General features: G+C 42.7%; 2 protein-coding genes and 1 long non-coding RNA gene across 5 annotated transcripts; all 3 read left to right on the top strand.

Annotated features, from left to right (window-relative positions):
• Positions 1-109664: 109664 nt before the first annotated feature.
• Positions 109665-135605, top strand: LOC146357558 (uncharacterized). 3 transcript variants are annotated; one of them, XR_014790343.1, is made up of 6 exons: positions 109672-109856; positions 109982-110012; positions 112233-112351; positions 121274-121316; positions 125746-125781; positions 134823-135509. It is a non-coding gene; the product is annotated as an uncharacterized LOC146357558 (long non-coding RNA). The 3 variants fall into 3 exon arrangements; XR_014790345.1 differs by lacking the exon at positions 125746-125781 and having other exon boundaries at positions 109665-109856; positions 134823-135605; XR_014790344.1 differs by lacking the exons at positions 112233-112351; positions 125746-125781; positions 134823-135509 and having other exon boundaries at positions 109665-109856; positions 121274-121353.
• Positions 135606-149669: 14064 nt separating this feature from the next.
• Positions 149670-238323, top strand: HSD17B12 (hydroxysteroid 17-beta dehydrogenase 12). Its single transcript, XM_084850964.1, has 11 exons — positions 149670-149894; positions 182720-182766; positions 186206-186281; positions 206301-206411; positions 209940-210004; positions 213894-213938; positions 218851-218885; positions 230310-230391; positions 233199-233264; positions 235889-236038; positions 236215-238323. Exons 1-11 carry the CDS (start codon positions 149723-149725, stop codon positions 236317-236319), a joined length of 954 nt encoding a protein of 317 aa, XP_084707090.1. The 5' UTR covers positions 149670-149722; the 3' UTR covers positions 236320-238323.
• A 3353-nt stretch (positions 238324-241676) lies between these two features.
• Positions 241677-281020, top strand: ALKBH3 (alkB homolog 3, alpha-ketoglutarate dependent dioxygenase). Its single transcript, XM_084850951.1, has 10 exons — positions 241677-241750; positions 244808-244944; positions 249709-249824; positions 250725-250759; positions 250971-251018; positions 253743-253846; positions 255567-255655; positions 262048-262257; positions 277418-277516; positions 278222-281020. Exons 2-10 carry the CDS (start codon positions 244866-244868, stop codon positions 278312-278314), a joined length of 873 nt encoding a protein of 290 aa, XP_084707077.1. The 5' UTR covers positions 241677-241750; positions 244808-244865; the 3' UTR covers positions 278315-281020.
• Positions 281021-288358: the final 7338 nt, after the last annotated feature.

Genomic DNA, 288358 nt, shown 5'->3' with positions numbered 1-288358 from the left:
TTTGGAATTAAGTTCTACTGATCTGAATGAGACGTACTCCCTAGTACATGGGAACAGGGCTGCCACCTTGGCTTAAGACAGAGAGGCAACATCAGTTTGATCATATCAGCCATGCAGAGTGTTTAGGATAGGAATAGAGTATACAATACAATGTAGTGAATTAATATATTTAGTATATCCTTCTGCCCAGATTAGGTGCATACAGTTTTAAACTCATAGTACACTGAAATTTTATAACAGAGAAAAGGCCTAAATCATAAGGATCATAGAAGTGACAATCCTAAATATGCTTACTCAGAAGTGCGACCTACTCTGGGTAAACATTCTAATGAACTTGCTGCATATCATTGTATATCATTTATTTTCTCTGTTTTTGCTCTGCTCCCCCCACAAACACCATCATTCCTCAAATGGCACAAGTGTGGCCTCCAAATAAAATGCTTTTTGCTTTGCTCTTTCAATCCATGCTTTGTCCACTTGTGTGTGTGTGTGTTTTCTCCTTTCAGTCACCACACACTTTTTATCAGACAAAACATCCATCAATTTATTTATTTATTTAGTGAAAACTCAGTTTTTTAACACTTTAAAAACTGCTGCAAGAAAGTGGTGGGGGGAGAGATGGCTTTCTGACTGCTAATCAGTGCTCTGAACACCAGCAGAGCAGGTTTGCCTTGAGTTTGATCCAGGTGGAGGAGAGATTGTACATCTGCCCAAACGTGTGGAGTGTGCTTCCACAGCAGATTCACTATTAAAATTATGTATATCTGTTTCTGCCCTAGTTATATCTGTCCCCCAACATTGTTATCGATGCCAGTGAACCCTTGGTATCCTAGTTTATCACTGTTTCCTCACCCATCCACACCCATCCCTTGTTTTGTTCTCATTTCATTCATCCAAGGATTTCCTATAGGTCAGTCTTAATTCACACTCTGTTAATGAGAGGAATTGCCTATTAATCACCTTAAAACAATCTTCATCAGGAGGCTCATTTTGCCATATCCCATTGTTGTGGCCTGTGGCTAACATAGAAATAAAATTGCATCAGTTGATTATGGACATTCATAAATTAACATTTATTCTTCTTAAAATTCTGGGAATTGGCTGGGAGGTCATTTTGTTGTTTTGTCATTTTCAGCACCTTTACATCCCTACTGAGCAGTTAACAACTCAACATGCTAACTTTTCTCCACCAGTTTTAGAAAAATCTAGTGAGTAAATCTTATGGCTATTAAACTACAAGTTTATGAGTTTTCCCCTCCCTTCTCTAATAAGAAAGCTAACTGGTGTGTGTGTGTGTGTGTGTGTGTGATTTGTAGCAGACTATACAAAAGTCTAGTAAATCCTGTGTTTCACAGTTCTCAAACTTTCACATAGTGACTATATCAACCAGAAGCAGTTGCTCTCTCCATATAGGTCACCATGTTTAGTTTAGCTGGGCAGTCTAGATTCTTTCCCTTTTCTCATAATGGAAGTGTACACTGAGTGGGGTAAAGAAGGAGCTCACATTCCTTCCGCCATCTAATACTGCCTCCGTAGGAAGGCCCAACTGCCACTTTACAAACCCTGCGTCTCTGTTTCCTAGCCAGCCAATTCCCATCATATGGAACGTCATGCTATTTCTGCTGACTCACTTGGGGAAGAGGGACGAGCAAAGCTTTTTGCAAAATAAGATGAAACAACAACAACAAAAATCATACTTAGCTATCACTAGTGGCACCTGATGGTTGCCAGCATTTAAACTGGGTCTTCTGTTTCTGCTCTTACTGTAAAGCATTATGCTTAAAATGCCACGTCTATACTAGGACCAGCATCACTGGTGTCACTGATTAGATTCAACTAATGGTAGCACGATATGATATTTTAACATACAGATTTACAGCAGGTAGCTCAATAACTGGGTACAGAGGATTGAAAAATGTACTGATCAGATCTTGGATGGGAGAATCCAAGTCTACACAACAATCTTAGGCTGGACTTTTACTTTCCTATTGATTCTCATTGGAGACTACAGCCCAGTCCTAGGAAGAAGCTGCATTCTCTGACCTAATACCTCCTGTGCAGATATAATTTGGAAATTACACAACACTCAGTTAGTGTGTGTGTACATACACATGCACATATACTTACATACATATAATATACAGAAGGTTGTTTTGATTAAATATTGATGCGGTTATTTCAGTAACTTGTTTAACTTTAAATTGTTAAATTTGGCTAATGTAAACAGGTCTGTAGCTTGTCTTCCTAATTCCTTTGAGTAAATAGTCACCACAAGAAATGGCAATTGTATATTTTAGGGTCAGTGTTCCCTGAACTCTTTTATGTGGAAGCTTTTAGGAATAGATTTTATTTCATAGTAGCAGTCATGAAGAAATGGATCCATTAGCATGGCACAACTTTGCCCTTTTCGTATGATTTTAGGATGGAACTAGGCTAGAATCATAATAATGCTTCAATATGGCTGCTAATGTGACATCGGTCACTTAATAAGACCAGGGTGTCAAATTACAGGGCCATGAGAAAAACTGTAAGGCCCATATGCACATCCCAGCACACAGTGATAATTATGTAATATCATTCAAAGCTATAGCATTACACACTGTTGCATATAGGCATCTATTTCCCAAACCTCTGACTAATTTACTTATACTTTATTTTTGGCTTAAACTTACATTCTAGCTTTCCCCTTCATGCTGAGCTCCTTAGCATTTCTGCAGTTTTGAAGAATTCCTTGTTTTCTTCATTATTTCTGTTTCACCTATCATGGAGAGAGAATCTTTCTCCCATGAAGAGGCACAATTGTTTTCTCCACAGAAGTCATTTTATGCTGCTGCTCCTTTTGTGTACTTGAGGCTGGCAGGGCGATGGATGTAGAAGGCCTTTCTCATGACATAGAAGGGAGAAGCTACTGCTGAGCATGTTCTGGTTTTGAGGTAGAAAAAATCACCGCAAGTTTCTTATTTGAGCAACCAGCACACAATTAACTTTTAACAAGAACAGGATTATGGTCAGAGGGAAAATTCACCCTTTTCTTTAGTATGTAAAAAACTGGGGGAAATGTTAAATCAGTTGTGTGGGGTGGGAGAAATGGCTTACTATTCATTGGAGCCTTCTTTTTTCTGGAATTTAAATAATTGATAAAACAGGAAATTAGGAAAACTCACCCCATGCATTTTTTAAATAATACAATATTACCATTAATGTCTGCACAACTGAATAATAAGAAAGGGGGGAATTTTCTTCAACAGAAATTAGTTGCATCTCTTGAAATATATCATTCTGCTCCTATTTCTCACAGAAAAATCCATCCTAATACGGTCAGTTCCAGCTAACCTACCCATAGGTGCAAAGTTAGTATTATTCCTTTGGGAAAGGCTGTTGCCCAATGGTAAGAGCACATGTTTTGCATGCTCCCCGGTTCAATCGCCGGCACCTCTCGGTAGAGTTTGGAAAGAGCCCTGTCTGAAACCCTGGAGAACGACTGCTAGTCAGCATAAACAATACTGCGCTAGATGGACCAATGTTCTGACTCGGTATAAGGCCATTTCCTTTTTTTACTAATAAACACTGTTTTTATCCCACACTTCTTCAAAGAGAGCTCAGGGCACCACACTTCTCACCCTGCCCATTTCATTTGCTGGCATTTCTGGTATGTTGGCCCTGCGCCTTTTGGCCCCACCCACCACTGGAATGCGGCCCCCTCAGAGCATCTCCGAAATTGAATTCGGTCCTTGGGCTAACACCCCTGCATGACACCATAAGACCATAGGAGGCTGCCTTATACTGAGTCAGACCATTGGACCATCTAGCCCAGTATTGTTGACACTGATTGGCAGCAGCTCTCCAGTGATTCAGGGCTCAGGCAGGAATTTTTCCTAGTCCTACCTGGAGATGCTGAGGACTGAACCAATGACCTTCTGCATGCAAAGCATGTGCTCCACCACTGAGCCATGGCCTTGGTACACAGGCTTGGGATCCTTATATGCAATAACTTTATATTTTAAATCATCCTCTTATTATGGGTGTTTATGATGGAAAAAAGAGACTATGCATTTGTTTATGATTTATAGCACTGAAAGCCATGCGACGAGAGCATAAAAGTTTGTTTTTATCCTGTAGAAATCAAATGTCCCTTTGAACAGTTATGTATATGAACTTTCAATATTACTGAGAAATCCTCATGAAGGTATTGTGTTTTCTGGAGCAGCAATGGAGACCTAGGAGTCCAATTAAGAAGCCAACTGGTTACTCTACCGTAATATCCAGCATGTAATGTCAGCATTGTTAATTTCAGAGAAATGTCTCAAGCATCCCAAAAAAGATGCAAATACCACCAAAAAGTCCAATTTTTGTCTGTGTTCTTTTAAAGGTATAAAGTCCTGGCTTCATTGACATGCTAAAAGTTTTATAAGCTGATGTCACTCACCCATATTGTTTTCTGACGGTATCTTTAAAGTGCTGTTAATAATATTATCTTCATTGCAGCATTGCTGCTGTTCCCCCCCCCACACACACACACACACACTTCATATAATTTATTGACATCATCCCAAACTATGCAATATTAAAGACAAATAAGTAAGTCCCTTGAACAAACTTGTGTTGGATTTACATACCATCCTACACTGTTGTCCCTTAAATGGGCTCATCATAGGTCTGGTACTTACATTAGACTAGCAAAATGCCTGTCATTGTGCTCGTTAGGGTGTATATGGAAGGAAGACCTGTACGCTGCAGGAAATCCTGTGGGTGCGGCATATCTCTTGTGGTCAGTGCACCAACAATGTAATCCTTGCAGCACCTTCAGTGAGGGTCAGGATGGTGGGTAGCTTTTGCCTGCAACAGAAAGGTGATCACAGTGTTTTACTGTTCCCCACTGAAATTACTGGCAGCCATTTCATTTATATGGGAGAAAGTAAAGTGTTGTGCTTGGGGACACTGTTGTAGTGGGGTAAACCTGCTCTTTGCCTTATACTGTGCCACATTGTAGGAGAAGATGAAGGCTTGCATAGGAACACAAAATGAATGGGGAAAGAATCATGCTTCCCTGCAAGGGCCGTTGGTTTGGCATTATAGCCAATAAGAATCAAGTTCCTAGCTGCAGAGCTTTGTCTAGTGTTTTCAGTAGAATGTGATGGAACTTTAGGAACTGGCTTTTAGATCGATCGATAGATAGATCTGACACATGGGACACTATCTGCCAGGAAGTTCTCCAGTGCACGCTCTATTGAAATGAACAGGACTCGTGCAAATGTTTTTGCATTGTTATCATTCATTTCAATGAGGCCTGTGCAGGAGAACATCCCTCTGGATTGTGCCCCATGTTACATGGTGAGAGGAGCTGCCATTTGGTTTGTCTTGCACCTTCGGCATCAAAAATGTGCTGAGTCAGCCCTGGGATTTATTATAGCGGGAGAAGGGGAGGACTTGCACAGGAAAAACAAATTGGAAAAAGAATCTTGCACTTGGAAAGGCCATTGTTTTTGGAAATTTAGTTGGAGAAAATAGGGATTAAATCAATATTTATTTATTTTTATTTAAAACATTTGTATCCCACCCTATATCATTACGATCTCAGGATACACAGGAGAGAGAAACTGCATGCATTTTGGCACAGATCTTTAAAATAATTAAACCATACTGACATCATCTGAGCATTCATGCACCAAACCATCTCACAGATTTATAGTCTGGTACAGCATTGCCCCAAGAAATGCAAATATATGGGGACCGTCCCCATAATTAAGTAACCTGAGAACTGGAGTAGTCTGCTTATTTTTCTTTTCATCCCCCATCCTGCTTTTCTTTCTTTCCCCCTGTTCCTTTCCCATCCATGACTCCAAACACATCTCACTGCTTGTTCTGTCTTCCCTGGAATGCTATCAAAAGAAAAGCTTGTTATTCACATCCTGCAGAACCCAAGTTCTCTGCCCTTGTTTCTGCCTATGAATACCACAAGCATTTGTGAGATGAAGGAGCAGAGGAGCTGGGGAGCAGGGTTCAGGCTCATGGGACTGGTGGATTTTGCCCAGCAACAACAAGAGAATGTCTCTGGTAGATGAGCTATCTTGTCCTAATTGAGTGCTGTTCACTAGAGAGTGGAACTTATGAAGTCAGAAGGACTCGTTGCCACAGGGGTTAGGGAACATCCCTGTTTTTCATTAGGATGGTTAATGTATTACTTTTCCAAATGTTGACCCAAGCAGAAGCAAGATACAAGGTTGGTAGGACACAGTATGGCAGTCATTATGGTCTATCTGCTGGTATGTACGGTCCTCCTGCATTTGACTGTTTCTCTGGTCAATTGAACTGGCAGACGTGTGTGTGATGAAGCTAAACTAGCTAGCTAGTTGCTGATAACACCTAAAATATTTAGCCTTTCACTCTCTCCCACTTCTTTTTTTTTCCATTGGTTTTGAACCACATAGGTATTAATGAATTATCCCAAATACTGCACAAAAATGTTATTAGGCTCCTTAGGTATTAGTGTCTCTATATAATATACACATACAATGGAAACCTCTGTGGTCCAAAAGGAAGAGCACTGAACTTGGCCTGGAAAATTAATATTCAAAACCAAGTGCATTTGGTAGATGACATTAGGCCAATCATGTCCTCTCTGTGTTTCTCGTCTGCAAACTTAGAATACTAAAGAGCTAACAGGGGTATTGGCAGGATGAGCATTGTAGGGAAGCAACTTGCACATTATTGACCCAATCTAGGATTTGCTGCAAGTGTAGGGAGGGACTCCAATTACATTTTTCAACATATGGAGCCACACACACACACACACACACACACTTCAATAAAAATTTCACAAACAAGGAATGGATGTGAAATTGCCCCACCCCACTGAAGCATTAGCAGAAGCTCTGGGTGCCCACATGAGGCTCTGGACCGGGGCAAATGACTGCACATTTAAGGCTGCAATCCTGAACCTACTTACCTGGGAGTAAACCCCACTGAACTCAGTGGGACTTATTTTTGAGTGGGCATGCATAGGATTGCACTGCAAATCTCATTAGAATCAATGGTGATTAGGCATATTGTCTTTGCCTGGATTGCTGCCTAAAATGGCTATAGACGTGATCAGTAAGACACACATAAATAAAGACATACACACACATCTATAATATAACGTACCGATACATTATTTGGAGACAAAGCTGTACAACTCCAAATGAAGTTGTGAATTTGTACCCATGGGGTATACTGGTTTAAATACAGCTTGATTATTACAAAACTATTCCCGAATCCCCTCATCTTTTCCTCTCCTTGCTAGCTTCAGGATTTAGATATGAAGGACTGAATGTCCTTGTAATTGTATGGACTGGATGGTTTTGACCTCAGAGAATTTGCCCAACGTATCCAAAATGTTTGCTACTAGGTATACTTTTTTGTTCTTATTTTCATTATCCTGAAAAAGAGAGACCGAGAGACACCTATATGTCCTATATAGATCAATAAATGCCTTTTGCGCTCTTTTTAAATACTAAAATTAAAACAATTTTCCATTATAAACAACTATTTGTCAGGTTATTGCCATTGAAAACTGGCAAAAATGTAAAAAAGTGAAAAGTAGCAAAAGTAACAACAAAAGGGGGGGGGAACCACAACAGTTTCAAATGACAAGCTAAAAGAAGAAAATAAAAAAGGAAACAATCCAAATATTGACAAATGCCCTGAGATTTACTTACCGTTGTGTAAAAGCTAATAATGGGTATGAATTATGTCATACTTTTAAATTACATTTCAAGTTAGAAACAAAAATGGATACAACTAATCCATTAAATTTCAGCTGTTCTCAATGAATATTAAAAAAGAACTATTTTTAAAAATAATATAACCCCCCTCTATATTAGCCCAGTTGCAACATGTCTATAATTCATAAATATATGTTATAATAATTTAATTTGGACAATAGTAAAGTACAGTTAATGGCTCACAGCTGTAAGTGATTAGATTTTGAAACATTCTAAAATAGGAGACCAAACTTGTTCAAGTTACTACAGGAACCTCAATGAAAGAAATGAGATCGCTGCAGAAGCATTTGTGTTACAAACAGGAGTTGACACATGACATCACTTTATAGCACAATTCCTTCCATGTTTACTCAGAAGTAAGACCCTTTGAGTTCATAGGCCTTACCCAAAGGCCTTACTCCCTGGTATGTGTGTATAGGATTGCAGCCTTAATCACAGGAATTTTAGACATATATCTTTCCTAATCCAGCAAAGGCTCCATGTATGAAAGTAGGTCCCTGCTTAAAGATTGCACTGATGTTTGGTAGCTGTTTGCCATACATGTAAACAGGTGTGTATACAGATGTGTTAAACAGACAAAGAAATAAAGCCAGCATCCAGGCCTACGCACACACAATAAGCTTTAATTGGATCCATGCACACATCTCCCTATAGGTGATTGCTCAGTTCTGACAATGACTATTGTGTGTTTGAGGAGTGGTGAAGAATTGATTCCAAACTACGCTCCTCTCCTACCATAGCCAATAGTGACAGACCTGAGTGCGCCAACCATAATCTGTTAGGCTTTGCTGAGCACAAGCATCTGTATGTTAGAGCCATGAGCCACAATCCGACAATGAGTTAAACACAGCAAGTTTGTGGACATGGTGTTTTTGCTGTATGTTTTTATGTATGTATCGTCATCATTCTGATATTGTGCCAAAATTAGGCCTAATTAAATTTATACCCATTTGTTATTTACGATTGTGTCCATCCTGCCAAGCACTGTGCAAAATAATAATATTAATTAAAAGTCAGGCCCAGGTCAGGATGGTTTGCAATGTAATAGAAACAAATAAAGAATGGACAAGGGAAGAAAGATGAAAATAAAATTCAGCAAATTCAGGTACTAATAGGCATATATGTGCAATCTTTACACATCATTAGCATGGTCATAAATAACTTAATTCTCCCCAACAGGTTAAAAATTCAGGGAGGAAAATTAAACTACCTGTAAATGATTGATTAGGTTCCCTGAACTGCACATCAAAATTGTGGTGATTTCCTAAATGGGCAGCTATTTTTTTTAACACATTATTTCATCAGAAGAAGCTAAACATATGTTTAGTAAGGCAGCTAACCAATTAAATATTTTCAGTTAATGAATCATCTGTTTTTAATCATTTAAAGAACTGGTTATTTGAAAACAAATTTGTGTATTACTAGCATCTCATAATAGGTGCATTTGTGGGATACTACAGTTTGGGAATAGTTTTTGTTAATATGAGAACTCACAATTTGATACAAAATGTGATAAAGAGACAAAGGGGGAAATATCTTTAATATTTTCTTTTTCTTCTGTGTGGGAAATTCCTTTTTTAATTTATATTTATTTATATAATGCCTATGCTGCTCCATCAATATAACATTCTCAGGGCAGCTAACCATAACACAGTACAGCCAAACTGGCTTTTAAAAGAATAAGTTCAAATTCCATCAGTATTTTCAAAGATACATATTTTTAATGGTATTGACTTAATTTGAGCTGTGTAGTGTCAGCGTCAATTGTCTGGGTTTTATTGCTGGAAGAAACACTGCAGTAGTATCCCTGTAAAAGGGAAAAAATATGCTAGTTTTGATTGAAAATTTGGAGGGAAATTGACTATTAAGTTTAATTTCCATCACAACTGGAGCAATGGAGATCAAGGTGCTGCATCTGAATGGCCTACCAAGCCTTTGCCATTCAACTTTAGCCCAACAGATTAATCAGAGAGCAAATCTTTATCTCAAGCTAGAGAGCAAATCTTTATCGCAAGCTACCATGTTAGTTCATTAATCTATGGTTAACACAGCAATGCTGTTCATGTTTAAGTCCCGCTCAGTTCAATGAGAGTTACTCCCAGGTAAATGTGCAAAGTATTGCAGCCTGAAATCATTTTTAAAATCATTTTATGGCTGCAATCCTATTTCCACTTTCCTGGGAGTAAGCCGGCCCCACTGAATTTAATGAAACTTTATTTTGAGTAGACAAGTATAGGATTGTGCTATAAGGCTAGCAGGTGTATATTTTAAGACTTGATGCAAAAACCACAAAGAGTATTATGGCACCTTAAAGGCTGACAAATTTATTACAGCATAAGCTTTCATGCAGATGAAGTAGGCTTTATTCCATGAAAGCCTACGCCATCCTAAATGTGTTAGTGTTTAAGTTGCCACAACACATGTAGTTTTTGCTGCAACTCAGACTAACATGGCTACCCCCTAGAAATTATTTTATGATTGTTTGCTTGCAGTAGAAACCACCATCTTTTCTGACCTAATCTAAAGGAAAATCCAGCATATTAGCAACATGGCAATAGCACATACAAATCAACAACCATATGGACATAATCACTTGCCCACACCATGATATCCAAAATCAAATCCATCACATCAGAGATGACCTAGCCATGTTTGTCCAGAATTATTAGCTCCCATTGGTTTCTATGTGAACTACATCCTAATAAGTCTCTTTAGGATTGTAGCTTGCGGCAGGGATCCAAAGAGCCATTTTAGGCATGCTCAGTAAAATTGTTTTTTACTCCCCTCCCACTTTGAAAAGTAGACCACCATACCATTTTGCGAATTGCTTTGGAAGGTCTCCTCTGTTGCAAAATTGGTTTGCCACGGAGGCCCAAAATGGCCTTAGGAATGTAGAATGGCTTGTAAGATGTCCAGGTGTCCCTTTTGACAGAGGAGTGTCCTCTGTTTGAAGGGCTTCGGGAGAATAAGCCTGTATTTGAAGGCATCCTCTCTTTGAAGGGCTGCCCTGTACAATTCCACTTTAACAAAAAAGAACCATAAGGACTGTTGCCCATCAGCTGTTCACACATGGACTGGCAGCACAGGCTGAACAGGCAGGCACACAGGTCACCTGGTCACCCTCTTCCCACACTACGGTGAGATGTACTGTATTTCATACGGATGCAATGAATATGAACTTGAGCACGCTCCGGGAGAGAGCGCAGGACAGGAAGGCCTGGCGTGCTATGGTCCATGGGGTCACGAAGAGTCGGACACGACTGAACAACAACAACAACTGTATTTCTATTTAAATTATAGTAATTCTTTCTAAATTTGCATCTGTACATACAATTCAGCATATGCAAATGTTATGCACATCACTGTCCTCTTTTTTGGCGATTCATAAGTGACCACCCTAGTTATGTGGTTCTCTGGATCTCAGCCTTTACCACCTTTCTTTTTCTTTTTACTCCTCAAATGCCAAGTGGCCTTTAATTATTTTCTATTTGTCTTATGCTATTATAAAATTCCAGAGATGGAGAAAGGCTTTTATTTAGTTTGTTATATAACCAATGCTATTCCCTAAGGCTTCCTCATTCTCACAGCAGCTTATCAAGCTATAAATACCAAACCAGCTTGGCTACTATATACCTAAGGGACTACCTCTTCACTGTATCCTATTGTAAATTCTAAGATCAGCTGAGAACATGTTTATTATGTACATCACTTCTCACAAGCAAAATTTAAGAAGCAAGTGTATATAGATGTACTGTTAGTTGTTGTTTCTCACGCTGTGAAATTCCCTCTCTCCTGAAGTTCTCAAGAGTGCGAGATCTTCCAGAGGCTATTTAAGAGGTCAGGCAAAAATTTAGTAGCTAGGGATAAGTTACATGTGTGTGTGTGTGTGTAATTTTACCTATCCCTAGCTACTGTATATATTATGGCAGTCCTCTAACTTTCAATATTAATAATCTTATAAAGATTATAACCTATCCTCAGCCCTTGTTGGAAGGGTAGCTGATGCCATCAAATAAATATTTCTACAGTGTAAAACAGAAAACAAATTTGAAAAACCCAGCAATTATTCTTTGGCTGAGCTGATATTGAGGCCCACCAAACCCCAAACACTGTATCCTTTGAATGATATCAGTTCTGTCTTTTTAAAAAATATCAGTGAAATTAAGGTTAATTATGTACATCAGTTATATATCTATCTACTGCTCTTTTCTGAAAATGAGGCTACAAGTTGTTGTTGTTGTTCTTGTTATTACTACTACTACTATCAATTAGTATTATGCCACTTTTGCTGGTGTTGTAGTGGAGTAGGGGCTCACAGGACTATAAAGTACCAGGATATTTTGATTAGGGACAATTACATCATCTGCAACCCGCTTCAGGCTTCCCAGTGCCCTCTCAGTTTAGCTGCAATCATTGCAGTAGCTGCTGTGGGGCGGTGCGGGTGGGTAGATAGACTTTCCCAGCAACAATATTCCTTTGTGACCTATCCCTGATGTAATGCAAAGTATTCTGGGGTGGCTTGGTCTTGACTGGGCAAATATGACTCAATAGTTTTACAAAAGACCTGCTCCAGGTAGAGATAAAAACTGCTACAACCAGTTTGTTGATGTGGATCAACACAGGTGCCTGTGTTTTTGGACTCTCTTTGGGGATGTGGCTATGTGGGCTGTCAAGATGAGCACCTGCACTTCAAAATTTACCACCGCACCACTGTATTTTTCCATAGTAAATAGTACTCAAAGTGGGTCACAATAACAGGAAAACACAAACATCAATATACAGCAAGAATATAAAAATGTGATATCCATTACCAAAGGAGAATAAGGGAGCAATCCTATGGCCACTAGACAGTGGCTAGACGGCCATAGGATATGCTGTTTTCTGGGAACCAACCTCGGGGCCTGCAGTCTGAGGTTGGTTCCCAGAAAACCGATCTCCCCACACATCCGTGCTGCCTCAGAGGCAGCGTGGAGAAGCCCTATCCTCCGCACTCGGAAGAGGAGTGCAGAGCAGCTGAAAAGGGGTGGGGTGGGGTGGGGGGTGTTCCAAGGCGGGGAGAGGAGATTTGCCTGTACGACACATCCTATGTGTCATATGTACAGCAGCCTCCTCTCCCACTCGCCCCCTCCCCACGGCTAGACAACCAAAAACGGCTGCCTAGCAGAAAAAGCAGGGCAGGAGAGGTGCAGAGGGAATGATCCCCCCCCCATGCTTCTCCTGCCTTGCTTTGGATAGGCAGTCACTTCCGAGTTCGGAGGTGGCCACCTATCTAGATAGGATTGTGCCCAAGGAACTCATCTGTTTCTACAATTGACCTAGAAGACTGTCAGGAGCGCCCTAGCAGCCTCTTTCAGTACACTCCAATAGCCAACTCAAGACACAGATGAAAGGATTCTTTTCAAGGCTTTAATCCTTTTACAACTTAATGACTCTTTCAGATGCTAATCACCAGCGACTAAGCAAGGAACAGCAGAGTGGCCTATGCTCCGAGTAGGCAGTTGATCCCCGATTGAAGGAGAGTCACTTGAAGACTCTGAACTTATGGGCTAGGGAGAGATCCTCCCTCTTTCCCTTGGGCCATGGGAGGCGGCCGTTGCTTGCACGCCAAACGGGTGCTACGCCTCCTTTCCGCACCCTCCATCGCTCATCGCTCCCTGCATCTGCGTCGAGCGTCCAGCAAGCCCCACTCCCGCACTTGCTCACTGCCAGGGTCACTATCTATCTCAGGAATGCCGGCAGGAGGAATCTCTGCCAGCTGCTGTGCCTGTGAGGGATGAGCTGGCTCCTCTCCCACGGATTGCTGATCCTCCTCAGAATCAGAACTGCTCTGGGGTTCTATCGGCTCAGTTTCCACCCTGACAAAGACTACCCCCCCAAGTGGCCGGCTACCTGTCCATGATGCATATCTGTGATTCCCACTCTCCCACATCCTGATAGCCACACCTGCAGCCCTGTTACAAAACAATAGTTTAAAACCTATCCTCAATATTCAGAGAAAACTGAATTGTCTGCCACTGCCATGAGGACTGGTCCAGTTTCCATTGCCTTGGTAGGCAAATTGGATTAGGAATGGAGCCTTAGATTCTGGAATTGGGTTTGTCTCTTCCTTTTTCCTTAATTTGGATTGCTGTTGGATACCCATCCAGGTAATTTCTATTTTTAAATATATTTTAATAATTAAAAAGGAGGTAACAGATAGGGTGGCCACTTATGAATTGCCAAAAAATAGGAAATGTACTACCAAATAGAAAAGAGAGCATACATTTGCATAAAAATTGCATATGCTAATATGTATGCACAGATGCACATTTAGAAATAGTTATTATAATTTAAATAAAAAATACAGTATATCTCACCATAGCGTTGAAGACTGGGACCAGGTGACCCGTGTGCCTGCCTGTTCAGTCTGCTGCCCAGGTGCTTACTAGTGACAGGCAATGATTCTTATGATTCTTTATCTTTAAACTGGAATTGGACAGGGCAGCTCTTCAAAGAAAGGACACCTTCAAATAGAGGACTGTCCTCTGTAAAGGAGGACACACAGCCACCCTGGAACACTGGATATAAAGAAAGAAACTAAGCTTGGGAGGCAGGGAGGGGAAATGGAATCTTAGAATAGTTTACCGCATTAATTGAAATGTAATAATCGCAAGGTATGTAGATAAAAAAATAAAAAAATACAGTAACAATATCAAAGTACCAAAAAGTACACTTAGGGTGCAATCCTATCGGGATAGGCAACCACCTCCAAACTCAGAGGCAACCGCCTATCCAATGCAGGACAGGAGCAGCGCCAAGGGGATCGTCCCCTCCACACTTCAGCCACCCTGCATTCGCGGCTAGACAGCTGATTTTGGCTGTCTAGCCACAGGAAGTCAAAGCAGGGGGGAGTGGATGCTGGACGACGCATAGGAAGCGTCGGATCAGCACTTCCACCCTCCCTGCCCCAGCATGCCCCCAGGAACGCCCTGTTTTTGCCGCTCCGTGCTCCTCTTCCAAGCGCAGAGCGCGGGGCTGTTTCGCGCTGCCAACAAGGCAGTGCAAGAGGTGGTGGAGCATGGGCTCTGAGGTCAGTTCCCAGGAATTGACCTATCCTATGTCCATCTAGCCACTGACTAGCGGCCATAGAATTGCACCCTTAATGTTGATTCCAAATTTTCCATTCTAGTAACTATAAAGGCCATCAATTTCCTTTCAAACGTATCAATCAGTAACTAATTTTTTCTGACCCTGATGCAGTTTATCAGTTTTACCATTCCTGCCATGTGCTATACATATACTTCCCATGATTAAATTGGTGGTATACCAGGTTTTCTCCCATTCATCTTGCATAAGCCAGGAGAGCCAATATTCGTTTATTTTATATTATTTTTTTATTTTTGTAAGGTGTCCAACATTTTGTTGGACCCATGGCAACCACAGACCCAGCCATTACTTTATCGATACTGAAGCACTTTTAACCAAGAAGTGTCCATTCCATCCTTGTAGATGTTGTTCAAACTATATGGGTTTAAATATCAGCTGTACAAGATTTCATAGTGATTTTCTTTTACACAGCAAGGTTCCACTAGGCCTTCTGACCAAATGCATGTCCACATCACCTCTAAAAGTTTTTGGTCTCCCTGCCCACCCCAGTTGTTTTTGAAACTATTATCTGATTCTGACTGCAACACAACAAACATTTGGGAATTTCTGGATAATGTTCCACTTTGAGTCTCACTAACATTACTGTATTTACAACAAAGTTACCCCAGAGAATATAGTCTGTAGGCACTGAATGCAGTTCTGCTGAGGAATCTAAGCTAGTCTACACCTAAATGCTGCCCGGTTTCCAACAGTCAATATGTTTCTGGTTCAACCTGTAAACTTGGCCTGTCAACTGAGGTGTCTAAAAGTCCCCTTTGCAATGGAAATTCTGCCAGGCCCCTCCTATAAGTCATGAGATTCTTCCAAGCTTTGTCCCCAGGCTTCAACTTGACCACATTGCTGGCCTGCCAGACTGCGGCGGGACAAACTTTATTGGTGTGTTTGTTTCTTTGATTTCTATGTAGGCATTTCACATGTTTTGTTTGGATTTTTAAAACAGTAGCTGGGAAGAGTGGGGGGATCAGGATCAGGACCACAACACACGAAGAGGCATTTTAAACATTTTTTCCCCACCAGCACATTGGTCCTGGTGAAAATCTCCCCCCATCCCTCGCAAGCTCTGGAAACTTCCATGTCAGCTTTCTTGCTGGGGTGAATAACAGCTAAACTGTTAATTCTCTGTGGGACCTCAGTGAGGGAGAAAGCATCTTAAAACCCTACTGCATGTGCCATGGTTGCCTATTCCTAATTCCCCCACCCTGCACAATTGTTGTTTTAAAAGTAAAAGTAAGACATATTGAATGTTTACATGCATTTAATGAATCATCTAGTTTGGTTCTTAGTCCTAGCTTTGCTGCTGATCTACTAAATTCCATCCTGACCATATTCTCTAGGTACCAGTTTGATGAGCCATATTCTCTGCCCTGGGGTCTACCTTGACTCTATCAGGTTATGCCCTTCCTCATTCCCTTCCCTTGATCTGCCTCCCTTCCTCAGTTCCACCCAACTAATCCTAGATGGGAGACTCCCATGCTGCTCCTCAAAGGAAGAAAGAGGTGTACATGTGATAAATTAATCAGTTATTCATTAAAACCCAAACCAAATGTGTGGTATGAAGTGGCAAAAGATTAAAAAGTACTGAAGAATTTTTAATAAAAGACAGATACAATATTGGTCATAATCTGAAGTCCTCTTCAGATGCTATATACTGTATGTGTAGAATGAACAGTGTTTGTGGAGGGTGGGCAGGGAGGTTGCATTGTGGTGGCAGGAGAATCTTCCCCACAACAATGCATCTTCATTAGAATGTCTGAACAGCCTGTACCGGCAGGGCTGTCTTCAAGCATTCTAATAAATACACACAGCTTGGGAACAGGCTCCAGGGATAGGCAACATGGTGCCCTCCAGATGTTTTGGACTACAACTCCCATAATCCCTGACATTTGGACATGCTGACTGAAGCTTATGAGGGTTGTTGTCCAAAACATCTAGAAGACACCAGTTTGCCTGCCTCTAGTCTACACCATGAAGTTACCCTATACATGCATGTATTCATTCCACATGCATATGGCATTGGAAAATGACTTGGAAGAAGTTGAAACCAGTGTCCCTAGCTACTCGACACTCCCTTCCCTTTTATCTTCCTTCCCTTATTAATTACCATACCTACTTGCTGTTATTTAACATGACAAATCTTTGTCCTCAAGCTCTTCCTGAGACCTACCATACTTCAGTCACATGGGTCTCCAACTTTTATTTTCAAAATGAAAGCATTACTCAATTACAATAATAGTATTTATCTACATATTCATTGTGTATCTGCATATTATTGTGCAGGATTTCAATGGGCGCTGTACACTGCAGATGGCACTAATTCTAGACAATCCATGTGCACATTCATGTATCTAAAGATTATGTTTCAAAGAATACATTATTTGCCTGATGTTACTCAGTCAACAGAAACTCATATTTTTTACTGAATATTTTAGATATATTACCTTATTGAGATATTATTTATTTTAATTGGTTATTTAATTGATAAATCAGTTAAAAGCAGGACAATTATTTGTAATAATCATTAACTGGCTGACACCCTTAACTTCTTTTGTTGCTTTGCTTTCATCACTAATGGTCAAACTAGAGTCTGGGCTGGGTGCTCTGTTTCTGCATTAAAAAGCATTTCCGAAGCTGAGACATTATGTTTCAGAACTCAGGAAAATTAATATGGCTGAGCTGTAATAATCCTTTGCAAACCAGGGTCTGACATGCATACCCTAACAGATGTGAGAGTATATCACTGTTCATATTGCATTCATTTTAACTTCACATGTTGTTCAGGAGCAATGGGCTTTATTCTGTTTTTCTTGAAACCATTAAGAAGGCTTCTATAGACCAGTATGGGAGCTGAATGGGTTGTACTGTGATCAGTCCTTGAGTGGAAACTAAACTATTTGATATCTAGTTACAAATAGTTATTTCCCTTACACACACACACTGTTTAATTGAAATATCAGAATTTTCTCTCCCCACCACTTCACTTCTTGTGCTTCCAGAGAACTGTGTTAGGATCTTTCTCTTCCCTTAAAAGGGCAAGGCCAGAATGCTATCAGTCTTGGGAAAAGGCATCCCTTTTCTTTTTCTTATGCATTTAGGTTCTCTCTACGGGTCGATCTACATTGCGCCCGCCCTCGCAATGAATTCGGTGTCCCATCAGGTTAAATGCTCTCGCATTAAAATGTGATTATTCACACTCACACATTTTCCCCGTTGCAGTGCTTCATCGAATGCGCGAGCTCGGTTCACACTCGAGCACTGTGCCGTTTTCGTGCTGTTTTCCTGCATGCGCTTGTCTGATCTCAGATGCTAAGCGGGGTCGGCCCCGGTCAGTAGTTGGATGGGCGACTGCCTGGGAATCAGGCTTCCTGCATTGAGCAGGGGGTTGTTCTATCCCTTCAAATGAGATTAAGTTTTACCCCCTCCTATCCCGCACTGTCAAGGGCTTCTTGGAGGCCTCTCTCAGTCTAATCCAGTAGCCACCAAGTCCAGACACAGACAAAGGGATTCTTTTCAAAGCTTTATTCTAGGCCAGTGAATTATAGGCCAGTGGCCAACATCCCCTTCCTGGGCAAGGTGCTTGAGCGGGTGGTTGTAGGACAGCTCCAGGCACTGTTGAATGAAACGGATTATCTAGATCCATTTCAATCGGGCTTCAGGCCTGGTTTTGGAACGGAAACTGCCTTGGTCGCCCTGTGGGATAACCTCTGCTGGAAAAGGGACAGGGGGAGTGCGACCCTGTTGATTCTCCTGGACCTCTCAGCGGCTTTCGATACCATCGACCATGGTATCCTTCTGGATAGGTTGTCTGGGTTAGGAGTTGGAGGCACTGCACTACAGTGGTTCCGCTCCTACTTGGATGGCTGATTCCAGAAGGTGGTGCTGGGGGATTATTGCTCTGTGTCATGGCAATTGTGCCATGGGGTTCCACAGGGCTCTATTTTATCCCCCATGCTGTTTAACATCTACATGAAACCGCTGGGGAAGGTTATCTGGAGGTGTGGGCTGAGGTGCCATCAATATGCAGATGACACCCAGCTCTACCTCTCTTTTTCATCAAAACCAGGTGAGGCAGTGGCTGTTCTGAATCAGTGCCTGGGAACGGTAATGGACTGGATGAGGGCCAATAAACTGAAACTCAATCCAGACAAGACGGAGGTACTGTTAGTGGGTGGTTCGTCTGCCCGGCTAGGTGATATTCAACCTGTTCTGGAGGGGGTTGCACTCCCCCTAAAGGATCAGGTTCGTAGTTTGGGGGTGCTCTTGGATCCAGAACTGTCACTTGAGGCACAGGTGAACTCAGTGGCATGGAGCACTTTTTATCAGCTTAGGCTGGTATACAAACTACGCCCTTATCTGGACAGAGATAGCCTTGCTACAGATATCCATGCTCTGATAACTTCTCGTCTGGATTACTGCAATGCGTTATATGTGGGGCTGCCTTTGAAAATGGTCCGGAAACTTCAGCTGGTCCAAAATAGGGCAGCAAGATTGTTAACAGGGACTGGCCTGCGAGCTCATATTACGCCAGTACTTTTCCAGCTGCACTGGCTGCCAGTCCATTTCCGGGCCCGATTCAAAGTGCTGGTGTTAACATTCAAAGCCCTTAACGGCTTGGGGCCAGGTTACCTGAAGGATCGCCTCCTCCCATATGTGCCTGCCCAGACCTTAAGATCATCATCAGCGGCCCTTCTCCGTGAGCCCCTGCCAAAGGAAGTGAGGCGGGTGGCTACTAGGAGGAGGGCTTTTTCTGCTGTGGCACCCCGGCTCTGGAATGAGCTCCCTAGTGAGGTTCGCCTGGCGCCTACATTGTATTCCTTTCGGCACCAGGTGAAGACCTTTTTATTTTCCCAGGCACTTTAGCTTTCTAAATTTTTATCTTTGCTGTTTTAAATCTGTATTTTAAACTCCTGCACTGCTGCTATATTTTATTGTGGTTGTATTATTATATTGTGGTTTTAATGTTCTATATATTTTAAATTGTTTTATTGTGTGTTTGGTTTTAATTTTTGTGAACTGCCCAGAGAGCTTTGGCTATTGGGCGGTATAGAAATGAAATAAATAAAATAAATAATAAAATAAAATAAATTATTCTTCTTTTACAACTTAACAACTCTACTGTTAGCAACTAGATATGAGCAGCAGAATACCTATGCCCTAAGTTGGAACAGTTTACAGTTCCTGTTTGAAGGAGAATCACTGGCAGACCCTGAACTTATGGGCTAGGGAGAGTCCCTCCCCTTTTCACTTGGATCCTCTGGGCGCAACCGTTGTTTGCGCACCAACCGGGCACTACGCCTCCTTTCCATGCCCTCCATTTGACACCGCTCACTGCGTCGGCATCGCGCGTCCAGCAAATCTGCTTCCCGCGCTTTCTCACTCCCGGGACTGCTATCTATGCTAGGAATGCTGGTGGGAGGAATCCCTGCCAGCTGTTGGCCCTGGGAAGGATAAGTGCGCTCCTCTCCCAGGAGCGGCTGCTCTTCCTCAGAATCAGAACTACTCTGGGATTCTATGGGCTTAGTGTCCACCCTACATCCACTCAGGATGTTTTTTTTAAAAATTAAGGCATTATCCTCGCAGAATCAGGGCTTCTCCGTGATGTTTTTTTTTTCTAATTCAGGAGAGAAATACAAACAGCGCCATATATGGACAGGCGGGGGAGGGGACTATGACCGGATACGGTAGAGAAGGCGGAAAATCAGAGCACATTAAGGGGAAATACCGGGATATTAGGGTATTGAAAGTGGGAGCACGGAAGTGGGAAATTCCGGTTTGAATTCGAGGTGGGTACTGCGTAGTGTGAAAGGTGGGTGGTGAAACCTCATTAGAAGCGAAAAAAGGCAGTAAGTGTAGATCCAGCCTACATCACCCTTCCTTCAAACATCTGGAAGACATCAGGTTGGAGAAGGGTTGTTGTTGTTCAGTCGTTCAGTCGTGTCCGACTCTTCATGACCCCATGGACCATAGCACGCCAGGCCTTCCTGTCCTGCGCTGTCTCCCGGAGCGTGCTCAAGTTCATATTTGGAGAAGGGTGCCCTACATTAATGAAAACAGCAACATCCAATCCATAAAAATACAAATAGCACCAACAACTATTCTTAGTCACGTTTAATTTCTATAGTAGTTATGGTTGGTATTGGCACAATTAAAAGTCTTCTGTTTGTGGAACAGTCTTTTATATGTTTGATCTCGCTGCTGGTTGGATTCAATAAATGTTTAGAGTTTTAATAGCAGATAATTATTATTGTTATTATTATTATTATTATTATTATTTGATTTTTTAAAATTTGTAGATCACTTTGTGATTTGGTATGAACAGTGATATATAAATTTAATAAATAAATAACTTGGTGAAGTGACCTTGTGCCAGTACTGCAGTGGCACTGCAAGAAAGCATTGTCCCGGGGTACCACCCTTTTTTTCAGACTATATGTGATGATTCCTTGGCTGTCTATGGACAGATCACTGGTTCTTTATACCCAAACAGTGCAATTCTATGCATGTTTACTTGGAAGTAAGTCCTACTGTGTTTAACGAGACCTACTGTCAATTCAAGGTGTGTAGGATTGCTGCATAAATGTCCATTGTTATGAACAATTAAGTGAATCCATAGACAAGGTATCCATGGTATAGGCACAAATCCTTTGTTGACTGTGCTGTTATTTATAATTTACATTTACTATTAAAATACATTGCCATTTTTAAATTTTAATTGCTAAAGAAGCAGAGCACGGATGGTGAAACACTTCTGCCCCCAGGGGCCGCATTTGCTCTCCAGAAGCATGTAACTCTCCAGAAGCATGTGACTAGGGGAAACACACAGGACACTTGTTCCTATGCACATATACTTGGAAGAAAGTCCCATTGATTTCAGTGGGACTTACTCTCTGGTAAGTGTGTATAGGATTGCAGCCTTAGGGTGTTTCATTCCCAGAATTGCAAGGATTAGTAATCAGCTCCCTACAAATGTTCAGTCTCAGCAAAATCTTTGACAATATATACTTATATCAATACAAGCTACATCTTAGGTTCATCTCTGTCTCTCTATCCTATCTTGATTTGAAATCTCAGAATACTTTTTTTTTAAGGTTAAAGCCATTGAAAAAAAAATGCTATGGACAATTAGAAATAAGTTTCAAATGATGGGGTGGTAGATTTAGGTTAAGCATAAAGAAGAATTTCATAACTATTCAGTGTCTTGCCATTGCACTATAAGTATACATCAGTTAATTTAATCCAACATGTACTTCACATGACCATTTTAATGTGCAACTATGGATATGAATAGTTATTTATTACATTTCTATCACACCCTTCCTCTGAGGAGCTTGAGGTGGTGCACACTGGTCTTTCCCCACCTCATGTTATCCTCACGAGTAACCTCTGAGGTCAAGAGAGATAGTTGATTGGTGCAAGGTTACCTTGTGAGTTTCATGACTGAGTGGAGCTTTGAGCTCAGGTTGTTCTTTAGGACATGCCCCAAAAGAGTAACACACAACACATCTTAGTTCAACCCATTTTAGACTATCTTTTAGCATGAAGTTTCATCATTAAAAATGTGGGTACAGTTTTGACTAGAATTTGCCAGTATTTTAAATTTGTCTGTTCAGTTCTGGTTCAGACACCAAGGGTGAAATCCTATCCATGTTTTCACAGAAAAAAAAGTCCTACAACTCCCAGCATTTCCCAGCCAGCATAGCTGGCTGGGGCAGTGCTTGAAGTTGTAGGAGTTTTTTTCTGTCTAAGTGTGCATAAGATTGCACCCTACCTTTTAAAAATGGTTTAATAACTGATTCAACCACTTTGGAGCAACTTGGTATCAGTTCAGACAGATTACCACAATAAACCCTTAGGCTTCCTGTGTAAACTGCTATAAAATGAATACAATGATCAATATTTAATTGGAGAAAAATCATCTTTAACATGCTATTTGTATGCACTACTACTACCACATCTTCCAGAATTGTCTATCATATTTGTCCATTAAAAAAGCAAAATAAGTTTTCATTTCCAAAATGCTCTTTCTGTACTGACATACGGAGCAGGAGCAGCAAATAATTTTTTTGCTAATTTATATCATTTAAGTATTGTTTTGTGTTTTCCAGTAAAAAGCTCTATATATTCTTAATCATTTGGAGGTAGAGGACTTGCTCCCAAATAAATGTGGATAGGATTGCAGCCTTAAATGATTAAGCCTTTCCTGCAATAGGAAAGGCTAAAGCATTTCACACTTTTAAGGTTAGAAATATATATAATTAATTGTGACATGAGATAGGTGAATATAGATGGATAGACAGACAGATTTTTTTGCCTCTAATACTAGAACTCAGAGTCACATAAGAAGGACATTGACATACTGGAGTGTGTTCAGAGAAGGTTGATCAGGATGGTGAGGGGTCTCAAAACCAAGTCCTAAGGAATGGTTGAAAAAGCTGGGTGTGTTTAGCCTGAACAAGAGAAGATGAAGGGGAGACATCACAGCTGTCTTCAGATATCTGAAGGGTTCTCTGGCAAAAGATGCAGCAAATGTGTTCCCTGTTGCTCCAGAGGGCAGGATTAGACCCGATGAATGGAAATTGCAAGGATATAGATTTCAGGTAAACATTAGAAAAAACATCCTAACAGTGAGAGCAATGGAAGAGTCTCCCTCAGGAAGTGGTGGGCTCTCCTTCACCAGAGGTATTTAAGCACAGGCTGAAAAGCCATCTGTCAGAGATGCTGTAGCTGTATTGTGCACTGCAGAGCCTGCATTGATTGGGGGTGGGGGTTGGATTAGATGACCTCCAAGATAATTTCCAACTTTAAAATGCTGTGATCCCCAAGCTGATTTGTGGGAGGTTTAAGGCAACCAAAATGAAGAACATCTCAGACAGTACATAATTGACTTTTAGAATTCTCTACTACAAAATGGAGTGACAGCTACTTGTTGAAATGGTTTTAAGTAAAAATTAGATAAATTCATGGAGAAAAGGCCTATTGATGGCTATTGAACATCCATGGACAGATGCAGCAGACCTCTGAGTAGCAGATGTCAGGAATAGAGATGGGTGGATCTGTCAAATCTATTTCTGAGAACTTCCTCCTTTTCCCACCTCCAAGTCCATTCCCTGCCATTCAGCATGGATTTTCTTTTTTACGGAAAAAAATCGATACATATTTTTGTGCACATTTTTTTTTCAAATGGACATGTGCCCATATTGATTGAAGTGTGTTTGTGTGCATTTTAGAAATGTGTATCATGGTTTTTGCGTATTTTTCAAATGTGCGCATGTGAACACTTTTTTTTCTTTGCTGGAACACATCGCAGCAAGCCTGGATCTGTATGGATTTCTAATTGCAAATTGTGTCCGTTTCCACATTTAGTTCCAGAAGGTGCAGATTGGGTAAATCCATAGGAAAAACTTGACGGAGCACATTTCTTACACATCTGTAGTCAGGATCAAGCAACAGGGCATGGCCTTATCTTTATCCATTGCTTCTGAGCTTTGTGCGGCATCTGGCTGGCCACAATTGGAAGCAGGAAGCTGGATTAGATGGACCTTGGTCTGATCCATCCAGCCAAGCAATTCATATGTTCTTATTTTTCCTCCTACTCTTATGAGCCTCATCAAAAGAATCCAAGTAGGGACAAATAATGTTAGCTGGCTGTGCTTTCACCAAGTGTCACTTGCTTCTTGGGATTCTTACAATCAAGGACAGTCTTAATGAGCTAGATCTTTCTTATTGAAGAATAAGGCATCCAACTTTTATCAGTTGGAACCAAATGTAGGAATTATAGCTCTTACATTGTGCTTAGAATTAACTTCTCCTTCAAAGTCCCTATCTATTTCAGTTGCCTCCTGGTAGGATCCATGTGGAGCTTGACTTTGCACAAAGGCCCCCAATACACTGGACCCCATGGCTATTAAGTATTTGTCAAACTTTGACATTTGTTTGACACTTGTCAGACAAAGATGCCTAAGACTAGAGCTCTGTGTATGCACCAGTATTGACACAGAGCTCCTGAATCCATGAGCTAGCCATTTCATTTCACTGAAGGAGAAGACCCACACTCACATATATGGACAGAAGAAGAAGCCTGTTGGATCCGACCAAAGGTCAATGTAGTCCAGGATCCTGTTTCCCAACCAAATGCCTCTGGGAAGCCTACAAGCAGAGCATGAGGGCAATAGTCCTCTCCCATTGTTTCTTCCCAACAATGCATTGCCCTTGCACCTGGAAGTTGCATATAGCCATCCTAAACAGTATTGACCGATAGATGCTACTGGATCTCCCTTTAAAGTCATCTAAGCTAATGGCCATCATCACATCTTGTAACAGTGAATTCCATATTCCACTGTACACTCAGTGTACAGGATTCATTCCTTTTGCCATTTCTGAACCTCCTCAATTTCACTGGATGATCCCAGTGCTACTATTATGAGAGGGAGAAAATCTTCAAGCTACCCACTTCCTTTACACCATGCATCATTTTATAAATTTCACTCATATCTCTCCCAAGTCAGCTTTTTTATATTTTAAAAAGCCCCAAATATATACATTTTTGTGTGCACATTTCCCTAATATATGCATTTTTTTACGTATTTTTTGACTGGAAAACTACATTGCAAAATTTGGGGGAGTGTGAATTTCAGTTGGTGTACTGGTTTGAAAATGCGAAATTATGGAACCAAACAAATCCCACCCACCCCCTTCCCATGACATGAAGCTCACTGTTTCCCTACTTCCTACAAGCTGCAGCCAGTGAACTGTAGTGGGGCTAGGGTAATACTGTACACAGTGGTGTCACATCACACTCTTTTTATTTTAGACTTTGTCAAGATGGTGAATAGAGGAGAGACAGATTAGCAGAAGTCATATATTGCCTGTAAGATTTAATTAGGCCCTAAGTCACAGAGGTAATAATTTGAAAGTAGCTGTGAGTTTGGGGGTTAAAAAAAAGGGGGTTTTGTGAAATTCAAATCCAGTTTTCAGCTTCAGTTTTAAAGTGTGGGTACATAGAAGACTAATAGAGTGAATTCATTTAGAGGTCCATGGTGTTAGGAGGAGGATATTTTGCAAATGAAAATACAAGAAATGGGATCGCTTGTATGATCTAACCTGTGCTGTTGCACAATAGTTCGATAGACTATAGTTTCCTGAGAGAAATTAACATGACTACTGTAACCCAAGAAATCATTAAAACAATCCCAAATGCTTCCCTTCCCTTCCCCAGAAACAGCAACCCAACTCATTTATGTTTGTGTGTGTGTTTGTGTGTGTAGCATCACTGACTGCAACAAAATCAAAATCAGTTTCATTGTAGGGACAATCTGCTTGAATAATAGAAAAAGAAAAATTAGTTGCAGTTTTCTTTCTTTTTCCCAACCAAAATTTTCCAGCAGGTTAAACTTCACGAAATGGGTCAGCAAACATTCCGCTTACTGAAGCAACCCCCTTAGCAAATATAAATACAAGTATGATTCTGACTATCATCCAGATCCACAGATTAAGGAAGGAGCACAACAGCACTTGTGGGTGTCTACCAGATAAATTATTGACAGCGACTGAACATGCTGCCTATAGGTGGGGTATCTGTGCCTTTGCAGCAATCTCTTGCGCAGATGGCAAGAACCTATCTAAACATCCTTCTGGGGTAACATGTCAGGGATAACATGAAAATAAAAACTATTTGCTTTGAAGTAAGTCTCATTTAAATGAATAGATATATTTCCAAGTATACGTATTTATGGTTAGGGTGACAGTGATACGTAATACTGAGTAACAGAAATTTCATCAAAGTCTTAGGTCATGCCATTGCTTTTTATCATCATGCTGGTCATTAAGGTTAGGGCAGGTAAATAAAACCCTTATGGATGCTATCTTAAGCACACTTTCTAGAGAGTAAGCCCCATTGGGCCTGGAGCAACTCCCATATAAGAGAAGGCTGCAAAAGTTGGGAGTGCTTTGCTTAGAAAAAATGGTGAGTGAAGGGAGACATGATAGAGATGTTTAAAATGTTGCATGGTGTGGAGAAAGTGGATAGGGATAATTTGCTACCACAAGATGCAGTGATGGCCACCAACTTGGATGGCTTTAAAGGAGGATTAGACAAATTCATGGAAAATAGGGCTATCAATCGATACTAATCGTCATGGCTATATATTACCTCCATTATCAGAGGCAGTATGCTGGGGAAAATGAGCAGAAGGGTGCTGTTGCACTCATGGCCACTGTGCAAACAGAATGCTGAACTAGATAGGCCTTTGGTCTGATCCAGCATGGCTCTTAGGTTTGTACTGCTAAATAACTATGTATAGGAGTGTGCTGCCACTCCCCCTTTTCATTTTTTTAACAGCAAAGCTTGTGTTCTTCTAATTTCATCATGAAGATATCTCACTAGTGACAATGAAAATTCCTTCCCTTCTATAAGTGACCAATTAGCTATTTATATTAGTTTTTGCTGCTCATTCATGGTCTTTTATTTGATCATTTGACATTAAGAATTTCCCTCCATAGTAGTATTTCTATTATTAATTAATTAATTAATTCTCCATCCGCCCTCCTCTACCTGTTTGTCTTAGCATAGCTGAAAACAGAAATAACAAAAACGTTGCTGTAAAAAAATCTCTTACCTCACACCCTTACGTTACTTAACGTTGTCACAAATGTTAAGAAAATTTTATTCAGCTTGACGAATCTCTGAAATGAGCTTGTCATGTCTGTAAGTGCACAACTGTGATTTGAGACTACAGGTACTTACAAGTAGTTTATGCAATGGAAGAGTGAGAGGAAACATTAGCAAAAACACATTGTGGGGCCTAATGTCAGACTAGGGAGAATGAGCAGGACTGCAGAGGTTTGTATTTGCTTTTAGATGTGTGGGAAGAATGAGCAAGTTTTACAGCTATATATGTCTTAAGAAATTGTCTGTTTCCTTTGCATTGACAATACACTTTTTTCTGATTGCTTTGTTTGGAATTTTGTTGTTATTCGTAAGGTAAAATCAGCTTCAAAATTGAGATGCTATTCTCTTATATTATGTAGATCTGGGCTACAACATCTCACTACCCATGGGCAACCTGTGGCCCTCAAGAGGAGTTTTGGCCTACAATTTCCATCATCCCACACAATTGGCTATGCTGGCTAGTGCTGATGGCACTTGTAGCCCAAAACTTCTGGAGGGCCACAAGTTACCCATTCCAGGTCTGCAGGGACAATATTAATATTAACATTCAGAATTAGTAGAAAAAACGAGCTGTGGAATGAAATTTTAATTGATAAAACAGAGCCCTAAATATCTGGATGCCTTGAGAAATACAAAATCGGGTGCTCCCAGGAGCTAACTACATATTACAGTCATCATTTGTAAACACATGATAGGAACACTACAAAGAGAAAACCACCATAGGGTGTGGATGGTTGTTATTTGGACCCCATTTAGTTGTCTGTTAGCAGGGAATTTTATGGCATGGCATAACATTCTAACATATGAACCACCCCCCGCATACAATCTGAAATGGAACAGTCCAGAAACAGTTTTACCTGCTCTCTGTTATATGTGAGAACTAGGCCAATATCACATATGCTTCAATGGTCCCTACTTGCCAGGCAGTCTCTATTTGTTATTACCCATCCCTGCAAATGACTTGCTGTCTTGTCCTTATTTTGTCCTTTGGGGGATTCCTTGCTAAAAAAAAAATGTTAGTGTGAATTGCTAGAGTTGTAATTCTTCTGGGTTTAGCTCAAGGTCTGTAGAATTTAAGTGTCTGACAGTGTGATCCTATTTGTTACTGCTGAGAAGTAAGTCACATTGAATTCAGTCAGTCTTTTCTCAGGTAAATGTGTATAGGATTAGAGCTTAAGTTGGTAATGGAGGCCCCTTGATCTCTGGTACATGTGCATGAACAATAAGACGTCATGCGGGGCACAGACAGTTGCTGAAATTCATTTAAGATAACATTCCCCAACCTGATGCCTTCCAGATGTTTTGGACTACAACTCCCACCCTCCCAAATGGCTATGCTAGCTGGGGACTATGGGATCTGTAGTCCAACACATCCAGAGGATAAAACGTCTACTGTACACGTAGACTTGGGGACGTCTACTGTACACTGATGATGATGTAGGCCGGCATCTGAGGCCCTTCTCCAAGTATCCCCACAAAAGGAGGGATGGTCAGTGGCTGTTTGTGAAAAGGCTTTTTCAGTAGTGTCCCCATCCTGGATGGTGGAATGCCTTCCTCAGAGGTCTGCCTTGTACCCATTTTAATGTCTTGGTCTTAGGGATGTCAGAGAATTCCGCCATGGATCTCGGTGAGGCCGAATGCCAGTGCATTCGGCCCCCTGAAATCCGTGGCGGAACGAAGCCCCCCCACCCCACAAAATGGGCCCAGAACGGAGCACCTACCTGCTGCCATCCGCGCTGACTTGCGAACGGTGGCCACGTCTGCGGCTGCCATTCTCTTCTTCCATATAGCCGTGATAGGCTACGTAAATACTTACGTAGCCTATCACGGCTAACGCAGGGACACCATTTGCATCCCTGCGGAAGCCGTGATAGGCTACGTAAATACTTATGTAGCCTATCATGGCTTAACTAAGGGAACGCAAATGGCGGCTACAGTGGCTACAGTACATTTGCATTCCCTTTTTTTCCGTAATAGCCTACGTAAATATTTACATAGGCTAAAACGGCCAAAAAAAGGGAACGCAAATGGCGGCTGCCGTAGCCGCCGCCATTTGCGTCCGCTGGTTTGTTTGTTTGTTTGTTTGTTTGCTGTGATAGGCTTAGGCTACATAAATATTTACGTAGCCTATCACGGCAAAATACAGGGACACAAATGGCGGCGACTATGGCAGCCGCCATTTGCGTCCCTGCAGGCTGCCCAGCGGCCGGATGTCCGGCTGTGTGTGGCCCCGGCTGGTGGTTCCGTGGAATCTCCGCAGAGCGGAGCCAGCCAGAGAGAATTTCGAGGGGAGGAATGGAGCGCCTCCCCCCCACCGCGAATGTCACCCTTCAAAAAGCTGAGTTTCGTACATCCCTACTTTGTCTCACCAAGCAATTCCATCCCCCCCGCCCAACTGCCCCCTGCCCCAGGCCTTGTAATGTATGTGGCAGTTTAGTACTGCTTTAGCTGTGTGGATTCTTACTGTTCTGCTTTCTGTTTTTAAATTTATCTAATGCTGCAAAGTTGTGTTCTTCTGCTCTGCTTTTAAAGTGTGTTTTGACCCTGTAGTTGTCTTTTATTTACTGCATTTTATTGTTTTTTTTAATTGCTTGTGTTTACTTTAAGTTGTTCTTTTTTTTATCTTGTAAACTGTCCAGACAACTCCTGTTATAGGGAGGCCTGCAAATTGTGTGTGTGTGTGTATGTGAGCGTGTGTAAGAACACATACCTTCTTGGGCTTTAAACAGCAATATGTAATGGTGTGTGGGAGGGGGGAAGGGGGAATGGTAGTGATAAAGTGGAATTAAAAGTAAATTGTAAAAGTAATTGCACTTTTCCTTTTACAAGTTGTAGAGTACATAATGCTGTCTGCAAATAAGGGCTGACTGAATACATTTTTCTCCCTGAGGTGAAGGACACGATGGCCCCCTCCCCCATTCAGTGTACAAAAAACCAACCTGACTGGCAGGGTGTTGCTAGATTCTTAAAAATCTGGGGCATAAGCTCATAACACAAATTTGCATGTACATCTGAGTTGAAGCGGGGCAGGGGGGTATATATATATATATGCCTGTGTGTGTATATAGATACATACATACATACAAACATACATACATACGAAGTGTGCACTGACCTACCTACCCCTTCAACTCTGACCTTGATTCACCAATATGGAAAACATGTCGCTTCTGCTTGGCCAATTTGGGGCTGATCTACATTGCGCCCGCCATCGCAATGAATTTGGTGTCCTGTCAGGTTAAACGTTCTCGCATTAAAACATGATTATTCACACTCACCCATTTTCCCCATTGCAGTGCTTCATCGAATGCGCGAGCTCGGTTCACACTTGAGCGTTGTGCTGTTTTCCTGCACGCGCTTGTCTGATCTCAGATGCTAAGCGGGGTCGGCCCCAGTCAGTAGTTGGATGGGCGACTGCCTGGGAATCAGGCTTCCTGCATTGAGCAGGGGGTTGTTCTATCCCTTCAAATGAGACTGTGTTTTACCCCCTCCTATCTCCCACTCAGGATGATTTTTTTAAAATTAAGGCGTTATCTTTGCAGAATCGGGGCTTCTCTGCGATGTTTTTTTTTTCCTAATGCAGGAGGGAAATACAAACACCACGGTATATGGACAGGTGGGGGAGGGGACTACAACCAGATACAGTAGTGAAGGCAGAAAATCAGAGCACATTAAGGGGAAATACTGGGATATTAGGGTATGAAAGCGGGAGCACGGAAGTGGGAAATTCCGGTTCCAATTCGAGGCGGGTACTGCGTAGTGTGAAAGGCGGGCAGTGAAACCTCATTGGAAGCGAAAAAAGGCGGTAAGTGTAAATCCAGCCTTGGAGTCAGTCTGCTTCAGCTCAGTACCAAACCCAAGTTAAGGTTCAGAAAACTGAGTCTTTATGCTTCCTGTTGACTACCATGGGAACTAAAGAAAAAACCCCACTGTAACTTTTTTCTCTTGGTCAGAACTGGATGATGGTTGCAGGCATAGTTGCCTGCCCCTTAGGAGGGGATTACACCTGCCCAATGTCAGAAAAATAGGTGCAGGGGGTTTTGTGCTATTTATATTTTGATTTTCTTTTAAAGGGAACTGCCAATATCTTTTTTATTCCTTGGAAGAATGGATGAAAATTTCAGGATTAGTTGCCCCATCATAGGAGATCATGTCTGCTAAATTCCAGAATGATAGCCCCAGAGGGGTTTGTGCAAGGGTAGCTTCAACATTTTTAGGGTCTCCAAAAGAGGACATACTTATCTCCCTATGTTCCTTGTGGACAATTGTTCTGAAACTTACAGACAGCCTAGAGGTGTCCCTAAGTAAGAAACCAGCAAAGTTTCAGAAGGGTAAGTGCAGCAGTTCATGTGGAAGGGGAGTTTTCCAGTTTGGGGGAGGAAAGGATTTGGTTTTGCTTCCCTTCACCACCACCCCATAGTTTTTGGATAAACTTTTATGAAAATGCACAGGTCATTAAAGATGTCCCCCAGACAAGGCACCTGGGCTGTGTTTCCACAAGCGATTTACTCCAACCTGGCTGTGCAATGAGGTCTCTGTGTTTCCATGACATCATGGCCATTCAGCACCAGCACCATATTTTAACGCAGAAAAAACGCTTCTTCTGAGACTGGTTATAGTCTGACTTTTCCATCTTACTTCATCTCCATTACTGACCTGTTTCCACAACCACACTGGGTTCGGTATCATAGTTCTGCCCATGGGGTGTGTAGCCCGGCCTTTGTGGGTGTGCCACTCTGACCTCAGTGACCCAACCCTTCCCCTCCCTGTTTTCTGGAAGTTTCATCACCACTTTGGAGCAGGATGCCGAGGGACCAACTTTTAAAACATCATTGAAAATAAGCACCAGAACACAGCCCATGACCTCAGTCAAGGGCTGTTTTCTCCCATTGTGCTGAATGAGGCTTGACCTCTCAATGACCACAAAAATAACAGAGAAGCCCCTCAGCTCTCCGAATTGAGAAGCCCAATACCATATCAAAGCCCAATTCCTTATATGCGATTAAGCACAATGTCGAGGCTCCAGTCCATTGCCTTAGGATGTAACTCCTTCACAGCTTCCATATAGAGATTCTGTGCATTAAAATGGGGGCTGGTTTCCGTCTCTTTCCCACAAGAAACCCATCAGAGTCTCCTCAGAAATAACTCCCATTGCAGTTGATGAGGCTTGCCTTTGAATGCCCACATCAGAACTTCCTCCTCAATTGAAATGGCACATGTTAAAACCCAATTCCTTAAGTGAGATTAAGTGACCAAATGGGATTACGAGGCTCCAATAAATTGCCTTAGGAAGAAAGTACTTCACAGCTTCCTTATAGATATCCTGCGGGTTACAATGGGGGCTGGTTTCTGTCTTTGTGTTTACTGCTGTCTTTCCCCCAATAAACCCTTCACTGTCTCATCAGAAGTAACTCCCATTGTGGTCAGTGAGGTCCTCTGGATTAAAATGGGGGCTGGTTTCCCTCTTTGTGTTCTCCCTCCCCCCTCCGCCGCCTTTCCCAGCACAAGCATATGTGTGTCTACTTGGAAGTAACTCCTATTGTGCTCAATGAGGCTTGTTCATGAAATGCAGGTGCATCTGGACTTTCAGGGGAAAGGAGAAAGAGGGGAGAGGGGGGACCCCTCTCTTCACAGCAAAGTTGATTCCTTTTTAAAAATCCAGCACTCCTCCATTAGCTTCTCCTTCCATTGTTGAATGGCCAAGGAAGCGGGAACTCTGATGAGGTAATCAGACCCAACCCAGACTCCACCCAACCATGAAGAAAATAATTCGATTAGAGCTCCGTGGAAACAGCACAGACCCTCCAGGCTACAGCAATGATAAGCTGGGTCTTTAAGAGCTGTGGAAACAGGAAAAGGAGAAGATGCAATTGGGGAAACATTGCAACAAAGTTGCAAACAAAGTGAAGCCGATAGCATGGAAACACACCCCTGCAAAGTTTCAGAAGGATGGGAACAGAGGCTACGGAATTATGATGCTTGACATCCAGTTTAACACTATCTCAGAGTTAAGTGTGCTGGCATTGGAAGAATGGCCATCTCATGGTCCCATCCTTGCCCTTCCCCAAAGCACAGCGATGGGGGACCATGGTAAAAATGTGTGCTAGGATTAGAAGATGGACCTGTAACTCATTGGACCACACTCACTCCTGCTGCAGCTCTTAGTGAAATTAAAGGAAAATATGTTATTCTGAGACATAAAGACTGCCCAATTCTGCTTGGGTTTCAGACTTGGTTCAAACTCAATGCACTTCCTTAATTATATGTGTACATATAATTATTGCATGCATTACATACAAATTTAGAATTACTAGAATTTATTTATATTTCATCAACATAAGCAGCAGGGAAATATGGGTGGGAGGGTGCTTTTGCATTCATGTCCTGCTTGTAGATTTCCCATGCGCAGCTGGTTGACCACGGTGTGAACAGAATACTGGACTAGATGGACCTTGCTCTAATCCAGCATGGCTCTTCTTAAGTTCTTAAATATAGAGTGCCTCTGAGCCTATGCAGAATGCTTTTCTTTCACCACTGAGCACTTACATTATCCACCTACCAATTCTGTTCCCCTCCATACAACAATCCCTCCTCATTCTACCATCCTCCAGCAACTCTTCATAAAAACAGGTGTCTTCATAAAAATAGATGCCTCCTCTACCTCCTCCTTGTTATGCACAAGCTTTCATTGTATCTTCCTCCCCACAACTTCATTTGTGCCAAGACTTCAGCCAAGGAGTCTGTTTTCAAAACTAGGACTAAATCATGGAGAAACTCTAAGCATGCACTAAATGCGTTTCCCTCACCACTGAAGCTAGAATACATGCAAAATGAAAAAAACACAAATGACAAAACATGCATAGGACTGGATTAAGGGTAGTCAATTCATTAGACTGGAATTGGGTGTGCAGTGTATTAAGGCGGTAGTACCATGCTCACAACTTGGGACTTATTTCTGAGTAAACATGCAGAACATCAGGCTGCAAACCTCCTTATGCACACTTTCCTGGGGGTAAGCCTCATTAAACATAATGGGGCTTTCTTCTAAGTAGGCATACATACATATATGAGTGAGCAGTATTTATCTCCCCTCCACTTCCACCACCCCCTCCTATTTTTATTAAAGCTTTCTGTTCAGAGGAACATGGGAAGCTGCCTTCTCCTGAGTCAGAATGTTGGTCCATCTAGCCCAGTATTGTTGACATTGACTGGCAGTATCTCTCCAGGGTTTCAGGCAGGATTCTTTCCTAGCCCGACCTGGAGATAACCGGGATTGAACCCTGGACCTTCTGCATGCCAAGCATGTGCTCTACCACTGAACTACAGCCCTTCCTATTGCTGGTTAATGACAACTGCCAAACAAATTAACCCCAGATTCATTCCTCTGAAACTATATGAACCCACTTTTCTTGAAGACTAGGAGGAGGAGGAGAAGAAAAACCAACCCTCATGTCTGTTTGTATAAAGTCAAATAGAGAACTTCTCTTGCCTACCAAAGAGAATTATCTTTGAGAATTCCCCAAGATATGCTCTGGCTGGAATAAGGAGGAGATAGAAAGAGGGCAAAGGAGAGGAAGAAAAGAAGAAGAATGGTTATTGGAATGGAGCTGGGAGAGAGAGAATTCCCCAAGCCAAGTTTCTCCTTTCAGAGAGGTAACACTTCAGAGGCATTAACTATATGAGGTGACGTGGCTGAGAGCTTTTTCTTGCTTTTTTAAAACTGTAAAACCTATTTAAAAGACCCAGCACTTCCTCGATTATGATGTCACATAGTCCTAACCCTCCTTTTGGAATAATCTTGAGGCCAGCAGCTATTTAGAAGAACTTAAAGTGAAGTGGGAGAAAGTCATTTGTGGAGGCTGATTGAATCTTTTGCTGGGCTGAAGCTATTAAATTTCTGCAGAAGCCCAAATATTCCAGTTTGGGGCAGTAAACTCATATGCTGTGTGAAATACCAGTATTTCACATGGAGCTCTTCCTGTCCTTCCCTCTCCCTCTTCAAAAAGTCATTACAAGCAAGCTCCCAGCAATGGGCATGTAAGAGCAGAAAAGTAGAGCGAGAGAGTAAAAACAATGAGTGGAAGGAAAGGTGGCAGTCTCCCCTCTAGTTTAAAAGGTTGGTGCATTCAGACTACATTCCCTATTGGTCTTCTAAGGGAGCGAGTCCTAAGGCCTCCTTAGTAACTGCAAGGCTACTGAGCTCAGAGGGAAGAAGCAGACTTATATTAAAGCAGATGATGGCAATTGGGGCTGCTCAGAAGATCCAGGGCATACTTCAGAAGATCCAGGTCCCATGCCCAGGTGGCCCCCAATAACACCCATGCTGACTTTCAGTTGAATCGTACTTCAACACAACGGGACCACATAGTCCGTTGCACCTGACGACAGCAGCCTAGGTTAGTGGGTGCAGGGCAGGATGCATAGTATACATTGCCTTGTCTTCCAAGACCTCACTGCCGCTCCCCAACATCTGCTGCCTGAGGCAGTTGCCTCACTCTGTCTAATGATAGGACCAACTCTGAGTCAAATCCATATTTTCCTTTTTCACTCTTTACTTTGTTACACGTTGTAAAGTGTTATGCTAATTATTCTCTAGTCATCCATCATGACTCAGTCCAACCCAGTGCGTGGCAGCAGACTTCATAGCCCTGCCTGTTGCCTTGCTGAACCATGGTATACAAGATACCATGGATAGGGATGTCAGAGAATTTCGCCACAAATCTCGGGGAGGCCGAATGCCAGCGCATTCGGCCCCCTGAAATCGGTGGTGAAACGGTCTGCCCCCCTGCCCCCCCCCCGGGACGGGACTTACCTTGGGCGAATCTCCCTGGTGGCGGTGGCTCCGGCGGCGGTTCGGCAGCAGCGGCTGCGGCGGCCGGTCTTCTGACCGGCTGCCGCTGCTGCCATTTCCAGTAAAAACAAACAAATAAACAAACAAATGTGATAGGCTACATAAAGATTTACATAGCCTATCATGGCTAGATTTTTAAAAAATACCGTGATAGGCTACATAAATGTTTACATAGCCTATCACGGCTGAGTAAAAAACCCCAAAAAACCCGCGCGTACGCAAATGGCAGCACCCATGGGCGCCACCATTTGCGTACGCGTGGTTTTGGTTTTGGTTTTTTTACTCAGCCGTGATAGGCTACATAAACATTTACGTAGCCTATCACGGCTGACTGCAGGGACACAAACGGCGGCGGCTACGGTCGCCGCCATTTGCAGACCCGGCCAGCCAGGATTCGCAGCGGGAGGGCCGGGCGCCTCTCCCCTAGCCAGAATTTTTTGGGGGGATGGAGCGCCTCCCCCCCACCGCAAATCAATTTCGTCATAAGGTAAGTGACTTTCGTACATCCCTAACTATGGAATGCATGATATCTGTGTATTCAAAAGGGAGTTTCAAGGGTTAAAGAAAATTGTGCACATTAGTGGTCCTTGCACTCTAGGTCCCAGTCAGAACTCTAAAATAGCTATCCAAGGTGCTGAACCCATTTGGGGGGTAGGGTTCAGCACTTTGGATACCTCCTTTAGAGTTCTGACTGAAATCCACAGCAGATTCACTGCCCCACTGAAATAGGACCCACCAGCCTCCACTGCAGGATACTTCTTTTCTTACTAGGGATGTACGAAAGTCACTTACCTTTTCGTGGATTTTGTCCATGGGGGGGGAGGCGTTCCGTCCCTCCCCCCGGAATCCTCGACACGGGGGAGGCAATCCGGTCCTCCCCCCGGAAGCCTTGACAGCCGGCTGTGCTCCGCAGCGGCTCCCAGGCTAGGGCCGTCCACAGCTGGATTTCTGGCCACGGAGGGCTCTGGGTAAAAAAAAAAAAATGCGTACGCAAATGGCGGCGGCTACGGCCGCCGCCATTTGCGTTCCTTATTTTTCGCCGTCTTAGTCTATGTAAATATTTATGTAGACTAAGACGAAGAAAAGAAAGGGGAACGCAAATAGCGTACTGGGCGCTATTTGCGTTCCGCTTTCTTGTCTTCATCTTAGCCTACGTAAATATTGACGTAGACTAAGATAGCGAAAAATAAGGAACGCAAATGGCAGCAGCTGTAGCCGCCGCCATTTGCGTACGCAGGGTTTTTTTTTTTACCCAGACGTGATAGGCTACGTAAGTCTTTATGTAGCCTATCACGTCTACGGGGGAGGGGGGAAAACACAGACTGCAAATGGCTGCAGCGGCAGCTGGTCGGAACACCAGCCGCCGCCACTGAAGCCGCCGCTGGAGCCGCCGCTGTCCGAAACATCCGCCCCAAGTAAGTCTCGTCCCGGGGGGTTCCGCGGGGGGCGGTGGGGTGGCAGGCCGTTACACAATGGATTTCGGGGGGCCGAATGCACTGGCATTCGGCCTCACCAAGAAACGTCGCGGAATTCTCTGACATCCCTATTTCTTACTAGTTATTTGTACTAGTTAGTGGGGAATAGTGACTGTCCATGGAGCAGTGGAGCTTGCTATCCAGTTATCCAGTTGGACCCATTTGACTGGCAATGAATCAACTTACTTACTTTGGTACTAGATCTAAACGTGTCATTGGTTCAAATTCTGATTGTAATGGGGTGAAGGTTTGAAAATATACAAATTACCTGTTTCTTTCTGCCTACCTACCTGTCTCCAGCAGTCTCCCCCACACACACATACACACCACCTGGTGCCCTCCAAATGTTTTGGACTACAACTCCTATTATCCCTGACCACTGCCTATTGCGGACAGGGAGCTGGGAATCCAAAACATTTGGACAGCACCAAGTTGGTGAAGGATGATATACACAATTACGCTCTAGCATGACTAAGGAACGGACCACAGGGCAGGGATCTGCAGTCTGGTGTAGGTTTGATTGTCACTGGCTGGAGTTTCTGTGGATGGGGGGCAGGTTCAGTTCTCACCCCAAGTTGTTCCTGAGTGTAACCCTTTTGTTTGTCTTATATGTGAATGGATGCTCTGGACTCATATTGAAGAAGATAAAATGCTCTACTATTTTTTACTCATGACTAGCAATGTATGGATTTTGTAAAACCCATTCCATTTGTTTTCGCAGATTGTCAGGTGCCTTTCATCCATCCTCCACTCATTGACAGATTCAGATTTTTTGCAATCTCGCAAATTTATGCAAATTCACATTTGCGGAAATGTGTGAATTCCCCCCTCCCCCATGTGTATTTCCCCTATGGTTTAGCCTATGGGGAAAATGCTCATTTTCAGCAGGTGTTTTCTTATTTCATGTATTTTTCTACAACTAAATTTGCATAAAATTCCAGAAAGTTAAAAAAAAAAAATGGTCTGCAAGTCTGTGGAATCCATGTGACTCGGGAAAAGCCAGTCTGTTGTAGAATCCATGTGTCAGATTCATAGAAATCTGAATTCATTTGATTCCATTGTGGATTTCTCCAACATCCCTACCCATGACCCTGTATCTCCATGGCAACCGCAGCTTTACTCCATTGTTGTGTTTTTGGACAGTAGGATTAGAAGAGTGAGAGAATCCATGTAACTAGCAAAAGACTGTAAGGTGACCTGGGGCCATCTACACGGCACCACTTCACTTAACCTCCACTCCGTGGTAACTGCACAGCATTGCAGCTGTGAATAGCTTCTGCTACGGTACACGCGCAATTTACTGCGGACTTCTCCAACACGAAAATCCACTGTGCCCTGAGAGCCCCTGACACATAGCTGTTGAAGTGAACTGCGGCAGTCGCACTGCTCTGATTTTTTGCCATTATATTTAAATGCGCAGCTGCACAGGCACATGAGGGTGGGATGCGACACATCGGTTTTTAGTGGCTGTTTTGCATTTTAGGGGTTCTTTTGTGTCCATTCCTCATTAGGTAAAATGTGGGTGGTCTGCTCCTTCATTACTATGCCAACTATTGGCAGTTCTTCAGCTCGAGACTCTTGCAATAATTCGCACATGCCAGGGTGTGTGCCCATGAGAGGTACATGCCTACCCATCCTTCTAAAGGGGTGGCTGGAGCGAAGTTGGTCCTGGACCTTCTGCTCCCCCAACACGCACACCCCTGGCCCTTGTCCACTGACTCCAAAGCAGCCATTGCGAAGATACAAAGCTGCAAAGGTGTGTGAAGGTGTGGTTGAAGAAATGAGCACGCTTCTACGTGCCTCTGTAACTGCACAGCTGCAAAGGAATGGGGAGGAGTGAAAGTGAAAGGGCATCACAGAGTGACACAAGCACTAGGCGCGCCTACCACACACCCACCACAAAATGCGAAGTTGGTTCAGGGAAGGGACATACAGCTCGCAACTGCAGGAAATCTGCATTGCAGCAAAATGCCTCTTTGGAAATCCACATTTTCTGGGTGAAAACCATGGTTTGGCTGCAAAGTGGCACCTACATTGTATGTCCCGAAGGACCTCAAATCGCAGCAGCCTTGGAGTAAATGGCTCATGTAGATGGGGCCCATGTGGTGCTATAGCTAGGGGTTGTCAAAACATTGATTGGACAGTTAGATGCCCTATGTGTTTTGAGTGCTCTTCTTCAGAGGCAGAATCCATCTGGAGAAAACTTCCATCCTAAAGTCTATATGGTCTTCCCCATTCTAGGCAAAAGAGTGCCTTCTAACATTGTGGCTTGATCCTAACGGACAAGGATCCCACAGAGGGAGGGAAGTAATATGTCTTTGAACTGGATCAATATACAAGACCTCCCTCCACACACACCTGTCATGACAATGAGGTGTGTATGTGTATGGCTGTCTGTCTGTCTATTGATATGCTAGTCCATCATAAAACAGTTGAGGGTACTGAACACAGGTGTGATGGATCTATCAAAATTGGAGGGATTAAATCTGAAAGGTTCCTGAGCACCCTCCAGGAGTTTCCAGCTGACATGGCTGGTGCTTCTGTCAATGAGCTAATTCATGTGTAGACAACACACAACCCATGGGCTGCATGTGGTCCTTAGAGGCTGTCTGGGCAACCCACCCCCCATTTCCCCCACACACGCATACGCCACCACTGTAACATAGGGTGCATGAGAGGAGTCATCCCCACACACACTGGCTTAGATGGAGTAATGTTGTTGGTTGGTTCACCTGTCCAAGGAGGTGATGTTCACTCTGTTCTGGATGGGGTTGCACACTCCTCCTAAAGACCCAGATTCATATCTGGGCGTACCCGTAGATCTAACTTTGTCACTAGAGGCTAAGGTAATGTCCATGGCACAGAGTTAGCTAAGGCTGTAGTGTCCCTCTTGAACAGGGATAGCTTGGCCATGGTGGTCTATGCTCAGGTAACCTCCAAGTTAAGCTACTGTAGCTTTCCCCAACCTGGTGCGCTCCAGATACAGCGGACTACGACTCCCAATATCACCCAGCCAGAATACATTATATATTGGGTTACCTTTGAAGACTGTTTAAAAACAACACCACAGAGTTAGTTCAAACTATGACTGCTTGGCTGCTAACTGGGACTGGGCAACGGCAACATATCTCACCACTGACTCCTGGTCTATTTCCAGGCACATTTCAAAGTGCTGGTGATGAGTACAATGATGCTGTTGTGGTAAGAGCTCCAGCCTTGACATTAGGTGGTCTGGCTAGTACCGACAGGCATACCACAGGGCGCATAATATATCTCAATATTCACAAAGTACACAGGACTACTTGACATATATTATTACACAGCACACACCTATTATAATGAAAGGCACTGTGACAGTCTAAATATAAGCATGTGTTTTGTATCAGGGAAGGAATTCCCCCCCCCCCAAAAAAAAAAAAATAGTGGGACTATTAAGCCTCATGAAATGGCATGTTCACACTGCTTGCTTTCTGCCCTATAATGAGGACTGTCCCTTGAATCCTATCAAACAGCAATGCAAACTGGTTGTTATGCAAACCTTTAAAAAAGAGCTCTTTTGACTAAGGTTGACCAGTTTACAAGCAGTACTTGTGCACAAGATAGTTTTTCTGATCATCAGGAAATATTTTCTATTGTCAGGTCAAATTCTGCTTCCGTTATAATGGATCAAGTTCATAAATACCTCTGTATCGCTCTTTCATTCTCCTTTCCTTAAAGTGTTGACAATGCTTGACAGATTATTAAGAAGAGAGTAGAAGGGGATAACAGAGAGGGTGAATCAGAAAATTTGACAAATGTCAGATCTCCAATAGGAGGCTCCAAAGACCTATCTACTTTCCCCAATGCCCTAACCAATTACTATTATTTCTGTAAGGATCATGAAGACAAACAAGTTAATAGCCCAATCCACAAATCAGATCACCCAGAATACTTGTTTTCATGCCTATTTACTTGCCTTAGAATGAACATGTTGGAATAAACCTAAAATGGCTTAAATCCAAGTATTCCACTTCAAATAGCATGTAAATCACAACTTCAGTTTTGTCACTGCTGTGTAACCAAGTAGATTTGCATTCCTGGAGCAATCCTATTGATACTCTTCTTGATTTCGTCATGTTACACTATTTATTTATTACATTTCTATACCACCCAATTGCCAAAGCTCTCTGGGCAATTCACAAAAATTAAAACCACAAGTACAGCATAAAAACAATCTAAATATAAAAGGCTTAAAACTACAGTATAAAAGTACAACCGGCATAAAATTCATTATTTATTTATTTAACATATTTCTTGGCCGCCTTTCAGGGCAGAAGCCTCCCAAGACAGCTTACAACAATAAAATACATAAAAACAGTTAAATTATCAATAGTGATAAAAACAGTAAAAACAACAATAAACTCCAACAATAAAACCAGCAACAATGTTAACAGCAGTAACAGCAAAAATAGCAGCAATGCCAAGATTTTAAAAAGTAAAACATTTAAAACAGCAGAGCTAAAAGACTAGAATGCTGAAATGCTAAAATTCCTGGGAAAATAAAAAGGTCTTCACCTGGCACTGGAAAGAGTACAACGTAAGTGCCAGATGAACCTTTCTAGGGAGCTTATTCCACAACCGGGGTGCCACAGCAGAAAAGGACCTCTTCCTGGTAACCACCTGCCTCACTTTTTTTGGCAGGGGCTCCTGGGGAAGGACCACTGAAGATGATCTTATGGTACATATGGGAGGAGACAATCCTTCAAGTAACCTGGCCCCAAGCCGTTTAGGGCTTTAAATGTTAATACTAGCACTTTGAATTGGGCCCGGACACAGATTGGCAGCTAGTGCAGCTGGAAGAGTATTGGCATAACGTAATCTCATTGGCTAGTCCCTGTTAACAATCTCGCTGCCCTGTTTTGGACCACCTATTCTATGACCTTGTCAGGGTGGAAACTGAGCCCATATTGCCACAGAGCAGTTCTGATTCTGAGGAGGAACAGCAATCCGTGGGAGAGGAGCTCGCTCATCTCTCACAAGCACAGCAGCTGGCAGAGATTCCTCCTGCCAGCATTCCTGGGAGAGATAGCGACCCTGGCAGTGAGAGAGTGCTGGAGGGGGGCTTGCTGGATGCTCGGCGCAGACGCAGGGAGCGATGACAGATGGAGGGCACCGAAAGGAGGCACTCTGCTCATTTGGCGCTAAAGCAACAGTCACATCCCGAGGACCCAAGGGAAAGAGGGAGGATCTCTCCATAGCCCATAAGTTCAGAGTCTTCCCACGGTTCTCCTTCAAACGGGGGCCAACTGCCTTACCTGGAGCTTAGGCTACTCTGCTATCTTTCCCCAGTGCTGTTCCTTCCTTAGTCCCTATTGATTAGTATCTGTAAGAGTCATTAAGTAATAAAAGAATAAAGCCTTGGAAAGAATCCTCGTCGTCTGTGTCCTGAGTTGGCTATTGGAGGAGACTGTAAGAGGCATCTAGGGCGCTCCTGACAGACCTGAAGTTTCTGGACAATTTTCAAAGGCAGCCCCACATATAACACATTGTAGTAATCTAGACAAGAGGCTATCAGAGCATGGATAACAGTAGCTAGGCTATCTCTGTCCCGATAAGGCCGTAGTTGGTATATCAGTCTAACCTGATAAAAGTGCTCTGTGCCACTGAGTCCACCTGTGCCTCAAGTGACAGTTCTGGATCCAGGAGCATCCTCAAACCACGAACCTGATCCTTTAGGGGAGGGCAACCCCCACCAGAATGAGTTGAATATCACCTAGCCAGGCAGACAAACCACCCACTAACAGTACCTCTGTCTTGTCTGGATTGAGTCTCTGTATATTGGCCCTTATACAGTCCATTGTTTTATTGTATCGCTGTGAGCCGCCTTGGGAGGGCTTCTGCCCTGAAAGGTGGCCAAAAAATTTTTAAAAGAAAAATTACTGTGCTCAAGCACTGATTGAGAATAGCCACTGCCTCACCTGGATTTGAAAAGAGAGGAAGAGCTGGGTGTCATCCACATATTGATGACACCTCAACCCACACCTCCAGATAACCTCCTCTAGTGGTTTCATGTAGATGTTGAACAGCATAGGGGATAGAATAGTCCTGTGGAATCCCGTAGCATAGTTGCCAAGGCACAGAGCACTAATACCCCAGCACCACCTTCTGAATCAGCCAACCAAGGCCATGTTTCCATGACAATGGAAGGAGAAGCGAATGGAGGAGTACTGGATTGTTTAAAAGGAATCAGCTTTGCTGCGCTTTGGTCCATGCAGGGCTTTGTGAGGAGGTTCTCCACACCAGTAAAAATCGCTTCACAGAACATACTTCCTGGTGGGGGTGGGGGTTCAAGTGAATGTCATCTGACTGGCACGGGCTGCTCAACCAATACGAGAGGCTTCCCGCCCTCCCCCACTTTCTCCTTTCCCCTGAAAGTCCACATGCACCTGCATTTCAGGAGAAGCCTCATTGAGCACAAAGGGAGTTACTTCTGAGTAGACACACATATGCTTGTGCTGGGAAAGAGGGGGAGGAGAACAGAGGGATAGAATCATAGAATCTTAGAATAGTAGGGTTGGAAGGGCCATCGAGTCCAACCCCCTGCTCAGTGCAGGAATCCAGATCAAAGCATCCCTGACAGATGGCTGTCCAGCTTCATCTTGAATGCCTCCAGTGTGGGAGAGCCCACCACCTCCTTAGGTAGCTGGTTCCATTGTCATATTGCTCTAACAGTCATTTTTCCTGATGTTCAGCCAGAATTTGGCTTCCTGTAACTTGAGCCCATTATTCCATGTCCTGCACTCTGGGATGATCGAGAAGAGATCCTGGCCTTCCTCTCTGTGACAACCTTTCAAGTACTTGAAGAGCGCTATCATATCTCCCCTCAGTCTTCTCTTCTCCAGGCTAAACATGCCCAGTTCTTTCAGTCTCTCCCCATAGGGTGTTGTTTTCAGTCCCCTGATCATCTTTGTTGCCCTCCTCTGAACCCTCTGCAGCTTGTCTGCATCCTTCTTAAAGTGTGGTGCCCAGAACTGAACACCGTACTCCAGATGAGGCCTAACCAGTGCTGAGTAGAGGGGAACTAGTACCTCCCGGGATTTGGAAGCTATACTTTTATTAATGTAGCCCAAAATAGCATTTGCCTTTTTTGCAGCCACATCTCATTGTTGGCTCATATTCAGCATGTGATCTACCACAGTTCCAAGATCCTTCTTCCTTGTAGTATTGTTGAGCCAAGTATTGCCCATCTTGTAACTGTGCATTTGGTTTCTTCTTCTTAGATGCAGAACTTGGCATTTATGCCTATTAAATTTCATTCTGTTGTTTTCTGGCCAGCACTCCAGCCTATCCAGATCACTTTGAATTCTGTTTCTGTCTTCCAGAGTATTAGCTATCCCACCCAATTTTGTGTCATCTGCAAATTTGATCAGCATTCCCTGCACTTCCTCATCCAAGTCATTAAGAAAAATGTTGAAGAGCACAGGGCACAGGACTGAGCCCTGCGGTACCCTGCTCGTAATCTATCCCCATTTGAGAAGATCCCATTGATAAGCTCTCTTTGAGTCCAATTCTATAGCCAACTGTGGATCCACCGGATCGTTGTTTCATCTAGCCCACTTTGAGCTAGTTTGCTCATCAGGATATCATGGGGCACTTTGTCGAAAGCTTTGCTGAAGTTGAGGTATATTATGTCCACAGCATTCCCATAGTCCACAAGGAAGGTTACCTGATCAAAAAATGAGATCAGATTTGTCTGGCAGGATTTGTTCTTGACAAAACCATGTTGGCTTCGAGTAATCACTGCATTGTTTTCAAGGTGGTTACAGATGGATTGCTTTATAATCTGCTCCAGAATTTTCCCAGGGATTGATGTCAGACTGACTGGTCTGTAGTTCCCAGATTCCTCTTTTTTGTCCTTTTTGAAGATAGGGACAACATTAGCCCTCCTCCAATCATCTGGCACTTCACCTGCCCTCCATGTTTTCTCAAATATAATAGACAGTGGTTCTGAGAGTTCTTCTGCCAGTTCCTTTATGACTCTAGGATGCAGTTCATCTGGCCCTGGAGATTTGAACTCATTCAAAGTAACTAAGTGTTCCTTGACCATATGCCTATTGATCTCAAGCTGCAATCCTGCCCCTCCAGCCTATACTTCACCTTTGCCAGGGGGCTCATAGATCCTCTTTCAGGAGAAAACTGAGCCAAAGTAGGAATTGACCACTTCTACCTTTTCTTTGTCATCTGTTATCATTTTGCCATCCTTATTTAATAGCTGAACCACCATTTCTTTCCTCTGTCTTTTACTATGCATGTATCTGAAGAAAGCCTTTTTGTTGCTTTTTGCATCCCTCGCTAACCTCACCTCATTCTCAGCTATAGCCCTCCTCACGCCATCCCTGCAATTCTGTGCTACCTGCCTGTACTCTTCCTTTGTAGCTTGGCCTTCCTTCCACTTCCTATATGTGTCCTCTTTTTGTTTTCAGGTCATCTCTAAGCTTTTTGTGAAGCCACATTGGCTTCTTCAGTTGTCTTCTGCCTTTTTTTCTTGTTTGAATTGTCTGTAATTATGCCATGAGAATTTCCTTTTTTAAAAACAGCCACCCATCTTGGACTCTTTTTCTCGTTAGAGTCACTTGCCATGGGAGCTTACTTATCATTGTTCTGAGTTTATTAAAATCGGCTTTCCTAAAATCCAGGGTATGCGTTTGGCTACACTCGGCTTTTGCTTCCTTTAGAACCAAGAACTCAAGTATAACATGGTCACTTTCCCCCAGAGTTCCTGTAACTGCCATGTTATCCACTATGTCATTTCTGTTGATTAGGATCAAGTCAAGGATAGACAATCCTCTAGTTCCTTCCTCCACTTTCTGTAGGAGGAAATTATCAGTAACACAAGTCAGGAATCCCTTGGAGGGGCCATTTTTGCAGAATTTGTCTCCCAACAAATATCGGGGAAATTGAAGTCCCCCATTACTACTACATCATGCTTCCTTGAAACATTGGCAATTTGCTTTTCAAAAGTTTCATCCTCGTCTTCTCCTTGACTGGGTGGCTGGTAGTAGACTCCGAACACCATGTTTCTTTTATTCTTTGCTCCATTTATTTTAACCCAGATGCTCTCGATGGGGCTACCAAGCTCATCCTCCTGTATTTCTGTGCAGAGATGTGTATTTTTCACATATAGTGCAACTCCACCTCCCTTTCTGTTGCTCCTGTTCTTTTTGAACTGTTATATCCTTCAGTTGCTGTGTTCCAGTCATGGGAGTCATCCCACCAAGTTTCAGTTACATCTATCAAGTCATAATTTCCCTTCTGGGTTAAGAGTTCGAATTTGTTCTGTTTGTTTCCCATACTCTGGGCTTTAGTGTATAGACATCCAAGACCATGTGCTTTATAGTCTGGCTTTCTTCCTACCAGCCCCCATTGAAACCTGATGCTGCCAGGATCTCTATAATGAAGAGTCGAAGTAGTTACTTCCTAAGGCAATAAACCAAACAATGGAGAATCAGAGCCTCGAAATTGCGCTTTACCGCACTTAAGGAATTGGGCTTTAAACTGTGCCATTTCAATTGAGGGGGAACTCTGTAAGTTCTGATGTGGGCATTCAGGGAAGAAGCCTCATTGACCACAATGGGAGTTACTTCTGAGTAGACACTAATTGGTTTGTGCAAGGGCGGGAAACACACAGGAAACACCCCTTGACCAGGGTCACAGTGAAAGGCACACCCCTGGGCAGGGCTAGCATACCCGAGGTAAATGTGGGGGGTGGAGCACACAGCAACTATACTGGGGAGAAGCCGATTTGAGGAAAAGAATCTGACTTTAAGCAGTCTCAGGAAATCCAATTTTTTCCTGATAAGCTCCAGAGTGGCTGCTGGATGGCCATGACATCATATATCCCTAACGACCTCCAAACACAGCCAGCTTGGAGTAAATCGCTCATGGAGACAACCCCCTGGTAGGAGAGGAACCACTGCAGTGCAGTACCTTCAACTCCAAGCCCAGACAACCTGTCCAGAAGGAAAGCACAGTTGATGATATCAAAAGCTGCCGAGAAGTCCAAGAGAATCAACAGGGTCTCACTCCGCTGTCCCTCTCCCAGCCCCTCTCCCAGCAAAGGTTATCCCACAGGGCGACCAAGGCAGTTTCCAAAACCAGGCCTGAAGCCCGATTGAAATGAAACTAGATAATCCATCTCATTCAAGAGTGCCTGGAGTTGTCCTGCAACCACCATTCAAGCACCTTGCCCAGGAAGAGGATGTTAGCCAGTTGCTTTTAGTTGTTAATATCCTCTGGGTCCAGGTTAGGCTTTTTCAGGAGTGGCCTAATTACTGCCTCTTTTAAAGAGGCTGGCACCACTCCCTCTGACCCTCTCTCAAAGAGGAATTTACAACCTCTTGGACCCAGCCAGACATCTCCTCCTTGTTTGATGTAATAAGCCATGAAGGGCAAGGGTCGAGCACACGGGTGGTTGACCGGACTTGGCGAAGCACCTTGCCCGCATCCTCAGGCCTCAATAACTGAAACTCATCCAATAAAACTGGACAAGATGGTGCTCCAAACGCCTCTTCTAATGGAACTGCATTAATCGTAGTGTCAAATTCATGACAAATCTGAGTGACTTCAAAGTGCCATGCAAACTCGTCACAGCATGTTCTACAGTTTCTTTCCCTGGTTTAGAGTGTAGCAGGCCACGAACCACTCAGAAAAGTTCTTCCGGACAACACGGAGAAGATGCAACAGTGGTGGAAAAGAAATCTCTCTTTGCCACCTTCACCGTCACTGAGTAGGCTCAATAATGAGCTCTAACCTGTGTTCAGTCAGACTCAGCATGTGTTTCCCTCTAGCCATCTCCTCTCTTGCTTCATTGCCCTCAGCTCCGCTGTATGCCAAGGAACTGGCCGGGCTCTCTCAGAGGGTACTTGGGTACCATCGTGTCAACCTCCTGAGACATCTCAGGGTTTGTAGGCCCCTTCCAACCCTACTATTCTGATTCTATGATCTCTGAATTCCACAGAGTGATTGGGCTTCAACAGGAGCACCAGCCATACCAGCAGGAAATTCCCCAGAGCCCTCTGGAATCCATTAGCCTCTGCGGGGTGGACCATTTTAATAGGTCCCCCACCCTTGCAGAGGGGAAAGGTTGCTGACAGTCTAAACTTCAATAGGAAGTGATCCAACCATGACAAGGAGATAGATGCTAATTCCCCCACTTTCAGATCACCATCCTCCTGCACAGTCAAGAAAACCAGATCAAGCATGTGTCCTTTTACGTGTGTTGGACTGAAGACATGTTGAGACAGCCCCATGATTGTCATGGTGGCCATGAACTTCTGAGCCACCCCAGATACAGTGGTCTCGGCATGGAAGTTGAGATCCCCCAGAACCATCATCCTGGGGGTCCTCAACACCAAGTCTGAGACTACTTCCGTCAGCTCAGGCAGGAAGTCTGATGGGTAGCAGGGTGAGTGGTACACCAGCAGAATTCCTAATCTGTCCTGGGTACCCAAGACAAGGTACAGACATTCAAGATCTGCACTTGAATGAACAGGAAGTCTAGAGAGGGAGATTGTATTCCTATAGACCACAGCACTCCCACCCCCCTCCACACTAGGGTGGGAGAAAGCAAAATACTGGTGAAGACTTTTTTAAAAAAAGGTCTAGATGATTTGTACAGCCTGATCCTTTGAGTAGCTGCGTAAGGAATCAGGACTACAGTGGAAAGGCACAGAGGCTGACTTCTGCTAAGAGCTAAGCCTGTATCCAGTCTTGGCACTTTTTCCATAGCACAAATTAGTGTCAGAAGAAGCAGAATTCAAAAACAGAACAAAAACTGGGAATGAAATGGCTGGAAGAGAGGGAAAGAGCTTGAAAAAGAAGAAGTCATTTTTGAAAGTGTAGAAACATCTCTTATAGCACAATGCTGTATACATATCTATGCAGGAGTGAGTCCTGAGGACTTTCTCCCAGCTTTGTGAATAAGGATTTTTTTCTCAAGTCAGGACTACACATTACACTTGATGTAGGGCAGTTCTTGAGTTACCCACTTACCTCTCTCTTGTAAGGTATGTACAAGCTTTGCTGTATCATGACAATGCCACATTGTATTTCCCAGCCCTCATTCCACAAAATTGGACATGATGGCATACTGACACAGAAACACGTGACTAATTGTTACAAAATGTTATGGGGAAAGATCTTGACACAGGGATGCCATTTTCTGTGGCAGCTCTATGTCAAGCGCAACACAGAGTCCTGCCCCCTGAAAGACTTTTATTCTGTGATGCAGCATTTGAGAATCTTGTTAATGTGGGGTAAAAAGAGGAGGGAGTAATTAAGGCTGCAATCCTAAGTATACTTACCTGGGAGTAAGTCCCACTGAACTCAGTGAGACTTATTACTGAGTAGACATGCACAGGATTGCTTTGTAAGTGTACAATGTAATCAATTTACATTGATGTAGTCAATAAAGTTACATCTGAATTACAAACACATGGGAAATGCATAAAAGAATCTAAGCATCAATTGTGGTAATAGCATTAAAGTTAGCTTACTTTTGATCTGAGGGGGGAAACTACTGCATGTGGGCATGAACAGTAGTCATTTCATAGAATCATAGAATAGTAGGGTTGGAAGGGGCCTACAAGGCCATCGAGTCCAACCCCCTGCTCAGTGCAGGAATCCAAGTCAGAGCATCCCTGACAAATGGCTGTCCAGCCTCATCTTGAAGACCTCCAGTGTGGGGGAGCCCACCACCTCCCCAGGTAATTGGTTCCATTGTCGTATTGCTCTTACAGTCAGGACATTTTTCCTGATGTTCAGCCGGAATCTGGCTTCCTGTAACTTGAGCCCATTATTCCGTGTCCTGCACTCTGGGATGATCGAGAAGAGATCCTGGCCTTCCTCTCTGTGACAACCTTTCAAGTACTTGAAGAGTGCTATCATATCTCCCCTCAGTCTTCTCTTCTCAAGGCGAAACATGCCCAGTTCTTTCAGTCTCTCTTCATAGGGCTTTGTTTCCAGTCCCCTGATCATCTTTGTTGCCTCCTCTGAACCCTCTCCAGTTTGTCCGCATCCTTCTTCAAGTGTGGTGCCCAGAACTGGACACAGTACTCCAGATGAGGCCTAACCAGTGCTGAGTAGAGGGGAACTAGTACTTCCCGGGATTTGGAAGCTATGCTTCTATTAATGCAGCCCAAAAGAGCATTTGCCTTTTTTGCAGCCACATGACATTGTTGGCTCATATTCAGCTTGTGATCGACAACAATTCCAAGATCCTTCTCGACTGTAGTGTGGTTGAGCCACGTATCCCCCGTCTTGTAACTGTGCATTTGGTTTCTTTTTCCTAGATGCAGAACTTGGCATTTATCCCTATGAAATGTCATTCTGTTGTTTTCTGCCCAGTGCGCCAGTCTATCAAGATCACTTTGAATTTTCTGTCTTCCAGAGTATTAACTATCCCGCCCAATTTTGTGTCATCTGCAAATTTGATCAGCATTCCTCGCACCTCCTCCTCCAAGTCATTAATAAAAATGTTGAAAAGCACTGGGCCCAGGACTGAGCCCTTTAGCCATGTATAATCTTTGTTACAAAGAAATTCTGAGATGGAATCCTTTTAAGAAAGGTTAATGAAAAATATTTGTGTGATTGTTCAGTATAACAATTTATTTTAGCCATTTAGAAAATGAACATGTAAATGTAGGAATCAGATATAAAATATCAAACCAGTTCAGTAATGTTGAGAATCTGGAACAGATCTTATTTCTAAAAGGATGAGATACTTAAGGGAGAGGGTACATATTGCCTACTATCTATAGACCCAGTTTTGATCAGTGCCTTAATGGGAATTTGCTCAGAAGCCCACAGAAGCCACTCTGAACTTTTGAAAAGAAGAGTGGAATAGAAGCATAACAAGCACCTGAACAAAGAAAGAGATAGGACAGTATGGTAGAAGCCTCTTGCACACTATTTCATAGAATCATAGAATCATAGGGTTGGAAGGGGCCTACAAGACCATCGAGTCCAATTCCCTGCTCAGTGCAGGAAGCCTGATTCTCAGGCGGTCTCCCATCCAAGTACTAACCAGGGTGACCCTGCTTAGCTTCTGAGATCAGACGAGATCAGATGCATCCAGCTCTCTGTGCACTTGTGAATGTTGCCAAGAGAGCTTCAGCTATTGGGCGGTATAGAAATATAATAAATAAATAATGATGAAAAAGAAAAAGCTGGTGAAGTATTTTAAAGTTGAATGTATGTTCTAGCTAATACAGGTTTTAAATTCACCTTAAAGTCCCAGGAAATTTGAAAAGCCTTTGTAGAGGGCAATCTGACCAGATGGACACAAAGGAGCCCTCCGTCAATCCGAAACCCTACTGTCAAAAGCCAGACAGCACAGGAGAAACAATGGAGGCATTTTAGCCTCCCATTCCTCCGTTTCGGCATTTGTAGCTAGATGGACCTTTGAGCCAATCTGGTTTGCTTACCTTCCCGGGGGCAGGGATGGGAACAGAGAGGCTTTTGGATCTAGTGGATCTATAGCAGCTTCTTCCCTCCTCGCCCCTCCCCCACCGGCATGCCCCCTTTGCTCCATCCCTGCCCTCTTCTGAGCTTGCAGCCTCGGGTGAGGGAGCTGCGGGAGAGCTTTCCATGGCAGCTGGAGGTGGTGGGCAGAAATCCAAGTGAGGGTTCCCCACCCCTGAGGTCACCGCCCTGTCTAAGGGCCATAGGGTTACTCTCTTAGCATTCCATCAACAACTTTACGCTTAATTTTAACAGTATAAACGTGCATTATCTTAATCTGGATGCTGATGAGTTGTCTAACAATACAAGCTGGTTTTCTTATCAGATCATGATCTGATAGGAAATAGCATATATTTGGCCATTTTTCTTCCCACAAATTGAAAATTATCTTCTTTTAGAATTTAATTTTTGAAGCCATGTTTTGCTGCCAACCTGGTGCATCCCTAATATTAGTTACTCTGGGAGAGCTATTTTATCACCAGGAGTTGAGTTTTAAGCAAATTCATGTAGGTTTCTTTTTGGTAAACCCCCAAAATTGCCTAAAGGATGTCGCACAGATCCAGGCAAATGCTTCCAGAAACCTTTATCAAGTTTCCTCCAAATAAGGACCACAGAAGATAGTCCTTGTTGAATCCGTGCTTATTTTTTTATAGTTGTTGAATCCGTGCTTATTTTTTATCACTTTCTCTCTTTTGTGATAGGAATGAATTGATATGTGAAATAATGTGTGTGGGGCAAATATTTAAACATATGCCCATGTAGAAATGCTACGTGTGCTAGAATACAGTAGTGGTTGAAATCATGAGCTATGAGCTAGAAGCCTTCATTGGATGATGTTAGGTAAGCTGATTTCTGCTTACTGAAATCGTCAGACATTCCAAGGCTGCTCATGATATTCTGGTAGTATCTGTTTATTTACAAATATATATATTCTGGAGGAACAAATAGGTACTAAGGCAATCCTAGTCCTCAAATACTCTCCCCAAAGCAGCAATGGTCATTTTGTGTAATGAATAAACATGTTTATGACACTACTATCTCTAGCCCTCATCTGCATTATGGGAATAATAATAGTAGCCTACCTTGCAGGGATGTTTTATGGGCTCATGAGTAAATGTATGAGAAGCCATTTAAGCACTTATGAACAGCACTGTATAAATACAAAGTATTTTAATTACTTGGTATTTAGGATTTAGACTGAAAGTGTATCTTAAGGAGCGCCTCCAGCAGCACCAGACAGGCCGCTTAACAAGATCAGCCTCAGATGGCCTTCTCTCTGTCCCATCAGCCAGGACAGCTAGACTGGTGGGGACGAGGGAGAGGGCCTTTTCTGTGGTGGCCCCTACTCTGTGGAACTCCCTCCCTAGGGAACTCCGCCATGCCCCCTCTTTAATGAGCTTCCATCGTGCATTAAAAATGTGGTTGTTCAGGCAGGCATTTGGGGTGGGTTAGGGTATTTTAGAAAATGTTTTTATTGTAGAATTTTATTGTTTTTAACTGTTTTATTGTATGCTGTACATTGCCCAGAGTGGCTGGGTGACCAGCCAGATAGGCGATTAATAAATTTAATAATAAATAAAAAATAAAAGTGGTAAATCTGCAGTACTGTGCACACTTACTTGAGAGTAGACACACTCTAAGAAACTAGATATACTATAAGAGACTCTATGTTTCTTATAGGACTGTACTGAATATTTGCAGACAATGAAAGGAATGGGCTTTCAAGAAGCCCAAAATGATCTCCGAACCCATTAAGGGTGCAATCCTATGACCTCTGTCATTGATGCTTGAAAGCTTCTGAACTCGGAGGCTTACAAGTATCCAAGGCACAGTGGGAGGTGTGTATTTTCACCTTCACTGTCCCTCCTGCTCTGCATTTTTGCTAGACGGGCTTTTTTGCCTGTCTAGCTGGGGCATCTCAGACAGGGAGGGAAGGAAGCTGGCGAGGCCTCAGGATAGTTTATATCCCAGCCTCTCCAGTCCCTTCCCCTCCCCATCCCCCAGAATGTGTCCTTTACCCCCTCTCTGAGGCTGAGTTCCCAACCTTGGAGAGGCAGCTGGCGCAGTTCTTTCTGCACCAGCTGGGAGGGGGAGGGGGGAAGAGCGGAGATTCCCAGATCCGAGGTCACAATGACCAGAATGTCTCCAGCCTTGGATCCTGGAATCCGAAGTATCCTACGGCCCCTCAAATGCAGTCTAGGGGCCACAGGATTGCTCCCTGACTATACCTTCTTTGCTACTATTTGTTCTTTCTCCTCAGTGCTTGATGCTTTGACACCATTCCCACTCCACTCCCTGTCTTCCTCATGCCCTGATTGACCCCAGGAAATCAGGGATCATGTAATGAATGCCTGAAACCAAGCTGGCCAAACTCTCAAATACATATACCGATTTCAGCAAGGCCGTTGACTGAAGTAAATTGCAGAAATGTGGATTAGAAGGTACAGTATCCAGCTAGTCTGGAAATCTGTGTCTCCCTAACACTATGAAGATGAAAGGATCAATGTAAGATGGCTGACAAGTAGCCAGGATCTCTCCTGGATCTACTGTTGTTGAACATTGTGGCTAGTCCTGTGTGAGAAGCTAGAATCAGGCTTAAGATCCCAACAACAGTGAGAGGGCACTATTGTGACAGCTTTAGGATCCTGAAGAGCAGTGGAAACTCACTGCTTCAGTAGTTCTTGCTCACCTCTCTCAGTTGCACTCTGCAGTACTAAAGAAGGATATTTTATACAATACTGGGGAGAGAACAGAAACCTGGGTAACCACACCAGGATGCTAGGTAACCACACCAAATTCTATCCTAGTAGCCGCTGGAACACAAACATGCAAATGGCTTTCCTAGTAGTAACAGAAGATGGTTTCCCTGGCAGGGTCTGGCAACTACATCTTTACAATTACACTTTTAAAACATTTATTTATGATTGCAACATTATACAATCTAACGGTCAAGTATTACATATATGGAAGGGAAGGGTAGTGGGAAACTATGTAGGTGATAGCAACGTTGAGACGAATATGTTATTATAGTATTTCAGCAATATGATCCATTTGCAAAATATGTATTATCTATTCTCAGATGCTGGCCCTTTTGTCCTTTTCTGCACTAGCTGCTGCAAAGTTCTATGCAATACCAGATATTGTTTTAAATTGTCATGGTGATACCCTTATTTAATAATTATTTTATTTTTATTTTATTATTTTCTCTGACATTTTTGTTTTACTGCTCGTTTGGTTCTTCTGACTTGGGTTTTTACTTTCTGTGTTTTATAGCTATAGCATTTCTAGTAACTCTGTTTGGAAATGTGATTTGTGATTTATTGTACTGTATATTTTTTAGTGTGTTTGAATTTTTGCAAAGGCCATCAGCAAGAAATGTCTGACAGACACCTGTATGTGTGTGTGCTTGTGTGTATACATACACACACACACAAGCACACACACGCATACACACACCCCTCTGCAAATACCATCCACTTGAAGAAGCATTAAGAGAAGGATTGTCTACAAGACAGAGTAATGACAGTATTGCTTTATTTGGCAATGGCTGCATTTATGCCCCATGTCAAGAAGGATACTATAAGGCAGGGGTTCCCAACAGAGCTTCTGAGGGTGCAGGTGGGCCTCAAAGCCTTTAATTGTGCCCTCATGGTGATTTCTATGTATACAAGGCATGTCTGCTAACTTCCCGGTTGCTCTCGATTTTTAAGTTTATGGACCTGGTTTCTCTATATTTTTAAGTCTATGGACTCATATTTGCAGCTTTGACATGTCCCCTTGTTTTCTGATTGGCCAGAATAATCGGTTACAAACCAGTGTCTTTACTCCCATTCTGTTCCCCTTGAATGCATACTGGAAGTACAAGGATGGGACCGAGTGGGCAAGGGTCTGAGAGGGGAGCACAGGTAAAGGGAGGGCATTTCCCGCCTGCTTGCTCACCCTCCTATCTGCATTTTGGGGGGTGAGGGAGATGGTGCTTGGTCTCCAATCCTTTATTTTTGTGTGTTTAGAGGTGCAGTGCTTGTCCTCTGTGCTCTTCTGTTTCTTTGTTGATGGTGGGTAAAGCAATGGAATTTCCAGCATGTTCACTCATCTGCCCGTGTTGCTTTATCTCCAGGCTTTTGTGCTTGGGGTGGTGGTGATGCGGGGGCATTTCCCATGGCTGCCTGCTTTCCTGAGCCCCGCGGTACCCCGCTCGTTACCTCTCCCCAGTTTGAGAAGATCCCATTGATAAGCACTCTTTGAGTCCGATTCTGTAGCCAACTGTGGATCCACCGGATCGTTGTTTCATCTAGCCCACTTTGAGCTAGTTTGCTCATCAGGATATCATGGGGCACTTTGTCGAAAGCTTTGCTGAAGTCAAGGTATATGATGTCTACAGCATTCCCACAGTCCACAAGGGAGGTTACTCGATCAAAAAATGAGATCAGATTCGTCTGGCAGGATTTGTTCTTGACAAATCCATGTTGGCTTTGAGTAATCACTGCATTGTTATGCCAGCCTCAAGGACTGGGGAGCAATGTGTGGGAATGCCATCTCCCAAGATTGATGGTTCCAGGAGGAGGCTGCCAAGAGCATAAACTGGCTGCAGTGGAGGTTGTCACAGAGAGGAAGGCCAGGATCTCTTCTCGATTATTCCAGAATGCCAGACATGGAATAATGGGCTGAAGTTACAGGATGCCAGATTCTGGCTAAACATCAGGAAAAACTTCCTGACTGTTAGAGCAAAATGACAATGGAACCAATGACCTAGGGAGGTAGTGGTCTCTCCCACACTAGAGACATTCCAGATGAAGCTGGACAGCCACTTGTCCGGGATGCTTTGACTTGGATTCCTGCATTGAGCAGGGGGTTGGACTCGATGGTCTTGTAGGCCCCTTCCAACTGTATTTTTCTATGATTCTATCATTTCTAGTTCAGAGCTGTTATGCCCCCGCTGGAGGAATCCTCTTCATAGGAGGACCTAGAGCTTTCAGAGGCAAACAGCATCGAGGAGCAGCACATGCCAGGAAACTGGGAGCCAAACCAGGAGGAGCCTGAGCCCTTGAGGAGATGGCCACGGGTCCATCCCTGCAAGAGGAAGGGAAGTCCACCTGTAAGACAGAGGCTGAGTGTCCACCTAGCCCGCAAGAGCAGCAGCATCTCAAAAGGCAGTGTAGCACAATCAAGGAGTGCCTGTTTGCAAAGGAAGGCTCGTTGTGACGCTCCTTGTGAGTATGGCCATCCTCACGAGGAGGGCTTCTTCCAGCTGAATCCTGCTTCAGCTGAATCCTGGGTGGTGGGCTCTGGGAGCTCAAATTTATAAGCCTTGGTTCTAGACAGGGAGGGCTGCTGGAACAACTGGAACAACACCTTTAGTTCAGCTCCCAGTACTTTGCAGCCTAGCTTTCCTGACCCTGCTTCTTCTTTCGACTGATCTCTCATGCTCCTGGACTCCTGATAAGACCCTATGCTATGGATTGTGCTTGATTTGAACTGCTTGCCTATGCTTGACTTTGGCTCAGACCCTGCTTTTGGACTGCCCTTCTTCTTGACTGGTAATACTATACTTCTGATCTTTGCCTGCCTCCTGACTTTGCTGAACAGATTTGCCCCATAGTTTGCCCTTGGGAGGGCAGAACTCCCTAGAACTCTGCTAGAGGGTTTTTTCCACCAGCAATGTACTCTGAACTGGCTGCATGTTAAGGTTGTTACAGGTACATGATGTCGTGGCCATTCAGCAGCCACCCGAAGTTTATTACGGAAAAACCGGATTTCCTGAGACTGCTTAAAGTCTGATTCTTTTCCTTAAGTCGGGTTCTCCTCGGTATAGTTGCTGTGTGCCCTAACCCCCACATTGACCTCGGGTATGCTAGCCCTGCCCAGGGGTGTGTCTTTCACCGTGACCCCGTCAAAGGGTGTTTCCTGTGTGTTTCCCGTCCCTGCACAAACCAATTAGTGTCTACTCAGAAGTAACCTTCTTTGTGCTGAATGAGGCTTGCCCTCTGAATGCCGACATCAGAACTTACAGAGATCCCCCTCAATTGACATGGCACAGTTTAAAGCCCAATTCCCGAAGTGCGGTAAAGCGCGATCTTGAACTCAGAGTCTCCTTTGTTTGGTTTATTGCCTTGGGAAGTAACTCCTTCCACCCTTCGTTATAGAGATCCTGCAGGTTAAAATGGGGGCTGGTTTCCCATCTTTGTGTTCTCATCCCCTCCTTTCCCAGCACAAGCATATGTGTATCTACTCAGAAGTAACTGCCATTGTGTTTAGTGAGTCTTGCTCCTGAAATGCAGGTACATCTGGACTTTCGGGGGAGAGGAGGGGAAGCCTCTTTTATTGGTTAAGCAGCCCCTGCCGGTCAGTTGACATTCACTCCAACCCCCACCAGGAAGTATGTTCTGTGAAGTGATTTTTACTGGTGCGGAGCACTCCCTCATGGAGCCCTGCATGGACCAAAGCGCAGCAAAGCTGATTCCTTTTAAACAATCCGGTACTCCCCCATTCGCTTCTCCTTCCATTGTCGTGAAAACATGGCCTAAATTGGGCAGAACTACGCTTAGAATCTTTGTCAGTGGAGCATCAAAAACACTTTCACCTTCTTTTTTTATTATACTAAATTAGGGTATGCTTCCTGATTTAGTATAATTTCTAAGGATTAGAAGGATTAGATTTGTACAACACCAGTTATATCAGTGATAGAAAGGAGGTGGGGGGGGGGGAGTTAAGCAAAATTTGAATCCAGTTCCCATTATATGTTTGAATCCTTTCCAGAGAAAGGGGGATGCAGTAAAAAGAGTTAATTTCTGCCCAGCTAGATCAGGGGTAGGCACTTGGGGAGGCCTGAGGACCAGTTTTGCCCCCTGGACCTCCTTCAGGCCATACCTTCCCCCTGTACCTGCTGAAAACAGGGAACATATATAAACAAATACAATAAATAAAACCAAAATGGCATCCATAGTTGCTACGGAGAACCAAAAGGGTCAAACTTTGTTTGTTTGTAAGCTAATTTTTACCCCTTTGGACTCTGTAGCAACTACGGATGCCATTTTGCCCCCCATCCCATTTCTAAAGTGTTTTTTATTGGGTCCCCCTGAATTTTGGGTGGTGGCAGGGGCTGTACTGGGGGATGCCCACCCCTGAGCTAGTTGAAGTCAGGAAGGGGCAGCTTTGTTTGGAATTAGATGAACTGAATTTATTGAATTATTGTTTTTGTCTTATTTGAATTTACTGATCTGTTTTGTAACGTATTGCTTCCCAACCCCACTCCCCTCCCCTTTAAATTTTGTATTTTTATTGTTTCCTTCTATAATTGTATTTTGATAAACTGTGCTTTGGACACAGTTTACTGTGAGAAAGCTGCCTGTAAATAAAACTAAACTTAAATGATAAAGTATTTGAACATGTCAGACCTATCTCAGTTCTCTTAATACACTACGCTCTTGCTTTGTTTTTTAAAAAAAGTTTGCAAGAGTAATGCTTTCAACTCTTTTTGTTGAAGATTGTATTAGTCCTTCTACTCTAGCTATATCTCTTTAGCAATGCCAAATAGATGTAAAATGTTTTGATACTATACCTGAGTTCAGGACCTTCTTCACCCACGAAGTGGCCACTGTGACTTATTTGCTAAACACTCCCATGCTTGTATCCACCTTGATTTCTGCAGCTCAAGTCTGTGGATGTGCCTGGAACACCATCTAGTCTGGTTTTATTGAATTATTTTCAGTTGTTGAGGCCTGAGGATGTGAACAAGATTTTTTTAATCAATTTTTTATTGTGAGTTTCAACAAATCAAAACAAACAAAAACATAACAAAACCAAAAAATTGAAAATATAACAACATACTCTAAAGTCCTCAATTTTAAATAATATAACATTCTAGGGAGAAAAAAAGGAAAACAGAATATGATAGATTACACATAAACATCAGTAAAACAGACCAGATATCCAAATATAACTCCATATGCAAATGACGCCTATATACCATGCTTTCAAATGTTGCTAGTGTTGTTAAGTCTTCAATCCATTGCATTATAGGCAGTGAGCTTTTATCCTTCCAGTATTGTAGTATCAGTCTTTTAGCAGCCAAGAGGGCGCGAAAAATCAATTTACGCTGACCGTGTGTTACGTTCCAAAAAGCAGGTCAATAGTTTAAGAGTTAGTTTGTTAAGAGTTTGTTAAGAGTTAAGAGTTTAAAATTTAGATTGGTAAATTTTAAAGAGCTTTCCAATACAAAGTTTATCCATATGATAACTTCCTCCCAAAAGGAGGCAACTATTGGGCATTTCCAAAACATATGAATAAAAGTAGCATTAACTGCATTGTACCTCCAACAATTAGCCGAGTTTGTCAAACCTTTGTTAAAGAGATGTTGTGGCATCCAATAAACCTGAAACAAACATTTTTGCTGAATAAGACATAACCAGAGGTCTATGGAGTTATCCGATATAGACGCCAAAACGGCAGTCCATTGATTAGGCAAAATAGGATATTCTAATTCCCTGTACCAATCCCGCTGTAGACCCCATGTATCATATTTATTCACTGATAATAATTATTTATAAACATAAATCATGGGTCGATATACCTGGTCAGCTTCAATAAGCGTTTCCAATAGCAAAGGAGACTCCAAGGCAGTAAAAGCAGCAGGACCAAATCTAAATACCAACAAATGTTTCAAACTGCAAATACTACCAATCAACTGTAGCTGGCAAATCAAATTTATCTCTCCAAGTTGAAAATGGCAAAAATTCATCATCAACACCCAATAACTGATCCAAGGTAAAGATCATTTTATCTGTCCAGGCCTGCCACAGAAATATTTTCTTTCCTGTTCTTAGATCTGGATTTCCCCATGAAGTCAATTTGGCATGGGAAAATAAGTCAAACTGTAATTGCTGTGACATTATACGCCACACATCTCTAACCACTCAGATTGTGGGAGGAGCGCTCTCCGTCTTAATGGGCCGGGAACCTAATGCAATTCATTTGGAGAGAGGTTCCACACAGGAAGATTCCAAAACTGACCAAGGTGGAAAATTAAATCTGAGTGGAAAAGACCAAAATTTAGTACAGGTCAGCAAATAAGCCCGATAATATATAGCAAGACCTGGAAAATTGAACCCACATTCTTTAACTGGAAGTTGTATCCTTTTCAAGATATTCTTAGTGGAAAAGAACCCCCAAAGAACTTACAAAATGAAGCATTAAGTTTTTGGAAATATAGGATGTGAACAAGATGTGTGGAGGAGAGCAGTCTACTACTTCTTTGCTCAGTGGTTGCTCCTCCTGGATCATAACATCTTGCAGGAGAGGGATGGCCAGGTGGGTCCAGGAAATTATTAATGCCTCCTTGAGAGGAGAGGGTCTAGCTGCCTTGAAGGAGTAAGTTGTGAGACTGCTTCCTGGACCTGGAAGCTTGTTCCAAGTATTGGTTGGTCACTATTCTCCCATTTTTAGCAAGGTGCAACTCCAGACATTCTTAGATGACACTGAGGATCTTGATTAATTTCAATCTGATTTCCATCCTGGTTATGCCATTGTAACTGCCTTTACATAGAAACCTGCCTGAGTACTGAGATCATCTTCAGAGGTCTTTCTTCAAGTGTTCCTTGAAGCAGAGCAAAGGGCATTTTCAGTGGTGGCACTGCTGCTTATAGAATTTTATTCCCAGAGAGACATGCCTGGCACTGTCTTTTATTTACCAGTACCTTTTAATTTTCTTTTAATCCCTCTTTTGCCATTTTAAATTTTGTATTTTTATTGTTTCCTTCCATAGTTGTAAGCCACCCTGAGAGTTCAAATTGAATGGAAGAGTGGGATATCAAATTTTATGATAAATGATAAAAATAAAATAAACATATTTTTCTTCCTGTTTTCCCAGAAGACTGTCTTGATGATATCCAAAGCATAGAACCTAGGGCATTTTCTGGTGTTGCATACAGCTATGCCAAAGTACTCATAAATAATGTGAATTCAAGATAAAATTGCCTTGGTACAGCAATCTGTTCTGGGGTGGTGGTGGTGATGGTGGTGGTGATGGTTAGAGCTCAGACGCTCCATTGAGAGGAATTATGAGGTGTATTGACCAGTTGTCCAAAGTAGTGACAATGTACCTTTAACGAACAAGTTCCTGTTTGGGGGGCCTGGAGAAAATGAGCTGTGCCTGTGCAGCTAGTAGAGAGCATTAGGCTGCTTTGTTGTTCTCCTTACTTTGGTCACCAAATAGAGTTAGCTGAGATCTTATGATGTCTTTGGTGGGAAGCCTATACTTAACAAATGGTTTATCCATTCATTTCCTTGAATGCCTCCCACAAGAACTAGGTGCACCTAGGAGCACATGGCCCTGAATGAATGTGGCATTGTTCATCTATGCAGGATGCCAGGATTCTTTTCAGGAGTCAGACGTGCAGGTGTTCCTTCAACAGTGAAGAAGCTAGTTTGTGCTTTACTGTGCAGGTAGCTATTGGGGTGGGTGGGTGTGTTTGATAAATACAGCAGACATATAGCTTGCATGGTGCGGCTAGAGAGAGTGAATTTCAACAGAAGTGCTGTGACATGGCATTCCCAGTGCAATACACTGGAATACACTATTAACTTAAAGGCTATTTTTAATCCATATTTGGGCTGCAATGCACACTTACCTATGCACACTTACGAGGAAGTGGGCCCCATTGAATTCATTGTAACACACTTTTGTGTAGATATTTATAAGATAGTGCTATATGTGGTGGGCAGGTTAGATTCAACTGATCTTTAATCTTTCCAAATGTTTGTAATTGTTGCTATTGCTTTATATGTTATAGCCTGCATTGTTGTTGGCAGTGCTGGGTACTTGTAGCGCAAAGTGAGGATAGCAGTGCTTAAGTGAATAAATAATCAACACTTTTGTGTGTGTGTATTTTAAGGATTTTTTTTTTCTAAGCAGTAAATCAAATCTTGTCATGGTTGACCAATGCTGGAACATTTAAAGTTGATGTTTATGGGGAAATGCTTTTGGTATCTTTAAACTTGTGAAAAGGAATACTGAGTATAGACGTAACAGTTAAATGTTCTCATTGCATCGAGTGTAGAAGATTTATATCCCTCCTTTCAATCGCATGGTCTTAATGGTGTTTTACAATAGTTTATAAAAGGGGAGGGGAACCTTTTCCAGCCTGATGGTTGCATTTCTCCATGGGTAACCTTCCAGGAAGGTGGTGGTGGTGGTACATGCCCTCTTGGACAGGGCCAAAGCTAAAGATGTGTGGGACCGAAAGCATACATGCCCCACTCACACACATCCTTCCAGCCACACAGAGTTTCTATTTCAATTCTGAAATTACATTTGTTACCTTTCTGAAAAATACACCATGGCCTACACTGAGTCTTTTCTAGCATCTGCTGGCCTTTTTTTCTTTTTCTTTTTTGTTGCTGTTTTGGTTTAATGTAACATCCAGCCTGAAGAAGAGTCCTACAAAGCTCGCTGACTATTTTGTGACTCTTTAGTTAGTGCTGACAAAGGTTAGTTCTTGAGAGAGCATGTCACAGAGGGGAACACACATCTCTCTGTCTCTCAAACTGGACGTCCTGGTTTAAGTGCAGAAAGACACACTTCCTGTTCTAAAGAAGGGCCTGGGCCAGCAACTAAATGTTCAGACTGTTGTTTGTTCTGCTCTAACATGTCTTCTGATTGACTTCAGGAAATCTCACAAGACCTGGACATGAGGTACACAGATACAAGGAAATGAGTTTCCATAAATATTTTAAGCGTAAGCAGCCTTCCCCAACCTGGTGCCCTCCAGATGGTTTGGACTTTTAATGTCCACTAGGGCTGGTGGGAGTTGAACTCCAAACCATCTAGAGGGCACCAGGTTGGGGGAGGCTGCTTAAGATATTTATGGAAACTTATTTCCTTGTATCATTTTTTCCCTCAGTATTGGGGTTGTAGTCTGGACTAGCACCCTGGAGCTGGCATGCCAAATCTCCCCTTCCATTGTTGTCAGGGGCAAGGTAATGGAAACACACAGATCCACTGGCTGAAAACCCCAGGAAATCTGCCCACACACACACCTTGTGCCCTGGCTGGTGTGAGCTGGCAGGGCTGCAGATGAAGTGATGGATCTACTGTTCTGCTCCTCCATGGCCCCCACTTAGGTTTGCTCTGCAAGCTCTTAATTGCCAGATGCTTGCTTGGTAGAGATAGGGCAACCCACTGAAAGATGGAAAGTATACAGGCAGTATTGTCCACACCAAATCTAATTGAACTGCTTATTTTTCTGGGCATGAATTTCTTCCATAACTGGAAGCAGAATTCTGTTAAGTTACTCCTTATTTGAAAGGGATACATGATATTTTGCAAAAGGCCCCATGAGTTCTCATGAAAGAATGCAGAGCTTTAAAACCAGGAAAAGCAAAGCACTGTAATTCTTAAAAGGCCAGGACCCCTTGCTCAGACAGTCCTGTGACAATGTCTCATCACTGTTAATGCTGAACAGAGACACTTGTGATGCAGATGAACATTCTGACCAACACAGGTTTTACAAACTGATTAAAACAAGAAGCATTTTAAGCCTCTTGTGTGAAAAATAACACCCTTGAAATGTGTCTGGGTTGGAGTCCTGACAGCCACGGAAGAGCAAACAGGAGTTTGCAATGCGATTTTGGAAAGCATGGGGCCAACTACTCCAGTGTGAAAAGGGCAAAGGCTCAAAGGGCCACAAGGCCAACCTATTAGCTCCCTATGTTGCTCAGCTGGGCCAGAAAAAAATAAACTGTCTACTTCATGCATGTGACATAGTGGGCAACAGCCCATGAAAGCTTATTTCATATTTTTCTGTTTATTTTTAAAATGTCACAGGACTGGGTTTGTGGGTAGGGGGGGTGGGGGCAGGCGTTGTTGTCATTGGTGCTGCTGCTTTAATTCAGACCACAAGATTATGAGGTTGTGGTTGAGTTGTGTATGATGCAGGTTCTTGTTACTACATTAGCATTATTACAGTGATTCCATTTGCATTGCATGCGTTTACTACAGATGCTTGTACTAGGCAAAAAGTGGATAACCATCTGCCAGAGATGGAGATGACTAAGACTACTGCTGTAGCATTCCACCTATTCTGCTAGACAACATATGCTCAGAATATCAGTGCAACAGATATAGGCTACCCTGTAAATAAATGTGTGTGTATGTTTCTAAGATTCTACGTGGCTCTGATGTTTTACTATAAAGTCTAGCTTGACCCTTAGTGAGAACATAGCCACATCGGCTCCTTTTACACTAAAGAAAAAACTCGCAGTCCTCCCGTTGTGGAGCCTTACAGCGTTTACAGCAGACTCCCAGAAGGCGGCCACATGATTGCTGAGAGGGGAAGTTTTGAATTTTCAAGGTTCCATAGAGATCAATGAAACTGCGCCATCTAGTGGCTGTTTTAATAGCGCAACAATCCGACTTAAATAGATAGTTCATCATTTCTGGATCTTTTTGAGATGGAATAACCAGGAAATACCTCTGGATGTGCCCTGGAGGTTGACAACATCATGAAAAGTACCCACAAACGTCCATGAGTGAGCAATCTCAATAGCAGGATAAAAGCTCCATGTGAAAAAACCCATAGAATCCTAGAAAAATACACACTTTTTTTCTTTTTTATTCAAAAGTAAGTGCAAATGACCTAATCCAGATTGGGACCTAGCATGGTGAGTAGAGGGCTTTAGTTCTTTTGCTGCCCCTGGAGTCCAAATTCAGATTGGGGCCCCTCGCACCTGCAATTTAAATTGCCAAAAAGCGATCCATTTGTTTTAGCAATGAAAATTGAAGGCAGCCCCAATCCAGATTGGGACCATAGGCAGGGGGCAAACAGTTAAAGCCCCCTGCTCCCCCTCATTAGGGTCCCATTCCAGATTGAGTGCCCTGCATTTATTTTTGAATACAAAAAAAGACAAAAAAGACATAGTTGCTAGCTACATCTTTAAGGAACATGTAATTTGATGCTAAGGATCATGAAATGTTGCAGTAAAGAATATACTTCAAGAAACCCAATCTTCAATTCCCATTTATTTAAAAAGTAAATGTTTCCAGCGACATGATTACTGATGAGGGGAAAACCCTCAAAACATGTAGCTGATTACAGTTAAAAATATCTTGGGCCTGAAAGATTTTGTCTGGTACTTTATCCATCAGTCAGGAGTTGGGACATCTTCACTTAGTGCAAGCTGAAGCCCTATTTCATAGCTTCATGACTGTCATTCCTTCACCTTCTGCGACTTTCATACCTTCGCCTTTGCCTTGGGATACAAGTATTCCTAGCCCAAGTTCCAGATTTTCACAATCAGACAAAACCAGTCAATTTATGAAGAGGACATTGATCATGATTCCATCCATGAATAAAACACACACAAAAAAACTTTATAACCACAGCTTAAAATCTAACATATTTTTGTTTTTTCTTTGGGTTTTTGTTTTTGTTTTGTTTTTTGATGTGATCATTCTCTACATGTTCTCCTGTGTCCTTCAACTGAAAAAAGATGGAAACCTATGCTGACAAGGAAAACCATATCTTATTCCCTTCTGGAAAGTGGAGGCTTATTCTAGGTATGTATGTTAATATGGTATGTATGCATGAGTTTTTACTTGTGTGTATTGTGATTTTTATTACTGTACACCTGCCCAGTTTCTTAAGGGCGCAATCCAGTGGGGATAGGCAGCTGCCTCCAAACTCGGAGGCAACTGCCTATCCAATGCAGGGCAGGAGAAGCATGGAGGGGATCGTCACCTCCACACTTCAGCCGCCCTGGATTTGCAGCTAGACAGCTGGTTTTGGCTGTCTAGCCACAGGCAGGCGGAGCAGGGGAAGCAGCTGCCGGACAATACATAGGATGTGTCATACAGGCATTTCCACCTTCCCCACCCAGGAATGCCCCCCCAGTTTTCACTGCTCCACTCTCCTCTTCCGAGCGCTAGGCTGTTCCGAGCTGCCTGCGAGGCAGTGCAGGAGGGTGGGAATGTCGGTTCCCAGAAACCAACGTATCCTATGGCCGTCTAGCTGCTGACTAGTGGCCATAGGATTGCTCCCTCCTAGAAATAAATAGCCTCACAATTTAATTCAGAAAATAAAATAGAGACATGGGGAAATGTGTGTTCAGTAACCCAAGCCTGTCAGTTCTGTGTGGATCTAACCTTGTGCCTTTGCCAGTGATTCCCAAACTGTGTTGTGTGAGACACTGAAGTGTGACTTTGAAAATAAGCCTACATGCCAGATTCATCCACCATCATTCTGTATGTCTGTCAGATATATGGGTAGTGACATCACCTTGAGGGAAGGAGTAAGGATAGCCTATGATTCCTTGATGTAGCTTGTACTACAGCAGACAGGCATTGGGGAATCCCAAAAGCATTAAAATTGCCCTGAAAGCACAGGGCCATCCCTGAGGCTTTAATGACAGGCAAAGTCACTGAGTTCAACAATGGAACTTAGAGGAGTGTTGGGTTCTCCCTTCCTGGAAGTCTTCAAGCAGAGGCTGGACTATGTCTGGATTTCCTGAATCAAGCAGGGGATTGGGCTAGGTGGCCTACGATGTCCCTTCCCACTGTATGATTCTATGAAAGCAGAGTGTGAGACACCAAGAGACAGTATCAACTGCGCCATTCCAAGGGGCTGATCAAGATATATCTTTTGAGTGTAATCATAAAGAGTAGTACCACTAGTTCTAATCCAGCAAACTGTACTTCAGGTATCAAAGCTTTGTGAAACACTGGTCTGTGTTACCCACACAAAAAGCAAAGGTTAATCCAGTGGAAGCTGGTGGCTCCAATTTCTGTGGGGCTGTATATCCATTTCAGGTTTCACTCGGAACCAGCCAGAACTCTAAGGGAGTTATCCAACATGCTGAACCCTATTCCCAAAATATTTTCAACACCTTGGATAGCTCCTTTAGAGTTCTGGCTGGTTCTAAGTGAAACCCGGAATGGATTCACAGTGCACCGAAATCAGAGCCACCAGCCTCCACAGTGTTGATCACAAGTAAAATTCTGAAATACATATTAGTGTAATACTTCTATTAGGCCAACCAAAAGATCACGAAAATGTGCAAGCTTTTTGGATCTCCAGATCGCTTCATCAGACAAGACATTACAAAAATGCAGGTTGAGGGTGGGGGTGGGGTAGGGAATGGGGGAGAAGTGAACCCCTGACCTGATGGTGGTGTCACAGTGTCTGCATGTTTAGAGTCCTATGTACAGGTGTGCATGTACTAGTATGCATATAAATGTTTAGATACATTGTGTGTAATAGGCATTATCAAAAGGCATTTGCCTAGAAATATATGTATTTTTAGTCTTATTTATTAGTTTGCTTACTGGATTTATATACCACCCTTCAATAAGTACTTGAGGCAGTTCACCTAGAAAATATACACATACACAAAAACCAAATAAAATCAATAAAAGAACAGAATAAAAACCAATAGCATAAAATTAAGATACTTTGTGCTCAGTGATATTTATTTCCTTATTCTGAGCTTTCATATCCTTAGCCTTCACAACAAACTTTCTGTTTGTGTGAGCTCATGTCTATAAGATGTGTCATGTGTATCTGTTTGTCCGATGTACATAATCGCGATTATGGATTTGTCAATCCTGCTAGATCACCATGCATTAGCAGTGGAGGCTGGTGGCTCCAATGTTGGGATGTGTGTGAATCCACTCCGGGTTTCAGTCAGAACCAGTCAGAACTCTAAAGGAGCTATCCAAGGTGCTTCTGTTCTGACTGAAACCCAGAGTGGATTCACTGCCCCCCTGACACTGGAGCCACCAGCCTCCACTGTGAATTACTGTTATGTTGAAGATGGTTTATTGGGAGTTGACCTGTAACATCTACATCAAAAACATCTGGGAATCAGGATGACATTGTTACCATTTTAGCATATAATTAACTGGATTGGTTTGCTAGTAAGGAAGCACTTAGATAAGTAATTGCCAGAAAGCAAGTTGACGTAAATGACAAAGCAGCTGAAATACAATAAACTGGTTTCAGGGCCTAACTACATGTGAGGCCTTGCAATATCATGCCCGTTTTTAAAAGAAATAGTAGTAAATATTGGGTGGGGGCTGTTTTAAGCAAGACTGCAGAGTGCAGGGAGGTAAGGTTTAACCCTTTAACTCATGCAATCCTGTCAAAAATTGCCCCCTCCATGGTGCAATTAGCAACAGGAAAAAAAAACCTCTCATTGGTGCCAAGGAGTGCTTTTCTGGCACTGACTGCAGCGTGGTAGGGGAAATTAACCCCCCCCCCCATGCCCTGTGGTCCTGATTCAAAAGGGACTCCTCGTGCTCACTGCTGAATTTTCAAAAAACCTCACGCAACACTGTTACATGCAGTTAAGCTCGCAGATATCCTCCAACAGGTTTGCACCTTGACCTGTAGTGTAGGTGCACCTGAGCCTGAGCTAGTACAGTGCAATTGTCTCCACTCTTAAGAGGGGAAAATGCTAAATTTTAGAGTATATTAACACGTAGAGGTAGAAATCCTTTGAGCTGAGGGCTGTTCACATATGCATGCAGTTTCTCTACGATGGGCTGGCGTTTTGTTTTTTCTTTGCGCAACCATTTTTACAATTGGAAAGAACACAGAATTGTGCACTTCCCAATTAAATTCTCAAATTAAAGTGAACGATCTAATAATGCATTTCTGGAGAAAACAAATCTACATCTTCAAATTCAAGCTGCTGATGCATCCATGGGGCCTGAGGCAGTAGGCTACAGAGGGCACAGCTGTCCAGTCAGCAAGTACGCAGCTGCATGGTGCCAGCTGAGCTGTCCCCGGCCACCACGCCCAAGAAAGATTTTGGGTCCCCTCCCCCTTGGTGGTGGCTGGTGCTACTCTCAATGGTACTGGACAACTACTACCTCAACTGCATGCCTCACACTGGACGCAATGACTACCCTAAAGGAAAAATCCACCTCTGGTTCATCAAACTGGCAATCCTACCCACAAAATGTGAGAATAATGTATTTTTGTCATGGGATAATCCCACTGCAGAAACATACATTTGGCTTCTATTCCAGCAGCAGCATAGTGTAGTATTAAGCTGTGTGAGCCAAAGCTGTGAGAAGTTTTATCTGTGGTAAACTGTAGCATAGACAAACCTTATGACTTCATTCCATTTTGTGTCTATGTGACTTTGTCCTTTTAAATCAGGGGTGCTGAACCTCTTTCAGCCCGAGGGCCAAATTCCATTTTGGGAAAGCTCTCAGGGGCCGCATTCCAGTGGTGGATGGGACTGAAGGCAAAAACGGCGGGGCCAAAAATACCAAAAATACCAGCATATTTTAGCTTTAAATTTTTACTGCTAGTAACTATGCCCTAGGAGAGGCATTTCAACCTTTTATAGTGGAGACGGGGGGGGGGGTGACTGATCAAAAGCCGGGAAAGCACCAATCGGTAGTTGGGGGAAAGGTGGCAGGGCCAGGGAAAGGGGGCGTGGCCATCTGGGGAAACCCAGGAGGGCCAGATTTGACCACTGGTCCTGAGGTTCTGCACCCCTGTTTTAAATGGTCAAGGCTCTGCCTGCCTGTACAGTACACTCTTTAGAGCGGCTCTCTGAACTGTTTTGAGGTCTGTGGGTGGATTCCAAGCCATTCTTGCCCCTCTCTCCACCTGCAATGACAGCTCCAGTCACCAGATGGTGGGAATGGTGAATTCATAGCTGGAATGCTGAAAGAAAACTCATCACCCTGGAGGGCAGGCTGCGCCCAGCTTGGCGTGTCACAGCTCGTGCAGGCTGCTTAAGGAGGTGGTGCAATGTAGATAGGAGTACATTTAATGTACTAAGCCACTAGGCAGAGAATCTCCACTTCAAACGTTGCTTCATCCACAAACTTTTAAGTGGCTTTAAGCAACCTAACCTTTCTCAGCTTCGTTTCCCCACAATATCGAGGTAATACTATCTTTAATTTTTTAAAAAAAATTATAACGAATCCAATACAAAAACAATCACATCTATTGTAGGGGAGAAAACATTGGCACCCTCTTCTGATTATGTCAGAAAGAACATTCTATCCCGGGGTAGGGAACCTCTTTCTGCATGAGGACCGAATTCTATTCTGGAGAAGCTCCACATTCCAGTGGTGGGTGGGACCAATGGGAAAAGGGGCGGGACCAACAGGAAAAGGGGGTGGTGCCAAAATGCCCCAAATGTCAGCATATTGTAGCTTGAGGCCGCAATCCCATGCATGTTTAGATAGAAAAAAATCCTAAAACTTCCAGCATGCCTCAGCCAGCATGGGAGTTGTAGGACTTTTTTCTATCTAAACATGTGTGGGATGGCACCCTAAAGCTCTTAACTGCCAGTAATAAGCCTTAGGAGAGGCATTCCAACCTTTTAAGATGGGGAGAAAAACTGCACAAGAGCTGAGAAATCACCAAATCTGTGGTCGGGGGAAAGGGGGTGAAGGCAGAGGGTGTTGCCATCTGGCAAATCCTTGAGGGCCAGATTGGGCCCCCAGGCCTGATGTTGTTATTTACACTTCTATACCACCCCATAGTTGAAGCTCTCCAGGCGGTTTACAGAAGTTACAGATGTTCCCTACCCCAGTTCTATCCAATTTTATATAACCACAATTATTATTCAAATATGGGATAAAACTACTATTCCATTTATCTTTAAATAGGGGCAGTACTATTGACATATCTTACAAGGTTGCAATAAGGATATATGAGACAATGTGAAGTGTTCAGAACATTTGCAAGTGCTACATGCATGCAAGCGTTTTTTAAAAAAAAATAGAAGTCATTTTACAACCACATGATGGGTGGATATTCAACAGATATTGAATCTAGTACTGAATCTCTTTCAAGTACTGCATCTGGAAAAAGGAGCATCTCTTGAATTTCTGTCTTTACCCAGCCAGAAAAAAAAGAAAACAGCAATCCTAGTCAGAGTGGCCCAACCCAAGTCAGTGCCGGTTCCAGCTTTTCAAGGGCCCTTGGACAAGACACACCCACTCACATTACTTAAAACTAAGCCACAATCAGCTTCATCTTGCAGCCAGTGATCACAGTTGTAATGCCACTTTTTTTTAAAAAAAAAAAACACTGGTCAGCAAGAAAGGTATTATTTTTTAAAAAAAATTGTGCTCAAGGGGCATTTCTACATGAGGCTTTTATCCTACACCTTTACTGGGGCTTCTGCTTCCAGATTCTTTGTGGAAAGATCTGTGCCTTTACACGTGCTTTTCCCGGGGATTTCTTTCTCTGCCTTTCTATATGTTTCATTATACAGCCACTAGATGGCACTGTGGTATAGCGGAATTGCATAATTATACTCTATAACTATAATGCCATTCAGAAAAATACTGCACTTTCCCCAATCTAAAAAACCTGCAGTAATGGTTGCAAAGCACAGGAGAGGCCCAAGAGGATGACAATGTTGTGTAAAAGACCTGCAAACTACTGTGAGTGAGCAATCACGAGCACACAATAGCCTCATGAAGAAAGGCTCTGTGTGGAGCCACCCTTAAAGACAGTTTGGAAGCTTCAATTGGCAGTGGTGCCACTTTAGACCCTGGACTTCATTATCGGGGGGGGGGGGGGGGCTTTAGATGGCCAGGTACATTCAGTTGTAAAGCATACAACTAATATTTCTTGTCCCTGTCCCCCAACCACCATTCCATGCTTTACAACTGCTTCTACATTCCTGATATGATAGAATAAAAATGGCATAAGTCTTTGCCAACCTTTTTTTTTTAAAGACTCTGCACATGTGCAGTTTTGTATTTTTAACTCACTTAAATCATAGCCCCATCATGACTACAAGTATAAAATGGAGCTTGCTTTTGATGCCCTCATCATCTGATGCTCTCTGGGTGCTCATTTGGGGGACCCTCCTGGGCTTCAGGGCCCCTGGACTTTGGTCCCAAGATCCAGCCCTACCTACACCACTGTCAACTGGTGTAGAGTACAGCAGCAAGGACACCTGTAGCAGCCATATTACACAAATTCTACAGCAGTAACACTGGCTGCCTTTTCACTGCTGGGCCCAATTTAAGGTGCTGGTACTGACCTCTAACACCCTAAATTGCTTGGGACCAGGCTATCTGAAGGACCACCTATAGCTATATATACCTGCCTGAGCTTTAAGATCAGTAGCCAAAATCTTACTCTTTTTGGTCCACCAGTGAAAGCACTTAGGTTAGTGAGCACCAGGGACAGGGTCTTCTCTGTGGTGGCCCCATGTAGCAGAATATGCTTTATAGCATGTAGAGTTGATAAGAATTTATTGTGTTTTGTAGATGTGGCTAGTTCTATGTGTGTGCTGTGAGATAACTATGAGTAATAGATTGTCATCTTGGAAATGAAGGAACGCTGCCACATGTGGGTGGATCAAGTAGAGAAAGCCGTAAGCTGCTTAGCTTACCAAGAAAGCCCTTATCTAGGTGTTGCTGGTGTCAATGGAAGACCTGGCTGCACTGAGAACAATGGGAATGCTGGTATGACCAGGTCTGAAACTAAGGGTGAGGTCATCGCCACCGTAGGGGTTATAATAGACCAGGGTTAGATTTGCTTAGCAGAGAGATCCTGGGAGAACAAGACACCTTCCATACATGCTTAGGTTGGCTTTACTCACCATGCCTTCGATTTAGGTAATTATGAAACTTTGATATTGACTGTTAGATTGAGAGGAACCTAGGTTTGCCATGTTAACAATGTGCTGGCTACTATTTTCATTATACTTTTAATTATCATAACTTGTGTGTATTTAGGGATGTTTGTAATCTGCTTCATTTTAGCTAAAGCTTGTTATTGTCTTAGACTGTTTGAGCAATAAATCTATATTCTTTAATACCAACGTTATGTTGTCTGGCTTGAGAGAAGTTTCAGGGACCACTACCCATACTTTAATTCTTGAAGCCCAAAGCACTCGGTAAAGAGTTGTAAATCTATCACCGAGTGGGGTCTTTAAAGCTGCTATATTCCCTCTTGATCTGGTGAGTCTCAGACACACCTGCTCAAGTTTGGGAAACAAGCTAGTGGGATGGAAGGAGAAGAAATTACTCATCTCACCTGTGTCTCTGAAATACCCTCCCCAGGGAAAATCATATGCACCTGCTCTCTCTGTAGACCTTTAGGAACACCCCAAATAATTTTTAATTTCTAATCTGCATTTGGGTGATTTTATGGTCCTTATATTTAAGAACTGTTTTATCTGTTGCAATTATTTTGATGTTGTTAATCCCCGCTGCTCCCCCCACTGCTATTTTAATTTTTGCAATTTTAATTTTTGTATAGTATTGATTAATTGTAACTTATCTTGGGAGAGTTTACACTATAAAAGAAAGTCTAGTAATCCACTTGATGATGATGATAATTTTGAATAATTCCTAATCTGATATTCAGTACCAACATTACAGAAAGGAGAACAATAAAATAAACACCTTTCCAATAGATGCGCCAGATAAACACACAATTGTTACACAGTTGTGCAGGCTCTAGCTATCCCCCCACCCACACCCCACACCCTGAGTTAGTGCTCCTGTTGCAGGAATATTGCATTTTTTTAGTTTTATGAGCATCTTGGGCACCTTTTCCATCACAGCTTGGCGATACCTAAAGTGATGGGTGGCATGCACGCTCCTCCTTGCTCACATCATTTTGTGGGCTTTTATTATTTAATTTGTCATTTTGGAAGGAGAAGGAGAAGGAGAAAGAATATTGTCCTTCTAGGCTGTGCATTCTTCCTTGCCAGAATAATCATGCAGAGGCTAGTAAGGAAGGAAGGAAGGAAAGTAAGTTGAGAGGCAGAAAGTCTACCACCCAACCCCTTGTTGGTTGCACGCTCCCACACTAGTAGAATGGACATCCATCCTCAATATTTAAAATTGTTGTAAGCAGAAGAGTGGTTATTATACCCCAGTAGCAACGCTATTCCACATGTAACGGGACATACACCCCAACCCCCACCATTACATTATGGTGAAATATATTGATTGCAACCAATGCAAGGATGGAGAGAGGTAAGGAAGAAAACCCAGTTGTTGTTTTTAATCATCTGAAAAGGTTCATAGCTGAAGAGAAGTGACAATTATTTTTAATACCAATTAAGATTTCAGCAGCAAAACTTCTAAAGCATCACTGCCACTCTGATAATGATCCAGTCCCATCTGAAGTCAATGGGAATTTATTTATAATAGTATTTTTAATACTAGTTTTTCACCCAGTATTGTATTTCTATATTTTGTTCACAGGTTAAGGCTGCAATCCTATGCATCTTGAGACAAAAAAAAGTCCTACAACTCTCAGCATTCCTCAGGTAGCATTCCCCAGCATGCTGGATGAGCCAGTGTGGTGTAGTGGCAAGAGTGTTGGACTAGGAGCTGGGAGATCCGGGTTCTAGTCCCCACTCGGCCATGGAAGCTCACTGGGTGACTTTGGGCCAGTCACACACTCTCAGCCCAACCCACCTCACAGGGTTGTTGTTGTGAGGATAAAATGGAGAGGAGGAGGATAATGTAAGCCGCCTTGGGTTCCTTGCAAGAGGAAAAAAGGCGGGGTATAAATGCAATAAATAAATAAATAAATAAATTTTGTAGGACTTTTTTCTGTCTCAACATGCATAGGACTGCACCCTAACTGTATTTGAAAATATTTCCCCACCACCACCACCACCACCACCACCATGAACGGCTTGTTTTAGATGATACATTTTGACTTGTTTAAGATGCCAAGGCTTGAGCAAGCCAGTGACTATTGGGTTTCGGACTGGACAAGGTAACTGATATACAAACCTCTGGGAAACTCTATGATTGTAAAGTTGGCTTCCTAGTTTTAGAGTTTTTTGTAATGAAACTCAAACAGTTCTGTTTCTCTCCCCAAACCTAAAGGACAGAAATTCAGCTGAATACTATAAGATGGGATTCTTGTCTATTGTCATATCTTTCAGTTTTCACTTGGTGCAAATTACCTGTTGTCCTGAAAAGCGTTACCAATCATTCAGATAATGATTTGCTCAGGGCTTCACCACACCAGGCTTTTTATCTCGCAACTTACTGGGGCTTCTGCTTTTGGATTCTTTGAAGGAATTAAATCAATTCTTTACACAGCCAATTTTTCTTTTACTGCATAATGCTACCTGCCATTTACACTGATGGGTGGAGCCTGGCAGGATGTTATCGGATGTCAGCAGCATTGTATGTCCCCTCTGGGGTATCCCCTCTAGGCATGAACTTTTCCATTTCAACTTCCTTGCCTCCCCTTTTCACTTCCGCTGCCTCTGATCCTACCTCGGCAACTTGCTATATACTGTATAATCCACAGTATGTTCGCAACTTCAAGTCTGCTCTCCCCACCCTCCACGTGCACAAGTCAGTATTGTCCTTGTAAAAGTAAGCAGTGACACTTTTCTCATTTTGCTATACACTGGGAGAGGGGACTGAGTGGAAAGGGGCTGCAACATCATGGGCATTCAGAGCAGCAGTGGTCCCTGCCATGCTGTACTTGTGAAACGCCGGCATGCTGCACTTCCAGAGTTCTCAGTGTTGTTCCCAGGAGTGGAATGGCAAAGGGGCTGGAGGTCAAGGGAGGTGTGGGAGGGTGACATTCCCACCGAATTGTCATCGCTAGGTGACATCAACACCACACTGCCCAACACCTGCCTACACAAAGTAGGTCATAGCGTGATGTCAGCAATACACAGGCAGATGATGGCAGGTCCATTACGCAGCTGCAAATAATACCACATTTTCCGCATACAGAAATATCACGGGGAAAATGGGGGAGGTGTGGGACAGCTGCTGCAGGATAACGACGCTGCATATTGCACACAGGAAATACCATGAATGAAGAACGACAGTCACACACACACAAAACCATGTGAAGGAGCCCTTATACTCCAGTTTTCCTTTGGAACGCTCAAAGAAGATTACTTGGGGCTCCCATGACTGACAGTCTGATATAGTAGTTAGAGTTTCAGACTAGGACTAAGTAGACCCTGATTAAAATCCCCACTTAGCCATGAAGTTAACTGGGTGACCCTTTAAACATTCTCTTCCCCTTCTCTCTCTGTTTCAATAGATAGATAGATGTTATTAATTTTCCAAATACAAAGACAAAAATACATTAAATTTAAATCTAGTTATTAACAGAGGGTAGTAGATTTAATGGTTTGTTTCCCTTTTACTCTAGAGACAAAAATAAAGGTTGAATCGATTGGCTGCTTGGGGGCTTTCTTTATGGTTCTTCATAATGACAAATTATATTTAGGGCTCAATCTTATGGCCACTAGACAGGGGCTAGATGGCCATAGGGTTGTTCAGTTTTCGGGAACTGACCTGTAACCTTTTTTTCCAAGGTTCTACAGATTGTTTCGGCACTAACCACAAAGATGATCTTCTTTCAATGAGCTTTAAAGTATGTTTCTTTTTCAACTTCCACTTTGATGTCATTTGCACTATGTAAAAATCAGTGGAACACAACTTTACTTTCAGGCAACATTACTGAGCATTTAGCACTTCAAATACTGTAAACACCATAAGCATTATATAAATAATAATAAAATAAGCTAGATACATTTTCCATACAATTTCCTTGTATGTTTCCTAGTACACTTTATTCTCTTTCACAGCTGAAATATACAAGGACATTGACAAGGCAAGGCTATATATTTTTGACAGCCATAAGTATGCACTTGCGCACTTATGCAAGATCGATAAAAAAAAAAAAATCACAATCACATCTGTGCAAATTCCTGGAGTTGAAAAATAATTTTAGAAAACAGGATTGGCGAATGAGTGACAGCCCCTCCAAAATGGCGTTTCAGCATTGTTCGAGGGACAGTCATAGGCAATGGAAGCTTGAGGTGGCACGGGCGGGTATGATTGGGAAGAGCAGCAGAGGCACTCTTGCTGAGTGGATCTGTACACAATCACTGTTATTCACAGTGGGTTGGCTCAGTAGGGTCAGATGACACGCCACCCCACCACGGGTAGAACAAAGCATGGGTTGTCAGGGTGGTTGTTGCCCCAAAATAAGCCACCCTGAAGGAAACAGTCTGGATTTGGATGACACAACAACCCATTGTGGCTTGTTACCCATGGTGGGCTGTTACCCATGTTACCCATGGTGGGCTGTTTTGTCATGTGAACCCAGTCAATGGGACCTCTTTTCAGACATGATGAAGTAAATATTTTACATAGTTCGGTATGAAACAGAATAGAGGCTACTTTGAGGCTTAAGCTGGCTGTAAAATGTAGAGATGTACGAAACACTTACCTGGTTTCGTCCAGGGACATTTGCAGTGGGGGGGAGGCGCTCTGTCCCTCCCCCTGAAATTCTCCCCAGCTGGCTCCACTCTGCGGTGACTCCGCGGAGCTGCCGGCCGGGGCCGCCTGCAGCCGGACATCCAGCCACTGGGCTGCTCAGGGACGCAAATGGCGGCCGCCAGAGCCACCGCCATTTGCGTCCCTGTCTTCTGCCGTGATAGGCTATGTAAATATTTACGTAGCCTATCACGGTGAAAGACAGGGGCGCAAATGGCATAGCAGCTGCCATTTGCGCCCCTGTCTTTTGCTGTGATAGGCTACGTAAATATTTACTTAGCTTATCATGGCAAAAAAAACAGGAACGCAAATGGCGGCGGCTATGGTGGCTGCTATTTGCGTTCCCTTTTTTGCCGTGATAGGCTACATAAATATTTACGTAGCCTATCACGGCCTCCGCAGGGACGCAAACGGCGTCCCTGCGTTAGCCGTGATAGGCTATGTAAGTATTTACGTAGCCTATCACAGCAGTAATGAAGAAGCAAATGGTGGCCGCATCTGCGGCCACCATTCACAAAGCAGCGCGAACGGCACCAGGTAAGTGCTCCATTTCGTGTGCCTTTTGCAGGGTGGTGGGGCGGGGGGCTTCATTCCACCACGGATTTTGGGTGGTAATTCACTGAGATCCATGTCGGAATTCTCCAACATCCCTATAAAATGTATCTTTACTGTATCACGGTAAGGTAAAACCTTCCTTTATGTCTGGACATCAATAGAGATAAGATTGGTCAGGCAGGCTTATGATTGGCCGGGGCAAGTAGCCCTGGTTACAGAGTTCGTTGAAAGGAGAGAAGGAACAGTGATGGCTTGGGGCGGGGGATTCTGTGGTAAAGCACGCAGCCTGTTCTTGTCACAGCAAAACTCAAGGCCCTGAAAAGAGTTCAAGGAGTGAGTGAGTGAACGAATGCCACCTAAGATTTCCAGGCAAGGTGCCACTGGAGAGTAATTTTCTGTGGCCACTACCACAGGGAAAGGCATAGGAGTGGTGTGAGACCAGGCTATAAGAGAGGAATCTTTCCTGAGTGGAGAAGGCCAGCAACAGGCCACAACCAGAAGTCCTGTGAGGCTGAGCCCCAGGAAGCAGAAGGAAGCTCTTCCAGAAGGGGCTTGGAATTTGGAGGAGGTACTCCGGAGAAGCATAACCTGATCCCTATTCCCCTTTCCCCACGTAAGAAAAAATGAAGCACATCTATCATTCTGCTTGATCCTAGAGCAAGAATTCTCAGATGTAGTCTGCATGCAAGAATTCTCACATGTGGCCCCCAGCTTTGTACACATATGCATGGATCCTCATCAGGGGCAGCAGCAGGGCCCCCAACATCATACCTGCACCAGGCCCCATAAACCCCCTGGGTAGCCCTGCAAAGCTGACCATGGGGACAGGGGCACCAAAGGCACTCCTCGCCCATGGTGCTATTTATCCTAGGGGCAGCCCTGGCTTTTCATGCAGAAGGTCCCCAATTCAATCCCTGACATCTCCAGGTAGGACTGGAAAAACTCCTGCCTGAAGCCTCGGAGAGCCATTACTGCTTGTCAGTGTTGACTGTACCAGGCTAAATGCACCAATGGTCTGGCTCATTATAAGGCAGCTTCCTATGTTCCCATGAGCTGCCATTGGCATAAACATAATTAAGGCCAGTCACCATCTCTCAGTCTAATCTACTTCACAGGCTTGTTGTGGGAACAAAATGTGGACAGGCAGAACCATGCACACCAGCTCCTTGGGGGGAAGGCAGGATATAAAAGACATGAATGAACAAACAAACAAACACTGTTTGCCCATCCAGATAGTGGCCAGGTCTGTACTGTGTGGCTTCCCCAATCCTGCAGTATTGGCTTCTTCCAGCCCATTCAGTAGATCATTACTGGCCTAGTATAAATTGTTTGGCTTTTCACATCTCAAAAATGACCACTCCGCTCATGGTGGAGGTACACCATTTTACTTATTTATTTGACCAAAACTATGGTTTATTTTATTAATTACATTCCTATACTGTCCAATAGCTGAAGCTCTCTGGGTGGCTCCCAAAGCAAAACATAAACTATAACGTTGAAAAATGTAATAAAACATACGCTAAAATCCTAAAATGTTTAAAACACAATAAAACCAAAGTAAAAGCTAGCAGCAGCGCAAAAATGTAAGAACCCACTTTCACTGTTTTTAAAACTAAAGGAGTGAAAACACTGGGAGAATAAAAGGTCTTCCTTAACCTGGTGCCAAAAAGATATCAATGTAGGTGCCAGACAAGCCTCTGTGAGGAGAGCATTCCACAACTAGGGTGGCACCACTGAAAAGGTCTTCTCCGTAGTAACCATCTGCCTCACCTCATTGGCATTTCACCCGGACAAGAGCCTCTGAAGTTGATCTTAGTGTCCAGGCTGGTATATATGAGAGGAGATGACCCTTCATGTAACCTGGCCCCAACTATGCTGCTTTCTAAGTGAGAAGTGATTTAGACATTACTTCATCCTGATCCAGGCTATGTGGAAAAGCTTTACTTGTGGCAAGACTACAAATAGGGTGAGTAATGTCTAGTGCAATATGCAGACACACTCCAAAACACTGTTGTTGCCAGACCTCCACATAAGATCCCATGAACTTTACTCAGACTTCATGTAAATGACTGTCAAGATGGTAGCCAGAATGCTTGTCAGATGCTACGAGAGCACATTATGAATGCTAGTTGTGATCCAATGGGCTGAGCAAGCAATCTATTCCTTGTGCAGAGGTATGCAGGGGAACATTAAGGAATGCTAAAGCTGTATCATCACTATGAAGATGAATAGAGAGTATCCCTAGGTTACTTATTTGTTTATTTACATATTTCCAAGTCTCTGTTTGGCCCCCAAGGCAACTTACAATTTAAAACTTTAAGACAATTTGGAAACTTGAAACATCTTACACAGCACAGTTAAGAACAGGGGGAATATAATCTTTAAAAACAGAGAGCAGAGCTAGTACATTTAAAATCACTTGAAAGCCACATGGAACAAAAGTGTTTTAACAGTCTGCCTAAAACTAAGCAAAAAAGGATTAGTCCAACCTCCTTAGGGAGGGAGATCCACAATCGGGGTGCCACCACAGACAAGGCCCTGTTCTGTGTTCCCCTCAACATAGCCTTTCTTGGTGATGGGATATAAAGAAGGGCCTCCAAAGCAGATCTTAAACTACAGGCAGGTTTATGTGGGTGGAGGCAGGCTCTCAGATATCCTGGCCCGAAAATGTTTAGGGCTTAAGGTTTGGGTGCTGCCTTTTGTTGTTGTTGTTCAGTAGGTTTTGTCTAATCTTATTATATCCATTTTGGAGATGGGTAACTGAAGCCTGCAGAACTGAATATATGGCTAAGCCTTAAATTGAGTCTTCTCAACTCTGTGGTCCTTCTGCCACTGTCTGGGTGATTATATTATTTCAGCACCTTGTTAAAATCACTGATACTAGCTGAAATGTTACATTTATAAATATATATGCCCTGTAAATACAGGCTTTAGGTGCTGTTGCAATGTAAATCTGTCATCAAGCAGGGGAAATAATGGCCAGAAGTGACCATGGAAGAATCCATGTTTACTTTAACTCTGTATGAAATTTTCCTATGAGGGCCAACAGAATGGGAATTTCACAGGGTTGAAACCACCTAGAACAGCCTCAACAAGAGCAACGCTCAGACTAGCGTTAGGCAAACAGTGGGTAGTATATGCATCTTCTGCAATAAATGTGAAGTCATGGCCTATATCATTTCACTTCCTATGTGCCAGTATGATTATCTATCTGCACATCCCACATTTAAATGAATTAAGACTGTGCAGCAGCAATTCTTGGTTGGCTGTAGCCTCAGTATTCATTTCTATCACAATTGCTGTGATCCTAGACATGCTTACTTCCAAGTAAGTGCCACTGAAATAAATGGGACTGAGTTCAAGTCAATGTTTTGGTTTGGGATGTAGAATGAGGTGACTTAGAATCATAGAATCATAGGGTTGGAAGGGGCCTACAAGACCACTTGAGTGCAACCCCCTGCTCACTGCAGGAAGCCTGATTCCCAGGTGGTCTCCCATCCAAGTACTAACCAGGGCTGACCCTGCTTAGTTTCTGAGATCAGATGAGATCAGGCACATCCAGCCCTTTGCTTACTGAGAAGCAAACACAATCTGCTAACACGAGCTTTACAACTCAATTGATCCCCAGAAATGTGGAATATTGACAGGTGAAACTCGGGGAGATCATGTAAGAAAGGACATTGTAAAATCAACTTTTATGAGCTTGACTGCAGCCTTACAAAATTATTGATTCTTTTAATCATATTGAGTCTAATCCTAAAGCAAGTAGTTGCCACTTATGGAGCAGCAGCAACCATTTTAAACTCTGTGTCCCATTTTTCAGATCCTATTCTTTATATATTGATTTTAGTATGATGAGTGCATCTGACAATGATAATGATGGCAGTAGTGTGTGGCATTCTCCAGACTACTTTGCAAGCAATAAATGACACATCCTCCTACCAGTGCTATGGTGGGGGCAGATAGCTATTGTATTTACAAGAACTAAAGAAGGGGCGCAGAACCTCAGGTTGTTGTTGTTGTTGTTCAGTCGTTCAGTCGTGTCCGACTCTTCGTGACCCCATGGACCATAGCACGCCAGGCCTTCCTGTCCTGCGCTCTCTCCTGGAGCGTGCTCAAGTTCATATTCATTGCATCCGTGATGCTGTCTAGCCATCTCATCCTCTGCCGTCCCCTTCTCCTTTTTGAACCTCAGGACCAGGGGCCAAATGCAGCCCTCCAAGATTCCCCAGATGGCCACACCCCCTTTCCCCCAACCACCGATTGCTTGGTGGCTTCCCAGGTTTTGTGCACTTTTTTCACCATCTTAAAAGGTTGAAATGCCTCTCCTAAGGTTGTTACTGGCAGTAGAACTTTAAACTAAAACATACTGGTATTGCCCCTTGCCCCTGATCTTGCCCCTGTTGGCTTCAGCCCCACCCACCACTGGAATGTGACCCCCAAGAGCTTCTCCAGAATGGAATGAGGCCCTCAAGCTGAAGGAGGTTCAGCACCCCTGAATGAAGGATGGACTGGGGGAAACACAAATATGAGCAAATAATTCAGCAGCATAGATACGAATGAAAATGATTAAGTGTTGATTAAAATATCTGATTAAGTGTTGGCTTAAGAATAGGGGGAGCTGGTTAAAATTCCGACAGAGGAATGAAGCTCGCCGGGTGACGTTGGCCATTTGGCATTATCTCTCAGCCTATTCTACCTTACAGGGTTGTTGTGAAGATAAGAGGGAAGGGAACTATTCTGTGCTGAACTCCTTGAAGGAGGGAAATCTGGAAATGAATTGGGGGGAAAAAAGGAAAATTTACCAGAAGAGCATTTTTAATTGAAATATACATTCTAGCAAATGTAGATTTTACATTCCTATGACATGCTACTGAAGCAATTAACACTTGAGATCTTGCACATGAAAATTCCTGCATTGAGCAGGGGGTTGGACTCGATGGCCTTGTAGGCCCCTTCCAACCCTACTGTTCTATGATTCTGTGAACACTGCCAACGAATAGCTGCCAACAAACCGATATTCTATAAATCATACTCCTTTGGTACCTTATGTAGAACCTAAGGATAAAGTAGCTTTAGGTAAATATCCATTCCTGAAAAAAGTTATCTTGTGATATACATTATCACAAGATCTGCTTTCGAACTGTGGTGCTGGAGAAGACTCTTACGAGTCCCCTGGACTGCAAGGAGGTCAAATCAGTCAATCCTAAAGGAAATCAACCCTGACTGCTCATTGGAAGGACAGATACTGAAACTGAAGCTCAAATATTTTGGCCACCTAATGCGAAGAGAAAACTCACTGGAAAAGACCCTGATGCTGGGAAAGACTGAAGGCAAAAGGAGAAGGGGACGGCAGGGGATGAGATGGTTAGATAGCATCACCGATGCAATGAATATGAACTTGAGCACTCTCCGGGAGAGAGCGGAGGACAGGAAGGCCTGGCGTGCTATGGTCCATGGGGTCAAGAAGAGTCGGACACGACTTAACGACTGAACAACAACCACAACAACATACATTATCCATCCTGAGAAATGGTAAAATTGCAAACTGCATAGCACACAATGGGATTACTTTTACAGAAAAGCATGCTGGATTTAAGGTCAACTCTTTTTCATTTTTGTTGTTGTTGTTCAGTCGTTCTGTCGTGTCCGACTCTTCGTGACCCCATGGACCATAGCACGCCAGGCCTTCCTGTCCTACGCTCTCTCCCAGAGCATGCTCAAGTTCATATTCATTGCATCCATGATGCTATCTAGCCATCTCATCCTCTGCCGTCCCCTTCTCCTTTTGCCTTCAGTCTTTCCCAGCATCAGGGTCTTTTCCAGGGAGTTTTCTCTTCGCATTACGTGGCCAAAATATTGGAGCTTCAGCTTCAGTATCTGTGCTTCCAATGAGCACTCAGGGTTGAGTTCCTTTAGGATGGACTGACTGGACCTCCTTGCAGTCCAGGGGACTCGTAAGAGTCTTCTCCAGTACCACAGTTCGAAAGCATCAATACTTCGGCGCTCAGCCTTCCTTATAGTCCAGCTCTCACAGCCATACATTACTACTGGGAAAACCATAGCTTTGATTAGACGGACCTTTGTCGGCAAGGTGATGTCTCTGCTTCTTACTATGCTGTCTAGGTTGGCCATAGCTTTCCTCCCAAGGAGCAAGCGTCTTTTAATTTCATGGCTACAGTCACCGTCTGCGGTGATCTTGGAGCCCAAGAAAGTAAAATCTGTCACTGCTTCCATTTCTTCCCCTTCTATATGCCAGCAAGTGATGGGGCCAGATGCCATGATCTTCGTTTTTTTAATGTTGAGTTTAAACCAGCTTTTGCACTCTCCTCTTTCACCCTCAACAAGAGGCTCTTGAGATCCTCTTCGCTTTCTGCCATTAGGGTGGTATCGTCTGCATATCGGAGGTTGTTGATAATTCTCCCAGCAATCTTAATTCCGACCTCTGATTCATCCAACCCGGCATTTCTCATGATGTACTCTGCATATAAGTTAAATAAGCAGGGTGACAATATGCAGCCTTGTCGTACTCCTTTCCCAATTTTGAACCAATCGGTTGTTCCATGTCTGGTTCTGACTGTTGCTTCTTGACCCTCGTACAGGTTTCTCAGGAGACAGGTAAGGTGGTCTGGTACTCCCATCACTTTGAGAATTTGCCACAGTTTGTTGTGATCCACACAATCAAAGGCTTTAGCGTAGTCAATGAAGCAGAAATACATATCAACAAAAGAAAGAGTCTTGTGATACTTTAAAGACTAACAAATGTATTACGGGACCAGCTTTCATGGACTTAGATGAATCAGATTCATGCTAGTTTTAACCAATAAAGCCTTACAAATTCAGGAGTGCCTCTCTAGATATGAATCTACCCAGTCACTACAATTAACATCTGAGGACCTCCTCTAAGTGCCTCCTCAGAGGGAGGGTCAGAGGATGGCAACAAGGGAGAGGGCCTTCTCTGTGTTAGCCCCCCAATTGTGGAATGCTCTCCCCATTGAGGTCTGTCTGGTGCCAACATTGCCAAGACTCTCCTCTATTCCCAGGCATTTCACAGCATATGATGGGGCTTTTAATGTCAGTTGTTTTACCAAGCCCTGGTATCTTATTGTAACGGGTTTTTTATCTGTTTGAAATTGTTTTTAAATTTTATATGTTAACATTTTTATGTTTTTATTGTGTTGTATTTTGGGGTTGTAATTTCTGTGAACCACCCAGGCAGCTTGGGCTATTGGGTGGTATAAAAAATGAAATGAAGTATTTTTAGTTGGGAAGTATGTATACAGGTGGGTGTAGAGAAGAAGGAGAATAATATAAACAATGAGGTCAAATGGCAATGACGCCACCACTGTTTACAATTTTGTTTTCTCCACACCCATGTGTAGATGTAGCTGCCATCTGACGACAGCACTACACGCATCTCATGAAATGGGCCCTTGTCCACAATAGCTTATGCAGCAATGTGTCTACTAGCTTTTAAGGTGCCGTGTAACCCTGTTGGTTTTGCTGCACAACAGACTAATGTAGCTGCCCCTCTGGAAGTTGTTTCTACACACACACACATTCTCCATTCTTAGTTTTCTGTCCCGGTTAATGTGTATGAATTACTTTGTTTGAGATTCTAGGGCAATTCAAGCTTACCGGGTAACACCCTTTTTTAAAACTCGTAATACGCTTTTAATCTCCAAAACTGGCCGAATGATCCATCAGTTGATAAAAATCCTTCGTCTGAGAAATGAAGGGATTGCCTTTTTGTTCTGCTGGTATATAGAACACAGATCCGGGTCCAGCGGTGACGTTGGGAGCTGCTTGCAGCCTTCTGCTACAGTGGGGTAGCAACAGCCATTGGCATTGCCTGCTCTGTCAGCAGTGGAAGAAAGACCTTACACCACATGGGAAGGCAGGATGAATAGAGCGTTTGTTTATTTATTTATTTACAGCATTTATATACCGCTCCACATCTAAACAGATTTCAGAGCAGTGAACAATAAAAGATAAAATAATTAAAAGATAACAGAATAAAACACCATATTAAAAGTTGCTATTTCTAAAAACAGGACATTGTGCACAAGAGGCTGAGGTCAAGCCCAGGGTCTGGAGGGCCATAAGGAAGGCCCCTAGCTTGTTGGGAGAACACCTGCTTTGCATGCAGAACATGCCAGGTTTGATCTCCGGCATCTCAAGCCACGGCTAGGAAATAATCCTGCCGGAAACCCTGGAGGAGCCACTGCCGGTCAGCGTCAACAATACTGGGCTACATGGACCCATGGTCTGACTCAGTATAAGGCAACTTCCTGTGTTGTTAACATATCATCTCAGCGGTAGAGCACAGGCTTTGCATGAAAAAGGTCCCAGGTTTAGTCTTGGCTTGGGCACCTCCAGATAGGACTGGAAGAGAGCCCTGTCCGAAAACCTGGAGAACTACTGTCAGACAAGATGCGCCAGTGGTCTGACCTGGCCTCTTTGCTTTCCTCCCACCCCATTTATGCTACCCCATTTCAATAGCCAGCACAATGCCTAAAGTGTTTAGATCAGGGGTGGGGAATGTGGGCTCCACCAGATGTTGGTGCACTGCAACTCCCATGAGCCATAAGCAGCATAGCCAATGGTGAAGGATTATGGGTGTTGTAGTCTGACAACATCTGGAGGGGCCCACATTCTCCATCTATGGCTTAGATAGTATCAGTTTGCCTCACTAGCTACTACTGATTCTCGGGTACGTTGAGCCCCACGAAGAGTTCTAGTTTTAAATCAACCGAGGCTCACAGTGCTCAGCACGACAAAGGCCACATCACTGACATGTCCTGATCGCAACTTGCTATGTTCTTAGCCAGATGCTACTGCTGCTGCAAATAATTTGAAACTGGAAGGGCAGTTAAGAATTCCTTTCCCCCTCTTAAGGCTAAACTGCTGAAAGTTGAAACCAGCTGTGCAGTCAAGACAAGTGGCACTGTTTCTTGTCCATCTTCCGGTCAAGCCACAGATTAGCACAGATAGAAACACCACCATCTGCACATGCACTCTGGGGATTAGATGCTCTGCATTAGTGCAGCAGATTTTTTAGAAGAACGTATTTGTTTATTTTTACTAACAATTATATACTGCCTTATTTGTTAAAAGGCCATCAACACAGTGCAGCAAAACTTAAAACAAAGAAAAAACAAGAACATTTAAAGCAGTGAAACATTCAAAGCCAAGAGAGTGGGGGCCAATTGTAGCTGTGGAGGGAGTTCATCCCATAGTTTGAGAGTGACACAATAAAAAGCCCTTTCACACGTGCCTGTCAAATGGACCTCTGCAGGCAATGGTGCCTCTCAAGAGGGCCTCTCCTGCAGATCTTAATAACTGAACAAGTTCATAATGAGAGAGGTAGTCCCTTAGATAGCCAGGTCCTAAGCCATTTAGGGCTTTCAAGACAGGTCCAATATGGTCCCGATACTGTGCACTGGTTTGCAGCCTAGCTGCCTCATTATGCACCAGCTCAAGCTCCCGAACACTCTTAGATCCTCTATGTCAGGGGTAGGCAACTTTTGGGGTCATGGGCACATTTAGCAATTTGAGAAATTGTCCTGGGCACAACCACAAAATGGCTGCCATGAGAGTGTGGCAACAAGCAGCCTGCCCAGAGGACAGAGTACAAGGCAGAGGTGGGGGGCCTGACCCCCAACACACTAATAGAGTCCAAATAGCTGCATGGTCATGCCTGAAGAAACATATAACCAGTCAATCTTTTTTAAAAACAACAACAACCCTGTTTAACCCTTCTCTGGCCAGTGAATCACTAAAGAGTTCAGTTGTTTTTATTGTTTAGCCATTGGCCAGTACCAAACTCAAAGGAAAAGGAATTACAGTCAAAAACTCTATAACCAAACAATAAAAAGACTATAACATTAATGTTATTTTGCTTAATAAAATCTATTCATGACCTGCCTAATGGTAATGCCATTAAATACGTGGCAGCTTTAAGAGTTTAACTAAAACTATTGGAACTATTCTGAGGTGGGGGTAAATGAATTATACATCTTATTCTTCAGCGTCTTCAGAAAAACAAGAGAGAAGGTTTTGCTGATCCTTTTTGTCTTCTCATATGGGCATATATTTTTATGCTAAGCCTTTAGCAGGAATTTAGCAGGAAATGTTTGGCAGTTGTTAGGCAAGGATTGCTTACAGTCTACAAGCAGCAAACAGGAGAATCAGTTTAGGTAAAATATACATCTGTCTGTCTTCTAACCTACTAGTAATTTTTCATATGACTAGATTAAATCATGTTAACTCTGAATTTAGGGTTGCAACATCATCCGGGAATTTGTAAATCTGGACTCATAATTTTCTATCCCTTTAGGCATCATTGGTCCCAATTCTGCATTTATGTGCTCTTAGCTACACAGAGTTCCCCTGCTTTCATTGTTAAATCAAAGGATTAAAAGGCTAATTTGCATGAAGCTCCAGTTGGATTGTATTTATAATATATAGGATTTTAATATTCTCCACACTGCATTAGATTTTAAATTTGGCAGGGAGGTATATTTTAATATTTATATATTTGTCCCTCTGAAGGCATGCTGCAGATATATCCTGTGTCATACTGCAAGAAGTGTTTGTAAGTGACTATTTGGGGCCCCAATCCTGCAATCTGAAGCTCCGTGAATGTCAGTGAAATCTCTGACACATGAGCATGGCTGAATTCCAGGTGCAAAGGATTACAAAGCTCAGCCTCAAAGAAGACTGGGTAGAATTAGCTAGATAAGTGTTCCTCCTACTGATACCTACCTATTAACACTCAAGTTTTCAAAGTGCTCAAAATGGAACCTTGAATCTGTATATATTCCCCCACCCCACCCCACCCCACCCCACCAGAAAGTACTGATCTTTAATATGTAGTTCCTGGTTTAGAAATTTCATGTAATAGTGTTCTAAATCTAAGTCACAATTTCTTGAAACTTGAATAATTAGCTGAATTTTTAAAAAATCATAAGGGGGAGGAGGCCAGCTACTATAGGGAAATGCATCAAATTCATCTTTTGGAAAGGGCACTAATAAATGGATTTGTAAACTGAAAATGATACTTTGCCAATCTCACCCTGAAAGCAGGCTTTCCCTTGTCCTTTTCCAGATGAGAGATAACCAGAACTAGACTGAAGATTAAGAGAAGGTAACTGGATATAGCCCTGCTGTTTTGACAATATGCAGAAAATGTTTATTTCAGGGACTTATAAAAGCAACAACTCTTCCCCTCACATGTATGAGTAACCTGTTACGTCTGTGGAAAAACTGACACAAGGAGTTGGTTTTTGTCCACCCTCATAGGAAAACTACTTTGGAAGTACTAGATGTATCAAAATATTAATGAAAAGTATGTACTTCTTCCTTTTGTTAAAAATGAGTGTTAGATTGAGGCAAGCATAAAATATGCAATAGGACTCTGCATTAGCCAAAATCATATTCTGCCCATATCTGCAGTGAAATTGTCCGATATATTGAAGAATGCCTAGTCATAAATAAAATGAGATATATCATGGTGGCCACAATCCAGCACACACGTGTGTGGGATTACATATACCTAGCTCTGTGTGGGATTGTAGCAAATGAACATAGAGGTGAAATGAATGGAAGGCAGTAAGAGACAGACACTGAGCACTAACTGGGGAGGGCTTAACTTTATTGGTGGCTTCTGAATGGCTGTGGTGGAGGCTCAGGAAGCACTGAGGAAACATGTTCTTGGCTTGCAGCGCCATGCATGTGAATGGGTTGATAACATCATTGGGTGTTGCTGGTCATTCACCTGTGGTGCACCTGCAAAATGCTCCCCAAGCTGTTCTCTGCCAAGTGATGGCTGCTAGTAAGGGCAAGTGTGGGCCCTTCCTATTTCATCTCTACTCAGCAGTGGTTCTTTACTGCCCTTAGTCTTATCTTATCAGTCTTTGAGATGTGAATGTAAGTGATCCAGGACACAATTCAGCTCCTCTTATACTCAGTGGTAGCTCTCCCATTGACTCCCAACTCTATGTAGAACCATAATGCTGAAATACCTGAATGTATGTTGTTTAGTCCTGTAGAAGTAAATGGACTATATTGTCCTAAATGCAATTATGTTGGCTTAAGGGAATTGTGGCTCTCACTATCAAAATGTATGTAGCTATCCTCTGTATTTCTGAATTCTAGCTTTTGAAAACAATGGATTGTATCCAGTTGAAGTTGATCACACTATAGTTCCATTGAAATCAATGGGACAAGTTTGCCATGACTAACTTAAGCCTGGATCCAACCCAGTGTCTCTGAATTTTCATTATTACAGAGAGAGAGAGAGAGAGATCTTCTGACACGGACAGCTACAAATGTTAATTTTTAAAAAGTTTTGGGGTGGTGTGTGTGTATGTGGGGGGGGGGGAAATAAAGCAGAAACAAACAGAGGTCAGGGGAGAAAATGTTCCCTGTGTTTTGAAAGTGCTAACTGAGTGGAGGGTCTCTACCAACAGGACAAACTCCGTGTATTTAAAATAAATTAAATGGGGAGTTAGAGCAAACCCCTCCTTATCCCTAAAGTGCCAGGGACTTGCATGCTATTTCAAATTGTCAGAAAATATCCTTGGCAGCAGGGAGCGCTACAGAGGCATGAACCCTCAAACCAGGAGGGACTGGTAATTTGAGAGGCTGAAGGCTCAAGAGGTTCCCCTTCAGCCTGGGGTCTAAAATGAGATTAGCCTCAGAGAACTCACAAGCTATAATTACATAGGGTTGTTTTTTTTTTTTAAGCGATGGGTTCCAAAACTTCCTTTCAGATATAAATAATGTTTCTCCTATTTCCCTACAAGAAGTTTAGGTGTAGACTACTAGGCATGAGATTTCATACAGATAAAATGATCAGCAGGAAATGGTAATTCGTAAGAGCAAAGTTTACAATGAGTTTAAAGAAAATATAAAGTGGAGGAAGACAAATGTAAATAGGTATGCTTTAAGCCTCATGCAGTAGATTTATATAATATGTAACAAGAGAAATGACATAATATGGTCTGGAAAACCTGCTTTGCATCAATATACAAAGTCTGTGAAGTTCATTTACTTAAATTATAAAAAGATTAGAGAATACAGCTATTACCATATAATCTTCCTTGAGAAATAAAATTCTACTCTATTTTTTTTAAGAATTATCATTTAAAGAATGTTGTGGGGAGGTGTTTTTTTAGTGTTTCCTCTAAAGTAATCCCATTGAATTAAATGGGTTCATTTTGTTACTGGAGTTTTAAGGACTACAGCAGAACCTTTTTTTTAATGGCACAATGAAGTCCCGAGACTTTTTGAGCACTCAGTGACTGTCCTTTTGCAAGCAAGTTACTTGCCATCTGACAAGACAGACTTTGTTTTTGATTGCATTGTGAAACTTTAATTGCTAGTATGAGCAAAGGTTATTTAAATATTTGGGGGGGTTATTTGTTTTTTTAAAAGAAACAAATACATTAAAGCTAATAAATGCAGTACATTCTGTCTATATAATCTGCTTACAGTACTTGAAAGAGACCCAACCTCAGAGTAGCTACCTGCAATTAATTTATGTCACAGTAATCATCCTAAAAATGCAAGGTTCCTTTATGTCATGTTTATTTTTTAAGACCAATATAGTTTAATTGCATTATTTGAAATGAACCACACCTAAGGCTATAATCCTATACACACTTTCTTTGGAGGAAGCCCCATTGAATAGAGTGGGATTTTCTTCGGAGTAAATGTGCATGGGAATATACTATCAAACACTGAAAAACAAATATCTCATTTGTACTGATTACATGATGACAGGATGCCTGTTGCTTTTAGTACATTAATGCTTCAATCCTATACCCACTTACCTGGGAGTAAGCCCCATTAAAGTAAATGGGACCTATGTAAGTTTAAGGCAATCCCTGTGCACACTTCACTGAGAGTAAAGCCTGTTGAACATAAAGGGACTTTTTCTTCTAGTAATTTCATATTTTTTTAATGTAGAAAGTTTTCTGGCAACAAGCAAGAGAAATGTATTTGCCTAGATTTGATAGAATTATAGTGTTTGAACTGAGGAGAAAGGGATTTTTGAAACTGTCTAAATTTTAGACTCTAAATAAAAAAAAATAGAAAACATGTTTGAAAATATATATTTTAACAGCTTCTTGATGGTTTCTGTTTTTAAATTTAAATGTGTCCAATAGATTCAATAATTTAAAAACATATTTCAGAAGTGGTTACTACAGAGCTTACAAGTTATACATTTTAAGTTAATATGTCTCTAATTAAATATATCTACAATATATTTCTCCAAAGGAGTAGGTACATAAGAAAATTACATCCCTCCCCAAATCAATGCAAATAATTTTTATAGCCATTTGCTCAATTTATGCCTTCACTGATAGTACTAGACTTGCATTTGAAAAAGGATGATTATATCCTGAAATAAAGAATGCTATGAAAATCTCAATTGTATAGCAATGTAAAATATATGAAGGTAAATGTTAAATCTTAAATTTCCTACAGTTTACTATCTAATAATTAAATAACATTAGCATGTTGAATTACATATTAAGGATTTTAAAGGGGAAAAGTCTTTGAACTTTTGTTATTATCCAATTTATAGCTTGAACCGGAGTATCCTGAGCTGTTAAATTTATTGGAAACTAACCTGCCCATTAACAGTTACCTTTTAAGGCTAGCATGAGAATCAGAATGGAAAATGTGAGTAATTATGTTTATTATTTAACTGCCAAAAATATATTTGATTTCTATATTGGGATCAATTAAACATATTTTCTGTAATCTCTTTTTCAAGTATTTCCAGGGGCCTTGAATCATTAAAAAAAATTGTAAACTGTTTTATGAAGCTGCTCACATCATTCTTTTAAAAATACATATATCAAGAAAATGTAATATCCCAAAACCATGATCCAGGGCACAAATAAGGCTTGCTTCTAAGGAAGGGTGCAATCCTATGCATGTTTAGACAAAAAAAAAAAAAGTCCTACAACTCCCAGAATTCACTGGGAAATGCTAGGAATTGTAGAACTTTTTTCTGTCTAAATGCATAGGCCTGTGCCCCAAATGTGCTTACAGTCATAAGATTCTACAGGTGTCTCTCATCTAATAAATATACAAAGCAAATGGAAACTTTTTCAAATTGGGTAATTTAAACCATAACTTTATTACTGTTGATTGATACAGAAATCTTGGCATATGGTATACAATATATTAAATTTAAGGAAAACCCCAACCACTACAACCAAGTATATTTAATCCCTTTCCTTATCTAGTTTCTGAAAACTATATCCTGTTTTTAAAGGTACATTTTTATCCAAGACCACCCCCCCCCCACTACCACCACCACACACACCCTGCCATGGATTAACTCAGAAGATGGAATTGTAAAAAAAAAATTTTTTTTTACATAAATTCAGTCTGTCTCATTAATAGTCTGTTACTATACATTAACTCAACCATAATTGTGATTAAATCCACATTAGAAACAAGATTTTCAGTTTAAGGAGCATTGCTGCTTATATAATGACATTCTAGTACTTTAAATTATCAAAAGCTGCCTTAGTGATCACTTAAGCTTACTTAAGCTAGAAACATTTGTAAATGTATCTAAAGAGTACTGTCTAAATATCTGGGCCTTACTCTTTTCCAGTTTAAAGAGAGCAGCTTGCAAGTTCTTTGTTATGGTACCATGCTATCATATTGCAGGGAAGTGAAGAGTAATACAATGCTCTGTGTGTTACTGTATCTAGGAAGAGCTGAAAGGTTTTTTGAATACAGAAAGTACAAAATGATCAAATGATTCATTAAAATTCACTCTGTATATAATACCTTTGCAAAATTTTCATGTTTAACAGCCTGATCTATATAAATAAACCCAGATAATTTCAGTGATCTCTGGTCCCACAAGAAATTATTATTCCATTAGCAGACCAAGATTGAAATGTTTAAGAGTGGGTTTTGAATTAACTAGGAATGATATACATAATGTAAACATATTGATAGGGTTGTACAATTGGTTCAGATTGTAAAGTGATGAGATCCCGATTATGTAAATGCTTTTTAAAAAAACGTTTCAAGAAAAAAATAGATTCAAGCAACTCCTGCTTCCTTACGTTTATGAACTTCTGTCACAGTCATGGGCCAGAGATCCAACCAATACTTTGTGTATGCCTAATGGGATTTATTAACTATTTTCTCCCCTCCCTCTTTGTACAACAGACTTCCATCCCACATAACAATTGGAAAATTCCCTCCATTTCAATAATCACTTTCCACGTGGTACAAGGGAGTTGTTCAAAAAGCATAACTCTAAAGCTTCCTTGGGTCCACAGAACTAGCTGCAGTTCTTCAGAACCTGACTATGGGGGTGAGGGCAAAGTGTAGTGCAGGGTTGGGGAATCTCTTTCAACCTGAGAGCTGAATTCAATTTTGGAGAAGCTCTCAGGGGCCATCTTCTAGTGGTGCACAGGACCAAAGGCAAAAGGGGCAGGCCAAAATACCAGCATATTTTAGTTTAAACTTCTTGTTGTCAGGGCCAAACTAAATGTGATTAGTGAGAGCTATGTGTGATTGGGTTGCTTGCCTCCATGTAAGCATATATGGCCCCAGTTCAGATTGGGACCATGGCAATTTTGGAGGGGAGAATTTAAGCTTTCACCCCTCCCATTTATATGCTGAAATCCCCCCCAGCCGTGAAGGGTTAAAAATGGGGAGTAAAGTCTCTGCTTTGAGTGATTTAAAGAACATCTAGTTCGGGTAGAGTCTACCATGCAGGAACTATTCTTACACGTGTCTTAAGCCATGTTCTTACATAACTTTTAATTTCAAATGACATTTGCACTGTGAAGTTCCTGATGGATTGTGCTCAGTTATTTTTCTTATGACTTCCATATAAGCTATATAGGGTGGTGCCTTATCATATTGTTCTGCAATCTTTTGATTAAGGGAAGCCTCAACTGTAAGAAGGCTATGCAGGAATGTCTTTAGACTACATCACTTAAAAAATATTATATGAAAATATTTAGTATGTACATATACATGAAAAAGTGAAATCCTAGTGCTGTGTGTGTGTGTGTGTGTGTGTGACAGAGAGAGAGAGAGAGAGAGAGAAGTTTTCTGAGATAAACCTGAAAAAGAGGGCATTATGAATAGTATTAAAATCCATTTCTTTAAGCCTGTCCTTCTAATTTACTCAATCCTCAAACTAGAGAAATATGTCCCATTATCTCTGAAATCAATAGGACTAACATCCCAATCATATATTTCAGATCATGGCGCCAGGAACCAACAAGGTGTAACCACTTCCATTTTAATATTAAGGGCCATGTAAGAACCATATCATCACTATGTCTGGCTCCTTAGAATATTTAGCAAGATGACTTTCAAATATTTTCATATCGTGTGGAGGGAGGGGGCCACATTGCTGTGTATTAGAGGCTGCAAAGCAATTTGTGTATTCAGTTTGCAGCTGGACAACATCGTTTTCATAAATGTGGTGGGCAAGTTCCATCTTATCAGTGAAGTCTTACAGTTGGCTGGGGATAGCTATATGCCCCAGTGTTGCTGTTCTCAAGTCATTATGTATACCAGTCTTCCCCAGTCTGGTGCCCTTACAATGTGTTAGACTGGTTGGGGATGATGGGAGTTGTATTCCAACCCAATTGGAGGGTACTTGGTTGGGGAAGGGCTGACCTATACCATTAAAATCCTGAAGTGATTTAGGATTTTAAAAAGGAAACAATGAGATTTACAAGGCACTAACAGGAGCCAGTGTGAGACTCCACTCCCACCCTCAAAGCACTTTAGCATAATAATTCCATGGGCTAAAGCAGATCTCAAGGACTTGAAATGCCTGAGCAGGAAAGGGTTTGCATGGAACTTCAGTTCCTGAGTGTACATGTGCACACACACACTGCCATTGTTTAAGGTTACTGGAGTCATTGGGACTAAGCTGCACTCTTTAAGAACACCGACAGAAATAAATTCTATCAAGATCAGTTTCATTAATTTCCTAGGGAACCATGTTTATGATAGTGGCATAAGATGGCAGAACTAGTCTGTGAATTGTATCTTAAAATCATAGCGCTGTAGCCCAGTTCATTGTTTTAGTGAACATAACATCCTTTTTTAGTTGTAAAGAGACCTCATTGTGGTGTTACAAGACGGGGTGTGAACTTCTCTCCACATTGTAGGTAACAGTGAAGCATTTAAGGGCTGTAAATGTGCTTTCCAATCTGTAACAAAACTGTTTATTAAAATGCTTGGCTTACGTTGAAATCCTGCAGACGCTTACCTGGGGGTAAGTTCTATGGAACTCAATGGGGCATACTTCTGAGTAGGATTGCACTCTAAGGCATTACTTATTGCTAAACATTATACTCAGGGAATTTGCCTAACCTGTTATTAAGAGGGAATATTTCATTTCCTTAACTAACTAGAAAATTGTGCTATACTATATTAATAAAGGAAGAGTCTGTTTCAGTTTATCACAGCATTAAGAAAGAGAAGTTTAGGTATGGTTAGTCTTTATTAGCTACCTTTTCATTAAAATGATAGACCTGAACAGAAACATTCTTATTTAGGGCGCAATCCTATCCAGATAGGCGTCTGCCTTGGAATTTGGAGGCAACTGCCTATCCAAAGCAGGGCAGGAGAAGCATGGAGGGGATCGTTCCCTCCGCACTTCTCCTGCCCTGCATTTTTGACTAGACAGCTGTCTAGCCATGGGAGGACGAACCAGGAAAGGAGGCTGCTGTATGACACATGGGATGTCATACAGCATGAGGTGTGTTATACAGGCATTTCCACCCTCCTCGCCGGAATGCCCCTTTTTGGCAGCTCTGTGTTCCTCTTGCGAGCGCAGAGCATGGGGCTTTTCCACGCTGCCTCCGAGGCAACGTGGAAGTGAGTGGAAATTGGTTCCCAAAAAACAACATATCCTATGACATCTAGCTGCTGTCTAGCGGCCATAGGATTGCTCCCTTAGTTAGTTATTTATATAGACATTTATATCCCACTCTTCTAGTGCTGCAGCACTCAAAACAATTTAAAACCACAATACATAAAACCCTACATTCAGAAAAAAGTACAATGAAAATACAGAGGTGTGTGACAGTTAATTAAAAAAACTGTTGCTTTTGTTATATTATACATTCAGTCTATGGGGCAACTCTAAATAGAACTCTCTTGTGATTCTATGCAATCAGGTTAATTTTTTTGACAACAGTTCTTTTAAACATTTTTTTAACTCTCAACTATCCTCTCCACCAATCCATTGTCATTGCATCTTCCACCCACTAAACCAGGGATGGGGAATATGTTGCCCTCTAGATGTTACTGGACTGGAACTCCCATCATCCCTCACCATTGGCTGTGCTTGCTAAGGCTGATGAGAGTTGCAGTCCACTAACACCTCTAGACCCACACATTCCCCACCCCTGCACTAAACCCTTAACCAAACTATCAGTAGACCCACATAACAGGAAAACGGAAAAGCAGGAGAGGAAGTGAACTACACAAATGAATATAAGAATTTAAGTATCAGGCAGGCTATCAAAATATGTTTCCCATGAACATTTTAATTGACCTCTTCAAAAATTGTGGGATAATCTTCTTGAATATATCAAGTTAATGTTTATAGGTTCAGGGGATAATACCCACATAAAGCTAGTTAGACAGGTGCCAGATGTACTTGATCTTCATGCCTGATGAAATCTATTACAGAACCTAAAAATCTGACAATGTAATTTGTAGTGAAATCTGTTTTAACCACCAGTTCTACAGGTCAGCAAAATGTCTTCTGCTTTAGCTTGGCACTTTACTGAACTTTATCATACTGAACTTTATCATAGAGACTAATTTGGAGCAGTCACTTAAAATGGAGACATTTCTACTGTAGGAGGCCCTGTATTTTATATTGTATGTGTTTATGTAATATTATTATTTAATTAATTTAAAGTATTTTTATTTTACTCCTCAGCTAAAATACCTTCTGGAGGAGCTTACATATAATCAGTAAAACAATGCAGTCCCTGCCCACAGGTTTACATTCTAAAAAGACATAAGGAAAAAGGAATGGGGACAGAAGGAGGAACAAAATTAAGTCTTTCAGCAAGGCTGATAGAATGGCTCTGCTTCTAACGCTCATCTTCATGTATGGCAAGGTTATGTCTGTCATTGTCCAAAAGAGTTAATGATCACCATCCAGAGAAAGTTGTATTCAAAAGAGTTACAGTGTCAGTTTGTTGCAATGAAACCAACAAAGTATCCCACAACACCTTGAAGTCCATCCAAACATTGATTATAGCATGAGGTTTCATAGGCAAGAGTGTAGTTCATGAGATGCCTACAAAAGCCACAATAAATTTGTAAGTATTTAAGCTGGCATAGGTATCTGTTATTTTTTGGAGGCCTGGTTAAAATGTGTTGACATACAGTACAATCCTAAGCCACTTTACTCAGAAGTACATCAAACAAAATTTAGGAACTTAGTCCCTAAAGATCTCAAAAAGCAGTATTTTTGTCTCAGAATCATCCCACAAGGTAGAATAGGCTAGTGTAGTGTCTTGCCTGAGGCAACCCAGTAAACTTTATAAACTGACCTGAGATTTGCTCTGGGGTTTCCGATTTCCAAGCCTGACACTGAAGCCACTAAACCACCCTGGCTCTCTCAAACAAGATATTTTTATTCAGACAGGTTTTTCATTGGCAGGGATAGGATACTATCTTTCTGGAATGTTTAGCACTGGATTTTTAGCTTCTTTCCTTTTTATTATTTGTGTTAAGTCATTGACTCTCCTTAATGTGGTTGTAATGTGAGTTATCATGAGCTCCTAAGGTATGGGAGGGTTTGAACCTGAAATAAGTAAAAATATTTCATTTACAGCTACTAATGTGTTTAACAACTGTGTACCAGAGAGAATGTCCATATTTTTTCAGGATTTTGTCCCATACTGCAGATCTCCCATTATTTTGCTACCGTTCTGTGTATTTATTTTTAGCTTCTGATGGGCAATCTAGCTTGTAGTCCTGATCCTTATACATTTTCTGGACTTGTCCTATAAGTGGAGACCATTCTTTTGCATTTTGCTTTGTGGTACAATACCAATATGCATGGGTTAGTTTAAGACAGTTTTAGCAGTTGCTGTGGTTGTGACGTTAGACAGACTAAAAATACTGTAAAATAAGATAAGAGGGATAAACTGTAAAAATGAAATAGCTGCACTTCTTTTTTGCCCCTGTTCTACATCTAAACACCCTTGTTGCATTCAAATCAGTGTTACTATCCTTGAGGGTTCTAGGAAAAGCTACCAGAGTTGCAACCCATATACCCAAGGATATATAGAATAGTCCCTGTACCTGACACTTAGCTTCTCCACACAGAGGCTTTTTATCCCACAATTTTACTGGGGCATCTGCTTCCGGATTCTTTACGGGATTAAGATCGGCCCTTTACATGCATTTCCCCCCCCCATTTCCCCTCCCTTTTATCTGCAAGTTCTATATGTTTCAATATACAGCCACTAGATGGTGCTGTTATAGTGCCACTTCTTCTTTACAGGGAGAAATTCAAGCCAATTCAAACCACTTCTTTTTATTAGGTCACTGTTTCCGTTTCAAATTAAGCCATGGAAATGGTTGGAAATTATGGGAGAGGTGCTGGAGGTTGATGACATCATGTAAAGAACCCACAAACTTCCATGAGTAACCAATCTCAATCACAGGATAAAAGCCCCATGTGGAGAAGCCCATAGATAGAGGAAGATGGAAATTCAGATAGGGATTGGGTGGTTGAGTAGATCACCTTCTGTTTGCAGTTCTCTTAAATGCTGTGAAAGGTAAAGATAACAATGAAATTCATATACTTGCACAGAAAGGAGCATGATACAGTTTTTCTCTAAAAACATGCAGATAGTACTTTATGGTAAGAGTAATTTAGTTCACTGGCTAATATCAACCTGTTCTGAACAAGTATAGGTTTGTGTTCGACATTACCTACCAGACTTACCTACTGCCTAAGTCTTTATGTGGGGCAGCAAACTCTGCATCTGTACAGATACAAATGGCACCGTTGTTGGGAACCATGCAGTTTCTTTTGGGGCAAGGTTGATTTATGTTCTAATGTATCCATCCCATACTTAGTTTATGGCTAAATACTATTATTTTAATCCAGGAAATTTCACTGAGCACTAATAGAGCAGTCCTAACCTTGCCCAATGGAGAGCTCTACTGTGGAGGCATCACTGTATCGAGAGTCTTGCCAGAACACAGGCAGTCAGGGCAGGAAACCAGGGGAGGACTGTTTTTCTTCTGGTGGATCTTGGTCCTCCCCCTCTCCCCCTGATTTCAATGAGAGGAAAAATGCCTATGACAGCCTGAGGCTGGTGCAGGGCGGGGACCCAATCTTGGGGCACAGAGAAGCTATGGATCCATAGGTGCCCCTCTTCCACCCCTGGAACACCCCGTTTGGGGCCTTCCACTGGCTACTTACTGCTGTCAGGAACACCATTGGAAGTAGCTTTATGCCTGTGGAGCTTTCCATGGTGTAACTACAGCCTTGAGGCAGATGCCACCCCACTCCCCAGCTCCTCTCTGCTGGCAGAGAGACCTCTGCAGCATCCTGTGTGGTATAGTGGTTAGAATGTTGGACTGGGACTGAGGAAATCTGTGCTCCATTCCACACTCATCCATGAAGCTCACTGGGTGCCTTTGGGACAGTTACTGACTCTCAGCCTAACCTACCTCACAGGGTTGTTTTGCGGATAAAATTTAGAAGAAGAGGAGCATGTAATCTGCCATGGGTTCCATGCAAGAGGGAAAAAGGCAGGAGATAAATGTAATAAGAAAAAGAAAGAAAGAAAGAAAGAAAGAAAGAAAGAAAGAAAGAAAGAAACATCCTAACCCTCCTCCAGCCAGCATATTTGAGCCTTAAGACAGCAGAGAGATTCTGATTTTTTTTTTCTAGTGACTTTTGTCCTATGGTGTCCACTATGGTCACTAGTGTGCCTGCAGGCACCTCTCTTGATGTGCACCAGGCTCCCTGCCTCTACTGATTTTTTTTTTTTAAGTATTGTTCTTTTTTTAACTGGAAGACTGGCATGTTGCAAAGTGAAGTGGGCCCCAGAGACATTCTCGGAAAATAAAAACCTTGGGTGGCTGCAGTCCAGAGTGCCCCACTGTGCAGAAAAAAAGAAAACAGTAAGCTGGGGGATGGGTGCAATGGTGTGTGTGTGTGTGTGTAAGAGAGAGAGAGAGAGAGAGCTTGTTTGTGGGTGGGTGTTTTGTGTGTGTGTGTGTTTCCCTGAACGCCTGCAGTTTGCTTTCTGTGAAATGTGTATTTTGTAGTACTTTGTGGGGACAAATATGTGATGTGGCATTTGGGGCTCAGACCCTAGCGCTGTCTTCTACTCAGTTTCTTGGCCAAGTTATTTGTCTCATCAGTTTGCCTTTGGTGAAATGGGTGTTTTGTGCCTGGCTACACTCCCCATGGCAGCCATTTTATAAGAGCACCCACAACACTTTCTCAAAATTCCAACTGTGCCCACCGACCCCAAAAGATTGGGGACACCTGCTTTAGTCAATAAACAATAACTCACAAATAAAATTCATAAGACAGAACTAGCAAAGATGGGACTGAACAACATCTGTAGTTCTGTGATTAGTTTTTAGATTTGTACAAATACAATTTTTAAAAATTTATGTATGTGCACGTGCGTGCATGTATATATATGTGTGTGTGTGTGTGTGTGTGTGTGTATAGATAGATAGATATATAACATTTCTATACCACCCAGTAGCCAAAGCTCTCTGGGCAGTTCACAACAATTAAAACCATAAAATACAGCATGGTAAAACAGTATAAAACCAAAATGAAAAATAAAAACCAAAATAAAACCTAGCTGCAGTGCAAAGATTTAAAATACAGTAACATGTTTTAAAACAACAGAAACGGAAAGAATAAAATGCCTGGAAAAATAAGGTCTTCACTTGGCATAAAAAAAGACCACAATGTAGGTGACAGGAGAGCCTCTCTGGGGAGCACATTCTGCAACTGAGGTGCCACAACAGAAAAGGCCCTCTCCTTAGTAGCTCCCCACCTCACTTCCTTTGGTGGGGGTTCCCAGAGAAGGGCCTCTGAAAATGATCTTAGATGATGATTAAGTCACTGAGGCTGCAATTGAAGCAGAAGACAGAGGGGGAGGGGGAAGATGTAGAGGGGCGTTATATCCATTTCTCCTTGTGCCATTTTTCCCACTGAAAATGGCACTCTCAAACTTCTTTTTGATATTGTGAGTTTGCCCTAGCCTAAAAACATGTGCTTTTAATTGCCATGCGTCTTAGCATGTCTAATATGCACGTAATTCACAGCAATGTTTTACACAGAGCATTCTGAGACCCAGAACCTTTGTGGCAAAGGAGAGATAAAAACAAAACAAGAGGAGGTGGGTTGAGGGAGGGAGGGAGAGAAAATGAGAGAGGATATAAAGGAAATATCAGTTCTCTCCCTGGTTTTTAATAACCAATGGTAGCGATTGTGGTTGGTCTTGTGTGAGAGAAGGTTTAAATAAACAGAGGGAGATTTGGCTCAACTTTAGGGTTATAAAAGATAGTATAATTTCCCCCCTCCTATTTTACACTGGCTCACTGAGACTGGAAAATTAGGTACGATTTTTAAAGAAGTTTACAGGAAAAAAAGGAAATTGGAATTATCAATTTTGGTACAAGTACAAAAAATACTTCATTACTGATCATGCTGTATTTAAAGCTAACGTGAAATTGTATATTCCATTTGTAGGTGATAAACATGACCTGTACTTTAAGTATATATGCAATAGCTTTTGAGTCACACATGTCATGACTATAATTTCATTTTCTTTAAGCTCACCCCTCTTGTCAAAATAATGTTTTTGATGCTGGCTATATATACACAAAGAGATATGGATTTAAAATAATTATTGGCTTTTAGAATTGTCCCTATAACAGGAGGAAACCCCAATCAATTAAAAGATCCTAGGGTTCGCCTGCCCCAATCTGGTTCCCTCCATATCTGTTGGACTGCAGCCCCCACAGTCCTCCCACTGGCTGGGGAGTCTGAGTCTTAGTCAAACACATCTGGAAGACTCTAGGTAGGGGAGGCTGCCCTAGGCTGCTAAGGAACAAAAGTGAAAGTGCCAGGAGCAAAAGTGAAACCAAGAGGGCTACTCTCACCCTTCTGGTTGACTTAAGATATGAAAATCAAAATACGTACCAGGTAATATTAAAAATTAAAGCAGATTTTCAAAATCCTATAAGTTTTTAGAAACCTAAAAAAATATTCTTAGTAGGCCCAAGTCAAGAGGTATCTTAATAATACTTTAAAATGTCAGGCTGCCTAAGCATCAAGTTATTGTAATCTCAAAAGGGCATTTCCAGATGTCATTCATAGTCTGCCTCCTCTTGGGAATGACTGTGCCCCCAAACCCCTGCTGTACACACCAGAACATAGGAAGAAATGTACTGTTAGAGCCCACATTTGTTTTGTGCCACATGGATTTTTATAAATCTACAGATCACTACTGTAGTTGTGTTGGTTCGTTGTTGCTTTTTACACCAAGGAGTACCTATTAAATAAATGGGAGGAAGGGGGGGATGGTCAATATTTTTTTCCTATCCAAACAAACAAAAAGAGATACTCTACGAAAACCGAGACTGCCACTCATTCAGTCCACTTGGTGTGTTTTCTTCATAGGATCAGGTAAAGATACAAAGTAATTGAATGCTGAAGTAGAATGAAGCCAGGAAACAGTTGGGTTTTGTTTTTTTTAAATGACTAATAACTAATCTAGAGTGTATGTGGCAAACGTAGGGAGAAGAAAGAGTTAGGAAATGTTTGTGAGTCAATATTATCTTATCTACAACTATTTTCTTCATTCCCATTAGCCATCACCTTTGAAATCAGGGAGGAGCATGTGCTCTGCAACCATGCAACACAGCTGAAGCTCTGTTGAAAGGCTAGATGTGAAATAACTTTTCCACCAACATTGTTAGAAGATTAAAATGTTTAAAAAAGAGATTTCAAATAACTGCTTTAGCTCTTGCATGTATAACCTAGGTTTGCCCTTTATAACAACAACAACAAAACCAGTCATTTCTTATAAAACAATAGCCTTTAAAGGGCCCTTCTGATTCCATAATATTCTAGATATTATGAATTCATTGCTTAAATAATGTGTGTGCTGGAGAGATTAGATGTAAAAAGAAAAAGCATGAAAATAGTGGATATGCCATGATTTTATTTGTAAAATACCTTGTAGTGAAAAGAGGGGTACAATTTTTTATAGCTTCCTGCAGGTACAAATTATGCATTGTATATAGCAGTATTAATGCAGCTTTATTGTGTAACACAGACAGTCTTATAAACCAAGGAAAAAATAAGAAGTGTAAAACTGTCCTGATAAAGAAATGATTGAAGATTTATAATAGGGAATGGAAGAGAGGCAGTCAGAAGTAGTTTCTTCCATTTTCCTCTTTCCTAAAAAGAAATCACTACTTCACACTTTTTCAACTTAAAAAAAAAACCCTTACTCTACACCTTTTATTCTCAAGATGCACTAGGATGATGAAGGATTTCTATTTTTTAAAAAGGAGGAAGGTGTAGTGTGTATAGTTTAAACAAAAAAAAAACTACACAGGTTGTAGTGAGGAAGAACATGGGCCTCATATTTTCAATGAATATTTATGGCCCTAATTATGGACTTGCACAGGTATGTTTATTTAAGATTGGCATCAAGCTTAACTTAATTTCTTTTTAAAAACATCTTACCTGTATTCTTCCTTATAGCCTTGTGGTGGTTTTTCAAAATTATTTTTTGGGTGTAGCATGCTTAGACTAGACCTTTGAAGCCCGAGAGTCCTGACTGTGTTTTAATCATTTTCATGATTGTATCCAATTGTCTAGTAAATTTATTTTTGTATCCCTTTAGTTTTATGGAGAATGTTGGAAGATCCTCATTTCAGGCACTGTGATGATGGACAAAAGATGCAAGCACCTTTTTCAGGTAAAGCACTGGATTATTACCTAAACGTTTTGAAGGGCTGACAAAATAACAATTGTAAGAGGCTTCCATAATATAGATATTTAGCATTTAAGATAATAAGCTATGTAAACCCTATGTAAACAAAAAGTACAGTACTTTTTGTGTAAAGTACTGTCAGAAAAAACTGAGTTAAAGGTGTTCCAACATCTATCAAATTATGAAAAGATGGTAAGATAGTTAAATAGCCATAGTTACATCTAGTGATCCCACCAAAATTATGGGAATAATGTAACATTACATAAAGACAGCTCTGCATTCTTATACTGCATGTATGTAACCAAATTCCAGGTAGAAAGTAGTTTTATGTTGGTTATGTAAGAGTTAAGTCTAAACAGTATTTCTTAACATGTAGAGATGTGTTAAACATCTTTAAAATAGTCTGTTTAAATAAGTAGCACTGTCCACCAGTTACATTTTCCACATAACTCCTATTGAAATGAATGAGAGGCGTACAAGGCCTCTTCTGCAATACACATTCATTTCTATGGGATATGTGCATGGAATGCTCCAGGTGGACTGAGCCCAAGATTAGGTTTCAAAAACAGGGTAGTTAAAAAATCAACAGTGACATAATAATGATTTGAACTTGCTGGGTTTGGTTGGAATGTTTTTCCTCAAAGGCCAAATTTGTCATTAAAGGAGATACACAACTTAAAAGCATAGAAATGGTTGACCGGAAGGGGGCGGGGTGTTTGGGATATAGTATTTTTGACCTATTTTGTACTTTAAGGATTATATTCTCTAGCACAAATTGTGGGATAAGACATATTAAAAGTATTGGACGTGCTGTCGTACTTCTATTTCTCATCTGATCTATATCAGCCATTTATTTCATTCTGGTTATTTAGAAATACAAAATATTAAATTCTGGTTACTAACATTTTATGGTCATGGCATTGTCTTAAGAAAAAAACAAAAGTTGAAACAGCTAGAAAACTACACCTCTCCATGGTGTTATGATATCTGTTAAAAGCAAAACCAAAGCATTCTAACCTTTGGTAAAATAATTATGTGCTGACTAAAAGCAGTACTTTTTTTCTTGCAGTTCCCTGTGACCAACCCCCCACCCCTAGAAAAAAATAATTAAGGTTTTAGGTATTTTTTTCTTTTACCTTTGTGAAGAGACAGAAAGACTACTGCTTGAAGCTAAATAAATAATACTGTTATGAAATGTTATGCTTGGATCCTGTTGAAATATTTGTACTTTTTTATTTCAGATTTTAACCTATCGCCAATAAAAATTATCAGTATTTTAAAGCACATGAGAAGGTGTTTTTCCCCATTGCTTTTGTTATATCTACCAGTCGATGACAGAAGTCCATCTTTGCTTATTTGCAGAACTTTTACAAATTGTATTGGTGTTCTGTATCTGGGTTAAGACCTACTTAAATTACTTAATTATTCTCAAATTCTTCATTGATTGGGAAAGAGATTATAATAAGACTAAAAATTAATTGAAATCCTCGTATCATGATTTTTTAAAATATGGCAGCTTTAAAAAAATTGGCACTCAGACAGTACAAAATACATAAGAAGCCAGAAGGCCATCGTTATATTAGGACAGGGAATACTAAACAATACTATACAACTGAGTAAGGGGTTTTATAGGTACTTATGGATTATAGGAGCAGGCCAGCCAGTTATGCTCCAGGTTTCTTTTCATGCCTTCCTTGTGCCGTGTGGTCCATTTTATGTCTTTAATCTTTAATTTTATTTACTAATAAAATTAGTAATTTTCAATAACTAATCAATAATTAGTTATTGAAAAAACAGCTCTGGCTGTTGAAGGATTTGGTTTTTCCATAGAAATGTAGGACAATGATGCAATGCTAGTTGTTGAATGGTTGTTTTTTTCTGTGGAAATCTTGGGGTGAAAAAACAACTAAAGTACCATACTGATAAATAAATTGTAGGTAACTGTGTGGGTATTATTCGGAATGACTTGGCTTCGTATTGGTTTTGGAGATGTACAATGTGTATCTGGAGAGCACTGTCACAGAGGGAGGTTTTTCCTGTTGTGTTTTTCAGAGTTAGGCATCAGTTTGAAAACTGCTTGAAGATTCAAAAGATTACATTGAAAATAAAAACTTTACGAAGGTGTGTGGGAGTTCATTGTAGGTCAGTTTCTTTTAAAGAAAAAGGCCCATTTTTCTTCCTGTCCGGTTTGTTTTTGTAGTTTAAAATAAATAATAAATTGGGGGCGGAGTGTGTGTGTTACAATTACATTTTGACAGTGAGTGACTGTGTTTATCTGTTTTTTAATTCTGTACCAAGAAATAGATTGTTTTGAGAAGTTTGAATTTCTTTTAGAGGATGTAGCACCAACCATATTTCTGTGTTTGTCAGGAAGTTACTTTATAGAATACCTAACCATGTAGCAATCAGTATGGCAGTACAAATTGGAATAATTAGATTGGCTTTTATTGAGCAATGATTTCTTGGCTATTTCAAATACATTAAATAAGACAGTAAGAACTATATATTTTTAAAAAATTAAATGCCCAGTTTAGATCTAGAAGGCTTACTGTAAGGGTTTATTTGATGAACGTTTTTTTCTCTCCTCTTCACATTAGATATTGTTTAATTTGGTTTAGATCTGTGGATTGTTTTTCAGGTTGCTGTGGTTTACAGATGCAGTCTGTTGGCTGTTCAAAGACTGGAGGAATTGAAAAGTAGTAGCATAGTATATTGATATTATGCTGAATGCACATCTTTATGTGTGTGTGTGTGTGTGAGAGAGAGAGAGAGAGAGATGGAGGGCAGAATAGTAGGGTTGGTTTTTCAAAAGCTGCTTTATTTGGGGTGGGGTGAGGAAATATATTCTGAATTCTTGAGAAGAGAGTTGGTATTTTAAGAACAATAGTGTTGATCAGATTTTTTAATTAAAAAATTAAAAAACTGAGGTAGGAGAATACCTCCTATCTTGGGTGTGAAAGAACAAAAATATAAAATGATGATGTACAAGAAATGTATCTCTAGAAATGTCCAAGAACACCAAAAACAGAAGACTTACAAATTGAGCATGTAATCCATAGTAAACATTTGATAACTGTAGTCGCAGATTTGTTGTTGTTTTGAAGTATTTTAAAAAAATATTCTTATGCTAAAATTGTCAGGGATTCCTTTTGAGGCTGTGTGTGTGTGATTCTCACAGACACACTCTCACTCTCTGAGAGTGCTTTTAACGTATTATCATGTGCTGCCTGTTCTGTGGGAACTGAGATGAGAGAGAAAAGTATATAAAATACATTGGAGTTTTGTGGCACAAACTTGCCTGTGGGTAACAAAGGGGTTAACAATGGACTTGAACATGTGCAGTATGGGAATTGTAGGCAGAAAGGATGCTGGGAGATGTCGTAAAACTCTCCTCAGCTGCTTCCTGTAATGGCCGATCTCAGGGACGTAACGGGGGATGTTTTTTTCCCTCTAGCAAAAACACGGATTTTACTGATCGACATTCCGCAGCCTGTACACCGGGAGAGCCGCCCAAAGTTATGCGTGTCTTGGGACAGGTTGCCATTGACTAAGTGGCAAAGAACATCTTCAGAAGGAGAAGATTGCTTTAGGTGCCTCGTGATCGTTGTCTCCCGTAGTGATGAAAATGTCGTGATTCTGGTTGTGCTGCTCGCTGGATGTCATGCTGCTGTTTCAGTTTTTGCTGACTCTCTTACTTTTTGTTTTTATCTTCCAGGAGGGGAAAAAATCTGCATCGCTATTAACAGGTGTGTGTGTGTGTGTGTGTGTGTATATATATATATATATATATAGTTATAGTTTGTTTAAAATACACAGGTTAGTTGATTCCTTTCTATATTCACTTGCTAGGATTTGGGCACACTAGCTCATCAGCTGGGGAAAATGATTAGCCTTGTGTTCTCTAATTTTTGCCAAAGCAGCTGCATGTTTGAAAATCACTTAGGGGCATTCCTATGTTCCAATAAATATTCAGATATTACATCTATGGGAGAAAGGAGCCTACCTGACGTAAGGGAATATGGTAAAACCTAGATCTAAAAGTCACCCTTTTAGAAGATGGTGAGACTTTGGTTGGAACAGGTGTTGCTAAAGAAGTAGGCAATATTGTGACTTGGAAAAATAATTATTCCATGAATACAGGTTAGTAGTGGCTATACTTGTTCTAATTAAAGGTGCAATCCTATGCACGTTTAGATAGGAAAAAAAGTCCTACAATTCCCAGCTTTCCTCTGTCAGCATGGCTGGCTGGGGAATGCTAGGAGTTGTAGGACTTTTTTCTGTCTAAACAAGCATAGGTTAGTACCCTAAGGCTGTTAAAAATTTAGAGTTGATTATAGGCAACCATATATTGCATTTTCCATATGAATTGCATAATAGAGCACTGAGCCTAAAGGGTTACATGTTGATTTTCATTTGGGATATGGTAAAACAGAAATTAAGTATAAATGGGCAATTTAGTTCCTCTTCCTGACCATTTCAGTTTGAGATCAGTAATGCCATAAGTGCATATACCACCCAACACCATTCCTGTACAATTCCCTTTCCTGCCCTTTGTTGCTCTTGCCTTATCTGTAATTTAGAACAGAACAACAGGCTTAATGAAAATTCAGAGTAATTGACCTAATGTTTGCAAACAATTTGTTATGAATAAAAAAAGCTTGACATCCAGATCTGAAACATATGAAGTAGGAATGAATATAATATTCCATTTTATTTTAGTTGAATTTGTTTCCGTGTGATGTGTTTTAAGATCAGGATCTAAAAAAGAATCTGTATCTGTATATCTGATGGTAGACCTAAAATAGGACGATTCAGCAGATTTATCGTCTGGTCTGCTATAGTTGTCATGGCGATTGAGTTCTATTGGAGAATAATAAGGCAATCCTGAAAGCTCTTTGATAGCTGATGCCACTTTCAAATGAGGGGGAATAAAGTTTTAGGACCTGAATCTGTTTGCTGAGTATTTTTTGGAGCATAATGTATGTTCAGGAGGGACCTGGCCAAGTTGTGAATGATAAATAACTGATGTTACTTTCTCAGCTTAAGGGAGCAATCCTATGGCCACTAGTCAGCAGCTAGACGGCCACAGGATAGGTCGGTTCCTGGGAACCAACCTCGGAGCCCACACTCTGAGGTCAGTTCCTTGAGAACCGACCTCCACCCCCTCCCGCGCTGCCTCGTAGGCAGTGTGGAATGGCCCCGCGCTCGGAAGAGGAGCATGGAGTGGCAAAAGTGGGGTGTTCCTGGGGACGTGTTGGGGCAGGGAAGTTGGAAATGCCGGTACAACACATCCTATGTGTCATCCAGCTACTGCTTCCCACGCTCCGAGGTCCCACGGCTAGACAGCCGGAATTGGCTGAAATCTAGCTGTAAATGCAGGTTGACTGAAGCACGGAGGGGACGATCCCCTCTGTGCTTCTCCTGCCCTGCATTGGATAGGCAGTCACCTCTGAGTTCGGAGATGGATGCCTATTCCGATAGGATGTGCCCTAAAAATGCTAGAAGAAAAAAATGGGTTGGATCCAGACAAACTTAGTCATGTTTAGTTGCACTGAACTCAGTGGGATAAGTTAAGCACAAATAACAACTCCATTTGATTTCAATTGGACTAAAGTGTGACTAACTTAGTCTGGATCCAACCCATAGTATCTTATGCCATTAAATATGAGTAGTCACCTAGGGAAATCTAAGGAAGTTGAAGAGGAGAATTGAGAATCATTTTGTCGCCTGTATTGTCATTCAGATCAGAAACTGATGTGGTTTTATTCTGAATACAAGCATCTATATGTTTGTCCATTAGTAATACTTATGAACCCAATAGCCAGCTGTTCAATTACAAGCTCTGATTTTGCAATCAAGACCGGAATAATAACAGAAGAAGAGAATGTAACATCAAAGGAAGAAATATTCAAATTCTTGGCAGGACAGTAAAAAGTTAATGGCTTGACTTCCATTTTCTGCCTTAGGTAATACTGTGTTTATATATATATTGGGTTGGATCCAAAGAACTATGGATGGAAGGAAAATATTTTCTAGTGGTGTTCTGCAAACACTTGTGTGAGAGGTTGAACAAGAGCTCACGCAGGTAGGTTCTATAACATTTTTTGTGCTCTGCTTGTGCAAGAGGTTATACAAGGTCCTGCACAAGAATATTTTGTATTTAGTTTCGTTTTTATTTAAGACACTTAGATGCCTCTTTTAAATTTGTAAGCAAAGCGTCCAAATTACCTAACAATAAATGCCAATAAAAACAAAATGTTAAAAACAAAAACAACTCAGATAACCACAGATTAGACAAATAACAGCAGCATCAGCAATAAAAGTAGAGAAAACCAGATAGCGCAATAATAAAACAATCTGTGCAAAAGTACTCAGATTTCAGACATGTTCACTAAAAGAGCTAAAAGGCTTGGGCAATAAAAATGAACTTAACCTGGTGCCTAAAGCTTAACAGAAATTGCACCAGGCAGACCTCTCTGGGGAGAGCATTCCATAAATGATGAGCCTCCACTGAAAAAGCCTGCTCCCCACTTGCCACCTGCTTCACCACTGATCACAGGAGTACTTTTGATAGAACTTAATGATGGGGTAGATTTATATAGTAGCAGGCAGTCCTTCAAATACCTGGGCCCCAAGCCATAAAAGCTTACACACGCAGCAGCATTTAACTGTGCCTGGAAACAAGTAGGAAACCAGACACTGTTGTTCCCCAGCAACTGGTATTCAAAGGCATGCTGAACCAGTTTACATTTCTGTGTAGTTGTCATGATTCCAGAGTCCAGCACTGATATGGACTCGGAGGCTGAAGAACCAGTGGAGCCAACAGAGGTGGCTCCAGGCCTGAGCCCCAGATGCCAGAGACCCCTGAACCTGAAATGCTGGAGACCCCTGAGCCTAGCTTGAGCATGGAACCAGCACACCCTTCTCCAAGAGCTCTGCATTCCATGGAGCCAATGTGCCAATGTTGGCAGCGCCCCTGGCATGAGCTCTTGGAGGAGCACTTAAAGCTTCCATTTTGTGAGAAGGGGTGAAGACTGGGAGGGAGCCTCTGGACTAAAGCATAAAAGGCTTCGGGCTTAGATCTTGCTGGAGCAAACTGCTCACTAGGAGCTGTCCTGGGCACTGCAACAGCTGGCCTGTCTTGCACTGAGCCCCATGACCTCACATTCAGACTGGAACACAACAGCATGTACAATGCATTGCAACGTCCAGGCTGTGTCCAGGACTGGCTCTAGCTGGCACACTAGCTTGAACTGGTCAAAGGCATTTGGAGCAAAGGCATTTCCTGCCATAGATTCCACCTGCGCATCTAAAGGAAGGGCCAGATCTAACAGCACCTCTGAACTGTGAGTTTGATCCCCATGGGAGAGTGCTGCCCAATCCATCAACAGCATATTTCTGTTCTGACAAACTACCAATAGTACCAGTTTCATTTGGATTGAGCTTCAGTTTATTGGCTCCCAGCCAGTCCATTATTGACCCCAAGCACCTGTTCGGAACATTTACCATCTCACCTTATTTCATGTAGATGTTAAATAGCATGGGGAGAAAATAGAACCCTGTGAGACCAGGCGTGTTGGACTACAACCCCTAGGATGCCCCAGCCAGGCTGGAGCATGCTGGGAGTTATAGCCCAACACACCTGCAGGGTACCAGGTTGAGGAAAGCTAGTATAGGGAAGAGGTTCCCCCAGCACCCCCTTGTGGAATTTATCTGTCAGATAGGAACAGAACCACTGAAACACGGCGCCCCTTATACCCATCTCAGAGAGACGCTCCAGAAGGGCTCCATGGTCAGTGGTATCCAAACTTGCTGAGAGACCCAGGAGAATTAGGAGACCTGTCTTTCTCCCAGTGTAGGTCATCTTAACAGAATGACTAAGGCAGTTTCAGTTCTAAATCCAGGAAATGTTGAAATGAATTCCACCATGAAATGGTAAAGATGCCTCCAATGCATGCAGAAGGGCACCTTTGGAGCCAACCAGGTATATATAGCTTTTGCAATGTATAGCTTCCATATATTTGTATGTATGGCCTGTGTTCTCTGTAATGGGCAAGTGCCACACACTATGACCTGGTTCACACCTAATGGCAAATCATGGGTTAATTAATCAGCTGGGTCGTAGGTTGTTCATGATGTTTACGGGCTAAACAAAAACGGCACCCCGATACACTCCAGACAGACTCCACAGGCAATAATATCCAAATAGGGCGATCGTAGGTTGTTATTAGAAAGCAGAAGCAACAAGCATGCAAGAAGCAGCACATTTGCTTGCTCCCACTAAATTTTGGCGATTCTTGGGTCAATTAACCCAAGATTGCTGTTACGTGCTAACAGGGTCACACTGTTCATTGGCCCTGAGTGAGCAAGCAGCAAAAGGATCAAGGCCCCTTCCATTTGTCTTGCCCTTTCCGTCTGCAAGGGTGGTGGTGGTGGCGATTCGACCCAGAGTATAGCCCTGTTCAAAAGAATTGCTCACGTGTTGAATTACATGTTCTGACAAACTACCAATAGTACCTGAGTGGGGCGGTGCCAACTAGCCCTGCCCTTGATATCATGCACACCAGCTTTTGCTTCCCTGTGATGTCTGCATATACGGTTTGAATATTTACACAGCTGTGGGGAGGAAGCCATTGAATGTACAGCTGTATGTGTGAAGGCATCCACACAATCTGAAACTCTGGTGGTGCAACATTCCATCATGTATATAAACATATGAGTGAACACAGCTGTACTTGTGAAGACTTCCTCCCTGCAGACACTTGCATTGTATGTGCTGATGTCAGAGAGCAAAGAAAGCCAACATGCACATTAGGGATCACACATTTATTCAATGTGCAGGCATTTTTTCTGAACAGGGCAGGCAAATGGGCAGTGATAACAACAGTGAGGAAGGGGGGGGCACTGAAGACACCTTGCCCAAGGACCCACCAAAACCTGGAGACTTCACTGATGAGTAGAGATGGAGTTCCCGGCAGCCCTGGGAATTATTCATGACTCTCTAATGAAGTCTATCTCACAGTTTGTATTAAGAAACACGGGTTTAGAGGAAGGCTGCTGCTGTGCCATATGCATGGGAAAGGCCCATGTATTTACTCCGGAAATAGACAACCTTTAAGGTTGCTGTACTTTTCTGTACGGTGATCCTTAAGTTTGTTTTGCCGCATAAACTGACTACGTTATGAGTTTATTTATTTATTTACAACATTTGTATACTGCTCCACATCTGAACAGATTTCAGAGTGGTGAACAGCAAGAGATAAAATGAACAAAAGATAAAAAGAATGAAAAATGACATTAAAATTATTCTTTAAAACAGAGTGCCAATAAAACCGAGACTAGTTACCAAGAAAGGTTTCCTGGAAAAGAGGAAGGCGCTGTTTTCAGGAGGCACTGAAGTGAAAGCAAGCCAGTGTTGGTGCCTGCCTGACCTCCAGAGGCAGAGAGTTCCATAGGAAGGGAGCCACCACACTGAAAGCTCTTCTCTGGTGGACTCCAGTCAGGCCATAGGTCCTTGTGGAACCACCTGGAGCATGCCCTCTGATGAGCTCAGTGATCAGACGGGTTGGAAAAAGAGAGGGTGCTCTCTCAGGTATCCTGGTCCCAGTTGTTTAGGGCTTTGTACACTAGTACCAAAACCTTAAACTTTGCCCGGTAGTGAATGGGCAGCCAGTGCAGTTCCCTCAGTAAAGGAGTTACATGCTGAAAGGGGGCAGCTCCTGGTAACAGCTGAGCTGCTGCGTTCTGCACTAACTCCAGCTTCCTGGAGCAGCCTTAGGGGCAGCCCCACATGAGTGCATTGCAGTAATCTAGTCTTGAGATTACTAGTGCCTGTATCACTGTGGCCAAGCTATCGGTTGAGCTCCACAATGAAGTTGGCACCATCTAGCAGCATGGACTTTACTGATCACATATGCATAGATAAAGCTGGAGAGTTAAATGCAAAATCTAAAAGACAGATGTAACGTTTAAATGTGAATTATCCATAACAACCTTAACATATTCCTTCTTTTCCTTTTAAATTAAACTGGCCATCTTTGCTTGACACAGTAACAGATGAAAGCCAGTACTTAAAAGTACGTGTGTGCATGCTTCAGTCTCAGTTCCACATATCCAGGTTTTCTCCTGCTTATTAACTAGAGCATTAGATGATGATTTCCTTTATCAATTTGTATGCTGACTTTTCTCCAAGGAGCTCAGGCAGTTGGCATAGACTTTTGTTGTTCAGTTGTTCAGTTGTGTCCGACTCTTCGTGACCCCATGGACCATAACACGTCAGGCCTTCCTGTCCTGCGCTCTCTCCTGGAGCGTGCTCAAGTCCATATTCATTGTATCAGTGATGCTATCTAGCCATCTCATCCTCTGCCATCCCTTTCTCCTTTTGTCTTCAGTCTTTCCCAGCATCAGGGTCTTTTCCAGAGAGTTTTCTCTTCGCATTAGGTGGCCAAAATATTGGAGCTTCAGCTTCAGTATCTGTCCTTCCAATGAGCACTCAGGGTTGATTTCCTTTAGGATGGCATAGACTAGCATCAGTATAAATTAGAAATCCAGAGACCTGATATTTCAACATAAATTTTGCTGGAGTGGATGTTGCTGCATACCATATCTCTCTTGCTATACTAAAAGTGATTTCATGATTGTACGTCTTGGTATGCTTAATTTCAGACAGCTCTGCTCCTTTCTACTATATGCTGTCATGCTTTCTGATAAAGGCCTGACATGATCTACCAAGATCGGGAGCAGAAGCCAAAATAATTGTGACAGAGAAACCAAGCAAAGATCACACATTACCTAGTTCATACTGCCCAATCTCATTATTAAACCAATATTTTAAGATCTAGTACTCAATTATATCAGAAAGGTCAAATAGCTTGATAATTTCTCATCAAGATTACACTGGATCAAGCTACCTTTTCTATCAAACGCAGAAAAATGGCATTGAATATCAAAAGGTTAATTGGTTATACTGAGATGGCCTACAACAAGTCTCAGAAAATGACCATTATTTTTTTAGATGCTAAAAAAGCATTTGACCACATAGAATGGAAACTTTTATACAGCGCACTTGATGAATTTAATCCAGGACATCAGTTTAAAACCTCAGCCTCTTTAACGTATCAGAATCTCATTGGAAGAATTTCTGTAAATGGTAATCAGATCCATTTCTGCCAAGGTGCCTGGCAGGGATGCCCTGTTTTATAGTTTGCACTTTTTTCTTGATTCTTTAGCTATGACCACTAGAGGAATAGCAGCTAAGAACCATTTGTTTTATTTAAAACACTGTGGCATAAATCCAACATCATGTGAACAGACTTCTTGTCATGCAACGGGACTTCCCTGTCCTAGCTCCATGCAGCTGATTTTTCTCCCACTTTGTTCCTCTGTTTGTGTGATTAGGTGAACAAACCATGCAGGGAGAGCTTGGTGTTATATCCAAATCTGGGATTATGGTGTGCTGCACCCAAACCAGTCAGGATTTGTAAGCCAACATAATACCCTAGTTTAAAGATGACTTACGATCCTTGCTTGTTTCGGTACAATAACCCATAATGCCAGGTTTGGACATCACACTAAGTTTTCCCTGCCTGGTTTACCCACTCATGCAAAGTGAGGGGCAAAGTGCAAGGGACTGACTCATATATATTGCAGTTTGGGAGCAATCCTATGGCCGCTAGACAGCCATAGGATATCATGTTATCTGGGAACTGACCTCCCCGCACTTCTGTGCTGTCTTGGAGGCAGCACAGAACAGCCCAGTCCTCCACACTCGCAAGAGGAGTGTGGAGTGTCCAGAAAGGGGCGTGGCTGGGGGCATTCCAGGGCGGGGAGGGCGTAGCTGCCTGTACAACACATCCTATGTGTCATACAGCAGCCTCCTTCCCCGCTCCATGCTCCCACAGCTAGACAGCTGGAATTGGCTGTCTAGCCAAAAAAGCGGGGCAGGAGAAGCGCAGAGGGAACAATCCCCTCCGTGCTTCTCCTGCCCTGCTTTGGATAGGTGGTCACCTCTGACTTCAGAGGCGGCCGCCTATCTCAATAGGATTGCACCCTTAATCACAGAATGCATGGTTTATTGTTATTTGCAAATGCACCCAATATACAATTCCGTGAAGGGGAGAAAGTTGATGCAATACTCACTTAGAAAGCAGTATGACAGCATGTACAAGAAAGGAATAGAGTTTGGTTAGCAGTTAGTATTACTGATAACTTCGGCTATTGGGCGGTATACAAATGAAATTAAATAAATAGCACCTTGAAAAAAAATTGCCATCTTCTATAAGATACAACTATTTTATGTGCGTTTTTAAAACCCTGGGCTCTATTTTAAGCTTTATTATCTTATATTCCACATCAGTTCCTTCCAGTTTGACAGCAACTCATTAATTACTCTCCTTTCCAACCACATGCACTGTGCCATTTAATTATGACAGGAAGAATAAAGCCAGTGAAGAATCACTACCCTAGCTAATACCAGAAGAAATTTGGTGGGGATTTCCTTTTGATGGACCATGAATGGGACCATGCAATGGGAATCCAACACTAAAAGGAGAAAGAAGATCATAGGAATAAGTTTCAGCAGGGAAGAGTGTTTCATTTAAACTACACTGAAAATATGGATAGGGCAAATCTGAATCAATATGTAGCATGTTGTCTCATTTTGGGATTCTAGCATGTTCCCAATCTCTAAATTCTGGCGTCTTAAAATAAAACTAGGCAGCTAAAAGGTTAGCAAATTTACTGAATGTTCGAAGCATTCAAATTACGATATCAAATAAGAATAAACTGTAAAATGATTGATTACAAAATAATGGTTACAAAGGGTGAAATCCGAGGGAATTTCCTCTCTCTTCCCCCCTGTTGCTTCCTGTGCCCCCCATCTACTCTAGAGGGTCCCCACAACCCGCCAGAGCAGAGCTTGAGGGCATGTGTGGGGGGGAATCACTCCGTTGCTGTTCCAGTGACGGAGGCTGTTTGGTTGGCAAGAATAGTTAATTAAACAACACCCGACTTAAAAAAACAATTGAGTATATAGCAAGAAGAATTCATAACTAGGACATTAACAACCAAAAAGTGACTACAAGGCTGTAGGCAAAAAATTGACTGGTTAGTTCAAATCAATGTGGCTTGGTTCACCAGTCTTTGACATATGTATGTAAACCACTTAGGGATTTTACTATATGAACTGATGTACAAGTATTACTAATAAAAAAAAAGTCATAAATTACATGAATGAGATGGACTCCCATCTTCACCTTGCATACTTTGATTCCCTCTCTTTCACAGTAAACAACAGTTTGCCTTTATATCCAGACTAGTTTGTCCTCCAAACCAGAATTGCAAACCACAGTTTGATCATGGTTTGCTGTTTGGAGGACAAGTGCAAACCATATCTTGCTGGTTAAAATGTAACAGCAAACTATAAGTTGACACATAAGTGGCTGCAGGAGGAGGCATGGCACAAGCCAAAGGATCACACACATAATGTCAAACCATGGTTACATCTGCACTGCACCTATTCGAAATTCAGCTCCACTACCTCTTGTTATTGTTGTTGCCTTATGGATTTCCACAACTGACAGAATATTCTCAAGATATAGCCTTGAGACCTAACAGTCCTATGCCTTTGCCCACCTGCCCATTAGTTCCTTTCTTCACAGTTTTTCTTATCTCTAGGCCCTTGTGTAGTTTCTCCTTAGCTCCTGCCTTTCTTCTGTCCCTCCTTTCTTATTCCTATGGCTTTATTGCCCATTATCACACAAGTTCCTGATTATCAAGCCATGCCTACTTTGTCCACTTCCTTTAGCACCATAGGCTTTTACAAACATTTAATCTGCATCCATTGAACATGCAGTGTGTGTGTGTGTGTGAGAGAGAGAGAGAGAGAGAGAGAGAGAAATCTCAGTGGCAGGCCGCACCCTAATCCTGCATACATTCAGAGGACCGCACAGACATGAGGCTGGATCTAGACTTGGTCATGTTTAAAGTAGACTAATTGAAATCAGGGGGACAAGTTTGTCATGACTAACTTAAATTAGTCTCAGTCCAACCTTGTATGTGCAGATGGGGTCTGCAGACAACAGGATTATATGGTTTCCTCGGTTTTGTCTCTCTGTCATTTTCCTCAAGCTCTTCCCCTCTAGCTATCTTTTCTTCAGGCTCCTGTTTCTTTATCCATTGCCTTTTCTTTCTTTAGGGCACAATCCTATCCAGATAGGTGGCCACCTCCTAACTCGAAGGCGACCGCCTATCCAAAGCAGGGCAGGAGAAGCACAGAGGGGATCATTCCCTCCACGCTTCTCCTGCCCTGCTTTTTCTGCTAGACAGCCAGTTGCGGGGAAGGAGGCTGCTGTATGACACATAGGTTGTGTCATACAGGCAGGTCCGTCCTCCCTGCCGTGGAACACCGCCAGCCACGCCCCTTTTCGGCCCCTCTGCGCTCCTCTTGCAAGTGCAGAGGATGGGGCTGTTTCGCGTTGCCTCCGAGGCAGTGCGGAAGTGGGGGGAGGTTGGTTCTCCAGGAACTGACCTTGGAGCACGGGCTAGGAGGTCGTTTCCTGAATAATGCGATACCCTATGGCCATCTCGCTGCTGTCTAGCAGCCATAGGATTGCTCCCTTGGCCACCTTTGCTCTGTGCGCTCTATCCCTTAGCTTCCCTACCTCCTGGTACCTCTTCCCAGACTATTGAAGTTAATAAATAACAGGTTAGATCCAGATGTTGCCTTTTGTCGATGAAAGGTCTCCTTCCATCCATGGAAAGGTTCTGATCTAGTGGAGGAATCCTGCTGGCAATACGGGGAAGGAGGTGATTTTTTTTTTTATCATGCCCTCCTCCCCCTGCAGCCCTGATGTTTCCTTAGGTTGAGGGACCCTCTGGAACAAGTGTGGGAGGTATTGCCAAAGTAGGGGGGAAATTGGCAAAAAAATAGCTTTTCCTTTCTTTTGCCTAAGTCTGTATTCTTCCTCTCTTCTCATTTTTAACTCTCTTGCTCCTTCCTTTTATACAGAACTTCCTCATAGTCAAGAACGGTAGACCTAAGGAAATGAAGTGTAAGTAACATTATTTTCTTAGTACACTACTTCCCTGCACTTGTAGAGTAGCACATATTTTGCCTCTTCAAAAATATTAAGAGTGCAACTCAGAAGTAAGTCCCATTGAGTTCAGTTTAATGCCCAGGGTATAGGATTTCAGACAAAGCCAGCAAAAACTAGCTAAGACGATAGATAATGGGATGCTATGTATTGGGCAAGCAGTAAGCAGTTAGGGAGGTCTGGCCTTCTGCCCAAGTCATACACTGTAATACTCCAAAGGACCCTTCTATTCTTTTATTGGTTTCTTTGTCCTTTTTGGGTGCACATATACCTAGAAGACTCATTGAACTCGATGGAACTTATTTTACTTAGCTTACTCCCAAGTAGACATGTGTGGGATCTCAGTCTGTATAAGCAGAGGTTTAACAGACATCTTAATGGATAGTATGCTATCATTTGAATTCTAAGGAAAGATAAAGTCAGGACTCTTCAGTATACATAGAAATAATCCTGGACATCAGTGTACACAGAAAAGTTTAAGATATGAAAATGTAATTGTGCTTAGTGTTGTTACTGTATCTTGTCTTTTCAATAAATGGTCAGTAATATATTTGCTTGAATCTATTTTTGTCAAACTCATGTAAGACTCCTCTCACTCTTGTTCAGTCTTCACTGCTCACTCTCTCAAACTCACATGAAAAACCTCAGCCTGCCTAAGTAGCCATAGCATAGAACAGCAGTTGGCAACTTCTGGCCCTCCAGATGTTTTTGTCCTGCTGTGGCTGGATCAGGCTTAGCATTAGAGCAAACTAAGGGTCAAGTCAGTAAATAAGCAAGAGGCAAGAGCACAGTCAAGAAGGAGAATTCCAAGAGAAGGGCCTGAGGCATGGCCAAGGTCAAAGCACAGCTAAACAGTCCAATACAAAGACAGTCCCAAGAGCAGAGTCAAGCAGGGATTGAAAGGTCAGCAGAACAGAGGATCAGTCAGGGATACAAGGCACTGGAGGTAATAGAATAATGTTGTTCCAGTAGTGACTAGACTGGAACTGAAGGTTTATGTAGCCTTAGCTCCCAGAGCCCCACCCAGGGCTCAGCTGCAGTTCATCACAAGCCCTCTAGCAAAAATTATACTCGTGAGGGCCTTGCTCATGAGGACTCCTTTACTCATGAGAGCTCCTTTGTAAATGAGCACTCCTCATAGGTATTTCTATGGCCTGCCTCTTGAGATGACAATGCTTTTGGGGGCTCAGCTTCTGCCTCAGAGGTGGAGTCCCTGCTTCTCATGGAGATAGACCTGCAGCCATCTCCCCCAAGGGCCCAAGCTCCACCTGGTCTTCTGACATGGGCTGTTCCTCATCCCTGGGAGTTCTGGCTTCTCCTCTGAGAAGGATTCCTCCATTGGGGGTATGACAGTTTTTGTCACCAGTTCCCATCACTGACTAGGTTGGCTAGGGCTGATGGGAGTTGGACAGCTGCAAGTTGCTCACCTCTCGTGTAGAAGCACATGTACAAGTAGCCATAGGAGAAGCACATGCACAGCTGGAGAGATTTTGAAACCTTTTCCTGTAGCCAGTCACCTGGCTGATTAAGCAAGCCACTTTTCTGTTTAAAACCAGCTTGTCTTTTCAGCTGGGTGATTGGCTGAATTAAAATCATTAAAAACAAAACAAAACACTTCTCTTTCTCCCCTGTGGGAAAGGAGGGCAGTGTCAGGGGTGTTTCTGAGCATAGGGAGTGGGATAGCAGTTCAGCTTCTGAAGGAGAACCACCAGACATGGGGGAGGTGTTTTCCCAGGCTAGTCCAGACATGACTGGGCTGGCTTCTCAAGTTACAAACGTCCAGCTGGCTGAGGATGAGAGTCCCTCTTCACACACCCCTGTGAGAGACAGCGAACAGAAGGAGGCAGGGGTTGGGGAGTCTGATCTAATAGATGCCAGACGCAGGCGCAGAGCAAAGAGAGAGAAGGCAGGGGTGGAACTTAGATGGTCTACCCGATTGGCCTTGTGTGAAAAGCTGCGCTCAGAGGCCTCATGAGAGAGAGGAGCCTCCCGCCCCTTAAGTTAGGCTAGTGAGACCACCTTCCTCTTCAAACGGCAGGCAACTCTCATAACTTCCTTTTGAATTCCTCTGAAGGCATTCCTTTGTCGACTGAGAGTCACTGAGAATTTGCATCTGTATGACCCTGTGAAGTGATGGATTAAAAGCTGTAGACTGAAGCCTCTCTCTGTGTTTTCGGTGTTGAAATAAAGTGGGGGCTAAAGGAATCCTGACAGAGACCTTCCTGGTGCTCAAATAAAACACACTTGATGTCTAAATGTAGGGTTGCTGTGGTCAGAAAATGTGGCTGCAGACATGTTTGACTGGCCTAGATCTTAATGAGTTGGGCTATGGTTCCTGAGAAGCTATAGTGTGGGAGCTAAGCAAATCAGATTCTAAGGCAGCTGGGAGAGAGACAAGAAGAGAAACAAGAAGGAGAGGGAGAGGAGGATTACAAGATTATGAAGGAGAAAGAGCTCACAGTGGATAGTCCTGGCAAAAAGTTACTGTGGCTAAAGGGGAAGGTATGTTGGGACAGCTAAACATGTACAAGCACACTCACACCAGTTTCTAGCGTCCTGTGTGCTACCTCTTACTTTTGCTTGTTTCCTCTTTGGAGGAACTCGTGATGGACCACCAGAATCACAAAGTCTTCAGATCACATTGTGTGGCAACTGGAATGGGCACAAAGCTTAAAGAGGAAACAAGGGAGATTATGGGAGGCTGGCTGAAATCCTTTCCAGTGGTTCACTAAAGTGGCTGCGCTTCTGACCACAAAGCCAGGTTAAAAGACAAATCTAATCTTTCTCAGTACTCATGCAAGCACATGGCAGAAAAGTGGGTAAAAGAGGTGGAGGGTACAATCTGTAGGGACTTCATAAGACAGGGCAGAATCTAAAGATACCATTCCAGGGGTGCGGAGGAGTTTCTACGGCTACTGGTCAGAGAGGAGCCTTGGGCAAGACTTCGAGGTGTTGAGTTACGGGGAAAGGGTTGATGAGGCTCTCTGGCAAGGTCCCAGATTCCGTGGGTTGGACCAGAGTTATTTCAGCAAGAGGCGAGAGGTCAAGCCAACGAGACCCATGGATGCCAGGAACTGTTAAGGACTGCCAGGAAGTGAAAGCACCTCTGCAGAAGCATCTTGAGAGGGTGTGGGAATAGACTTGGAGTCTGATGAGGAAGAAGGCAAAGCAGTGGTGGAGTTACCAAGGTTTCAGGAGATAGAGCAGAGACACAGTGGAAGAGGAATCTTCCGTCAGTTAATCAGTTGGTTCAAAGCCAAACAGAAATGTCTCTATCTGTGGGAATACAAGATCTTATGGGGAAGGAGGAGTTGGGAGTAAGAGACACCAGAATTAGACATCAGGTCAAGAGGGAGGAGCAAGTTTGAGAAGTAAGGTGTTCTACAAAGTTGGCCCATCAAAAGACGTCCCTAGGGAAGACCCTCCCTGTGGGCGGGACTAGAAAAGCCACTCAGGTTTTGTACTGCAGGCTCATGCCAGTTTTGTTGCAACTTTCATAGCAATAGTGCATCCATCAAAGGGATATTCAGGTAGTCTATCCAGTATTGTGCAAAGCTAATTAGAGATCTTAGCTCTAGGTTGCTGGAAGCTGAGAAAGTCTGTAACCTGAAATGCTGTTCATCTGGCTGATTCGCATAATTGCTATTTACTAAGAGATCAACTTCTGGTTTGGCACTCGACAGGAACCAGGGCAAACCATGAATGAGGACTTAAAAGTCAAGAGTTTTAAAAGTATTTTTAAACAAAGCCAACCAAAAGGGGACCAATACCCTGGCCATGATTAATATTAGCCATAACAGTTGGACTTCCCTGCCAAATCTAATCAAAATGGAGTCTTCCTAGACTGCTCCACCCAGGGTTTGAGATCTCTGCGGGTCATCATACTTCTCAGTAGTTATGCAACACATTGGGATTATGCAACTCTTTCCTGGAGTGAATTCTTCTGATTAATGTGCCCTAATCCCATTGTGAGGCAGTCAATTTTAGTGTAGCTAATTAGGTTATTTTGCTGAATCTTGTACTATGTGTGTGACCAGAAATTCCTGACCTATGAGGCAATCACTTGCTGGACCTCCTTGCCGATTCCAGCTAGAACTTGTCACCTCTCCATCCTTTTTTTTCCACATGGAACCAGACTGTGTTTCTTCGAGCAACATCACACAGTATCACAAATAATGTTGGGGAGAAGTGGCTCTCATAGTCTATGGGGTGGGGGGAGCACTGAATGTGGACAAAATTTTAACAAGTGATTGAAAGTGCTTTCCACTCAGAAATGATAGCTGATTAACATATCCAAAATCAAAGCACAGGAACACCCTCAAATTTGTATTTTACTTTCAAACACTTCTGTTACAATTTTGCCCACATCAAACTATATTTTTCCTAGACCATCAGACTCCTATACCTGACAGCCTGCCAACAGGTAAGGCTCCATTTTTATATACTTCATGTGCTCTGCTGTGGTGCAATTACGTTGCCTCTTAGTGTAGCTAAACTGGTATAAGGAGATCATTTATTCAACACCTGAAATCAGGATAAGCTTGCAACCTCATTAATTACCGCACTGGGAATGGCTTGTACAGACAGAGCTGATCTCTGAAGGGTAGGCTAAACCACCCAGCGTGGGTGTTCATGAATTCAACAAGCCCACAGCTTGTTTGGTAGCCTGCTACTTCTTCCTATTCCCAATGAAACCTATGGAACAGGAAGAGGACCGTAAATGTTATGGAATCTACAGACTACAGCCCTGTAGGATTGCTAGCCACAGACTTTGTAGTCACTGCCATTGAATTGAGTTAGACTGCAAACTGCTTGGAACAGAATTAGTGTCACTGTATCTGGATAAACCTCCATATAAACCGTATTAAACAATCTGAACTTTTAAACTAGTTTTGAGCTACAAATGTAAACTAGTTAAACTAGTTTTGAGCTACATATTGTAGAGTTGGAAAAGGTGCAGAAAAGAGCAACCGAAATTATCAAGGGACTGGAGCAACTCCCTTACAACATGTGGGACTATTTAGCTTAGAAAAAAGGTGACTATGGGGAGACATAATAGGGTGTACAAAATTATGGATGGTGTGGAGAAAGTGAATAGAGAGACATTTTCCTCCCTCATAATACTAGAACCCAGAGTCATCCCATGAAGCTGATTGGTGAGAGATTCAGGACAGATAAAAGGAAGGACTTCTTCACATAGTCAAACTATGGAATTTGCTACCACAAGATCTAGTGATGGCCTTTAAGAGGGGGTTAGACAAATACTTGTAGGAGAAGGCTATCGGGGGCAACTAGTCCTGAAATCCTGATGGCTATATATTACCTCCAGTATCGGAGGCAGTTGCTGGGGAATTCAAGTGGGAGGGTGCTATTGCACTCATGTCCTACTTGTGGGCCACCACAGGCAACTGGAACAGAATGCTGGACTAGATCGTCCCTTGATCAGACGCGACATGGTTGTTCTTATAGCAGTATTCAAACAAGCACAAACCACAAGCATAATGGTACTGGTAAATGGCTGCTCTTCTAAATAACAAAACCTGAGCTATTTAAATCCACAAATGCATACTGTGTTTTTACAGAAAATCAGAACTGTTTGTCAAAGTTGGTGGCAATAAGGAGCCCCCTCATACAGGACTGAACATGACATTGAGGTCTGGAAGTTTATACATCAGTTCTAAATAGGCTGTCATAGGAACAGCTCCTGCAATAATTGCAGCAACTGATTGCCTACTCACATGAGCACTGAGCCAGGCTACACATTTTACTCACCACGCGACAGCAGCCCAGCCCTGCTGGTTGAGATTTTGGAAGACTCCTGCACCTTCAGGCAGAGCAAATGGAGGGAAGCACAACTGCACACACACAGGGAAGGAACAACCACCAACTGCCTTTCTCCATCTGCTTATTGTTCCTGCTCTTCCCTCTCCTAACTCCTTGGGAGACCTAATTACTAATGAGAGAAGTAAACAGATAAACAATGGATGGAGAAAGATGTCCAGCATCTCCTCTGTGTTCGTGTGTACATGTGTGTGCATGTGTGCGCGCGTGCATGTGTGTGTGTGTGCGCGCAATATGCCTTCCAATTTTCTCTGTCTGTAGACAGGAAATTCTGAACAGTCAAAATTGCAATGCTCTCATGTAGCGAGTGTAATATGGAGCCTGGCTCACAAAGCAATCTCTTCACCCGCTTTCTCCTGCATTTTTTGCATCATGTTTCCTGCTCTCTGCCTTACTCCTCTTTTTACGCTATCCATCAAAGTTCTGCCTCTCCCATTTCTAGTGGAATGCACTGCAGGAGTGGAAAGACCATATATTTGGCACAACATGGTCTCAGATGTTACTGTGTAGGTCAACGTTGTAGTTAAGTGACTTCTACTATTTTTTGGATAATTTGTCCAACTCTGCACTCTGTTTACTACCAAGGATAAGGTGTGTCCTTGAATCCAGCTGCCTGAAAAAGGCGAGATACAGCATATGTTCTAACAGTTCTCCACAAACAACTGGGTTCACAGCCACAGAGTAAGGAATCATAAAGTAAAACCCCCCAAACTTCATATATGTTGTCTGTGTGTGTGTGCTGTTGGTTTATATGTTTTATGTAAATGGTTTTACACGTTGTATAATGTATTTTTAATGGTTTTTAATCCTTCTAAACTGCTGAGAGAGCTTCAACTATGGGGCAGTATAGAAATGTAATTAATAATAATAATATTATAATGCTGGGGCTGAGTTGTAAGCTACCATCTGCATCCACAGGTTACGGATAGTGGAATGACCATCAGATATGATGGTTAGCTGTGATATAAGCAGATATTTCTGATGAATAAGCAGTCGCAGACAATTCAATGGCAACAATAACAGGACGTAGTGGGTAGCCCTTGGGAAAGGCTACCTCAGGAAATGCTACAAGTCCAAAGATGTTGTTGCAATGTGGCAAGTTATGCCACCCCTAAATAAGCATACCCCTGACACAGAATAGCAGCTGGTGAGGTGAAGAAACGGTTTTGGGACGGCTCAGCTGAAGAAATCATGGGCATTAGTCAAGTAGTGGCTATAGTGGTCATGATACAGCGATGAGGAAGGCAGTGTTAACCACTTCATTAAATATTGCTAGTATAATCATTATGGCTAGAATGTGTAACAAAACGGTCCTCAGTCCGTGGCAGACCTTAAATAGTCAGAGGGTGCTACGAATCCCCAAGTATACACTCAAAATAGCTACATGGAATGTGCAAAGCACATTCCAGGCTGGAAAACTAGATAATGTTGTCGTCGAAATGCAAAGATTACATATAGACTTCTTAGGAGTCAGCGATGTTCAATGGCCAGGAAATGTAGAATGCCCCCTTTTGATAACGTATTAATTAATGTATTATGCAGAAGAAATGACAAGAATCATAGATATGGAGTAGCAGTAGTGGTACATGAAGAAATTAAAGGATCGATTTTGAATGTTGTGAGATACTCTGAGAGATTAATGATACAGCTGAAGTCCCAAGTCAGTAAAATGAATATAATTCAAATATGTGCCCCTACAGCAGATAAAAGTGATGATGAAATTGATGACTTTTATGATCAAATAAATGAGGTTCTTAAAATAACTAAGAAACATGACATCAATATAATTTTAGGAGATTTTAATGCAAAAGTAGCGGAAGGAAAAGTCGGTGAGTATGGTGGGGCATACGGACGCATTAGGTAACAGAAATGATAGAGAGGAAAAGCCGATAGAGCTTTGTCAAATGAAGAATCTGGTTATAACAAATACATGGTTTAAACTTCCAAAAAGAAGACTATATACATGGATATCACTTAGACATACATAAGAGAATATAATCAGAAATCAAATTGATTTTATCATCATTAATAAAAGATATAGAAATGCCATTAAGTTAGTAAAAACATATCCAGGCAGTGATGTAAAATCAGATCAAAAGCCATTTGTTGCAGTTTTTAATATAAGATTAAAGAAATTAAGAAAGAAAATAACCTAAATCAATATGCTTAGACTGAAACAAAAGAAGAGTTGAAGAGAAAAATAAAGGAGAATTTACAAAATAGTAACAGCAACAATGAAATCTACTTAAATGTCAATGAAAGGTGGAATGAAATAAAATAAGCTATATTGAAAGCAAGTAAGACCAATTTTAAAAAGAATAGATTTAAAGGAAAACAAAAATGGACGACCTCTGAGATCCTGGCTTTGATGGAAGAAAGTATAAAATATAAGGGACGTGATACGATGAAATATAATGACATACATAAAATAACAAAGTATAAGATCATAGAAGCAAAAGAGAAATTTATTGTAGACAGATGTAAAGAAACTGAAGGACTAGAAAGCAAGCATGACACATTTGGGTTACATAAAAAAGTGAAGGAAGTGACAGCTGTAGGGAAAAAGAAACTGTCTGGTTTACTAAAAAGTAAACACAGAACAATTATAGTATTATTATGACAAAATTATCACAAAAACTTAAGAGATGGGAAGAATACATTAAGGAATTATTTGATGATATGAGACCAGAGATGAACAAAGAGGGTGGAGTTAGACATGGACCTGATATTATGTGTGAGGACATAGAATATGCTATAAGGAATATAAAGAAAAAAACGGCTGTTGGCCCTGATGGGATACCAGTTGAACTACTCAAGTTAATTGAAGGGGATGAAATACAACTCTTGGTACATTCATATAATACTATCTATAAAACTGATGTCATACCAAGAGAATGGCTTAAATCAACATTCATAGTATTGCCCCAAAAGGACAATGCTAAAGAATGTTCCGAATACAGAACAATCAGCCTTATGTGCCATGGATTAAAAATATTTCTTAAAATTATTCACAATCAAATGTCTACAAAATTAGAATTGTATATAAGTGAAATGCAGTTTGGATTTAGAAGCAGGATGGGAACAAGAGAAGCATTATTTGGAGTTAACATCTTAATTCAAAGATGTCTTGATAGGGATAAAGACATATACATGGGATTTATTGATTATGAGAAGGCATTTGATAAAGTTCATCACAAGCGATTGATTGACATACTGAGAAATACCGATATTGATACTCAAGAGATTTGGATTATAGAAAATTTGTATTGGACTCAAACAGCCTCAGTTCATATAGATGGAGCGTTATCTGAAGAATTCAGATTCAAAGAAGAATAAGACAACGCTGTGTCCTATCACCTATGCTGTTCAATTTATATTCTGAAACTATATTTAATGAAGCACTTGCCGAACAAATGGCTGGCATAAACATCAACGGAAAAATAATTAACACAGTTCGATATGCTTATGACACCATAATAATGACAGATAATATATCCAACTTATAAAAAGTACTAGGTTGGATTAATACAGTAAGTAATGTGTATGGCTTCAAAATAAATATCAAGAAAACAAAATATATGATGATAAGCAAAAAAACTTTTACTGCATTTAATATTATGATAAATAATGTGCTAATTGAGCAAGTCACAAAATACAAATACCTAGGAACTTGGCTCAATGAAAGAAATGAACAAATAAAAGAGTGGAGATTGCAAAAACAGCGTTTGTTAAAATGAAACCATTGTTATGTAATTGGGACCTAAATCTTGCAGTAAGGATTCAGATGGTAAGATGCTACATGCTCAATATTATTCTACAGAATGGAGGTTTGGACACTTAAAAAGAACAATCTGAGGAAATTCAAAATGTGGATATACCAATGCATGCTGAAAACACCGTGGACTGATCGAGTAACACATGAGAATGTACTGTACAGAGTAAACAAACAGAATTGGTAAAGACCATCAAAAGAAGAAAGTTACAATATCTTGGTCATATTATCCGAGGTGAAAAATATGCCATACTCTAACTCATTATACAAGGTAAAAGGGAAGGAAAAAGATCAATAGGAAAAAGACAAACATCATAGTTAAAGAATCTTCTGACGGAATGGTTCAGCTGTACTTCTATACAACTGTTCAGAGCAGCAGCGTCAAAAGCAAAAATAGCTGTAATGATAACTAACCTCTGATAGGAGAGGGCACCTTAATAATAATAATAATTATTATTATTATTATTATTTTCCTTTGAAAGGAATCAGAAAGTATATATAGAGATTTTGTTGTTCAGTCGTTAAGTCGTGTCCGACTCTTCGTGACCCCATGGACCATAGCACACCAGGCCCTCCTGTCTTCCGCTCTTTCCCGGAGTGTGCTGAAGTTCATATTCATTGCATCGGTGATGCTATCTAGCCATCTCATCCTCTGCTGTCCCCTTCTCCTTTTGCCTTCAATCCTTCCCAGTATCAGGGTCTTTTCCAGGGAGTTTTCTCTTCGCATTAAGTGGCCAAAATATTGGAGCTTCAGCTTCAGTATCTGTCCTTCCAATGAGCAGTCAGGGTTGATTTCCTTTAGGATGGACTGATTTGACCTCCTTGCAGTCCAGGAGACTCGTAAGAGTCTTCTCCTGCACCACAGTTCGAAAGCATCAATTCTTTGGTGTTCAGCCTTCCTTATAGTCCAGCTCTCACAGCCATACGTTGCTACTGGGAAAACCATAGCTTTGATTATGTGGACCTTTGATTATGCGGACCTTGCGGCAAGGTGATGTCTCTGCTTCTTACTATACTGTCTAGGTTTGCCATAGCTTTCCTCCCAAGGAGCAAGCGTCTTTTAATTTCATGGCTACAGTCATCGTCTGCGGTGATCTTGGAGCCCAAGAAAGTAAAATCTGTCACTGCTTCCATTTCTTCCCCTTCTATATGCCAGGAAGTGATGGGGCCAGATGCCATGATCTTTGTTTTTTTAATGTTGAGTTTAAACCAGCTTTTGCACTCTCCACTTTCACCCTCAAAAAGAGGCTCTTTAGATCCTCTTCGCTTTCTGCCATTAGGGTGGTATCGTCTGCGTATTGGAGGTTGTTGATAATTCTTCCGGCAATCTTAATTCCGACCTGTGATTCATCCAACCTGGCGTTTCTCATGATGTACTCTGCATATAAGTTAAATAAGCAGGGTGACAATATGCAGCCTTGTCGTACTCCTTTCCCAATTTGGAACCAATCGGTTGTTCCATGTCTGGTTCTTACTGTTGCTTCTTGACCCTCGTACAAGTTTCTCAGGAGACAGGTAAGGTGGTCTGGTACTCCCATCTCTTTCAGAATTTGCCACAGTTTGTTGTGATCCACACAATCAAAGGCCTTCGCATAGTCAATGAAGCAGAAATAGACGTTTTTCTGGAATTCTCTTGCTTTCTCCATGATCCAGTGAATGTTGGCGATTTGATCTCTAGTTCCTCTGCCTCTTTGGAACCCAGCTTGTACTTCCGGTAGTTCTCGGTTCACATACTGCTGAAGCCTAGCTTGTAGGATTTTGAGCATAACCTTGCTGGCATGTGAAATGAGCGCAATTGTACGAAAGCTTGAACACTCTTTGGCGTTGCCCTTCTTTGGAATTGGAATGTAAACTGACCTTTTCCAGTCTTGTGGCCACTGTTGAGTGTTCCAAATTTGTTGGCATATTGAGTGCAGCACTTTAACAGCATGATCTTTTAGCATTTGAAATAGCTCAGCTGGAATACTGTCATCTCTGCTAGCTTTGTTGTTACTAATGCTTCCTAAGGCCCACTTGACTTTACTCTCAAGGATGTCCGGCTCAAGTTCAGTGACCGCACTCTCATGGCTATCAGGGACATTCAGATCTTTCCTGTATAGTTCTTCTGTGTATTCTTTCCACCTCCTCTTAATCTCATCTGCTTCTGTTAGGTCCCTGCCTTCTGTCCTTTATCATGCCCGTCTTTGCACAAAATGTTCCCTTGATATCTCCGATTTTCTTGAAAAGATCTCTAGTCTTTCCCATTCTGTTGTTTTCCTCGATTTATTTGCATTGTTCATTTAAGAAGGCCTTCTTGTCTCTCCTTGCTATTCTCTGGAACTCAGTTGGATATATCTTCCCCTTTCTCCCTTGCTTTTCGCTTCCCTTCTTTCCTCAGCTACTTGTAAAGCCTCATCAGACGGCCACTTTGCTTTCTTGCATTTCTTTTTTTTGGGATGGATTTAGGGATGGCAGAGAATTCCGCCATGGATCTCGGTGAGGCCGAATGCCAGTGCATTCGGCCCCCCAAACTCCGTGGCGGAATGGCCTGCCCCCCCGCCCGCCCCCCCCCGCGGATCCCCCCCAGGATGAAACTTACCTGGGGCGGATATTCCGGGCAGCGGCGGCCGGTCTTCCGAGCGGCTGCCGCCACCATTTCCAGTGTTAAAAAAAAAAAAGACGTGATAGGCTACGTAAAGATTTATGTAGCCTATCACGGCTGACTACAGGGACGCAAACGTCGGCGGCTACAGCCGCCGCCATTTGCGTCCCTGCTAGCCAGCGGCCGGATGTCTGGCTGCTGGCGGCTCCGCGGAATCCCCGCGGAGCAGAGCCGGCCGGCCAGGATCCCGAAGGGAGGGACGGAGCGCCCCCCCCCAGCGGAACCCGGTGGAGCCAGGTAAGGTTAATTTTGTACATCCCTAGATGGATTTAGTTGCTGCCTCCTGAACAATGTTACGGACCTCCATCCGTAGTTCCTCAGGCACTCTGTCTATCAGGTCTAATCCCTTAAATCTATTCCTCACCTCCACTGTATATTCATAAGGGATATGATTTAGGTCATCTTTGGATGGTTTAGTGGTTTTCCCTATGTTCTTCAATTTAAGCCAAAATTTTGCGATAAGAAGCTCATGATCTGAGCCACAGTCAGCTCCAAGTCTTGTTTTTACTGACTGTATAGAGCTTCTCCATCTTTGGCTGCAAAGTACATAATCAGTCTGATTTCGATATTGACCCATCTGGTGATGTCCATGTGTAGAGTCGCCTCTTGTGCTATTGGAAAAGAGTGTTTGCTATGATCAGTGTGTTCTCTTGGCAAAACTCTATTAGCCTTTATCCTGCTTCATTTCGTACACCAAGGCCATGCTTGCCTGTTATCCCGGGGATTTTTTGATTTCCTACTTTAGCATTCCAATCCCCTATGATGAAAAGGACATCTTTTTGGGGGGTTAGTTGTAGAAGGTGTTGTAGGTCTTCATAGAACCGATCAACCTCAGCATCTTTGGCCTCAGTGCTTCGGGCATAGACTGGAATTACTGTGGTGTTGAATGGTTTGCCTTGGATTCGTACTGAGATCATTCTGTCGTTTTTGAGATTGTACCCCACTACTGCTTTTCCCACCCTTTTATTGACTATGAGTGCTACTCCATTTCTTCTAAGGGATTCTTGCCCACAGTAGTAGATATAATGGTCACCTGAATTAAATTCGCCTATGCTTGTCCATTTTAGTTCGCTGATTCCCAAGATGTCGATGTTCAATCTTGCCATCTCATGCTTGACCACCTCCAGCTTACCTTGATTCATTGATCTTACATTCCAGGTTCCTAAACAATATTGTTCTTTACAGCATTGGATTTTCTTTTCACGAACAGACACATCCACAGCTGAGTGTCCTTTCGGCTTTGGCCCAGCCGCTTCACTCTTTCTGGCGCTACTTGGAAATACCCTGTGCTCTTCCCCAGTAGTATATTGGACACCTTCCGACCTGAGGGGCTCATCTTCTGGCGTCATATCTTTTAGCGTTGTGATACGTTCCATGGGATTTTCTTGGCAAGAATACTGGAGTGGGTTGCTAGCCATTTCCGTCTCCAGTGGAGCACATTTTGTCAGAACTCTTCACCATGACCTGTCCATTTTGGGTGGCCCTGCATGGCATAGTTTATGGCTTCACTGAGTTACGCAAGCCCCTTCGCCACCACAGGGCAGTGATCCATGAAGGGAGTGGACTATATCCATGATAGTATATAGATACTATAGAGTAAAATGAGGCCTGGAAGAAATCAAGTTTAGCTCCTTGAAATGGGGGCAATATCAAAGCCGCACTATTTTTGTATTTATAGTGGCAGTAAATTCATTCTTAATTCTTGGTGCATCCTATTTATTCAAGTTTTATGTATGCTTTTCTTTGCTAGACTGTACCTTTTTTATTAGCTCTAATATATATGTATATATTATGTTGACTGAATTGAATTCATATGTCTTGACATTTAATTATTTGCTGCTCATTGCTGTTTCTTAATGTTTGCTATGTATAATAAATAAAAATACATGTACAGCAGAGTCACATTTCTCATATTCATCCAGGTTCACTGCTTTGGTTTTTAGAGATCATTTGTATAAGTAACGAGGGGCTTTGAATAAATTGACAACATCTGAAGTGATTTCATCATTCAATTGCAGTGCTAAAGGCATTGGATGATCTCCTGGTGGGGCTAGAAAAGTATTTCATCAACCCATACACTACAGTACTGAAGAGACATTTCCTTTGAAATTCACCGCATGCTTTACACGATCACTTATAACCTGTCCTATGTGTTGCTTTTGCAGCTGCACCTTTATTTAAGACTGCCAAGTGAGAAATGGGAAAAGGAGGTGTTGAATCCAGTGATTTTCACAACACTTCAGAAACCTAGGCTAACCTAACTAGGAAATTATTTCTGAGATACCCTCCTGGGGATAGGAGGAGCTTTCTGTGTCTGGCACCTAAGGATATGAAAACAAAAACTAATTGGCCAAATATCAATGTCACACTCTGACATTCATTATCAGAGATATCAAAGTACATGAAATGAGAGCGAGGTATTTTGAATAGCATTCAGACCATGATAAATAATTGTTCCACTCTATTCTGCACTGGTCAAGCCAAATCTAGAGTACTGTGTACAGCCAAATCTAGAGTACTGTGGGCACCATATTTTAAGGAGGACGTTGACAAACAAGTGTGTCCAGAGGAGGACAACCAAGATGATGAGAACAAATTTCTGTGCCCCTGACAAGGAGTCAAATTTATTATGGCATAAGCTTTTGTGGACACTGCCCACTTGTCTGGAAACTACATCCCATGAGGTACATAGGAAACTGCCTCATACTGAAATCAGACCCTTGGTCCATCTAGCCTAGTATTGTTGACACTGACTAGCAGCAGCTCTCCAGGGTTTCAGGCAGGATTCTTTCCTAATCCTACCTGGAGAAACTGGGGATTGAACCTGGGACCTTGCACATGCAAAGCAAGTGCTTTACCACTGAGCAACAGCCCCCTCCCATCAAATGAAATAGCTGGGTATATTTTGCCTGAAGAAGAGAAGATTAAGAAAGACATGATAGCTAGCTTTAAATATCTGAAGGGTTCTCATTGAAAAGATGCAGCAACTTGTTTCCTATTGTTCCAGAGCTCAGGACTAGAATCAATGGGTACAAACTGCAGGAACACAGATTCTGGCTCAACAGGGAGAAAGTCCTAGTGGTACAAGCTGTTTGACAGTGGAACAGACTGCCTTGGGTGGTGGTGGACTCTCTACTGGAGGTATTTAAGCAAAGGATGAATGACCACCTGTCAGTCATGCTGTAATTGCATCTTTCATTGAGCAGGGGTTGGACTGGTTGACCTCCAAAGTAATTTATAACTCTAATTCTATTGGCATGATTCCTTTTTTTTTTTTAAAGAGTTCTCACACCCTTATTTATTAACAGAAACAGGAATGCAGATAGGAGACTTTAAAGGGGTGTAGATTAATCAGGAAGGCATCTGGATGAAACACAAGTACAGAAACCAGCAGTTAATTTGCAGAAAAGAAACTGCTCAGTAACTAGCCTTGCTTGAGGGTTTCTGTAGTGGGTTGAGAACTGGTGAGGAGTCAGATGTGAACTGACACAATGTCCTATATGCTGTAATGAATGCATAGAGACTTGTGTAACATAGATTTTAGCAAGCTTTAGCTAATTAAGGTAGGCCCCCTGTATAATGAGCAGTTTTTTTTAGTGGGCCTCTCACACAGGCTGGTAATTTACAGCTTCACCTTGAAGCTGTTTTGGTCAGCTGGATGATCTCATCCTGTGAGACCAGATAAGTTTTGCTTCCTGTGGGAAGGAAAGCCCCCCTTCTCCTGTCTTGGCAGAGGTAGCCTGTCAGCTCCTGAAGTTTAGGGAGAGACACTTCTAAAATCCAGCCTGCTGGCCTTGCTCTTTGGTCTCATTCCATGGGGGAAAATGTGCACAACCAGCCTGGAGAACTTTGGTCCTAGGAACGATGTCTTGTACGCTGTTGAAGGAGACCCAGCATACATTCAGCTGTGACGAAGATGCCAGCTTCATTGGCTGAAGAGATGTGTGAGCTGTCTTTGTCCTTTTATTCTGCATCCATTTTCTGTCAATAAACTGTCAGCCTTTTGCACGAATGGCTTTGTTTCATCTTGGTAATCTAAAAGAATCTATTTTGACTGGGATATGACAGAATCAGGACCCCAGATCAATACTCCAAAGTCTCCAAAGAAGTGGCTGAGAGTGGCAGATGATGTTTTCCCTGCCCCTGTGAACACCCCTGGGCTACATTAATGCAGAGGGGATCTAGGAAATTACAGGCCAGTTAGCTTAACATCTGTTCCAGGTAAATTGTTTGAAGCATTATTAAAGGTAAAATTAGTAGTTGCACAGAAGAACAAAGAATGCTGAAAAAGAATCAACGTCATTTTCACAAAGGTAAGGTAAGTCATGTCTCATGGACTTAAGATTTCTTTGCGAGTGTCAATAAACACGTGGACAAGGGTGATCCAGTAGACATTGTTTACTTGGTCTTCCAAATAGCTTTTGACAAAGTCCCTCACCAAAGACTCCTGAGCAAACTTAGCAGTCATGGAATAAGGAGAGATCCTCTTATGGATCAGTAACTGGTTAAGATCACAGTCCTATGAAAGGAATCTCCAATCTCAGAGGCTTCCATGTATCCAGTGCCCTGCTGGGCTGTTGCCAGCAGGGCAGAAGGAGTGATGAAGGCGATTTTCACCTCTCTGCCCGCCTTTTACCAAGTTTTCTTCTAGACAGGCCTCAGCCCATCTAGAGATGGTGCATCACTGGGGGCTGTGCTGGGGCTAGAGCAGCCATAGGATTTCTCATATCCCGGCCTCTCCTCTTCCCTCCCTGCCTATCAGAATGCCCCCTTTTCTCTCTTTCCAAGGCCACATTTGCAATCGTGGGAAGCCATCAGTATTGTTCTTTCCATGGCTGCTGCAAGAGGGGGGGGGGGAGATTTGTACTTAAGAGTTCCCCTTCCATAGTCATAGCAGTGTCTATGGCCCCAGGAGGCGGGCTGTGAAAAATCCTATGTTCCCCGAGACATTTGTATTGGCCTCAGGAGCGTAGCCAAGTCGTTTATAGTGTTAGAGGGGCCTAGAGATCCATAATGCTTGCTTAAGCTATTGTTGCAATTCCCTTGCTAGTAAGCCTCTGAGCATGTGAAGATGATTCAAAGGGCTGATAGCATGGCCTAGCACGTTCCATACTAATGAGTGAGAGTGTTATCAAGCACTCTGCCTGGGAAGTGACGTTTGTTTACAGGTGGCTGTGCTGAGAACCAAGTGCTGGGTGTGTGTGTCATGTTATGAATCCCTAGCTAGCCTGTCTAGTGATAGATCGCCCCAAGAGTTCCCCCCCAACACACAAGCCTCAGTTTCCTTAGTCCCTGTATAAGAAGTGTTTAAAAGTATAATTGTTGTTTCCTTGCTGTTAGCCATGCAGTTCAAAACTGACCTATAATTTTAAGTGTACTTTTGCAGAAGGGGAGGGGATCACAGTCAATTAGCTCTCCTTTTCTCCTTGCAAAAGACATGGTTTTGTTATTTTTAATGTGTTTAAAATAGCTTAGATTTAGATCTCTAAGCAGACTCATTGAAAGTTTAGAAGCACTGGCAATGTTTTTGCAAGCTCCCTAGTTTAGACAGTCACTTCCCCTCAGCAATCTCTGAGCAATTACACTGAGACAGTGTGAGGGGAGGGGACAAAACTTTAGAGTGAAGAAGTGTTATGAGAGCAAAAAATGTCAAGGCCCAATGCAGTGAGGCCTTGTAAGTTATAGCCAAGATTTAATTAGAAGTAGCCTAGAAGAGTTTAGGCCTATTCAGTTTTTAGAATGTCAGAGTCTGTGTGAGCTTATCACTGTCAGTGTTCTCAGAGCAGAGCCAGGGGGAGTCACATAGCTGGCCGCTGCTGGTCTAGTCTTGGCAGAGAGAGAGGCTAGAGGTGGTCTGTGAGAACCTGACAGAAGTGGAGTAAGATCTGTAGAAAGTTTGCCCAGGTTGAACAGTCATTGCTAGAGCGCTGAGCTGGCCCGCTCTGTTTAGACAGAAGCCTTGCTAAAAGGCTAAAGGACCTTGTCTGTCAAAAGATCTGGAAGAAGTGTACAGTCACACCTTCCCTTTTGAGCTGATGCAGAAGCAGAGAGCCTTTGCTAGAAACATCTTGTCTTTATTGCCCAAAGCCTCCTCTGTTTGGATCCATCATCATCTGGGCTTTTAAGAGGCACTCTGCACATGGACTGGAACTTTGGATTGCTTGCCATGAAAAGTACAGTGAGGCTTTTTCATAGACTTGAACTCTCGTGGCTGTGGATTATGTATCTGTTTGTAGTCAGCTCAGTGTACAGCAGGCCGAGTTTGATCTATGACTTTTGGACTTCCCTCTGCCAGAACTCATGCAGCGTGGAGTTGCCGATGCAAAAGCGGTGGCCTAGAACTCTTTGCATGTTTGAGCATGCCTTTCCCTTGATCTTGATGGGACCAGCCAGAGGAACAGTATGATTGCTGGATCTGCTCCATCATGCCTCACCATGCAAGAAATGTTTTCCAGTCATGGTGTTAAATTTCAATGAAAGTGTGTTGTGTGTATTTTATGATTTGTTAAATACTATGTAATATTTGCAAACATTTTTACTGTCAGTTGCAATTCCGAATGATACTGAGTGTGGTTCCCAATGGTTTTATGTTAGTGCCACCTGGGACAGAGCCTTCCGAGTTAACACGCAGAAGGCAAACAAATATGAAAAAAAGAGAAGGATTGAGACAGGGGCAAAGACAAGAAGAGAAAAAGCGTAAGTAGCAGACAAGGCAGAAGAAGAAAAAGAGGGGGTGCCAAACCATAAAGAGCACCCTGGCATTAACTGGGCCGCCCCTAATGGTAGTTATCTGTGGGAAAAAAGTGTAGCTGTGGTTGCGCCCAGGGTGAATTGGAAGCAGCTGATTATGCCTGGAGCTTATTGCCTGGGGGTGGAGTAGCCACAATAAGGTAAGACTTCTTTAAAATGAGACGATGTGACTAGAAGGCAAAAAAGAGCCTATCCCATATGTGCATCATTGGGACTGGTGTAAGAAAGAAAGGTTTAAGTAAGTGGGTTTCTGTTGAGGCAGAGAAGACAAGTGAAGAGTTAAGGATGGTGCATGGAGCAGAGTTTTATGTAGAAAGTTTTAAACATGATCTGCAAAACAGGCAGGTCAGAACGAAAGAGAGAGATTTCTCTTTCCAAACAGGGGGAAGTAGTAATAGCCTACCTTTGGGCTGTTACACACATGCAGAGTGTGATAAATCCCAGTGTAAGGGCTCCGTATGTGCAAAGTGACAAAATACAGCACCTAAGAGGGGAGTCCCTCTTTGACCCGATTTCAGACTGGATTCAAGGGATTGGAGTGGTGGTGGAAGTGAGTAGTTGCAATAATTCTGACTGTTATTGGCTGCTTTATAGCTTTGTGTGCTTGCTTATATGGCTATCGCATTTAAAGTATACATTGAAGTAGATGTCAACCCCCTGGTGATCAAACAGCAGGGCAAAGAAGATCCGGCCCTTTGGGCAAGACTGCTATCAGCCTTTGATCATCTGAGGGTGGAATGTATTGGCCCCAGGAGCGTAGCCAAGTCATTTATAGCGTTAGAGGGGCCTAGAGATCCATAATGCTTGCTTAAGTTCATAATTGTTGCAATTCCCTTGCTAGTAAGCCTCTGAGCATGTGAAGATGATTCAAAGGGCTGATAGCGTGGCCTAGCACATTCCCTACTAATGAGTGAGAGTATTATCAAGCACTCTGCTTGGGAAGCGAAGTTTGTTTACAGGTGGCTGTGCTGTGAACCAAGTGCTGTTAGTCTATGCTGGGAATGAACGCTAGGGGGCTTGCTGCTGTTGTGCTGCTGTATTGTATAAAACCCATTGTACCCAATGGCTCTGAGTTCAGAGAAGTTGTCTGATCCAACCATTGGGTATGCCTGTGTGCTGTAAGTTACCCAATAAAGTCTCCTTGTAAGTAAACCTATGGATCTGATGTATCACTATGTTGGCACTTCTAACCTAAGAGTTCAACGCCCATGGTGGCGCAACACAACACTCTCCCAGGGACCATAGGATTGCTCTCTAAAGAACAGAAAACAGAGAGTAGGAATAAATGGTAACTTCTCCCAATGGAGAGATGTAAAAAGTGGGGTCCCACAGAGATCTCTATTGGGACCAATGCTTTTCAACATGTTCATAACTGATCTGGAATTAGGAGTGACCAATGAAGTGGCCAAGTTTGCTGATGACACCAAATTAAAGTAGTTAAAACAAAAAAGGACTGCAGAGAGCTCCAAAAGAATATCTCCAAACTGGGAGAATGGGCATCAAAAAGGCAAGTGTGGTTCAATGTAAGCAAGTGTAAAGTGCTGCATGTTGCAGCAAAAAATCCCAACTTCACAGATGAGCTGATGGGATCTGAGCTAGCAGTAACTGACCTAGAAAGACCTTGGGGTTGTGGTGGATAGCTCAGTGAAAATGTCAACGCTGTGTATGGCCACTGTGAGAAAGGCAAATTCCATGTTTGGTATAATTAGGAAAGAAATCAAAAGTAAAACTGCGAAAATTCTCACCTTATACAAACTTATGGTGTGACCACACTTGAAATATTGTGTATAGTTCTGGTCATCACACCTAAAAAGAAAATTGTAGAGTTGGAAAAGGTGCAGACAAGAACAACTAAAATGATCAGGGAGCTGGAGTAGCTCCCCTGAGAAAGGTTACAACATTTGGGACTGTTTAGCTAGAAGGCAAGTAAGGGGAGACATGATAGAGGTGTACAAAATTATGCATGGTATGGAGAAAGTAGATGGAATCATGGAATAGTAGGGTTGGAAGGGGCCTACAAGGCCATCGAGTCCAACCCCCTGCTCAGTGCAGGAATCCAAGTCGGAGCATCCCTGACAGATGGCTGTCCAGCCTCGACTTGAATGCCTCCAGTGTGGGAGAGCCCACCACCTCCCTAGGTCATTGGTTCCATTGTCGTATTGCTGTAACAGCCAGGAAGTTTTTCCTGATGTTCAGCCAGTATTGCTTCCTGTAACTTGAGCCCATTATTCTGTGTCCTGCACTCTGGGATGATCGAGAAGAGGTCCTGGCCTTCCTCTCTGTGACAACCTTTCAAGTACTTGAAGAGTGCTATCATATCTCCTCTCAGTCTTCTCTTCTCAAGGCTAAACATGCCCAGTTCTTTCAGTCTCTCCTCATAGGGCTTTGTTTCCAGCCCCCTGATCATCTTTGTTGTCCTCCTCTGAGCCCTCTCCAGTTTGTCTGCATCCTTCTTAAAGTGTGGTGCCCAGAACTGGACACAGTACTCCAGATGAGGCCTAACCAGTGCTGAGTAGAGGGGAACTAGTACTTCCCGGGATTTGCAAGCTATGCTTCTATTAATGGAGCCCAAAATAGCATTTGCCTTTTTTGCAGCCACATCACATTGTTGGCTCATATTCAGCTTGTGATCGACAACAATTCCAATATCCTTCTCGCTTGTAGTGTTGTTGAGCCATGTATCCCCCATCTTGTAACTGTGCATTTGGTTTCTTTTTCCTAGGTGCAGAACTTGGCATTTATCCCTATTAAATGTCATTCTGTTGTTTTCTGCCCAGCGTTCCAGTCTATCCAGATCACTTTGAATTTTGTTTCTGTCTTCCAAAGTATTAGCTATCCCACCCAATTATGTCATCTGCAAATTTGATCAGCATTCTCTGCACCTCCTCCTCCAAGTCGTTAATAAAAATGTTGAAGAGCACTGGGCCCAGGACTGAGCCCTGCGCTACCCCACTTGTTACCTCTCCCCAGTTTGAGACGGTCCCATTGATATGCACTCTTTGAGTCTGATTCTGTAGCCAACTGTGGATCCACCGGATCGTTGTTTCATCTAGCCCACTTTGAGCTAGTTTGCTCATCAGGAGATCATGGGGCACTTTGTCGAAAGCTTTGCTGAAGTCGAGGTATATGATGTCTACAGCATTCCCACGGTCCACAAGGGAGGTTACTTGATCCAAAAATGAGATCAGATTCGTCTGGTAGGACTTGTTCTTGACAAATCCATGTTGGCTTCGAGTAATCACTGCATTGTTTTCAAGGTGCTTCCGAATGGATTGCTTTATCATCTCCAGAATTTTCCCAGGGATTGATGTCAGACTGACTGGTCTGTAGTTCCCAGGTTCCTCCTTTTACCTTTTTTGAAGATAGAGACAACATTAGCCCTCGTCCAGTCATCTGGCACTTCACCCGTGCTCCGTGATTTCTCCAAGAGAATAGACAGTGGTTCTGAGAGTTCTTCTGCCAGTTCCTTATTACTCTATGATGCAGTTCATCTGGCCCTGGAGATTTGAACTCATTCCAAGTAATTAGGTGTTCCTTGACCATATGTCTATTGATCTCAAGCTGCAATCCTGCCCCTTCAGCCTGTACCTCGCCTTTGCCAGGGGGGTCATAGACCCTCTTTTGGGAGAAGACTGGGCCAAAGTAGGAATTGAGCACCTCTGCCTTTTCTTTGTCATCTGTTATCGTTTTGCCATCTTTATTTAATAGCTGAACAACCATTTCTTTCCTCTGCCTTTTACTATGCACGTAGCTGAAGAAAGCCTTTTTGTTGTTTTAGCATCCCTCGCTAACCTCAGCTCATTCTCAGCTTTAGCCTTCCTGACATCATCCCTGCAATTCTGTGCTACCTGCCTGTGCTCTTCCTTTGTTACTTGGCCTTCTTTCCACTTCCCAGATGTGTCCTTTTTTGTTTTCAGGTCATCTCTAAGCTTTTTGTGAAGCCACATTGGCTTCTTCTGTTGTCTTCCACCTTTTCTTTTTGTTGGAATTGTTTGTAATTGTGCCTTGAGAATTTCCTTTTTTAAAAGCTCTGACCCATCTTGGATTCTTTTTCTCATTAGTGTCGCTTGCTATGGGACCTTACTGATCATTGTTCTGAGTTTATTAAAATCAGCTTTCCTAAAATCCAGGGTATGCGTTTAGCTACACTCGGCTTTTGCTTCCCTTAGAACCAAGAACTCAAGTACAACATGGTCACTTTCCCCCAGAGTTCCTGTAACTGCTACTTTATCCACGAAGTCATCTCTGTTGGTTAGGATCAAGTCAAGGATAGCCGATCCTCTAGTTCCTTCCTCTACTTTCTGTAGGAGGAAGTTATCCGCCACACAAGTCAGGAATTTCCTGGAGGGGCCATGTTTCGCAGAATTTGTCTCCCAACAAATATTGGGGAAATTGAAGACCCCCATTACTACTACATCATGCTTCCTTAAAACATGTCAGGAGCCCCCTAGCGGCCTCTTTCAGTAGACTCCAATAGCCAACTTAAGACATAGACGAAAAGATTCTTTTCAAGGCTTTAATCCTTTTACAACTTAATGACTCTTTCAGATGCTAATCACCAGTGACTAAGCAAGGAACAGCAGAGTAGCCTATGCTCCGAATAGGCAGTTGATCCCCGTTTGAAGGAGAGTCACTTGAAGACCCTGAACTTATGGGCTAGGGAGAGATCCTCTCTCTTTCCCTTGGGTCCACGGGAGGCGGCCGTTGCTTGCGTGCCAAACAGGCGCTTCGCCTCCTTTCCGCACCTTCCATCGCTCGTCGCTCCCTGCGTCTGCGTCGAGCGTCTAGCAAGCCCCCCTCCTGCACTTTCTCACTGCTAGGATCACTATCTCAGGAATGCCGGCAGGAGGAATCTCTGCTAGCTGCTGTGCCTGTGAGGGATGAGCTGGCTCCTCTCCCACGGATTGCTGATCCTCCTCAGAATCAGAACTGCTCTGGGGTTATATCGGCCCAGTTTCCACCCTGACAAAACATTGGCTATTTGCTTTTCAAAAGTTTCATCCTCGTCTTCTCCTTGGTTGGGTGGCCGGTAGTAGACTCCGACCACCAGGTTCCTTTTATTCTTTGCTCCATTTATTTTGATCCAGATGCTCTCAGTGGGGCTACCAAGCTCATCCTCCTGTATTTCTGTGCAGAGATAGGTATTTTTCACATACAGTGCAACCCCACCTCCCTTTCTGTTCCTCCTGTTCTTTTGGAACAAGTTATATCCTTCAATTGCTGTATTCCAGTCATGAGAGTCATCCCACCAAGTCTCAGTTATACCTATCAAGTCATAATTTCCCTCCTGTATTAAGAGTTGAAGTTCGTTCTGTTTGTTTCCCATACTCTGGGCATTAGTATATAGACATCGAAGACCATGTGCTTCATAGTCTGGCTTCCTTCCTACATGTGTCTGAAGACTATTATTGGGCGCTATTAGAGCTATTCTCTCCGTTGCAGTGCATGAGCCTATGTCCATTGTTACCCCCAACTTTACATCTCCCTTCCCCGTAGGATTCAGTTTAAAGCCCTCCTGATGAGAGACATTTTTCTCCCTCTCTCGTAATAATAGAACCTGGGGTCATCCCATGAAGCTGAGTGGTTTGAGATTCAGGACAGATAAAAGGAAGTACTTCTTCACACAGCACATAGTTCAACTATGGAATTCATTTCTGCAAGATGTAGTGATGGCTACCAGTTTGGATGGTTTTAAAAAGGAATTGGACAAAGTCATGGAGGATAAGGCTATCACTGGCTACTAGTCCTGGTGACCATATACTAGCTCCCGTGTCCGAAGCAGTATACTAACGTACACTAATTGTTTGAGGATATGGGTGGGACGGTGCTGTGGCACTCACGTCCTGCTTCTGGGTTTCAAATGGGCAGCTAGTTGGCCACTGTGTGAACAGAACGTTGGACTAGATGGACCTTGGTCTGAGTCCAGGACAGCTCTTATGTGATAATTCTGCTCTCTCAATCACTGCTACATTTTAGTATTATCCACAGAAATGGGCATTAGTAAGTAACAACAGTGTTGTAGCTTTAGTCACTGTGCCATGATTCCCATGGGAAGAAAAGAACTAGCGGTGTATAATTCAGTGACTTTTTCCCAGATCAAAAGGATACTTCGTAACCTCTTAATGTACATTTTACATGGCAATGCCCTTCCTTTCAACCCCTTACAGTGGATAAAGTGAATCTGCACCCATACAAGATGTATCAGAAGAAGATACAGTCAGGGCCAGAAATATTGGAACAAGGATAACTGTTTTGGCAGTTAGCCTCTGTACACCACCATTGAACTTGAAAGGAAACATACCCAGATGGGAGCGAAGTCAGGACTGTCAGCTGTAATTCAAGGGGCTTGACAAAAGTGGGGCACTAACCATTCAGGAAGGACAGCCAGTGGCACACACACATCCCATCATTGGTGGCTCATAGTAATGGAACAAACCAACATCATTTCAAACTTAAGGATCGCCTTTAATACCTGGATGAAAATCCTTTGCAGTCAATGACTGCCTGAAGTCTGGAACCCATGGACATGACCAAATGCTGAGTTTCCTCCCTCGAGATGTTTTGCCAGGCCTTCACTGCAGCTGCCTTCAGCTGCTGCTTGTTTGTGGGTCTTTCTGCCTTCAGTCTTGTCTTCAGTAAGTGAAAAGCATGCTCTATTGGGTGGAGATCAGGTGACTGACTTGGCCATTGAAGAACATCCTACCTCTTTGCCTTGAGGAACTCTTGGGTAGCTTTTGCTGTATGTTTTGGGTCATTATCCATCTGCAATATGAAGCGGCGTCCTATCCGTTTGGCAGCATTCAGCTGAACCTGAGCAGAAAGTATAGCCCTATACACTTCAGAATTCATCCTGCTGCTTTTATCAGCAGTCAGGTCATCAATAAACACCAGTGACCCGGTTCCATTGGCAGCCATACATGCCCATGCCATACCACTGCCTCCACCATGTTTGACAGATGATGTGGTATGCTTTGGATCATGAGCTGTTCCTTTCCTTCTCCATACTTTTCCCTTCTCATCATTCTGGTACAAGTTCATCTTGGTTTCATCAGTCCAAAGACACTGCAGTTTTTCTCAAGAAAGGGAAAATTTCTTTCTGTGAAAAGCCAAAAGGTGGTATGGAAACTCAGATCAACTGAACTTTGGGGCCATAAGGCTTCATAGGAAATATTCTACATCTTCAGATGCACAAAGAACAACAATACAATATGAATATGCACACGGGCTTTAGTACAATGAAGGATAAGGTAAAAAAGGTGAAAGATAAGGGTAACAGGAATGTCCAGCCCACACCTCCATCGTTAGACTGCTGAACATAAATAGAAAATATAACTATTCTAAGACTTTTGCTTAGTACTACAGTACTGTTAGTTCAGGTAAAAACAAACACACTACTCATTCAAACTCTGGGAAACACAGGGAGCTTAGCTTATGAATTTTCCTTTATACAATGTGTATATTTATTATATGTTACTACCTTTTTATCTCACCCTCACTCCAAGTTCAGAGCAGCATATATAGACCCTCCATTCCCATTTATTCTCACAGCATCCCTATGGGGAAGGTCAGGCTGAGAGACAGTGACTGATCCAAGGTTACCCAGTGAGTTTCATGGCTGAAAGAAGATTTGAACCCAGAGTGTAGTCCAGCATTCTAAGCACTATGTCGGCTAAACACTAAATTCATGTATCCAAGCTCCATAAAATTATTCATTCAACTTTTAAAGTAATGATTTTAAGCAAATAATGAACATGTTAATTTTATCCTACAGTTCTTAAGATTTTATCCCACAATTCCATAAAGAATCCATAAAGACAAAACACACACTTATGCAATTACTGAAGTAAGGTTCTAGAGTCAGTTTCTGGCACCTCCAGTTTTTAGACGGCAGAGAGATGTTAAAACACTGGGCTAGATGGATTAATTATGAGATTGTAAAAGTTGTGGGCTCCAATGGCATACACCATAGGAAAGCTCATTGGGTAAGTTTCATGGATGCAGTCAGTTTCAGCAGGTGACAACTTAGTTGCACATATTCGGTTTATACAGATTTAACAAGTTATCCCCTCCTACACACATCACACCCATGCACTATTGTTAGCACGATTCAGTTTTCCTAAGCAGTACATAAAGCCTGATAGCTAACAGCAGCACAAACATTTGGGGTGGACAACTTGTGGCCCTTCAAATGTTTTGGCTACAACTCCTGTTATCCCTCACCCTTGGCTATGGTGACTAGGGGTGATGGAAGTTGTAGGCGAAAACATCTGGAGGGCTACAAGTTGCCTCCCGCGAAAAGGGACTAGAATGAATGGGTTTCTCTTCTACCATTTCCTAAGCTTGGCACACACTTGTTATTTTGTGGTTTTAAGCTTTCATATTTTATATTGTTTTATGCCGTGCTTTGTGGTTTTAATTTTTGTGAACTGCCCAGAGAGCTTCGGCTATTCGTCAGTACACACACACACACACACACACCCCAAGCACACAGATCTCTAAACAGAAAGAATGCTGCGAGCATAATGTATAGTTATGCATCTTTCTGGAAGGCGGAAGAGAAGCAGCGTTTAGATATGGCCAGTCCACGCTTCTCTCTTGATCCAGGACAGACCTCGTCTCTGCTATCATTTCCTGCACATAAGGGCCAAAACAGACGCTACTTTAAAAGTGTGTCTAGCAACTGCATCTTCTTTACATCTTTACTGTAAAATAGGCGCAGGGGCCGATCCAGATCTTAAAAGCACCCCCCCCCCCGGCCCTGAACCTACTCTTGCGTTAAAACGAAGGCGCAGCAGCTAGGCACACATTTAGGGCGCAATCCTACGCATGTTCAGAGAGAAACAAGCCCTACAACTCCCAGCATTGTCCTACAACTCCATGGCGAGCTGTAGGCCTTGCTTTCTGTCTCGACGCGCACAGTCTTGTACTCTTGAAGCAACGTCTGTTTCGGCCCTTGGGCTCCACGCCCGAGCTGCCGAATTCTTCCACACCTTCAATTCCCCCGCTCAAAATGGCGCCGCTAGTCACAACGAGGCCTGTACATGAACGACGGAAGGTTTCAGCCAATAGGAGCCAGAGAGGCGGGCGCCACCAGCGGGGGCACCTGGGCAAGGCCGGTCTCATCTTTCAAGGAGAGAGGCAAACGGCTGATAACGCCTCTTTCTAGTATAGGGCTCCGCGAGCGCGAAGGCCCGGCGCTCCGAGAAGCATCCAATGGAGAGCGTGCGTCGGGTCGAGGTAGCCAATGGCCGCGTCGCAAAGGCGGGGCCGTCCTGTGGGGCCGGGCCGGCGGAAGCCGGGAGGGTTCAGTCTTGCCGTGGCCGTCACCCTCGTCGCTGTAGTCGCAGCGTTGGTAACGCCATGGAGGCCTCTGAATCATTTTTATCCGCGAACGCCGGCCTCCTCTATTGGGTCGGAGTGTTGAGCGTCGCTTACTTCGTTTACCTGATGCTTTTCTATATAGTACATGCCCTCCGCGTGTGGGTGCTGGGCAACCCGACGGCAGTGGGCCCGCACCTGGGCGCATGGGCAGGTGAGTCCGCGCCGCTGCGTACCTCCCCGGCTCTCGCCCGGTTTTTTCAGCTGGGCCTGTGGCCACAACCCCGCTCCCTTTACTCCTTGGAAGCCGCCCCGCAGCCCAGCCGGTGCCTTCTCTTTCTAGGCCTCTACCACAGCACTTGGCCGCCTTGATCTCTTCTCCCGTCATGCCCTCTTGTCAAACACACCCTCTGCTCTCTCCTGTTGTTCCAGCGCAGGGCTCGCTCTCCCTCCCTGTCCTCTCCAAGCCGGCGCCTCTCTCCATGTCCCCGGCGCTGCCTTGCGTGATTTCTCCGGTGGCGAGCTCAGTCCTCGCTGGCTCTTCTCCGTATTGGTGTTTGACGGGAGTCGAGAGCGGTACGCACTCAAGGTCACTTATTACGGATTAGTTACTCACTTCACTCACCACTGCCATTCTGTAGTCACACCTATAACAGGTTGCAAATAAGAGAAAGAGTAAACCTACGTTTTAATCCGTTAAAAACTCTCTTCCCGTGCGTGCTTGAACTGCATAATAGGATTCTTTATTCCTGCACATACTTTAGAAACTCGTCAATAGCTTCTTTATACTTGAAGTCAGGATTTTTAAAAAGTGGCTTTCCCACTCTTCTGATGTATATTGCTTGGTGTATTGTTTTTTTAAGTGTGGTTGGCTATTGACTGGACACATGCACTGAAAAAGGTGTAATCTTGTAGTGTATTGTGATTCCATTCCACCATAGTGTTGGAAGTTCAGAAGCAGGAACTGGTGGACATTCTGGATTGCCTATTCCAAGGAAAAAGGGATATACGCTTGTTTATCTGCCTTTATCCTCTTTTACAAGTGAGAGTAATTGTAGGTTTATAACCTATATTCGTGTTAGACATCCCTTAGTGATGGAAATGGAACTGCCTGGGCTGTTTTTTCTGTTAGCATCATCTTAGCCAGGCAATAGTAAACCAAGGTTAAAGCACATCTTATACAGCATCTCTGTACAATTAAAATATACTCAAAGTGACTTGCAAGTTTTGTTTAATGAAAAAGTAAACAATAAAAGAGCTTCAGAAATGGCAGTTTAAAACAGTATGGAATAAACAGGAAAGAAGAGCTGACTTTATAGCCATGGACTTTTATAATTGTAGATAGAATTGTTCATCAAATGAAATGCTCCTGTTTGCTGTAAAGTATCCTATTAAGAGCTAAGTAAAAATAAATCAGTTATATTTTTATTGCTCTGCAACTGATTTGTATGGGCTTCTGAAACTTGATCAGTGTTATTTATGTTAATATAATCAGTGGATTTAGTATTGTGGATTGTAATATTTCTGCAAGCTATCAATATATTAAAAGGAATGCCTGATAGGCTTCTGAATAACTTAGATTCTTTTCTTTAAGAGATTAAAATAAAAGTAAAATTGCTTTTATTTAGCCTTTTCCGTGGATGTAAAGCATATACTAGCTTATAGCTCTTGATTTATTCTAAACCCTTCACCAAATAGTACTAGTAAATTATCTGATTTCTGTGTAGCTCATTCTCTGGGACTAACAGCTAATTTTTATTCCCTGTGCTGGTTTTTATGGGGGGGAAGCAGATGCTTCTGCTGCAGTAGCTAAAATAGCATCCTGTGTGAGGTAAGCAGTTGTGGTTTGCTTAACTCTGCCACATTTGCTTTTAACAACTTCTCCATGTGCCCTTGATTTACCACCTTCTTAACATATTTTGCCCTTGCTATGTGGTTGCAGGGGTTCATTTAGGATGTATTTTTAGCCCCACTATATATTCCCTAATGCTTTGTGAGCCACTTCTGCATCATGGAGAGGCTTTACCATAGTGTTAGCACAGCAGTTCTGATGGCAGCTGCTGCTGTGTTGCAGAGGATTAGGGTGGCTTCCATTGCCAGATAGGGAACATGGTACTGACAGTTTCAATATCCAACTCCATGCTCTTGTACAATGATGCACAGAATTAGATGCAATGCAGTAATATCAAGTCAAACTTGTTTTGTTGCAGAGTATATCTTGCCTAATATCACTTCAGTTCTCGTAAACCACTCAGAGAGCTTTGCCTGTTGAGCAATATAAAAATGTAATAAATGAAATGAATGTTAATTTGTTCAGCCAAGCTTTGGAGTACTACTTACTCTTGGCATACCAAAACAGTACAACCTGATCTGTTTCTAGCAGTGGTCATTTAATGCTAATTAAACTAGATAATAGAAAAATAAGAAACATAGTTGAACTGGCTGAAAGAGACAGGATTGTGAGGTTCCACAAACCAGTCTTTTTCTCTCATTGTGAAACAAAACTGCAGAAGTTACTGCTTTTTGCAATTTCTAGAAATTATTTGTGTTTTGGGGAAAAGAAGGTTCCCATGCTTGAGCCATTCACAGTGTATAAATTATACTGTGGTAACTCACAATTGTGCATTGTAATCTAACTTACTTATACTCCTGCTTTTGAGCCTGCTTCTTCTTTGAAGTGATGTCTGATTTTAATAAGCATTTAAATAAAGTGAAAATGTCATAACCTAATGGCTAACTTACAAACTTGGTTAAGGGCGCAATCCTATGGCTCCTTGACAGAGGCTAGATGGCCATAGGATTGGTTGGTTTCTGGGAACCAACCTTGCAGCCCATGCTCCAAGGTCAGTTCCCTGAGAACTGCCTCCTCACCCCCTGTCCACCTCAGAAGTGGCACAGAACGTCCTTGGGCTCTGTGCTTGTAAAAGCAGCATAGAGCGGGGCAAAAGGGGGCGTTTCTGGGGCCGGGAGTGCATAAGTGCCAATACAACGCTTCCTGTGTATTGTCCGGCCTCTCCCACTCCGAGGTCCTGCGACTAGACAGCTGAAATTTGGCTGCCTAGCCATGAATGCAGGGTGGCTGGAGCCCAGAGGCGAAGATTCCTTCCATGCTTCGCCTGCCTTGCATTGGTTAGGTGGTCGCCTCTGAGTTTGGAGGTGGCTGCCTATCCTGATAGGATTGCTCCCTAACTTACAAACTTGCTCAGAAAGTTAGATATCAATTCCTGCAATGGTGAAATGTTACAGGATTATTACAGTTTTGCTGTGATGTTTGGAACGAAGTTTGAATCATGCCATTTCAGCTTCTCTACCTCTGCATTCCCCAACTACAGGAAAAGAAGATAACCTCTTCTGTTTCTGATGATGGATGGAGAAACAGAGAGGGAATGAGGGATGGGAAGAGGGAAGCTGATCAGTCACTAAAGGTTCTCATCAGGGTTATGCTTACACTGACAAATATACTAAAACAAAAAGCAACGAGTAACTATACTTAAAATTCTTCAGAGTCATCTTGTCCATATACTTGTCCCATTATCTGAGATAGGGCCATAATCCTATTTTTGTTTCTGATTATATTGTGGCGTACCTTAAACCAAATAGATAAGCTAAAGTTTCATTCCTTTAAGGCATGGCTTGCGATAGTCCTAGTCACTCTGCATTGAAATGCATGTAGTTGACAAACTAGCTATATATAACTCTACTAGTCTTCCAGAAAAGTACTTTTCAGCTTAACAGTGCTTAAGTAGTGGATATGGTCAACTGCTTGCTCATTTTTCGTAGGTGAACAACATTTCTGGGTAAGTAGTAGCAAGGTGGAGTTCAACTAAACATCATAGCTATATCAGCTAGTGATTTCTTAAAAATAAAAAACAAAATGCTGCATGATACATACTGACACTGTCACATAATACTTGGAGCGTGTATTGTCCGATATTGATAGAGAACTGGTTTGAGGTGAGTGGTCCTATTCTATCTCAGCTGGTTCTGGTTGGGTGCTAGGTTCAGTAGCAACCTCAGGTTAGAGGCCAGGGAGATGGGGTAGCTCTTCACCATGAACATGTGCCCTTGTGCAAATTCCCAGTGCAAACAATCATAGAATAGTAGGGTTGGAAGGGGCCTATAAGACCATTGAGGCCAACACCCTGCTCAGTGCAGGAATCTAAGTCAAAGCAGCTCAAACAGATGACTGTCCAGCCTCATCTTGAATGCCTCCAGTGTGGGAGAGCCCACCACCTCCCTAGGTAATTGGTTCCATTGTCGTATTGCTCTAACAGTCAGGAGGTTTTTCCTGATGTTCAGCCAGAATCTGGCTTCCTGTAACTTGAGCCCATTATTCCGTGTCCTGCACTCTGGGATGATGGAGAAGAGATGCTGGCCTTCCTCTCTGTGACGTCTTTTCAAGTACTTGAAGAGCGCTATCATATCTCCTCTCAGTCTTTTCTCAAGGCTAAACATGCCCAGTTCTTTCAGGGCATGTTTAGGGCTTTGTTTCCAGTCCCCTGATAATCTTTGTTGCCTTCCTGTGAACCCTCTCCAATTCTTCTGCATCTTTCTTCAAGTGTGGTGCCCAGAACTGGACACAGTACTCCAGATGAGGCCTACCCAGTGCTGGGTAGAGGGGAACTAGTACTTCCCGGGATTTGGAAGCTATGCTTCTATTAATGCAGCCCAAAAGAGCATTTGTCTTTTTTGCAGCCACATCACATTGTTGGCTCATATTCAGCTTGTGATCTGCAAGAATTCCAAGATCCTTCTTCCTTGTAGTACTGTTGAGCCAAGTATCCCCCATCTTGTGCATTTGGTTTCTTTTTCCTAGGTGCAAAACTATATGTCTGGCCTTAATTATGTGAGCTTTGTGTTTGGGAATTCTGTCCATGTGCTGCCTGGCAAACTCCCTGACTGGGTTGCCAGAGATGGTTTGTATACTGTGTTGTACTATACTGATTCTTTATTCCACACTGATCAAACATTATCTGGAGTACTGGGACCAGTTCTGAATGCAGCATTTAAAAAAGTTCATAGACAAGTTGGAATGGATTCCGAGGAGTGGTATGGGAAACAACTTCTATGAGTAAAGGGTATATTTAGTCTAGAGAAGAAAACAATTGAGTGGGAACATGCTAGTGCTCTTCATATACCCAAAACTCTGTCTCATAGCAAAGGCTTGTTCGTTGCTGCCCTAGAAGGCAGGACTAGATAACTGAGCTTAAGTTACAGAAGGGGTGCACTTTCATTGAACATTTAGAAGAAACTTCTTAATGGTAAGAGCAGTTCAATAATAGAACCAGTGATGATGGGGAGGGCTTTCCACTGTTGGAGGTCTTCAGGTAGAGGCAGAACAGCTATCTGTTGGGCATGTTCTCCCTTTGAATTTACCGCATTGAGCGGGGAATTGAACTAGGTCCTTCCAGTTTTGATTTTATTAAACTTCTGGGTGACTTCAACATTGATGCTGAGTTCATATTAGACATGACTTAGGACTTCATGGCTTCGCTGGCAGTCATGGGGGCTATTCCTGGTTGTATGGGCCCAATATGTTATTACTTGTTCATTTAACAAATGAACATACTGTGTAATGTGCCATGTACATTGATGTTATAGAAATAAAAATAAAGTAACTTATCCCTTGCTTTTCAAACAAGATTGTTGTTTTTCAAAACAGAAAACAATACTATTTGGGCATTGAAAACTTTTATTTAGTCAGGCAGTCTTGAGTTGATTTTCCTCTTACAGGTTTTTTTTTTGACAATTCTATTTCTGCTGTTTTTATTGTGTCTGTTTTTAAAAATAAGGTTACATCCAGAGATCCATGAACAAAGCTCAGCTAATGGAACACTGTCCAATGAAACAGGTGTGGTATTTTTTTCCTGCCTCCTTTGCAGCCCCTTGCACCCTCTGAAAATATATTCTATAGGGTAGGAGGCCTGTCCAGAACAGTGTGGGAAGTGCTTCAGGAAGAGTTGGCAAAAACATCCCCCCACCCCACCCACAAGTCTGCAGGAGCCTCTAGCTGTTCTGAAAGTGGAAGGAGCCTTTCCATTCACAGAACTCCTCGTATTCATGGAAGGGCTGTCCTAGATCCAACCTATATTGTTTTATCTTAAGATATTGTAAGCCAGTTTGTCTAGAAAGGCAAGATATACGTTTAAATAAATTAATACATTAAAAGCCTATCTAGAGGTAGCCAGCATAAGATCACATTAGTTATATATAAGGGAAATATCTTAAAAATGGCAGAATAACACTAAGAATTATTTTCATTTGTCACCTAAACAGAGATGTGTTTTATCCGGCTCTGCTTTCTGATAAGCATGTAGTTGCAGTAGCTAAGAGCCCTTTCTGTCTGCTCCATTTACTTCTTGGAGAGAGGAGATTTTGCTGCCCTGATCCATGCTTCCATAATTTCTAGGCATGACTTCTGTAATGAGTGCATCTCTGGACAGGCTATCTCTGTCTAGGAGGGGGATTGCAGCTGATACAGCAGCTGTAGCTGGTGGAAGGCACTAAAGAACTACAGAAGCCACTTAGACTTCAAAAGGTTGGGCCAGATCTAACAGCATCCCCAAAATGAGAACCCAACTCTTCATAAAGAGTGAAACTGTGAGGAGCAAAGGTTGAACACCATCTCCCAAGTCAGAGGAGTCACCTACCAACAGCATCTCCAGCTTGTCAAGATTGACCATTTTATTGGTGCTCTCCAATCCATTTTATTACCTCCGCATTCTCATCTGAATGAGATGAAAAAAGAAATACGGGTTGAGTGCCATCTGTATATTGATGATGCCTCAACACAAACCTCTGGGTAATCTTATCTAACATGCTAAGTAACAGAAGATGTTAGTTAATATGAAAGACAAAATAGAGGAGCAGAGCAGTAGTCTCCAGGCACCACCTTCTGGAAACAGCCATTGAAACAGAAATGGAACCACTGGAATTGGTGCTCCCAACCTATATCCCATACAGTATATCTGGAAGTCTATGGTACTGAAAGCCACAAATGTCCAGGAGAATTGGCAAGGTTGGATTTCCCTTGGCACAGGTCATCCATCAAGGTGATGAAAGTGTTGGGAGGCACTGTCCCACCAGACCCTCTTCATTGCTGGAGGTGGAGTTGGAAAAGGTATACAGAGAGCAATCAAAATGATCAAGAGACTGGAGCAATTCCACCCTGAGGAAAGGTTACAGTGTTTGGGGCTTTTTAGCTTAGGAAAAACGTGAGGGATGGGGGACATGATAGAAGTGTATAAATTATGTAAGTTGTAGAGAAAGTGGGTAAGGAGACACTTTTCTCCCTTTCTCTTAATACTAGAACCTGAGGCATCCAATTAATTTGAATGGTGTGAGATTCAGGACAGATAAAAGAAATTACTACTTCATACAGCACATAGTTAAACTTTGTAATTTGCTATCACAGGAGTAATGATGGCCATCAACCTAGACAGCTTTAAAGGGGGATTAGGTAAATTCATGGAGGATAACGCTATATATGGTCACTAGTTATAATGGCTGTATATTGCCTTCTGTATTAAGCAGTATGTCTGTCAATACCAGTTGCTGGGGAACACAGTGAGGAGAATGCTATTGCCCTCATGTCCTGCTTTCCATGGGTGTCTGGTTGACCATGTTGGAACAGAATGCTGGACTAGATAGGCCTTTGGTCTGGTCCAGCTTGGCTTAAGTTACTATGCTTAATGTATTATAGCCCAAGCAGTAACTTCACCCAAGCAAACTCCAGTGGCATAGTTTGCTGGTGCTCCAGTGGCATAGTTTGCTGGTGCTCCAGTGGCATAGTTTGCTGGTGCTCCAGTGGCATAGTTTGCTGGTGCTCCAGTGGCATAGTTTGCTGGTGCTCCAGTGGCATAGTTTGCTGGTGCTCCAGTGGCATAGTTTGCTGGTGCTCCAGTGGCATAGTTTGAGGCAAGTTGCAGACCCTCAGTTCAGGGATACAGCGGAGGGTTCCAGCCCACTCCCATCTGAAGACAGTTGGGATTACACGGGAGGCATTTGCTAACAATGCTGATTCAACTCAAAACTGTTACAGGTTTTATTTGATATCGTCAGTGGTAGAGTGAGTTCTCACATCATACAGATGTGAGGTTGCTGAGGTTTTTGGCCATGCGGGACCAGGCTTCAACATTTTGCCTGATTGTACTAAGTGATGTGTTGCTCTCAGGTCAGTGTGACTAGCTCAGCCTTTTTCTACCCTTGGAGTTGCAGAGGTGGGGTAGGATTGTCCATGGTGATCCCCACCCTAGTTGGGAGTGGGTTGTCTGCTGCATTACTGAGGCTGTTAGAATACCTCAGCCATGCAGGGCCAAAGCAGCAACACCCCCAACACCTTTTCCTGCTCTGGAGCAGGGGCGATGGATGCCTGGGGGAGGGAGGTTGCCTCCTTTTCCTTTGGTGGCCAGGCTAGCCAAATGTGGAGCCCTGTGTATGACCTTTGTGATGTTTTTGTTGCACTCCAACAGTAGGTGGGAGTGCAACAGGTGCAGCTTTCCCCATCAGTGAGGTGCTGAATACTGCTGTATTGCTGTTCGTTATGCATCAAGATTGCACAGGAACCATGGAAGAACAAAAGGATGGCAGCCTCAAATAGGAACCGCTGGATTCCTGTTGGTTACTTCTGGGGTCAGATTTTGTCTGGGTTGCCTGGTGGGTGGGAACAGCTTTTCATCTGTACCTGTTGGATTGCCTGGAAAGAGATAGGAGAGATAAAAGGGGTAATGGGCAGCACAGTTGTTGTGCTTATTGTTTATAAAGTGCCTCAAGTTTTCTAGGTGCTGTATAAAGAGTAAAAATGGTCCAGGGGATGGGGGTGAGTCAGAATGGCGCAATGTAGGTGCTCTGCCTTATTTTCCATTGATATTCCCCTATTAGCCGTGTTTGATGCTTTACCTGATGTTGGCAGGTAATATAGTCATTTGAGATGACAGTAATTTGAGATGACACTCAACATTCCATGTAGGGAGTTGCAGTGGGACTCTAGTGACTGATCTGCTCCATGTGCCCTGGCTCTGATCTTGCAGGGAAGAATGAGTCATGAGTGTCTGGCTGAGTGTCCAACGAGTGCAGCTATGCCTTATGTTCATCCACAAAAGGTGGCTATGGTCAACACTACTTCCACTGGCATTTGGTGGGACTTTACCTGCATCTGGGGGGTTTGTGGCCAACAAGTCTATGTTACTGCACAGTGCTTCATGTTCTCTGGGCTACAACCTGTGGAGTAATGTAGGATTATTAAGCCAATAGGGTTTCCCTGTATTGCAAGTATGTAATCTACACTTACTAGATATGAGGCTAGAGCAGTTTAGTTCTGTGTTGCACGCCTTGATGATATTGTGTATTCCCTAGCTAGGGCTTAGATACTGCTATTTGTGTGCTGCGATTGGCTGCCAAATTAGTTGGAATCCTATCATCTGTTACAGCTGTGGGAACAGAGGGGAGGAGACAGTAGTTCGGGGCTCAGCTGAAATAATGGTTTGTTTCATCTTGTGCCACTGCTTTTATGCAGGTTGGTTCTGTTCTCATTGGGAGTAGAACTTCCTTCCTTCCAGCTAAGCCTTGTGCCCCCCTTGCACAACCTAGATCCATCCATTCCCACCTATTGTGCCTATGTCATGGCCACATCAGCAAAACATTATGCTGGCATAACTGGTACGCTGCTGTCATAAATCCACTGAAGTGGCTTATCTTTAGCTTTGGCTGGCAAAAAGGACTTCTATAGCTGTCCTTTTTTCATCTATGGACATACCTTGAGGATAAAATTGCACTATGCATAGTTTTTCAAGAGCTGGGGAATTGCTGCTACTCTAGAATGCCTGAGACAAATAGGATGTTTAGGTTTATGTCATTTTCCACTTTAAGCTATTAATCCAGTACTATCAAATAATGTTTGCTATTTAAAAGGGGAATAATTACTGTTAGTCACTCAGTCTTCAGGGGACACAAATGTATTAAATACATTAATTAATGAATTTACCTGGCCTTTCTAAAGCAGGCTACAGGATTTCTTTAGTGGAGACTGCTCCATAATGGCTGTAGTTCAGACCTGCCTTCCCAAAACTGGTGCCCTCCAGATGTTTTGTACTACAACTCTAATTGGTCCCGGTCAGAATGGCCCATAGTCAGGGATGACGGGAGTTGTAGTCCAGAACATCTGGAAAGCACCAGGTTGGGGGAAGGCTAGTTTAGGCCATGTTTTGTCAAAGATCTGCCTAAGCAATGCAGCGTCGTTACTGCTTTAAGCAGCCCACTGCCCAAGAGTAGGCAGTTGGACCCCAAAAGGGGGTGCACATTGGCTATGTGGACACTAAAACTTGCATCTCTAAATTTGGGATGCAATGTGAGCTATCTTTGATAGCAGTGTAATGTTAAGACCTTCTTAACGTGTGGGCCAGAAACTTAGATTGTTAGGTTGCTTAAGTTGGTAAAAAAAAGTTTTTCACCAGAAGTATGTATTTGAAGCTTCAGGCATGCTATCCCATTCCCACCCTATAAGTTCATATTCATTGCTAAGGATGGCATGATTCAACTCCCAAATGCATGAATTTCCCAATGCATACCTGTTGTGTTGTTGGGTGTCTGCAAAAAGAACAGATCATAAAAATAGACATGACTTGGTCCATACGCAGAGTTGCGAGTTTGCTATCAAACAAGTGAGCACCAGGTTTGTAACAAATATGAACAATGTCTTTTCATCAGAGGGGGCAGACAATGACAACCCCAACTAAATAGGCTACTCGTCACCTGGAATGACTCTTCTGGATTGCACTTTGTGTATGCTGTGATGGCAGCAAATAAAGCTATTTGTACTGCCATCATTGTGGCTTTAGGTCAGATTGTCATCTTTGGCAATTAAAATAGCTTCCTGACCTTTGTGGATGCCATGAAGTATCGATCTGAACTTGTCTTGGTATGCATATTGAAAGTCTTCCTTATCCATCTCAAAGATCAACTCACATAGCTTATTTACTCCTCACAAATGATTTCTAAATACTATGTAATAAGACTTTTATAGAAAGATTAGAGATGTAACATTTCTGGAAATAATGCAGCCTTTTGGGGGTGGGGAGTGGGCGGGCTGCTTTTTAAATCTCTGTAAAATTCCCAGCATAGTTATTTCATCCATTCCCTATTATCTTTTATTTCATGTATCTTTTACTGACAGGCATTTAAGGATGCTCCAAGTCATGCTCAGCTTCCCAACATGTGAGTAGAGTCACCATATAATATGGAAGAGAATGTACATTCTTGAGAGTTTGGGTTTTGTTCTGTAGAATCCTGTGTTTCCAGGTTTGTTCTGGTTAGATGCTGTAGCATTCAGTGAATGTAGTTCTCATCTAAAATCCACATGTGAGAGAAACCCTGGGTTACCCCATTACTGCCACCAGATGTGACAGAACAGCATGTGGGTAACCCACCTATGTTTCTTTTTTTAATTAACTTTGAGGCTTGGGTCTGTAGAACTCACTGCCACTGTTTTTAATAACATTCTCAATTTCACTCCACTACTACAGAATGCTGCCTCAGTTATAAAACCTTTTAACTGCTGCCACAAGAACAAACCCTCTCTGCCTAAAAGAAACTAAGTTGCCTGGTTCCTATAGTGAAAGTATGAGACATCACCGCTAGAGACGACCTTCCAAAATGAACAAAAAATAAGATGTTCATTAATGGAAATTATTGTCAAAGTTTAATAAAATGCCATTCTTCAATAGGTTGCTTAAAGATTCTTAAATTAAATATGGTTGCTTACCATGCCTAATAGGTGAGAGAGTCTTTCCCAGCTAAATAAAATCTCAATAGCATTTCCTTCAGACCACGTTTCCCTAAACTCCACCCCACAAACAGGAACACGTTTAAAACTTTCTCTAACCATCCTTACAAACAGGAACAGATGCTGCTATACTCCTCCTCTGCCTCTAGTTGTTCCTGTTTCTTCTGAATCATCCTTTTAGGATGATGTTTCAGGGTCTACTTGCTGAGGTTCACTCTGGGCAGACATAAAATAGCAACCTAAAATGTATTATGTATAACTTGCTTTGTTCATAGACTTAGCATGCTTGGTATATTAAATTTAAAAGTATAGTTTATTCAGGCAATTACAAATTCATTGAGTTTACTTTTAAAAGTTTTTAATTTTAGTAATACTTCTATGAGCAAACCAAACTACATATAATATAATTTATGTTCCTAAGGGTGCCTAGACAGCCATAGGATTTTTCAGTTTCTGGGAACTGAGCTCAGAACCAGGGGTGCGAGCTCGGTTCCCAGAAACCTCACTCCCCTCCCCTGCCACTACAATCCCATAATCCCTGACCGTTGGCACTGCTGGCTGGAGCTTATAGGAGTTATAGTCAAAAACATCTGGAGGGCACCAGATTGCATACCCTGATGTGGAGTGTTCCTCTAGTTAGGGCTCCATCTGTTTTGGAGTTGGAAATGTTTACCTTTAAGAACATAAGAAGAGCCGTGCTGGATCAGACCAAGGGTCCATCTAGTCCAGCTTTCTGTTCACACAGTGGCCAACCAGCTGTTGACCAGGAACCCACAAGCAGGGCATGAGTGCAACAGCACCCTCCCAGCCATGTTCCCCAGCAACTGGTGTACATAGGTATAGTGCCTCTGATACTGGAGGTAGCATATAGCCATCAGGACTAGTAGCCAGGAATTTGTCCAACCCCCTTTTAAAGCCATTCAGATTGGTGGCCACCACTACATCCTGTGGTAGCGAATTCCATAGTTCTATGAGAACCTTTCAGTTGCAGGTTCTCATGAACATTATTGGCTTGGCCTTTAGGGTTTAATGAAATTAATGGGGGTAGCCTACCTTCTACCTGAAATCTGCATTGTGGGTGTCAGTCTCTAGGAGGCATGTGGAAGGTTTTTAAACCCTAGTTCCTGAGTGAAAAGTTCCTGATAGAGAAAAATTCTAGTTCTTTTATTTAGGGTCCTCTAATTATGGCTGCTGATTTTGCTCCAGAGCTTACTTTTCCATTTATCTTTTAAATCTTGTTCTTTCCTAACTCTTTTGGGGATTTAAGACTTGTGAGGTAAGGTGTGTCCCCCCGCCCCCCTGCCATGCTGCAGCCTGCCAGGGAAGAAGCATTTTGAACAAAGAAGCTCTGAGGAAGTGTCACTGTGAAGATCTCCACAGTGTCTGTTCCTAGTGTTGGCTGCCGTTATGACTTGCAGCAGCCCAATTGTACATGGCATTCCACCAAGTGACTGTTCAGGTAATCCTGGTTGATATTAAGAACTGGTTTTGATGCTGAATATCAATTCAAGTTTTGAAAATGTATAAAGAGAAGCACCAGCAATTGCCAAAGACTAGGATTTGTTAATAAGGGAATTGTGTAAACGTGCCTATTTTAGAGAGAGGACTAGGATGTACATTTTATAAATTGTAGCAAAAATCCAAAGAGCTTTGCAAACCATGTTGTACTTCGGTGTGATAGTTCTGTTACAAATCCATGTATCTTTCACCATTTTCTAGCAGTTGCACTATATGACTCCTTGAGGAAACATAACCGTAAGCAGTCTTGAGGCAATGACTTTTTTAAACTGTTGAGTAAATGTAAATCTCATGCATGTATGCCATAGTATTAATAGAGTTCATGTATAATTTAGGCTTAAATTGAAGAACGTAAGGAAAACCACTAAACCATTCAGGTATTTCCTAAATCATATCCCTTATGAATATACAGTGGAGGTGAGGAATAGATTTCAGGGATTAGACCTGATAGTCAGAGTGCCTGAGGAACTATGGACGGAGGTCCGTAACATTGTTCAGGAGGCAGCACCGAAATCCATCCCAAAGAAAAAGAAATGCAAGAAAGCCAAATGGCTGTCTGATGAGGCTTTACAAGTAGCTCACGAAAGAAGGGAAGCGAAAAGCAAGGGAGAAAGGGGAAGATATATCCAACTGAATGCAGAGTTCCAGAGAATAGCAAGGAGAGACAAGAAGGCCTTCTTAAATGAACAATGCAAAGAAATCAAGGAAAACAACAGAATGGGAAAGACTAGAGATCTCTTCAAGAAAATTGGAGATCTCAAGGGAACGTTTTGTGCAAAAACAGGCATGATAAAGGACAAAGAAGGCAGGGACCTAACAGAAGCAGATGAGATTAAGAAGAGGTGGCAAGAATACACAGAAGAACTATACAGGAAAGATCTTAATGTCCCTGATAGCCATGATAGTGCGGTCACTGAACTTGAGCCGGACATCCTCAAGAGTGAAGTCAAGTGGGCCTTAGGAAGCATGACTAACAACAAAGCTAGCGGAGATGACAGTATTCCAACTGAGCTATTTAAAATCCTAAAAGATGATGCTGTTAAAGTGCTGCACTCAATATGCCAACAAATTTGGAACACTCAACAGTGGCCACAAAAGGTCAGTTTACATTCCAATTCCAAAGAAGGGCAATGCCAAAGAGTGTTCAAATTACCGCACAATTGCGCTCATTTCACATGCCAGCAAGGTGATGCTCAAAATCCTACAAGCTAGGCTTCAGCAGTATGCGAACCGAGAACTACCAGAAGTACAAGCTGGGTTTCGAAGAGGCAGAGGAACTAGAGATCAAATCGCCAACATTCTCGGGATCATGGAGAAAGCAAGAGAATTCCAGAAAAACATCTATTTCTGCTTCATTGACTATGCTAAAGCCTTTGATTGTGTGGATCACAACAAACTGTGGCAAATTCTTAAAGTGATGGGAGTACCAGATCACCTTACCTGTCTCCTGAGAAACCTGCACGAGGGTCAAGAAGCAACAGTAAGAACCAGACATGGAACAACCGAGTGGTTCAAAATTGGGAAAGGAGTACGACAAGGCTGCATATTGTCACCCTGCTTATTTAACTTATATGCAGAGTACATCATGAGAACCGCTGGGTTGGATGAATCAGAGGTCGGAATTAAGATTGCCGGGAGAATTATCAACAACCTCCGATATGCAGACGATACCACCCTAATGGCAGAAAGCGAAGAGGATCTCAAGAGCCTCTTGTTGAGGGTGAAAGAGGAGAGTGCAAAAGCTGGTTTGAAACTCAACATTAAAAAAACTAAGATCATGGCATCTGGCCCCATCACTTCCTGGCATATAGAAGGGGAAGAAATGGAAGCAGTGACAGATTTTACTTTCTTGGGCTCCAAGATCACCACAGACGGTGACTGTAGCCATGAAATTAAAAGATGCTTGCTCCTTGGGAGGAAAGCTATGGCAAACCTAGACAGCATAGTAAGAAGCAGAGACATCACCTTGCCGACAAAGGTCCGTCTAATCAAAGCTATGGTTTTCCCAGTAGTAATGTATGGCTGTGAGAGCTGGACTATAAGGAAGGCTGAGTGCCGAAGAATTGATGCTTTTGAACTGTGGTGCTGGAGAAGAGTCTTACGAGTCCCCTGGACTGCAAGGAGGTCAAATCAGTCCATCCTAAAGGAACTCAACCCTGAGTGCTCATTGGAAGGACAGATACTGAAGCTGAAGCTGCAGTATTTTGGCCACCTAATGCGAAGAGAAAGCTCTCTGGAAAAGACCCTGATGCTGGGAAAGACTGAAGGCAAAAGGAGAAGGGAACAGCAGAGGATGAGATGGCTAGATAGCATCACCGATGCAATGAATATGAACTTGAGCACGCTCTGGGAGAGAGCGGAAGACAGGAAGGCCTGGCGTGCTATGGTCCATGGGGTCACGAAGAGTTGGACACGACTGAATGACTGAACAACAATAACAATAATTTAGGATGTGTAAATTAAGTAATGCACTCTTGCTTGTTAGCTAGCATGTCCTCTAAACCCCTTAGGCAATTTTTTTTAAAATAGGAAACATGAAGACTGACCAGTGTAATAAAGAAGCTGTTACATTGTCATGTCTGTTAGCAAAACATTTTAGTCTGAAATTGATAGTCCCTTTCAGACTATTTTAGCTGTGGAATGAATGAAGCTCTCAATGCATTGCTACATAGCATCCTCTGTTGGCTAACTTGTGAAATGGCTTCAAGATTTTTCTGTATAAAACTGTAGCATTTGTTTGAAACTACTGCATTCTCTGTGGTTATATAATTTCTATCAAGGAGTTCAACATAGCAATGAAAGCTGGTATGTGTATGATGTAGGAATTACTGTTGAACAATGCTGAAGCAGTATTGTGTTGTGATCTATGTTGCATCTTTTTGTTTTCACTAACTTTCCATTGAAATTAACCCCATGTGGTTCCCTGTCCTGGATTTTTCTTTTTTTTAATTTCAGAGATGCTCAGTCTTGGGGTAGATCTTCTTTTGAGAAGGAGGTAGCCACTCCATATATTGAAAATATAGCTGAGTGTATAGCTTTCTGTGTAGAATGTTGTGCACGCTTCAGTAGGGATGCCAGCAAAGTTCTCCTGAGCCAGGCTCATAAAAAAGAGGGAAGCTTTTAAAGCCCCTGAGCTCTCCCTAGATTCGGATTTTGATCTGAGCCGGAGGGAATTCATAGCTAGTCCTGCCCATCCCTGACTATTCCCAAAAGCCCCAGGCTGGCTGCCACTTGCAAAATACACTTTCCCCCATTCAATTCCCTGTCAGGAAGCACTGAACACTGTAGCAATGATTATTCCTTGCATGGAAGCCCCGTGTAAGCCACTCTTTTCTTTGAAGTCCTGAAGTATAAAATCACTTCTCCAGTTCATCCGCCAAAGACAAAACTGCTTTGTACATAGCAGTCCATGTTTGTACTTGTAGTCCTTTGGCCCTAATATCCTCTCTGACTTGAATTTGGGGAAGATGTAGGGATTGTCCCCAACAGTTGTAGCAAATTTGAGAAGGTACAGCACAATGACTGAGAGGATCCCTCTCCAGCTTAAGGATGGGGTGGGCTTTTGAGGCAGTTGGAGTGTGAAAACAAGCCTCAGCTTTTCTCTCCTCATTCTGGAGGGCAACCCTGGAGATAGTCATTTTGGTATCGGGCAGTGGAGATGTTCGGAGACCTTGGCATCAGCTGCCAAAAGGATCTCCCAATCAAGTTGCGCAGGGGGAGGTTGGGGCTAGCTAGCCATTTTGGCATTGGGCAGCAGAGTTGCAAGGTGCTACTCAGCTGATTGCTGCCAAAATGACAAACTCTCTGCATAGATGTATGCATTAGTGCTCCTGTATGTGGGGAAAGGGTTGCATAATTTTTCTGTTCAATCTTTTATATTTTACCTGTCTATTATATGCTTTGCTTCATGAAACAAGACTTCGGCAGTGTGAACTTTATATTAGAAAGGAAAGGAGCTATCTTTTGTTCAGATAGTTTCCCATCATTTCACACAGTATACAGTTCCTACATAGAAAGCTGTGTAGGTAATAAAATACAGTTTGGAAATGAATCTATGATGTTGCCTTATACAGAGTCAGACCATTGATCCATCGAGCCCAGTATTGTCTATTCTGAGTAGCAGCACCTCCCAAGTCTTTCCCAATATCTGCTAACTACTGAAAATACTGGGGAATGAACTGGTACCTTTTGTATGCCAAGTATGTGCTTTAGCACTGAACTGTGCCCCTTCCCCGTGCATGTAGATAGCTGTGTGCATGTAGATAGAAGGGGAACAAATGGAAGCAGTGACAGATTTTATTTTCTTGGGCTCCAAGATCACCGCAGACGGTGACTGTAGCCATGAAATTAAAAGACGCTTGCTCCTTGGGAGGAAAGCTATGACACACCTAGACAGCATAGTAAGAAGCAGAGACATCACCTTGCCAACAAAGGTCCGTATAATCAAAGCTATGGTCTTCCCAGTAGTAACATATGGCTGTGAGAGCTGGACTATAAGGAAGGCTGAGCGCTGAATTGATGCTTTTGAACTGTGGTGCTGGAGGAGACTTTTACGAGTCCCCTGGACTGCAAGGAGGTCAAATCAGTCCATCCTGAAGGAAATCAACCCTAGTGCTCATTGGAAGGACAGATACTGAAGCTGAAGCTCAAATATTTTGGCCACCTAATGCGAAGAGAAAACTCTCTGGAAAAGACCCTGATGCTGGGAAAGACTGAAGGCAAAAGGAGAAGGGGACAACAGAGGATGAGATGGCTAGATAGCATCACCGATGCAATGAATATGAACTTGAGCACACTCCGGGAGAGAGCGCAGGACAGAAAGGCCTGGCATGCTATGGTCCATGGGGTCACGAAGAGTCGGACACGACTTAACGACTGAACAACAACAACAACAACAACAAAATATACAGTGTGATGTTCCCCAAGAGCAATAATTGAGTGAAACACCCTAAGGGCATGTTTACAGTGCATTCAGACAGGTAAATATACTTCAGATGTTGCAGAAAGGATGCTGACACATGAATTCTCCTGCAAAGCAGCCTGAATTCATGGTGTTGGGACACAACATGGATTCTGGGACTTTGCTTAACTGATTTGTGAGGAAGTCACCTTTTTATTTATAACTGACATGTTCCATGTCTGGTAACCATGATTAAGTTTTTTCCCAGTGTGCTTGACTTTATCAATAAGGCAAGCACTGTGAATCTTTTATGAATTGAAAAGGCACCATTCATGTGCTTAGGCTGTGGCATGAATGTACTATGCTCTCAGTGAGCAGTGGGACTCAACTGCATGAATGGTGACTAAATGTGACTGAATCCCAAAGGGAAGAGCTGTCATGTGACCAGGACACTGTCTAATCCATGTGCTCTTATCTGTGGAGGGGAACTGAGGTTGCTGAACATGATGCCTATATAATATCTGCAGGCCCTTCTGCTTTGTTTTTTCAGGGAGAATAAGTTACATAAAGAAAACTAACAGAAATATTCAAAGAAGTTTGATAGTAGTTGCACTTCCCTTGCTATATTTTTGGAGCTTTTCTGCAGGGCAAACAGTTTTGCTATTGATGCACGGTATTGGACATAATTTTAAGAAATCTTTTTGGCATCCTTCCCGGCATTTCTAAACAAAATAAGTCAGATTGCAATTGCAGAGCTCTCTTCCAGGATGCCAAGAACCCATCAAATATTTCTCACAGGCCACAGTGGCTCACTTCAGATATAATGCCAAACTATGGTGAACAAGCCAGGAATAAGGCTTTGACTTGTGTGTTTTCCTCTTGTATTCCCCAAGCCCCTACTTTCCTGGTTGTCAGCAAATCTTGGTTTGCTATTACGTTGACACAGGCTTGCTGCAAGGAAAGGGATCATAGCATATTACAACTTCATCAGGCTAGGTGTTTCCTGTGTTAATTGTCATATTCATTGTTATGGGTTACATCCAGTGTTATGCTAGTGGCAAAATTACAACAGCTGGAGTTATTCTGCAAATGGTTACACAACCATTAGCAGAAAATAGCACAAGCAACACCTAGACGCAGTGCACATGATCAAGCAACCTGTGGTTTGTTAACCATGGTTTGTTTGAGTGCACAGGAGCGTTCATGAGGCCTCCTACCTACTTGCCTGCTTCCGCTTTCATTAACAACCCAGGAATGTTAACCCCTAAACAATCCTGAATGTCTGGCTTCAGACATCAGACTAACAACCTACATACAGGGCAATCATAGGTTGTTAACTGAAAGCTGAAGTGACAAACTTATGTGGAAACTGGATCATTATGTGTGAGCCCATAACTGTGGGAGGTTTCTTCAGGCTACAGAGGCAGTGGGCAAGAATAGTAAAAAAACAACACCCCAGTCATTCTACATGCCAGCGTCGCAAAGGCATTTGAGGTACAGGGAGGGAGTGGGCAAAGGAGGAGGCAAACCCTTGCCCCGCTTGGCTTATAAAGGCAACCGTATGGGGACTAGCTAAGTAGATATGGGTAGTGGTGAATGCCTCTATGGCAAAATGTGATTCCATCTTGCCTAAAAGAGGCAGTGATAAGACCTTTGTTAAAAACAAACAAATGAAACCTCCCTGAACCCCACTGTACTGGATAGCTTCTGGCTGGTCTCCAATATTCTATTCTTGGGTAATGTGCTGGAGCATGTGATGGCTTCTCAGCTCCAGGGATTTCTGGATTGGGCGTATTATCTAGATACATTTCAATCTGGCTTCAGGCCTGGCTATGAGACAAACTGCTTTGGTTGCCTTGGTGGACAATCTACCCTGGGAACTGGATGGGGGAGTGTGTCCTTTTTACTTCTTAACCTCTCTGCAGCTTTTGATACCATCAGCAATGGTATCTTTCTGGGGCGTCTGTCTGAGATGGGACTGTGAGCTACTATTATACAGTGGCTCTGGTTCTTCTTGGAGGGGCAATCTCAGAAGGTAGTGACATCATGGCTATTGGACTGTGGTGTTTTGTACATCTTATCCACCATGCTATTTAACATGTACATGAAACTGCTGGGAGAGATTGGAGTTCTGGGTTCGGTGATACCAGTATGTTGATGACACCCAACTCTTAGCTCTCTTTTCCATCTAAATCCAAGGAAACTATACTAGTTGTAAATCTGATATTGGTAATGGACTGGATGAAAGCAAACAAATTAAAGCTTAAACTTGGTCAGTTAAAAGGCAGATCAGGGAATAGTGATCCAACCTGCATTGGATGGAGTTACACTCCCCCTGAAGACTCAGGTTTACAGTTTGGGTGTACTTCTGAAGTCTGCCCTTAACCTCAATGCCCAGGTTTCTGTGGTGGCCAGGAGTGCATTTGCACAACTGAGGCTAGTGTGCCAACCACGCCTGTTCCTAGAGATGTCTGATCTGGTCATAGTCGCACATGCCTTAGTTACATCTCCTTTGGACTACTGTAATGTGCTCCATGGGGGCTGCCTTTGAAAACTGTTCAGAAACTTCAGCTGTTTCAGAATGCTGTTGCCAGACTGTTGACCAGGGCTAATTACAACACCTTCACTAGCTACCTATCTGCTTCCAGGCAGAATTTAAAGTGCTGGTTATGATCTATAAAACCCTATGTGCCTTGGAACCAGGTTACCTGAAAGACTGCCTTCTCCCATACAAGCCTTCTTAAGATTTTCGGGTAGGCCCTTTTGACACCGCTTCCTTCAGAGGCGCGTTTGGTGGTGACGCAAGAGAGGACCTTTTTAGATCAAGTATGAACACTTGATCCCTCAGTACTGCTTTTCTGTGCATCAGTGTATGCACATGTAGAAGTGGTTTCAGTAGTTGTACCAGAATTGTGAAATTCCTTTCCTCTGATACATTATTCTGCATCTTAAAGAATGAGATAATTTTGTCCTGAGATCCAGTTACTAAAAATTTAACAGAACGCTGTTTTTATTCCTGAAGCGTGGAGGGAAATTTTCCTTTGCAGTGAGTATTGGAAGTTTCTTATTGATGCTAGCTTCTTTCTTCTGCAAAACTTAAGCTAAACACACACCTAACATGCCACTAATCCTTGTATATTTGCCAGAAGAGGAATATACAAACCCAGATTTTTTCCTCCTTCACTGTGAAAGCATGGTGGCGGTGTACCAGCAAGGAATTGCATTGGTATTCTAGTAACGTAGCAAAACCAGACAGGTCTGCAGCACACTGGTCTATTTTTAGACTGTAGGTTGCCATTTTTATCCTGTGAAAATATTCATCGGTGTCTGGGTGACAGGCCATCAGTTTTTGTAAATGTGTCAGATCACATTTTTCCTTCTACCTCTCCTCTCTATTATGCCTTGCAATGTAGGGGGAAAGGGGTTACTTTGGATTTCAGTTCATGCATTAAACTCCTCAATTCACAGATCTTTAACGTCATGCACTTCATTCATCTTTTTCTATTCGTAGCTGCTTACGCATCTCTGCTTATTGTCTATTATGGCTAAACTGTTGTAGCACACAAACACTGAAGGTATGGAAGGGGTAAATTAATAGATTCAGATTCCCTGGCTATAATTCTCAATCAAGTTTCACTTCCCAGTCCCCACGTACATCAACCTGTCCACAAAGCACACTGAAGTTGAAAATGCATTATTACCTGTGGGTAAGGTGTTCTGTTTTCTCCTCAGACATACTTGTATGGAGAGATGCTCTTGAAAACCAATATGGGCTAGTGCAAGGGACTCTTATGTGGTGCCCACAGGCACCATGGCACCCACAAGCACCTCCAGTGGTGCCCGCACAGCTCTTCACTCCATATACCCTTCAAAAATAATATTTTTAAATTAAAAATTGAAAAATGTTAGGATACCAGGTTCTCATTCCTGTTCCTGAACCTGCTGCTGATCAGCTGTTCAGCAGGCAGGAAAAGAAAGCAAGGCAAAGGGGTAGAGGAGAGAGAAAGAGCAAGGCTAGAATCTAGGAGGGGAGAAACAGCATGGTAAAGAGAGTGGGAGGGGAGAGAAAGAGCAAGGCTAAGGGCTAGGAAGGGAGAGGAAGAAGAAGGCTAGGTACAGGGAAGGGAGAGAAATGAGGAAATAGGTTGCGGGAGAGAAATAGCGAGCCTAGAGCCTGGGAGGAGAGCGAGAGAGAGCAAAGGAGAAAGGTCTGTAAGGACGGAAGGAGACTGGGTGAGCCAGGAAGCAACTCTTTCCATTTCCCCCTCCTTCCCAGCCTCTAGCCTCACTATTTCTCTCTCCCCTCTCCCCCACCTCTTGATTAACCAGGCCCCCCATGGTAGCTATTATGTGACTAGCCGCATCCTCAATGGGAGCCATTTTGTGCTGGTCCCCACGCAGTTTCTAGTTCTCGAATGTGCCCATGGGTCCAAAAAGGTTAGGGGCACCTGGGCTAGTGGATTGTGTTGGATTGGTTATGATCCACCAGTAAAACCTAGTTCAAGTTTCTGCTTGGGAATAAAAGTTGAGTATCCTTGAGAGAATCACACCCTCTGCTTCTAACTTCCATAATAATAAAGACCTAACTCACAAGGTGGCTGTGTAGTTGAATGTACGTTTAGTATGCAGAAAGCTACAGGAGTGATTAATAATGATCCTCAGGCATTGGTTTGAGGAGATCTGCAACCGACAAAGGTGGAATAGTCAAGACATGTATCTTTCATTTTGTGATTTCTTTTCAGACTGATAAATAACATTGTGTCTGCCCTTTATTATATAATGTAGCATGAGGAACAATAGAACATTTATTTTTCTAAGACAGTGTATAAACCACGGAATATTGAAACGGACAGGTAGATTGAACCTATCTCTAACACTGTACATTAGACCAAAGGTGGGCTACTTCTGGGGGTTGGGGGTGTGCATTGCTCCTTACTGAGGACTGTACCCTGTCACTGCTGAATTTGCTGAGATAGTTGCAGAAATCATGTCATTTTAGCAGAAACTCAAGGCATGGGGAGCATCTCGTTCCCCTGCTAAGTTGGTGTGATTTTTGCTGCTGCCACAGCAGCAAATTCAGCAGCAGCAGTGGCAAGGGAACTTGGCGGGACCTGCAAAAAACAGCTGCAGGGGAGAGGTGTGGGGCACATGTTGCCCACCTTTGCATTAGATATTCTAGAAATGAACTTATTACTAGGAGATAAACCTAACTTGACTATAAACGTCATCATTGGGAGATGAGACAACTTCACCTTTTTAAAAGGCTTGTTACCTTTGCCCTTGTGAGTTTAATAAAGGCTGCTAGTGGTTAGTCTGCCACATTCTCAACCTACTCTTGTTAAAGTTCTCAGATAAGGAGTAAACTGTCTAGCCCATGATTTAGAGCATTCAGCAACTGCTGGCCTGGGGATCAAATTGGGTCCTTAAAGTATGCCATTTGAACTTCTGTTTACATCCAGGACCATTTGCCCTCTTGCTGCTTGAGGGACAGCAGGGCTGTAATTAAGACAGAAAGCACTCAAAGTTTGAATTAGGCCTGTGCACTGATTTGGAAGTCCAAAGCATGGTTGCCATTTCATGTACCATCTGCCATTTTGATGCACAGGCCTAAGCCTGTGGGCTCCCCCTGCTGGTGATGCTAGGAACTTGCTTACAGTGCCCCTGGTGGTCAAGGGAGACACTGCATGGGACTAAGCCAATTGCATGTCCTACATGGCCATAAATAACAACACAGCGCATTTTAATGGGTTTATTGAACTACACCTGTCATACTTTGAATACCCCACATCCACCCCGCCTCCTGAAACTAAGGGGAGTGGTTGATGGGGGGCTGGCTCTAGGGGAGAGTAGGGTAAGAGGATTGAGCCCAATACAATACTCCCTGTACTTCCTTTTGTCTCTCTAGAATCTCTCACCATTCAGCTTTATTGGATGAGCCTGAATTATAGTATTATGAGAGGGAGAAAAACGTCTCTATCCATTTTCTCCACACCATACATCATTTTATACATATCTATCATTTCCCCCTTACTCGTCTTTCTTCTAAGCTAAAAATCCCAAAACTTTTCCCCATAAGGGTAGCCCCTTGATCATTCTACAAGATTCTTTTTGAGGTGGATGACCAGAACTGACCACTGTATTAGTGTGATTGCACCATAGATTTGAATAAAGGCATTATGATATTTGCAGTTTTATTTTCAGTTCCTTTTCTACTGATGCCCCACATGGAATTTGCCTTTTTCACCACAACTGCACTCTGAGTTGATGTTTTCATCATGCCGTCCACCAGAAGCCCAAGATCCCTTTCCTGGCCATTCACTGGCAGCTCAGACCACCACATCAACATATATGTGAAGCTGGGATTTTTTTGGCTCCGATGTGCATCACTTTATGCTTGTTTACACTGAGCCCATTCCCCAGGAGAGATTCTTTTGGAGCTCTCTGCTATCATTTTTTTGTTTTAACCACTCTTATCAGCAAACTTGGCCATCTCACTGCTCACTCCTTTTTCCAGATCATTTATGAATAAGTTAAAAAGCACCAGTCCCAATACAGATCCGGGGAGGGGGCGCTGTTGATATCCCTCCATTGCAAGAATTGGCTATTCCTACCATGTGCTTCCTGTTCTTTAATTAGTTACCGATCCATAAGAGGACCTCTTCTCTTAACCCATGACTGCTAAGTTTACTCAGGAGTCTTTAGTGAGGGACTTCGTCAAAGTCCTTTTGCAAGTCCAAGTAAACAATGTTATTTACTATCAGAAAGGGGAGTCAGTGTCAACTGCCCTGGCTTATGCTGTTGCTAAACTCACAAGAGTGCTTAACTTTCTTGTCTGCTTAACTTAGTACCGTGATGATTCGTCACTGGGGCGGAGTTGCTTTGTCTGCTGGGACTGTCCCTCATACCTATAGAGCTGGCTCCCTCACAAGCCCGTCCCATTTTTTATAGCCCTGGCTACTGCTACTGCAGTTACTGCTGCAGCCAGTTAGGAAGACCTCATTTAAAAAATAAAGGTGTGTGTGGCTCAACTACGGGGCTGTACCAGACTCCAGTGAGATGAAATATAGGTCAGTTGAGCCCCTCCCCACCCTGGGAATGTAAATTATTGTTAGGGAAGTGGATGGACACTGGGTAGAGATTAGGGTCAGAATGTAGTTAGATTCCCTTAGTGAGTGCAAGGGCCTGACCTGCTGTATGCTTGGCTCAGTATGCACTTTTCTAGATGTATGCTTTGGTTTTTAAAACTGAACTAAAAGCTGAGCTCTTAAATTGGATTGAAGTCTGCATCTAAACCTGAGCTTGCTGAACTTCACTTAAAGACCTAGAACTGAACCTACACCGAGCTTGAACTGAAAGCTAAGCATACATTTTATTTATAAGCAGAATTTTCCACTGTGCTTAGTCTGCACTGTGGCCCTTCTTACCCCCTTTCCAAACTTGGGTTTAGTCTAGGTCTTACAGCCTCTCTGGTAAAGCACAACTAACACCAGTTTTTATTTTATTTATTTATTACATTTCTATACTGCCCATTAGCTGAAGTATGGGCCAGATCAAAACAACTGATGCATAAAAAACCTATCATATGCCTCCAAATGTCTGGGAGTAGAGGAAAATCTTGACCTGACACTGAAAAGATGACAATGTTGGTGCAAGATGGGCCACACTGGAGAGAGCGTTCCAAAGTTGGAGGGCTACCACTGAAAAGGCTCTTTCCTTTGTTGTTCTCCTCCGACCCTCCCTTGGAGGAGGCACTCTGAATAAGCCTTGGATGTTGATTGCAGTGTACAGGTATGATAAAAAGATAGTATTTACTTTCTCCTCGCATGGATGCTTAACTTACCTGTCTGCTTAAATTCTTATGACATTGATACAATGTCACTAGGGCTGACATGTTTTGTCAGCTGGGGCACCCCCTCATGCTTGTAAAGCTGGCTCCCTTACAAGCCTGTCCTACATTTATAGCCAGACAAACTTCTCGGAACTGGGGAGAGTGTTTCATAACTGGATCACCACTACCCAGAAGGCCCCCTCTCTGGTAGCTATCCAGCTCACCTCAAATGGGGAGTACCTGCAAGAGGTTTTCCACTGAAGATCTTAATGTGCAGGTAGGTACATAAGGTGACAGGTTTCACCTTCAGATAAAGTGTTCCTGAGCTGTAAAGGGCTCTAAAGGTCAAAACTAGTACGTCAAATGGACTGGGAGCCAGTGAAGTTAGCATGTGTCACTCTCAAGATAGATAGATAGATAGATAGATAGATAGATAGATAGATAGGTGTGTCCGTGACTGTGTGCGCGCACGCGTGAGTGAGTGTGTGTATGTGGGGGGGGGGAGGTTTGAAAAAACTGTTTGCTTTTTAATTTTTTCATTGGAACTAATCTACACAACTATTTAGTGATCCCTTTTTCCATTTTCATGACATTGTATCTCCAAATGAAATGCTTCATGGCTCAGACCTTATCTTCTGCCACGGGGCGGCGGGACTGTAGTTCTTTTAGTATTGGTTTCTTATTCTTCCCATGATGGTTAAATGGCCCACAGCACTCCATTCTATCCAATCTTACACATATTCTTTTGCTGATGATTAAAAAGCAGCTAGCTGACTTGGAAGCTGAATGTTTGTCCAGTGTTTGCTTGCTTAAGACAATAAGCTGGATCCAGCAAAGAAACAAAAGTGAGATAAGGACATTCATACAAGGTGCCTCCCATCCAATTCCTCCTCTGATTGAGCCCCTCCATGGCTCAGCCCTCACTGCTTTGGAGGTTTCCCAAACTCTCAAGGAACTTGTGGGGAAGACACAGGACACAGCAGTAGGGAGAAAAATCCCCTTGTGCAAGCATCGTAATACTATATGCTTATATTCATTCATATGGGTTCCTTGCAAGAGGAAAAAAGGCGGGATATAAATGCAACGAACAAATAAATATGAAATCCACTATGTCTTGGTACCTTTTCATGATTTGGGGTGGGTTCTGGTTGAGGGGGTAGTGCATGCAAAATCTTAAGGTGTACAGTAGCACTTTGAATGAAAAAAGAGGTTTAGAAGCTCACATTTGTCTCATTTTCTGCACCAGATTTTCAGCTCAGTAAATGTATTGTGTTGCTGCTGTTCTATTAACTTGCAGAGTCTGCATGCTTATCTTCTTTGTTCTTGTTAAAATATGAGCTGGCATGTGTTAGACTGCATTAGCGTTCACTCCTAGGGACTTCAGTGGCTTCTAAATTTGGCACTGCTAAGCTGGTGCTCTGTTTGCTTGAATCAATTGGGGCTGCTATTTTTAGAAACAAAGGGGAATTGAAATAGCAATTTTCTTTCCATGTAATAGATCCCAAGAGGAATACTGATGCAAGCTCTCTGTCATTGCATATACTCCCCCTCCCCAAAAGCACACAGACAAAAGGCAGCTGTCACAGTTTGCGGCAGTATTAATCTTTAATCAATCGAGTATTTTCTGTGTTCAGGTGTTCAGGGGGAAAAACAGGTCATGAGGAGAACCTGCCTGGAATAACTAAGCACTCGGGTGGGTAATGGCCGGGAAAAGACAGAGCAGCTAAAAATAGCATTTGCTTCAAGTGTTTCTCCAGTCTATTTTTGATGCTTGATTTTGATAAGGTTGATTGGGCTGTTACTAAAAATAAGTTTCTAGTAGGCTAAAAACACTCAGTAGAATGTTTTAACCAACACAAGCTAAAATACTTTTCTGAGCTGCAGATAATCTTAGAAGAAATTGTTGGTCAAATGCCAGTGTTTATATAATCTATTAAATGAGGCACTCCTTGATGTCAAGCAGGGCTACTCACTGTTCTTGCCAGTTTTTATTCTCTGAAGGGGCTAGAATGACTTCTGTTTAGCTTTCACAGTGTTGTGTAGTAGAAACTTTTTTTTTCACATCTTATGTTCATGTGTATCCAGTATTACCATTTTTGTTACATGCTTTGCATTGGAAGACTTGATTTGTTAGCTCCTACTGGAAGCTGCATTTAATGCACTTGTGGAATAACATAATACAGTATTACTTGCTGAAGAGAGAAATGCTGATTTCTCCCTTCCCAACATAAATGCTAGACTCCTTTGTGATTAGACTCTAAGTAAGGGGTTCCCAATGCGGCTGCCGTGGACACTTCCAATGGCATTCTGCTGGCACCCATTTTTTTTTTAAATATACATACTTGGATTTGTATGAATTCATGGATTTTAACATACATACATAGATTTGCATGTGTGAGTGTGGGATGTGAGTGTTTACCCTTCCAATGTTGTAATAGCAGTCTTTTAGCTGTCAAAGTAGTGCAGAGAATCCATTTACGCTGACCATTTGTTAATTTCCATGAAGCAGGTAAATAATTTAAAAGAGCATGCACATCAGTGAATATTAAAGACTGTTCCAGAACAAAATATTTATCTATTAATTTATTACATTTTTATACCACCCAATAGTTGAAGTTCTCTGGGTGGTTCACAAAACATTTCTATGTAATAAGCTCCCTGCAGAAAGAAGCAACTATCTGGACATTGCCAAAACGTGTTTAAAAGAAGCGTTAGCTGTATTGCACTGCCAGCAATTAGCTGAATTAGATAATCCCTTATTAAAGAGACATTGTGGTCTCCAATAAACACGAAGCAAGTGTTTGCTGAGTAAGTCACAGCCTTAAATCCATAGATGCAACAGGTAGATGCCAAAGCTGCGATCCACTGATTAGCCATTTTGTGGTGGTGTCCACAGCAGTATCTCCAATTCCCAAATGTGCCCACGGGTTCAAAAATGTTGAGGACTCTGCTGTCAGTGATTAGAATCCCCACTTCATCCATAAGCATGCAGGGTGTATGTGTGGGTGGGAAAGAAAATATGGTTCACCCTATTTCTGAACCCCACAGTATGGCTAGTATGTAGAGGGTAACTAATCAAGTACTGTTGGATATGTAACCCTAGACTAAGGATGAGATGGGGGTAATTCTAGAAGCTTAGTTCTTCGTGGTCTCTATGCATCACACATATGGGCTCTGCACCTGCGCGGAGCCTCGTTTTGGGAAACGTCTGTAGCTGAGGAGTTTTGGAGGGAACCCTCCCTCACCATCTCAGTGCATATGTCCCCAGTGGGTTCCTGTCTATTCCCTCAGTTCTCTTTCATCCACCATTGTGGTGACCTCATTTAGGAACTTCTGTGATCAGACTTGTTCTGATAGCATTCTTGTTGCAAAAGCTGAAGTTTTATTCTTCTCTGTTTCTTTTTCTGTATGGGTTTTGTGCCTGTGCAGAGCCTCCATTGGAACTTTCGAGAGCTCAGATGTTTAGGCAAGAAGCCTGCCCTATCCTCCCTCCTGTGCACACCTAGAGAGTGGTGTTCCCACCTTTCCCTTAAGTATCCACATCCACAGCAGCAGTATCGTTGAAAGCTTTCACTATTAAATCATCATTTGTAGATGGTTGTGCTGAGTGTTTGCTGCAGTCACATTTTTTCGTTTTTTCCTATTTTGTTTCCTTCCCTCTTTTAAATGTTTTTCCATTTCCTTTTGCTCAATATGATTTGCCACTCATGTGGCGTGTCTCAGCGGTCTGTGGCCCTGTTGGCCCCATTCCATAAATGTGCAAATTGTGGGAGCAGATTGCCTCCCACTAATGGCCACAATTTCGTTCTGATAGGTTTTGGCAAGGGTCATTTCATAGAATTGTGTGCTCATTGATAAACAGGTGAAGTGGAACCACTTTTCACCCCTTTGAGTGGTGCTTTGAGGGTGAGCCTCACCAGCAGCAGATTCAGTAAAGCAATCAGAGTCAGCTTCACTCCCGATTTGCTCAAAACTGTCACTTGAAATGGCCTCAGCCTCGGATTCAGAACCAACCAGACCATTGGTACTGGCAACACACACTCAAGTCTAAATAGTCAAGCACTTGATCCCCCACCAGTGCTGTGTCAGACTGTCTCCAAGAAGGACAAATCCAACTGCTCTTCAGCTGATGAGTCCAAGAAGAAAAAGGGGAAAAAATCTAAGCAGAGGGATGGGGATATGTACCAAAGTACATCCATACCATCTCCTGTTCCACAGGATGCCACAGCTATACTGGAATGAGAGCCATCACAACTTCCACCTCCATTACTTCTCTTCCTTTCCAATGGTGCAGAAGCCTCCAGATGAATCTCCCGTGGTCTCAGATAAGATCCTTATTATGGGTTCAATGTCAGAGAGAAAAATAAGGGACTCTTATCTGCCGCCATATCATCAAGAACTACCAAGCATTATTTTATGCTGAGAGCCATCCCTCATTATTGTTGTTCTCCAGACTCTAGGAGAGGCCAACCAGACATGTACTATTCAAAAGGATCTCACCAATTTTTACTCAGAAGAGGGTGGGGATTGTCCTGGCAATACTCTTGTTTGGTCTCTCATTCCTGGGACAGAGGATCACTGTAGAGGAGAGAGTCTCCACCAAGGCACTACAGGGAGTGACCCTGCTACTTTGAACTTTATCCCCCTCAGGCTTGACAAGATTTGTTGGTCTCCAGGAGATCTCAATCTGAGATGGGCAGAGGTCTCACCTTGTTACACCTTGCACACCTTGTTACAGCTACCGTGTCCCAGCCACTGGCGTCAAATCTGATCATGTCAGTATTGCAAGTGCTGATGATGCTAGCCACAACACTTCCAGTAATGCCTTTAGTGTCTGTTCAGCCCCCTCTGGTAGTGCCCACAACACCATTGGTTTTGGCTTCGTTGGAACCTCTACAGGTCCTCCCTCTGGCTATGGTTACACAGTTATCAGTGCCTCTTCCTCACACTATAATTACTCCAGTTTCCACACCTGACCTTCACATTGTGACTCTTCCCATTCCACTACAACCACCAACACAGTTAGAATCGGACCCAGATGACTGTCAATCAAATTTGTCTGGATCAGAGCCAGCCCAACCTTCAGCTTAGTTCCCAAGTCAGGGAGTAGGCAGCCATTTGCCACAATCCCCAACAGAACATAATTACACTGAACAGCTTTTTAGCATGGCTACATAATTAGGACTAGAGATTAAGTGAGTTGGTGCCCCAGTGGATGATCCTGTGATGGATTTCATCCAGTCTGATTCTACTGGACCTATTGTCTTACCGGTCCTTCCTTCTTTCTTCAGGGCAGGAAGAGCATCCTGGAAGAAGCCCCCCCCCCCAACATTTAAGAGGCTAGAAAATCTTTACCCTGTCCAACCTGATCATTGTACTTTTCTTTTTCAACACCCCATACCAACATCCATTATCATTGAGTTCGGTCATAACAAGGTGTCCTCAAAGCTTCACTCTGCTTCAATTGATCAAGAAGGTTGTAAGCTGGATGCTATGGACCACCAGAGTTATTCTGTGGCTGCATTAGCTTTTCGTATTGTGAATTATTAAGCCTACATGGCTCAGTACCAGTTTTTCCTTTGACAAAAAACTGCTTTTTAGAATACTTCCCAGAAGACAAAAAAGAGATTGCAGTGTTCTTAAAGATTAGTCTAGGGAAGCAGCAGGCGAATATTGCCAAACATATGGTGGATTGTGGAGCCAAGACCATGGCAGCAGAGATCACTTTATGTCGCCATACGTGGTTGCATTTCACTGGGTACACCAAAGAAGCTTGTTCATGTATCAAGGACCTACTGTTTGATGAGTTGAGTTTATTTAATTTGACAACAGATGATGTGCTAGACCACATCAATAAGATCAAAACCTCAGCAAAAAAGATGGGTGTTGATGCAATCCAGCAACCTTACTATCCATGTTCTAGGTCATGGAATAGGTCATAATGCCAGTGACAATCCCCATATTCTTTGGGTGATTGTCCCTTTCAAAAGATGGGCACCCAGCAGTCCAAACAGACCTTCCCTTTCACTCTGTATTATCAACATTCCACTCAATATTCTGCATCAGAAGCAAAGAGATGGACAGAAGCTGTGCCTCTGACCTGCCACTAACTGTGTTTACCTCTTCACCCTCCTTTGGCTTGTGTCTAAGCAGGTATTATGCTGCATGGCATTGTATTACTACTGATGAATGGGTGCTTGCTATTGTGCAGTATGGGTACATGATAGAATTTCTCTCGCTTCCTCCTCTGGGTTTTTCACGAGTTACGCCCTCTTCCCCACTCTGGGAAAGTTCATGAGGTATCACAAGACATTAGTACACTGATGCCTCCAGTTCTATGCGGGCCCATCAGCAAAATGAGACTCCATTTAGGTAACATACAATTTTCCATCTAGCTCTCCCACTGGATAGGGAAGCAGAACAGGGTGCACGTTCACAGACATGTAGGGTAGCGCCTCCCTGCATGAAGCAGTGCTTGATAGGTTACTTGTCCAAGACTTCCAGTGAGCTTCATGTTTGAGTGGTGGCATATAGATTAATCACTTGCATCCAGATATGTATTCACAGTAGTCTTGAATCCCAGTTCAAAGAGGGCAGGTGCTGTTTTTCAGATGAAGGGATGCTGAGCCAGTTTAATGCTTGAATTGGAGGAGAAAATTAGAGGGCACCCTTCCTTAAAACTGTGTTGTAAGGGGTATGGCTGTGTGTAATTTAGATCTAAAAGTGTGTGTCTCCTGTATCAGGTCACTTACTTTTAGTCATTGGAAAAACTTCTGAGATTATTTAAATAGCCCTTATTTATTAGATATGAATTATTCTAAGCTTATATCTACTAAATAAAAGTCAAGCATGCTAAATCAGATTACAGTGGATAGAAAATATGTTTTAAAAACTATTCCCCCCCCAAAAAAAATTGATAATCGCTTTTAGAAAGCCAAGGAAGACATATGATGGCATAAGCTTTTGAAACTTAAATACACACTAAAACTTCTTTTCCTCCCTCCCATTTTGTAGTTGTCACGGGAGCTACTGATGGAATTGGAAAGGCATATGCAGAAGAGGTAAGGCTTCAGCTTTTTCATATTTTCCCCCTCAACAAGTGTGCTTATGCATCCAACTATAGCTCTGGTCCGAGCAATAATTACTTCACTTTTGCAAACAATGACGTAGAGAGAAATTTGTTCATTCATGTGTAGCTTAATTTGAAATGCCACAATGTGCAATAAGGAGTCCACAAATCAATGCATTTGCATTCTTAACTAAGTTTAAGAAAATGGAAAATATGGGATTCAGTATACAAAAGATGGGTTGATGTGCTGGAAAAGGTAACTTATGAAAGCTGTGCTAAATCACATAGTTCAAAATGGTTGTATGTATTGGCCTTAATTTCTGTCACTGGGAATCTGTGTGTATTGTGTTGTTTTCCCTAGGTTGGTTGGTCTCTGTTGGCACTGGAGGTCATTGCCTTTCCTTACCATGGACAAAGCATCCATAATCTGGACAGTCTCTGTGTTAGCATTAAATATAATCAGATTTATTTTCAGCAAATTATACTGTAGAGCTGAAGTTGGCTTTTTAAAAATCCCTTCATATCTGTTAGTTGTGAGTCACCATGATACATTGTATGCGTGTATGTACTGATTCACACATATGTGTGTGCATTCACACATATGTGTGTGCATACACACACGCACAGTGAAAACTCACCATGCAAGCTACATCTACTGAAATTCTCTCATCTGCACAACTATGAAAGGTGCAGGGGCCCTGTCCTCTTTTGCATCTGACCACCCTAAGCTTGGACATTAGATTAGAAGCTTCCAATGTCTTCCATATTCTGACCATCAATTTGTCAGTACTCTGAATCCTTGTCTCCTGTTGCTTTGCAGACAGGTATCTGTTCCAAACAATAGTCGTCTAGAGAATATTACAATACATAATAAGACCATAATAAAATAGCATACAAAAGCTTAGAAGATGCTATTTTTTGAAGTATTAATAATTTTAAAAATATTTTCATACATTTTAAAATATAAGATATTTTCTAAATATTATTTAAACGCTTAAATACACTTTTATTTTACTCTATAATGTGGCAGAAGTTCTGAAAAGTTCTGGCTTAAAGGAACTTCAGTGTGCCATCAACACATTGTGCTGCCATTTGACACTTCAAGTGATTCGATTTAGCAGTACACTGGGCTGGTCAGGCCATAGTTAAAATTTGCCATTTGATAGCAGATTCTGCTGTTCTCCATTGAAGAGATGAATCCTTCCATATTTGCAAGACAGTAAAACTAGTAGAGAAATGCCAAATGGCCAGATAGTTTTATTTAAGTAAAAAGGAAAATCTTTGCCTCTTAAAACATATCAATGCTATGTCATCCTTGCCAATTTTGCTGTGTTCATTTGGGTGCCAGACATAGTGCTTACTTACACATGGTACTTTGGATTCGGTATTAAGATTTGGTAATCAAGGCCGGGAATATGTGCACGTCTGGATACCTACAACCTCAGTTTAGGATAGATGTCTTATTTACACATTCATGAGAGGCGCTGTTACTTCAGTGAGTTGGTGTCTTTGAAGAGACCTAGAAACAGCTGAATGTCCAGCTTAATTATGAGTTGGAGATCTTTCCTTGAACACGTAATATAGGTACAGTGGTGAGAAAAAGTTTGTGAACCCTAATGCTAATTATAGAAATTCCATAGTTTTACCTTCTGAATCAAACTCAGTCTTTTTCTAAATCTCCAGTAGGGTTTACATTAACCAATTCTGTGTCTTGTGAAATAAAATGATGTATAAATTAGGCAAACAATGAGTACTTAGGAGTCAGGGTATGTGCAAAAGTAAGTGAACCCCTGGTTGCAACAGCTCAAAGGGAATAATTATAGTCAGGTGTTAAAGTAATTAGGTAGATCTTACGAGGTGAGTTTGGGATCCCTATAAAAAGATCAGAAATGTTGTGAGTTTAGTCTTCACCATATGGTTGTGTGGAAACACATCATGCCACAATCAAAAGACATCTCTGAGGACCTCAGAAGAGCAGTTATTGCTGCTTATCAGTCTAGAAAGGGTTACAAAACCATTTCTAAGGATTTGGGGCTGCACCAATCCACTGTCAGGCAAGTAGTCTACAAATGAAGAAGGTTCAAGACCACAGTCACTCTACCCAGGAGCAGTCATCCTTCCAAAATCTCTCCAAGATCAAATGGGTGCATCATCCAGGAACTCAAAAATAACCCCAGAGTAACATCCAAGGATCTGCAGGCCACTCTCACCTTGGCTAATGTGAGTATCAATGATCAGAAAAAGACTGAACAAGAATGGTGTTCATGGGAGGATAGCCAGGAGAAAACCACTGCCCTCTAAAAAGAACATTGCTGCCTGTCTGAAGTTCACTGAAGATCATGTAGATGGTCCCCAAGACTTCTGGAACAATATTCTCTAGACAGACGAGTCAAGGTAAAACTTTTTGGCCTCAATGAGAAAAGTTATGTTTGGTGAAAAACAAACACTGAGTTCAAACAGAAGAACCTCATCCCAACCGTCAAGCATGGTGGGGGGAATTTGATGATTTGGGCTTGCTTTGCTGCCTCTGGATCTGGACGGCTTGTCATCATTGACACAACCATGAATTTTTCAGTGTATCGGAAGATTCTAGAGGAGAATGTCAGGACATCCGTCTGTGAGCTGAAGCTGAACGGAAAGTGGGTTGTGCAACAAGACAAAGATCCTAAACATACAAGCACATCTCAAAAAGAATGCCAGCAGAAGAAGAAATTCCATGTTTTAGAATGGTCCAGTCAAAGTCCAGACCTAAACCCCATCAAAATGTTGCGGCAGGACCTAAAGGGAGCTGTTCATACAATGAAGCTCTCAAATGTCACTGAGTTGAAGCAGTTCTGTAAGGAGGAATGGTCCAAAAGTCCTCAAAACCGATGTGAGAGACTGAACAACAGTTACAGGAAATGCTTACTGTAAGTCATTGCTGCTTAAGGGGGTGCCACCAGGTACTGAATCTAAAGGTTCACATACTTTTTCACACATGGATATTGAATGCTGAATCAGTTGCAGATAAATAAATGTTGAAAAAGCATCATGTTGGTATGTCATTTCTTTAATCAAATTAGCTGTTCTTTTTTTAGATTATGGGGCTAGATTAAGATCTAATAACATTTTAGGTTGGAAATATGTGACAATCTTAAGGTGTTCACAAACTTTTTCTCACCACTGTATATAATCTTGCTCATGGTTACTGCAAAGAACGCATGTCTTAGTCCTGTAGTTAAATCCATATTTGTAATTCATTTTATCTTATATGTGAATCCAGTTTGAGTCAGATATTAGGAACTGGATCCAAACTTTTCCTCCACCTGACACAGAGAGAAAACTTTGGGATCCAACTCAATTGGATTTTGTATAAATAGTGATGCTTATCTATAAAGTGCTGACACCCAGTTGTAACTGGCCCTCTTGGATTTTATCCCTTATATTCTCAGTTAGCAAGGCGTGGAATGAAGGTGGTTCTTATCAGCAGATCTCAGGAAAAACTGAATCAAGTTGCCAGTGAAATAAGTAAGTAGTAGCCTTTTTTTTCTTCCATAGTATATGGAGAACTAAAACAAAGTAGCTGAAGTTAACACCTTAAACATCAATCTAAACATTAATAGGTTCACTTTCATTTAGATAATAGTTCATAGTTCTTAAAAGTTCTTTATGGTGGTAATAAGCAACTCATAATCTCAAGTTGTACTAGTCTTAGTGCGCTTTGAAATATTAACAGTTTGTGGTATAGTTGGGGAAACAATGTACATCAACTATCTCACGTTGAGTTTCTCTTTATGAAAATACGAAATACCTTTTTCTTCCAAATACTGTAACAATAACAGTGAACACCATGTGATGAATATTTGCCTCAGAAGTCTTTGCACTGTTTTTGAAATACCTTGCAAGACTGCCTAACAAATATTCATCCTGACTAATATTTTGTTCTCTGCATCTCTCAGCGTGAAGCTGGAACTCTCATTAAAGAAGCATATAAAATATTAGATAGAATCTAATATTAAGACTGCATTATTTTGCTGGCATTCACTCTGTCATGCTGTAACTTTTCCCTGTATTTTTCTTCTGTCCTCTTTAACCTGTTAGTGTTAATGTGAGTGACAAGTCACAAACAAGATCGAACTTTTCCCACCTAAACTCAGGAAAAAATAATGCATGCTTCAGATAAGAAGTTTGAAGGAAGGATGGCTGGCTGTTAATATTTACTGCTTATGACATAAATGAGTGAGGATGACAGGAAATGTTTTAGGAAGTGAATAAAACTGAAAACAGTTCAAGGTTAAGCTAGTCCAAAGACAACAGAGGTTGAGGAAGAGAATGAAGTTGTAACTTAAAATCGAGTATCCTGTTTGGGAACGTAAAGGAAACCTTTTATGTAGCAGTGCTGAGAAGAAAATGAAAAAATATTTTACTCCCTAGTCTTACCATTATTTTGGTAAGAATAATAGTTAAAGAGTGCTGAGCTTAAGTACCTTTCTTTGTTAAGTATCCCACATAACCAGCTCCTCAGGAATCGTATAAATATTAGAAACAGAGCTGAGAGATTACAGGACGAGAACATCTGTCCTCATCTTCTCTACTCCTTTTGTGTCATCTCAAAACTGTCACATGTTAAGATGTTTTAACTTTTTTTAAGGAAGGAATGCTCCTGAAACAATCCTTAGAGATATTTGAAATGTGTTCTGCTTGATGTAACAACTACTTCATAGTTTTGTATATATTCTGTACTCTCATTCCATATCTTACCAAGTAAAGATTGTTTGAGATTGTTTGACGTTAAAGATGGAAAGACAAGCCTGATCCCAGAATCTTGTAAAATAATTTCTGTATGTCTGTATCAGGCTAGAACACACATATCCCAGATGATGCTGCTCTCGGGAAATTGAGCATGATCAGTTACTTGTTAGTCTGAGGTCAGCTACTTATAGAATTGAGAGAATCCCTAAGCAAGGACAGATTTGTCACAACCACTCTGGTGGCCTCTTGAATGCTGTTTAGTTACATTGCAACTAATGTAGGTGAAACTAATCTAGTTTCATAAATACATAAGAATGAGCAAGTTTAGAAAGGCTTTTTAAAAATAGGCTTTCAAAAAATGATGTAGGGTCATGAGCTTTGCCAGATTTGGCTGTTTCTCTCTGAGGTTCCCATTCAGGTAGTTTGCCTCAGGCCTCTCTTTTTTTAAAGTTGTAGTAAACATGTAAATATTTCAAAAGAATTGAGTTGAAAATACATGTACCCAAACAGTTAAATTTGACTGATGTTCAAGAATGAAGATGTCACTGTTTTGTGGCAATGACACAAGGAGGAAATATTTCTTCAGCTTAGTTTTTAAAAAGTTGGCTTAATTGGGATAATTAACTTCAGCTCAAAAAGCCATATTGAAACTTTATATATAAGGTTATATATACGCGCACACATGGGGGGCAGGAAGGTTGGGATCCAGAGTTGCTGTTCCATAAAAGGAAGGGTTCCTTTTGATCACAGAAGAGCCTTTGATCCAGCAATGGTTCCCTCTAACAAAAGGGGATGGACGTGATTTTTTTATGATTCCCCATTTGCCCTATTTAACTCCTACAATCTAGTTAAACATTAAGAATTAAATAGCCCATTGAACCTGGACCAGTTGTTCAAATTTCACATATGTTCATATGTGTAAATCATTTAATTCCCTGTCTATAAAGATACATGCCTTAGTTACATCCTGTTTGGATGACTGTAATGTGCTGAACCTGGGGCTACCTTTTAAAATGGTTGGGAAAGTTCAGCTGGGCCAGAATGCTTCAGCCAGAGTACTGATTGGGGCTGGGTATAGGGAGCATGTGACTCCTTTGTTAAACTAACTTCACTGGCTATCTGTCCATTTCCAGGCAGAATTCAAAGTGCTGGTTATGAGCCCTATGTGACTTGGAACCAGGCTATTTAAATGGCCGTATTCTCCCATATGAGCCTTCCCAGGTTGTAAGAACCTTGGTAGAGGCTCTTTTCTATGTACTGCCATTAACAGGGCCTTCTCATTGGCTGCTCCCTGACTCCAAGGGAGGCCAGGCTACCTCCATCTCTGTTGTCCTTCTGCTGGCAGGCAAAAGCAGGCTTTTGGCATTGGAGGGCGCAGTCCACGGGGATAGTCAGTCGCCTCCAAACTTGGAGGTGGCCAATGATCCGATGCAGGGCAGGTGAAGCATGGCGGTGATCCTGTCCTCTGCGCTCCGGCATTTGTGGCTAGATGACTGATTTCAGCTGTCTAGCTGGGGTATGTCAGAGCGGGGCAGGGAGGCCAAATGGTGCATAGGAAACATCATAATGGCGCTTCTGCAGTCTCCTCCCCGCCTCCAGGAACGCCCCTTTTTCACCCACTCCATGCTGCTGTTATGAGCGCGGAGCCAGGGACAAACCGTGCTGCCTACGAGGTGGTGGAGGAGGAGGAGGAGAGTCAGGTTCCCAGAAACCGAAAAATCTTATGGCCGTCTAGACGCTATCTAAAAGCCACAGGATTGCACCCTAAGCTGATTTGTTGCGGAAGGAAGCTTTAATTTGATGGGCACTACTATTTCTTTACCCCTTCATGGATCACTGCCTTGTTGTGGTGAAGGGGCTTGCGTAATTCAGTGAAGCCATAAGCTATGCTGTGCAGGGCCACCCAAGACCGACAGTTCATGGTGGAGAGTTCTGACAAAATGTGGCCCACTGGAGAAGGAAATGGCAACCCACTTCAGTATTCTTGCCAAGAAAACCCCATGGACCGTACCACAAGGCTAAACAATATGATGCCAGAAGATGAGCCCCTCAGGTCGGAAGGTGTCCAATATACTACTGGGGGAAAAGCAGAGGGTATTTCCAAGTAGCGCCAGAAAGAGTAAAGCAGCTGGGCCAAAGCTGAAAGGACACTCAGCTGTGGATGTGTCTGGTGGTGAAAAGAAAATCCGATGCTGTAAAGAACAATATTGTTTAGGAACCTGGAATGTCAGATCAGTGAATCAAAGTAAGCTGGAGGTGGTCAAACATGAGATGGCAAGATTGAACATCGACATCTTGGGAATCAGCGAACTAAAATGGACAAGCATGGGCGAATTTAATTCAGGTGACCATTATATCTACTACTGTGGGCAAGAATGCCTTAGAAGAAATGGAGTAGCACTCATAGTCAATAAAAGGGTGGGAAAAGCAGTACTGGGGTACAATCTCAAAAACGATCGAATGATCTCAGTACGAATCCAAGGCAAACCATTCAACATCACAGTAATTCAAGTCTATGCCCCAACCACTGAGGCCGAAGAAGCTGAGGTTGATCAGTTCTATGAAGACCTACAACATCTTCTAGAACTAACACCCAAAAAAGATGTCCTTTTCATCATAGGGGACTGGCATGCTAAAGTAGGAAGTCAAGAAATCACCGGGATAACAGGCAAGCATGGCCTTGGTGTACAAAATGAAGCAGGACAAAGGCTAATAGAGTTTTGTCAAGAGAACATGCTGATCATAGCAAATACTCTTTTCCAACAGCGCAAGAGGCGACTCTACACATGGACATCACCAGATGGTCAATATCGAAATCAGATTATGTCCTTTGGAGCCAAAGATGGAGAAGCTCTATACAGTCCGTAAAAACAAGACCTGGAGCTGACTGTGGCTCAGATCATGAGCTTCTTATCGCAAAATTTTGGCTTAAATTGAAGAACATAGGGAAAACCACTAAACCATTCAGGTATGACCTAAATCATATCCCTTATGAATATGCAGTGGAGGTGAGGAATAGATTTCAGGGATTAGACCTGATAGACAGAGTGCCTGAGGAACTATGGACGGAGGTCCGTAACATTGTTCAGGAGGCAGCAACGAAACCCATCCCAAAGAAAAAGAAATGCAAGAAAGCCAAGTGGCTGTCTGATGAGGCTTTACAAGTAGCTCACGAAAGAAGGGAAGCGAAAAGCAAGGGAGAAAGGGGAAGATATATCCAACTGAATGCAGAGTTCCAGAGAATAGCAAGGAGAGACAAGAAGGCCTTCTTAAATGAACAATGCAAAGAAATCGAGGAAAACAATAGAATGGGAAAGACTAGAGATCTTTTCAAGAAAATCGGAGATCTCAAGGGAACATTTTGTTCAAAGACGGGCATGATAAAGGACAAAGAAGGCAGGGACCTAACAGAAGCAGATGAGATTAAGAAGAGGTGGCAAGAATACACAGAAGAACTATACAGGAAAGATCTGAATGTCCCTGATTGCTATGATAGTGCGGTCACTGAACTTGAGCCGGACATCTTAGAGAGTGAAGTCAAGTGGGCCTTAGGAAGCATTACTAACAACAAAGCTAGCGGAGATGACAGTACTCCAGCTGAGCTATTTAAAATCCTAAAAGATGATGCTGTTAAAGTGCTGCACTCAATATGCCAACAAATTTGGAACACTCAACAGTGGCCACAAAAGGTCAGTTTACATTCCAATTCCAAAGAAGGGCAACGCCAAAGAGTGTTCAAACTACCGTACAATTGCGCTCATTTCGCATGCCAGCAAGGTGATGCTCAAAATCCTACAAGCTAGGCTTCCGCAGTATGTGAACCGAGAACTACCGGAAGTACAAGTTGGGTTCCGAAGAGGCAGAGGAACTAGAGATCAAATCGCCAACATTCTCGGGATCATGGAGAAAGCAAGAGAATTCCAGAAAAACGTCTATTTCTGCTTCATTGACTACGCTAAAGCCTTTGATTGTGTGGATCACAACAAACTGTGGCAAATTCTTAAAGAGATGGGAGTACCAGACCACCTTACCTGACTCCTGAGAAACCTGTACGAGGGTCAAGAAGCAACAGTAAGAACCGGACATGGAACAACCGATTGGTTCAAAATTGGGAAAGGAGTACGACAAGGCTGCATATTGTCGCCCTGCTTATTTAACTTATATGCAGAGTACATCATGAGAAACACTGGTTGGATGAATCCCAGGTCAGAATTAAGATTGCCGGAAGAATTATCAACAACCTCAGGTACGCAGACGATACCACCCTAATGGCAGAAAGTGAAGAGGATCTAAAGAGTCTCTTGTTGAGGGTGAAAGTGGAGAGTGCAAAAGCTGGTTTGAAACTCAACATTAAAAAAACGAAGATCATGGCATCTGGCCCCATCACTTCCTGCCATATAGAAGGGGAAGAAATGGAAGCAGTGACAGATTTTATTTTCTTGGGCTCCAAGATCACCACAGACGGTGACTGTAGCCACGAAATTAAAAGACGCTTGCTCCTTGGGAGGAAAGCTATGGCAAATCTAGACAGCATAGTAAGAAGCAGAGACATCACCTTGCTGACAAAGGTCTGCATAATCAAAGGTATGGTTTTCCCAGTAGTAACGTATGGCTGTGAGAGCTGGACTATAAGGAAGGCTGAGCGGCGAAGAATGGATGCTTTCGAACTGTGGTGCTGGAGAAGCCTCTTATGAGTGCCCTGGACTTCAAGGAGGTCAAATCAGTCCATCCTAAAGGAAATCAACCCTGAGTGCTCATTGGAAGGACAGATACTGAAGCTGAAGCTCAAATATTTTGGCCACCTAATGTGAAGAGAAAAGTCCCTGGAAAAGTCACTGATGCTGGGAAAGATTGAAGGCAAAAGGAGAAGGGGACGGCAGAGGATGAGATGACTAGATAGCATCACCAATGCAATGAATATGAATTTGAGATTTGACACTATGGGAGAGAGCGGAGGACAGGAAGGCCTGGTGTGCTATGGTCCATGGGTTCACGAAGAGTCGGACACGACTTAATGACTGAACAACAACTATTTCTTTGGGGTTTTCTTTGAATTTTAATGTTTCAGTTATAATAATTTTGTTGTTTGGGCTGTATTTTATTGTTAGCCACAGGAAAGGCAGGATATAAATTTAGTAACTGTAAAAGCACAGTAAAGATGTTACATAATCATTTGAAGTAGCTAAGACTGAGGGCAAGTTTCAGTTTCCCCTGGAAGATCGTTGGCAGGGTACTAGAGACAGAAATATTGTGGTAGAAAATACTAGCTAATTAATGACAGGTTAAGTTTATTTCCCAAAAATGTAATCAAGAACATATTTGAATCACTGTCAGGAAACACTTTTACTCTGCAGGACTAGTTGGCTAGCTTTAATAAAACAATAATTGTATGTAGAGGTTCAATAGCAGTCAAAAACAATAAAATATCAAAATCATGTGTACTGTTTTGTATACTACGTCATCCTTCACCATTGGCTATGCTGGCTAGGACTTATGGGAGCTGCAGTTGCCCAACATCTAGAAGGCCACACGTTTGCCACCCATTGCTTAAAGGTTAAAACCAGCACTTTGAATTGGGCTCAGAAACAATTGGTGCAGTATAAGTATCACATAATTTGACTGACCAGCCCCCACCAGTACTTGGGTGTCCATATTCTGCACTAGTTGAAGCTTCTGCACAACCTTTAAAGTCAGCCCCACATAGAGCACATTGCAGTATGGATAACTGAGTCAAGATCTGTTCAAGTTAGGGATGCAATTGGTAAACCAGCCAAAGCTGGTAAAAAACTCTTGCTAACCACTATCACCTAAACTTCCCCAATTAGCATGGAATGCAGGCAAACTCTTGAACTGCACACGTGGTCCTTTCCGAGCCCAATTCATAGTGCTGGTTTTGACCTTTAAAGCCTTAAATGGTTTGGGACCAAGTTACTTGAAGGAGCGCCTTCTCCCATATCAGCCTGCCCACACTTCAAGATCAGAAGGAGAGGCCCTTCTCATTTGCCCACCCATGAGAGCAGTCAGGTGGTTGATCACATGTGAGAGGGCCTTCTCTGCAGTGGCCCCACGCTTTTGGAACAAGTTGCCTTCGGAGGTCCTCCACATTCTGTCATTGCAGGCTTTTAGGAAGGCCTTGAAAACATATTTCTTTATCGTGGCCTTCTCTTGACTGCTGTTGTTGTTTTTATTGTTTTTAATATTTTAACTGTTTTTATGTATTTTATTGCTGTAAGCCACAGTGGGAGGGCTTCTGCCCTGAAAGGCAGCCAAGAATTGCTTTAAATAAATACATTTAGGGGGAAATGTAATCTCTATCCAGAATAGTTGCTTTTCTTACCCACAGTAATTCCATCCTAGCTGGATTAAGCTTCCACCTGTTCACCCTCGTACACCTCAAAACCACTTTCAGACAGTTCAAGGTTTCTACTGTCCCTGTAGAATGAGTGGATGAAAATGAGAGGGAGAGCTGTGTATAATCTGCATACTGATGACACTTCAGCCCAAGCCTCCAGATGACTTTGTTCCTGCAGTTTCATGTAAAAAGAATGAAAGCAGGATGGAACATTGTGACACACCATAGACTAATGGCCATAGGGTAGAACAGAAATCTTCCCAGCACCACCTTCTGAGACCACTCCTTCAGGAAGGATAAGAAGGCATCATGCCTCCGAAGCCCAACCGTGATAGGCAATCCAGAAGTTTACCATGGTTAATGGTATCAAAAGCCACTGAAAGGTACAGGAGAACCAATAGGGTTGCACTCCCCCCATCCATTCCCAGGCATAAACCATCCACCAGGGCAACCAAGCATGTTTCGGTCCCCAACTGAGGCCCGAAACCAGATTAAATCAGAATCATCCAGCAGTGCCTGGAGCAGAGAAGCCACCACATGTTCACACCTTGCCCAGAAATAGCAAATCATATACTGGGCAGTCGTTGTCTCAAACTGTTGGATCTAAATGTGTGATTTGTGAATTTTTTTAACTAAGACCTCAGCATTGCTTTCTTTAAAATTCCACTGAACACACAGTGGTCAGGGCAGTGCCAGTTGGTGCAGAGACAGCAGCTGCAATCCATCTCCCTCTTATGTGTTGTTGGAGTGTGTGGATAGAATATAGGAGGGCTACAGTTACAGTTCTGTGAAACAATGCATTTTTAGAAATTGAAAAACTTCCACAGAAAAATACAGCAGCGGAAAAATTCCCACTGATAATTCTCCAATTAAAAAACATTTTATTTCCATATTACTGCCAGTGACCAAGTTGTGCCTTCTGCGTTACTACTTTCTATGGCTGGGAACAGCATCTTCTGCCTACCCACAGCAAGCTACTGCCCTTACCTTGATATCTTTTGTCAAAATCCAGTTAGTTGGTAAAGGCCTTCTGGAACATCTATAGCCTTAGCTTTTCTGATTTGTCCATTACCACTCAGTGTTCCCTACTTCGTCCTTATTGCTCCATTATCAAGCCCTGTCTTTTCTGCTGCATCCTTGTCTGTAAATGCTCTGGGAAGACCTGACTCTGTATTTATATATTCATTAGAGAATGGAGAGCCAGTCTTGTTACTCCTAGTCAAAAGGTGAAAGGGGATAGTCACTTTAAACACATCATGAAAGCTTTCTTTGAAATGGGGTTTGGGGAAATTGTTTAAGACCAGCTATAAGCACAAATAGCTTTAAACTGGCCAACCTAAAAAGAAAACATCACTAAGCTGTACATTCTGGAATAGCCCCCCTAGAACAGGAGAACCCTATGGGCTACATAGAGAGACAGCTAAATAAATATGTTTTGTTCTTTCTAACGTAGAAACTTAGTTGTGGCCTATTTGTTCCAGGAAGATTTCTTGCCTCCATTCAGGTTTGAGGAATATTTATCTTCCTCTGCTGTGTCATATTTCCATGGTTTGAGGTGGCAGTTGAAGTAGAGATAAGCTTTGCTACGAGTCTAAAAGTTTACTGTGAGTGTAAAAAATCTTGAACTGGCTGAATAGATACATTTTTAATTTATGGCCTCATTCTGATGGATAGAGGAAGGCATTTTCTGTGTCATATTTTCTGTGTCAGAATCAAAGCAATACTTAGATTTTGCTTGCACAAGCTGTTGTTCAAGGTGTTGCACAGCTTGTTGCATCTTCATCAGACTAGGACCCAGCTCGTACATCACTGCCAATTCCTGGGTTGTTTAACCCAGGAATTGACGGGGGCGTGTGGGAGTGAGTGCACTCCCTCATACCTGCTTACCACTTTAACTTTCAGTTAACGCCCTGTCCCTGGATTATTTTGTGACATCTGAACCTGGAAACGCTGGGTTGTTTAGTGGTTAAACAACCTGGAGTTAACCCAACAACAAATCATGGGTTAACTCTGGGTTGGTTAACCCCTAAACCTCTCAGAGTTTCCAGGTTTGCACATCACGAAGTAATCCAGGAACAGGTCAAGTGAAAATGGGCAAGTGGGAAGGAGGCCATATGCTCACTCCTATGCACTCCATGGGTTGTTTGATCATGTGAACTGGGTCTAGGTGTGGCTTGTGCTAGTTGAGCTTGGTTTGTTAGTGGTTGATTGACTATGAGCAGAATAACACCAACCCTTGGTAACCTTCTGGATAGGTTGTCTGGGTTGGGAGTTGGAGGCACTGCACTACAGTGGTTCCACTCCTATTTGGTTGGCCAATTCCAGAAGGTGGTGCTGGAGGATTATTGCTCTGTGTCTTGGCAACTATGCCATGGGGTTCCACAGGGCTCTATTTTATCCCCTATGCTGTTCAACATCTACATGAAACCACTGGGGGAGGTTATCCAGAGGTGGTGGCTGAGGTGCCATCAATATGCAGATGACACGCAGCTCTGCCTCTCTTGTTCATCAAACCCCAGGTGAGGCAGTGACTGTTCTGAGTCAGTGCCTGGGCATGGTAATGGACTGGATGAGGGCCAATAAACTGAAACTCAATCCAGACAAGACGGAGGTACTGTTAGTGGGTGGTTCGTCTGCCCAGCTAGGTGATGTTCAACCTGTTCTGGAGGGGGTTGCACTCCCCCTAAAGGATCACATTCATAGTTTGGGGGTGCTTTTGGATCCAGAACTGTCACTTGAGGCACAGGTGAACTTGGTGGCATGGAGCACCTTATCACCTTCAGCTGCTACACCAACTACGTCCTTATCTGGACAGAGATAGCCTAGCTACAGTTATCCATGCTCTGATAACCTCTCGTCTGGATTACTGCAGTGTGTTATACATGGGGCTGCATTTGAAAACGGTCCAGAAACTTCAGCTAGTCCAAAATAGGGCAGCAAGATTGTTAACAGGGACTGGCCAATGAGATCACATTACGCCAGTACTTTGCCAGCTGCACTGGTTGCCAGTCCATTTCCAGGCCCAATTCAAAGTGCTGGTATTAACATTCAAAGCCCTAAACGGCTTGGGGCCGGGTTATCTGAAGGATCACCTCCTCCCATATGTGTTTGCCTGGACCCTAAGATCATCCTCAGGGGTCCTTCTCCGGGACCCTCCGCCAAAGGAAGTGAAGCAGGTAGCTACCAGGAACGGAACCTTTTCTGCTGTGGACCCCTGGCTGTGGAATGAGCTCGCTAGGGAGATTCGCCTGGCGCCTACATTGTTCTTCTTCCGGTGCCAGGTGAAAACCATTGTATTCTCCCAGTATTTTAGCATTTTAGCTTCCTAATCTTTTAGCTCTAGTATTGTAAATCTGTATTTTAAACCTCTGCATTGCTGCTAGGTTTTATTCTGGTTGTACTGCTGGTTTGTGGTTTTAAGCTATTGTGGTTTTAAGCTTTTATATTTTATATTGTTTTTATACTGTGCTCTGTAGTTTTAATTTTTGTGAACTGCCCAGAGAGCTTTGGCTATTGAATGGTATAGAAATTAAATAAATAAATAGTAATTTTTCCTCTAGCATAACATTGGATATAACCCAGAACTAACACAATTAGCACAAGTAACATCTAATTGATGAAGTTGTAATGAGTTGTGCAATTCCTTGTGCCACAATTTGTGGAATGGGCTGTGCAGTAGTTTGCACAAACAGAATCAAAGTACCAGATTTGACACTCAGAATGGATCAAAACCGGGTTTCTGCAAGTGATAGATCAAAATAGGGTTTCTGCAAGTGATGGAAGCGTCACACTAGCAGAATAACACAGTTGGATACAACCCATAAGTATGATTATAATCAAAGTTTTAACACATCTGTTTAATGAAGTATCACTTAAAACAGCTCACCATGTGTGCTAAAGGGCTTTAAAAAAAAACAAAAAACAACGTAACAGGCAGAGCAATCCTAACTGCCTCAGAAAGCCATCTAGGTCATGTTAGGATGCAGTAGAGGCACCTCTCTGCCTATGGAGATGAGCTCCATCAGTGGAGGCACCACATCTGCCACATTTTATATTTGCATAAAGCCTCATGGGCATAAATCTACTGGTTGTAGGCTCCAAAATGGGGTGGTCCATAGGCAGCTTTGGATCCACTCAGTTGGGCTGATTTCTTATTTAAATGTCCAAAACATCTGGCTGGCACCAGGTTGGGGAAGGCTGCAATGAGCACTTAGTGCCTGGCCAGCATGAGCTGGCCAGCTTTGGAAGCGGCCACCCAACAACAGTTAGGATTGGTCTCTTACTTCATACTGGTTTTATACTGTATAGGTATATTACCACAAGGCGTAATGATGGTTCCCAACTTGGATGGCTTTAAAAGGGGATTAGACAAATACATGGAGGATAAGGTTATCAGTGGCTGCTAGTCATGATGGCTATATGCTGCCTCCAGTATGCCTGTATTATGCTTGGGGAACATGAACTGGAGGGTGCTGTCGCACTCATGTCCTGTTTCTGGGCTTCCCATGGCCATCTGGTTGGCCACTGTGTACAGAATGGTAGGCTAGATAGGCCTTTGGTCTGATCCAGCACAATTGCTCTTATGTTCTTATTCCTTTTATGCTCCATTTTGACAGTCCTAGTAAGTGTTAGCAAATTGGTACATGTTTGTTACATACCTTCTTTTGACATTTTATTTTAAAAAGAACTTATCTAGCTACTAATTGGCATTTTCAACAACTGTTACTTCAGATAATGATTTTAAAATGCAACGTTCAAATCATCTTATGCATCTAGCTTCCAAATAGCAATCCACTAGACTGTATATATGGTGCAATCCGTGCAGGAACCTCTGGGCAGGTGTCTGCCTTTCAACAAGGCTAAAAATAGCATTCATTATCATAAGCATGAGGAACACACGCAGACATGAGCAGCATCACGACAACCTTGTGGGAGAACTTTGAAATGAGCACAGTATTTTTCCTCCCAGTGCCAAATAATTCAAACTGATGCAAGTTACTTTAATGAAATTATTTTTTTCACCTGTCAAAATCAAGTTACAATAATAATTTTCCATGTAGCTATTTTGCAATGGGTGGAAGGGAAGAGGATCCCTTTCTCTCCGTTTAGACAGAACGAAAGTAGTTTTGTTTTATCATCCCTGGCAGGATACAACATGATAGATAGATAGATAGATAGATCGATCGATCGATCTATTGATTTTTTTAAAGGCTGGTTGTCTATGAGTGTGTTCCCTTTCTATATCTGAAGTTACTAAATATATTCAGTGATATATTCTATATCACTTCTCTGGCAGAACATAACTCCATACTCTTTAGCTTGCCAGAGTGATTTGGGAGGGTGGAGAGATTCTCTTGCAGTTATAAATGCAATTAACAGTACTGCAATATCCAGAAAGATAAAATTTCAGGAGAATAGAATGTCAGATATCGTGAGAGAAATGCTTTCTATGGTCTGTATCAAAAATTCCTGGAACCCAGTTGTTTTATGAAACTAAAGGATCCAGTTGGCTTCTCTTTACATAAGAAACCTATGCCAGTGGAGGGAAATGCAAGACAAAAACACAAGGGCCCGAGAACATCTTCAAATATGATGCTACCCTGACAAACTGGAATCTTTGGATCCAAAGGTTGTGCATGGAAGAGACCAATTTTGTTAAGGGATAGATCTGTGATCTCCCTTTCTTAAGCGACAATATGTTTGTTATTCTTTAAGGTGCCACAAGACATTCAGTAAGTTTTTTGCTGCATGAGACTCAATTGAGTCAGTGTATTTCACATGCTGTGGAGTTGCAATGTTTACATTGGAGAATTTGGCTGGGATGCTATTTAATGTATGCTAGTTCTGGCTTTATGTAATTTTGTGTAACTCGGAGACTTCAAGCCAGAAACCAACAGAGTCAGGTTGGTAAAACGCGAATATGGGTCCCACACAGTATGTGGTGGAGGAGGAATGCTGTTATGTTACGACACTTAAGGAAATTGAGTATTTCAGGTACTTCTTTATTTTTCCAGTGTAGTATAAGGGAGCAATCCTATGTGGAGAGGTGACCACCTGTCCAATGCAGGATGGGAGGAGCACAGAGGGGATCATCTGCTCAGTGCTCCAGCTGCCCTGCATTCATGGCTAGACAGCTGATTTTGGCTGTCTAGCCACAGGACATTGGAGTGCAGGGTGAGGAGGCTGGACAATGCATAGGAAGCATCATACTGGCACTTATGCACACCCCTCCCCTGTCCTGGGAATGCCCCCTTTTGCCCCACTCTGCACTTCTCTTCCTAGCATGGAGCCCAGAGACGATCCATGCTGCCTATGAGGCGGCGGGGGAGGGGGCAGGGTGGCAGTTCTCTGGGAACCAACCAGTCCTGTCACCCTCTAGCCACTGACTAGTGGCCGTAGGATTGCACCCTAAAGTTATTACAGCCTGTTCAAGGAAGACTCTTCATAGAGTAGGATTAATTCAAGTTGATAAGCAAGTTCAGCTAAACTGTAATCTTAACAGAAGAGAATGGAACAGCTGAGGTACCATACACTGTCATGTTGCCTTTCCTTAGTGTTCTCTCCCCTATGAGAGTATGCTGCAGGCCACTGGTTTCCAGCAGCTCTACGGAAAGTAAGCACTCACGCAAATACTTGCCCCTTCTGTGTCTAAAGATGTAGAACTTCTAGAAATTTTGAAGCCATGGGGGAAATAACTGGTTTTCCTGGGTGGGGCTGTTCCCAGCAGAAAAACAGAACTTTGGGGGGAAATGGAATCATAGAATAGTAGGGTTGGAAGGGGCCTGTAAGACCGTCGAGTCCAACCCCCTGCTCAACGCAGAAAACTAAGTCAGTGCATCCCTGGCAGATGGCTGTCCAGCTTCATCTTGAATTCCTCCAGTGTGGGAGAGCCCACTACCTTCCTAGGGAATTGGTTCCGTTGTCGTATTGCTTTAACAAGAAGTTTTCCTGATGTTCAGCCAGAATCTGGCTTCTTGTAAATTGAGCCTATGATTCCGTGACCTGCACTCTGGGATGATCGAGAAGAGATCCTGGCCTTCCTCTCTGTGACAACCTTTCAAGTACTTGAAGAGCGCTATCATATCTCCCCTCAGTCTTCTCTTCTCAACGCTAAACATGCCCAGTTCTTTCAGTCTGTCTTCATAGGGCGTTGTTTTCAGTCCCCTGATCATCTTTGGAAAGACACGCAATAGTTACTTCAAGAACTTAAAATAGAGTATAACTTGGTTTGCTCATAAAATTATATTGATATTTAAAAGTAACGCAGTAAATTTGTAATTATTGTGTGAATAAACTATACTTTTACATTTAGAGTACCAAACATAATAATTTTATTAGCAAATCAAGTTATACATAATACATTTTGGATTCCTATTTTATGTCTGACCATAGGGAACTTCAGTAAGTAGTCCCTGAAACCTTTGGATCATCCGAGAAGCAGGAGGAGGAGGAAGAAGACTGGTATACAGCATTTGTTCATGTTTGTGAGGAATTGGTTGGGATGAAGCTTAGGGAAATATGGTCTGATATCAGGGGTCCATTTTTTCTGGCACACACTCTGGCATTCTGACATAGGACACCCAAATCAGTGAGATTATGTATTGTAGCCAATGTCAGCCTAAAATCTTAATGCTTATACTCTTCAGAAATCATCTCACTATAGCAGAAGCTATAGGCACATTGCTTAGTTCGAGAAAGACTTCAAGGTTAATAACTACAACCATTTCAGAGATCAACCCAACAATAGTTTCCCAAGTTGGGATCTCTGCGGTGCAGAATACAAAGCAAAGTCAAGGGTCCCGATAAATCCAGGCAAGATGATATTCCAGGCAATTTAAGATGTGGTTCAAGAGCAAGTTACAAAGTAGAATACACACAAACACAGGTAGAGATCAGTCCAACAATAGGGTCTATGTCAGAATATCCATAGGATGTTGTCAGGGCAGATCAAAGGTCCCAATATGTCCAACCTAGAGAGAGTGCAGGTACTGGACAGAAGAGATGATCCTTTTGGGGCCTCTTCTGTCCATGTTCTCAGGCAGACTAGGTCTAGGTTTCAAGATAGCAAGCAGGTAGAAGTCCTGGGCAGTAGAGGTATTGCTCCCTAGGGTCTGTACTACACTAGATCCCAGGCAGGATCCAGGCAGGCCAAAAACCCAGGTATCAGGATGATCCTAGGCCTTAAAGAAGGGTTGAGTCTAAAAAAGGAAGTGGTCCAGGAATTAGAGACATTGGTTCCGGAATTACATTCTATGACAGTTCCTTAATGATACAAAGTTAAAACAAACGGGTCCAGGTTTGATGGACAGTCCAGGTGAAGAGTGCTTCAAGCAGCTCAAATTGTGGTTTGTCCAAGCAGGAAGGATTTCAGGGAGTAAAGATGAGAATGTTCCCAGCAAAGGTCCTGGCACCTCAGCAATGGTTTAAGTGCAAGGGAAGGGCCATTACAGTTTTCGTTCTGATGATCTAACTGAGAGTGGACTCTAACCTGTAAATCAGCCATACATTAAATAAAGCATTTCTGTACTGCTTTCTATAGATGCTTTCGTTCCTAGGAAACACGTTTGAAAACCCCTCCTTCTGTAGCCCAGTCCCCTGCTCCCACCCCAAGCAGAGAGAGGCTATCAACTTCCTTAACTGTAGTCATGTCATTGAAGGTCGAAACTTGCTGCTGGTCAGGAGTGTTCAACTCCCCCAGCTTTCTCCCCTCTGAAGAAACTAGGCAGAACGATGCTCTCACCATTCTGATATTCCTCATCCTGCTCAGCCCCAAACCAACTGCCTCCTTCTTCCTGAAATCACATAGGAAACGAGGCTGAGCTAAACTCTCAAGCCTAGGGCTTTCTAGAATGGACTGGGTCCCCATCAACCCATTCCAAACCTGAATCAGAGTCTGGCTCTGATAGGCCCCACAGTGTAACTTGGCTCTGGATTTTTTTCCTTGCAGTACTCTTGTAATTTTCCTAACCAAGCCATCAATAAATCATGCATTAATTAATGGCAGAAATGGCTATGTACCACTTCATATTACTCGTTCATTTTTTCCCCTTCAAAATCTTGGATTACTTTTACTAGTAAAAGTGGCAAAGTCTTTTATAATAAATAAATGAAGCTTGGACGTAGTGTCCATTGATACATTTCTCTGCTAATACACTGACCGCAAGATTTCAAATGTGAATGTGTAGCGATAGAGCAGATGTAGCTAAAAATAGCAGGCCTCCACCTCCCTCCACAGAGATGTTGAACTTGATTTTCTTCTGACGTGAGCACAAGACCACTGCTGCAGTAGGGACTTAATGCTATTTACGTCGTTACTTTGCATAGCAGCATATCCCTGGGGATTTTTTAAACAATGCAGCTGTTTCTGAAAGATGAAGAAAATACTTGCATCTGCTATTAGAGATATTAGGGGGAGGGAGAAGTAACTGAATACAATTAGGTTCACAATTCTGCATGAATGGATAAGCAATATTTTGGGGAGGGGTGATAAGAGAAACTAGGAATATGTCTACTTTTGTGGATGGTATTTTCCTATGAACCAAATGCTCTTTTTATGAGTTATTGGAAGTATTTGTTAAATACAGTTGCTTTGAACAATATTTAGCGTGCAGAATTGTTGTATTCTCACTTTAAGGTACTGTTAGTTGTATTCAACAGTTGCTTGCACAGTTGATCTTTTCTCTCTTCCTAGCCCCCTGAAACACCTCTTGGGGGAATTGGGGACCACTCTTGAATAGTGTGAGCTGAATTTGGGAAGGCTGCAGTGAGAGAGGGGAAGATAAGGTAGGCAAGACTGTGAAGACTTTGAAGACAAGAACAAAGAGTTGGATGAGAGAATGGACAAGAAGACAGTATAGGGATTTATGGATGAGTGTTGTATGGTCTGTACAATGAGAAAGATGAGTCATTTGGGCAGCAGAGGTCTAGATAGAGGTGAGGGGACTGAAGTGATAGTGAAAGGCCAGAAAGGAAAAGCTTTCAGTAGTCAAATTGTGGGATGACTAGAGGATGAATCATTTGAGAATATGCTCTGGTACTCTGGCCCACAAAGGTTTGTCACAAGACAATATTTGTTAGCCTGTTGCAGCAATAAATAACTAAATTGTGTAGCTCTTGAAAGACTACCATACATACCCTTCTAGTATCAGAAGAAAAGGTTTTACTGAAGAGACAGAGGTAGGCCATGTTTTTGAAATGCCAATATAAGGGGAAGTGTGACCCAGATTGAGGATGGACAGAATATAGGAAACTAAAGGGGGAATCAGAAATAAAGCCAGTGGATGGTGATGCATTGTATGAAGAGTATACAATGAGAGGAAGGCTTAGAAGGAAAGATAATTTCAGTCTTGGATTACTGAGTTTGATGGTGTAGTAAGACATCCAATCAGAAGTCTTTCAGTCCATCTTCTGAAGATGCAGGAGGGGAAAAAATTAGAGCAGAATTGTGTTAACAGTATATTGGTGGTACTGAAAGCTATAGAATTTGATGAGGTCATTCAGTGTCTGTAGAAATAATACTAGCAGGAATGTAAGAATCATTCTCTTGAGGGGCAGGTGTGGAGAAGGAGAAGTCAAAGAATCCGCTTGGGTAGATAATCAATTAACGGTGACACAGGAAGGAGGAGAACCAAGTGAGCACAGCTTCCCCATAACCTAAAGCATGAAGGGAACCTTAGTTTTTAGTTGCTTCAATTTTGTTCTGTTTTTCAATGGATAGATGATTTAGTTGAGACATGGAGAATGGAGTTGAAATTACACATAACTTCTGTGTCTGTGGTCAAGTGTCTCCCACTCTTGTGTGAGCCACTCTTGGCCCACCTCAATCTGTGATCTGGGAAGAATTGCTTCTCACACATGGTGTCTGAAATATAAGCACTATAGGCTGTTTTCCAAGGCCTAAAGTTTCTCCATGATAGACGCTCAGGTGTGCCTAAGCCTGAAATTATATGGAGGACCTAACATGTGACCTACTGGGCTGGGTTGGATCCAATTCTAAACCATAGTTTAACGTTTCAAAAATAAGCCTAACTTCCCACCTCTAGCACAGCTGCAAGGAGGAGTTCAGAAGCTTTCGCTTCCATTTTTGATTAACCACAGCTTTCTGTGTCATCTGAACATGACATACTGTGGTTTATCTTAGCTACGGTTTATTTGAAACAAGCCAGCTTCAAACCATTTGTTTATGAAGTTGCCTTATTTTGGCAAAGTAGGGTTCAGATGACACAGCAGACTGTGGTTAGTCTAAAATAGGAGCAGAACATTCTGATCTCATATCTGTGTCAGAGGAAGCCCAGGGCTTGCTGTGGCTTCTTTTCATAATGCTAAACTGTGTTGCATCTGAATATGGCCACTGTGTTCTTGCCAAAAAATTATGCAATCACATCAGCATTTTGGGGGGCACAATTAGCAAAATTACTGCTAGAAGGTACACCTGTGTATGGCAGGGGTAGACAACATGGTGCCCTTCAGATGTTTTGGACTACAACTGCCATAATCCTTGACTATTGGCCATGCTGCCTGGGACTGATGGATGCTGAAGGCCAAATCATCTGGAGAATGATCAATAAGTCAATCAGAGTTTATTATACAGTCACAGACCCCTGGTGCTTGGGAATGTGCTGGATCTCTCCTTGCATTCTGCATTTAGTCAGAATGCATTCTACAAAGACTTTAGGAATGGTTAAGCTACGTTGCGCGCAGGAGCTTTGGACTCTGTGTGGCATATTCTTTGCTATCCCAGGGAAATAGATATAAATCACCAGGAGACAACTTTCAGTTGACAAAACAGCTGAATATTTTTGCTCCGAGGTTGCCACTGGACAGTGCTTTAGCGCTGTTAAAGGAGAAATAAAACTTGAAATGCATTCCTCCTTTGCAGCATACATATGTTAGAACTTATTTGGTCCAATTTGGCAGGTAGATCATTTAAAGCTAGCCTCAGTGACAAATGGCTAGGTAAGAAGAACTCAAATGCCCACTATGTGTTGATAATAACTGATGTGTTTGGCCTATCAGGTCCTTAACAGAAGAGGGTTTGTTTGTTTGTTTGTTTATATACAGCATTTATATACCGCTCCATATCTAGATTTCTAGATATGTGAACACACAAAAAAACAGTAAGAGCATAAAGTGATTAAAACACCACTTTAAAATTGCACTTGTTTAAAAACAAGTGATATGGAATTTTAAAGAAAATTCTGTCTTTGCTAATACTGTTCTGCTTAGTGTAGAGTAGGAATGTTAAAATTTTCAATCTAATTTTTAAATTAAAAAAGCACATGCACTAGAAGAACATAATCTGTTGTCTAATGAAAGTGAAGATTTGTCATGTTGGTAGGCTTCAATAACTTTCTGCTTTTACTATTGTAACTGAGTGTTCAGTATTAATGAGACAAAATAGTCCATGCTTACCTTTTATGTCTTTGTGTGTGCTTTTATTTTAGGGGAGAGGTTCAAGGTGGAAACAAAAACTATTACTGCTGACTTTGGAGACCGAGAAGCTATTTACCAAAACATAAAAGCAGTCCTGGAAGGCCTTGAGATTGGTATCCTAGGTTTGTATTTTACTCTGTTTCAGTTTATTTGCTGCTGTTTTCTAGAAAACTAGGCTCCAAAGGAGTACATAAAATGGCACATTTCAATAGCATCAGCTCCTGTTTGAACAATGTTTTAAACCTTGGGGCTTCACAAAAGCTGTTGTTCACAAGTGGAAAGATTTGCCCTCTTACTAAGAGTAGCTTATTTTATGAAAAAGGTCACTTCCTATCTTGTATCCTTCATGCTTTACATGTCTGTCTAGATATCTTTACAGTAGTTTTCTTGTATCTTCTAGCAGGTAGAAAGGCTAATCTATGCATCTGACCCTTTGGTCCTCTCCCAGTCATTTTTTCCTTCCATGATCAGATGTGACTAGTCTTGTCAAATGGATCAAATTCATTCTTTAGGATTGGAGAGCTTCTATTATATAAAAGCAATCTTTCTCTTGCCCTGTCCAGGCTGCTGCTTGTGTAGCACACTTTATTCTAAACCATATTGAGGAAATTCCTTCCAAAACATTTAAAACCAACCATCTGTTTTATCTCTGATCTGGCTAGAAATATTGACTACTGAGTATTAAGTATTTTGACATAGGTGCAGAACATGATCAAACATGAGTGATCCCAGACTCAGAAATTATTAATGTGTTCTGTTTGACTCTGCAACCACAGAAATAATATTACTGAGAGATAGCAAACTAGTCTAGATGGTTCACGATCTAGAAAGTAGACTATAATAATAACTTGGACTTGCTGAAGGAAACAGAAGTATCAGCATTGAACAGTCTACCCCCCTGCCCCTCCACCACAAGATCCCTGAAGAGAGGAGAGAGTCCCCTGCTTACATAAGCTGTACTCAATTTCCATATATTCAGTTGCTCTCTCTGTTTTCCTTACATTGGGCTGAGTTAAATGCTACATTAGTTATCTACATTGGTAAGACACTGGAGAGCTACTGTGGTGGAGTAACTAGATTGTTGGGCTTGAACTGGGGAGACTTGAATTCAAATGCCTGTTTAGTAACCCTGGGTGACCTAGGGCAGTCAGCTTATCTTGTAGTAAAGGTAAAATGGGATAACTCCATATAAGCTGCTCTGAGCTCCTTAGATGAAGGGCAGGATAGAAATGTAAGAGATAATAAGATGGTGACCAGGTACAGACAATTAAACAACCCACGGTTTCTTAAGCATGGGTTGTTTGCGAGTGATGCATGCTGGCTCCTGCCCACTTCCACTTTGCTAAACAACCCAGGAATGTCTGCTCCATTCCTGGGTTGTTTGCTGTGATGCCCAAACCCAGAACTCTGGGGGAGAAACTACCCAAAGTTTTAGCCCATGGTTTGTTGTTGGGTTAAAACGCTGGTTTGTTTCTCCTTCAGCAACCTTGAGTTCTGTGTTCAGATGTCATGGCAAACAACCCAGGCGCAGGGCAGCCGTTGCTGGGCTGTTTTGCAAAGCAGAAGCACGTGGTCAGGAACCAGTACGCTTGCTCCTGCACCCTCACAAACAACCCATGGTTACCACTGCAGTTATAAAATGAAGGTCCCTGCTTCAATCCCTGGCATCTCCAGGTATGGCTGAGAGAAACCCCCATCTGAAAGCCCAGAGAGCTGCTGCCAGTCAATGTAGAGAATACTGAGCTAGATAGAACAGTGGTCTAACTTGGTATAAGGCAGCTTCCTATCTTCTGAAAGATGTATTGCTTCCTAGAGGAAACATGATATTCATTAGTCTGTATTGAATTTGGATTTATTTAACACGACTTGTTCTCACTTGCTTAAATATATGTATGTATTTAAAAGGAAGGACAACTAGTGAAAAGAACCACACCACTTCAGCTATACATCACTTCTATTCTGCATGTAGATATAAAATGTTGATGCTGAATCCCAATAACAACATTGCAAAGAACAAAGACATTTGCTTGGGTGCTTCTCTTGCTTTATGCCTAATTCACAGGCTCAGGCTACACACAGTGTGAAAAGATTCAGTATGCCATGGACCACTACATGTTGACATTACACCTAGGTTTGTGTGGAGCACTTGAGTCCTGGTATGTTGCAGCCTCCATCTGCTAGGCAATCAAGTGGTGGGGGTTGGGGCGGGGTGCACTTTGGGCAGTGTAGGGGGCAGATGCACTGAATGAATACATGCAGTCTCCCCAAAGAAAGCTCTATTAAGGATGCTTCCTAAAAGGGAAAATCCCGAGTATGTTGAGTTGTGGGTTAATCTGATAATTTATCAAGTTGAAAGTACCAAAAAGTGTTGTTGCTATTTGCCCTTGGCAAGTTCTCAGACTATAGATGGGAAAGTAATCCTAACAATTAGAATTAATCTGTTTCTTGCCGTCACCCTATGCATTTTGCATGGTGTTGGGAGGATTTTCCTGAGGTATTGGAGGGTATAAATTTGAGGAAGTGGAAGATCTGATTATAAAACTTGGCTAGTGTATAATATTTCATTGAAAAATTAGGTTTGAACCTATGTTCAGTGAACGTTATGTTCTGCCAATTGATGGTGGGGGGCAATTTCACAGATTTGAAGAGTGTGAAAACAGCTTTGTGGAATGGTTAGATTTGACAAATCTGTATATAATGGGCCTCTGAATAGCACAGAAGCAAAATTTCAAAAGCAAGAAATTGTTAATGAAAACATAGAATGCTTAATGTAGTAAGATTGTCATTAATGAGATTTATCCTGCACTATTCTTGCACTCTGTCTTCATCCTACCCCCAGAGCTCTTCACACACTGCCTTCAAAGAACTGGTACACTGTATGTTGTTTTATGCTGCCATCTAATGTTCTGATGATTGGACTTGGGACAGCTGCAAGAATATTTTTATTTCCTCTTCATAGATACTTTCTTATTCTGCAGATTAATCTCTCTGCCATAAATACTCATTCTTCCACAAACATTACTAACAAACAGAATCACGATGCTATGCTGCAGCTCATGATCAACAATTTAGAATGTTAAGTGCTAATCGCTGTGTATACATGTGTAAAATGTAATGTGTGAACATTTTTCAATGATAGCTATTTACTGGGCTTATTATTAATTTGTAATAGCTTTTCATGTTCTATGTGTTTTAGCTATTTCATAATCAAACTATCCCTCAGTATCCTCAAAAGATGCTAGCTGGAGTGGAAAGTTCATATGTAATGGAGGTGGCTGCATCTGAAAAAAGGGGAAATGGGTTGGCATAGTGGTAGTTGGGTTTTACCCCTTTATTTCCTAGCAATTACCATGGAAATGAAACTCTGCAATCACATTAATGAAAATTACTTAAAACACACTTTGGATTTTGGTGAAAGTTTTGAAATGATACAGTGTCTTCTATCAAGCATCAACCAGAACCTGTGTGTTGATGGCTTGGTGATGTGAAATAAGAACCGAAAATTCAGTTTTGGAGTTTATAAGTAGACTGTAGTGCAAGTACAGATATCAACTGCATGCAGCTTATTTAATAGCTGAACATAGTGTCATAAAAATTAATTTCACTGTCATACCTTCAATGAACATATTAAAACAAAATGTTTGTTTCAGTAAACAACGTGGGTGTTTCATATTCTTATCCGGAATACTTCCTTGAGATCCCTGACCTAGATAAAGTAAGTATTGGCCTCTTACCCATCTTTTAAATGTTAAGTCATACTTGTAAAACGTTGAACACAGGATCTGATATGTTGCCATAACTGTGTTTAAAAGGTTTGGGTAGCAAAAGGAACAAAGTGGTTTCTAGATGGTCCCATAAGCAATATATCAATTGAATACTAAAAGTAAGGTCCACAATCACTGATCCTAATTCAAAGGATTCAAGTTGTGTTTATACTCCTATCTCACCTCCCAAACATTAATTCCATAGTTTTCAGTAGAATAACTCTTATGTTTCCATGCCTGTTTTTTATGGTAGTTAAGCAAGTGTCCTCTTAATTTTGTAGAAATCTTTATTTTGATACTATGTCACATAAGTGTTAAGGCTACTATGCTAGTATTTGAGAGGAAAAATTGGGAATTGCTCAATTTTTTCATTTCACTGCTGTTTCATGTTTAAATTACCCTGATTGCCTTAACTGCACTTACAGCTTGATCAAATACATCTGAGATTAATAACACACATAGTTGACCTATCCCATATAAAGCATACTAAAATGAGTTAATTAAAATGAGTAAAATTATGCTACAGCATGTTGTCAGGTTGAGATGTGTCCAAAAGGCACTTCGGGGGGGTTGCTGCTGCCCCCCCAGCTCCCACCAAACCCCCTGTCCCCACTCCAGCTGCGGTCCGGATCACAATCAGAGACCCTCGCCCCTTTTAATTATCTTCTTTTGCACAAAAACTGGGAAAAGTTTTTTGTATTTCCCAGCCCCATTTTATGTGTGCAGATGGCACTTTTCTTCCTTTCTTCTTACATTTTGGCTATTCGCAGTTGCGCATTTCCACAACTGCGAGTATCCAAAATATTGGAGCTTGCCTTAGCTGTTGCCTTGTATGTCAAACAAGGGAACACTCAAGGTAACACCCTGCCCTGAGGTGGCAGGACCCCATTTTCAGAGGAATGAGGATCTCCTTGTCTTTTTGCTCTTGTTCTCTTAGGTGTGCTGGAGTTTTGACAGCTGTCAGTGAGCTGTCAAACTCCAGCTCTCCTAGTGGAAGAGTGGTGGGGATGGGGAGTGGGGAAACAAGTGGATCTGGTTGGAAAAGACTCTCTTTTGTCATAGAGGGGGAGCATCCCCATTGGTGGGGACAAGCATTAAATCTGGGGCGGGGGGAGACTTGGCTATCTTGAGCACTTTTCCCACCTCTCAAAGTGCTGAAGATCACCCTGTTAGCCAAGGACCCCAAGGATTGAAAGTGCTACCCTGACCCCTGCGGATTCTCTCCTTCTAGTCCACCCCTCTCTGGGTCCTGAGTATCCCGTTTTCATATAAAAGTGGAAGCCACATTTCCCTACCCCAAAGGAGAAACAGTTGTCAAAATAGAAGCAGATCTTGGGAGAAAAATGGGGTTGGCACCTTGAGGAGCCTTAAAAACAAGTGCAGAGGACTTGGGCAAGTGGGGATTCCTAGCAGGGCACCTCCAAGGTTCAAGGCAATGCATTGAACCCTTGGGACAAACTTGCTAGGGGGGTAATCTACACCCCGATTCCCCACCTGTCAACTGTGCAAGGCTGTCAAAACTGCTGCGCTACCTTCTTGCCTTGGGTGTTCCCTTGTATGTTTGACATACAAATGAGCACCCAAGGCAAGCCCTGATATTTCTGGATACCTGCAGTCGTGGAAGTGTGCAGCTGCAAATAACCAAAATTTTAGAAAGAAAGGGGCCATTTGCACACACAAAACTGAGCTGGGAAAATGCGAAAAACCTCTCCCAGCCCCGTTTTTTGTGCAAAAAAGTATTTTTTTAAGGGGCTCTGACTGCAGTGGGGATCACAGTTGGAGCGGGGATGGGGGGCTTGGCGGGAGTTGGGAGGGTGGCAGCAGCAGCCCTTCCAAAGTGCTGTGGTAAGGGAAAGGGGCACTGGAAAAAAAGGGCTCCAATCGCAATTGTGATTGGAGTGAGGATAGGGGCTTGGCAGCATATAAAATGCATTCTGCCACCAAGTCCCCTGGGATGCCAGGCAGAGCCAGCTGGAGGATTGAGGGGGAACGCACTGTGGGTGGTGTGTCTGCCTGTCACCCATTGTGGGTTGGCATGTCATGCGAACAGACCCGTAGTCTCTTCCCCATCTAGATAGAATGTTGCCTCCTAAAGAACTGTACTTTGGGGGAGAGGAAGAGGAAATGGGTCACTTTGTTTTATAATGACAAATTCTAGTTTTATATTGCAATTGAAATTTCAGCTTGATATTGTCTATTTGGCTGCTCTAGAAGTATTGGGAAATCATAGTTGTTAGAACTTGTAGAGTTACTACTGATAGTAATTCTAAGTGGCTTTAAACCTGCATAGGTTAGGCACTTTCTCCCACTTTATTTGTCAAATAAAGAATGACAAACCTACATATGTCTACACTCTTAGGTAAGGGTATATAGACTAGCCTTCGTCGCTTTTGGTGGATGCTTCCTCAAACCCCTTCTGTACACTGTTCACTGTTCTGTTCACTGAAGTCTAGATATGAGTCGTCTCTGTTAATTCAAGGACCTGGTTATAGTTTGTTATTTATTTGTATATTAATATATCAGTATGCTATCTTTATATCCAAGATGTCCCTTCCCCAAAATCCAAATATTTAGTGTTAATTTACCTAATGATTTATTCCTAATATTTGTACATAATGTATTATCTGATGGGCTAAGTTTGACATAAATTATAAACATAGGAAACAAAGCCCTGTGAGGAGAGTGAAAGAACTGGGCATGTTTAGTCTTGAGAAGAGAAGACTGGGGCGGGGGGGGGGGGGAGATGATAGCCCTCTTCAAGTATTTGAAAGGTTGTCACAGAGAGGACAGCCAGGATCTCTTCTCGATCATCCCAGAGTGCAGGACATGGAATAATGGGCTCAAGTTACAGGAAGCCAGATTCTGGCTGAACATCAGGAAAAACCTCCTGACAGTTAGAGCAATATAACAATGGAACCAATGACCTAGGGAGGTAGTGGGCTCTCCCACACTGGAGGCATTCAAGATGAGGCTGGACAGCCATCTGTCAGGAATGCTTTGATTTGGATTCCTGCATTGAGCAGGGTGTTGGACTCGATGGTCTTATAGGCCCCTTCCAACTCTACTATTCTGTGACTCAAACACAACATTTGAGTGTGTTGAGAAAATAGTTCTTTAATTTCAGGGATATGTCTGTCTTACACATTCGTGAATTCAGAGGCAATACTGTTGCTGTTTCATTTAAAAAAGAAGCAGCTCAGCAACTTCTCACAGCATGGTTCTTTATGCAGAATTCTTTCTGCAGCAGTGGCTGACATTTTAGGACACCGACATTTTACTATAGCCCCATTTCTCTGCTGATGTGCATCTGTTCTGTACTGAAATACATTTAATAGTTTATGATAGCTTTTCCCAGCCTGGTGCCATCCAGATGTTTTGAATACAGCTCCCAGCATCCCTGACCATTGGCCATGCTGGCTGGAGCTGATGAGATTTGGACCAAAACATCTGGAGGCCATCAGGTTGGGGAAGGCTGGCTTTATGAAATAAATGAAATCTTTAATTTGTCCAATTTTCTACCTTGTTACATGGAAAAAAATATAAGTCAGAGCATGGATTATCAGAGATAAGGTACTTACTCTACATATCTGTTTTTCGCTTCCTCATTTGGGTCTTTTTTGTTAGACATTGAGTATAGAAATGTGTAGCTGATGTGATAGTTGGAGACTTTCCTTGTCTGAATTGTTGAATTTAAAAATGGCATGCACCAGCCACCTACTTCCATACCCAACTTAGGTTGGATATCTATATAAGCTAGTGATGTGTCTCAATTGCTACTTTTTTTATTTCAAGAGCTGATTGTATTGTGTTGTACTTCATAGATTTTGTTTTCTCTTACAGACAATTGACAACATGGTAAACATTAACATCGTGTCTGTGTGCAAGGTAAGTGCCACTTTGGGGAGAATTTTAGGGGATACAATAGCATGTGTCTTTTTGCCTATACAAAGTAATTGTCTTTAAAGATCTATCTACAATGTGGTCTCCTTAAAGCAGGCACAGTTTATACATGGCCACTTTATGAGTTGTACAGCTGCTTCCGTGTAGAGCTTCTGCATGAGTCCATTTTCTCTGGAAGCCTCTAGAATTTATTCTGCAGCTGCTGAATAGTGCAACTCTTTCCCAGAGAATGAAGGGTGAGCTGCTGTTGAACTTGTGTTATACCATCAACCTGCCTGGGCCTTTCCTGAAAAAAAGTGCCCAGTGATGGCTGGTGACAGTAGCACCAGCACTACTTTTTTTTGTTTGGAAAAGGAACAAGTAAGAAGCCTTCTAGGGACTGCAAGGATTGGATTTTATCCAATTTTTATTGAACTCTTGTATCTATCTCAGGCTCTCAGAATCCTGATATTTGCAGTATGTTTAATTTTGCCCCCTTTTCTTCATCCATTCTCGGAAAGGCTATTAATTAAATCTGAATTAATTCTGATAAGAGAACCTGTGTTATTGGCATAAAATCTGACACTGTTATCCGATAGTAAACAGCATTAAACATACTGCTGTTTACCAGTCTGGCAATTTTATCAACGTGGTCTGGCAATTTTATCAGATCTTTTTCCAGATTTCAGTTCTTCATGATTTTTGCACAATCCTACATATTGGTTCTGCACCCATACAGAACCTAATTTTAGAACTCTTTAGAACTAGGCTAGTGTTTTGGCAGGCAGCCCACCCTCAGTGCTCACTCTCAAGGGGGTGTGGCTTCCATCTTACCACTCAGTTCATTTTGACTGCAGCAACAGCATCGTTTAGGACTTTCTCCCACTTGTCCTGTTGGAGCTTAAGCTCATCCTGTGTGAAAATAATAATTTCCTACATATTTGTTCTTCTAATGATTTTTATTCATTCACTTCTTTCTGTTTCATTTTGTGTTTATTTTCTCTTGGTTATATACTTCCAGGGCATTTCTCCCTCCTTGCCTCAGGGCCTATGGCTCAGAAAGCAGTGCCATTTTGCAAGACTTGCAAGTAAACTACTTTCCTCTGATGTGTTTACTCTGCTTGGGAGAATAGCACATCATTGAATCATGCCATCACTGTCAGCCCTTTACAAAACAAGCATTTTCAGTTCTAACAGTAGTCTTTCTCTGGGCCTTCTACAATCTCAGAGCAATGCTGTTGATGTCCTCTGATATGGAGCAAATTTCTGATGTTACAATGGTGAGGCCAAAATAGTATGTAAACTACCTTTAACCTTAAACTACTGGATGCAGCGCTTAAAGTAACAGCCAGTATTCCTACCTACTTGTTTCCCTATACTCTCTAAGTAAGTAAGTAAGTGTAATTTATTTGCACGTAGAAATGATACTTAGTAGCATGGTTTTTGTCCCTATTATTAAATCTTAGGAAGTTCTAGAGTTTATTGAACTTACAGTGTGGCACAATGTGAATAATAGTCAAAAGCAGAGTAGATTTCAGCACCCTTGTGTAGCTACTGGGGCCCAATGTGATCACCTGCTCTGGCCCCCTTTTTCTGGCACTCTGATATGTTCCAGTCCACTTAGACCCACCATTTAAGTTTCCTGCAATTTCTGGAGTGACACTACATTGAGAGTGTTCCAGGGCATTTTAAGTAACTTTAATGGCTGCTCCAAGCTGCCCCTGTGCTCATTGGAACACTGCTGCTGTTGCTCACCAGCTGGCCAGGGCTCATAGGAGGGGACACACCAGAGGGACACTATGCTGAGGACTCCCTCATCTGGAGCATGACCTGGTCAAAAACTATTCTTCAGTTACCTTAAAAAGTGAATTTTTTATTCCAGTTTTGGAGTCTAATCCACGTTTTTATTGTAGAATTCTATTGTTTTAAACTGTTTTTATTGTATGTTTTACATCGCCCAGAGTGGCTGGGTGACCAGCCAGATGGGCGATTAATAAATTTAATAATAAATAAATAAATAAATAGATAGATATATAGTTCAGAAAATAGAATATAATTGCTTTAGAAATGTTCTTGGCACCCTTCTTTTCATATGGAGAATTAGGAAGGGAGCCCATTAGGGAGGACCCACCTTAGGGAGGAGGCCCATTAATTTACCACGTGACCATATTTTTCCAGTGTTGGTTCCTGTATATGATCAGTGGGACTGACTGTGCCCGGATCCACAAAGTTCCATGTTCACAGCTTAGATACAACATGTGGCCTTCCTCCAATTTTTCTGGTGGACACTGTATGTGAAGTAGTCGTGAGTCCTTGATTGCCCTCTCAGACAATCACTGCGATTACATGGTTCAGCCCATTATCACACAAAAATGCTTAGCTGAAAGGCTGTAAGTGGTGGCTAATAAAAGCAAGAAGTATTTTATTTGCCATATTTAGCTTGTTTTTACTCAGAGTCATTGTCTCCCCCCACCCCTTATGTTCTGTTTTTGTTCTGTTTTCCCCCCCAAAAAAATACTTAAAGCAAGACTGTACCAATTCTTCAGAATGGAACTTACAGCTTCTTAAAAAGTTGAATGTAGTAGTTATAAGCACTTCCAATATATCAGCTGCTGTACAAGCTTGTTCATTGTTGCAGCTTCTTTGTGACATATGTCATTTTAATTCATTTTTTACACATGAAGCTGTGTGTGACTTGTCAAAAGGCCATCCAGTTATTCCACAGTGGAGAACATGGGTATCCTGGGTCCCAGCTCTTGGGCCACCCTAATAACTTAACAATACTTGGTATGCAGAAGTGGTCACAAGAAGTGGCTGGCCTTACATACATAGATGGTCTCTAGTGAAATAAAGGTTAATAGATAGCCCTTTTAATAAAGCAAAACAGTTGACAAGAGCACCCTAAAATTGGCAAGAGAATTGTATATGTTAGGGTTATATTATGCAAAACAAGGGTGAGGAAACTTTTCCCCGTAGGACACCTCTTGGGAGTTGCATGCCAGCAGTGGGTGTGACCAGAGTCCAAAGTGGACGTAGCCACCCCGCTCTCTAACACACCATTCATACAGATACACAAACACCCCATCTTCTCTGTTTCACACATACATGCGTGTGCACACACGCACACACGTCTGCCCCTCCGAGCCCACCCTCAGCTTATTCATGCAGTTCATCTGAGGGGAGAAATTTCTCATATATATATGTATGTATATGTATATGTATATATACACACAGACACACACACACACACACACACACACCCTTCAGCTGATCTATGCAAATCAATTGAAGAGGGGGACATTTTCACCCCTATCATGATGTGCTGTAAAGGAAGGTTTAGAGATAAGAACTTTCCCCATCGTTCAATCAGCTGTTGACCAGACGTGAGAGCTTTTCCCTGCCTGTGGAGAGGGGGCAGGGCCTGGGAAAGAAGCTGGCCGGCCAGATGGGAAACCCTGCAGGTTGTATCTAGCCTATAAACCAGAGGTTCCCCAAGCCTAACATAGAATATGCACAAAATTGGAGCCCTGAGGGCAGCCCCTCATAGAGAACATTGCAGTAATCCAGTCTTGAGGTTACTAGTGCTTGTACCACTGTGGCCAAGCTATCCCTGTCCAAGCTATTCCTTTTCCCCAACCTGCCTGAATATTTCCATTACAACACCAGCGATTTTGTTTAGACTTGATGCAGTCCAGTTAATATATTATAGCCAACCCAGTTTACTTCATGTCAATAAAGTTTGCCCAGAGCTTATGCCCACTGAAATTGTTTGTCCCATTCTTACACTTTAGCAACTGTCAGTCAGCATTCTGTGTTTTGGGGGGTTTCCTCCCTTGGTTTTTTGTTTTTGTTTTTAAAGAAGACTTTATGTACTTGATTTCCCAGTGACATTTCTGATTTATCTCTAAACATCAGAAATAGAGGAAATGATGTAAAGAACTTAGTAATCTTTCACCAACAACTGATGCTGCAATTCTGTACCTATGTACCTGGTAGTAAGCTCCAGTGAACATGGTGGGACGTCTGAATAGACATGCATAGGCTAGCATGGTAAGCCTCTGAAAGGATGCTAATGATTCTTTTGACTATCATGTTTATGGCCCCAGTCTAACTCTTTTCTGTCCTCCACTTTGGCAAGGTGGGTCTGGCAGGGGAGAAGGCAGGAGTTCTTTCCTGGTTCAAGTTTTGGTCCAAGCTGAAGACGAATTTGGGTTTATTTAAAGCTTGTCTCTTGCTTGAGGCAGGCTTTTACAAGCCCCAAGATTTTTTATTTGAGTATCGTTCACAAGAACTTTGCCAATACCTCTACTTATGTGTGTGTTTAGGATGGCTAATCTGTTCAGAAGGATCAGAGCAGCTAACATAGAATTAATCCAACAGAGCATCTAGTCTAATCTTCTCCCTTAAAAACTCTATATCCTACACAATTTCAGATACTCCTCAGAAAGCTTTCACTGTCCTGCTACCATTCTTTGAACTTCACGCAATGGTGATGGTTAAACTAGAATTTTTGCACCTCTGCCAGGATTCAGAACATAATCCATGTCTTGAATTATTATTGGATTTCAGAACCAGGACTTGCAGGTATTTGACTGTAATTCCACGAAGATGACATTTCGAAGCCCTTGATAAACAGTGCTGTAGCAATGCAAAATGGGAAATAAGAGCACACATCAGTCTGTTCTCCAAGTGCAGATAAATTCATCTGATTCACTGCACATGCTTTGCAGAAGAACCAAGTTACACAGGCAGAATAAAAATATGCTTCCTCCACATAAATGAAGGCCTTCAATTCTCCTAGAGTATTTTGAGGTGAAGAGGGTCGGCTTCCTTATGAGGAGGCAGAGAGAGGCTTCCCTCAGTCTGGTGTCTGCATACTACTCAATCACTAGGTTTTTGTCTTATTTATTTTTTTCAGATGACACAATTGGTGCTGCCCAGCATGCTGGAAAGGTGAGTCACACAAACACTATCCAGACAGTCATCATTATTTATAGGGGAGAATCCTTTCTTTGAAAAATTCATTACTATGACTAGTCAGCCTGGCCTCCATGTTTTAGTGGCAATGTAATGCTGTGTGAGTCATGGTTTTGCATGAATCACCAGATGGTGGAAGCCTATCTCCACTTGATTCCCTTTTTTATTTTCTCTTTCCCCATTACTGTTGTGGTGATTTCTTTTAAAAATGGAATTAAAAAGCCCATCTGACTCATCAGTGCAAACTCAACAACCTGCTATTCTGTGGGGGTGGCTATGGTTGCTGGGATCTTCCTGGGAATAACCTTCTTAAAGCCATTTCTGAGAGTCACTGGAAGCAAAATGGGTGTAGAGAATAAGCTCTAGTTATATGGTAGGTGGAGGAAAGTGTGCGAACAAAGGTTGGAGGCTCTTTGGAATAACATGGAACTAATATATAGCAACCTTTCAATGCTAGCTGTTTATAATGCTAGTGCAGCTAAGCATGTACAGCTCCTATTGGGGTTTCCCATTTATTTGACTGCTACATGAGCTAGGTATTTCTTATGAAAATTTAAAACTACCACTTCCTTAGTTCCTTCCAGGTGGACAAAAAGAATGGATGCAAAAAAGACTCCCTGCCACCGATATCTTCCTGCTTCACTCTAGTATAATTGTCTTTGCAGCACAGTTCAACTTTAAAGTTGTCTTCCACTCCCTAAGGCACTCTTTCAGGGGCTGCTTCTACAGGGATTATTTCCCCCTTCGCTCACTGAGGTAATTAGCAAACAAGTCTTGCTGCAGGTGATCCATCATGTCACTTAGGCTCATCTGTTCAGGTCTTGGTGGCCCAATCTACAGAGCAAATCATTGCTGACTTATATTTCACAAACATCTGAGTATCGCTTGACTTCAACCATAACAGTGTTGTTGCAACAGTTTGTTATCCTTCCATGAGCTCTTACTTTTTTGTTTACCTCATGGCTGGGTTTTGTTTGGCACTTCTGAGTTTGTAGTGATTTCTTAGCATTCAATTAAACCCTGCCATACTACTTGTCTACTTCCTGAGCACAGCACGGTGGAAAATCCTCTGTTCACTTCCTGTGCATGAGAATGGCACATGATCCTCCTCAGGTGACAAGAATAATCAAGAATGTAGTTCAACACACTGTAGTCTGCACATGTGGGGTGTATCATGGCTATGGTTAGTAATGCTCTTCCTAGACCGAGCAAAATCCTCGTTGGAGCAGTTGGCTTTGCTCCTCTCCATTGAAAGAAAAACGGATAAGAAGTATTTGGTTTTCAAGAATATTTATTTTCCTAATCTTCCTGGTGTCCCAGTTGAACTTCAGGTGCTGATCTTGTTTCGTATATTGTGCTGGATTGATGAAAAGTTTGTCTGACTGGTCTTCCCATTTTTGAAATAAGAATTTCTCCTGCTTAACATGCAGTGTGCATGTGGTCATATATGCATACATAAATCTCACAACACCACTTGAAACAGTCTCTTCATTACCAATTTACTACTCTGCTTGCCCAATTCCTTTCTGCAGATAATATCACAAACAAGAGACCTGTAAATTGTTTCTTAAAAGAAGGAATGAGATTGCATCCTGTTGTGGGTTTGCATCAGTGGAAGGTGTGCACCCCCCCCATTACCACCTACTGCAGCCCTCCATGCCATATTCCATACTGCTGCTGGGGGGTGGGTGAGCAGGGGAGGTGGCTGCAGTGGGTAGAGGGAATCCATGAAAATAAAGTGCCCCAATTTTCCTCTAAAGGAAGCCACCATTGGATACAACCTTTTGCTTCTCTGAATTAATTTTTGGAGAGCATTCTCGCAATTCTTTCAGTTGCTGTAATCGTGTTTTGGACTGCCTGAATAACAAACGTGGTTAATCACATTATATTGTAAAAAAAACAAAAAAATTAAGTTGATGTGGCTTTTAAATCAACTTTGAATATATTTGCATATTACAACAACTTTGAGGATATTAAAAAAAATTGAAGTGAGAGTTTACTAAGCAGACTGCCCCTTCACTGTTTTTAAAGACCATGTTTCATGTTGTAATAATTTGGGAATCTTGGATATAGAACATTTCATAGTAGTACATTAACAACAAAAATGGCTTCATCAACCTACCACATTCATATCTCATCAGTATTGTGGAAGGTCTAAGGACAGGACCACACATTGCTGGAGATGCATGACTGTCACTGAAAATAGCAGCTCTGAGCCATCTTCTCCCTCACCAAGTAATATATGGTTAAAGAGAATACAATAGAATGTCACTGCAGTTTGCCTCTACCCCATGCTTTAGTTTACCTGGTTTGTTTGCTAAACATTGTAGAGGGTGGAGAGGAGGAGAAGACGCCGAACTGCTGGTTTGGGCAGTTACCTCCTGTAACATGTAGTTCCACCACAAATGACTTTGTGTGGGTTTGGATGACATGCCATGGCTCATCATAAGTTCTTTAACTCATGAGGAATTAACTCATGAGGAGCTGTGGCACCACAGGCGCCATGTTGCACATGCAACCCCCACTTTGGGGTTGTTGTGTTGTTCAAACCCAGTGAGTGTGGGTTATGCGAGGATTAAACAACCCTCACATAACCCTACAACAAACCATGGGTTATGGAAGGTTGTTTAAGCCTCGCATAACACACAGTCGCCAGGTTCGCATGACATGACAACCCCCGAGCGGGGGTTGCATATTCAAAATGGCAGCTGCACACAGCAGACTAATCTTGGGTTAAATAACCCACAATGGGCTGTCATGTCGTGTGAACAAGCTCACTGAGTTCCACAGAACCTGGTGTGCTTTAGTTGCCTTTGGTTCTTATTGCTAGAAAGAAAGCCCTTAGTGGTTTCACTCTGAAATGTGAATATAATCTGCTGGCTTTGAATGCAGGCAGGAAGGAAAAAAAGTATGTCTTCATTGTTAGCACAGTTGTATCTAAGGCTAGCATAGTACTGTGCCTTTAAATCTCCACCCCACTGCATAATCATGGTTCAACTTTATTTGAATACTGCTGTGCTGCATTTTCTGCCATTCATTGGTACTGAGAAGCTTACAAGCCAGAATAAAAATATACTATTTACAGTAAAACCATAACTTCAGTAAAACAGTAATAAAATAGCCAGCTAAAAAAATCCAGTTAAAAACAATGGAACAGTTTTAAAATGGAATAAGTCAGCCTGCAGGAAAAGTTTTCTGAAAAAAGCCAGGTTTTCATTTGGAAATGAAAAATCAGCAGTGAAGGCAGCAAGAGGCAATAATAAGAGGCAGGCAGCAGGAACAGCAAGAACTGGGATAGGACTTTTAAACTAGGGTAGGATTCCAGGCTCTCAGTTGCTGCCTGTGCTTTTTGCAGGAGCCAGTCCATTTAACATCTTGACTGGAAAAGTGAGGGCATTGTTACACTATGGTGAGATGTGGGAGAAGGCCTTCTTTGCTGTGGCACCCTGGTTGTGGAATGCCCTCCCCTTGGAGGCCCGATTGGCGCAGACATTGGTTTCATTTCGGCGCCAAGTAAAACATGGCTTTTTACCAAAGCCTTTGAGGGCTAAATGCATTCCCTAAAGCACCACACTGTTTCAACTGTTTTATTGTTTTAGATTTTAATTGGTATTAGCTTGTATAATGGTTTAATATGTTTTTAGGTGTTTAAATTATTTATTGTTTTATACTGTTAAAATTGATTTTATCTGTATGCCGCCTTGAGATCTTAATGATATAGGGCAGGATACAAATGTTTTAAATAAATAAGTAAGTAAATAGTTATTGGCACCATCTGGCTACTAGAATGGCAGCCTTGGGATTTGGGGGATGAGGGCGTAAAAAGAGACCTCTGGGGTGGCACCAAAGGGGCCAGCTTTGGGCTGGTGAGAAAGGGTGAGGGCACAGTTTGTTTTTGTCTGAAACTCTTGGAATAGCCATTGAGGTTTGTTTAATAGAGCCTTGAATGTATTGGAAGTTACACCCTATCTCCTACCTTTATTGTAGCTGTATCTTATTTTAAAGTTTCATCTCCTGGTTTTCAAGTTACCCAATAAATATGTGTTTGTAGATCCAGGTAAGCAAGGAGGGTAGTGTTGGAGCTGATAGTGCTGTCACTGGTAGAGTCCTGGGCAGGGTGAGGTGAGTGAAAGTGAGGTGAGCTGAGTGAAAGACTGTTTAGATATTTGCGTACAGCCTTACCTTCCTGTCCTTCCTCCAACCCTACTGTTCCTGATAGATCTGTAAGTAATCCATCAAGGATATAAGTGCTACTCCTGAATGCCAGGTCAGTGAATAGTAAAACAACCGCCATTCAGCATTTCCTCCTGTGATGATGTCAATCTGGACTGTGTTACAGACACCTAGATGGGAGAGAAAGGTGGGATTAGCCTTTTCCAGCTTTAACCACTGGGTTTACAGGTTCAGCATCAACTTTATGGACAGGGAGGGAATGTTGCCATGTTTCATCAAGATTCCATCTCACTGACCAGGTGCCCTGTCTTAACAGTCCACTAAACATCAGTGTTTGCATGTCGTATTGGGGTCTTGATACAGGACAGGAATTCTAGTAGTCCATCAGCCACCATGCTGCCTGGCAGTCTCCCTTCCTGAGCTGACAAATGTGGTGTGAAGACTTATAGTTCCGGAATACTTTACATCCATGCCACCTGGGACAAGGCCTCCTTGCTGGGAAAAACTCAAGACTTCATGGCCTCCAGGGCAACCATGGGACTGTCTCAAATTATATTTAGCCCAACACACTTAGCTGGGCATACACTAGATCTGCTGTTCTGTTCAGATCAGGATGATGTTGATCTGTGGGTGGGAGAACCTTCCCTCCATTGTCATGTACAGATCATTGCCTACTCAGGTTTGGGCTGTTGGTAATACCTGATACCCACTTCAGGGGTGGGAGACCCATTAGGTTGGTATGCCCCTGAAGGCTTATAGATTTGAATGGATTCCTGATAACTCTTAGGGTTATTCCTACCAACATGCCTGGCAGTTTCCTGGTTGATCTATGGAATAGGGAAATGACCTAGGAGATTTACACGATCACTCATAATGTCCTCTCACTGTTTATAGCTGGCCAGGGCAGGAAAGTGATAGTTCCATTTCAGGTAAATTGCTTGTATCCATTCTAACTTGGATTCCACTTAGGGTTCAGATTGTTGTCCCTGAGAATGTAGATAGGTTCCTTGGAGAAGTGAGACCAAACACAAATATTATTGACCCTTGCCTATCTTGGTTGCTTAATCTGGCAAAATCAGGCATAGAATAGTGGGCATACACTATTCTATGATTCTATGATTCTATGATTCTATGATCTCTAATTGGATCTCAAGTAAATGCCTCCCTTAGTGGCAATAGTTCCCACAGTTCTGAAGGTGTGGGGAGAACCTTATTAAATTAACTTACTTTATCCTGGCGACATTAATAACTCTTGCCCTGTGCCCAATCATTCATAGCTTAGTAAGTGTTTGAGTACATGATTGCATCTCAACTAAGGGGTTTTCTGAATGAAACTTATTATTTGGTCCATTTCAGTCTGCTTTTGAAACTGAAATTGCCCTCCTCACTCTGATGAATGACCTGCACTGTGAGATGGACAAGGGTGTGCTGCCCTGCTGATTCTCCTGGATCTTTCAGCAGGTTTGGATATCATGAACTATGGTATCCTTCTGGAAGGCCAGACCCAGAAGGTGGTGCTTGGAGACTTCTGTTGTACTCCATGGTCTTTGGCTTGTAGTGATTCCATCTTGTCTCCCATGTTTTTTAATATCTGCATGAAACCACTGGGTGAGAGTATCTGGAGGTTTGGACTGAAATATCATGACTATGTAGATGAAACGCAGTTCTACCTCTCATTCCTATAAATTGATAAACTGGTGCCTGGAGTAGCTTCAGGGATGGATGGGGGTTAACAAGATGAAACAGTCTAGGCAAGACAGGGGTACTATTAGTCAGGAATACTGGAGATCTAGATAAAGTGGTTCAACCTGTCCTGGGGAGCAGGTACATAAGGTTGAAGCTCTTAGACAGTACTCCTAGCAACCACTACCACCTCAGCACAAGCTTAGGTGGTAGTGGTTGCTTGGAACGCCTTCTAACAGTTTCACCTTATACACTGAGGCCTTACCTGGAGAAGGCAGAGTTGGCTTTAGTAATCCATGGTTCAGTTACTTCCAGAATGCGTTATTATAATTCACTGTATGTGGGACTACCTTTGAAGACAGTCCAGAAGCTTCAATTGGTCCAAAATGCGGCAGCTAGTCTTTTCTCTGGTGCTTGCAGATCAGACCATATAACTCCGGTCTTATGTCAACTCCTTTGAATTCCTATTTGCTTCTGGGTTCACTGGTTCTTTAAAGCTTTTAAAGATTTCTTTTTCAGCCCTAAATGCTTAGGACCAGAATATCTTAGGAACTGCTCTCATATAGGTCTGCCCCTGAATTGAGATCAGCATCAGAGGCCTTGCTCTTGGTGCCATCTCAGGACATTGAGCAAAGTGAGCACAAGAGACAGAATCTTCTCTATGGCAGTGTCGCATCTAGAATGTTGAAATTTGTCAGGAAATTTGTCTTTTACCTGAAATTGAAGATACTTCTATTTAGATAGACGTTTATTGTGTAATATCTAATTTTACTGTATAACATTATTTGCAGTTGCTGCCACTAGGTTTGAGTTTTGCTTTTTAAAGTGTCGGTCGTATTTTGTTGTATTTGCATTTTTATTGATTATATTATATGGTATTATGACTTATGTAGTACACCACTCTGGGAACTTTTAGTAGAAGAGCAAGAGATGATGACGACGACGACGGGTGGGAGACACTACAAGGATAGCCCATGCCCTAGCAGTTTACTCCTCTGCAAAGGAAGGGATGTGCAGTAGGACCTCCCCCTGCCCATAGATGTACAGTTAAACTTTGTAGAGGAATGTCTGATTTTTCATGTTAAATCTCTAGCTTATTTTGCCCAGCATAGCAAAGGCTAGGGTGTTGCTTCTAAGAACTTTCTGTAAGATCCTTAGGCACATCTCTTAACTTGAGTCATGCTGTCAGTTTTGTTGGCTACAATATACTGGTGGGAGCAGCACATGAGTTAAACATTGAACACCAGAATCCTGTCTCAGTGGATCTTCTACTCCACAATTCTGGAAGATGGATTCCACAGCCAGAAGGAGTCCATGTTCCTAAGTGTTCTATAATCTGCAATATGGGGGAAGGGAGTGAAGGAGAGCGACTGCGCAGGTTCGATTTTAGTGATGTGCATATAAGTGCTTAAGCAAACAGTCTACTCACATGAGCAGTATAACATGGGAGCAACCAACTTATGTAAGATAATATTCCCTTACCATGGACTAGAAAATGGCAAGTTATAGATTTTCTTGTTCAAAGAACTGCTCAAGTAAGTTTTTAAAAACATTGTTTACTTACGACTCGATTTTTAGCCTGCCTTTCAGGGCACACTCCTCCCAAGGCAGCTCACAGAATTAAAACAGCATAAAATAATTAAATACATAACAAGAAAACCCCCAATCTAAAAACAGCAGTAGGAGTTAAAACTAGGGATGTACGAAAATCACTGACCTTTCGTGGATTATGCTGATGGTGGGGGGGAGGCACTCCGTCTCTCTCCCCAGAATCCTGGGGGGGGGGGAGGCGCTCCGTTCCCCCCCCCCCCCGGAATCCTGGCCGGCCGGCTGTGCTCCGCAGCGATTCTGCGGAGCCGCCGGCTGGCTCCGCCAGCAGCCGGACATCCAGCCGCTGGCTAGCAGGGACGCAAATGGCGGCAGCCGTAGCCACCACCATTTGCGTCCCTGCATTCAGCCGTGATAGGCTACGTAAATGTTTATGTAGCCTATCATGGCTAACTTTAAAACAACAACAACAACAACGCACGTATGCAAATGGCGGCGGCCACAGCCGCCGCCATTTGCGTTCCTTATTTTGGCATGTTTTAGTCTACGTAAACATTTACATAGACTAAGACGGCGAAAATAAGGGGAACGCAAATAGTGTAGACTATTTGCGTACGCGCGTGTTTGTTTTTTTTTAAGTCAGCCGTGATAGGCTACGTAAACATTTACATAGCCTATCACGTTTTTGTTTTTTTTAAAACTGGAAATGGCGGCGGCGGCAGCCAGTCGGAAGACCGTCCGGAGCCGCCGCTGCCAGGAAGATCCGCCCAAGGTAAGTATCGTCCGGGGGGGGGGGGCAGGCTGTTCCGCCACCGATTTCAGGGGGCCGAATGCGCTGGCATTCGGCCTCCCCAAGATCTGTGGCAGAACTTTCTTACATCCCTAGTTAAAACCCTATCAAACCACACTTCAACAGAAAGCAGAATACATTTAAAGGCCACTCATGAGTACTGAGCACTTATGAACAGTATGTTGTGCGAGTGAAGGTTTGTTAGGAAAAACTGACACTCCCTAAGAAGCAAATACTATGCGGTGTTTCCCAGAGTTCTAGGGAATGAGTCAAACCTTTCTTCTGTGGTAGAGTTACCTACACTCTACATAAATTCATCGCTTCTGTGTATACTCTATCCATGACCATAGTGCACCATGTAGGTGGTAAGTTATCTGTGCGACTGTGTAACCTTTGGCGTGCTTTGAATTGGGCACCTCTGTTCTAGAGAAACATTAAAACTATTGGATACAAGTAACTCCATACAAGTTAATTGCATTACAGAGGCAGCTTGCTTTTTACCACTTTATACAGCTGGGGCAGACAAGGGTTGCCATAACAACAATGACAGAGCTAAATATAGCATGTTTTCTACTATTTTGCTTAAGGTAGAATGCTGATGAGGTATTAGGGTGTGCTTAGTTACTTTTTATGTATTCATGGTAGAGAAATCTGATTGATGAAACCTAGTGAAAGTATGATAGAATTATATATGGGGATATTCACTTACATAGTTCCATAAAGAGAGCATGCTGTTGGCTTGAATGTATCCATTATTACATGAAAAATGTTGTTCTGACTTGTGGCATTGAATTGGATCCTGCTAGTGCCCCACATTTATCATGAATTGCTGCTACAAGGAGAAAATTCTACAAAGACCTTGACTTCAGGGAAATGTTGTAGCAATTGTGCTTAAAAGAATAATCAACTGAAATGATGCACACAATTAATTGGGCAGCTGATTTTTAAATTAGCACTTATAAAAATGGTATGTGGGAAACGTTAACCTAGAAGAAGTATTCCCTCTTGTATGAAAGAGAAGGAAGCAGCAAGAAGATCACCCCTTTGCTGCTCTGGTTCCCTCATTGGCTGTGTGCCCACAAAGGCAGAGTCCAGTTGGTTCAGCTCACTTCTACTCCAGCTTAGCAAAGGAAAGCACTCTAATTTAAAACAGTGTACCATGGGCTACAGCTTCGGCCAGCACCAAATTAGGAACAAGAGAGAGTCTCTGTAATGCACTAAATTATAACAATTTATATAATTATAATCCAACACATTTTGATAAAAAAAAAATCAAGGACATTGGAAAAGAACTCTCTATTCTCTATGTACTCTGTTATAAAGTGATTCCTGGCTGTTGCTGGTTAGGGACCCACTGAGGGTGCCTTGCCCAAAGCCCCCCAAATCCTGAAGCTGTCACTATGTGGCCTACCACTCTGAAGAGTCTTTGACCTAGGAACACCTAATTATTTTGAATGAGTTCAAATCTCCAGGGCCAGATGAACTGCATCCTAGAGTAATAAAGGAACTGGCAGAAGAACTCTCAGAACCGCTGTCTGTTGTCTTTGAGAAATCATGGAGGACGGGGGAAGTGCCAGATGACTGGAGGAGGGCTAATGTTGTTCCTATCTTCAAAAAGGGCAAACAGAAGGAACCTGGGAACTACAGACCAGTCAGTCTGACATCAATCCCTGGGAAAATTCTGGAGCAGATGATAAAGCAATCCATCTGGAAGCACCTTGAAAACAATGCCGTGATTACTCGAAGCCAACATGGATTTGTCAAAAACAAGTCCTGCCAGACGAATCTGATCTCATTTTTGGATCAAGTAACCTCCCTTGTGGACCGTGGGAATGCTGTAGACATCATATACCTTGACTTCAGCAAAGCTTTCGACAAAGTGCCCCATGATATCCTGATGAGCAAACTAGCTCAAAATGGGCTAGATGAAACAACGATCCAGTGGATCCACAGTTGGCTACAGAGTCGGACTCAAAGAGTGCTTATCAAAGGGACCTTCTCAAACTGGGGAGAGGTAACGAGTGGGGTACCGCAGGGCTCAGTCCTGTGCCCAGTGCTCTTCAACATTTGTATTAATGACTTGGAGGAGGAGATGCAGGGAATGCTGATCAAATTTGCAGATGACACAAAATTGGGTGGGATAGCTAATACTTTGGAAGTCAGAGACAAAATTCAAAGTGATCTGGATAGACTGGAGCGCTGGGCAGAAAACAACAGAATGACATTTAATAGGGATAAATGCCAAGTTCTGCACCTAGGAAAAAGAAACCAAATGCACAGTTACAAGATGGGGGATACGTGGCTCAACAACACTACAAGCGAGAAGGATCTCGGAATTGTTGTCGATCACAAGCTGAATATGAGCCAACAAAGTGATGTGGCTGCAAAAAAGGCAAATGCTCTTTTGGGCTGCATTCATAGAAGCATAGCTTCCATATCCCGGGAAGTACTAGTTCCCCTCTACTCAGCACTGGTTAGGCCTCATCTGGAGTACTGTGTCCAGTTCTGGGCACCACACTTTCAGAAGGATGCAGACAAACTGGAGAGGGTTCAGAGGAGGCAACAAAGATGATCAGGGGACTGGAAACAAAGCCCTATGAAGAGAGACTGAAAGAACTGGGCATGTTTAGCCTGGAGAAGAGAAGAGAAGACTGAGGGGAGATATGATAGCTCTCTTCAAGTACTTGAAAGGTTGTCACAGAGAGGAAGGCCAGGATCTCTTCTTGATCATCCCAGAGTGCAGGACACGGAATAATGGGCTCAAGTTACAGGAAGCCACATTCCGGCTGAACATTGGAAAAACTTCCTGACTGTTAGAGCAATACGACAATGGAACCAATTACCTAGGGAGGTGGTGGGCTCTCCCATACTGGAGGCCTTCAAGACGAGGCTGGACAGCCATCTGTCAGGGATGCTCTGACTTGGATTCCTGCACTGAGCAGGGGGTTGGACTCGATGGGGTTAGGCCCTTTCTAACCCTACTATTCTATGACCTCTAGTGCTAGCTTTTGTGGAGGTGGAGGGTGACCGGGGGGGGGGGGGGGGCTGAAAGCCCCTGTGTGCATAGCCGTGAACAGTCTCTATGGAGGCTTTATTGCCTGTCTTGAGAATAGTTAGTATTTGTACATGAAACTTTGTGTTCTGTAATATGTTTAATTTCTGCTGTTTCTGATGGTTGTCTTGGTATATTATGTTTACCTTTTTAGGTCAAAGGGAGTTATAGTGAATGTTTCATCTTTTGCTGGACTTCATCCATCTCCATTTCTCGCTTTATATTCGGCAACCAAGGTACATATATCATGTGTTGGAATCTTGTATGCAAATCTAATCAAGAGATGGTGTGAGGTCATCTCTGGAAACCCTTTCCTGAAGCTAAGCTTAAAGGAGAGATCTCAGTTTTTGTAAATAATAAGTAAATGCTGTATATATGAAAAGAAATCATGGATTTCACATGGAGGATGAGCCATGGAGAACTATTTTATCCTATCATTTCTATTTCTGTTGTGCCTTATAGCTTTGTCTTTGACTACAAGAATTATTTGCCAATAAAGCAATGTTCTAGAAGTTAGTGTGCTATTTAAAAAGTACTCATTTGATAGTTTGCCTGTCTGCTTATAATGTGCAGGAGGCTACTCTTCCTGAAGATACAGTGTTTCCTTTTGGTAGACCTATAACAGGGCATATGCTAATTCATGAAGTTGTAGATGTATGCAGTGAACGGCCTTTTTCCTTACAAAGTAAATAAAGTAACAACCACTTGTCAAAATACAGTATTTGTTTTATATATATTTATTTGAAGCATTTTTACCCTACTCTTCAGGCAAAAAGGCTCTTAGAGCAGTTCATAAAAAACAAGACAGTCCCTGGCTCAGGCTTACAGTCTGGAAGACACAGCACACACAGAAAAGGGGGTGAGGACTAGTTCAAAATGAAGAGTTTTTGTTTCCATTTTAGATTAACCATAGTTTACTCTGTCATCCAAATCTGAACAAATTGTAGTCAATCTTAACTATGGTTAATTGAAACAATCGGGCTTCATACAGTGGTTTATGAAGTGGGCATGTTTCAGCTAATGATAGTTAAAAAAGTAAGCACAATTAGTCTTTGGACAGTTAAACTGTGGCTGATCTAAAACAGAAGCAGAAACTTCCTATCTTCTTGTGGCTGCACCAGAGGAAGAGAGGGAAGGCGAAGCAAGTAAGCCTCTGGCTCATTTTGGCAAAACTGTTTGTTTGTTTATTTATTTAATATTCTGCCTTTTTGCCAAAAAAAAATGGTGCTCAAGGTGGCCAGTAATAAAATCCAGATTAAAAACAAAATCTTACTTAAAACACAGCATAAAACAAGTAAATTAAAAACACAACAACAAAATAAGCATTACCAAACAAAAAAACCTTCAGCAACAGACCAGTTTATATGCCAGAGGCCAACTTGAATAAGAATGTATTTGCCTGCTGCTGGAAGGACAACAGAGATGGGGGACAACCTAGCCTCCCTTGGCAGGGAGTTCCTTAGCCTGGGAGAAGCCACTGAGAAGGACCTTTCTCTTAACCCCACCAAACGTGCCTCTCGTGGTGATATCAAGCGAAGGGCCTTCCCAGAAGAACTTAAAACCTGGGCATGCTTATATGGGAGAAGGTGGTCTTTCAGGTAATCGGGTTCCAAGCTGCATAGGGCTTTATAGGTCATAGCCAGCACTTTCAATTATGCCTGGAAACAGACTGGTAGGCCAGTGAAGTTGTTTTAACAAGGGAGTCATGCGCTCCCAGTAACTGGGCCTGGTCAACTGTCTGGCCACAGCATTCAGGACCCGCTGAAGTTTCCGAACAGTTTTCAAAGTCAATCCCATGTAGAGCATATTACACTAGTCCAAACAAGATGTAACACATTATTATAGGCTGGTTCACATGCAGTGACAACCAAGGATTTAACACCCTGGGTTGTCAAGAATGAGCCAGCGTACTAATCTCTGTGGCTCAACCACTCCCACTTGACTCCTTGTGCCAGTGGGAACAGCTTAACAACCCAGGGATGTAGCATCCGTGGATTGTTTAGTCACTCCCACTGGCGGAAGGTACCAAGCAGCAGCAGCATTTGAGCCATGGGGACTAGCACAGGGCTCATTCACAACATCCCAGGGTCTGAAAAAGCCAAGGTTTTTCACTGTGTGTGAATCAGGCCTATGGTTTAGCGTTACATGCAAACCAGGCCATAATCTTTAAAGCTGATATTCTCATGAAGTTGAATGTTATGCTTCTAAGGAATTGTGGCATGTATTCAGCCTTGAGTCATGATACTTAGGTATTTCTGCCCCTTCTGTTTAATGCAGATAATGAGAATTACTTGAAAACAAATTGGTGGTTATGAATGTGTTTAGCTGGTCAAGGTAAAATAATTTTAATGAACTTAGGGAGCAATCCTATGGCCACTAGACACTGTCTAGAGGGCTATAGGATATACTCATTTCCGGGAACTGACCTTGGAGCCCATAGTCCGAGGTCAGTTCCCGGAAATCTGACCTCCCCCGTCGTCTGCGCTGCCTGAGAGGGTTGCATGAGGAGTGCAGAGCAACTGAAAAGGGCAGGGCTGGGGGGCGTTCCAGAGCGGAGAGAGCAGAGCTGCACGTATGACACATCCAATGTGTCGTATGGCAGCTTCCTCTCCCAGTCGCCCCCCCCTGCTGCTAGACAGCCGAAAACGGCTGTCTAGTGAAAAATAAGGCAGGAGAGGCTCAGAGGCAACAATCCCCCCTGTGCCCCTCCTACCTTGCTTTGGATAGGCGGTCGCCTCCAAGTTCGGAGGCGGCTGCCTATCTAGTTAGGATTGCGCCCTTAATAAAGCATATAATCATGGAAACTCTGGAAGAAGGAAGGTGTCTAGACTAGCATCCTGATCAACCATGATATGGTGCCAATGTTCTTGTGTAGTTTTGTTTTTAGACACGCAGTTTCAGCTTGGGTTCTGCCCAAGCTATATTTGTAAGATAGGGGGTTTAGTCTTTTTCAGTGACTTAACATATATGAAAATTGTAATATGTTTATGTGTACCTACGCATAGTGTATTCATTATACACTATTCCTTTTGCGTACCTTTAGGCTTTTGTGAATTTCTTCTCTCAATGTATTGGTACGGAATACAAAAGCAAAGGTATTATTGTTCAGGTGAGTGGAATTGTTCCATTCCGTTGTCCCTATTTGTGTGATTAACATAAGGTGATGCTGACAAATAACTCCAAAATGTGGCAATGTCTGAGGCCTGGCCCTGCTGAATGAGGCTTAGTGAGCAGCCAGTAGAAGCAGAGCCTTCTCATTAACAATGTCAGCTTTCTAGAATGCCTTCCCTAAAGAAGTTTGTTCATTTATTAATTATACATTATATTTTTAATCCACCCAATAGTAAGCATTCTCTGGGCAGACTACAAACTTAAAATAATAAAATACAGTGTAAATATTTAAAAGATTAATACAAGCAGTCCGAAAAGAATAGCTTTTAGTTAAGATGGAACAGTTTCTTATTTACATGCTTTTACTGTAGGTGCTCTGTGACCAGTTTTTGTATACTATTGGTATTTTATTTTTATTTTATATGGGATGTTTTTATGTATGTGATTTTATTTATGATGTAAGCTGCTTTACATTTTATGTTTGTTAAGAAAAGTGGAGTAGAAAATAAAACCGGTTTCCTTTGTGGGAGGAGTACAGCGTTTTGTTATTTAAACTGTTAGTGCAGTTCATATGTTCTTTAATAAATATGTTCGGATATGACATTAGTGTAGAGGGCCACCTTTTATTATTTCTCTCCAAGACTCACAAGATACTCATACACAAACTGATCAGATGGCACTGTGCAGTTTAAATGCAAACATCACACACAACATAAAAGGCTGTAAATAAGGCCATGTTTACCCTACAGCAAACAAGTCATCACACAACAGAAAATAAGGGTCCCAAGTAGAAAGTGGTGCGCTCCTTGTCCTTGAATTAAATGACAGGACCTTAGAGTGGATGGTAAGATTCTGTCTTCAGCAAATGTTTTGTTCTATGGAGACTGAACCAAGACTAACATTTTGCCAGACCTAGGTGTGTGGTCATATACTACTTAAAGTAAGTAGATAACTTTACTTGCTTATTTTTAACCTTAACCATTTTTTAAAAAGTTAGACAAGTATTGCTATACAGCTACAGGTTCTTTCTTTACCTTGGGGTGTGTGTTGCAGTGTAAGTAACACCTAAGTAATATTCCTTGGGAAACTAATGAATGAAATGTTAAATATTTAATTGGGGAAAGGCAATATAGAAAGAGATTCTAGCACCAAATATGTATTTAAAGGAGTATATCAGAATTAGAAAGACTTAGACCTGTTTTGAGGCCAAAAGCTGTATAATGCTATGGCTGTACTACTTTTAGCTCACTTGTGGTATTCAATGGCTCATCCTTTGGTGCCACCCAGTGCTGTAGCTGAGCAATGCAACTTTGAGGCACAATCTGTATTCTCAGGTCATTTTAATCCTAGCTGAGTAAACCACAATGTGCATGCTGATTGGTGCCCATATCAAGTGCTTCATCTAACTCTATGCTTCTCATTGTAACTTGCTTCTCTGTGACATCTTGCACACTCAAACCACAGTCAAACTAAACCGTTGTATTAATCTGTTGTAGATTTTAAGTAAACCTTTAAGGCAGCAAGTTATAAGAGCAAAAAGCAGGGTATAAATCAAGGCTGCACAACCTTTTCAGCCCTAGTATCTGCTTGGGGGCCGAGGGCCACATATGTACACACACTGGTGGAGTGTGTAGTTTCTCTGCCGCCACTAGTGGTGTGGGGAACCCTTTTCTATTCCCAAGTAAGCAGGACTGAACCATTCAGCAGCATTGTCAAATAACATCCCAAGTACCAAGCCTCTGCATGTCTACTCAGAAGTAAGCATGAACAGCATGTCAAGAAGTAAGCAGGACAAGACTCAGAAATAAGCAGGACTTAATCATTCAGCAGCTTCCTCCCCATGTAACTTGCCTCCTCTCCCCCGTAGGGAAAACCACTTATCTTGAATCAGCTGTAGATTGTAGATAAGAACTTTTCCCTGCTGGAGAGAGGGAGTGGGATCTGGGGAAAAGGCTAGCAAGAGATCAGCTAGGCAGCAGGAAAAAGTGGGTGGAGTGCCGTTGCCATGGGCTATACTGGGAGCAGCCAAGGGCTGCATGCAGCCCATGGACTGTGGGTTGTGCGTCCATGGTATAAATCAACTAAATAAAATAAGCCCAAGTGCTGCAAAGGCCCATTCCATCCAATGAACAAGATCAGAATACCTCATGCATGACATCTATTTAAGTGCATATACTGGAAACCTATAATGACTGTAGATTTTAACTATCTAAATGATCATTTTTCAGGGGAAGCTATTTCACATCAGGCCTACCACAGATTTAAGAAACCAGTAGCAGAATCCAGACTATGTGGGCTGGGCTGAATAACGTTATCACCTTGTTTTAGATAGATAGATAGATAGATAGATAGATAGATAGATAGATAGATAGATAGATATCTGCTGTTTTTGAGCTACTGGAGAAAGGATGACACAGAAGCCAGGAGCCCAGTGGAAGAGAAGCCCCATCCCCCTTTAACTGTTATCACTCAGGTTTTTGGATTTTAAAAGTTATCTATCTATAGTGAAAGCTGTTTTTAGGTTTATCATTTAATATTTGGTATTTCCTTTGCTTCTTGAAATATTAGGTATACATGAAGCTAGCATATAAAAACAAGAAAAGTGTTCTCTCTTCTTTTCAGAGTGTTCTACCATATCTTGTGGTTACAAAATTGTCTAAGGTCCATAAATCAAGCACTTTTAGACCTACTCCTGAATGGTACGTAAAATATGCCCTCAACACGGTTGGCCTTGAGTCTCAAACTCCTGGATACCCAGCTCATGACTTTATGGTATGTATTATTCAAAGCTGATTGCTCTTACTATATCTGCTATCTGAGAAAAGACAATTGTGACTTTTTAGAACCTTGAAGATAGGTTATTGTAACTTTTTTTCACTTAATTAGCTCATTGACGTCTTTGTCTTCAGTACCTTGATAATGAGTCTCTTTCTCTCTTCATTTCTTAGACCTGGGCTAGCAAGTTTATGCCAAAGTGGTATAGCACAAAGGTCATGGTCAAAACAGCCTTAAAAGGAAGAGCTCGTCATGTGAAGAAGCTAAAGGAAAACTAATATCCTTGGCAGTTTTGTATCTACATTCAAGCACCAAATACTTTGTCATGTCTTAAATTATTTGAAATGGGAGTTTTGAGGGGACCAGTGTGAACCAAGAGAAAACTGAATGAGGGGCACAGGAAAAGCAATGAACTACTTGTAGATTTTGTCTGCTGTTCTGCACCATTGTTTTAGAAAGTGGTATGCTATGTTTGACTTGAACGCTAACTGGTAGCCCTACTTACTGGCTTTACTGAAATGCCCTTAGCTGCAGCAGGGTTTGGGAAATTATGTGTGTGAGAAATTTGATGGAAGTTGAAGTAAAACATGGTTGTCGTTTGCAACAGAATACAACCAGTGTTTGTGACAGACTAATCCATACAGTATCCACTTAACTGAAACCTATTGTGACTAATTTTTACATTGCAGGACACCACACACTAGATCTGGGCAAGTTTTTCTCCACTATCATACATTGGCCATAATATATTTGAATTATCAGCATACGTATCTGTCATATGATGGATATCTTCAGGCATCCAACTCCCATGTAGATCTCGTTTGGACCATTTGATGGAGTGGGGGAAAGGAGAGGAGGGAAGAGAGTAACTGAATGCAACATTATTGGTATTAAGTGAAGGCAAGGGAATGGTGAGTTTTTAAAGTATCACCTTGTGGTAAAACATGAGCTGTGGAAACATAATAGAATATTCTTTGTAGATGCAGCCACTGCCCCACAACTTCAGAGTACTCTTACGGAGGACTGTAAATGTGAAATGATTGCAGTCTCCTTTATGAAGCTTAAGTGAAAGGGCTTAATGTGATGGCTGCACAGATTTCATATGTTGACAATAGGTTACTACTTTTGTTTACTGATGAGGATATTCTTAGTAAACTGGTATTATGTGGGTGGCACAAACTGCAACAACAGACCCAAACATGTAACCTGTGGCTTAGAAATTGCCCTATAAAAAGACTGTGGCTTGGATTGAAAAATGTGTTCATGCAATTCTGCATGTGCAAGAGGGCTTTCCTACTTTTCCACCACCCAACTGCTCTTGAGAGTCAGGGAGCTTTTCAGCATGGTGTAGGGTGTGGCTCACATGGTTGCAACAGGAAGGAGAAGTAGTGGAAAGGAGGGTAGCATCTTGTACAAGTGCCCTCCTTTTGCACAAGAACACTTTTGGCTTCAAGCTCATGTTGAAATTTGAAATACATCGCTTGAAAATGCTGGTAGTAAAATTCTTTGTTGCATGTATATTTGGCGCTCAGTCTGAAAAGCTGCATCTTTGAGACCATATAAAAATTAAGGTTTAATCTTTAAATCCCAGTGTTTCCTCTGCTCAAGCATAACCAAATGTGGGTTTTCAACTGAAATAAAATGAAAATGCTATGACTTTAGATGCTTTCGTTCTTTGCTGAAAACAAATTTATCTCCAAAGGACATGATCAGTTGTAAATGAGCTCAGTGTTGAGAGCAAAGAATCTTAGATGTGTGTGATCAATAGAAGCTAGTGGTAGCTGAAGAACAGTAAATGGGGTGAGTGGGGAAAGCAGTAGTTGCCTCCCATCATTCCACTTCGTTTTGTGTCTTGATCAGTTGCCTTTGTCAGCGGTATATGTTCAGAACAATCACTCTTGAGTGTTAGTTTGAGCTCCTTTATTGATGCTAGAAACATTGTAATGTCAGCCCCTTATACCACTCTTGGAGGAATAATGTAAGGCTTTGATATGAAAGTAAATGTGTGTTAAACATTATTGTACATAGAAAATAAATGAAAACCGATGCAATGGTGCTGATCAGGAATGAAAAACAAGTTTTGTTACAGAATGTGCTTGCATTTTTAGTAGAGAGTTATTTGAAAGCAGGTGGATTTTAACTATATAAAGCTACTCTTATGACTATTTGGAACTGGGGGGAGGGTATTTGAAATTGCTGGCATGCCTATGTAACTGAGTGCTTTTCTAACCCATTCTGTAAAACTTTAAATTTAAAATAAAATTAGATTTTTCTGAATGTTTAGCTCTTGCTTCTTTATTTAGCTGTCCCATGAGGGTGAAAGTGGAGAGTGCAAAAGCTGGTTTGAAACTCAACATTAAAAAAACTAAGATCATGGCATCTGGCCCCATCACTTCCTGCCATATAGAAGGGGAAGAAATGGGAGCAGTGACAGATTTTACTTTCTTGGGCTCCAAGATCACCGCAGTGACTGTAGCCATGAAATTAAAAGACGCTTGCTCCTTGGGAGGAAAGCTATGGCAAACCTAGACAGCATAGTAAGCAGCAGAGACATCACCTTGCCGACAAAGGTCTGCATAATCAAAGCTATGGTTTTCCCAGGAGCAGTGTATGGCTGTGAGAGCTGGACTATAAGGAAGGCTGAACGTCGAAGAATTGATGCTTTCGAACTGTGGTGCTGGAGAAGACTCTGACAAGTCCCCTGGACTGCAAGGAGGTCAAATCAGTCCATCCTAAAGGACATCAACCCTGAGTGCTCATTGGAAGGACAGATACTGAAGCTGACGCTCAAATATTTTGGCCACCAAATGCGAAGAGAAAAGTCACTGGAAAAGACCCTGATGTTGGGAAAGATTGAAGGCAAAAGGAGAAGGGGACGGCAGAGGATGAGATGGCTAGATAGCATCACCGATGCAATGAATATGAACTTGAGCACACTCCGGGAGAGAGCGGAGGACAGGAAGGCCTGGCGTGTTATGGTCCATGGGGTCACGAAGAGTCGGACACAACTTAACGACTGAACAACCACAACAACAACAACGGCTGACCCATATGACAACACAGTGCAAAATACTTGCAGAGCTTGACTCCCTTTAAACATAAAACAAAACTTCAGTTAGTATGTTATTTAGCCGATCATGAGCTATTGCATAGAAATAAGTGGTTCTCATTATTTTTATTATTATATTTATATCCCACCTTCTTTCCTCTTCCAAAGAACCCAAGGTGTTTACATGGCCCTCCTCCTCCCTCTTTTATCCTCAAGGTAGGTTAGGCTGAGAGTTAGTGACTGGCCCAGAGTCACCAGTAGACTTCATGGCCAAGTGGGGACTACAACCTGGATCTCCTGAGTCCCAGTCCAACACTCTAACCACTACACCACACTGGCTCTCCAGTGCCAGTTACATCCAAGTGAAAAATTCCATGTCCAGTAAGTCGGAGAAACTGGTCACAATCCACATGAACAGCATAGGCTCTATCTGTAAAACTTGGATTATGATATAAACGCACTGCAGATTTCTAATGACTCGTGGTTTGGTGTGTGTTTTTCCTTCTTGTTTTTGAGATATCTACTTTTGGTGATTGTGGGAAAACATTTGAAAATGTGTACATGAAGTTTGTTAGCTGCTCCTGTCTCTGGGCCTAACAGCACATTGCACATAACTGTAACAAACTTCTGACAGCAGCAGTTTTTAAGGAAGATGTGAAGAGTTACAGGGTTATTGCCCCCCCTTCTCCTTCACGTCACCCTCTTCTGAAACTGCTTTTCCTCGGGGGGGGGGGGGACTGTCAGTGGTTTGTTACACTCATCTGCATGTGGTTTCTCTCATTGATATGTTTATTTCACTTGGAGTCCTTAGTTTTTCAACTCCAGCCCTTGGATCTTAATTTGGTCAGGAATTCAATCCTAAAACATGATGCTAGAGCTCAGCGTTGGCACCAGTGAAATAGTAAAAACAATTGGAACCTGCAACAAAATGTTGTAGCATATCACTGTCCCCTAACAGGAGTGCTCTTTTCAGAGCTTCAGCCAGCCTGAAACCAGGAGTCCTGTAGGCTTGTGTGTGTGGGAAAACGGGTGGTCAGCAGAAAAAGACAGGAACAGGTAACACACCCTGGTCAGAACTAGTACCTACCTGCCACCTTTTGCTGTCAGGGACAGTTCCTTCTGACCTCACTACTTGCAATTCTTTCTGCACAACCACATTACTGTATATAAACCTGAAACTCCTCATAATACTCCATGCATCTAATGAAGTGAGCTATAGCGCACAAAAGCATATGCCAAAATAAATTTGTTGGTCTTTAAGGCGCCACAATATGTAGATGATACCACTTTGATGGCTGAAAACAAGGAGCTGAGGAACCTCATGACGAAGGTGAAAGAAGAAAGTGCAAAAGCTGGGTTGCAGTGAAACCTCAAAAAACCAAGATTATGGCAACCAGCTTGATTGATAACTGGCAAACAGAGGGAGAAAACATGGAGGCAGTGACAGACTTTGTCTTTCTAGGCGCAAAGATTACTGCAGACTCTGACTGCAGCCAGGAAATCAGAAGACGTTTACTTCTTGGGAGGAGAGCAATGACAAATCTTGATAAAATAGTGAAGAGCAGAGACATCACACTGACAACAAAGGTCCGCATAGTTAAAGCAATTCCCCGTAGTAACCTATGGCTGCGAGAGCTGGACCATAAGGAAGGCGGAGCGAAGGAAGATAGATGCTTTTGAACTGTGGTGCTGGAGGAAAATTCTGAGAGTGCCTTGGACTGCAAGATCAAACCAGTCCATACTCCAGGAAATAAAGCCAGACTGCTCACTTGAGGGAAGGATATTAAAGGCAAAACTGAAGTACTTTGGCCACATAATGAGAAGACAGGACACCCTGGAGAAGATGCTGATGCTAGGGAAAGTGGAAGGCAAAAGGAAGAGGGGCCGACCAAGGGCAAGGTGGATGGATGATATTCTGAGGTGACGGACTCGGCCTTGGGGGCGCTGGGGGTGGTGACGGCCGACAGGAAGCTCTGGCGTGGGCTGGTCCATGAAGTCACGAAGAGTCAGGAGCGACTGAACGAATAAACAACACAAGACGCCACAAGACTCTTTGCTGTATTCTTTTTTTTAATGGAGTAAGCCCAACTGTAAGACTACCAGGGGCTACTAATCACGATGGTTATATATATGCCGCCTCCAGTTTCTTTCTTTTTCTTCCCTGGATCACAGGCGCCATGCCTCTGAGTATCAGCTGCTGGCAGCAACAGCGGGAACGTGCTGTCGCCCTCGTGTCCTGCTTGTGGGCTTCTCAAAGGCATTAGTCGGCCACTGCGGAAAACTGGGCCCGGGCCCAGATGGGCCGTCGGCCTGATCCATCACGACTCCTCCCGTGCGCAGCGAAATTTCCCAGAAGGCCGAGCCGCAGCCGGCTGAACTCCTCCTCCACTCGAAAGCCGCAGAGCGCCCTCACTTTCCACGCCCCAGCAAGCGAAGGAAGGGGCGGGAGAGCGGGCGTGGCGGCGAGCGGGATTGGCCGCGGCAGGTTGTCCAATGGATAGCTCGGCGGGAGGCGCCGCGTGGGCTCGCCTCTCCTTTCCGATTCGTGCGGCGGGGGAAGGGGCGTGTCGCTGAGCGCGCGCGCGCAGGTGAGCGGCGGGCGGCCTCACTCGGTGGCGGCGTCTGCCTGCGGTCCGGGACGTAGCTGTGTCTTGTGCCTGGTGAGCGTCTGGCTTGTCCGTCGGAGGTGGGGGTCGAAAGGGGGACGGGGAGAAATAGGAGGGAGCGGCGGGTTAAGGGGAGAAATACTAAGGGAGGGAGGAGAGCTTTGTGCGAGGCTGCGAGAGACGATGAGACGGCGGCGGTGCTGCCGGTGTCCTGTTACAGAGCCTGAGCCTTCCCCAACCCGGCGCCCTCCAGATGTGTTGGACTACAATTCCCAGCATCCCCAGCCAGCTCTGGGGATGGCTTGGGAGGGATGCTGGTAGTTGGGGGAGGCTGCCCCAAGCTCTTTGGGGTCTCCTTTTCGGAGGGTGATGTTTCACATCTACCTATACATTTCCCTGCTTAACAGGGACTCGCTTGGGGACGTTTAAGCTCAGAAAAAAAAGGCGAATAAGGGGAGACATGACAGAGGTATACGAAATCATGCATGGTGTGGAGAATGTGGATAGGGAGGCTTTTTTTCTCCTCTCATAATACTAGAACCCGGGGTCATCCCATGAAGTTGATTGGTGGGAGATTCAGGACAGATAAAAGGAAGGACTTCACATAGTCAGACTATAGAATTTGCTACCACAAGATGTAGTGATGGCCACCAATTTGGCTGTCTTTAAGAGGGGTTAGACAGATACTTGTAGGAGAAGGCTATTGGGGGCGACTAGTCCTGATGGCTATAAATTACCTCCAGTATCAGAGGCAGTATGCTCCTGTATGTCAGTTGCTGGGGAAGACGAAGAAGAGGCTGCTGTTGCACTCATATCCTGTTTGTGGGCTTCCCATTGGGACAGATGGTTTGCCGGCATGAACAGAATGATGGACTAGAAGAGGCCTTCGGTCTGATCTAGCTTGGCTCTTGTGTTCGTAACTTTTGGGGGAGTGTCTTCGGACATTTTTATTTTGTAGGGGTTGTGCGCATGTGTGTACAATGGGTAACCCATTTAAAAAACAACAGGGGAGTGCTTTTTAAACAATATTACTGACATATTTGGAAACCACACAGACACAGTTATCACGCTGGGCTAAGTTTTAAATTGGTGGGAACAGAATTAACCCTCAGTTCGACTGTACAAGGAACCAAGAGCTAGTGATAAAAGAGCTAGTGACCAGAGCCCTGCATGGGAATTCGTAGGACCAAAGTCTTGGTCTTCACCCCTTAACAACAGAATGAGACAGTAGCTAGCGCTGGAGCACAGCAACCACAGAATACTACAAAACTAGCCTAGGTCTTCTGTACGTCCCCTATGAGGAAAGATTATGACTGCGGGGAGGAGTTAGAAAAAATAGTGAGGGGGTGATAGAAGTTTGTAAAATAATGTATAGTATTAAGGAAGTGGATAGGGAGAAATTATTTCTCCTCTCCCATAATGACTCCCTAGGGTCATCCTATGAAGCTGAATGGTGGGAGAGCTAGGTAAAAGGGAGTACTTCTTCACACAGTGCATAGTTAAACTATGGAATTCATTACCACCAGCAGCTTGGTGGTCAGTGAGGTAGATCTTCTGGAAAAGTTTGAACTGGAAAAATTTTGAATGCAAATTAGGGTTATTTACATAGGAAAATATTCAGTTTGCATCGGAAAATGTTCCAGTGCCCTAGAGCAGGGGTGGGCAACTTGTGGCCCTCCAGAAGTTTTGGCCTACAACTCCCATCAGCCATCATCATTGGCTATGCTGGCCAGCGCTGATAGGAGCTGTAGGCCAAAACATCTGGAGGACAGCCAGTTGCCCACCCCTGCCCTAGAGCTATGCAATTTACTATGTTTATTTTACTTGTAATTAGTAAAAAAAGCTAAAAAAAAAAGTAGCCTATGTTATTTTTTTTGTCCTAATACATCACCTGAAATATTTGAGGGAAAAATTAAAGTACACATAATGTGATTTCAGTGTTATATTATGTAGTCATTTTTATTGGAATACTTGAAAAAATGTAAAGACAATAACATGTTGTTTACGTTTAAGGGGGGGGGAAACCCAAAGGTACTGAAGCCTGTTGACACTAATTAATTTTAGCAACACAAAGAAATGTGCATGATATGCTGACAACCACTCATCTGTTTCAACTCTCTTCCACTAAGGTTGTTGTGGCACCTTCAGTTTTGCTGTCACTATTTATTCTTTCCATTTCAGTCTGAGACATACATGTATTTCAGTGTCATAGATGTAGTCTCTCACATACTTGCTGAGGATAATCACCTGAAAAACATAAATTACAACTTTGAAACTGCCAAGCTTGCCTAATATTGTATTTGCAATTGGCATACATTCATTTTAACTCATGAACCCATGAACCAGATCATTCTCCATGGAAAAATTAAGCACTGGAAAAAATTTTCCCACCTACCAACTTGGATGGCTTTAAAGGGGGATTATTAGACTAATTCATGGCGGATAAGACTATCAATAGCTACTAGTCAAGATGGTTGTATATTATCTCCAGTATCAGAGACAATATACTTCTGAAAGCCAGTTGCTAGGGAACACAAGTGGGAGGATGTTATTGAGCTCATGTCCTGCTTGGGGGCTTCTCATGAGCATCTAGTTACCCACTGTGGGAACCAGTACTGGACTAGTTTGGCCTTTGGTCTGATCCAGCATGGCGTTTTCTTTGTCTTTTCCTGCATCCTATACCCACTTGCCTGGGAGTAAGCCCCATTAAATTAAATGGGATTTACTTCCAATTAGACCTGTATATGATTACATTCTTAGTCAGTGTAGTAGTATAAGTCATAATGCAAAATTATTGTTAAAGTATGGCATATGGTTGAGTGCAGAGACTGAAGTAGGTTGCCTGAGGCCAAACAGCAAGCTTGTGAATTATGATTTAACGGCACAATGCTATACGTGTCTGCTCAAAAGGATGTACCCCTGAGTTCAATGAGGCTTACTTCCAGGTAAGTGAGGATAGGGTTGCAGCCTGTGATAATATTTGAACGGAGGATTTGCAGGTTCTAGGCCATGCTCTTAACTGCTGTGTTACACCACCTCTGTAGAAGCTACAGGCATTTTAATGTGAATATCTAAGTTGCTTTATAGCCTTTTCCTTATATTTTGAAACAGGAAAGAAAGATAAATCCTTTTCAATTGGGGCTGGGATATACTGTGAAGAAGAAAAAGAATGGAAGATAAAAGACGAAGAGCTAGAGTACAGGGTGGCTGGGCTGGCCCACTTAATAACAGAGCAGCCTCTTCTGCAGGCAAGATCCTGTTTTTGTTTACGTTTTAACTTATATAAATGAACTAAATGGAAAAGGGTTGTGTTGAATTCTGGTTTTCTTTCACTGTTAAAAGCATGGATCTTCTTATTTGTTAAGCCACTTAACCTAAGGAGCAAGCCCTTATGGTCATAACATTGTAGACTCCTGTCAAAATTCATACTGTGTCATCTATCTTTGTATGAGGGAACATAACCCCATACCAAACAAGGGGAGATGAGCGGGTGGAGAGAGCTTTGTTGCTCTTCATACTCAAGTCCAACTAGTCTGTGTGCTTGCTTTGGGGACTTCCCTTCCTGCTTCTGACAGGACTGCGTTCCCCACTGACATCACCGGATGTAGTGGCATTTGGTGTGCTCAGTTTGTGGCCCAACGTGCGTAAAGCTTCCATTGTTTTTTGGCATAGGATGCGTTTACATCAGGGTGCACGACCTTTTCAGCCCCAAGGGATTCATGTGATACTAGATCAGGGGTTGGGGGCCACATGTGCATACTTACATGCCCTTCTTGGATCCCCAAGTTCTGAACAACTTTCGCCCAGTCTCGAATCTGCCATTTGGGGGCAAGGTGACTGAGCGGGTGGTGGCGATGTAGTTGAAGGCACACTTGGAAGAAGCTGATTATCTAGACCCATTTCAGTCGGGCTTCAGGCTTGGGCATGGGACAGAAACAGCCTTGGTCGTCTTGGTGAATGATATGAGGAGGGCTCTGGATAGGGGTGAATGCTCCTTCCTTCTTCTCCTCGACCTCTCAGCGGCTTTTGATACCGTTGACCACGGTATCATCCTGGACTGCCTGGAGGGGTTGGGCATTGGGGACACCGTATTGCGGTGGTTCCAGTCCTTCCTCTCCGGCAGGTACCAGAGGGCACTGGGAGAGGAGGTTTCGGACCCGTGGCCGCTTACTTGTGGGGTGCCACAGGGTTCCATCCTCTCCCCGATGCTATTTAACATCTATGTGAAGCCGCTGGGGGCTATCATCAGGAGGTTTGGGGTGCAGTGTCATCAATATGCGGATGACACGCAGCTCTACCTCTCATTCAAATCTTCACCAAGGTTGGCCGTAGAATCCCTGTCCAAATGTCTGGAGACGGTGAGTGGCTGGATGGGGAGGAATAAGCTGAAGCTGAACCCTGACAAGACCGAGGTACTTTTGGTGGGAGACAAGAGGAGGCTGGGGGATGTTGACCTGGTGTTGAATGGGGTACGGCTACCCTTGAAAGACCAGGTCCGCAGCCTGGGGGTCATTTTGGACTCCCAGCTGTCCATGGAGGCTCAGGTGTCAGCTGTGAGCTGGACAGCGCTGTACCAACTCCATGTGATATGGTGGCTGCGCCCCTTCCTTCCCGACCATCTGCTGCCATTGGTAGTACATGCCCTGGTCTCCTCTCATTTAGACTACTGTAATGCGCTCTGCGTGGGGTTACCCTTGAAGATGGTTCGGAAACTGCAGCTGGTACAGAACGCGGCGGCTTGCCTGATTAAAGGCAGTTGCCGGTGAGATCACATCACTCCAGTGCTGAAGGAGTTGCACTGGTTACCAGTTGTTTTCCGGGCCAAATTCAAGGTGTTGGTTTTGACCTTTAAAACCCTATATGGTTCTGGCCCAGCCTATCTTAAGGAGCGCCTCCAGCAACACCAGACAGGCCGCTTAACAAGATCAGCCTCAGATGGCTTTCCCTATGTCCCATCAGCCAGACTGGTGGGGGCAAGGGAGAGGGCCTTTTCTGTGGTGGCCCCCACTCTGTGGAACTCCCTCCCTAGGGAACTCTGCCATGTCCCCTTTTTAATGAGCTTCCACCATGCATTAAAAACGTGGTTGTTCAGGCAGGCATTTGGGGTGGGTTAGGGTATTTTAGAAAATGTTTTTATTGTAGAATTTTATTGTTTTAAACTCTTTTATTATATACTTGTACATCGCCCAGAGTGGCTGGGTGACCAGCCAGATGGGCGATTAATAAATTAAATAAATAAACCAACCAACCAACAAATGTGCATACATCCCAGTGATCCTGAAACTGCTAGCTCTTTCCTGGCTGCTAGCAACAGCAGGGAAAGAGTGATCTGTATGAGGATCTTTAGGGGAGGGAGTGGAGAATACAGGCAGTGTGGAAATGGGTGAGGGCAATTTGGCGGTGGTGGGGAGGTCAGGGCACCCTTGCGGGGCCACAGGTTACACTCCCCTGATTGTGCCCATACCTGGTGTCTTGCTCAATAGATGCCTGTCCAGTTTTTCCTGGAAAATTTTCCTGAAAGAAGATTCCACACCTTCCCTTGATAGTTTATTTTACGTTCTTCTAGTTAGGATATTTGGAATGGTCACTCTAGAAATGCTTGCTTGGCTTTCACAATCAGTGATGTGGGCTTCCCAGAAAATTTTGAATCAGAAACTTTTGGGGCTGCCCTGAACAAGATGGAGATCTGATTCAGCATTTTTAACTTTAATTTTGTTTGTTCAATGTATGTGATGTTACTTCTACATGTTCTGTAAATTCGTGGGTAAAAAAAATCAAATAGCTAAAAGTGGTTGAACTGAAATATTAGATATTGGGGGGTGGGATTCAGTAAAGGATAGTGACAGTGCAATTGTATGCGTGTTTACTCAGAAGTAAACCCCATTGAGTTCATTTACTCAAGTAAGTACGTATGAGATTGCAGTCTAAGTGATTAAATGAGTTTATTAGCCTTCATCTAGCCCATAACTGCATCCAGGCACTGGTTCAGAATGTACACAGCCTCTCCTGATTCAGATGTTACAGAGAAATAGAGCTGGGTGTCATCAGCGTACGGGTGATACCTTGCCCCAAGTCACCCGAGGATTCTCCTCGATCCATTTTTCTCATCAGAGGCCCAGGTGATCTCAGTAGCCCAGAGCATCCAGTACCAACTTCGGCTGGTGCGCCAAATATGCCTGTTCCTGGATAGAAATAGCCTAGCTGCTGTGATCCATGCACTGGTACCCTCATGATTAGACTACTGTAATGTAGTCTGTGTGCTCTTGTGCCTGATTCAGAATCTGCAACTAGTGCAGAATGCAGCAGCTAGGGTGCTCAGTAGAGCACCTAGGTACACGCATACTGCACCTGTGTTAAAAGAACTGCACTGGCTTTCTGTTAACTACTGAGCCATGTTCAAAGTTTTGTTGTAAGTTGACATGCAAAGCCCTAAACAACTTAAGACCAGGATAACTAGCTGACCACCTTCCCTTATATATATCCAATCAGCTCCTTGGATCTTCTGAGGAGGTCTTACTGGCCATTCTGTGAGCAATGGAATGTTGCCAGGTAATGGCACGAAAGCGGGCCTTCTCAGTATGTCACCCTTTCTTTGGGGCAGGAACACTCCTGTGTATGGTTCAAGAGGCAGAAACAGTGGCAAGTTTTAAATGTCTCTTCAGGCAGGCTTTCCCTGACCTGTAAAGGATTACGTTACTGCTAGGGATGGTGCAGGACTCCGAGAAGGGGGTGGAGTCCAATCGACTCCCTCCGCCCCCCCAGTCCAGCTTCCCGGACCCTGCTCACCGAGCTGTAGGGTGCTGAGGGATCCAGCCGCTGAGCGCCCTGGAGCTCTGCGAACGGCTGTGAGCGGCGCTCAGGACTTGTCCTGCCTCTGCCGGCTGTCGCCCAAGTGCTCTACAGTGCTTGGGGGCTGCGCCACACTGAGGACTCCGGCAGTCAAGCCCTTGTGTGCATAAAGCACAAGGACTTGACTACTGGAGTCCTTGGCGCAGAGAGGAGGGGCGGCTTTTCGAGCTCCCCTGCACCTCAGGCAGAGATGAGTCTGTCCATCCCTAGTTACTGCCCTGCTTTATTGTTGTTGTAAGATTTTTCATATTTTCTCTTGTTTTTTTTTATTCTGCTGTATTTTTAATGTGAACCACTTAGGGCTTTAATATATTAAGTGATATGAATGTCACTCAAACCATAGCTTTATTTGGAAACTGTTTTTATTGGAATACGTGTAAAGATATGACAACTCGATAGCATACACTTCTCTTACATTATTTAAATTAAGAAAAAAATTAACGTACTGGAAACAGTTATCATAATTCATTTTACCATGCCTGAAGAGCTGTGTGCATAAATGCATGTGTTTCCTAGCATAATAACCTGAAAAAAATGAATTACAAGCTTGATTTTAGATTTGACTAGTATTGTATCCATTCAAGTTGCCCAATTTAACTTGTATTGTGTTCTTTCATTATGTAACAAATTCATCTTATAGAATAATGTGTTGCTAAAAGCAGAAATTTTCCCACAAAAAGAATAATAGTGGAAAAATGTCCACCCGACATCACTGACCATAGCAAAAAGCTAATTTCTGGCATTTCTGTCTTACATTATATTTTTTTGTTATGGAAGGAAAGGACACTTCTTTAGGAGGGCAGGTCTTTGCAGATGGGTGCTGACAAAGGGAATGTCTGTAATGGAAATTGTTAACATTTACTTTCAAATACTCATTTTTTTGTTGTTGTTCATAGTTTCTCCCAAATGGAAGTTCTTTTGAGCTGACTAAGGGCCTCTGTTAGAGGACACTGGGCATTCTCACAAAACTATAGTCCCCAAAGTTCTTTGCGGAGAAACTATAATAGACAAAATGTTTACAAGAGTATGATGTGTGCGTGCGTGTGTGCTCTTAGGGCCAGAAATACCAACAGTGAATAACTCTGAAAATACCTTTTTCATGTCTTAATTTTCCCAAGCCTATAGTTAACTAGTTTAGCTGATCCTTTTCCTTTTTACCTTAGCTTCTGGGGTTTCCAGTGCCAGGAACCAAGCCTTTGCAAGCACTGCACAGCCCAGGGTGAGAAGAGAGGAGCAGCTTTCATCCAAAAGACAATTTGTTTTTAAAGCACCAGAAGAGGTAAACACTAAAGAGGCAGCCTCATTCTACTCCTATATGTACATCGCAAGGAAGTATAGCCTGCTGTTCAGCCCAAAGGCTCCCATAGTGGATTGCAAGCATATATTGATGCTTTCCTGCATACATCTTTAGGAAAACTCTCTCAGGTCAGATTCATTGCCAACACCATTTAGTCGTAAAAAGCAATACCTAGGTTATAGACATCATGCAATACAAGGAAATAGTTAATGCATTCTAAAACCAGCATTTCCAATCATTATAATGGCCGTTATTTAAATCTTTGACAATATTTTGCAGTTAAAAAATAAATGATCTTGCAGTTATGCATCTGTTAATTGCCATCAACCAATTTTCTGGTTGGTTGTGTGGTCAAAGCCAAACTCTGGCTAGTAGATGACCTAAATATTTTATTTAGACCATCTCTATCCTGCCCTTTACTTGAGCACACTCCGGGAGAGAGCGGAGGACAGGAAGGCCTGGCGTGCTATGGTCCATGGGGTCACGAAGAGTCAGACACGAGTGAACGACAACAAATCCTGCCCTCTAGAGTTCTCAGGGTGGGTTACATAAATAACAAAAAAGTTTAAAAAACACATTTTAAATATCATTAAAATACAATTAAAGCATCAGAGCAGTTGATGTTTTCTGTTCAGCAGAGAGAGAAACCGAAGCAGGATAACTAAAAAAATTGTTTTGCTTTTGCCTTTGTAGATAGAACAGTAGCGTAGGTAGGGGAAACGTTCCAACGCTCCCCCAGCCCACACGCCAATGCAGTACCTAGCTCTTAGGGTGACTCTGAAGTGGCCAAACTTAAATGCACTCAGAACTATTAACAGGGCATCTTTGGTTGAGATCCCTAAATGTGCCTGCTGTACAAAATTCTGTTTTCCCCCCATTTAGGTGGTACGCAAAGCCCCGGAGCCCAAAATAATAGAGTGAGTATGGCTTCACTATCTTCAGTGTACACCATCCCCTTTGTATTTTAACACTTAATCAGGCATAGTGGCTCTTGCTGCTTTTTATTCTCATATCCCTGCCGTTAAGTGCATTTGGTGAATTTTCCTTCCTTAATCCTAATAGGTATTTTGAATCTTGTATGTCTAGTCAACCATATCAAGACTTTTTTCCCCCCTTCCTCATCCACAGAAAACAAGGCATGTATGAAATCAGCACATTGCCATCAGGAGTATCTCGGTAAGCAAATAAAACACCCCTCTAACTCTTCTTGCAGAATAACACAGTATGATTCTGTTGTACTACCTGAACCAACTGGGATCTTGGGGGCTGCAGCAAGGGGTGGGTGGGGGTTCACTATAGTCTAAATTCAATGCCATGGACAGGGTTGACCATGAAGGGGTAAGCTCTTGCCGCCAAATGGAAGCAGAAACAGCTGGAAAGGTTCAGAACTGTTTGTGGCGCTGAGCTTCATGTGACTTATAGAATCATCCTTATCTTCGGTCCAAAGTAACGACAGGCAAATGCCAGTTCACGAGGTTGCCATTACCCATATTGGCATTCTTTGCTGACAAAGGTGCATTTTGACTATACTGCAGGGATGGGCAGAAGATGGATCTGAATCTATAAATAGATCTCTGGGTGATTTGCAGTAGATCGACAAGGATTTCTGTCTTCCAATTGTCTAAGAGTAGCAAGAACAAAATTCACCCCCGGCCTCATGCATGTAATTGTACTGCTGAAATGAAGAAAGCTTGGAGTAATCAGGAGTGGATTTTTTTGTGGAAGGACTGTGAGCTCTGCTCCATTCTGGCACTTAGAACAAATTCCTGCTCGACTTTATCATTAAAGAAATGTTGTAAATATTTTGTTGGGTCTGCCTTGCTGACTGTGAAGTGTTAAATGACAGGTTTGATAAATTTAATGTAATAAGCAATTTCACTGAATTGAATTCCTCACTATATCTCAAACATCTTTGCAATTAATATTAAATACTAATTTTTTAAAGTTATTGAACACACATCAGGAAAAGCTAAAATGTCTTCTAAATCAGTTCATGGAATTAGATGGGTTTCTAAAGCTGCCTACAGTAAAACTCCCTGCAGCTAGAAAAACTAACTGGACTCAAGCAGTTCTTAACAGCCATATAGCCAGCCATTTTTCAAAGCTTGTAATGAGGGAGATACTCACAGCTAGCCTAGGCTGCCAACTAGCTTGAGAGTAAATATATATATATATATATATATATATATATATATATATATATATATACACACGTAATGTGTTTCTCATGTCCTGCTTATTGAATCCAGTGGCTGGGATCCAGAAGTGCAGCACCAGAGAAAGACATTCCAGCAGTGGTGCTGTTCTGCAAAAGGTTGCAGGAGCACTGTTTGAAGACTTGGCGCAAAAGAAACCCAGGAAGCTGCCTTATACTAAGTCAGACCATCTCTCTGTCTAGCTCAGTATCATCAGGTTTGTGTGGCATCAGATCTCCAAGGCCTCGGATGGGAGTCTTTTTCCAGCCAACCTGGACATTGAACCCGGGACCTTATGCATGCAAAGCATGTTCTCTGCCACTGAGCTACAGTGCTAAGCATATGTCTTGGAAGTTGTGCAAGCCATTGCATAATGGCTTGCACTAACAGAAACACACTGCCGGATTTCAGTTCTCTCTTAGGAAAAGCTCTTCCAGTCACAGAAGAAGCCTTGTTCTCACAGAAGGGCAAATCTCATTGTCTTTTTGCCATGCTGTCAATATAATAGCCAGAGTAGTTTGTAGTGTTTTACTTCACCAATCACAAATGCGCTTGAGACAGTTTTGTACATCTGAAAGTCTTGCAGTGAAATCCTATGCATGTCTTCTCAAAGGTCCCATTGGGTTCAGTGGAACTTACTCCTAGGTAAATATGTATAGGATTGCAGCCTTACTTGGTGTATATTGAATGGAGCTCCAAATCTTCATTCAAGGAATGAATAACATTTGTGTCGAGTATATTGGTGGAGAGAGAGGATACAATTTGAGTCCAAACTCCATGTGACGTGGCAGATCTGTGTGTGTTCTCCTGACCATCTCTGTCTTTGGTTAAAAGGCACTTGGGGTGGGGTGGGTTTCAACTGGAGCCACAGCATTGCAGGAGGGGGACAGGTTAACTTCCCACACATGCATTTTTCCCCATGCAAATGTCCATCCCTGAAGTGGTTATTAGCTGAGGAGGGAACATACTTGTATTGCATGGTGTCTGTATGTTTTCCCTCCCTGTCTAATAGTAGAGGGGAGCAGAACTGGATCAAGGCTACAGTGCTGCAGCCGCAAACCAGATTCCCTCTTCTCTCCCCTTCCCATCACCATGCTGCTGCTTTTAGCCAAAGATATTGGGAAATCTGATCATGGATAGCTCTGACCTTAGAAAATCTTGCAGAGTGTTTTTCTATATTTCATAGGGTGATTGCTAGAAACTCTCAGTTGTGCATATCTTTAGATATGCAGTGAAGTTGCATTTTCTGTATCGAACATTGGAAGTACTTGTCTGCATTCTTAGAAGGGGAAGAGCATCTATAGCAAGCTTAACTGATCTGTCTGTGAAAGGCATCTGTAATAGCTTTTGGCAAGGAGATCACAAACTGAAGCCCATTTGTGCTTAACCTGAAATGCAGTCACATGGCCTTGTAATTAAGCCCATAAGTTACTAGTCTGCTGGGAACTGGCAGAGGAGGGAAGGAGAGCCTGGTCCCTCCTGCAGTAGCTCACTGCATTTCTATGCTGGGCACCGAGGAGGGGGCTTCTCTCCTTTGGCAATCCATTTTTTTCTGTGCTGGGTGTGAAGGAGAGACGAAGCGCTGGCATGCAATCACCTATGGGACCAGGCTAGTGTTTAAATACAAGGTTGCAGTTGTACATTAATGTGCTTAGAAAACGGATCTTGCAATACCCATGTGTAATCCAGTTTTCCCCTGTGCTAGGATTCATTTGATTCCTGCCTTCCTTGACTTAAAGGAGGCAGACTGGATGTTTGAACAGCTCCTCCAAGAGATACCATGGAGGCAGAGAGCACACATCAGACAGGGTAACTGTACAGTAATTCTCATTTAACTGCCCACTTGTACTACAGCCAGGCCCACCCTCCGCACCTTGTCTGGGCCCCCACTGCCATCTTCAGCTGCACCTCGCCCCACCACACACATATAGTACTGCAGCCACCCACCGCGCACACATATCCCTGGGCAGACTTCCTTGATGGTGGCAGTGGCAGAACTGTAATGAGCTGTGAGCCGAGCCACCGCTTGGCTCTGGCAGCTGCTGTATCTCCCATCGCACAAAATATAGCAAGGGCCAGGCACTGCCTATTACGGTACCACCAACGGCGAAGCCCAGCTGCCTGCTTGTGAGAGGGAGGAGAAGGCTGGCTTCCGCAGCAGCGCATCCTCCAGGGGGCTGAGGAGAGGCACTTGGAGCAGGACGGCCTGCAAGAACAGTCTGCCGGGGGGCCTCCAAAACATGAAGCGGGGCTGACTATGGGAAGTCCATTCCCTCTAGCCTTTCCTAATTCTCACTTGGGCATTCTGACAACACTTTCCTGCATACCTTTAAAGAGGTGAGAGGGGCCCTTCTTCCCACAGTCTCTCTGGAAATCCCAAGTCCCATCTGTCTGTCCGTTGCTGCAAGAGCACTGCCCTTACCTTCGGTAGTATCATAGTGCTGCCGATTTGTCGGGCAGGGTGGAAGTAGCAGGGTGTGCCTACCCCGGGCATTACTTCCCAGTCTTTGAAAGTTCAGCATGTTGCCAGGGCTGTTACTGGGGTTGCTTAAAGCTAAACTTGCTTGGAGTGGTTCGATGTCTTGGGCCGACCCTGCTGCAGATAAAAGCAGGGTTCTGCGATCCTGCTTGCCTCGCCACAGTGAGAGCTCAGACAGGCGCTGGTGAGCCTGTGGCGTCCTCCTAACCTTCGAGCTATGGAGGCGGAGGGATGATCCCCGCCTTCTCCCCAGCCCCCCAAAATGGGCAGAAGCCTGAGTTAGCCTTGCACTTGCTGGCTGCAAGCAGAGAGACCAAACATCTGCTCCTTCTCCCTTTTTGGCTCCCAGGGGGATGGTGCAGGTGTGAGGATTTGTCTTCGTACCTGCTAGGCAGTTGTAACTCCAGCATCTCTGGAAAGGTAGAGAAATCCCACACGTTTTTGCTGCACCTGAGTTGGAGGGGAATGGCAGAGGTGCTTCTCCTTGTCCTCACGTTGTGTTTCACATTACAGCGTGAGGAAAGGGAGAAGATCCTGATGCTTGAGTCGGCCACCAAGGCCACCCAAAATTTAGAGGCCCCTGGATATAAGCGCAATAGCAGTTCAAACTGTATTTGAAACTATTGTTATTGGCACTTCCATGGGCTTTCCTCAGCAAAGCCCTTGAATATGTAACCTAGGCACCGCGGTGAATGGCCAATATAGCATGCAAAAGTGTGCTTGCTAGCTTTGTCCACTTGGGGGCAGTGGTGCTATTCCTCCTTTTCTAAAATCTGGTATTGCGAGAGAGATGACATGGCAGGCATATAAACCTAGAAAACCTTCCCCGTAGTTGCATCGAATAAGTCCTGAAATATCGGTTCAAAGTGATTTGCTGAGCTTTGATAGCTCAGATAACCAGAAAAAGAATGGTTACAGATTGCAGTGGGGGAAAGCCTCCTTTAAAACAAATACACCAAGGATCTTTCCCAGAATGTACTAGTACAGCCCTGTAATACTGATCTTTTTCTATGGGAGTCATAAATCCTGTCTCCTGTTTTCTTTCTCTAGATCTGTCTTACGACGAGCCCAGACTCACAGCGTGGTACGGTGAAGTTCCATACACTTATTCCAGGCTTACGATGCAGGCAAACCCTGATGTATGTATTTTCTTTACAAACAACAGCTCTTTTAGGGGTTTAAACAGAAAGACTGTCTACAGGCAAAGGTTCAACATCAACAGTCATCTGAAACTACTCAAAGTGGCTAGTAGCTGATGTCTTAGCAGCTTTATTAAAAAATAACAATAATAATAAGTATGATTTTATTTCACCTTCCTTCAAGGAGCCCAGGGTAATGTGTTCATTGACCTTCAGGCCAGTGAGCATCATTGTCGAGTAGGGGGGTTGAACCCACACTATCCCAGTTGTAATCTGACACTGTAAGTGCTACCCCATGGTGGTTTCATAACTTGAGCTTTTTGAAGTTTTATTCCTTTTCTTTTATTAAGTAAGCACTGACAAAAGGATTAGAATCAAGATTCTTTTTTAAAAGTGTGTAAAAAGGGCAGTGGCATCAGTTTGTTGAGCTCAGGCACTCATTGCATGCATTTTTGACCTCATGGGATTCACCCAAGTCACATGTCAGCCTATCCTCTTCCTTGTCTGTCTGCACTGCTATATTATGGTTCTCAGTGCTTGATTTGTAGGCTGAGCTTAAATGTCTCCTGTAAGAATAAAATACATAGTTTCTAATAGGGATGGACGAAAGTCCCTTACCTGGTCCCGCAGCTTTTTTTTTGGGGGGGGGGAGGCGCCCCGTCCCTCCCCGCCGAAATTCTGGGCGGGGGGGAGGCGCCCCATCCCTCCCCGCCGAAATTCTGGCTGGGGGGGGAGCGCCCCGCCTCTCCAGCCGCGAAATAAAAAAGTAAAGTAAAAAAAAAAAATGATAGGCTACGTAAAGATTTACGTAGCCTATCACGGCTAGATTTTCAAAGTCAGCCGTGATAGGCTACGTAAAGATTTACGTAGCCTATCACGGCTGACTTCGGGGAAAAAAAAAACCGCGTACGCAAATGGCGCCCATGGGCATTCGGCCTTCCGGAGATTCGTGGAGAAATTCTCCGACATCCCTAGTTCTAAACACTTGACAATCTGGTAACCTGGTAACTTTTCCCACAACAATTAGACTACAATTACTCCTCAGTTACAGAAAAAATGTCCATTGCTTTGTGTGACTCTGTCTTTGCTGAGCTAACTAAGGGGGAATGGCGAGGTCAGAGGAAAACCAGAGAAAATCTTCGAATGAACTAACAATGGAGAGCAGTACTGGAAGGGAGCAGAGTAAGACTCACTGGCCCCACTTGCACATAATGGCAGCAAATCGTGGGTTAATTAACCCATGATTTGCCACAGTATGTGTCCATTACTATTTTGAACACATAACCTCTAATTGGGCCAATCAGAGGTTGCTCTGTGACGTCTGAACCCAGACACTGTGAGTTCATCTTTACATTGTGAGTTCATTGTAGGTTAACTGTGGGCTATTTAACCTACGATTAACCCACAGTGCCTGGGCTCGGACATCACAGAGCAACCGACTTGGAGGATACATATTCAAAATGGCGGCGGCACATGCCCCAGCAAATCATGCCTTAATTAACCCCTGATTTGCTGCCGTTAAATGCAAACCGGGTCACTGTTGCTCTGTGTTCCCTCCCAAATGGTGTGAAGTGTGCTCCTTTACCTCAATTAGAACTGTGGGCAGGGGGGAGATTAACACTGATCTCCCTAACAATAGGACTGCCTCTCTCATTTTTGCCAATTCAAAAATGGTTTAAATGAGATGGTTTTGCCTGAATGATCCTGAGTGTTGTAGTCTTGAGACTGTGCTGGATGGCATGATAGAAATCCCTAATTTCTCATAACTACAATTCCCAGAGATCATTAGTTATGAGCCATGACAGTTAAACAGGTTTGAAACTGGTTTAAATTTTGTAATACAGACACACATATGCAGTATAGTGTGTGCTTTAAACAATGGAGGGAGCAATCCTATCGGGATAGGCGGCCACCTCCGAACTCGGAGGCGACCACCTATCCAGTGTACGGTGGGCGGAGCGCGAAGGGGATCTTCTCTGCGCTCTGGCCGCCTTATATTACTGGTTAGACAGCTGATTTCAGCTGCCTAGCCAGAGCAGGTTGAAGGGAGGAGAGGGGGCACGGCAGCCCAACGACGCATAAGAAGTGTCATACCAGCACTTCTACACTCCCCACCCCTGGGAACGGCCCCTTTTTCCCCGTTCTACGCTGCTCTTCTGAGCGCGAAGCCCAGGGAATCTGTGCTGCCTACAAGGGAGCGGGGAGGCAGTTTTCCGGGAACCGACCTTGGAGTGCAGGCTCTGAGGTCAGTTCCCAAAAACGGAACAGTCCTATGGCCATCTGCTATGTCTAGCAGCCATAGGATAGACTTTCAACTCACTCTAGCTTGAGGGCACCCAGTAGATAGTACATAAGCAGAAGGTTAGAAAATGCTAGCAGCTATAAACATGTATTTTATCATATTAAAACATGCTCTGGCTTTGGTGTCTCTCTTGGAGGAGGCCATCCATCACTGTCCTGCTCTTGTGTGAATGGGTCAGATGAACGTGAACTTCTGACTATTTGTCTGAAGTTTTATATGTTACAATCAGGACTTTTCCAGAGCCTGGAAAACTCAAAGATAGAGATGTGAGGGCCCGGGAAAAAACTGGAAACATTTGGGGGAAAACTTTTTTTCCAAGGGTCATTTTTGATTTTCCAAAAAATTTGGAAAAATTGAATAGCTTTGGGTTATGAAATATTTTCTTTCAGAATTTAAGACAAGGTGTTTATATATTGTTACCAAGCCTTTACTCCCCCGCCCCCCAATGATTTCTAAAACTATGTAATAAGACTTTCATAGAAAAACTAGAGAAGTAAAATGTCTGGAAATAATGAAGCCATGGGAAAAATGTTTTTTAATCCTCTCTGTAAGATTCTCAGTATAGTTATTTCTTCCATTTCTTATTACAATTATTGATCCAATGTATCTTTTCCTATTAGACATTTTGGGATGCTCAAAGTCATGCTCAGTTTCCCAACATGTGAATAGAGTCACCATGTGGAAGAAAATGTACATTCTTGACAGTTTGGGTTCTGTTCTACAGAGTCCTGTGTATCTGGACTTGTCTTCCTCTGCCTCCAGTTCTTTCTGCTTCTTCTGGCTTCTAGGATGATTCAGATGTTTCAGGGACTACTTGTTGAAGTTCCCTCTGGTCAGACATAATCTAGGAATCTAAAATATGTTATATATGCTTGCTCATAAAATGAATTGTGTTTGATATATTAAAATTTTAAAGTATAGTTTATTCAGACAGTAATCACAAATTTACTGAGTTCACTTTTTAAAGTTTTCAAATAGAATGATGATTTTATGAGCAAACCATGTTATACATAATATAACTTTAGGACAATAAAGGCTGCTTTACATTCTAAAGCAGCCTTCCTCAACCTGTTGCCCAACCTATACTTTGGATTACAATAGCCAGCATTCTTGACCATTGTCCATCCTGCCTGAGGCTGATAGGAGGTGAAGTCCAAAATATCTGGAGGGCACCAAGTTGGGGTAGGCTGTCATAAGGCAACAAAGTGACTTTAGATCTGTATAAAGTCACAAAAATAAATATTGCTTGTTTTTCAGTTTTTCCCAAAATTTCTGTTTTTTCCAGAACACCCCCCCCCCCTTTCTGGAAATTTACATGAAAATTTCTGGAAATGTTACATCTCTACTCAAAGACTCTGGCACATCAAGTGGGAGATGCTGCACGTGTGTGTATATAGATCCAGGGATGGGCAACTGGTAGGCTCAAACATCTGGAGGGCCACGACTCTCATCAGCCCTAGCCAGCATAGCCAGTGCTGAGGGATCATGGGAGTTGTAGGCCAAAACACCTAAAGGGCCGCAAGTTGCCCACCCCTGATGTAAAATGCAATCTTTTATAGCCAGGGTTAGAATCAAATTGCAGACAGTTAACTCTTGGAGGCTGAGAAAGTTACTTCACTTAGGCTGCAATCCTATATACACTTACTTGGGAGTAAGACCCATTGAACGTAGTAGGTCTTCTGGGTAAGCATGCGTAGGATTGCACTGTTAAGTTTGAATTGTGTAATATATCTGCATGTCTCAAGCACAGTAAGTCTTACCGGTTTATGTTCCAAAATGGTGCTAGGAGGGTTGGGAACAGACAACATCTTGCTAACTTTTCAGCAGAGACTAAATCAGTCTACTACATAATTGCATATCTCTTCTTCTCTCTAGTCACCACCACTTTCCTTTTTTTAGTTGTTGCTGTTGTTGTTCAGTCGTGTCCAACTCTTCGTGACCCCATGGACCATAGCACGCCAGGCCTTCCTGTCCTCCGCTCTCTCCTGGAGTGTGCTCAAGTTCATATTCATTGCATCAGTGATGCTAACTAGCCATCTCATCCTCTGCCGTCCCCTTCTCCTTTTGCCTTCAATCTTTCCCAGCATCAGTGACTTTTCCAGTGACTTTTCTCTTCACTTTAGGTGGCCAAAATATTTGAGCTTCAGCTTCAGTATCTGTCCTTCCAATGAGCACTCAGGGTTGATTTCCTTTAGGATGGACTGATTTGACCTCCTTGCAGTCCAGGGGACTCGTAAGAGTCTTCTCCAGCACCACAGTTCAAAAGCATCAATTCTTCGGCGCTCAGCCTTCCTTATAGTCCAGCTCTCACAGCCATACGTTGCTACTGGGAAAACCATAGCTTTGATTATGCGGACCTTTGTCAGCAAGGTGATGTCTCTGCTTCTTACTATGCTGTCTAGGTTTGCCATCGCTTTCCTCCCAAGGAGCAAGCGTCTTTTAATTTCATGGCTACAGTCACTGTCTGTGGTGATCTTGGAGCCCAAGAAAATAACATCTGTCACTGCTTCCATTTCTTCCCCTTCTATATGGCAGGAAGTGATGGGGCCAGATGCCATGATCTTTGTTTTTTGAATGTTGAGTTTCAAACCAGCTTTTGCACTCTCCTCTTTCACCCTCAACAAGAGGCTCTTGAGATCTTCTTCGCTTTCTGCCTTTAGGGTGGTATCGTCTGCGTATCTGAGGTTGTTGATAATTCTCCCGGCAATCTTAATTCCGACCTCTGATTCATCCAACCCGGCGTTTCTCATGATGTACTCTGCATATAAGTTAAATAAGCAGGGTGACAATATACAGCCTTGTTGTACTCCTTTCCCAATTTTGAACCACTCGGATGTTTCATGTCTGGTTCTTACTGTTGCTTCTTGACCCTCGTACAGGTTTCTCAGGAGACAGGTAAGGTGGTCTGGTACTCCCATCTCTTTAAGAATTTGCCACAGTTTGTTGTGATCCACACAATCAAAGGCTTTAGCGTAGTCAGTGAAGCAGAAATAGATGTTTTTCTGGAATCCTCTTGCTTTCATGATCCAACGAATGTTACGATTTGATCTCTAGTTCCTCTGCCTCTTTGAAACCCAGCTTGTACTTCCGGTAGTTCTCGGTTCACATACTGCTGAAGCCTAGCTTGTAGGATTCAGTGCATCAAATTTATTGAGGGTGTATTAGGCACAACACTAATACAACCCTTATCTTAAGGGGGGAAACGAAGACCAAAATTCCAGGAGAAAAGTGTGTGCAAGTGAGAGACACAAATACCAGCACAGTATGAGTTGAAACTGAAGTGAAATATGCAAGAGTTTCAGTTAATGCATATACACAGTTTTTATGGAAAGAACTCTTAAGCTTTTCTTGAGGTGTGATCTTGGCCATGCCTCTGTGTTCGGCTTTCTGTGCTCTTTCCAATTCAGCCACATTCACGTAACTGTAGGGGTGGCAATTATGAGGAGTGGAATGATAGCATGGAGTCCAGAAATACATTAATACCAGTGCAAGGCATACAAACAGAAAGAGCCTGTTCACATGTCACGACAGCCCACCATGGGTTAATTTACGCATGGGGACTGTTGTTTTCGGCCAGGCACCCATGGGTGCCAGTTTTGCATGGTGCCGACGGGTGCCCAGCTTGCTGTAGCTTATTGTGTCATGTGAACCCAGAGAGCAGGGGTTGTTTGAGGGTTAGACAACGCTCAACCGTAAAACAAGCAATAGGTAACCTTCAAACAAGCCCTGCGACCTGGGTTTGCACGACACAGCAAGCTCGGCACCCAGCATGACGTGATGGCCCATGTGGATAAATTAACCCGTGGTGGGCTGTCATGTCATGCAAACCAGGTCAAAGTCTGTGCTTAAAATATGGCATAAGCTAATATGAAAAGTGATAGGGCAATTTCCAGGCAGTTGTTCCAGTATGTTGGTAGGTAAAGCGTCCTTGGGATCAGTTGGTGCTTTTACCTGTTGTTCCAGTGGTTTGTTTTAGGGAATCAAATCTCCCTCTGATGCTTTGCATTTTCCCTGTCATGCCCACATCCCTCACTCTATATACTGAGTTGAACTCCTTTCCATGTTACTCTGTTTTCTCTCCTGATTTCAGTGGCACCCACTACTGACTATGCTGAAAGATCGCATTGAAGATTTCACTAAAAATACCTTCAACTCTTTGCTCTGCAACCTGTATCGGAATGAAAAGGACAGTGTTGACTGGCATAGTGATGATGAACCTGCACTGGGAAGAAACCCTGTCATTGCCTCGCTCAGCTTTGGTGCAACCCGGACGTTTGAGATGCGGAAGAAGCCTTTGCCTGTGAGTGTGCCAGCTTTTCTGTGTTGTAGAGAGCTGTATAATGATCTAGATGCAGCAGTGACAACTTTAAAAGGCCTTAATGGAATTGACCTTGCCTTTGGTGATCCTAAATTGTATAGTATAATATGTTTCTTTCCATTATGGATTTTTTAAAAGGTATGCAAGCCACAAATAATCTCTATACCACAGCCGCTCTTAACTAGTTCGTTGCACTTGTAGCATTGGTGACTGTCTTATATTTGGAAGAGATGCATTAAGAAAAGACATCATCATGATTCAAGAAGCTGTGCATGCTGGAACATCGGTGTGTAAGAATGATGGGGAGAGAGAGAGCGAGAAAGAGGTGTGGGAGAGATAGAACTCTTAAACAATTGAGTGATGGCTAACTGATGAAGTTTACAGGGCTTGTGTTGCTGTTTAACCCTGAGACTCCAGTTGTGTCAGTTTCACTACAGATCAGGGGTCCCCAACCTTTTTAGACCCATGGGCACATTTGGGAATTTGAGGAACTCCCACAAAATGGCTCCCATTGAGGAAATGGCTAGTCACATAATGGCTGCCATAGGGGCCTGGCTAATCCAGAGGTGGGGCGGTGGGGGTGAGAAATAGTGAGGCTAGAGGCTGGGCGGAAGGGGGAAATGGAAAGAGTTGCTTTCTGGCCCACCCAATCTTCTTTCATCAAATAGACCTTTCCCCTTCGCGTGCTCTCTCTCTGTTCCCAGCCTCTAGCCTTGCTGTTTCTCTCCCCCAACCCCTTTCCTCACTATTTCTCTCCCATCCCTGTCCCTAGCCACCTTCTTTCCCTCGCTTCCTAGCCTTGCTATTTCTCTCCCTCTGCCTCTCTATCTCGTTGTTTCTTTCCCCTCCTAGCCTCAAGCCTCGCTATTTGTCTCCCCACTATCCCTTTGCTTTGCTTTCTCTTCCTGGCTGCTGAACAGCTGATCAGCAGCAGGTTCAGGAACGGGAGGGAGAACCTTGTGCCCTAACATTTTTCATTTTTTTATTTTAATAACTTTTTTTTAAGGGGATAGGGAGTGAAGAGCTGTGTCGGCGCCATTGGAGGTGCCCGCAGGTGCCACATCAGGAACCCCTGCTATAGATTCTAGTCCACCAAATTAAGTAGATGAGACCCTACAGTTGTTCTCTCTCTTCATAATGGTACAAGCCAAAGTCATAACATGAAGTTGGTTAGTAGGAGGTTCAGGGCAGATAAAAGGGAGTATTTCGTGCTACTGTGTAGTTAAACGATGTGGGTTCCCGTGCTGTGAATGGAATGTTGGACTAGATGGACCCTTGGTCTAATCCAACATGGCCCTTCTTACGTTTTCCATAATCCACTGCGAGCAATTTACAACTTCCTTTCTTCATTGCTTAATTTTTAACCCATGATCTTCTTCACGTTCTCCGTTCTGCACTCCTTGTACGGAGAGTTCACTTTCTGCCTCAATATGCAGTCCTGCCATTTTTCTAGCCTCGCAACAAAGGTTTCTTTGCATTCCCTACTCCTCGGCTTCTAAGTGTTTGTCCATTGGAGATGAAATAGGAAAGGTGAAGTGCAGCCTTTGCATAAACGTACTGGATATATTCTTCTTCTTCTTCCAGTATGATTACATAATAGTCTCCGACGAGCTGTTCTGGCATGTCTCTTTTCTTCTGTATGCCAGCCCGAAGGCTACTGGCCAGCAGAGTCTGCTGTATGCAGAATACTTGTGATGCTTTGTGGGCCAGCCTCTGCTGACAACGTCCTTTACTGGAAAAGTACTAGAACAGTATAAATCTTAGGAGCTGGTCACAACAGCTTTCTCACTTATTACTGCTTATTATGACATGAGAGATGCTGCTTATATGAGAAATGCTGACTGAGGAATGGGAGGTGATGATGTTTGTTTCTGTAGTGCTGTAATGAGAACAGAGCCCTGTGTGTACATGTCTCTAAACATTTGCATTAATGAGTGCTGCAATTACAGATGAAAAAAAGAAAGTCTCCAGTACATGCTTTCGATTCATTTGGGCCTAACTTGCTTCAAAACATGGTCTCCGCTTGAAAAGCCCTTGACAAGTCTAATGGAAAATTTGTTCAGCTGTGCTTGAGCTTGAAGCCAGCACTGTTTCAGCTGTCAACATCATTTTAGGTTTGCCTCAGAGACGTGAAGGGGTACCTAAAGGAAATGGCAGTTACATTCTGTGTCTAAAGGGTGTAGTAAAATCCAAATTTAATTTGGGGGAAAATGTGAGCATTTTTTAAACTGGCCATGGAACACCGAGGTTGGCATACTAGAAGTATCTTATCAATTAATAGTTTGTAATGGGCAGGGTCCAGCCAACATTAATCACTGCCAGGAAGCCCGTGAGGGTCTTCAAAGTATCTAAGCTTCTAGACTAGATGGAGCTTTCTGGTCTGCTCTTATGTCCCTTCCTGATTTTGATAGGAGTTCTAACATCTGCTTAATTCCCCTTGGTTGAAATCAATGGTACTTTAAAGCAGGGGTAAGGAGAAGGTAGATCATGGCGCACTGGTGAATCTCAAGATGGTGGTGATTTATGTGAAGATTGCCCAACACACCTCAGCTAAAGGTCTGTCTTCCTTTACTTTTCAGGGGGGTCGGTGGTTGGTGCTGCCCTCTCCTGCCACTAGTGGATTATCTAGTGCCTTCTGATGATGGGGATTCTTGCAAAGAATGTAGGAGTATATATGCAGGATCACTTAACACAGATCAGTTATGCTTTAACTGTTAAAAAGATCCTGAGTATGCAGATGTGCTTTGTAAACATAAAAAGGGTAGTTGACCCATAAGAATCCTATTGAAATACATATATGTTACACTTTTGCTTTAGGTATAATCCAGATATAAGTATTTTAATGTCCCCAGTGGCTGTTAACCAGAAGAGTTTTGTTTATGGCATGCATTATCACTACAGGAAGCCTTCTGGAGACAAAAATGGGGAATCATGCTGTATAGGTGACTGAAGCTGTGCAGATATTCACAAGGATTTTCATACTCTCATCTATATAGCTCCTGGAGATAGCAGTACAGTTCTGACATAAGCTGTAGTTTTATAGCCCAATCTTATACATTTTTACTCAGATGTAAGTCCTTTTCAGTTCGGTTGAACAAACACGCTCTTTCTGCTTGCTGTGAGCGAGCTGGGGAAATCAGTGGAGCCCTCTAGAGGCTCGGCATGGAACATAAACAGCATGCCGGTTAAGATGCTAGTCCTTCTCTCCCCCCCCCCCCCCCCCCGGCCCTGTTTTTTTCATGGATATTTAAACCTAGAAGTAGTTATAATAGAATGAAGTAGAGGGAGATGCTATAAGCAGGCTGAAATTATACTATGCACATTCTTCCTAATTGATACCAAAGCATGTATTTGGCCAGTTCTATAGCCTGAATACTGGGTGTAGTCCAGCAAGGAAAAACCTCCAAAAAATAGCATAGCACAAGAGCAGTCCTTAAATAGGTTTATTCAAAGTTCAAAATAAGCAGACAGGTCAGCTCAAAAAGTGTAACGTGTTTCAGGCCTCAGATGGTCCTTCATCAGAGGATTATGCACAGACCACAGTATGTGTTTACAAAGCTCTCTGGCTTATCTAAAATGTTATTTTCTACACACACCCTTCAAAACAGACCTGGAGTGGGGCAGAGAGAATTAGTGAAATGCAATACTGCAGCGCAATATAATGATTAAAATGCAGCTTAAAAAAGCCTAAAAGCCCTGGGTGTTGCTGTCTAACCATTCTGCTGCAGGGTGAGAGAAACTAAATCCTGCTAACTTCTAAATGCTTAAACCAATGAGTGATTTTGTAATTTTGGTTTTGTAAACCAATGAGTAATTTTGACTAGTTAAACATTATAGCTTTGATCCAGAAGGGAAGGTGGAGGTGTTCATTTGAATGTCTTTAAGTTTCCCTTTCAGAAGGGAAACCCCATACTGCCTTTCATATTGCTCAAAAGTTAAAAAAAGAAGTAAGGTTTGGTGCAAAGATTGTTTAAAGGGAACATTTAAAATAGTGAAATTCCAACAGATTGCCCTGAGACCTGTTTCTGATACCACCTCTACAAGAAATATCCCTTGATGTCCCATCCTTCATGGAAAGAGCCGCTCCTTAGCTGCCCAGTTGTTCCATAAATGTTGCCATAAATTCTAGCTCCTGTGATTTTGCTCCAGTCCTTGCTTTTGCTTATAAGCTGCTTTTCCTACTATTTCGTTTTACTAAAGCCCTTTTACACTGTCAACAAAGGATGTTGTTGCCCTGTTGTCTTAGGATTCCTTGTTGCATTATTAATTGGTACACCATATAACCTTAACATGGGATCTGGAGGGGGAGTCTCTTTTTTTACTGAAGACATATTTTTTTCAGATACCCAGAGCCATTCCTGGTATCTTGCAGAGCATGCATGTATATAAATATGCAAACATGTATGCAAAGTGTACATTGAGTTTAGCCACGTTGTACTGCATTCATTTTAATCTTGCGACATGTGCAGTGGCCCTTAGCTTCAGAAAGAGCCTGGCATATTCTAGGTCTAGGGTTTAAGTGGTAGGTCCTCAGTTCTGCAAAGTTTCTCTGTCCTGTATCTTTTGCTGCAGAGCCCTGCATTTGCTTGAGGAATTAGTTCAATGCAGCTAACCTGCTAGCTTTAAATCTACACTGCAGTGTAAGCGATGAAACTGAACTATAATAGCTATTTGGCAAGCGGCAGCACTGCTTCTTAGCTTGTAACCAGGGAAACGCATAGCATAGGGCGTGGGCGGAAGGAGGACTTGGGATGTATGTATTAGATAATAATGGGAAGTCCATGATGCTCTGAAGATACTAGTAGCAAAAATAGTTGGAAACTCAGCCTCTGGATAACTTTGTTCTTCGAATGAGCCACTGAGCAAGGTCTGATCCCCTGCATTGCAGAATGCTGTGTACATCAATTATTTACAGAAGGAAGGAAGTGGAAGAGAGGGCATCTTGCTTCATTGATGAGGCCCTCACAGTTTCATCCTCTGCAGGTTTTCTCAGAAGGAAGTCCCACTCTGTTTCATAGGGCTTACTCCCAGCTTAAGTGTACATAAGATTCCAGCCTGAAAGGGGGTAAACTATGGACTGTCTGTAAATCACAGGTGGGGCACCTGTGCCTCTCCAGGTGCTGGACTACAACTCCCATTATCCCTGACCATTGGGCCTGTTGGCTGGAGCTAATGGGAGTTTCAGGCCAGCAACATCTGGAGGGCCACATGTTGTCTAACCTTCATGGAGCGGGAAGAAATTAGGCAGGATAAGGCAAAGGGAAATCCACATTTCTATGGTGAGATAATGTAGATATGAGAGCATTCTGCCTGGCTAGGTAGGCATCCATGATCTGTGAAAGAGCCTGTTTCTTTGTAAGAATCCAAAACTAGGAATTGATTTTAAAAGTACAATATTGAAATGTGTAGGATGCTAGTGTTTTGTTTTTAAAGACTGCAGGGAACACTACTAATGAGTCAGAAAATCCAGACAAAAAGAGCTGCAGTAGTCAGTGTGGTAACTTTACTAGGGACAAGAGCTTATGCTAGTGATGCTGCAGGAATTAATAGGTCAGCCAACTTGAAAAGAAAGAGGTGTTTGTAGGTGAGAAGCCCATGAGCCAAGAAATAAGTTAAAAGGTGTCTCAGGCACAGTGCATATTTCAAGACATTATATTTCAAACTGGTACATGAAGGTAATGATGGGAATATGGCTCTGGGAATTGGGGCTTCTGGCTCTTGGGACTGAATTTGTGCATATTGCTTGCTGTGGTGTGTGCTGTAGTGCTAATCTTTCCAAAGTGCCGTGGACCTTTAAATCTACAAGAGCTGTGAAGGCTTCAGATGTATGGAGATATGTTATTGCACATCATTAGATTGTGTGTGTGGCAGGGGCAAGGGGAATAAATGTTTGGAACTGTGTGTTTCATTGAGCAAAAAGAGAACATAACACAGTTCTACTAGAGCTCAGCAGGTCAGTCCTGTAAACTACTGTACTTGACAGTGATATGTATGCCATTCTGGACTGCTTGGCAGGAGAGAGGATATTAGTTTTGTAGTAGTGATGATACAACTAATAATAAAGGGCAAAATGAATGCATTAATTACAGTGCAAACTTGGGGCATCCAGATCTCTCTCATACACTTGTGTTGGATAACTTGTGGGCCGGGCACAATCCACAGAATGTCCAGCCAGAACCATCTGGGCAATTGTTTGTCCAGACAAATATTCCAGCCAAGTCTGTGCTACACACAAGGCTGGCAACCTCCTCAAGGGCTGGATCATGCATCATTGATGACTCACTCACTGTTGGCTTTTACATTAATCAGCACTGGCCCGGATGAGGCACTCTGCTGACCTGAAATTTAAAAATATCCTGAGACAGATGGGTGGGGGTGGGGTGGGGAGACAGCAGCCTGCTCCTACATCCAGCTATGTTTCCCTCCCTGCCATATGTATTTTTTTAAGGCCTGTCCCCTTCTCCAACCACCAGCATCATCTGCCACTCCCATTGCCTTTCTGTACACCCAGAAAGTACAGACTTTCTGTACACACTTTCTCCACCAACAGTGGGGGTGTGGACCAGACCTCCTGTGATACCTGTGGATATGGATAGCCATTGTAATATTTATTCATTATGTATTTGATTTGTATCCTTCCTTTCTACCAAAAAATGGCACTCAAGGCAGTTTATACAATTCAAGTGTATAATAAAAACATAATAATTACAGGGGGGAAGAAATAAAAACAGCACCCAACCCAACAGACCCACTTACAGGCCAAAGGCCTTCTTGAATAAAATAGTCTTTGCCTGCCAGTGGAAGGGCAGCAGAGAGGGAGCAAAGGCCCTCTCTCGGGGCGCTACCAAATGCATCTCTGAAGACACTGGTCTCGAAAGAAGGGCCTCACCAGAAGTTCCTAAGAACCAGGCCGGCTCGTATGGGAGAAGGCAGTCTTTCAAGTCACCTGGTCCCAAGCCATATAGGGCTTTATATGTCATAACCAGCACTTTGAATTCACTTCCTGGAAACAAAACGGTAGCCAGTGAAGCTGCTGTAACAAGAGAGTCACATGTTCTGTGTAACCAGCCCTGGTCAATGGACTGGCTGCAGCACTCTGAACCAGCTACAGTTTTGAACAGTTTTCAAAGGTAGCCCCACATAGAACACATTACAGTAGTATGAACAGGATGTAACTAAGACATATGTGACCATATCAGACATCTCTAGGATTGGGGGCAGTTGGTGCACTAGCCTCAGCTGTGCAAATTCACTCCTGGTCACTGCTGAGACCTGAGCATCCAGGCTCAGAGTGGAGTCCAAGAGTACTTTAAACTGTGAGCCTGAGTCTTCAGGGGGAGTGTAACCCCCTCCAACACAAGCTGAATCACTATTCCCTGATCTGCCTTTCAACTGACCTCTGTCTTGTCTGGATTCAGCTTCAGTTTGTTTGTCCTCATCCATTACCAACATCAGGCACAAATTTAGAACCAGAACAGCTTCCTTGGATTTAGATGGGGGCGGGGAGAGAGTTGGGTGTTGTCATTATACTGGTGGCGCTGAACCTCCAAACTCCAGACAATCTTGCCCAGCAATTTCATGTATATGTTAAATAGCTTGGAGGATAAGATGGAGCCCTGAGGGACACCACAGGCCAATGGCCATGGCTTCAGACAGGAATTCCCCAGTGCCAGCTAATGAGATTGCCCCTCTAACAAGGACCAGAGCCACAGTATAACAGCGACTCTCAGTCCCACCTCAGACAGACACCTCAAAAGGATACCATGGTTGATAGTATCGAAAGCTGTCAAAATGCTCCGCAAAACTAACAGAGACGCACTCTTCCTGCCCGGTTCCCAGCATAGATCATCTACCAAGGAGACCAAAGCAGTCTCTCCCATAACCAGGCCTGAAGCCAGATTGAAATGGATCTAGATAATCTATCTCATCCAGAAATCCCTGGAGCTGAGAAGCCATCCACACTCCAGCACCTTGCCAGGAATGGAATATTGGAAACTGGCCAGAAATTATCCAATACAAGGTTCGGGGAATAAAAAACTTTGTTTTTTAAGAAAACAAAAATCTTACAACCACTTCCTTTAGACAAGATGGAATCACATCTTGCCCTAAAGAGGCATTCACCACTAGCCTTACCCACCCAGCTAATATCCCCTGGTTCCTTTTATAAGCCAGGAGGAGCAAGGGTCCAGCACACAAGGGGTAGGCCACACCTCTCCAAGGATCCTGTCCACATCCTTGGGCTGTACAAATTGAAAAGTATCCAGTATTCCTGGACAAGAAGGAACCAAAGTTACATCCACCAGACCTGTGCTAACTATGGCTTCCCAAGTTGGCATGGGCACGACTGATTTAATCTACAAGGTGTCATAAAAATTGGTTACAGCAGGCTATCAAGTAGTCCATCTCTTCTTCTTGTGAGCCAGAGTGCAACAGGCTTCTGACCACCCGAAAAAGCTCCTCTAGGTGGCCATGAGCAGACAAAATGGTGGTGAAGTACAATTTCTTCGCTGCCCTCGTTGCCATGGAGTAAGCTTTCAAGTGAGGTGTAGCCTGTGTTCAATCGGACTTGTCCATATTTTCCGTCAACGTCACTCCAATCAATGACCCAGTCATTTTATCACCTACATCACCCTGGAGAACCAGGGGGCTCATTTGGCTCCACTCTATGGGAGAGGATGCTCAGGAGCCATCGTGTCAACCACCCGGGTCATTTCTCCATGCCAGAGCTTCGACAGAATCGCCTGTCGCGGTGACAAGAAAATCAGAAAACCATTGGGATCCTTCAGTCTCATGGGGTGGACCATCTTAATTAGCCTCCCACCCCTGCAGAGGCTCCGAGTCACAACAACTCTAAACCCCACGAGTTAGTTCCAAGACAACGGAACTATAGAAAGTTCCTCCACCCCCCAGATCACCATCATCCCACTCTACACAGAAAACTAGATCCCAGGTATATTGTGCTGAATGATTGTGGCCAGATACTAATTGGGATGAACTCATGGTTGCTGTGGAGGCCATGAATTCCTGAGGTGCTCCCAACATAATAACCCTAAGCCTGACTTTCTCTAAAGCACTTTAAGCACCATATGGATGGATGCCTTAGTACAGGGGTAGGGAAGCTTTTTCATTAAGAGGGCTGCATGCCAGTGGTACCTGGAGCCAAAGCTGGATGCACTTGTACATACTTATTCTTGCACATCCTTGTATCAGGATCATGCTTCCTTGCTGAGTGCTGAGAATGGTGTGTCCCTTTCTCAGCCCTTACCATGGAAACCCAGAGCACTGCCAATGGAGGAAGAGAACAACGTCTTCCTCGCTTCTGGGACTGGACTCGGCAGCTGCACCCCTCCTTCTCTGCAGCTTGTCAGTGCCAGGGACATCACGGGAGACAGCTAAGCAGTATGGAAACAGAGCTATGGAGGAGGCAGAGCTGAGTGGGTGGGGCCTGGGAAGTGAGGCCAGTAGGAAAATGCACAGACCAGAGGTTCCCCAAACTTGCCTTGGTACAAATGTGATGAATTTCAGAGAGTGGGCTCCTGTTTCGTAAGAACATTAGAAGAGCCATGCTGAATCAGAGCAAGAGTCCATCTAGTCCAGCATTTTGTTCACACAGTGGCCAACAGGAAGCCCACAAGTGGGACATGAATGCAACAGCACCTCCCACCCATGTTCCCCAGCAACTGCTGTACATAGGCATATTGCCTCTGATACTAGAGGTAGCATATAGGCATTAGGGCTAGTTGTCATTACTGATCTTATCCTCCAGTAATTTGTCTAACCCCCTTTTAAAGCCATCCAAATTGGTGGCCATCGCTATGTCTTGTGATCATGAATTCCATATTTAGCTATGCGTTGTGTGAAGAAGGACTTCCTTTTATCTGTCCTGAATCTCCCACCAATCAACTTCACAGGATGACTCCAGGTTCTAGTATGACGAGAGATAGAGAAAAATGTCCTCCCTATCCACTTTCTCCACACCACGCAAAATTTTGTTTCCTTGATGCTTAATTTTTCAGTTGCTGGATTTTGTCCAGTAAGCTGCTAGTATGCTTCATTTTAAAGCCTTTGCTTATACCTCAAGTTCCGCTTGTGAAAGGCAGCAGCTGTTAGGTTTTTCACAAGGTATGTGATCAATAGCTCAGTGTCAACATCCCATTCTCCTGATATGTGGATCTTATGTCAAACTGCTTATATAGCTGAAGGTCTTTGGTGCAAATACTGATATGGGTATTTATTTTATTTATTGAAAATATTGTTAAACTGTTCTTCACCGTTGCAGTTACCAGGTCAGTGTACAAGAAGTAGAGTTGGCTAATGTGTTACATCTGACCCGAATATACCTTTCCAAAATGCTGTTTTTCTGCCTGCTGTTCCCTGATGGCTGATACACATAGCCACTGTATCTAAATTCTTGGCACTTCTCCTAGCTTCTCTTTCTGTTAACGGCTTACCTGTTGCGTATAATGTAACTGATTCTTGTTTTGGTTCCCTGGATTTGTGGATTTCAGACAAGGTTCTGGCCTGAGGAACCCTGAAACTCCTTGGAAGCTTCAAAGCCAAGATCAGTAATGGCTGCCAAGCTTCCCAGAGAGCCTAAGTAGGCATCACAAGAGACATGGAACCACTGCTGCCACAAAGGTCTCTCTCTCCCTCTTCCTGGTGACATCTAGTTTTATACAGTCAGGGCCAGAAATATTAGAACAAGGATAACTGTTTTGGCATTTGGCCTCTGTACACCAACACATTGAAGTTGAAAAGAAACACACCCAGATGGGAGTAAAGTCAGGACTTTCAGCTGTAATTCAAGGGGTTTGACAAAAGTGGGGCACTAACCATTCAGGAAGGACAGCCAGTGGCATGCACACACACCCATCGTTGGTGGCTCATAAGTAATGGAGCAAACCAACATCATTTCAAACTTAAGGATCGCCTTTAATACCTGGATGAAAATCCCTTGCAGTCAATGACTGCCTGAAGTCTGGAACCCATGGACATGACCAAATGCTGCGTTTCCTCCCTCGAGATGCTTTGCCGCTAGGCCTTTACTGCAGCTGCCTTCAGCTGCTGCTTGTTTGTGGGTCTTTCTGCCTTCAGTCTTGTCTTCAGTAAGTGAAAAGCACGCTCTGTTGGGTGGAGATCAGGTGACTGACTTGGCCATTGAAGAACATCCCACTTCTTTGCCTTCAGAAATTCTTGGGTAGGTTTTGCTGTATGTTTTGGGTCATTATCCATCTGCAATATGCAGCGGCATCCTATCTGTTTGGCAGCATTCGGCTGAATCTGAGCAGAAAGTATAGCCCTATACACTTCAGAATTCATCCTGCTGCTTTTATCAGCAGTCAGGTCATCAATAAACACCAGTGACCCAGTTCCATTGGCAGCCAGACATGCCCATGCCATACTACTGCCTCCACCATGTTTGACAGATGATGTGGTATGCTTTGGATCATGAGCTGTTCCTTCTCCATACTTTTCTCTCCCCATCATTCTGGTACAAGTTAATATTGGTTTCATCAGTCCAAAGAATCTTATTCTAGAACTGGGCAGGCTTATTTAGGTGTTTGCTGGCAAAGACTAATCTGGCCTGTCTGTTCTTGAGCGTTACCAGTGGTTTGCACCTTGTTGTGAAGCCTCTGTATTTACATTCATAAAGCCGTCTCTTGACTGTAGATGTTGACAATGACATGCCTACCTCCTCAAGAGCGTTCTTGACCTGGCTAGATGTTGTGAAAGGGTTCCTCTTCACTATGAGCAGAATTCTGTGGTCATCCACTTTAGTTGTCTTCTGTGGTCTTCCAGGCCTTTTGCTGTTGCTGGGCTTGCCAGTTAATTCCTTCTTTTTCAGGATGTTCCAAACTGTTGTGTTGGCCACTCGCAATGTTTTTGCTATCTCTCTGATGGGTTTATTTTGTTTCCTCAGCCTCATGATGGCCTCCTTCACTCGCATGGACACCTCTTTGGACCTCATGTTGGGAGTTGCAGTGAACAGCTACCAAATGCAAATGTCACACTCAGAACCACCTCCAGGCCTTTTATCTGCTTGATTGGTCATGGGGCACCCAGGAAACAGGCCACACCTGGCCATGCAGCTGCTTGTCAGCCATTCGTTCCATTACTTATGAGCCACCAATGATGGGGGTGTGTGCATGCCACTGGCTGTCCTTCCTGAATGGGTAGTGCCCCACTTTTGTCAAACCCCTTGAATTACAGCTGGAAGTCCTGACTTCGCTCCCATCTGGGTGTGTTTCCTTTCAACTTCAATGTGGTGGTGTACAGAGGCCAACTGCCAAAACAGTTACCCTTGTTCCGATATTTCTGGCCCTGACTGTATAATATGATGTGAAAAAGGGGCATGGAGCAAAGTTGGCTGGGTGTGTCTTATAATGTGTAGTTAGACCCTGAGAGTCAGCTGGCCCACCATTACTGATCTTTCCCTGCAGCATAGGGCTCAGTCTTGTCCAAATATGATTCACTTGTGCTCAGACTTTCCTCCTTCACTCTTCTTTCCTGATGTCTCCTTGAGCAGTTCGGAAACTGTCTTAAGGACACAACCCTATGGGTTGTGCTCCTGTTAGAAGGAAGCCTCTGAACTCAGAGGCTTTTGAGTGTCCAGTGGCCTGCTGGGCTGCTGCCAACAGGGCAGGAGGAGCGGCAGAGGTGATTTTAACCTCCTTGTCCTCCTTTTTTCCCCCTTTATCCTCTAGATGGACCTCTGAGCCTGTCTAGAGGAGGTGCGCTGTCGGGGGCCAGGCTGGGTCTGGAGATGTTATAGGACTTTTCCTATCCTGGCCTCTCCCCTCCCCTCCTCGTCCACCAGAATGCTCCATTTTTTACTTCTAGGATGTCCTTCAAGGCTGCTTTTGTTGCGAGGGGGCAGGGTGAGGGATTGGATTTAGGAGTCCCTCTGCTGAAGTTGTAGCAGTGTCTGTGGCTTTGGGAGAGGGGGTTTGAAAAATCCTATGGTCCCTGGATCGCTCTCCCGGGACCACAGGATTGCCCCCCAAAACTTGTAAAGACCAAAGTTACATGTACCCAGTCTCTTGTTCTTCAAATGTCTAATGAACCTGTACATTTGCCGCTCAGTTCTTGAAATGGAACCCGTCATCTCAAGCCAATATATTGTCAAAGCAGTTTTGAGTTTCAGCTGTTTGACAGACAAGCTGTGAATGAGGTTTCAGTTTTAATGTAAGCACTGCATCAAATCCTTGTTCTGGAAAGGTGTGAAACTAGAGGAGGATCCTAATGATGTAGGAGGGTGGGGATTCATTGAGAAACACGTTGCTTGAGGTTCCGCAATTGTAATTATTTAGCCCTACGTTTCTGTAACCTGTGTAGTAAAATTCTTGGCTCTGCCTCAGCTCTTGGAATTAATTTATCCATTACATTCTGCTGCTTTATTATGTCTGTTTTCATTGTTTTAGGGCCATATGGGGCTGCTTTAGGCAGTCAGAACCACTAGTCTTGAGCAGATGTCTTTCCTTGAAAGCCTTTCAGTCTGTGTTTCTTGTATCAGGAAATGGAGCCTAGGTTATAGAGGCCGTAGCTCAGTGGTAGAGCACATGCTTTGCACACAGGATGCCTGAGTTTTGCTCCATGGCATCTCAAGTTAAAGGATCACTGGTAGCAAGGTTAGAACAGACATCTGCCTGAAGCCTTGGAAGGCTGCTGCCAGAGTGGTTGATACTGGGCTCGGCGCGTTAATTGACTGACTTGGTTTAAGGTAGTGCCTGTATGCTTACTTTGTGGATTGTGTGAGACACTGTCCTGCTAATCTACAATCAGAGCAATGAAAACATAGCTATAATTATTTCATTTCTGTACCACCCAATAGCCAAAGCTCTCGGTGGGTTCAGAAAAGTTACAGGCCACAAATGCAAGATAATAAAACGTAGTGTGAAATTTTGTGTAGCATTTGCAGGAGACTGGAGGGGCTGGTGTAGGAAGGAAGGGGTGGTGAAGTTGATCCGGCATAAATCCTGATCCACCCCAATGCGTGCCTCAACATTTTTCCTCAAGTGGTTTAGATAAAATACTTATGGTGTACTGAGAAAAAATTAACATGGGTTACTTTTTTTAGCTTTATTTACTAAATACAAGTAAAATGAACTTGCTAAACTAGATCACTCTGTAGAGCAGAGACATTTTGGTCTACAACTCCTATCCTCTCTCACCATTGACTTTGCTGCCTAGGTCTAATGGGAGTTGTAGGCCAAAACATCTGGAGGGCCAGAACTTGCTGACCCTAGCTCTAGGGCATTTTCTGATGCAAATTGCCCGAATTTGTATGGGAAAATTTTCCAGAAAGCTCACATCACTAGCTTGTCCCCATCCTGATTTAGTTACAGTACCACAACATTCTATTGATGCGTAAAGGTTGAACAGCCTGTCTGCTCTGTTCTTAATCATGGGAGATTTGTACTATTTGCACTATAGTACTAATGCTTCAAAGAGATCTTTTAAATAAAGGCTAACAACTTGGCATGGTATTTTTGTGCACAAAAGAATTTGCCAAACTTTCCTTCCTTTTGAAAAGGACTAGATGCTGTTAACTGGTATAGCAGCTAAATGTACCACCTTGAAAACAATACTTTGAAAAAACGACAAATTATGACCTAAGCATGGGGAGTGGGTGCCCATCATTTGGTACAGCACTATCTCATCAATAGCAGTGTCATGAAGCTATTCCACCAAGGAACTGCAGAACCTGCTAGCTGGAGAAAGACTCATTCCCCCAGAAACAAAACACATGACAAGGATAGTGCATTTTCCAAGTAACAGCAGTGCTGCTTGGAGAGATGAGTCATCCTCTCTACCCAGAGCAAGAGTTCCTAGAGATTCAATGCTGGGTAGTGGTGTTGGACTTGGGGATTTTAACCTAGATCACCCATTCAGTCATGAAGCTTACTAGGTCACGTTGAACCCATTGCCATCTCTTGGTCTAATCTACCTCACAGGATTGTTGTGTTGATAAAATCGGAAAGGGGAGGACTATGTACAATGTCTTAAGCTCTTTGGAGGAAAGGTGAGATATAAATATAATAAATTAAAATAATTTCTTGTGCTACAAAATGGTTGGTCTGGAAATGCCTTTTATATAATAGAGCTACTGATTATATACCGGCTACTTCATGTTTCTTTTCAGGAAGAGAACAGTGATTATACTTACATGCAAAGAGTGCATATACCACTAGATCATGGGACTTTGCTAATGATGGAAGGAGCTACTCAAGAAGATTGGCAGGTGAGACTATCTAAGCATAGATGGTACAAATGGTGTACCCTTCCCCTAAACCCTGACAGTGGTATGCTGTCCCCTCTTCTGGATTTCTACAAGGCTTACCCACTGGATAACCTAAGATTGTAAAAGTTAATGAATAGTTAAAACATCCTTAAGGTGCAATCTCATGCATGTTTAGACAGAAAAAAGTCCACAACTCCCAGCATTCTCCAGCCAGTTACGCTTGCTGGGGAATGCTGGGAGTTGTAGGACTTCTTTCTGTCTAAACATGCATAGGATTGTTCCCTTAGGTGGCGAGGCTGGGGACTTTCTTCCTGTTGGACTGGAGTGCTTATCCATGGCTCACAAAGTACAAAGGTCTTGTTCTAGCATCCTTTCTGATAAGCCAGTAACAATGGGGTAGGAATCCTGTACCACTTCAGGGAACCAGCACTGTGTGGTGATCTGGAATAGGCAAAGAATGAAGTGTCTGAATAAAAACTGGAGAAGTAACTTTCAGAAAACAGAGCAAAAGGAAAGGTGGGAGTTGATCTTTTGTATCTTTAAAAAGGAAGATGTGAAGAAATCTCAGCCTTTTGGCCTACATATGAATTATGGACATTGTAAGATACTCCTCCCAAAACGCAGGCAAGGATATTGATATTTCTGTATTCTTTCAGGCATGTTTTGTATATATAGCACATGGACTCTGTTTTCGTTCTGTTTCAGCATCGTGTACCCAAGGAGTATCATTCCAGAGAACCACGCGTAAATCTGACGTTTAGGACAATGTATCCAAGCCCTGAGGCAAAGCACACATGACTGAAAGAAACTTTAGTGCTGTACCTTTGCTGCCAACCCCAGAGGCTAATGCTGGTTTGTGTGAGACCAGCCTAATTGGGTTTGGTGTTTTGCTGCCAGCATCTAAGGGAGGAGAGAAGGGAGTCGACTGTAAAGAGAGCCTATAACTGTTGCAAGCGCTAATGTGTAATGCTGGGTGGTGAAACTATTTTGTTTGTAGAAAACTATTTTCCCTGTTAGAGCATTAATTTCAGTATGAATGTTTTGAATCAAAGATCTGAGAATTTGCTAATCTGTGAATGCCACCTTTAACTAGTTTTTCCCAGGAGAGCTCAGAAGAGGATTTTCCTGGCAGAGAAGAGGGGAGTGCATTCTTCTTTCTTTTTTCTTTTGTGTACTGTGCTACATAATTGCATTTGTCTTAGATATATAAATAAGAATCTTCTCAGTTAACTGCAGGGGCAATAATCAGAGTACCGCTTGGAGCACTGCAGTAGTGCATGCATAAGGCCCACCTCAGCTTAGAATTCTGAAAACCCAAAGTGCAGATGAAAGGAGGGAGAAATTTTAATCGTAGGAAGAAGTGACTTTCCCAAAGACACGCAATAAACAAGAAACAGATTTCAGTTTCCCTATCTTCAGAGCCCCATGCTGTACTCGTTATCTCAACGTTATTAATTAGTACATTCTTGAACAGCTCCTGCAATGCTGGGGAAATTATCTCAAATTTATTGTTGTGGGGAGAAAGTCTTAAAGCGAGTAGCCATAACCCTGTGGCCTGTATAGTGCAAATAGGGTCCTTTCCTATCCTTCCCAGTAGGGGATCTTGTAGGGAGGGGAGATGCATAAATGAAGCTGCCTTCAGTAAGTCAGACCAGTGGCTCACCAAGTGCACTAACTGGCAGTGGCTTCCCAAGATCTCAAAAAGTGGCTTCTCCCAGCCCTGCTAACAGAGATCCTTTAGCTGAAAGTGCCCCGAAATTGAACCTGGGCCTTTCAGCATGCAAAGCATGTGCTCTACTATTTTGAGGTGTAGTGTGCTTCTCCACCCTAAAATGGGTGTGGGGGTATTAACATGGCCACAATTACCACTACTGAACTACTGCAACACACCAGTGATTTTAATAGTCCTGATCGTGCACACTGAGTGCTTAGAACTCTGGCATATCCCTCTCCTTGTCAAGATCGCACAGGGAAGAACGGTGCACTCCTGTACAGTCAGGCAATTCACATTAAGAAGAGTCCCCCAGCCTCGCCTAGGAGAGTCCAGCAGGTCACTCTTCCTCAAGCCCCCATGTGTTTCTGTTCCTGAGACAAGTACCCTGGAGAAGACTCAGCTGCTGGATACTCCTAGGTGAGGCTGGTCAGGGCTGTCACTTGACCTGAATTGCGTTGGAATACAACTAGCACAATAGTGACTGAAATACACTGCCCGATGGTGGTTTAGTGGCTGAACCAGGGATTATGCTAGTTATTTATGGGCATGGTTATCTCTGTGGGTGCAGGATAATGGCCATAAAGGTCAGTACTCCAAAGAGACATAATTGGCAGTTGGCCAAATTTGGGAGTGTTCTATCATGCACAGTCTACCTCTAGTACCAGGGCCTTGTTTCACTACCAGTGCAGGCATCAACTGGAGCCACCAAATGCTTCACTAACTGTCTTGTGGAGCAAGTGTTAGCTGTCATATCCATCAGATATGCAATTCACATGGCTAAATACTGTCTACAGTGACAATGAATCGGACATACTATTATACTAGGTTCTGTAAACATGTCAGCTATGTGGGCCGACTAAATGATGAACTACCCTGGTCATTCGCACAACTTTTCAGTGTAGGAATGGCTAGCTGTAACTTCCACACGATGAGCCAAATGCAACAGGATATTTGTCATGTGGTTTGGTTCTGCGTGGCAATTAAAAAAAAACACACTAGTTGGTGTGTGGCTCCCCAAGCTAGACTGGGACCACAGTGTAGGTGGAGGGGGGCTTTAGTCCTTTCCCCCAGCTTCAGTCCTGCAAAAGAGGAGGCGTTGGGAGGGCAATTCCAAAGGAGACTGTGGTGGGGGCAAAGGATTAAAGCCCCATGGTCCTAATCTTGATCAGCATGTGTGCTGTGCTAGCTATTTGTTAAAAATTGACCACATAAGGCCATGCAGATGTCATGTAAAGTTTGGCCTGAAGTTCATTTCTGTACTATTAGCTCATTATAGTTCCTTGTAGATTTACTCTAGGTCCCATCATTCATGTATAAATGCAGCAATGCAGTAGCAGCTTCCCATGCTGCTGTGGGAATATTTGGGAGTCTGGATTCACATAGTTCTGGGCTTTCATTCACACAGGTCTTTTCCAAACAATTGTTGATCTATCTTTTACTGACAGTAAGTAGTGATTGAGCGGAGGGTGAGGGTGGGGGTGGGGGTACAGTTTTCTCTATGCTCCAAGTAGCAGTTGATACGGCTTGGTTCCCATGCTTTCGCTCAGTGCCTGGAATTAGCTTTGAGGTATGTCCTGTTGCTAGACAGGTAAGCTGGGGTGATGTGTGCAAGCAGATGTAGTGGTGTTCATGCTAAAATCTCTCATATCCATGTACACTGGTCTACAAATTCTTTCTTGCAGCAATGGGATTCATGTTGCTGCACAGTCTCTACCCTGCCAAAAGGTGATTGGCATGGAATAGGGAGTCCTAGAAGGGATGATCAAATTAAAAATGATTGCAAAACACTGCTACGGCCCCTGTGTTGTGTTTTTCCTTAGGTGAGTCTGGGACTACAGACAAGAAAGCTCTGACAGGTCCTGACAAGAATACTTGTCCTAAATTTAGGGCAGAACTAGTTGACCCTATTACAGGACTGCATCAATAGGTTTGATTAATCAGGGAGATGATGTCCAAGACTAGAAGAAAATCCCATGTGCATTGAAAATGGAATACATATGATCTCTCCATGGTTATAAATATACTTGTCATTCACTGAAAGCAGATGAGAAACTCTGCATGAACTCAGCCAATGCAAGTCAGTTTTCAGAAAATATTTATTGGCATCTTTTCAGCCCATCTCTGTTGCATTGTGGATGGAAATTGCTCCCTGTTGAGTGACTAATCCTCTGCTACGTGCAAGTTTTCACTTTGAGCTATGACTATAAAGGATATGTGCTCAGGCCACTGAAAGCTCAACACAACTGGGTAGAATTTATTTCCACATGTTGTAAAAGTAATAAATTACTAGGTTGATGTCCGTCTGGAGGGTTCAATGCAGCTTTCAAAAATTATTCTAGAATTGTAAGGGTTAACATTAATGGGAAAGGACTGATGAGAAAATGGGAAAAATCTGTACATCTTTGATCTTCAACTGGCATGTCATGATCCACAGCTGGCTCATGCTCCAACCTAAAGTGGGTTGGCAAAACAGCATAAGTGTAATTTTGTGTGCTTGTTTTAAAATGGAGGAGAGGAGAAAGAGGGGCACATGGGAAAATTTAGTGCATCTCACCTTGCAGGGTGAAATTTAAGATGGTTCCTGAATTGGAAAAGCTTGAAAATCACCACTGTGTAACCTTCCCTCCTCTCATCATTGCCACCATTCCCAGTAGCTTCAATGGAAATTTTGGTTTCTTCTGAAGTGTGTAGTAGAACTGCTTTCTGTATCAATACCTTTCATTGGGTAAAAAAAAAGTCTTTATTTAAATACTTTCTCCTTTGGCCCGAGGCACTGTGTAAAAGTATGCAATTGGCACAGGATTATATTTTGTTTAATTAAAAGTGTAACAAAACAAGGCAAACTCCAAGAATTTATTTCAAATGAAGTTTGCAGTAGTTTCTGTAGCAAGTCCCTTAAACAGGAATTTATTGAAAAGTATGCAGAATCCTTCCATAAATCAAAGTTACTTAAAACTGCTGGATGAGATGTGTATGCTAACATTTGGTCAGATTGGGCCAGGTAGAACTTTCCAAGTACAGAAAAGCAAGCTTGTTTCTCCAAAGTTCTTTTTAGGAATGCATCTGTCAAGAACTCTGTGACCGGTTTAGCTTAAATGTAAGGGAGTGTGGTAAACAACACTCTAAAGCTCTAAAAACCCATCTCTCACAAATTGTCCATGGCCTCAAATGCCAAATACACCATCTTGTTAAAAGACAGTCTTCTATCTGTTCAGAGCTTATAGGTACTGTCTGTTTAGGCCTTCAGGCAGAAAAGAGGAGGTGCCACTCACCTGTAGTTTTGTCCAACTGTAGAGTTGGATGTGCTTTGTATGGCCCACTCACTCTCAGCATAGTGATCCTGTAAATGCCCTGGTTTGTTGTATGGTTGAACATGGATCAGTAAAATTACTGAACTGGTTTGCACAACACAACAGCCCACCAGGGGTTAATTTACCCACACAGGCTGTTGTGTTGTGCCAGGCGCCATTTTTGCATGGTGCACGGCTTGCCAGGTTGCACAAGCCCAGGTGGCAGGGGGTTGTTTGAGGGCTAGACAGCCCTCAAATAAACCATGGCTTGTTTGAGGATTGCACAACCCTTGAGTAACCCTAAAACAACCCGTTGCCTGGGTTCACGTGATACAGCAAGCCAGGTGCCTGTAAGCACCATGCAAAAATGGCACCTATTAAAGCCTGGCACGACACATCAGCTCCCATGGGTAAATTAACCCACGGTGGGCTGTTGTGTCATACAAACAGGTCCACTGTGCAGCTTTCAGGAACTGATCGTGCCATTCCCATGTGCTAGGGCTAGCAATAGTAACAGAAAACTGGCAAGAAGAGGGGCGTGGGTTGATGGGTTGTTTGGAAGTAGTTGACCCAACATTACTAGTTCTCCACCTCCCCTGCTGCTCCCACCTTCCCAATAGTGCTGCTTTTTAAGCATTTATATTCTGAGATGTTTCCACTTGAAATCATTCATGCATTTCTATCAAACTGCCAGGTTGACATCATTCCATCAACTTCTGTTATCCTCTTTTAGAGAACAGCCTGAGTGATCAATTCGGCCAAGTTACCTGATTCCTAGTGCAAATGCCCAGTGCCTTAGATGACTAACGACAGAAAAGTGGTTAAGAAGCCATAGAACTAATTGAATTGCATACTGCGTGGTCCAGAGCAACATATTTTTCATTAAGGGGTGGTATATGAAGGATGATGGCAGTTGCTTGTGCAGCCCAAAATATCTCATGAAGTACTGGCACCATTTATTTAAACACATTTATCACCACGTTTGCCTTTTCTGTTCAAGTATTTTCTACTTTGAAATAGATGCTGGTTTATTGGTGTGTATGTTCTACTTTTAAATGTCCTGTTTCCATAGCAACACATTTCATTTACTTGAACTGTGGACCATTGGTACACCCTCTTAAGACCAAATGTCTCCAGTGGACTTCTGCATCTCACAGGTTTATTCATCTGAGCTTTGGTCCAGCTTCACCACTCAGGCTTCACCTTTTCACTTTGGAGATAGCTAACACTTCGGAGGCCAAACTACAGATTTCAGGGGAGATAATTGGATCTCCTGAAGTGTTTTTACTGCACAGGAGCTCCCCCCACCCCAATTGCATTACAGAAGGTATTCTTGGAGAGGGGATGTTTAACCCTTTTGTGCCATTTTTTTTAACCCCCCTCAAGATGCTGTTTGCCCCAGGGAAATACACATGTGATTCACCTTCTGATACAGTAGTGCCTCCAAACATACCTCATTACTTTCTGTCATAAAATGGAATTACTGTTGTTTACTACCATGAGGAAAAGTTCTTCAGCATCAAGGGTGGGGAATCTCAGCCCGAGGATGAATTCAATTCTGGAAAAGCTCGGGGGGGGTGTGTGTGCGCGTGTGTGCATTCAGTGGTGGGTGGGGCCAAAGGGGAAAAGGACAGGGCCAAAATGCAAGCAGGGGTTAGCTTGAAAGTTCTGTCGGAGAGACATTTCAGCCTTTTAGAATGAACCAAAAAAGCTGGAAAACCACCAAATGATTGGCAGTCAGAGGAAAGGGGGGGTGGCCATCTGTGGACCCCAGAAGGGCTGGATTTGGCCCCCTGGTTTGAGGTTGCACACCTCTATATGCTATGCTTGGAGACAGCGTTGTACTGAGGGTAAAATGTATTTTCCTGTCTTGACGCTAGGTGGCCCATTCTCCACTGACATGGATGAGCACAGCGCCTATGTGCAGAGCACCCCCACCCCTGAGGTCTTTGTAGAATACACACTTCCCATACATCCTGCCCATCATAATGATGGACATTTGGGTAGTTAATAGTGTACAGAATTATGACGCTTTCTCCATCACTATATTGCCACATCAGGAAATGCACAACATGCAGGAATAGAGAAAGGCATGGAAACTGTAAAAAAAAAAAAAAAAAAGGCAACCCTATAGGCTGAGCTTGCTAACAGAGGTTATGTTTTGTGTACCTGATCTTGTTGAGGATACTGAATGTCACACTCTGAGAACTTGGAGCTTGTATGAACTAGCGTTGAACCTAGGAGATGCATAGCTGAGTGGTCTTTATCAAGTTAGTCTCTCAGCTTCAGTTTTATGGCTTGTTGCTGAGGAGGGAATGGGTTAATGTGAAATACAATTCATAGGAGTGGTGTTTGATAACAAAACCCTATCCTAGGAAGTCAAGTCTCCAGTTACACAACTTTATTCTTATGGTGCTTTTCTCAGTGTAGACTAATAAGGATTGAAACTATAGTTTGCAAATGTTTGCAGGGGATTATCTTGTGCTTTCTGGGGACGGAAGTGGTGGGCAGAGCTAGGCTGCCAGCATTACATAACTGGAGTGTACTATACCCACCTACGTAAGTAAGTAGATGGGGGGGAGGGGATAGCACCTGCAAGTAGGAAAGCATTTGATGGGTTGTGTACATGATCAACTTCAGCAAGGCCTGCATTTACCCAACACCGATGAAGTCAAGCTGTTGTGTTTGAAAGCTGGAGACAGGCTGACATGGTAGTGGAGAATTGTCCAAGATAATAAACTGAAGGGCACAAGGCAAATATTTTGTTGTATGCAGGGGCAAGCTGTCTGAGCTGTCAGGGTAGTTTGTGTTCTGCAAGTGCAGGCTGAAAGGACTGAGGGCCGATTATATCTGTATCCTTTAATTTTTTTCTCAGCCATTTGCACTCGAAGCTGAGCACAAGTTGCTCTGTCCCCTGCTGTCATATATCCAGCCAGCTCCTGGCTCTGCTAGCACAGGGGAGGGGTGGGCTGATCAGATTAAATGTCTGCTGCTCTTTTTACAAGAATCGCTTTCCAGCTGGGAGTACAAAGGGCTTTCTCAGTCTGGTATGTATGGGTTTTCCCCCCCATTTGCCAGCATTACCTTTGCACTGAACCTTTCTTTGAGGAAATGCTTGGCTTTGGGGGCATTTTAAGAGTATTTCAAAGGATGGAGCTCAGCTTGTAGGTGTTGGAAGAATCTCTGTGTTACTGCTTCACACACCTGTACCCTCATGATTATTCTTTTTCTGTTCATATTCTCCTAATGGCATTTAAGTAAAAACTCATTATATCAGAGCTGATCCTAAATTAGTAGCATAGTGTTGGAAGATGAAGCATATTTCAAATTAATTTAAAATAGGTAATTTATTACTCCTTTGTGAAGGAGCAGAGATGTCTTCAGTTGTTTAGGGTTTTTTTATTTAGTTGGTTTTAGGATATTATGGGGTTAATTCTTTTTAGGTGTGCTAGTTTCAGCCAAAAGGTTAAAAGTTTAGAGGTCAAAAGTTTAGCTGGAATGTAGAACTCAGAAGGTTTTGCTCAGGAAGCCAGGAGATTGAGGTTCAACACAAGGTTAGAGGAAGAGAGATAAAAGTTTTAAACTCTGGAAATTTAAAACTGGAAAGTCTTCAGAAATGAACAAGAAACTACCCTCCTGATCGGTTGGAGTTGGAGAGGGAAAAACATCAAGAGATAAAAGCCAAGGCAGAGAGGGAAGGAAGGAAGTCCAAAGTCCTAGAGGAAAGAGTCAGAGCTGCTGAAACTGGAGAACTGATTGAGAGAGCTGAACTAGTGACAGGAAGATATTACTGGATAAAATAGAGACATAGTCTAGGGAGATTAGGTAGATGTATTTATCCCTGGTAGTTTTATTACCCTATAGTTCATAGTTTTGTGTGTTTGTATCCATACAGATTTTAACATTTTTTGTGTTAGCATTTGTCTTCATCGAAATTTAAGCTCTGAAACTTGGTAGTCTCTTTTTCCTGTTGTTGGGTTACCCCACAGCTAATAGCTAACCCGCACACTACTTGAAGTAGATACCTGAGACCCAGAGAGTTTTAAGGCTGGTTTGGTGAAGGCTGCCGGATTTTTTTTTAAAAAAAATTCTGCCTGGTGGTAGTGGAACAAGCCACAGGAAGGGAAGGGTACAAACAAGAGGGGGCTATTTTGCCATTTTCCCTTCCACTCAGAACAGGATGTTCCTGGTCCATGACACCCTTTTAACTTTTATTTTTTATTGTGATTTGTGCTATCCATAGAAGAAAACAAATATAGTAACAAAGGCTTATATTTTTACTTGTGTGTATTTTCTGCTGTGGGTACAATCTTTTCCTGTTTGTTGTTTATTATTTAGACACATATATCATACTCTTCTATGACAAAGTCCAACACAGGGCAGCTTTCAATAAAAATATAAATCGCAAGGAAGTTAACAAGCCCAACAATACAACTGCAATAAAACCACATCATAAAATGTCATAAAAACAATAGTAGCAGCACCTGAGTAAAAACCTACCAAAAGCCTTAAAATAGTCTTAGACAGCAATCCTATGGCCACTAGACAGTGTCTAGAGGGCCATAGGATTTCTCAGTTCCTGGAAACTGAGGTCAGAGCCAGTGCTCCAACTGTGGTTGGCAAGAACCACACTCATTGTAGGAGGCGCAGTTCTCTCCAGTGTCCATCCTCAGAAACAGAGCAGACGAATAAAGGGCATTCTTCAGGGAGGGCAGGAGACTGCAGATGCCACTTACGCAGCTTCCTGTGTGGCGCACAGCTTCCCTCCCGCTCCAACATGCCATGGCTAGACAGCCAAAATAGGCCATCTAGCCACAAAAGCGGAGTGTGGAGAGGACCCCCTCCGTGATCCACCTGCCATGCACAGGATAGTCAGCTGCCTCCAATTTTGGAGGTGGCCAACTATCACAATAGGATTGCATCCTCTCAACTTCCATGCCGAGGCCGCTGTATCCGGGGCGGCTCAGGACTTCATGGCCACCATGACAACCATGGGGCTGTCCCAACATGTCATTGGCCCAACGCATACAAAAGGACACATGCTTGATCTGGTTTTCTCGACTGGGCAGGAGGATGGTGATCTGAAAGTGGAGGAATTAACATCTGTCCCTTTGTCATGGTCAGATCGCTTCCTGCTGAGGTTTAGACTCCTGGCAGCCTTTCCCCTCTGCAAGGGTGGGGGACCTATTAAAATGGTCCGCCCCCGGAGATTAATGGATTCCGGTGGATTCCAGAGGGCTCTGGGGGATTTTCCTGCTGGTATGGCTGGTGCTCCTGTCGAAGCCCAGGTCGCTCTGTGGAATGCAGAGATGACTCGGGCGGTTGACACGATCGCGCCCAAGCGCCCTCTCCCTCTGAGCAGAGCCCGGCCAGCTCCTTGGTATACACCTGAGCTGAGAGCAATGAAGCAAGAGGGGAGACGGCTAGAACGCAGGTGGAGGAAAACTTGTGCTGAGTCTGACCGAACACAGGTAAGAGCCCACTATCGAGGCTACTCTGTGGCGGTGAGGGTGGCAAAGAGACAGTTCTTTTCCACCAGCATTGCATCTTCTCAGTGTCATCCAGCGGAGCTTTTCCGAGTGGTTCGCGGCCTGTTACATTCTGGACCAGGGAGAGAGACGGTGGAACCCTCGGTAGCACGCTGTGACAAGTTTGCACGGCACTTTGAGGATAAAGTCGGTCAGATTCCTCATGAATTGGACACCAAGATTAATGCGGTTCCATTGGTAGAGGCGTTCAGAGCACCGTCTGGTCCAATTTTATTGGATGAGTTTCAGTTACTGAGGCCTGAGGATGCGGACAAGGTGCTTGGCCAAGTCCGATCGACCACTTGTGTGC

Source organism: Heloderma suspectum, chromosome 1, assembly GCF_057233095.1.
Source record: "Heloderma suspectum isolate Gila_16-S chromosome 1, 16-S_ref, whole genome shotgun sequence".
NCBI classification, from domain to species: Eukaryota; Metazoa; Chordata; class Lepidosauria; order Squamata; family Helodermatidae; genus Heloderma; species Heloderma suspectum.
This window is presented reverse-complemented; position numbering and strand designations above follow the sequence as displayed.

Bases quoted from the DNA above. Each gene is read 5' to 3' on its own strand.
- HSD17B12 (XM_084850964.1), top strand. From the start codon at position 149,723: ATGGAGGCCTCTGAATCATTTTTATCCGCGAACGCCGGCCTCCTCTAT. The intron at 149,895-182,719 runs GTGAGTCCGCGC...CCCATTTTGTAG, and splicing joins GCACCTGGGCGCATGGGCAG to TTGTCACGGGAGCTACTGAT. The intron at 210,005-213,893 runs GTAAGTATTGGC...TTTCTCTTACAG, and splicing joins AGATCCCTGACCTAGATAAA to ACAATTGACAACATGGTAAA.
- ALKBH3 (XM_084850951.1), top strand. From the start codon at position 244,866: ATGGAAGATAAAAGACGAAGAGCTAGAGTACAGGGTGGCTGGGCTGGC. The intron at 251,019-253,742 runs GTAAGCAAATAA...CCCCTGTGCTAG, and splicing joins TTGCCATCAGGAGTATCTCG to GATTCATTTGATTCCTGCCT. The intron at 277,517-278,221 runs GTGAGACTATCT...GTTCTGTTTCAG, and splicing joins CTACTCAAGAAGATTGGCAG to CATCGTGTACCCAAGGAGTA.